Source organism: Carassius gibelio, chromosome B19, assembly GCF_023724105.1.
Source record: "Carassius gibelio isolate Cgi1373 ecotype wild population from Czech Republic chromosome B19, carGib1.2-hapl.c, whole genome shotgun sequence".
NCBI lineage: Eukaryota > Metazoa > Chordata > Actinopteri > Cypriniformes > Cyprinidae > Carassius > Carassius gibelio.
In genome coordinates this window covers 30,131,260-30,419,617 of record NC_068414.1, presented here as the reverse complement: position 1 = coordinate 30,419,617, position 288,358 = coordinate 30,131,260, and the positions used below count along the sequence as shown (strand labels likewise).

General features: G+C 36.1%; 4 protein-coding genes and 2 long non-coding RNA genes across 12 annotated transcripts; 3 read left to right on the top strand and 3 right to left on the bottom strand.

The window, feature by feature from the left end:
• The first annotated feature begins 80,177 nt into the window (after window positions 1-80,177).
• LOC127979178 (uncharacterized) lies at window positions 80,178-84,539 on the top strand. The gene is made up of 3 exons (XR_008158739.1): window positions 80,178-80,318; window positions 82,735-82,916; window positions 84,437-84,539. It is a non-coding gene; the product is annotated as an uncharacterized LOC127979178 (long non-coding RNA).
• On the bottom strand, window positions 81,027-118,950 carry LOC127979175 (protein FAM135B). Its single transcript, XM_052584427.1, has 20 exons — window positions 118,892-118,950; window positions 118,715-118,806; window positions 113,024-113,103; window positions 104,614-104,753; window positions 100,120-100,190; window positions 97,636-97,809; window positions 96,570-96,696; window positions 93,016-93,169; window positions 92,103-92,152; window positions 91,820-91,975; window positions 90,948-91,021; window positions 90,668-90,822; window positions 87,635-89,870; window positions 87,163-87,329; window positions 86,968-87,059; window positions 86,409-86,506; window positions 85,248-85,399; window positions 84,608-84,718; window positions 84,418-84,531; window positions 81,027-82,949 (listed from the first exon to the last, which is right to left on the bottom strand). The coding sequence occupies exons 2-20, from the start codon at window positions 118,792-118,794 to the stop codon at window positions 82,744-82,746; spliced, it is 4,437 nt and encodes a 1,478-aa protein (XP_052440387.1). The 5' UTR covers window positions 118,795-118,806; window positions 118,892-118,950; the 3' UTR covers window positions 81,027-82,743.
• Window positions 87,323-88,744, top strand: LOC127979177 (uncharacterized). Its single transcript, XR_008158738.1, has 3 exons — window positions 87,323-87,437; window positions 87,666-87,822; window positions 88,608-88,744. It is a non-coding gene; the product is annotated as an uncharacterized LOC127979177 (long non-coding RNA).
• A 105-nt stretch (window positions 118,951-119,055) lies between the features above and the next one.
• On the top strand, window positions 119,056-160,702 carry LOC127979176 (collagen alpha-1(IX) chain-like). 7 transcript variants are annotated; one of them, XM_052584435.1, is made up of 38 exons: window positions 130,600-133,458; window positions 136,920-137,005; window positions 139,020-139,091; window positions 140,444-140,573; window positions 144,497-144,893; window positions 146,384-146,464; window positions 147,349-147,366; window positions 147,908-148,000; window positions 148,851-148,886; window positions 149,738-149,809; window positions 149,956-150,000; window positions 150,161-150,196; window positions 150,375-150,398; window positions 150,493-150,546; window positions 150,938-151,009; window positions 151,509-151,550; window positions 152,634-152,690; window positions 152,951-153,004; window positions 153,121-153,174; window positions 153,359-153,412; window positions 153,668-153,721; window positions 153,814-153,867; window positions 153,972-154,025; window positions 154,149-154,202; window positions 154,407-154,460; window positions 154,710-154,754; window positions 154,849-154,902; window positions 154,986-155,039; window positions 155,204-155,257; window positions 156,100-156,171; window positions 156,266-156,301; window positions 156,392-156,436; window positions 156,534-156,566; window positions 157,007-157,153; window positions 157,245-157,299; window positions 157,404-157,598; window positions 159,848-159,925; window positions 160,034-160,702. In XM_052584435.1, the coding sequence occupies exons 1-38, from the start codon at window positions 133,433-133,435 to the stop codon at window positions 160,231-160,233; spliced, it is 2,841 nt and encodes a 946-aa protein (XP_052440395.1). In that variant the 5' UTR covers window positions 130,600-133,432; the 3' UTR covers window positions 160,234-160,702. The 7 variants fall into 7 exon arrangements, with proteins under 7 accessions (XP_052440391.1, XP_052440390.1, XP_052440388.1 ...); XM_052584431.1 differs by lacking the exons at window positions 157,404-157,598; window positions 159,848-159,925; window positions 160,034-160,702 and adding exons at window positions 119,056-119,173; window positions 125,086-125,147 and having other exon boundaries at window positions 133,303-133,458; window positions 136,923-137,005; window positions 152,631-152,690; window positions 157,245-157,382; XM_052584430.1 differs by lacking the exons at window positions 157,404-157,598; window positions 159,848-159,925; window positions 160,034-160,702 and adding exons at window positions 119,056-119,173; window positions 125,086-125,147 and having other exon boundaries at window positions 133,303-133,458; window positions 157,245-157,382.
• Window positions 160,703-162,990: 2,288 nt separating this feature from the next.
• On the bottom strand, window positions 162,991-216,115 carry LOC127978650 (collagen alpha-1(XXII) chain-like). Its single transcript, XM_052583450.1, has 65 exons — window positions 215,984-216,115; window positions 211,768-211,922; window positions 210,926-211,492; window positions 203,459-203,539; window positions 197,389-197,500; window positions 197,138-197,261; window positions 196,706-196,981; window positions 196,041-196,121; window positions 195,631-195,747; window positions 194,856-194,900; window positions 194,675-194,737; window positions 194,414-194,446; window positions 190,072-190,125; window positions 189,758-189,811; window positions 189,624-189,677; window positions 189,157-189,210; window positions 188,705-188,749; window positions 186,677-186,730; window positions 186,467-186,520; window positions 186,015-186,050; window positions 185,907-185,936; window positions 185,770-185,823; window positions 184,635-184,688; window positions 182,066-182,119; window positions 181,555-181,608; window positions 181,405-181,458; window positions 181,264-181,317; window positions 181,071-181,124; window positions 180,945-180,989; window positions 180,787-180,849; window positions 180,418-180,471; window positions 179,727-179,768; window positions 179,468-179,500; window positions 179,114-179,167; window positions 177,651-177,704; window positions 177,386-177,439; window positions 177,253-177,306; window positions 177,010-177,063; window positions 176,730-176,834; window positions 175,980-176,024; window positions 173,998-174,075; window positions 173,520-173,555; window positions 173,377-173,430; window positions 172,752-172,796; window positions 172,574-172,609; window positions 171,754-171,867; window positions 171,593-171,646; window positions 170,726-170,779; window positions 170,555-170,608; window positions 170,426-170,479; window positions 170,267-170,320; window positions 169,993-170,046; window positions 169,835-169,888; window positions 169,576-169,620; window positions 169,376-169,429; window positions 169,224-169,277; window positions 169,074-169,127; window positions 166,725-166,796; window positions 166,521-166,556; window positions 166,394-166,438; window positions 166,146-166,325; window positions 165,988-166,054; window positions 165,722-165,904; window positions 165,559-165,636; window positions 162,991-164,567 (listed from the first exon to the last, which is right to left on the bottom strand). The coding sequence occupies exons 2-65, from the start codon at window positions 211,856-211,858 to the stop codon at window positions 164,374-164,376; spliced, it is 4,863 nt and encodes a 1,620-aa protein (XP_052439410.1). The 5' UTR covers window positions 211,859-211,922; window positions 215,984-216,115; the 3' UTR covers window positions 162,991-164,373.
• A 15,395-nt stretch (window positions 216,116-231,510) lies between these two features.
• On the bottom strand, window positions 231,511-283,725 carry LOC127979486 (potassium channel subfamily K member 9-like). The gene is made up of 2 exons (XM_052584988.1): window positions 282,605-283,725; window positions 231,511-235,492 (listed from the first exon to the last, which is right to left on the bottom strand). Exons 1-2 carry the CDS (start codon window positions 283,164-283,166, stop codon window positions 234,573-234,575), a joined length of 1,482 nt encoding a protein of 493 aa, XP_052440948.1. The 5' UTR covers window positions 283,167-283,725; the 3' UTR covers window positions 231,511-234,572.
• Between the last annotated feature and the right edge of the window lie 4,633 nt (window positions 283,726-288,358).

The following is a 288,358-nucleotide window of genomic DNA, read 5'->3' as shown; positions in this document are numbered from 1 at the left end:
AAACGCTGCATGCATAATAATTATAAAATAATTAGCAAAAAGCTGTTTAAAATCAAATTAAATGGAGGATACACCGCAGGACACGACAACTTTGCACATTATTTCATGTGGTGACTCAAAAAATGTCAGCACTTATGGATGAACTGTCAGCGCACAATCCATTCAGTTTGTTTTCTCAGCTCAGCCACAACTTTTTACAGTCAGGTCTATGATTCAGCCAGATCAGTTCCCCCAAATTAGGTAATGGATTTTTTTTGTGTTTATAGAAATACGGTTTGAAAACATGGCTGAAATGCTGCTTCTATAATATACACATTTAAAACCTCCAACTGTATGTTTTGAAATCCTTTGGTGAAATTTGAACTCAAGTGTGTGACTGTGTATGCAGTTTTATTTTTGGCTGCAGAGTGCTATTGAGGACAAAACGTTGTCATGTCTCTCAACCAGACATGTTTAGGTGACAGTAAGTTCCCTTAATACACACAACGATCTTGTCGGGAATAACGTATGGCTGACAGACTGGCCTCATTGTGCTGCTAAACTACACTTTGCCACACGGCTGGCTGAGGGCCCTCACCTTTCATCCGTCTACAGGCATCTTTAAATTGGAAAATAAAGTCTGGGCTCATTATGCCCATGTCCTTGACAGCCCCATGGCACCTTGAAGAGCATGTCACGCTGAAGTAGTTTTAATGGCGCTTAATCTATCGAAAGATGCCGCGTTTAGCCTGCTAACGCAGAACCATTCATAGCAAAGACGCAAGTCTCCTCATAATGAGGCCGTAGCTCTCAGCGGCAGCGTAGACAGAGGAAATAATGGATATTCGTATCAATAATTCATGTTGTTGTCTAGTAGTATTGATTGCACTCTGTGGAGAGAAGATTCCTCAAACATGAAAGTCAACGAAGTTTCATTTAAAATGGAAGAGGAGAGTCAGTGGAGAAATGAATTCAGATTCTATCTTTGGCTTTTTTTGTGGATGAGGCAAGCTAATTTTGGGCTGTTCCTATATTTCTTGACAGAACAAACTCCCTCATGAGTGCCTGGACTGTCCTAAACTGAAGGCTTTATGGATTTAGACAAAGCATTTGATATTGCGCCTCCAAAAAGAATGAGTCAATCGAAAAAGTGATCCTTAAGCCAAGAGCGTTAGGGTTTCTTTTAACTCATAGAATATTTATGACCCTCTCATCAATACTAAAAGTTGCATGGTGCATTTTAAAGTAAACACACTTATGAGTTGGTTTGCAATGATTGCTTGTACTTTGCCCATAAAAGATTCATAACTGCTTGGGATATATTGATAATTTGTATTCACTTGTGTATTTAACAGTGTCATGTTGCATTCACCATGATTGAACTATATTGATCCCTTGACCTTCTTCTTTGACTTTACGGACTCACAAAACTTTTTTTGCACCTCAGTTCTTAAAGAAACAGCTTGACTCAGCATAGTTATTTATTAATTCTGGCCTTTTTGCAAATTTAATTGAAATGATGTGATAGAGAATGACAGTCGGAAGTGTTCAATTTGAACTTTCAGTATTGCCCAAATAAGTGCCCTATGGTGGATTAATGTGGGGTAATACTGTGCTGACCACTTTTTTGATACTTAGGTGAAAAAGTCAGTCATGTTATATGTCAACAGATAAAAGCACCAGTGTTATTTTAGCATTACTAAGATACTGTTTTAATGGTGGTAATATTTACCACTGTTTTCATAAAACTCAGCTGCAGTCACTGTAATATATTATTTATCACTTGTATTGTAATATTTTAATTTTAACCCTGTAATGTCTATATAGTTTTTATTAATTTGATTTAAGCTTTAGTACATCATGTCAAACTAATTGAAAATGAGAAATATTTCCTTCGTAACTAGCTAAAGTAAACTAAGTTGAAGTTTTAAGTGTTATTTCAGTTAACAATTATTTTATTTAATGTATATTTAAAATGTTTTAAAATGGTTTTAGTGTTAGGTAATAACCAGCATGTACATGTACTTTAGGAAGGGAAAAAAAGGCAAGAAGGACGATAACGTGTTCAGTTACAAAAGCAAATGACTGGCAAATACTGACAAAAAGTGTTTCAACACAATGGGCCCTATCTTGCACCCAGCGCAATTGACTTTGTACACCGACGCATGTGTCATTCCTATTTTGCACCCGCGCAAAGCGCGCTTTTCCCTCCACAGACGCACGTCGCTAAACTAGCGAATGAACTTGCGCTCCCTGGGCGGTTCAGCGCAAAAAAGGAGGCGTGTTCCGGCGCAAACAATCCCTGGTGCTATTTTGCTGTTCCATTAAACAATTGCGCCACTGACCAGAAAAAACCTAGTCTAAAGTCAGTGGCGCGTTGCGCGTTGTTCATTCTGCTATTTTAAGGGCGCATGCTTGACCATAATGTATAGCGTGCACAACGCGCATACACTTTGCTCATGTAATCTACACAGATGCAACAGTTATTTTTGCAAATCATAAATTGTTACACTAAAAAAAATATTAACACATGAGATGACGGAAATCATTGTGGTGTGCCACGAAGATGTGAACAAAATAGGCATAGGCCTAAATCTAGCTTACAAATTATTCAGGCTAATTATTCTCCCATCCCCATACAACACAACTTCTCTGTCTTTCACTGCTCTTACAAGAACATCAGTCTCCTCGGCTGTGAACCGCTCCTGGCGTGCGCCTGTTAAATACGCCATAATAATAGCAATCCATAATGGATCTTGCGCACCTGCTTTTAAAGGGAATGTTGGATGACGCTCTGATTGGTTTATTTCACGTTACGCCCAAACCACACCTATGAATAATGAAGCTGCTTCAGACCAACCCACTTTAGATTTGCGCCGGGCGCAAGAGCCATTTATCCCGCCGGGAAAATAGCAACAGCGCCGAGACCCGCCCACAAACTTACTTGCGCTTCGCGCTTTGACACTTGCGTTTCAGATCGTTAAAATAGGGCCCATTGTTTGTTCCAGAAGGCAGGCAATTTAGCACAATTCCATGCTTTACCTGTTTTTTATTTATTTATTTTTGTATTTATTTTTTATGGAAAACACAAAATAGTAAGCGAAACAACCTTTTTCAATGCAGGTAATATGATAATAGAATGAGGAATGATGCTGAAAATTCCACTTTGCTGTATTAGAAATAAAATGCACTTTGACATATATTAAAATAGAATACCATTTAACATTGTAATATTTTATTGATTGCACGGTGTTTTCAAACAAAGGCAGGCTTGGTGAGTGTAAAAGACTTCTTAAAAACTTTAAAACAATTGATATTTTTCATCTGTGATATGTAAACTCACTGCCCACTTTATTAGGTACACCTTGCTTGCTTTTCCCTTCAGAACTATTGATTCTTTGTGGCATAAATTCAACAAGTTGTTAGCAACATTCCTCAGAGATTTTGGTCCATATTGACTTGAGAGCATCACACACTTGATGCAGATTTATCAGCTGCACATCCATGATGTGAATCTCCCATTCCACCATATACCAAAGCTGCTATATTGGATTGAGTAAAGTGAACTCATTGTCATGTTCAAGAAACTAGTCTGAGATAATTTGAGCTTTGTGACATGGTGCATTATCCTGCTGGAAGTAGCCATCAGAAGATGGGTACACTGAAGTCATAAAGGGATGGATCACTGTAGTCACATGGTCAGCAACACTATTTAGGTAGGCTATGGCATTTAAATGATGCTCGGTTGATACAAAGGGGACCAAAGTGTGCCAAGAAAATATTCCCCACACCATTACACCACCAGCAGCCTGAACCATTGAGACAAGGCAGGATGGATCCATCCTTTGATGCTCTTTATGCCAAATTCTGACCCTACCATCTAAATATTGCAGCAGAAATCAAGACTCATCAGACCAAGCAACGTTTTTCCACTCTTATATTCTCCAATTTTGGTGAGCCTGTGCAAATTAAAGCCTCCCTTTTCTGTTCTTAGCTGACAGGAGCGGCACCTGTTGTGGTCTTCTGCTGTCTATCTGCTTCAGGGTTCGACATGTTGTGTGTTCAGAAATGGTATTCTGCATACCTTGGTTGTAACGAGTGGTTATTTGAGTTACTGTTGCCTCTCTATCATCTCTGACCAGTCTGTCCATTCTCTTCTGACCTCTGACATCAACAAGGCCTTTTTCAACTGCCAGTCACTGGATATTTTCTTTTTGTCGGACCATCCTCTGTAAACCCTAGAGATGATTGTGCGTGATAATGCCAGTAGATCAGCAGTTTTTGAACTACTCAGACTAGACTGTCTGGCACCAACAACCATTCCACATTCAAAGTCACTTAAATCCCCTTCCTTCCCCATTCTAAAGCTCTGTTTGGACTTCAGCAAGTCGTCTTTACCACATCTAGATGCCTAAATGCATTGACCTGCTGCCATGTTATTGGCTGATTAGCAATTTTACCAAGCAATTGAACAGGTGTACCTAATCAAGTGGTTGATGAGTGTATATTGCTGTATTGTCCACTGTTGTTGGTGTTCTAATGAGTCCTGTCTTTTTTTTTTTTTTTCCTGTCTTCAGGAAACCCAACTAAACCTGTTGAATATGATGGTGGCAGCCATCCATTGAGCAAATGGCTCTCCACCATGGCAGGGCCCATATTTCGGCTGGGTTATTGATCATGGTCTCCTGTGAGATTAGCCGTATTACCCTCTCACTAATTGGGACTTGCACTTTAAGTGGATCCCCGCAGAGGAGATTTAAAATTCCATTAACGGCGTTGACAGCCTCAGCTAGAGAAAGACGGCCAGGGTCTGATCATTGTCCAAATGCTTTCGAGGTAATTGATGATAAAAAATGAGCCTGTCGCAGCACAGTGATTGATAACTCTGAAGGGCTAATTACACACTTGAGTTTTTTTTTCCCTCCATTCCTTGTCATTCTTATGAGAGAGACCAGTCTAGACTTCTTCCACAGCGAAAGCTGCATATGAAAAGGGATCATAACTTTCTCGCAGTTCACTGGACAAGAACATAAATGGTCTGGATTGAGTTTATTGATTCATGCATGGCAGCCTGATGGACAAACTTATAACAGCAGCTGTAGAAGTCAAATCAGTAATATAACACGGACAAGATGCATCTGAGGTGACTTTCACGCTTTTTCAAGCAGTAGGCTCATCATCTGTCAGGAAAGTAAAAATCTTATTCAGAGCTGATTCCATTACGAAAAAAAAAAGAATGCTTTGAAAATTGTGTATTAGTTCATGTTTTAGGTTTATGCTCACAACAATAAACCACATTTTTAAACATGATTTACTCATTTTAATGTTAAATAAAAAAGTGTTATTGATATTCATGTGCATACATAAAACATTAATGTTAAAAATGTAGTAGTATGTACTGTACAGACCAAAAGTTTGGACACACCTTCTCATTCAAAGAGTTTTCTTTATTTTCATGACTATGGGTAGTCACCTGAAATGGTCTTCCAACAGTCTTGAAGGAGTTCCCCGAGAGATGCTTAGCACTTGTTGGTCCTTTTGCCTTCTGTCTGCGGTCCAGCTCACCCCTACACCATCTCGATTGGGTTCAGGTCCGGTGACTGTGGAGGCCAGGTCATCTGGTGCAGCACCCCATCACTCTCCTTCTTGGTCAAATAGTCCTTGATGCCTTCAGTGTGACTCGACAATTTTCATAGTCATGAAAATAAAGAAAACTCTTTGAATGAGAAGGTGTGTCCAAACTTTTGGTCTGTACTGTATATTTAAAAGTAAATAAATAAATGTTGTTAACATTAAGTGTTAGTATTAGTTCTGGCAGGTCATGTGAGTCAAGCTTGCGTCAGCTGATTCTCAGCTGATCACATGTACCTATAGGAGTACGACACCTATCGCAGCATTCCTATATACGCTCTACTCAGTATTATTTAGCAGCTTTTCTGCTTGCTTGGGAGCAAAGTACCCGCCTACTTCCCCAGCTCCTCCTTTTTCCAAAGTCAGGACTTGGCTTTCTGATACTCTCTGCTGAATCAGACTCATTTATCTTGAATAAGTGTTACACTTAAATATCAAGTACATTAATGAAATCTGCATTGTTCTTTTCTGTTTACCCTAGGGGGGTTATTATTGATGCTCTCCCTGCTCATTCGTGACAGACTGCATGGATGGGTTGGGAGCTTTTGCCCAGAACAGAACTATACCACCAAACCAAACTTTGTTAAGTATCTATCATTTTGACGATAGTGGTCCTGACAGAAGTACTGTTTATTAGCTCATAATAAACATGGTGTTTAAAGCAATATATATATATATATATATATATATATATATATATATATATATATATATATATATATACATTATGCTAAATCAGTTGAAATCTAAAAACAAATTTTGTTGTCAGACTGTTTGTAAAGTAAATAAGAAGTTTTATTGTTGTTTCAAAGTTCTTCCTTCAAAAATACAAAATGATTCAGCGAGGAATGAAAATCAGTTAAAATACTGTTAAAGAATCACTGAATGACTTACAATTCTCAATGAAGCGCTGATCATACACATTGTAATTCAGAACACACGAACACATTAAAATGAGCGCTGTTCTATATAATCTCTCGTGTGCTATATCTAAGAATTGTTTTTCTATCTTTATCAATAAAGGTGTACTGTCGAAAAATGCAGATACTGTGTTATCGCCCAGGCCGAAGTTTGCTTAGCAGTTGCTTAGGATGAGCAACCCCTAGAAACAACTGACTGAAGTCAAAGTGCACCTGTCAAACTGCATGATTAAAGATATTGTTCTTTTAAGGCAGAGCAATATGGCAAAAAATAAAATAATTTATTGAATTTGGCCAATTAAATTCATTTCTTGCCTTTTTTTAATGCAAAAATTAATTCAGGTGTTTCATCATGTAGTCAGATCATTCGCATTTTTCCCAAATATGTCTACTTGTAATGGTCGATTATATTTTTATGCAAAACCATCCTCTATAATTTACTGTAAATAATAATAACATTGTGGCAAAACATTACATTCAAATTAATCAACTAAATCTGAGCTCCATTTTGAGCTCTATTTTTGTAACACAAGTGATTTGGGAACGTTAGTATTTATGTTACGACAGAAAATAAATAATAAATAAATAGTAATACTCGCTAGAAATATTATGGAAGTCTACTCAAGTTCAGAGCTAAATTTTAACATAAGCAGATATCAGGCTAAATCTGTGTCAATGGCCAAAAAGAATGAAAAGGCAGCTGGTGATCTGACTCAACTTTGTACTCTTTTTATTTCTTTTATTTATATATATATATATATATATATATATATATATATATATATATATATATATATATATATATATATATATATATTAGCTCTCTAATGCATTCCTCGCTGGAAGGACTGCAGCTGTCTCTCGTAACCCGCTGGCAGTACCGTCTTTCTGTTCTGTGGCTTCAGTACGTGAGCTCTTGATTCGTTTTGTCGGCCGCTGTCTGTGGTCATGAGCGCTCTCTTCAGCTGACCAGAGTGTGCACAGAGACCTTGCCAACACGATTTCCTCTCCTCAATGTAGTAAGAGTGAATCATACCTTATTTTCACCTCTGCAGGGACAGACATGCTGAGAGAAATATTGAAATACTGTCTATAACCAGCAGCAGGAGTGTTTCACTGTTTCAGAGCCACCAATGCATATTGAACGAAGCATATAATGCTGAAATAATACGGTCAAACCAAAATGTATTCAGACACCTTCAACATTTCTCACATTATCACAGTTTATTCGCTATAATTTAGAAAATGGTAATAAAAGTATACAAGAACTCGGAGTTAAACTGTGCCAGAACAAATTCATCTTTATAATGTCAGATAACTTTGATAGAAAGGTATGTGATGAATTAGGCTGAATAGCTGTCCACTGTTGAATGTAAGATTAACACAATTAGATAATACCAATTGAGGTCAACCAATCACCAAGCAATGCTACATTTTGTTCAGTCTGTGGTGTAAAAGTTACATTTGTAATGAAGGGAAAAAAAAAATTCATCAATTTTATTTGTAATCCACTGTACTCAGAATTTTTGTGTATGCCACATTACTTTTGTTACAATTAAGGGGTGTATGCTAAACGAAAGACAAAGAGCTTGAGGAGGATCGGGATCAAATGAGGAGTTTACTGACAATAGAAGGAGAATACAGAGTATATAATACACTTACAATACAATATCTGGTTAACATACAAATAACAGCATTAACAATCACGGAAACAGGAGAACTGAACAGACTGGGTATTTAAACACACAGGAGGTAATGAGGGAACTGGAGACAGGTGGTGCATAATCAATTAACAAAACAAGAACAGGAAGACCAAATAAGGAAACAGAAAGTTAATAAACGTAACAACTTTATTTTTAAATAATGAGTATCCTAACTTACAGAAATGAGTTATAGTGTATTGCATTATTGGCTAATAATGTTTCCATCTGATCAAATCCCACTGGATTTCCAAAACCATTAAAAAGATATTTGAAACCAATTCGATTTTAACAGAAATATAAAATCTAAACAAAACAAAACAAATATAATGCACTAAAATAAATAAAAACTGCATAGACCAAAAAATCAAACAAGAACTTGTAAAAAAAAAAAAACAACAACAATAAACAACAAAAAAAAACTCGACAAAATAACTAATTCTTCAACTAAAATAAGAATAAAAGTGGAAAATACAAAAATACAAATATAAAACAAAAACATTTGTTCCATACTTTTTTCAGTTAAATTTACCATCTGTCACATGTAAAACCCCAATTCCCAAAAAATGCATTTGTAAAAAATAAAAATAAAAATAAATAAATAAATAATAAAAATGTATGACATACATTGACTTGATTTGATATTTCTATTGGGAATTATTTCACTTTTGAAATGCAATAGTACAACACAGTTTGCTCTTATGATAAATTGCTTGTTTTTCTTTGCTTGTGAATTGATAGGTAAAATTGTCTAAACATTTAATAAATATAGGTTGAGATTCATAATTCCATTTAAAGTAGCAACATTTAGAGCAATAAATAGTGTTTACTGTATGTGTGGGAGAGAAGCCAAGAGATGAAGTGCTGGGGAGTGTCACTTCATCAATAATAATGTGTTTCTGTTCAAGGTAAATGCACTTATCTTGACGGTCTACTGTTGGACTCCTCCCCTGGGATCCTATCTAATCATAAAGGCTATATTACCATTCCTCTCTATCATTTCTGCGTAGCGGGTCCCTTTATATTAGTACTGTGAGCTAAATCTGTCTGACCTCTTTGATGGCAGAAAGCCAGGTTTCATTTAGAGCAGTGTTTCACTCTTATTCAAAATACACAAAAAGATCATGTACAGTAAATGGGACCCTGGACCACAAATGCATTAAGATCGGACAATATTTTGCCGAGATACCACTATTTGAAAATCGAAAGGTTGCAAAAAAAATCTAAATATTCAGAAAATCGCCTTTAAATTTGTCCAAATGAAGTTCTTAGCAATGCATATTACTACAAAATGCCTTCATGGAACATGATTTTTACTTAATATCGTTAATATCCTAAAATCAATAATTTTGACCCATACAATGTATTTTTGGCTATTGATATACCCCAGAAACTTAAGACTGGTTTTGTGGTCCAGGGTCACAAATGAGGTCTTGGAGAAAGAGTTTGGGTTCAAAATGTGGGGTGGATTGTATCATATTTCCACAGGGAAATATTTGGTAATCTAGTTTAAAGTTTTTCAATTTATCAGTGTATGTTTATAAAAATTGCATTATCTTCTAGGGTTGTTTGCTTGCTTTCTAAATTTTCACCATGATGCTGAAGTATTCTTTTAGGGTTGCTAAGGAGCTATGATTAGCTGTGTTTCCATTACAGATTTGGGCAAAACATTTGCGATATTAATAAATGTCAATAAAAAACACTATTAGGAAATTACGGCATTTCTATTAACCAATGTTATGTGATTTAAATGTCATTTTTTCGTCTCGCGATAAGTCATGGTGACAGATGTTGATTCATTTACATCGCAGTCAGCGCACTAGCCATTATTTTTAATCAAAGGAGACAATGACATGTATCTTTAGCAAAGAAGCGTGATTACCCACTAGCACAAGCAACACAAGCATTGACTAGAGTGGTCGTGATCAGCTCCGGTGGCCGTGTGCAGTGTAAGTAAGGGGTTATCCAGACATTAATGGCAAGGAAAGCTGTAATCATGGCAATGTTTTTCTGTTTTCGATGTAATTTTACGCACGTCCTGATTTTGCCAAGTTCGATGTGTTCCTAGGTCAACATATTTTGTTGACCCCGGAACAACATTTTACTCCAAAAATATATTCTTAACCATATCCCTACACCTAAACCTAACCTTAACCATGAGTAATCCCTAAAATCAGAGGAAATGATAGATGAATGACACTGATGTACATGCACCAAACACTGATTTTAAGCGTAAACTTCACAAAATCTATAAACTGGTTCTTCAAATCTGATTGGTTAATCACAATGTTGTTCCAGGGTCAACAACGATGTTGTCCCAGGAACATGTCTCACTTGGTAAAATCAGGTTCTGCTAATTTTACAGTGAGCGAAGTTCTGTGATTTTATTTTTGGAAGGTTGCTTTGCAGTGCGCTCTCTTCGGGGTTGCCATGTCCACTTAGTATATGCAATGGTTATTAAGCATCTTAGGGGTTGTTGTATGGGCTTGGCTGATAAAGAAATCCAGTCTATCCAGTCAATGGTGGTCATAAAGTATTAATAAAGTAAAGTAATAAAGGTTAAGATCACAATATTTTGCTGTGTGTGTCTTATTTCCAAGATAATATAGTTTATTACAGCTTGTTCTTATTTGCTGTTTGTTTTTTCCTTTGATGTCTTGCATTGCAACTCTGATATGCATTTAAAAACGTCATTTGCAATTAGCCGTTCAGTTTGGTTTTGTACGCACTGTGCTACCTGCAATTCAGTTGTTGAATGTGGTTACTTTTAGCACTAAAGGGTGAAGTGACAACTGAATTTAGCTGCAGTGAGAATGTGGCCTTTGATATTCTTGTCTCTAGATCTGACTCCAGGCCTTCAGTGTAAGTGTATGAGATTTTTGCCCATTTCATCATCCACAAAATGAAAAACAAAAAATATATTATAATAATCTTAAGATTTGGTAAAGTAATAGCTAGAGACACTTAAGATGAGGAGTTTCTTCAAATAAAGCTTTAGCTAAAATCAAAACAATAACCAAATGTCTTTCTAAACAGCAAATCTACAATCAGCACTTCCTGAGAAATTCCCATTGACTGGAACAGACAAAGGGAATCCAGCATCGCCCTTTTTTATTAAATGAAAGATTGATATCAGTTAATTGAAAAGCAAAACACATCACACAGGTGCAGAACGCAGAACTGTGTGTTTTCTGGGTGATGACCCCTGGCTTACCTCAATCACAGGTGTCTGAGAGGAACATGTTTCTGCCACGAGTCACCATGAATAAAACAGCCAGGAGCTGAAAAATTCATATGCCAGGCGAATAACGTTAACAGTCTTAGCACCGTGACATGTCACAGCCTAATGAGTCTGAATGGGATTTTTGCACTTGTCTCTCTGCATTTGGATAGCAGCTGTCCTCTGTTGTCAGGGTCTCTGGGTCCCTGAAAGCTTTCTTGTGTCCTTCCTCCTTTCCTGTTACATGGCTGTGGCAAACCGACAGTTTTTAAAGGGAATGTGTCTAGCGTGAAGACACTGTTTTGCCGTGATCTTAATTAAAGGCGATTTTTAAACTCAAACCCATCTGAGCTGAACTTGAAATGGTGATGTTAGTCTTTGTTTAACGCATCGACATTTAATAATGTGTGTTATTGTCTCTGGTTTTGCCTAAGGGCCTCAAGGAGAATGGATTACCTCTTTAAACATATATAGAGAAATAATTAATTAAACATGTTAATTTATTTGTCGCATGGACAAAGTTATTTGATCAATTCATGTTCCATCATACCATGTTCCTGAAGTCAGTGGGATTTTTATTTTTGGTTAAATGCATGAAATAAGGTCACAAGCTCAATATATTTTCTTTTCTTTTTTTTTTTTCTTTTTTTTTTTACAGCATATAACACATCCATGATTGGTTATATATTATAACTAGATAAAAAGGTTTGTCAAGACAAACTTTAAGTTGGCTTGAGAAAGCCTGACCAGAAAGTTTGAAAAGTTTAGTAAGTTTGAAAGTTTGAAAAGTTTGAAAATGTGAAAAGCTTAAAAAGTTGAAAAAGATTTAAAAGTTTAAGAAGTTTAAAAAAGACAGTGATTAACATATTGCCAGCATTACAAGCTAGTGACTACCATGTCATTAGCATGATTAGCAAAGTTGCTAGCATGTTGCTAGCATTATTTCCAAGTGTCAAGCATGTACTTAGCATGATTAGCAAGGTATCTATCATGTTGCTAGCATAATTAGCAAGTGACTAGCCATGTCGCTAGCACGATTAGCAAATTACTAGCATGTCTCTAGCATGTTTCTAGCATGATTAACATGTGACTAACATGTTGCTAGCATGATTAGCATGTTGCTAGCATGTCGCTACCATTATTGACAAGTTACTAGCCATGTCTCTAGCATGATTATCAAGTTACTACCATGTCACTAGCATGTTGTTAGCATGATTAGCATGTTTCTAGTAATGATTAGCATGCGACTAGCATGTTGTTAGCATTATTTTAGCATAATTAACATGTTGCTAGCATGTTTCTAGGATTATTAGCATTTTGTTAGCATGATTCTAGCATGACTAGCATGTGACTAGGATTTTGCTAGCATGATTTAAGCATGATTAGCATGTTGTTAGCATTTTTCTAGCATGATTAACATGCGACTAGCATGTTGCTAGCATGATTTTACCATGATTAGCATGTTGCTAGCATATTTCTAGCATGATTAGCACATTGACTAGCATGCGTCTAGCATGTTGCTAGCATTATTAGCATGTTGCAAGCATGTTTCTAGCATGACTAGCATGCGACTAGCATATTGTTAGCATTATTTTAGCATGATTAGCATGTTGCTGGCATATTGTTAGCTTGTTTCTGGCATGACTACCATGCAACTAGCAAGTTGCCAGCATGATTGGCATGTTGCTAGCATTATTTTAGCATTGTTAGCATGTTGTTAGCATGTTTCTAGCATGACTAGCATGTGACTAGCATGTTGCTAGCTTGATTTTAGTATGATTAGCATGTTGCTAGCATTTTTCTAGAATGATTAGCATGCGACTAGCATGTTGCTAGCATGATTAGCATTTTGCTAGCATGTTTCTAGCATGACTAACATGCATGATTAGCATGTTGTTAGGATAGATAGATAGATAGATAGATAGATAGATAGATAGATAGATAGATAGATAGATAGATAGATAGATAGATAGATAGATAGATAGATAGATAGATAGATAGAAATAGATAGATAAATAGATAGATATATAAGAAATATTAGACCGATAGACAGATAGATAGATAGAGTCAGATAGATAGAAACAGTCAGATAGATAGATAGATAGACAGAAATAGTCAGATAGATAGATAGATAGATAGATGATAGATAGATAGATAGATAGATAGATAGATAGATAGATAGATAGATAGATAGATAGATAGATAGATAGATAGATAGATTAGATGAGTTTGAATGAGTTTAAATTGATTAGCATCAAAGCTTGATTGAGTCTAATGGGATTTGGAGCTTGGGTCATCTGAACATCCTGTAAATGAAAGTCTATGGGATTGTTTATGATTTTTAATCTTCATTTTTATGAAAATCATAAGTCCAATCAGTTAAAAATGATATAGCACACCCGGCAGGTATAGGCTGAAGAGCTGGGCTGAGTTTGGAGTCTGTATAGTTAAAGCTCTAGGAGGAGTAGCAGTTGCAAAATTTTGGGTAAGAAGAAAACGAAGAATAATAATAAGTTTAAATAGGATTTCAGTAAGTTGGCTTTCTCAAGCCAATTTAAATATGGAACCAAGTTAATGCAACAAGTAAGGCATACATATATGATTTCAGCTTGATTATATGTATATAAATACACGCACACACACACACACACACACACACACACACACACACACACACACACACACACACACACACACACACACACACACACACACACACACACACACACACACACACACACATATATATATATATATATATATATATATATATATATATATATATATATTGCTGCTATTATAAACCCAGGGATTATTATGTTGTATTGTCCTTTTATATTAAGATTTTTCTGTCTTCTGTGTTCAGTTTCTTCTAACTCTGTGATAAATGATTAAATAAACTCTTCCAATCCTCTAACACACAATATGACTTTATTTCATAAAACTCTAAGAGTGTGAAAAGCCTTGGGGGACGTGCGCTGTATTGAAGTGTCTAATCTCTCTGACCGATCAGTCTCACCTCTTACTGACAATAAGCTTTTTAAAATGCATTATTATCCAAGTGATAGCGGTTAATACCTTCTTTTTTGACACGACTATGCCCTCTTTATGTCCACACAAACGAGGCTAAATTGAATTTGTTCTCTGATTGACAGGTGCATTAGAGACCGGAGGGGGGTGGATCTCTCTTACCTGTCAGGAAAAGGAAATAGCGCACCAAGGAGAAGTCAATACTCTCAATGCATTATAGAAAAGCGTTTCTTTTCTTAATACATCTGTGGGAAACCACACACTGCTCAAGGCACAGCTGCTCAAAATATCAACAGGAAAGATCACAGAAAGAACCTTTAAGGCCATGAGGGTTTGCTTACAGGTGTCACCTGATGTCCTATGATTTGATGTTTCTATGTATTGTTTAGTTCAATGGTTCAATATTTTGCGGTCGGTAGGATTATTTCATGGTTTTATTTAAGACATCTCAGTATGCTCTACAGGGCTAAAAAAAAAAATACATATCAAAAATGTTGTTTTAAAACCCTAATATTGTGAAATATTACTGACATTTCAAATAGTGGTTTTCTTCTTTAATGTATTTTAAAATGTCATATATTTATAAAAATGTCATTTTTTTTAATTCAATTAATATATTTTCAAAGTTCTTTGAAGAAAATTTCACACTACCAGCATTTACTTATAAAATGTAATGATATAATTAATTTAATACAACAGAGGTATGATACCTTAAATGTAACTTTTATTGTTATAAGTTTGTTTCTTTGTCATGGCAGGTTGCGATCACATCTACACCTTACATGCAACTATGACATGCTCTGACTTTGTTGATTTGACGGCTGTTATCTTGCGTCCATCTCGAGACAAACAGCTGAGACATGCTGAAACATTAAAGGTCAGTTATTAATTGCCCTGTGCCGCAGGAGGGATCTGCCAAACAGAGATTTCACCTCCAGTATAATGCTTTCCACTGCCAGGTCGCATCAGCCCAAGTCTGTTAAACTTCTCCAGGAATATCCACCTCCCTGCCAGAGTCAATCAGAATACACACCATTTACACTCATTACTGCTCATGAGATGACATGTCAACCAGTCTATACAGGCCTGGAATAAATAGACAAGGAGTAGTCGTTTAAAAGTGTATGCGTGTGTGTTTTTGTTTACCCGTGTGTGTTATAGCATCTACATGTGCATTAGACACAGATGCATGGGAGGATAACCTTAGGATGTGTGAATGTATGCATTTGCCCTCTGAGCCCTCGTTTAAAACAACCTATCAGATGATTAAACCTTGTAGAAGGGAAGAAATCCAATGTTTTCTCCACTATTCACAGCATATATTTTTATTTATTTATTATTTTATTTAACAGGGACAATTCAGTATAACATTGCTACAATTTCAAGCAGCCGATGCTCCACACATATATATATGAAAAGGTTTAAGATAGCAAGAGAAAATCAGAGGAGAATGTGTCTGTGTAAGGTCGAGTGTATTTTAATGACCACACGTGATAAATTTGCTGTAGAATCTGTGTGAACTGCATTAATGAGGCTACAGCTATTATCTATGTCCAGAGAAAATCCCCAGTAGCTTCAGCACTGCCTGCTTCTGAGAACAGCAAACTTCACCATTGCTGGATTTGTTTATCACTCATGGAAATTGTAAATGTTTAGGTTGTGAGAACATCTTTAACTAGTGTCACTGCTTGTCTTGTTTTTTTGCATATTCCCAAAGTCATTGTACACAGGTTTTTCCTCTGGAAAATAATTATTACCAGCAAGTTTTGACTTACTAGTTAGTAGGTTAAAGGATTTATGTATTTGTTCTCCTAAATTACATGATGTTTTAAAATGTAAACATTTATTTTACTAAACTGAAATGTGATATTACAGACATTCCTTCAGGAATCTGACTGTACTTAACACAAAATGGGATATCGCTTCGATAAACCAATCTACTTCGAGTGTAAACTAAATGAGCCAATGCACATTGGCATGCAATTATTTCATCCAGCTGCTGCTAAACACAGCGTAAGTATAAGAAGGCAGCAGGTGCAATGCATACCAGCTTTTCGCTTCGGAGTGGAGTGTTAGTATCGTTCTGCTCAACCGTGTCTGCTGTGAACTACAAGTTCAGCACGCTCTGGGAAGCTTTGTGTGTTGGCGAGATGGTGCTTTAGCAGCGGTTGTTCCTGTGTCGAGTGGATTGCACACTTCAGGCTGCACTACCCTGTGTTGTGTTGCAAGCGGCCAATCCCGCTTCAAGTGCTGCCCCTGGAGGAGGCAGACCCAGCCCTGGCTTTGCTCTGTCCCGTCCGAGCATTGAGATGCTACGTAGACCGGACACAAAGCTTCAGGACCTCAGACCAGCTCTTTGCCTGTTACAGAGGCTGGCAGAAGGGGAATGCCGTCTCTAAGCAGAGGATGGCCCACTGGATTGTGGATGCCATAACCCTGGCTTATCAGGCTCAGGTTGTGCCCTGCCCGTTCAGGTTGCGAGCTCACTCAACTAGAAGTGTTGCATCCTCCTGGGAGCTGACTTGTGGAAAAAAAAGCCAACCTAATAAAATTATTTGTTTGGGAATCAGACTATACTAGTTGTGCTGGATCTTTTCAAATGTATTATTCACTATAATGAAATCAACTGTTTTCGGTAATCAGACTTTACCAGTTTCTCTGGATGCTTTTCATTGTCTAAAAAGTACATTACAGAGTCATTTGTACAGTAAAAATGTATATTTCACTAGACAAATACAAGGGGAAAAACAAGTTATTTTAAGACGATGGAAAATTAATGAGAACATAATCAGTTATCATTTCAGGTATCATAAATGTTTTTGTTTTCACCAGAATGATGAAAAGGATATCATACAATAAATATAAAACTCCTATAAACCACATAGCAATGTGTTAACAGACATTCAGAACACTGAAGTAATTGCGTAGCAACAATCTGGTAAGCGTTCAGAGTAATATTTCATCTTGGCTTTAAGTTGTTAATTTTCAGCGATCACAGAAACACCTGCATCATTAATTTGAGCAAACTTTTCACTTTGTTGCATGCTAAGAATAAAAGCAAACTGTGGTTGATCTATTTTCATGTAGGTTAGCTGGTTCTCCCTGTCTGAGTGGGCGATTCTTGGCTGCAGACTAATCAGGGAGACAAATCTTAATATCACAGGTCACCAGTTTGTAATATTGACAGTGCTATAGTCTATAAAGACACCAGATTGTATAAAGCTGTGTTTATTAGCAGTAGTCCTCTATACTTGTGGTGTTCTCACTGTCTCTTCCCTTCAGTCTGTGTGATTGCCCACAAGGATGGAAAACCCTTCGGCTGCTAATTACTCCAGTCAGCTGTCAAACATATGATGGAATTGCAGACAAATCTCAGATGCTTTATGTTCACGCCTAGCCTCATTCACGCTGGGATTATCAGGTTCCTCACCATAAACCCTCCTGAAAGAGAAGTCGAGAAACTGAGAGTGAGAAATACAACAAGGGGTAAGACGGGAGAGAGAACAAGAGCGGAGAGCACATCATATTTCCAACGGCTGCTAAATATGACCACATTAATTATAGATTTCTCAGCCTCACACATTTTTCTCCCGGAGGTATTTTTAGAAAAGAGTGAGAGATGTATTATTTCTTTAAGCGTGCTGACAGGTGTCGGGGGAATATGGACATGTTCGTAGAGTTATCAGCCCGCCGTCCCATGTCTGTTCACCAGTTAGGTAGGACAAGTATCTTAATTAAATCAATCTAAGTCTTTATAATCACACGTTTTTCATTTCAGCACACATCAGTCTTCCCAGATAAGTACACAGTGAAATATAGGCCTACCTAGAGAAGGAGGAGGTGACGAGGAATGGCGAGATAAGGAGAGAGAGATAGGCCTGTCCCAAATGCCACATTCATTCCTTGATGTCCTCTACCGACTCAACACTTCAGTGATGTAATGCCACATAGATTTTGTATCTTGGTATTTAAATGATAGTATTACAAAATAATAATAATTAGTTTTTTAAGACACTATAGTTGAGTTTTGAGTCTAGATTTAAATGTGGCTAATGTTTTTGATAAAATAGTTCATTTTGGAATAAAAATGGCTAGCACTGTATCCATTGAAAAGAACTGATTCATCAAAATCAGTTATAAAAAAATATAGTCCAGTATCAAAAAAATATAGTCCAGAATCAGACTATACAAATTGTTCTGTATGTTCAAGATTCACTAAGCAGAATTGACTCATTAGAGACTTTAACTCTGGAATCATATTAGTTAAGTTTGTATGTAGCGGATTCACAAAAAATAAGCAATTAATTTTAGTAATGCATTTGGATTAGACTACATGGGTGGCGTATGTTTCTGAGTCACAAGAAAAGAACTGATTCTTTCTGAAGTCGGACTTCACAGGTCGTTCTTTATTCACTAAACTGAATCAACTCGCTAGAGACATTTGGTAAGGAATCAGACTATTCCAGTTGCACTGTTTTTGATTCACTAAAAGAGGCGTTAAAACTAGTAGTATGAGAATGTTTGAGCAACGCTCTACCATTTAAGCTACAGGAACACTACTGTTCATATTACTTTCATTAAAATGCATAATTTACTTTTCGGAGCCACAAATCCCTTTGCTCGTAACCTCAGGTGTTCCTCACATTCAAAATGTTTAAATGAAAATTACTGGGTTGTAATCGTCTGTCTCTTCATGTTACCATTGTATTGTAGTCTATTTTAAAGCCTCTAGCGGTGTGGGCTCAGAAAAGGGAACACTGAACACCATTCCAAATCTAAACGACTAAAGGGAGTCTTGTAGACTCAATACGCATACACAAATCGCCATCAAGTGCGCCGTTAGGGCATAATAGTGAGAAAATGAGCCCACCATTTTGGCTCAGACCTTCCAGTGCACTTGTTCGAACGTCCCTCTTTATGTTTGCATTACTCTGATTATGCCTAATTTACAATGACGGATCACTTTCCAGTGACCTCAAATGCAATAATAGACTCTTCCGACAAGCTTCTTAAGTAAACAAAGCAGGGACCTACACATCTGTTGCACATAATTACCCATTAGGGGTATTACGCTGAACAGAGCTAATAACACATAGATTTCATTAGCCGAGCTTTCCTGTACGTCGGGACTCTCTCTCCCGACTCTGACAGATGCTATCATGTCATTAGAGACCCTCCAGGAATCAAACCAGCTCCTAAAGTCATTTTCTTAATGCCTGAATGAAATTAAAATATGTCTGCGTGGTAATTTAGGAATGTGGAAAGAAATGGTGATGGATTTTCTTAGAGGAGAACGTCCTCTGTTTCTCGGTTTCACTTTAGCGGATAAAGACTATTTTGTCTACGTCTCTGATGCAGGGTGATCAATATCCTGACATGCAGGAAAGAAAAACAGGGGTGACATCCTCTCAAAGGAGAGATACGATAACGACGCTCGTCTCCAGCTCGCTCTATCCAGTCCAGCATGATTCCCTGCATTCTCTGAAGCCTGATCTCTCTGTCGCTCTCTAACTTCCTTCGTCTTATTTATTCCCTCTTCTTTTGTTTCCCCTGAAGCCCGATCCAGGCAGATCATATCCAGTGATCATCCAAGGTGACATTGATTTGATTGGACTCTCGCGAGCGCTCTGCTTCTGTTACGGGGCGATGGGCCTCTGTCCCAGAAGTTGTTTCTCTCGCTGACAGAAACAGGCTGATGAAGGGAACGGCTGTATCAGACAGATCCATCATGTCGTGAGATAAAGAGATAACCGGCTTGCAGGGGACTCTGTCTTTCCACCAGTACTTCCAGAGGCATCCGTCAGAGCCGAAAACGCAATCGAGGACGATTCGTAGGATCTCGCCGACCTTCTAGACCATGACCTTTGACCCTCTGCTGACTGGGATGGATATAGAAAGGTGAACAAAGACTTTTCAACTGCTTTTTCCTCTCAGATCATGTTATTCTTATTAATTTAAAGACAACATAAAATCAGTTATTTATAAATGAATGTATTGGCTCTTATTCTGAAGTTTAAAATTCAAAGTCACTCAAATTACATTACACAAATTACTATAAACCTTTTAACCAGACATTCTATATTATGATTCTTCATTTTATATTAGTTATATATTAATGAAATTATAGCGCTCTTGTGCTTTGGCCGTCCAGAGTCCTGGCTTGTGGACCTTTCCTGATATCGTCCATCCACTCTCACTCCCACTTCACTTCCTCTCTAAAATACTGTCCAGCCCAAATAAAAAAGGCAAAAACTTCAAAAATAAACCTAAAAAAATTTGTAAATAAAAAAATTATATATTGTTGCTGAATGCCCTCTACACAAATGTATTTAATTGAATAATAATGGATTAAATGATTATAAATGATTATTAAATAATTATAAATTATAAAATAAATAAATAAATAATAAATATTGTTAAATGCTTATTTTAAAAATAGTTGTATAAATAATCAATCAATTAATTAGAAATAATATTGAGAATTATTATTAATAAATGTGATGCTTGCAGAATATATGGCTAATTATGGTTGTAAATGTTTATTTTTTACTTTTATTCTGCATCTGAATGACTATAAGAATAAGCAAATCGTGCATCTCACTGTTATCTAAACTAAATACTGGTTATGGGAATTTTATTTTTCTTTATTTTTGATTTTTGCTTATTTTAAAAGGAAATACTGTAGGATCTTCCTATTTTAATTGGAAATACATTAACACAGAAACCCTGTGCTTGTCAGGCCATTTTTATTTTGTTTATAAATATCTGTGGTAAACTGAAAACAAGTCATTTATCTCTCTTGTACCTTTTTACATTTTTTGTGCCTATATTACCTCTGTAATTCATCCATGCTGAGTGAAGTCCTGAAACAAATGCTCCAAACATTGTGTTCAGTTATTACTCCCATAAATAAAACCGATAGGTGTTTTTGCTGCATAGTGAGGGGAATTTGGAGAGAAATTCAAATTATCCATCTGCGTTACTGTGCGATAGGCAGGAAATGCAGGCGTAAGAAACTGCCAGTATATGTGTGCGCATGAGAGAGAGCTTTTCTTTGGCGTCACAAACCGTTCTCTGGCGTCGAGACAGCAAGAACAGCAGTTCATCAAAACAAGCTGTTTTTACAAGCTTTGTTTTTGTTGACAGTGATCTATAATATTATCTATACTGGTCGAGTTTCACAAAATTACAGAATCTGCTACTTTAACGCTCATTTCAAAGATGTCTGGAAAATCTTTTAATCATTAGTTGTTCCAAGGCCTAGTTGTTGTCATTAGTATAAGGTATGGAGCTGTAAGCGTAATGGAGGGTTTGCTATTCATTGGTCGCATGTTCAGTTCCAGGTTTGTTTGGCCCACGTGTGGTGGCAATTCGCTAAGAATGAATTACGCCCAATGCGTTTCTGCATGTGTTTATGAGAGTTTTATGCAAATAGGGTAATGGCTCAAAGGCGCCCTGTGTTAGATGCCATGTGCACAGCTCAGTTTTCTGATATTGCTTTGCTATTTAGGGCCTGGTAATACCAGACTGTGATTTTACCTCATTTAGGGCCTGGTTATACTGGATTGCGGTTGTTGGGTAAATTCACAAGAATTTGAACAGAAATTCATCACATGCAAATATTTTGTTATATAAATGTCTTTGAGAGAAGCATTTAAGCCTCAGTGTGCTGTTCAGGTTACGAACCCATTGTGATCTCATTAGATTTTGCTATTGTGATTGTAGCACTTTTTATTTATTTTCATTTACATTTAGACACTGATATTAACAATACCAACTAAATAAGCTGTCAAATGTGTTGTATGACATAAATTTATTATAAATAAGACCAATACATTGAAGGTGGCCAATTATAAAGTCATATGTCCATTACATTGACTGTTGCATACTCTGCAAATAATTCATATCTTCAGTATTTCTGTCCTTTTTTTCTAGTTTAAATATTTAAACATCCTTTAAAATGAATATCGTTGAACTCTTGTGTCCTGATAAATTTTACAAAATGGAATGAGTTTATGCTTAAAACAAGGGCAATATCTGCCAATGGGGTTTGAAAAGTTTTTCTTTAAAGTAAGATTTTTCTGGCCCGGTTGGTTCATTTGTTCTCATTTTAATTGTAAACTCGTTTCATTTTGAAGAAGAACATATTTTTTTTACAGTGTGATCAGAAGATGCAGTAAAAGTTCTAGTAAACTTTTTTTAAATAAAAAGAAATTAGATTTTCAAATTGTTGGAAGTTGCATTTTCAATTTGCTTAATTGTTCAATTGTTGCTTAATTTTTCTTTAATAGTCTTAAAGAACCTGCAGAAACCGTCTACATATTTAAACTCTATAAATGTATCATGCATTTGGCTTTTATTCAAAGTGACCTCCAGTGCATTCAGAGGATGCATTTTAACAGTTTTATGCTTTCCCTGGGAATATAACCCATGACCTGGCATCTTTAGCACCTTGTTCTGTTGGTGATTTGGTGGGGTTCTGAATAGGACAAATAGGAATTCCATGTTTCAGTGGAAATATTTAGGTTCAAAACAACTTATAGCTTATCTACTCTATTGACAACAGGTTATTGATTACTACAGAAAATAATTTCCACTTTTCCCTCCGTTTGTAGAGAATCATGTTTACAGTAATGCACTTTACTGACACTCGAAACTCTAACTCTTGCATTATTTAGATTATCCAATTTAATAAATACTCTTCCTCTGCTAGATGAGAAACAACCAGCAGCTTTAAGAGTATCTAAACCACACACAAACTATCTGTCAGCTCTCATCAATAAAATGAAGTGTTGTTTTAAAAGATCTCAAATGTGCATTTTAGCCTCAACATCAGGACACAAACTGTGCCGAATATTTATTTTCCATTGAATGCATCTGTCCACTCTTCAACTGAGCACAGACCCCTAGTGTTTCTGTGTTTGTGTGCATGATTGTCTTTGACCCTGACTACTATAAGCACTTAAAAAAAATAAAATAAAAAAAAACTTTATGAGGAAGCTGAGCATCATTTGTTCTTTACCACGATAGTCATTGTTTTAATTGGTTTAGGTGTGTTTTTAATAAAAAATAAAAAGTAAAAAACACACACAAAGAAAAATGATTAACTATGGCGATAAAGCTAATGCAATCTGACTGATCAGGTTGGTTTGATCAGTGGCTGGTTTGGTTTGTTTGATTAATGTTTACATTCATTCATTGACATTTATTCATTTAGTAGATGCTTTTATCCAAAGCAAAACAAGGCAAGCAGTCTGTCATGAGAGACAACTATTTGTACACAGTGATGTTTGGAATTTAAGCAAGATTTTACCTATTTTTAAAATTAATTTGTATTTGAAATCATAAGTTTATTAATAATAACATTGATTTACACATTAGCATCTCTGGAAACCTCAGAGAGACTGTTAAGTTTAAGTTTTTCGTTAAAGGAATAGTTCACCCAAAAAGGAAAATTTGCAGAAAAGTTTATTTTTTTTTCTTCATCGTAACAGATTTGAGAAGTTCAGCGCTACATCACACCATTGGATCCTCTGCGGTAAATAGGGGATGTCAGAATGAGAGCCTAAACAGCAGATAAAAACCATGATCCATAAGTAATCCACACCACTCCAGTGATGTGAAAAGTTTAAAATAAACAAATCCATCAATGCTTTCCATCAAGTTCTCTCATAATATTTCTTTCTCAGGTGAAAAAGTTGATCTGAATCAGGAGAGAAATATGCACAGATCAATTAGAAACAGCCCAAGTAATAAAAAAAGGTGTGAGGACAACAGACTTTGTGGACTTTTTCACTGCAGGAAGCGTTATGGATTATGGACTTGTGATGTTTTTATCAGCTGTTTGCACTCTCATTCTGACGGCACCCATTCACTGCAAACAATCAAATGGTGAGCAAGAGATGAAATGTTACATTTCACCAAATCTGTTCTGACGAAGAAACAAATTCATACATCTTGGATGGCCTGAGGGGGAGAACATTTTAAGTAAATTTTCAGTTTTGGGTGAACTATTCCATTTAAAATAGGCGGAGCACTGAAGATGAGACAGATTTACACCCTAAATATTTACACAATAGGGTTTTTATTTTTTATTTTTTTTATTTTTTTTACTGTTAATGCATCATGCGATAAAAAAAAATATCATATTGAATCCTGTTTCAAACTTTTTTTAGACCCTATATGGAGTGATATTTTTGTGTTTTGAATATGCATTCAAACTCCCCCAGCATATAAATTGTCTGGACATATTGTGCATTGGATTGTTTTCCTTCTGAATGGAGGAACGTTTTAGAGTCTGCGTGGCGTCCCACGAATTGTTGTCTGAAATGTGAGTGTCAGCGTGTGTTATTTTACATGCTGTGGAACAGACAGTGGAGTTTTTTTTAAACATCCATTTCCCTCAGAGTATGAGCGATTATTATCAACAACTTCCTCTCTAACTGACTGCAATTTTCCTTGGAGGCCAGAAGGAAGACTTTTAAAAGTGCATTTTTCCTTTACACACAGACCAAGCTCTCATTACAGATCAGCTGGATTATGACATCATAGACAGATGATTCATTATGATTCAGTGCCATTATGACATCACCAGCCTAACACAAGTGAACAGTCGCTCTAAACCACATTTTCACATTTCTTTCTCATCTGTTTGATAGCATTTGCTCTACAATGCTATATATAGAATATATTGCAAATAAAGCCGTGACATGATATAAAACGGCCGTAAAGCACGAGTCTTTGCCTCCCTGTCTCTCTGTAATGATAACTGAGACTCCAGCGCAGAGCAGCCGGACAAGTGAATGAATTAATAATGGCATATCCCATAGCTCATAAATAAGATGTTTCTACAAATATCTGATCTCTTAAATACCGGCAATCGACAGCGCTCTGCTTTTGGGGAAGTTCTTTCTAAAAGGAACATAAACATTTAACGTTGTCTTGCATGATCAGGATATATATGAAAGCAAGATATGGATACTTGCCTGCATTGTGCTGCAGATGTAGCTATATGAAATATTCACAATCGTCTTTAATAAAAACATTGCCGATGTTTTTACTGTCATGTCTCTTATAGATTACTTTAATAAGATATTTTTATGATCCGTCACACTGTGAACAATTTATGTGATTTATTAGTTTTTGCATGTCATACAGTATGATCTCATTATGAAGTATCCTTCTAAATGCGTATTTGTACTATATGATAGCAATAAAACTGTGTATTTGTATAGTTTGACCAGCCTCTATGATTGCTTACAGTATTCTGTATAAAAGCTTCACAATTTAGATTGTTTACCTTTTAGTGTTTATTCAAATGCATATTTATATAGAAATGAATATGAATGAGAACACCCTGCATATGCAATAACTTGAATAACAGTGATTTTGAGGTTTTGAGTTCTTGAGGTCATTTATCTTTTCTTTGTGTTGTTTGGTGTCTGAGACTTTACAGGGTGATCATGTAAATGGATAAAGCACTGAATTTGACGCTACACGTGAGTGTGATGAAGAGGTACATACATGAAGATAAGAAACAGCAGCAGTGTTTGTGCTGACATTGTTTTTGATGGTATGACTATAAATAATGATGCACGAAGACATTCATCTGCTGTTAGGAGTGAATCTCACTAAACCTGTGAGATACACGTCTGGGTCATATTTCAGCCCAGAATCCAAAGAAAGAGGGATTATATTTTGCTGTATTTTGGTATTATAAATTTGCGTTGTGACAACAGCTTTATGGAAGTTTGCATACTTTCACAAAAAAAATTATCTCTTTTTTTCAGTACTGTAATGTGGAAAATAATGTTATTATGGTAACTGTGCTTAATTGTCATAAAAATGGAAAAGGAATTATTAACAGACTCAATGATATTTTTCATTTTCTTTATGCATAATATAATCAGTTGTTTTTCTTTGGATTTTGAAAAGCGACATGTTTTCGTGAAACGCACACTTAGACAAAGAGTTTCTGAAGCGGCTGAGTTTGAAGAATGCTTTTTATTATTTCATTGTGCTTGTGTGATTTCCATCAGACGCGGCTGTGTTGAATGGTGCCCTGCTAAAGGTTTTAATTGGGCTGAAGGCCATTTGAAAGCTCAGCACGCTGGACGCTGCTCCATTCAGGTGAAAGTTTTCATTGTCGTAGCCACAAGACCTCTCAGTGTAAAGCTGCACAGACTATATTTTCTTTGATTTATTAGAAAAACACAGGGGAAGCAGAGATTTCTTGAGCCCAAAGTTTCAGGTCAGGTCAGTTCATTGTTCACATATGATACATAGAGAAAAAAGATAAAGAAAAGAAATCGCAGTATCTCATTAATGTTTTGGCTTTTGCTTTATTTAGATTTTCTGTAGAAAATTGCATGAAAAACTAAAAGAAGATTGCTGGAAATCTCACACTTCACACATTTAGATTTTTACAAATTATGTTGTTCTGTTTACATTAAGAATTGGCAATGGTTATATATATTATAAGATTTTGGCTTTATTTTAAAAAACCTACCATTTCACTCAATAATTATAAACTATAGGGGAAGAATCTCTACAGAGGAAAATTGTATCTATTTTTTTGTATATACAGTATTCACAGATTCAGCACCCCATCTAGCTTGCGCTGTAAACACTGTCACTGTATTTTTTTTTACAGTGGATTTCTGGTGACCACACTTGCTTAACTGTAAATTTAATAAGATATTTTTTCACATTGTAAGAACTACATTAAGTTTGAGCTAAAAGAACAACCTCTAGGTAATGAAAGTTTTCTGTGGTTTGTGTGTGTGTGATTGAGTCACAATCTGCTCATTCGTTTGGAAGACTATGAATGTGTTTTTGTCTCGATAGCTATCTGTAAGTGTGTGTGTGACTCTAAATCGAGGTTAAAACACTGGTTTCTTGTATATCACGTCATGAGTCAAACAAAAAAGAGCACACAATCACATGGACTCGAGTGTTTCTCTTCGTCTCATTATAAAAGTTGTTGTTGTGTAAATGTTGCTTTTGTGTCCAATAGCACAGCGCTGCACTATTCATTAATTCTCTTTATTCAAAGCATCTCTCCACATTGCTATGTCCGTGGAGTGTGCTTACAATGCATTCTGGATTGATTTTGCTCCTCTCTCCTCTGCGTACAAAATGTATAAAATCAGTGCACCCATCTCAGTAGCACAATGGAGGACAGTATTATGGCACCATGACAATATAAAGACTGGGAATTAGCTGAGAGTGCAGGATGGAAAATAAAAACAGTGGGGGAAAACAAAGCTTGTTTATTCAGGTCTGCTCAAGGCCGAGACAAGCTTCACTATACTCTTGCCTAAGCTTAGTTCAGATCACTAACTGTAAATATTAAACACTGGCATGTAACTCAATTCGCAGTTTGTCCTATTATTATTATTATTATTATTATTATTATTATTATTATTATTATTTTTCTTCACCGTAATTCGATTAGACTAAAATATTCTTGCACTGAAGGAATTAAATATATATATATATATATATATATATATATATATATATATATATATATATATATATATATATATACAGTACAAACCAAAAGTTTGGAAACATTACTATTTTTAATGTTTTTGAAAGAAGTTTCTTCTGCTCATCAAGCCTGCATTTATTTGATCAAAAATACAGAAAAAACAGTAATATTGTGAAATATTATTACAACTTAAAATAATAGTTTTCTATTTGAATATACTTTTAAAAAATAATTTATTCCTGTGATGCAAAGCTGAATTTTCAGCATCATAACTCCAGCCTTCAGTGTCACATGTAACATCCAGTTTATCACATTGTAACAGTTCCAGAGTGTGTTCACTATTACTGGCTGTTTTGGAACTATTTTCCTGGTCACCAGGGGGCAACGCCCTCAGGTAAGGGGTTGAGAATACCCATATAAAGAAGAATGAGTGATCTAGCTGAAAAAGGGCCATGTGGGGGCTTGATTGAAAGAGGGCTCACTTTTTTTACTTAAGAGGGGATTTGAGTTGAGGCTCAATGTTTATGCCTCTTTTGGCTATTATTTGAGGAACAGTGTGTTCGCGATACTCAATGTAGGCCATATTTCCTCAATTGTGTTGTTTGGTGTTAGCCGGAATCCTGGTGTTCAATACGGACCCCAGCATCAAATCTTCTTCGATTGGATTTTTTTTTTTGGGTGGATTATATATTTTTTTTTTCAACCTGGCCAGGAGGACTACAAGTTTTGGCGAGTGAATTTTTCCGGTGATGAGACTTTGGTCGCAACGGATCTAATTTTGAACTGAACTTTTGTGCACTAACAAGCGGATTGATCATCGCTGGATTGCAGGTTCATTATTTCCATTACACACATGTTATGTGTTTACCTTGTATGGATTGAACTAATGTTGAAGGTCTCATTGGACCAGGTTTTGGGTGATTGTAAGCTTTTATTGCTGTTTGGTGTTGTGCTTATATTATTTTGCTATATATTCATTTTGAGCTGGTGGTTGGCAATTGTATTTGGATGTGATTCCCCCCTTATTTTTTATTTGTTTCATTTTTGTCTTTGATATTAGAATTGTCACAACATGATCATTTAGAAATCATTCTAATATTCTGATTTGTCATGAGTGTTGGAAACAATTTTGCTAATATATTTGATGAATAAAAGGTTAAAAAGAACTGCATTTATTCAAAATGTATATATAAAAAAAATCTTATAATATATATTCTAATAATATATTTTCTTTACTATCACTTTTTTATCAATTTAACACATCCTTGCTGAATAAAAGTATTGATTTTATTAAAAAAAAAGAAAGAAAAAAAATTACTGACCCCAAATTACTGATCAGTAGTGTATATTGTTATTACAAAATATTTATATTTTAAAAACATAGCTTTTTTTATTTTTATTTTTTTTACTTTTTATTCATCAAAGTATCCTAAAAAAGTATCACATGTTCTGAAAAAATATTAAGCAAGCAGAACTGTTTCCAGCTTTGATAATGAATCATCATATTATAATAATTTCTAAAGGATCATGTGATAATGATCCTAAAAATTCAGCTTTGCATCACAGAAATAAATGATAATTTAAAGTATAAAACATTTAAAAACAATTATTTTAAATTGTAATAATGTATCACAATATTTAAAAAAAAAAATTATTTTTGATCAAATAAATTCAGGCTTGATGAGCAGAAGAAACTTCTTTCAAAAACATTAAAAATAGTAATGTTTCCAAACTTTTGGTCTGTACTGTGTGTATGTGTGTGTGTGTGTGTGTATGTTTTTCATAATAATTGTTGCTTTTATTTTTATGGATCATACATGCAGTCGGATAATGTGGAGAACTCTATATAATGTTACAAAAAATCAGTAAAAAATAAGGCACAGAATATGAAAATAAGGAAATTAATGATTTTTTTTATATTTATTTTTTACAGGTGTTTTTCATGTGTAGTGTTTTTTTTTTTTTTTTAATGGAAATGTCTTTAAAAATTAATGGATAATTAATGTATAATGTATTGGAAGAAAATTACCACTAAATGTTTATTATTATTATTATTATTATTATTATTATTATTATTAATTTTAATTTTAATTTTAATTTTAATTTTAATTTTAATTTTAAAAAGGTGTAGATCCAAAAAATGAATTGATTGTGAAGCACACACGTCTTATACAGATCTCTCTCTCTCTCTTTTTGATCATAGCAGAAGCACAGTAGTCTTCTTCTATATCAAAACTTGTCCATGAGATCAGACCACAATCTTCCATCTTCTTGTGATCTTATGTCCTTCTAAATCTAAAGATTTGGTCACATAATAACTTCAGTTTAATTCGGTAATCCAGGAATAATGTCCTTTTGGTTTGTACAGTGAAATATAATCTGGTGACTGCTCTGTTTTAATGGACTTTTCCTGTCAGGACCGGATGGAAGGAGAGAGAGAAAGATGAGAGGTCTAATGAGAGACATTGCTCCGGATTTACAGTGTCTCATTTGGCTACTAATGACCTCTCTCTCTTTCTCTCTCTCTCTCTCTCTCTCTCTCTTTCTCTCGTACACACTTGCTGCTGTGCGTTATTCCTCCGCAGATTATAAATGACAGAAATCAGCAAACTGTGACACATTTATGGATGCATTCATGACAGTTTATAATTAGACATTGAGTTGATTATGCATTTAAAGAGAGATTACAGTAACCATATGCAAATAAAATATTTGATTTGTGCATTAGCAACATCAAACACTTTCCTTGATGTCATTGTGTGATTTGTAAATTAAATATAATGGGGATAGTTCATTTTATTATACCATATAAATTGTTATTGTGTATGTTAATGTGCAATTGATTTAGCATTTTATGTCTTATTAGGAATAATAATACATGTGACAGATTTACCAAGCTATGCTCTATGGCTGGGGTTTTCAAACTGTGGCCCGAAGTTAGAGAGGTTTACAGAAAAACAGTGTGTAAGAATGAAGAAATAAATGAAAAAGGACATACAACAGTACATTACTGTAGCAAGTAAACACAAAATAATGTACAAAGTTTAAAGAAAAATAAAACGGATAAGATTAAATAACCTTAATAATTTAAATAATTAAATAATCTTTAACATTAAATATAAAAATTATAAATGAAAAAGAAATGCACAAGTAGTGTACAAAAGAAAAATATTTTTAATATTTTTAAAAATAATAATAAAACAAAAATAAGCAAATAAAGCAAAGATCCCACAGACCATTTCGTGTTTACTGAAGTGCAAATGAATCGGATAGAGTTACAGTTAGTGCATTTTAGACTAATGTATACATTTATATATTTATGCGTTTATACATTTATGAATGCATTTAGTGAACTCTTTTTAGCAAATCTGTTGCGTTCAGGGTATTCTTTCTTTCTTTTTTTTTGCTTCTCATTCAGTTTAATACATTTGTCTATTATTGAACCTAAAACATCTTAATGGTTAACCATTTGATCATTTGGTGCATCTACAGATATAGATTCAATAGATATTTAGTTTCTAGAACACAGTTGCAAGTTAGGGCTAGCCAAATGCACTGACTTGTTTTAAGATGATAACCATTATTTTGTTAGGGTGTTTGTGTGTGGTTCAGGCAAACCTTATTTTATGGGGGACAACATGTCTCCGCAAATCTAAGTAAGCAAAACTTGACAAAATCGGCTAAAACCTTCCTTTGAGGACGTCTCATTTGTAAAACCGTGCGTTACAGCAGGACACGAGAGAGAGGAACTGATCAGAGATTGATCAGAGATGTATCAGAAGAAGGGAGACAGATGGCATCAAATACAGCATTTTACATTACATTATGCCATGTGATACTGTATATAGAAGCACATTAGCACATGAGTATATCTCACCCTTCATTTGCAAAGTTCAGCTAGAATATAGATTCAGTCGTGTGGCACAGTGACTGCACTGAGAATAAACTCTCAGAAACCTTATGGCCATGTATACCTTCATCACACCTTTTGATAACACACTGCATAAATACTTTTACAAACTCTTGATGTTATGTGAGATATGCAATGTAAGTGTATTTTCTAACATGAAGCTATACTGCCTGTACTCTAATTATTTCTGCAACAAAGGTGATTTGACACATGGATCTTGCATTGTTTGCTCTTGAATGAACTGATTGTTAAAAGTACTAAATTGAAAGAAGATTTTACTGTTGTGTTTTGGTGATTTATTCAAATGTTCTCTAAACATACCACAGTAATCTTTAGTTTTTGTGTGCAACTACAATGAAATCAGGTTTTGAAAGAATGACTATATATATATTAGATAGCTTTATTTCTAAGAAACTGACAACAGTGTTTTGTTTTAAATTATTTCCCGTTAATGCAAATAAGTATCTGTACTGATACTGGATTCCAAATCTGTTCTAGGAAAACTCCTTATTTAATTTGTGTCTTTTTCAGAGTATATTAGATATGTCATGTCTCTTTTGGCCGTAGTGTTTCTGGTGATTCATGTATTTTTCTGCAATTTTGTGCCCTGCACAACCGATTTCTTGTTCAAGCATGAATCATGAAACCCATCTATACAGAGCCAATGACCCGATACAGGAAATAGATGAATAGATCGAATCAAAATAAATCGTAAATGTCTTTATCACAAAATAAATTAGTTTCATAGTATTGTCTGACCAGAGAAAATCCATTGGTGGTCTTGCGTGGGAAACTGATGTGATTTGTGCTCTGCTACATCGAACCTTATTAGAGTCAGCGTCAAAAACCAGCAGCAGGTGTCTCGAGAAAGTGCTTTTAATTACAGCTGTGAGTCATAGCTGTAATTCTCCGTCCACAGGAGCAGGTACCCTGCGTTCCAGCGGACCGTGTATTGTCACACAACAACAATGTCCATCATTGGCAGAGCGAGGCAGAGAGCAACAGGGGAGCTCCATTAAATCCATTACGGCACAGTCAGAAGGCGGCAGGTTTTGTCAAGAATGTGAATGTAGTGTTTGTCTGTCAGCTCCGCCCCCTCGGCTGTTCGACTGGTCTGATTGGCTCGTTCACTTTGTGGTCCCTTTTTGTGCTGACTGATGGAAGTCTGTGAGTTTATAAGAGAGAAAAAGAGAGATAAGTAAAAAGACAAACAAAGAAATATTCTATATTAGATCTATCTATCTATCTATCTCATAACCATATAAAAGCTTAAAAAAGGTAAAAAGGTAACTGCAATTTTTTCACAATTCTGAATTTTTCTCGCAGTTCAGATTTTTAATACAAGATAAAAATTAGATTTCAAATTATTATAAAATTGCAAGATATGCAGAATTAAAGATATAAACCTATAAAAAAAATCTGAATTGCAAGGAGAAGTAAAAATTGTGAGAAAATGTCCTACTCTTTTTCTTTTTTTTTTTTTTTTCTTTTTTTATGGCAGAAACTAAAAAATTGAATTGCAAGACATAAACTCAAAATGAGATAGTCATGAGAATTCATAAATCTTGCGGATCTTGTCATTCTGTAATTCAAATTTCTTGTAATTCTAATTTTTTAGCTCAATTTGACAATTTATAGACCACCCCTATTTAACATCATGAGAAGGTCCACCACTATGCTGATACCAGTTTAGTTTTTGCAAATGAATATTTGTGGTTCAGCACATTCTGCTTTACTTGCCGTGGCTGTGTTAAATTGTTCTATTCGCTAAAGTGTGAATAAACAAAATCAGCTGCTGGCTAATGTAAAGCGCAGACACTGTTTATTCCCAGATTCATCAAAAGCAGTGGTTTTATTAAGAAAGGCCCGAGCTCTTTAAAAGGCTTTAAAGGTAATCTAGCAGAGCCCAGACTCAGCGTCTAAGAGTGATCGTGCCATTAATCTTGATACGGGCCTGCACTCCCTACCAGCTTTAAATATGCATTAAAAAGAATGGAGCCATTGAGCATATTTGGTGTATAAAAGATATTGGCTCGTCATTAAAAAGCCAAGTTAGCCCTTTAAAGTGAGGAGAGGTGATTTCATGCTTGAGCGGGTGCAGTGCCACCCCCAAGCTGCTGTCCTTGGCAGAGCGTCCCGCCCCGTCCCGTCTCGTCCTGTCCCATCCGTGTGCCACTCAAACAACAGCCCTTCACTCAGTCTCTTCAATGATGGAGTTGAGAGGGGAAAGGGTCAAGGGTCAATTCAGAGGTGGATTTGAGGTCAAGTCCTCTTAAGAGTTGGTCACAATCTGTCGTTTGTTGTATCACTTTCTATCATTCTGTCGTTCCTTCTATCATTCTAGCTTTTTTGTACTGTTCTTTCTATTTTTCTTTGTCATTATTACTATAATTCTACTATTCTTTGTTATTATTTATATTTTTATTTCAATCATTCTGTCTGTTTTTCTGTATATTCTTAAATCTGTCGATCCTTCTATTGATCTTTCTATAATTGTATTAATTATTCCATATGCCGTTCCTTGTACTGTACATTCTATTGTTCATTCTGTCATTCTTCTAGTTCTCAATCTTTCATTCTTTTATTTTTTTTTCTATTCTGTCATTATTTCATTGTTGTTTCTGATGTTCTATATCATATATTATATATTTATATATATTATATTATATTTATTATATATCTATATTATATATTCTATCGTTCTATCTATCAATATTTCCATTGTCCTATCATTCTATTGTTCTATATATTGTTCTTTTATTCTTTCTATCATTCAGCAATTTGTTTTCACTATCTATTTCCAATCTATTCATTTTCTTCTATTATATATTGTTTAAATTTATTGTTCTTTTCATTGTTCTATTTATTGTTCTTTGATTCTTTCTATCGTTCTTTCTAACTTTTAACCATTTTTGTTGATTTTTTTTCTATCTGTTAATTGTTCTTTCTATCATTATTTATATTTTCTATCATTCTATCCATTGATCATTCTGTCCTATTATTCTGTCTACTATTCTATTGTTCTATCTATCTAACTATGGTTCGATTATTCCGTCATTCAGTTTATCATTCCACTGGTCCTTCTGTCATTCTATCTGTGGTTCTGTATTATTTGATCACTCAATCAGCTATTGTTTTATTGCTCTTTCTATCATTTTTTGTTCCTTTTGTTCTATCTAGCTGTCTGTCCATCTATCCCTCCACTCATCCGTCACTCTATCCATTTATCTATGCAACAGATTTTTACCTCTCTGTCCCCCAGTCTATATGCCTACCCATCTATCTGTTCATTTGTCTGTTCATCCATTCAGCATGCACCCAGTGATACATTTTAATAAGAATATTTGTATTTTTCTCCCAGCAGAAAAGTCAACATGTTCTGACATCCTGCCCTACAAAGATGTTACGGATCCTTATTCCACGTCCTTTGTAAATGACTTACAGGAAAGAACAGTGTGCAGACTGACCCAGAAAGGAGCGAGACTCCTCCACGGCGCGGGAGTGTATCAGTTCCTCCGAGCAATCCCACCATCGTACCGGCCCCTCGCACGAGACACTCAATCAACTATGCATGACTCGCCCTTAATAGGTTTCTTCACTGGAAATTTGGAACGGTTGTTAGCTGCTCGACTGGTATGGAACCACTTTTGTCCCTCGAGAATGGAGCTATACTATAACAGTCTGCAAGAACAGCTATCCATAGTCATAAAAGCAAGACGGGGAGGAAGGTTGCTATATTAATTTGCAATCTATGTTTATTGTAGTGTCACTTTCTGTCTGGTTGAAATGAAGAAGAAAGTAGCCCCAGAGACATTTTCTGCTTTTTATGCCCACACATACAATATGTTATACAAACTCGTATGAAATTAACTTTGTTTAATGTGAAATCTACAGAGCTTTCACATCATATTCAAATAAGATATGGTCTGTCTATAGGTCTATATATCACTCTGTCACTCTTTCTGTTCTTTCTTTCTTTTTTATTTGTCTATCGTTCTATCATTCATTCTATCTATCATTCATTCATTCTATCTAGCTATTGTCCTATCAATCTATCAGTCATTCTGTCATTCATTATCATTCTATTTACCGTTCTATCTAGCTAACACATTTTTAATCGCTCTGTCTCGATCTATCTGTCTGTCTGTCATTCTAACTATTATCTTCAGTTGTTTATGAGATGACATCCCTCTCTTGTATCTGGGCATAGCTTTGGTAATACATGTATCATAACAAATTGAGTGTTTAATGAATTTTCATGCTGTCCGTGTTCACTGATCTAGAACAGAATTTCTCATTATTTTTCCGTCACTCCGGTAACCTCACATGCAAGTCTGTGTCTCTGATCACAATATGAATTAGTGGAGCGCGTGGACAATACTTCTCCAGACTCACGCTGGGAACCTCTTACCCACCAGCTGAGCTTTCCAGACGGATTGACGGGGAGCATCGAAAGGACGCCCCCTCACTGAACTAGAGCTTCAACGAGGTGATACCACTCATGCAGACCTCTATCTGACACACATGCAGCTTTTGTTGACATGGACCTGTTTGGTCTTGTCTGGAAGTAAACCCTTTGTCCCAATGTGCATACATTCTACCCTATCTGCCCTAAATAGTATTGAAAATGACTAATATGTCACAGGATTTAGCATGGATAGTGGCACAGTCTCTTTTAGCTGTGCGGATTAATTACAACATGCATTTAACAGGTTTTCAGCAAAACACAATGATTTTCATGTGTGTGTGTGTGTGTGTGTATGTGTGTGCATTTGTTATTTAGTCCAAACCTGAGGATGTCTTAAAAACATACACATTTATCATATACACACATATTAATATTTACATATTTATATTATATAATGTTTAAACTGGGGAAAATAAAGCTTATTATAATTCCTGCTTAACCTGACTTTGCATTGACTAAATAATAAAAAATACATGATTTATGAATCATTTTCAACTTTGAGAATGTCTCCAAAGGAATGTTTTGTCAGATTAATCTTGCAAATGTGTCCTCAAAGAATAGCTTAAACAACACACACACACAACCACAAGGTGATTTGTTGAGCTGGTATTCGGGCACTACGATCTTAGAAATGCTAATATCTGTTGTAATTAGTGCTGCATGTTTTGATGCAACATTTCTCCTTTACCTGTGAGATGTTTTCCTTCTCTATCAACTTACATTTAAATTCATTAATTTAGGTCACACTTTTATCCAAAGTGACCTACAAATATGAGATGCAAGGAGAAGCAGTAAACAAAATTCCATCTGTACTCCTGCACAGAAAATAAAAAAAATAATAAATTAAAAAACCTGTAGATACAAGAGCATTACATTTTAATGTATTTTTCTCCATTCTCAATGCATCCTATTCATGCTATTGTATAAGTATAAGAAATGTATTTATTTATTTATTTATTTATTATTATTATTTATTTCTACATGCATGTTTATAACATGCACTACATTCTTAGTTTGTCATTCATTCATTTTGCCCATTTGATTCTTTTAAATCATTTATTTCATTGCATCTGTGGATTAATTTTAACTTAAAATAAATAAATCTATACCAAAAGTTGATTTATATGTGAAAGAGATTCAATTGTTAAATTAAAAATTATTTGTATAGCACTTTTCATGATACAAATAGTTGCAAAGCAGCTTTACAGAAAATTTTGTTTCTACAATATATTTACGTGCCTTATAAGTTGTGTCTATTTAATGTACATATGGCAGAAATGTATGGTAAAATTCAGTTAATGACATAGTCAAGCAGACGATGAACACCATTAACAGCAATGATTATATGTTGCAAACAAACTTGTAGCTACATTTGGTAGTTAACAGAGAAACAAATTGAGACACAATTAGCGTAGCTGCTTTTCCAATTCAATAGGATAAAATTATTGGTCATCTAGTCTTTTAAATTTTTAATACACTCTGTTAGCTTAGATAATCTAGAAGTTTCATCTGGTCTTGTTGAGATATATAGTTAACTATCATCAGCATAACAATGGAAGCTAATTCCGTATTTTCTAATAATATTACATGTATATAGAAAATAGCAGAGGACCGAGGACAGATCCTTGTGGCACTCTGATAACTGAGTTGACTCCCCGTTTAGGTAAACAAATCTTAAAAATCACAGCAATCACTTACAAATCAAACCATCTTAAAGCCTGGACTTGAATACCTGCATAGTTTTGTAATCGATCTATGAGTATGTTGTGATCTACGGTGTCGAAAGCAGCACTAAGATAGTAAAACTAGCAATTAGATGCAGCCTTGATCTGAAGCAAGAAGTCGTGTAATTTTAACAAAAGTGCAGTTTCTGTGCTATGGTGGGGCCTGAAACCTGACTGAAAATCTTCATACAGATTTTTTTTTTTTTTTGCAGGAAGGATCACAATTTAGCAGACAACTTTTAAACATTTTTTTTTTTACATAAGCAGAAGATTTGAAATCGGTCTGTAATTTGCTAGTTCATTAGGATCTAGTTGTGGGTTCTTATTAAGAGGCTAAATAACTGCCAGCTTGAATGGTTTTTAGACCTGACCTAAAGATAATGATAAGTTAATAATATTGAGAAGCGGTTCTTCTGCTGCAGGTAACAACTCTAACAATAATTTATCAGAAATCACGTTGTTGGTTTAGATGAAATGATATGTTTATTTAGCTTATCCTGTCTTGTTTTTGTAAAGCACTGCGGTTTTTCTTTGGGTGCGATGAATGAAGCCGAAGTACTAGATGTTGTAGAATCTAAATTTGCTATTTCTATCTCTGATGTTATTTTATCAGTGAAAAAATTCATAAAATCATTATTATTAAACTGTGAGGGGATATTTAGATCAGATCTGGTTATTTGTTAATCTAGCCACTGAGCTAAATAAAATCTTTGGATTGTTTTGGTTAATTTCTATGAGTTTCACTGATATTTACCTGTCCGTAGATGCTGATTCTGTGCTGTATGAATAAACAAGCGACAGGTGTCAGGCTGCTTTTCACATTCAAACCAAGGTGTTAAAAAAAAAATCACGACTGTTTATTTGCCATATGCCACATGCTGCCAGACAAACATATCTGCTCGTTAAATTAGCTCACATATCAGTTCTCTCCTCCGACATGATGAGTCCCTTCAGCTATTAGACAGTAACAGATTTCAGGTTTTGTCTACATAGCGACGAATGCATGTAACAAGTGAAGCATTTGTACTTATTTTGGGTAATAATTGCATGATAATGTGTTGAATTGCAGGGCGCTGTCACCACCTCCTGTGCAGGTCATTAGGAAGCAGCTGCTGTCACCTGTCACCAGCCGATGTCAGTCACTAGTCATGATGAGCAGCCATTATTTTTAGAAATATTGCCTATTATTTTTATGTTTTGATGTTATAACAAGCTCTGATGAGAGGTAATGCATGTTACAATTAAATACAATCGCTGGCTGACCTGTGCAGCTTCAGGCTTGTTGCAGTATATAGCACAGAACTGCAGCATGACTTGTAATGGTTGAAATATGCTTTCTCTTTATCAGCCGCCATACTCAGAGACTCTTCCCAAAGGGCTTCACAGATGGATGTCAATTCTGAGATGACGTGAGCTAGCGGGGTTTAAATTGACTTATAATACTTACATATCAAAGCCTTTAAAACCTTTCGACAACTGAAACTTCTGTTAGTGTATGTGTGATTTGAACCCACTGATAGCATTTATTTGGGACAAGAGTAACTATGGAAATTAGGTAATGCTACAAATATACCAAAATATTGCATTTGCACAACACAATAGTCTATGAACCTGGAGCACGAAGACATTTATAAGTAGAATGGGTATATTGTAGGTCTTATGACTGGTTTTGTGGTCCTGGGTCACATTTTGCATGCAAGTTTTGAGTTACTAATTTTTGACTTTTTAAAATGTTTAAAGGGACACTGAGTAGGAATTTACTCCCATCTAGTGGTGAAATTGTATTTTGCATTCAAACTAATTTTGCTCTCCAGCGCCTCGCTTTTTCAAATGCGCGTTGCATCTACAGTAAGCGATATGTACCAAAAAGCTTTGACAGGATGTCTTCTAATAGCACTTCGTCGAGTTTTCCTTCAGGTGAACAGGTGTGTTATTTCAAACAAACTGCAACATGACCATAAACAAACGAATGTTACAGTATGAATTACTGACTGTGGAAAACATGAAATATTGTAATTAGTAGTTATGTCTAATTTATTCGTTATATTTTCTGAATTATATGCATTGTTAGATGCATAACAAAAATATTATAAAAAATATTATAATATAGATTGTAACACTGACTTACCTGTCGAGAAGAAAACTGGCCACTTCAGCGTCTCTTTTGAAATCTTTATCAAGCATTAGCTCTTTCCACCTAGAAAAAGCTTCCCCGACATTAACTCTTGTTTTCTGTAATCTACCGTCACGTTTCCTTTTACGTTCTATTTTTGACTGTTTTGGCGACAATGTTTTCTTCTCCTGTGGCGCGGCATATGTATGGTCCATAATAAGAATGCAATCCAGACTTTTAAACTTGCCGGTGCAGTTTCAAGCGCCTCTCACTGCTCTGCACCTGCGTTTCTGGCTCTGACCGAAAACGAGCTGTGGAAACGCGTTGGCTTAGTACTTTTTGTCCCTCTCTGCTATTATAGTTTTGCAAGATGGCGGAACTACATGGAAGCCTCCGTTGACCTACCCGTCCCATGTATATAAAGATAATAAATTCTTCATTTACAAGGATTAGTTTAAACATTGGCATAGGTATTTGTACACCATTGAGGGCATATTTATGAATAAAAATATTGATTTTAGAAAAATAAAATACCTAAAAAGTTACTTATTGTCCCTTTAATAAATGTGCTTGAACTACCTTGCATGTCTGTTTGAGTCAGTACAAGTCGCACCTGAGTAGCTATAAGTCACATCAGTCCAAAAATACGTCATGATGAGGAAAGAAACGTAAGTCACACGCACTGGACTATAAGTCGCATTTATTTAGAACCAAGAACCAAGAGAAAACATTACCGTCTACAACGGCGAGAGTGCGCTCTATGCTGCTCAGTGTTGGCTACAGGAGCATAGAGCAGTATAGAGCGCCCTCTCGCAGCTGTAGACGGTAATGTTTTCTCTTGGTTCATTTCTCTTGGTTCAAAATGTCAAATTAATTTTGATAAGTCGCACTATATATATACATTTCAACGATGGTTAAAAGTAAAGACATTAATAATGTTACAAAATATTTCAAATTTAAAACAAATGCTATTCTTTGGAACTTTCTGTTCATCAAGTCATCCTGATAATGATGGTTTCCACAGAAATATTAACTGATTTCAGCATTAATAAAAAAGAAAAATGCTTTTTGAGCAGCAAATCAGCATATTAGAATGATTTCCGAAGAAATTTATTTTACCTTTTTTTTTACAAATATTTTTTTACAATATTACTGTTTTTACTGTAATTATTTATTTATTTTTATTTTTTATTTTTATCAAATCAATGCAGCCTTAGTGAAGACTAAACAGTCTTTCCAACCTAAAACTTAATGCCTGATTAAAAGACTTTCTCCATCTTTTAATAATGGTTTGATTAAAATTTACAGAAAATATGTAGATACCTGAAAATTGTGCAGTCTGCAGTCTATTGAAAGACTGACAATTTCTGAATATTAATCTAGTATAACACTGTATTATCACTGGTTCCATTGGATTGCAGGTGGTGTGTAAATATGAAATGTTGTGTGCATTGATTTGTAAACCCGCTGTAAATGTTTTGTGACTGTGTTGCTGTGAAGGCACCACTTATGTGAGTGTGTGTTTGAAAGAAGAAGAGATCAGTTATGAAACGTGTCCTTGTCACGCAGATGTTAGAGTAATCTGTCCGAATGGCTTTTAGAAAGCCATTCATACCACTCAAAAACAGACTGTGTGCTTTCACTGAACAGATGATGGGCTGAAAAAGCCATTCTAGAAACATGACCACTGTCTTGCATGACATGCCTGACATCATGTAGCATGATTGAACCTAGGGAAAAATCCTTGTCATATGTTTTATGGTATGTTTTCACTCTTATCATTTGTAACACTCAGGATCTGTACCGTGCTATCAGCCTGCCCCAAACCATGTGTTTGTAATGGGAGTGTTGTAGTTGTGTCTCACTGGGGTGCTTGCAGTGGAGATGGGGAGTAAAACATACAGTGTACTGTATATATTTAAATTGCACTACCCTTAAAACGTATGGGGTATTTATTTATTAAGTTAGTTAGTTAGTTGTAAAGTCTCTTATGCTTACCAAAGCTGTGTTTATTTGATGAAACATATTGTACAAACAATAATATTCTTAAATATTATTACAATATTTTGTTAATGTTTTCTGTTTTAATGTTTTAATGTAATTAATTTCTGTGATGCAAAGCTGAATTTAGAAACTGTGATTTTTTTTTTGAAAAAAAAATTTTCTCTCTTTTTTTCAAAATTGATCACTAGAAAGTTCAAAAGAGCAGCATTTCTTTAAAGTAGATTTTTTTTCAACATAACAATTACACTGACACTTTTGATCAATATACTGTAATGCATTCTTGCTAAATAAGTGTTTATATTTTCTATTTTTCTATTATATATATATATATATATATATATATATATATATATATATATATATATATATATATATATATATATATACATACATTGACCAATTTAACGCATCCTTTCTTAAAAAAACTTTTTTTTTTTAACACAAACAAATATTTTTTTTTTGTGATAGTGTAAATTTAATGTAATTTAAAGTTTAGAAATTACATTGGTTTTATGCTTATTTAACATTTCTTAGAAAAAAAAACTGACAAGAACTTACTGTTTTTCAAAAACAATTACCTTTTTTTATTGATTTTTCCTTTTTTTATTATTGCTTTAAAACTGCTTTAGCCAAGTATCATACTTTTTCACAGTCATTTTATTTATTTTCAAGAACTGCTGCATCATTTCTGATTATCTGAATCATGATCAAATCTTAAGCATATTGTACAATGCAGATTTTTCATCAACTGGAAGAATTGATTCTATAGGAATTTAGGATTCTACTGGTTCACAGAATTATTGCATAGGTTTATTGAACTGAGATCAGCGGGCTGAAGAATTTTGACTTTGTTGTCTAGGGCAATGTGTGCTTTATGGTGATGGAGCAATCCATTTGGAAATGGCTACAGAGGGACGGCGCCCACCATTGTTAACAACAGCACTTAATCAATGAGCTGCTATCGGCACAAAGATGTCTGAAGAAACATTCAAAAAATCACCACCAACAGCTTGTTCCGTCGACACAAGGCATGATGGGACAATGAATTCAATCCATTTATGCCCAACCTGGAGACCACCATTCTGCGTGTTGAAGAGTTTTGGTGATCATGTGGCAACTGAAAACACTAAGGTAATGAATGACATTCCGCTGTAATGTTAGTCATCATTTCTCATTTCTCACATAAATATACATGCTTTAAAGGTACAATTTGTATATTCATAGTAACATATCTAAAAACCATTAGGCTAGTGTTATATATTTTGTCCAGCTGATTACTAACAATATCTCTAATGTTTCCAACTACTTGTAAATCATGAGAAAATTCCAATTCTAAACAGTGACACAGGCAGTGCAGTCGCCTGTCAATGACGTTAGTTCCCCTTTGTTACCGCCTTAACTGATGTAGAAACCACATGACAACAGTGTCGTAGACAAACGCAGAAGTAGTGTCTAGCGTCCAGGAAACCACTTCAGCTTGCTAGCTAGCTTCACTTGTGTTTTACTTGACACGTGAGTTGTTTTGATTCTTATCTTTATAGAAAACGTTTACTATTATAACGATCAACAATATTATTATTATGGGGCATACAGGCCGAACGCAGGGCATCACGTCTGTAGTAGCAAATCGTTGAACTTGCATTTGCTATGTATGCCCAATTATTGTGTTTGAATATACACGAGTGTATATATTTGTTGAAAAAGTGGTAATTGTTTTCATATCGCCCTATTGATGGCCGTCAGCGGTTGGGTAGAATACAACAAATCCCATCATTCCACGCTCCTTCTTAGCATCATCAAACCATGCCATTGTTATTGTTTTGGCAGTGGGCCCTCTAGTGGCAGGTCCCACAACCTGTACCTTTAAACATTGCTGCAGAATTTTTTACTCAGCTGTTTGTGATCTTGTTTTATAAAAACATATTTGATAGCTTTAAAGGTGTGGTTCACCCATAAATGAGAATAATTTACTGACCCTCATGTAATTCCAATTGTATGACTTACTTTCTTACACTGGTGAAACTGGTAAAACGTATGGAATAATTGTTTTTTTTTTTTATGTTTTTGATGTCTTTTATGCTAACAAAGGCTCCACTTATTTGATCAGAAATTATGTAAAAGCTATAATATTATGAAATATTTTTACAAAATAAGATAAACTGATTTATATATTTTAAAATGTTATTTATTACTGTGATGTAAAACTGAGTTTATTCAGTCTTCAGTGTCATTTGATTCTTAAGCAATCATTCTGGGATGTTGATTTGTGGCAACGATTATTAGTATCAGTTATTATGATGGTGCTTATTATTAATAATTTTGCTGCTTAATAATGGATTCATTGATTATCAGAACGTTTTTTGGACAACGCTGCCATTCAAAATATCATCATTTGTGTTCTGGAAAAGAAATACACACACAGGTAACCGAGGTAAAGCAAACGGACATGAAATTTGAGAACTGATGGGAAAACCTTGAAGAAACTGCGAGTCAGGACTACACCGCTACATCACCCTAGCATCCGATAAGTTCGGCCTCACTGAAACCCACGGCAGCCATTCTGCTTCTTACCTAACCTTGATCTATTATCCAGACCAGGGCAAAACTGTGCTCACATCAGAGAGGTGTGTGTAAGTTTCACCCCCGCAATCGATTTCTTTCGTCTTTAATAGATGACTTTATTTAGCCGCGAGAAAGAGCACCACTCTCTCATACACGACCAGCAAGCTGTTTAATAGACCCAAATCTATATTTCATTAAAATGATGACATTCAGCACCCCCTGCTTGCTCTTAACTCCTGTCCTATCGATCGTCGGCCGTTTAACTCATGTAGTCGTATGATAAATGGGCTGCTCGTAGGTGGCGCTCTCCTCTGAACCTCACTTTTCACGATGCTCTTGATTCGGCCCCTGTCAGGCGGGGTCATAGGTCACAGTGGCACCTCTGTGGATCTCTCAACTGTTGGACAGAATGCGAGGTACGAAGCGAGTCCAGCTCAGTAGCGTTCTGGCACAGATGGAGGATAATTGGCTCGGGTTGCACAGAGATTCATCTCACTCAGTCGGCTCATATCTGCTCCATTTGTCATCGGGACAACAACAAAAACTATTGTATCGATTTCATACCCAGAAAACACGAAAGTATTCACTGCTGCCATTAATGTTTAAACACTATTTGAATGAACTCGCTTTTTGCTTTCTCTTTGCTTCGTTGTTGTTTGTGAGAATGTATGATTCGATTTGTGTCAGATTCTCATGAAACCTGGCAAAAGCAGGTCAATATTAACATTTCAAAAAGTTGGGTCAGTAATAGTTAGTTATTTTTGGAAATAAATTAATACTTTCATTCAGCAAGGATGCATTACATTGATCAAAACTGATGGTAAAGACTACATTTTATAATGCTACAAAATATTTATATGTCAAACAAATGCTGTTCTTTGAACTTTTCACTCATCAAAGTATCCTGAAAAATTTAATTATGTAGTTTTCAACAATGATTTCAACATTGATAATTACAATAAATGTTTCTTAAACTTCAAATCAGCATATTAGAACAACATATATGTTCAGAATATATTCTAGTAGAAATCAGTTGTTGTAAATGTCATTTTAATACATTACAATGAATTTGTCATTGTGTCACAAGTGACTTCTTTCAAAAACATTCAAACTAACCCTATAGATTGTACAAAACAGTATATTTTTATATTAAAAGCTAATTTTATAATTACATTTAGTACAGATATTTTTGCTTTACAGTAATGAGAAGGCTGCAAAAAAAAAAACTTAAAATAAGTCCTAAAATGCTTGGGTGTCAATTATTTTCTGGACATATTTTTGATGGACACAATTCCTAAATTTTTTTAATCTTGTTTCCATTTCTCTTTTCCTCAGAAATCAAACAATTACGTGAGGATTATTCAAATGAGTTGAATATATTTGCTTGTTGTTTTTCAACTACAGGCTCTCTGTCAAGTTCATTTAAACCCAATTTAGATAATCAAACCAAATCTATCCATCAATTAGCTTCCCATCCACTTGTTTTAATGGTGCCTGCTATGTATACTATTGATGTAGCTCATGCTCAGGGTTTAGGTGGTTTGATCCTAACCCTAACCCATGTTAGGTTAATGTTTAACACCTCACTAAGCCAATCATTGTCTCCACGTCTCAAGGCCACCACCATTACTCCAGTATCAAAGAAGTCACCTGTGTCCTGTCTGAATGACTGTTATCCTATAGCACTAACCCCAATCATGGTGAAGTGTTTTGAGAGGTTAGTCATGCACCTATTATAAAATGCTTTTCATTGACTTCCGCTCAGTATTCAACACAATAATCCCACAACAGCTCATCAACAGACTAAACCTGCTGTGCCTAAACACCACCCTCTGTAACTGGATCCTGTACATTTAAACCGGAAGACCACAGTCACTCTGTATCGGCCGCAACACCTCCAGCACTACCCCACTGAGCACAGGTGCCCCACAGGGCTGTGTGTTCAGCCTGCTGCTCTTCACGCTGCTGAATCAAGACTGCACTGCCAAGTTCAGCTCCAATCACATCTTTAAGTTTGCTGATGACATAACCGTGGTAGGTCTCATCAGCAACAATGTTGAAACACCCTACAAAAAGGAAGTGGCACAACTGGTAGAATGGTGTGGTGCAAATAACCTGTCCTTCAATGCAAATAAGACAAAGGAGGTTGTCATGGACTTTAGGAGAAACCCTGTTGACCACCCCCCACTGACCATTGACAGCTTGACTCTGGAGAGTCAGCATCACAAAATTCCAATCATCCACTATCCCCCACCACACCACATGAAAACAGTTAAAATCTTCAAAAACATTGTGCAATTCTGAGTGCGCTACACACAGTGAGTGGGCTGGAAAAACCACCGGTAGAAACACACTCTTTTCTCTTTATATGCACCAGACACTTTCTTATAAACACTCCATGTTACAAATTAATAAGATAACACAAATGTTTACTTGTGGATGCACCACAAATCATGTTGCACTATTTGCTTCTGCCCTTAAATACCTATTTTGCACAATATCATGTACAGTTATTATTTAAAGAGCTTGTATAGTTTGTCTTAGATTATGTATATGTATAGTCAACTATTTATAGTATATGTATAATTAGGTTACCGCTTTCATTAAGTTAACTATATAGGTTTAAAAATGTTTATATATATATATATTTTTTATTTATGTAGCACCGTGGTCCCGTGAAACACATTTCGTTAAACCGTATGTCCACACATGTAACGGAATGACAATAAAGCTCAGTTTGACTTGACTTGACTAGAGATTAAACTTGAGCTACAGTAATTTCTTGCCACTAGAGGACGTATGCCACAGTCGACCACTTCCGCTCCTTCCAGTCGTGCATATGTGAAGAAAAAAAAAAAAAGCAGTGCTGTTATAATGCTATTCAAAGCTAAGATAAAATTGGTACCGCCAGACCCGCAGACTGTCTGAATGGATTAGAAAATGGCAAAACTCAACTGTTTAACTCTAGTGGGGTTGGAAAATGTTCCTTTAAGTTTAACAGTAGGTTAACCGTTAGTATCTAGTTAATTGCAATTAATAAATACATAGTACTTCCATGCGGAACAGGACTGTAAAATAAAGTGCTACCCTTCTCATGAGAACACTATCTAAAGCGAATTTCAGTCTTAAATGTCATTTTAGTATTTCATTTAATTCAAATCAATTAATTTGTTTAGCGCTTTCCACGAAAATCGTTGCAAAGCAGCTTTACAGGAAATTAAGTCTATGCAGTATATTTAGTAGCTTATCAGTGGTCACTATGTCAAGTTGATGTACATATAGCAGAAATGTACGGTAAAAATAAATTAATGACGTAATCAAACAGACGATGAACACTATTAACAGCAGTGAGTATATGTTGCGAACAAACTTCTAGCAAAATTTGGTAGTTCTGTGTGTTGTTTCAGGGTTGGCATCATCTGAGGTCTTCATTCAATGGCAGTGGTATTCTTCAACAGTTCACCCTTGTTTTCCATGGAAGACAGTCAGACATGTTTTGAATGACATCAGGGTGAGTAAACTGTCATATATTTGGTGAACTATTCTTTCTGTCCACCATAATTAATGCCGCTGTACCATTTTATATTAATACCATTTGATCTAGTTACACGGAGAGTACAGAAAAGCCTGACATAATTTAATATGTAGTGGAAGCTGCAGTGTTTATGATGAACTGGCAGTAATCTGACAGCTTCTTGAGGGTAAACACATTTGACATTTTCTAGTTGACCTTATGTCTGCTCTTCCAGGAGCTGATCTCTGACAGATTCCCCTCTGCATCCTATAGAATCAGTCTGCTTAACAAGCTCCGACTGCTACAGCAGCACGTCCTGTTATAAGATTATGGTCCTGTGTAGAAGTTGCTCAGTTTAGAGCATTTTAACGTGAGCCAGTTGTGCCTTTTCGTGAATAATCATGTTATACACTACTGCTGTATAGAAAGAAGTCTCTTGTGCTCGCCAACTTAATTTGTATGACCAAAAATACAATAAAAACAGTAACATAATGAAATATTATTACAATTTAAGATAACTGTTTTCTATTTAAATATATATTTAAAACATAATTTATTCCTGTGATGCAAAGCTGAATTATCAGCATCATTACTCCAGGTTTCAGTGTCACATGATGCTTAAAAAAAATCATTATAATATGCTGATTTTGATGTTGTTATCATCAGTGTCAAAAGCAGTTGTGCTGTTTAATATTTTCGAGGAGACCATGTCAAGTTTTTTCTTCGGGTCCTTTGATAAACTGAAAGTTTAAAAATAACAATATTTATTTGAAACAGAAATCTTTTATTACATTTTAATGTATTTACTGTCACTTTTTATCATTCTAATGCATTCTTTCTAAATAAAAGTATACATTTCTTTACGTTTATATGTATATATCTTACTGACCCAAACTTTTGAACGATGTCCATGACCATTCCATGTCCTTTTTTGGCTGGAACAGATATAATGTTATAGTTGAATACAATGATACTTAAGTGTGATATCATCGTATTGAATGAATATAATTTGTTGGCTGTTTTTCATACTCGATGAGTAGTTGGATTTGTATTTTAAAATATGCGTCACGTGCTATCTTTATGTCACACATCAGAAAGTTTAGTTTCAGTAAATGCTTATTTTGGTGTGGTTAGGTGTTTTGGCTTAAATTTTACTGTATGTCTTTATGAAAAGGTTTATATATCAGAAAAGTTGCAATGATATTCAGTAGACCATACCAAATAGGGTGTTGTTGTGTTCATTGAATATGAATGTCAAACATAATAGTAAAACACACTTATTGCTCATGGACAAGAGGCACTTTGCAAAATAAGAAGAGAGATGTGCACATCCTGAAACAATCCCAAACGGCATCACTTCCCCTCTGAAATCCATTTACCTGATGAGGCTGCTCTCAGGAAGATCAAAGGCAGTGTAGCTCATTCACTTAAATGATGATTTGATGGATAATGCATTCACTGTTGAATGAATCAACGATTGGATGTAAAATCTGATTCTCTGCCTCATGTCCTTTACACTTTTTCTTTGCGATTAGAATTCAGGGCTGTTTTACAGGAGTGCCTTAACTCAGGACAGCAGGTGCAGCACGAAGGACTGTCCTGCATAAATACACATTGTGTATAGATGGTGCCAGAAATATGCAAAATCCTCTATGGGAGCAAGAGCTTTTTCTTCCGTAGCTCCTAGGGTGATCTTTTTGTTTAAGTCTAGACTAAAGACTCATGTGTTTAGTCAGGCATATAGCTGAATTCCCACAGGCAGCTCTTAATCGGGCTGTAGTAGTTCTGTATGCCAGCGGCTGTTGTTTTGTACATCCTCCTCTGTGCACAGTGTGCAAACTCTCTGTTTACATGGAATACCCTGATGACACACTGCATCTGCTAAAATGTAATGCAAGAAATCCCATATTGCTCAATGCAATACACTCAGTTTGACCTTTAATTTTCAGTGTGTGACAAATTGCAGTTGATGCTTCCAGTTCTTCACATCTACTTTCAATGCGTAATTTAATCAGCCTGCCAAAAATAATATTTTTGCATAAAATTAAACTTAGCCGGCCTTTGTTTTAAATGATCGTGCCTTTTCAGCACCCATGTGCAAAGATAGTGGATTTCAAATGCAAAATGGCAGTACTTTTTAAATAGCAATTCATTTTAATTTGTGTGTGTGTGTGTGTGTGTGTGTGTGTGTATGTGTGTTGTAAATTATTAGCTTGAAATTAACTTAATTTTTTTTTTTTTTTAATATATTTTTTTTTTTATTAGCAACTGTGTGCAAAGATGTCAGATTTGAAGTATGATACTTCCAGAGGTCCTAAACATCCGTCATTAAGATGAATGTTAATGGATAGCTTTTCCGTGTATTATAAACCTATTTTAATTAAACATGCAACATAACTGTGATCAGTTTTCATGCTACAGGTTACACATTGTGAATTGTTTGACCTACTACTACAGTATATACAGTATGCTGCAGCGCACTAGTTTTCTATTCCAAAAACTTCCATTGTGTAGTGATTCCTCTTAAGATGCTGTCTGGCAGTCATGCGCTAGTAATTATGCATAAAGCAGCATGCAGAAGACAGACGAGTTGAAGAAGTAATTTCATACCAATCACTGCTCATTACCTAACGAACATTGATGACACTCAGCCCTGGAGAGGCCACACAAACCAGCGCTGATGAGTTGTAATCACATTCTTATTTACTTTTTCGAAGATAACGAGGTTTTGGAACACAATTAAGCAGTAGTCAGGTTAAAGCATGGTAATTTCAGCATTATTTCCAACCGATGAGTAATTAACATTGGTATAATTGTGTTTTATTTGCCTGCCAATGCTGGGAGTCGGAAATGCTTGTTAATTGTGTTTCCTCTGACTCGACTCTCAACAACTCTTTCGGTTTTAATTAATAGGAAATTAATTTTGCAGTGCTCTGTTTTGACATGGTTAATTTACATATTGTAAGTTTGAGTGATGATGTATATTTGTGTTTAAAATAGGAAATATAGGTAAGTTTATTGAGGTCATTTCTATATGAAATCTTCACTTTCTCCGCTCTATTGACTTGATTAGAATTTGAGGCATCATGTGAACTAATACATTATACTTATACATTGCATTCAGAAAGTCAAAATTATTTCATATAAATCCATTTGAAGTTGGACTTAGGTGAAAATCTTTGATTACAATTTTGAGTTGTGTATGTATCAGAATGAGCTTTCATTGCCAGCCATGTTTACACATACAATTTGTTTTCGTGATCGATATATATATATATATATATATATATATATATATATACAGTATTGTTCAAAATAATAGCAGTACAATGTGACTAACCAGAATAATCAAGGTTTTTAGTATATTTTTTATTGCTACGTGGCAAACAAGTTACCAGTAGGTTCAGTAGATTGTCAGAAAACAAACAAGACCCAGCATTCATGATATGCACGCTCTTAAGGCTGTGCAATTGGGCAATTAGTTGAAAGGGGTGTGTTCAAAAAAATAGCAGTGTCTACCTTTGACTGTACAAACTCAAAACTATTTTGTACAAACATTTTTTTTTTTCTGGGATTTAGCAATCCTGTGAATCACTAAACTAATATTTAGTTGTATGACCACAGTTTTTTAAAACTGCTTGACATCTGTGTGGCATGGAGTCAACCAACTTGTGGCACCTCTCAGCTGTTATTCCACTCCATGATTCTTTAACAACATTCCACAATTCATTCACATTTCTTGGTTTTGCTTCAGAAACAGCATTTTTGATATCACTCCACAAGTTCTCAATTGGATTAAGGTCTGGAGATTGGGCTGGCCACTCCATAACATTAATTTTGTTGGTTTGGAACCAAGACTTTGCCCGTTTACTAGTGTGTTTTGGGTCATTGTCTTGTTGAAACAACCATTTCAAGGGCATGTCCTCTTCAGCATAGGGCAACATGACCTCTTCAAGTATTTTAACATATGCAAACTGATCCATGATCCCTGGTATGCGATAAATAGGCCCAACACCATAGTAGGAGAAACATGCCCATATCATGATGCTTGCACCTCCATGCTTCACTGTCTTCACTGTGTACTGTGGCTTGAATTCAGAGTTTGGGGGTCGTCTCACAAACTGCCTGTGGCCCTTGGACCCAAAAAGAACAATTTTACTCTCATCAGTCCACAAAATGTTCCTCCATTTCTCTTTAGGCCAGTTGATGTGTTTTTTGGCAAATTGTAACCTCTTCTGCACATGCCTTTTTTTTAACAGAGGGACTTTGCGGGGGATTCTTGAAAATAGATTAGCTTCACACAGACGTCTTCTAACTGTCACAGTACTTACAGGTAACTCCAGACTGTCTTTGATCATCCTGGAGGTGATCATTGGCTGAGCCTTTGCCATTCTGGTTATTCTTCTATCCATTTTGATGGTTGTCTTCCGTTTTCTTCCACGTCTCTCTGGTTTTGCTCTCCATTTTAAGGCATTGGAGATCATTTTAGCTGAACAGCCTATCATTTTTTGCACCTCTTTATAGGTTTTCCCCTCTCTAATCAACTTTTTAATCAAAGTACGCTGTTCTTCTGAACAATGTCTTGAACGACCCATTTTCCTCAGCTTTCAAATGCATGTTCAACAAGTGTTGGCTTCATCCTTAAGGTAGCACTTTATTTTACAGTCCTGTTACTTATGTACATACTATGTACTTGTTATAGTAATTACAATAACTATGTAATAACTAGGTACTAAACCTGAACCTACCCCTAAACCTAACCCTAACCTATGTAGTTACCTTGTGTTACCAGAACTTTCTTAGATAAATACACTGTAAGTACACCATAAGTACATGTTAGTACACGTACTGTAAAATAAAGTGCAACCATCCTTAAATAGGGGCCACCTGATTCACACCTGTTTCTTCACAAAATTGATGACCTCAGTGATTGAATGCCACACTGCTATTTTTTTGAACACACCCCTTTCAACTAATTCAACTAATTGCCCAATTGCACAGCCTTAAGAGCGTGCATATCATGAATGCTGGGTCTCATTTGTTTTCTGAGAATCTACTGAACCTACTGGTAACTTGTTTGCCACGTAACAATAAAAAAATATACGAAAAACCTTGATTATTCTGGTTAGTCACATTGTACTGCTATTATTTTGAACAATACTGTATATATATATATACACACATATACACATATGTATGTATATATGTATATGTATGTATGTATATATGTATGTATATGTATGTATGTATATGTATGTATGTATATATTTATGTATATATGTATATGTATGTATGTATATATAATCATCATCATCATCATCATAATAATAAAAATAAAAATAATAGTAACAATAATAATAATAAAATACAAAAAAAAAAAAAGTAGGTAAGGGATGACAATATACAAATTGACAATGTAAGGCAAGTATATTACAAAAAGCAGTTATGTACAGGTATATTATGTGCAAAATTTAAGTGTATGCTAAGTATGTGTGTTAGATAAATAAGTGTATGTGTGTATAAATAGGGTTGTGTGTTCCAGTTATTATCAAGTGTCCGAGGGAAGAAACTGTTTATGTGTCTGGTCGTTCTGGTGCTCAGTGCTCTGTAGCGTCGACCAGATGGCAACAGTTCAAAGAGGGAGTGTGCTGGAAGTGAGGGGGCCAGAGTGATGTTGCCAGCCTTTTTGCTCACTCTGGATAAGTACAGTACTTGAATAGAAGGGAGGGTTGTACCGATGATTCGCTCAGCAGTCCGGACTACCCTCTGTAGTTTTCTGAGGTCAGAGTTTGAAGTTGAGCTGAACCAGACAGTTACTGAAGTGCAGAGGATGGATTCAATGATGGTGGAGTAGAACTGTTTCAGCAGCTCCTGTGGCAGGTTGAACTTCCTCGGCTGGTGAAGGAAGTACAACCTCTGCTGGGCCTTTTTCACAATGGAGTCAATGTGAATGTCCCACTTCAGGTCCTGAGAGATAGTGGTGCCCAGGAACCTGAATGACTCCACTGCAGTCACAGTGCTGTTCATGATGGTGAGTTTGGGGAAAGCAGGGGGGTTTCTCCTGAAGTCCACTATCATCTCCACTCTTTTGAGCGTGTTAAGCTCCAGGTTGTTGAGAGTGCCCCAGACAGCCAGCTCTTTAACCTCCTGTCTGTGAGCAGACTCATCACCGTCTTGAATGAGGCCAATGATTGTGGTTTTGTCTGCAAACCACTAGATTTGCAATCGTTAGTGTACAGGGAGAAGAGCAGCGGGGAGAGAACGCAGCCCTGGGGAGCTCCAGTGCTGATTGTACGTGTGCTGGATGTGTATTTTCCCAGCCTCACTAGCTGCTGCCTGTCTGTCACGAAGCTGTTGATCCACTGACAGACGGAGGTGGGCATGGAGAGCTGAGTTAGTTTTGGCAGGAGGATGTTTGGGATGATTGTGTTAAAGGCCGAGCTGAAGTCCACAAATAGGATCCTCACATAAATCCCCGCTCTGTCTAGGGGTTGCTGAACATGATGCAGTCCAAAGTTTACTTCATCGTCCACAGACCTGTTTGCTCTGTAGGAAAACTGAAGAGGATCTAGAAAGGGTCCAGTGATGTCCTTCAGGTGGGCCAGCACCAGTTTTTCAAATTACTTCATGACTACAGACGTTAGAGCCACAGGCCTGTAGTCATTAAGTCCTGTAATTTTGGATTTCTTTGGGATGGGGATGGGGATGATGGTGGAGCGTATGCAGCATGAAGGGACTTCACACAGCTCCAGTGATCTGTTGAAGATCTGTGTGAAGATGGGGGGCAGCTGGTCAGCACAGGATTTCAGACAGACTGGTGTAACACAATCTGGGCCTGGTGCTTTTCTGTTTTCGTAGTTGGTGATCTCTTTCTGACTTTTCCACACTGATGCTGAGTCAATAGAAGTGAGCTGAGTCCTTATTTTTCCAGAATAATTCCTCTTTGCCACTCTGATCTCCTTTTCCAGTGTGTATTTAGCCTGTTTATACAAGACATTGTCCCCCTTCCTGTAAGCGTATTCTTTGGCCTGACGGAGCTGTCTGAGTTTTGCAGTAAACCACGGTTTGTCATTGTTGTAAGTTAAATGAGTCCTGGTAGGAATAAACATATCTTTACAGAAACACAGAGCAGCAGAGTGTGAGAAATCCTTATTTGTCCGAGAGAGCAAGAGGAGTTCATCTGTTTTGTTGGGTAGAGAGCGGAGATTTGCCAGATGGATGCAAGGCAATGGCATCCGAAATCCGCGCTTCCTGAGTCTGACGAGCGCTCCCTTTCATTTTCCCTGTCTGCGCGTCCTGAAGCGTTTGATCAGCGCCGCTGCTCCTCCGATAACAACGTTTAGTAAAACGTCTGAATAATTAAAATCTGATAAAAGATCTTGTGGTGTGTTCTACCGAATGTTCAGCAGTTCATCCCTGGTGAAACTGATTGCAGGAATATAACTAAAGATAAGACAAACAAAACAAAAAAAAAAAAACACAAAAACAACTGCAGAGCACGTCACGGAGGCAGCCATCTTGTATCGGCGCCAGCCTTGCAACCTTATAATGTATGATTATAAGGATCGTATATGTTTTTTGTAGATTGTAGAAAGTATTACATTGAGCTTGGTTAAGCTTTACATTCTTTATTTTAAAAGACAGAAAATGGTCCATTCAGTATTTGTGTCCTATGGATGTTTTTAATTAAAGGAATGAGTTATTAGCAACAAGCTAATGTCAAGCACCACTGGAATGAACTGTGAGCATCAGAAGTGCTTCTTTTGTGAGCAACACTATTTGTGTGGCATGTTGAATGACTCCAGACAGAGTTGAATAGCGTTTTAAACAAAAAGGCACAGTCATGTTCTATTTATGTTGAGAAGATAGTTGCCTACACTTATTTTTTATTTTTTTTTACTCATCCTCAGGCCATCCAAGATGTAAATTAGCCTACTTGCAGAAAATTGCTCTCCATTGGATCCTCTGCAGTGAATGGGTGCTGTCAGAATGAGAATTAAAACAGCTGATAAAGACATCACAGTAATCCACATGACTCCACTCCACAAGTGGCATGTTTGTACAAAACACCATTGAGATGATTTAACTTTTAAACCATTGCTTCCAGCTAAAATACTAGTCCAGCGTACCAAAGTGAGTACATTTTCCACAAATATTCAACTACACATGTGTGGGTCATGTATTCCTTTAAGCGATATGTACTGTAAAGAAAATCTCAACTGCTTGATTGTTACATTACTGAAAATCTAAACTAACTATATTATGGCCCAAAAATAAAATATAAGATAAAGAAATATAAAATAAAAGTTGGGTGTATAATGCATCCTACTTTACCTGCATGCATAAAGCAAGATATTATAAACATTAAAATCCAGATTTTCTGTAAAGCTACTTTAAGGCAATGCAAATTGTGTAAAGCACTACACAAATTTGACCTCACTTGTATATGCAGTAGACAGTAAACAGCAAGGCTTCTCCCGAAAGCTTGGATGAATACTGTACAAAACGTTTTGTCTAGAAGGAAAATGTTGCTCAGAAAAAGTCTAGAACAAACCAAAAAAAAAAAAAAAAAAAAAGGGTAAGGTTTAAAACAGACTTTTAGGGTTTAATATTAAAGTAAAGCCCTAAGCATTAAAAAATCATCCTGCAGCTTTTGTGCTCCACATCAGTTCTCCGATCATGTGTTTTGGTGAGGTGAGCTGTTACTTTACTGAGTGGTCTCACATTTTATTTTTGCCTTGTGGACAGTAAAACAGGTGTCTGTGAAAGGGCTCAGGACCAAAACATCAAAGAAGCACCTTAGCAAGTGCACAGCAACACCTGCAACTTCATAGGGGTGAGTTCTGAATGAGCAAAAAAATATCTGTAAAAGCATTAAACCTGAGCTCACTCAATATGCATGTTTTATTATTTAAATCCCAAATATGCAGTCAGACTACATAATTTTTTTTCTGGCAAATAGATGTAAAAGGCTAAACATTTCACCAGGGAAAAAGCCTTTGAATGGCCCATCTGCACTCCTGTATGTCCCTAAAAAGAGTTTTGCTGGATGACACAGTCATGCAGCATCACACTGTGAGATTCACTCAGTTAAATGCCAGTGGAAAGTTCACACTACAGTATTACCCACGATACATTTCAGCTGACAGCTCCGTCACAGCGTCTGGTAATGATTTTTTTTCTTCGTTCACAGATTTTCTTTCTTCCTTTCTTCATTGACAGAGCTGTCATTGTGAGTTCAGAGCGAGATGTTCCGTATCTGGCCTTTTTTCTTGTTCCTCTGAAGTTCTTTCATCTGTACAGGGTTACACAAACATGCAAGTTTATGCGAGTCTGCGACGATGAAATAAGCAAGTGCTTTAGGAGCTTTATCTTCTATTGCAACTTGACTCAAACAAAAAGACAGAAATAAAACACATCAACACAACCCTTTCAGTGTTGTCATGTAGCATGAATTTGTTTTTCTTCACGATTTCCTTGCATACTGTTCTTAACAGCTTTTCCATATTTTCTCTTAACTAATCTTTGCACTAGGTAGCTCCGCCCCTAGTGGAATCTCATTGGTCCAAAATCCTCTGCTAAAAAGCTGCATATTTAACCATTTAAAACCTGACATAAAATAATTGTGAGCAAAAACTATTTTGAATGCATTGAGTCTTTTAACAAATTCTTATAGTTTGATTTTTATTTAGCATCATATCTGATACATCAAGCTTTTATGGCTTTTATATATATATATATATATATATATATATATATATATATATATATATATATATTGACAATATAATATATAATTGCTGATATTTATACAGCCAAAATCAAGATAATTCTGATAACTTCTAATGTAAATCAATGAGATATTTATAATATACTAATTACATAAAATGCATATAAATATGAGATCACTCTATATCTTCCAATAATATGTTTTTGTAAGATGATATTTAAATTTGTATTATCTAAGCTCTGTAGTTTTTATTGTGGGGGCTGAAAGTTGAACAAATAAATGTTCCCTTAAAACACCCATCTAGGGTGTTCTGGATGTTAATGATAAGGGCAAATTGGAATTATACAGTCTATTGTTATTTTCTATTGACTTTCACCATTTTTTATAATCTGAAATAGAGCTTGTGGAAGATCTCGATGTTTCCTGTGATGGGCATGGTCTCATTATCTTGAAGAGGGCAGTGGGGTGGAATTGAATCTCATGAACAACCAGGAAGCAGAGAGGAGAGAATGGCATGTGTCACGGAGGCGTTTTCTGTGTGGCAAGATATGAGCTACATCTGTTTTTATCGCCGTTTCTAAAAACAAACATATGGTTGTGAAATCTTATCCATATGCTGCTGGGGTTTTTTTTTTTCTCGCAAACATTAATTAAAGCTCTCGCTTTTCCTTCTCACTGCTTTTCTCTGCAAACATTGTGCAGGTGTTACATGCCCTGGAAGGTTTCGATGGGGTCCTCTTTCCTCTCCTGCTCTCTAAAAATCCTGGAGGGTATGAATTGTGTGTGTGTGTCTGCATCCAGCCGTGGTCTAATGCATTGATTTTATCAGGTGTGTATCAGTTGGATGCATCAGAAGGTCTGAATTATACTGACACGGTTCACCTGAGTGATCTTCATTCCTGCTGTCATCTGAACATCTGTGTACTGTGTGACACTGAAGAATATCCTAGAATGCAGGTCAGAGTGTTACCGGGCTGTGTGCCATGAAGAACTGAACTGAAAATATATGTGTGTGTGTGTGTGTGTGTGTGTGTGTAGATAGATAGAGATATATAACAACAAAAAAGTGTTAAACTAAGGTGCCAAATCAAAACATGCACCTTATTAATACTACTTTGTTATTTGTAATGCATTTCTGCCTTTGGCAATTTTGTATGTAAACACAGTCATCTAATCTCTTTCTCTAATAAGATCTATTTTTCACTTCCAAAAAGTCTGCATTTTAAATGTATTTTACTTTAAAAAAATATATAGATAGATTTTTTTTCTCACTGTATATATATATATATATATATATATATATATATATATATATATATATATATATATATATATATATATATATATATATATAAGTAATGGAAATTGCCTTTAACTAATCACACATTTTTACAGTAGAATATTTACAGTATTTTTACAAATTAAAATATACATGTACATACACGCGCACGCGCGCTCACACACACACACACACACATGCTTATTTGTTTGTTTGTTTGCCTTTTTTGGACCATAATTAAATAACACTAAATTTCTTAGAATGCCTTTGAATTGTACAATACATATTCATTTAATTTGAATTTGTTTTATGTTGTTTTATTTTATTGTATTGTATTTTATTTTATTAATTTATATATGTCATTTTTTTGGGGGGGGGGGGGGGTCTCTTATGCTCTCCGAGGCTTCATTAAGTTGATCAAACATTTCAGTAAAAACTTTATTGATTAAAATCATACAAACATTCAAAGGGATTTTTTTTTTTTTTTTTTTTTTTTTCTGTCCGAAGGAGATGGCTCTAAATTCCTGGTGTGATACAGTGTTTTTTTTTTTTTTTTTTTTTTTATCCATGGTTAAGCAATGTTGTTTGAGCATGACCATGTTAATGCATTTCTGTTCTTATTAAAGCTATGATGAAATCATGTTCCACGACACAGCGCTCTTCATTTCACCTTCTCACCACGTGGCTGACTCCAGGCATTTCTGTTATCTTTTTCTTTAATAATACATCACACCCCATAGCTAAATTCACTCCTGTTCGGCTGGGGGTTGATAATTTCTTGCGACTTGGTCTGTTTGTGGTATTTGTCCTAAACATCTGCTCTATTTCATCTCACTCTAATCAAGCCTGTTGTTTCTCACAGGAAGTCCACGCCTGTCAGGGACTTTGCCTCATCTAATTATGCCATTTGACACAACGTCCACATCAGAGTTGGCTTGTGGAATAAACACATTGCCATCATTCAGCATGAGCCTTTACGGGACGCTCCCGCCGATCAGTCAGCGGAAAATTCAGAGCGATGTATAATCTCCAGAAACCACAGAGTCTTTTTGATTTGTGTCCTCTGTGCACAGCGGAAGTACATCTTTGTTTTATTCATAATCACCTGAGCTTCCTGATCAAAGACTCCCACGGTACCTCCGTCCACCCACTGAGCGTTCCTCTACGATTAAATGGGACTGCCTGCCCCTCTCGCACCATCACGAACCCACTATAACCTTTTCATCAAGTCTTTTCTTCATATCAGTCTTCGTTAGTTGTCCTTGTGGGAATTCTGCCTCTCTTTCTCCCACTCACTTTTATTTTTCCAGGATGAAATGACTGGGGAATAATAAAGCTTATTCTGCTTTGATGCTTCTACCTGAATAAATTCCCATTTCCCATGTTTTCAGCTCATCTGCGGCTCGCGGTGTTCTACATCTCCATAGACATGAAAGAGGAAGCTGGCACGGCTGGTGGCATCTTCTAGTATAAAGTAAGATGTGACAGCTCTGTGGTTGATATTGAGACACTTATCCGGGACCGTTTTGACACCTTTCATCATTCAGGTTTATTTCTACTTCTTTTTCACCAAATCCATTGTTCTGGAGACTTCTGTGTCTTTCGTACAGCAGAGCTTTGTAGAAAACCTTCCGGCACAGGTCGACATTTTTGTGAGTTATATATATATATATATAATGTATATAATATATAAATCCTAGGCTTTCATTTAGAAAGCAGTATATGAAAAATTATATACAATTACAGGCGTTGCTTGGCAGTTGCTATGGTGTTCTGAGATGTAAGCAGTTGCTAGGTTGTTTTGGGTGGTTATATGCTCTATAGAGTGCATAAGTGTCTACATTTCTGCGGTGTAGGTTCCTGAAGGTGTTTTTTTTTTATTTTGTATTTTTTTCATAGGAATTTTTTCTTTGTTATAGCACTTATAAGCCATGAACCAAGTTATTGCAAACATTTTGAACATTTATCTGAAGAAAAGTTTTAGAAAATTGGACAAAAAGAAAAGAAAAGTAGAACCCTGCATACTTAACAGCTTTAGTGAGGGAAATGACATTATCGAATTACAAACAACAGAAAATATAGAAGTCTTCCTTTAAAGTTGATTATATCTATAGAAACAATATAGTGTAAGTTTACTGCAAAATATGCAAATATATATACAAATACATAAATATTTGTACAGCTTAACAAGGCACTGCAGTTCTCTGATTGGTGGAATTTTCTACAGCTTTATGGGTAATGTAGTTTTTCACCATGAATTCGGATGTTAAAAATGATTAATTTAAAAAAGGTCTAAATAATGCAAACAGAAAGGCTTCAGAAAGCATACTCCTTTGATTAACAAGTTGTTAAATAAGATATTGTAAAAAAAAAAAAAAAAAAAAAGAAAAAAAAATTCCCTATGGAGAAAGTTAATGGACTTTTCACTTCCCAAATCCAGCGGTTAAATCTTGTAACACTGTGGTCCCTATCTAACGGAATATCTTTTTATTTTTATTTTTTTATTCATTTGATCATCTTCTTGGTGAAAAATAGTAAATCTGATCACTTAGATTGACAAACTGCATTAAGATCTCAGTTTCTTTGTTTCAGGGGTTTGTTCAAATCCTTATGTCTATGAGCAATAGTATTAATAATGCTTGACTTAACAAACAGCACTAATTATTAGCAAACATGCTTGGTTTTGGGCTCAGGAAATCATACAGAACCCAAGAGCCTTGTTTGACTGAGAGCTGAAATGGACCATAAATTATCTACTTAATATTAATGCATAAAGTAGTGATAATTATACGACTCCATCAAACGCGAAATGCCAAAAACGAGGTCATGAATGGATGATTTTCTAATTCAGCTCTAACTCAAAAGTTAGTGATACATGCAAATGGCTTATTTTATGGATTTTTTCACAGTCAATTGAGAGAAATCTATCTTGCCGCTGAATGAATAACCCACTTTTCAATAAATCAGTTTATTAATTCACTAAAGTTCTGTTTAATTAACAGGGTTGGTCAGGGAGCCTCAATATGCAGAATTAATGGCACCCTCTTTGTTGTTCATTAACATGTGAATTAGATGGGAGCTGTTTAGTGTTTTTTTTAATCTTTAAACGTGTTAATTAACTTTGAGGTGTGTACAGTGAGTGGAAAATCATTAATCATTTTGGGGTTTAATTAACAGGGATGCAATTCATGGGAGATATCTTAAAATATAAAGTTATATTTTACACCAAATAATATCAGAGCTGTAGCATTGGCAGCGGTGTTTCAGGAATATTGAGCTGTGGCACTCATGAGAAATGCACATTTTGCCCTGGTCCAATTTCTCATTTTCTTATCCTCTTTATATGGTCTCTATTAATAAGAAATGACTCCAATAAACTAGATATTTACATATTTTGATCGATATCGAATATTTTCATCGATGTGACTGACAATAATTGATATAAAGGCATATGAATGGCATTATCATCGATTTGAGCACATGTGAACACCATTATCATTAATTGGAATACATGTGAATGAAATAATCATTGATTTGAGGACATATGAATCACATAATTATTGATTTGAGTGCATATGAATGCCATTATCAGTGATTTAAATGCACATGAACTGCATAATCATTGATTTGAGTGCATGAATGGCATAAACATTGATTTGAGAACATACTGTATAAATGCCATTATCATTGATTTCAGTATGAATGGCATGATAATTGATTCCAGTGCATATTAATGACATCATTGTTTTGATCGCGTATGAACACCATTTTCATCGATTTCAATGCATGTGAATGGCATAATCAATGATTTGAGCACATATGAATGGCATAATCATTGATTTGAGTGCATGAAGGGCATAAATATTAATTTGAGTATGAATGAAAGGCATGATCATTGATTTCAGTGCCTATGAATGGAATAATCATTGATTTTATTGCATATGAAAACCATTATCATCGATTTGAGCACGTGAAGGGCATAATTATTGATCGGAGTGTGCATGAATGGCATAATAATTGATTTAAGGGCATACAGTTTGAACAACAATTGGCATAATCATCGATTCGAGCACATACTGTATAAACACCGTAATCATTGATTTCAGTATATATGAATGGCATGATCATTGATTTCAGTGCCTATGAATGGCATAATCTTTGATTTGATCGCAAATGAACACCATTATCATCAATTTGAATGCATGTGGATGACACAATCATTGATTTGAGCACATATGAATGTTATAATCGTTGATTTGAGTGCATGAAGGGCAAAATGCATGAAGGGGCAGTCGTGGCCTAATGGTAAGAGTGTTGGACTTGCAATCCAAGGTTTGCAAGTTTGAGTCTTGGGCTGGCAGGAATTGTAGGTGGGGGGAGTGAATGTAAAGCGCTCTCTCCACCTTTAATACCATAACTGAGGTGCCCTTGAGCAAGGCACTGAACCCCTAACCACCGGCGGCGCCAGGGGGGGTCCTGGGGGGTCTCAAGACCCTGCCAAAAAACGCCTAGACCCCCCATTTGACCCCCCACCCTCTTCCTGATTATATACAAATATATATATATATATATATATATATATATATATATATATATATATATATATATATAAATATAAATATTATAAATATAATAAAAATATCTTCAAACTACGCAGTATAATAATAAATTATAATTATTCTACATTTATTCTTACACTGAACGAGAATCGTTTCTGTCAGACGCGTCCGATTCGAGAACCGAGGAGCTGGTGATACTGCGCATGTGTGATTCAGCAGACTGACTCACAGCTCGCCTGAACTGATTATTTTGATGATTGATTCTGAACTGATTCTGTGCTAGTGTTATGAGCGCGGGTAAATCGAAGGCTTGAAAGAAGGGCAGTCGTCGCGAATGACATTACATCGAGCGCAAAACAACCGGTGAACCGTTTTTTTTCCAACTAGTTTTATTTGATCGAACTGTCGGAAAGAACCGGTTCACTTGAGCACCTGCTCCTTTGCCTCTTAAGTGCTCTTTTGTCAAAGCAAAATCTCCTCGATTTATTTTGTAATAACATTCCCTTTTGTGAATGCCTGCCCACGCCCAATCATAATATTAGTACAATTTATTAATAATAATTTAGCCGTAAATAAAATGACCAACATGATGACCTTCACCTTACGACGACCTCATCCGACGCGCATTTTTTAATTGCTAAATGATATTTTCAACACAGTGGCAGCTGGTAAGTGGTGTTTCATTCTCAGCGAAGTGATTTTGATGTTTATTTACTTATTATTATTTTACAAGAACGATGTGATGTGAGAACATGCAGATATGTTGCTGTGTGTAGAAGTAACGCTAGCGCTGTTTGAGGGAGAAAAGTTTCACAGACATCGAGGGGTCTGGTCTTTTTTATGTTATTTGACTACACTATTATTATATTACACTAACGTTACTTATTTATTTTTTTAACAAATAGAGTGCCTTAAAAATAATTATCACAACACTGGTAAGGCTTATTCAGATTTTCTCATTCTCTGAATTATCATTATAAAAATAAAAACTATTCAGAAATGAATTAAAATATAATTATATTTTAAATGTGACGCAAATATTATTATTTTTTCTACAATAGCAACAGTGTTTACAACAGCAAGACCACATTAGCCTGTAAACTCAATAATATCTCATTGGAAATAAATGTAAAAATATCAATGGCAATAAAAAAATGCATAATATACCTGACATCAAAGTGCAGTCTGAAGGATATGAATAACAAATGTAGCCTGTCATTTGTTTACATTGCAAAGGTGTTCGATTTTAGGCAACAGCAACTACAACAGTAATAATAATATGAATCACTATATTCCAGTGTATCAGTTTTTTATGTTTTGTATCAATATTTAAGGTGGACTTATTGATTAGGTCCAACCCTTTAAAGTTTGAGCATATTGTTTGCAAACTGCAATTGATTAATTAATTATAAACAAAGTAGTTGATGTGCTGTGTTGTTTTTGTTGTTTAGTAGCAGTAATATGCAGTTATTAGTCGTGTGCACTGTATTTTTTGTTGGTTTTCATGAGACCCCCCTTGAAATGACCAGGACCCCCCATTGCCCCCCCAATCAAAATTGTCTGGAGCCGCCACTGCCCCTAACTGCTCCCCGGGTGCCTCAGCATAAATGGCTGCCCACTGCTCCATGTGTGTGTGTGTTCACTGCTGTGTGTGTGTGTGTGTGTGTGTGTGTGTGTGTGTGTGTGTGTGTGTGTGCACTTTGGATGGGTTAAAAGCAGAGCACAAATTCCGAGTTTGGGTCACCTTATTTGGCTGTATGTCACTTTCACTTCACTTTCAATTCATTGATTTAAGTGCATATATGGCATAATCATTGATTTAAGGGCATACAGTATGAACAACATAATTGTAATTTTTTAGGACGTATGAATGGCATAATCACTGATTGGAGCACATACTGTATAAACACCGTAATCATTGATTTCAACACAAATGAGTGGCATAATCATTGACTTCAGCCCATATAAAAGGCATACTTATTCATTTGAGCACATATGAATGGCATAATCATTGATTTACTGCAGATGGGATTTTTACTTACTCAAACATGTTGTAAAACTCCCATCTGCCATTGATTTCAGGGCATATGAATGTCATAATCATTGTTTTAAGCACATATGAATGGCATAATCATTGATTTGAGTGCCTATAAAAAAGGTTTTTTTTTTTTTTTTTCCATCAGTTAATTGTGGTGGAAGCAAACTAATTGGTTTTGAAATGGAAACCTTTTACATTATAATTGTATTTTTTAGTCAATTGAATGTATCCGATCTGAATAAAAGTGTCAATTTCCTAAAAATAGAAAAAGAAAATAAACTGACCCCAAACTTTTGAACAGTTTATTATGCAGCATGGCTATAGGCAATAGTAATAGTGAGGCTTGACTTAATAAAAAAATGCTGGAAGAATAAACAAGTCAGCAAGTGTGTGATGCCTAGTGTGTCATATTCCAAAAGTCATGTGATGTTTTGGAAATAGTCAGATGTTTCAGATTTTTCCATCACAGTCAAACAAATCCCTGGGATTATTTGAGTCGGACCTCATATTGGGAGTCGTGCAGAGGCCTGCGGGTGGCCTGAGGGGTCTGTGGGCAGAAGGCGATTCAGATTCAGCGCTAGGTGTTTGAAAGCATGCTTCAGTTGGTTTATTACTGACTTCAGAATAGAAAGCCGAACATGAGTGAAGGGAAGACACTGGGGAACGAGTGTAATGAAGGAATGGGAGGGAGGACCAGACAACATGTCACTGTCTGTAAGTTTTGAAGAGTGCTAAAGTGGATGGTGGAAGTGTGTTTGGGAAATTCCTCCGGAGTTCAAAGAGAGGAGCTTACTCAACCCTGTCCCATATGACAAGATGAACTCAGGTCGGCACAACCTGTGGCAAGTCTTACGGCTTTATCCGCTGATCGGATTTCAAAGTTAATATGAGGACAGACGAGATGCACCATATGTATCAGTCACAGAGCAGATCATCTCAAAACGTCCAGGATCAAGGTTAATCTGTCATAAAACACAGTTTTAGCAAGAAAATATATAATTCTATGCATCTTTGGGGTGTTAGACCAGCGGTACAGTACACTGCAGTGAAGATTTGACTTTTAAAGCATACTGTCATTTCGGTTTCAGTCGTTTTACATAATGTTTAGTCCATTTGCGTAAAACATGTTTTATGTTGTTGTGTCGAACTTTACAAGGATCAACAGTCGTTATACAGCATTAAGCTTACTTCCTTTTGCTCTGATCTCTTTAGATTATCTGAGATTATGGGATTTCATATTTAAAATCGCTGCCCAAGTTTCCCTAAATCCGGAATCTCTCAGAAGAAGAAGCTGTGAGACCTCAGAGACTTAATAATCACCTGCTCTGGGAATTTATGCAACATCCAGTTGCGAACATCACAGTTTAACTCTCACCATGTGTATTCACATAATAATAGAGAGATTCTTGCTTTGAAGTGACAGGCGTGAATTTTAATGTCGTTGCAAGTGTATTTGGATGTCATTCTGTGAGGAGAAAGAGAAGAATGACAAGAAAAAAGCAGATCATCTCGATGAAATAGAAAGGTTGCACACTTGGTGTCTTCTAATGGAAAGAATACAATGCATTTTCTGCATTTCTGCTGGTTTCTGCGCTTCACGTCACCTCAGATCATCTCTCAGTAAAAATGTACATTGCGGTTGCAAATTGCTTTCGGTGTGAACAGCCCTCAAAATTATTCATATACCAAAGTTTTTTTCTACGTTCTTTCTTAAAATCCATCTTGAAATGGAGCATTCCTGTAATGCATTACATTTCATGACCTCATAATATGCTAACCTTCAAAAGTTTGGTGTTTGTTAAAATCATTAAACCATTATTTATTTGATCAAAAATCCAGTAATATTATGAAATATTATCATTTAAAAATAACTGCTTTGTATTTTTTATATTTTAATAAATCATTTATTAATAAGATGCAAATCACATTAAAGTGAGAATGGAATGAATTTTCTGTCATTTTATTTAATTGGTTGTTTGTTTTTCTTTCTTTCTTTCTTTCTTTCTTTCTTTCTTTCTTTCTTTCTTTCTTTCTTTCTTTCTTTCTTTCTTTCTTTCTTTCTTTTTTAGCTCCGTGTGCTAGACAACTGTCAGTTTATAAAGAAATGTTCTTCATTTTCTCTGAACAAAATGATTATTTTGGAAGACTCTTTTAATTGATAGTCCACTAACAATTCACTATTGATATCATCTCTAAAACATGGCATCATTTTGGATGAAAAACAATAACCCAACCATCATCAAGTAGCAGAGGAGTTGATTAACTATGCAATGTTTTGTTATTAGTTATTAGTTTCTGTCATCCTGTTATGAACATTTTAAAAAGATGCTTAATAAGATATCAGACTGATCATGTAAACTGACTCTCAATCACAGAGCAATGACCAACTGCAGATCTTTATTAGGATCCTGTAAGAATCGGGTTTATTTTCTTTATACGTACAGTGTGTAAAAATCTGTTTGAAATACTTGCTTAAATTAGAACAGACATATTCATTTTTAATTAGTTCAAAAAAATACAGCATAACAGGAATGGCCCATATAAAGATCAGAAGGGGATATTCTATTATATTAGCGGCATTATGAAATGTTATGGTTCCATTAAAGGCACCAGAGGCCCTTTCGACAGATGGTTGGTGTTCATAAGAGGATAGATTCACACATTTATCCCGTTTCATTTCCATACACAGCCTGCATGCACACATGCTCAAAGCCTTTCAGGACGGCCCGGTGTGAAAACACTGCTAAAATCGCTGTTTTGTTCTCAAATCCTTGCTGTGGAGACATTTGTATTTGGGTCAAGATTTTGGGGCTACTCTCTCTTTCACACTCCATTTCATCATCTCTTTTGCTCTTTCTTGCCTCCGCCTCTCCATTCCTCCATCTCTGTCCTCCTCTCATCTGAGAACACAAGAGGACATGTTAACCTCTAGTGTATAGTCAAAGAGAGGAATATCACGGGTGAGCTGCTGCATGTTTAGAGCTGATCGGTGGGTGTAGCGCAGCTTCAAAATGCCCACTGACCGGCCAGTTCACCATCATCAAACCCGCATCACGTCAAGGGAAGATATTGCCATGGTTACAGAAGTAGTTCCTGTTGTAGCGTCTGGAGGTGGGAATAGGAAAGGAACATCCTTTGCACCCGCTGGATGGAGGCAGTTACGGTAAATTGTTAAATGTCTGAAGATCGATATTCATTGTGCGCTCGCCTCCTCGCTGATGGCTAGAAATGCTCTCAGCTTTCATTAGGAATGTCAGCAAAACCAGAGACGTGACCTATACGCAGCCAGAGGTCAAACCGGCGCACACTCACGCTGCACAACACCGGCTGTAAGATTTGCTGAAAACTATCAGAATGAGATATTTGAGGCTTGTGCTGGATGACACGTGTTTAAGCTTTCAGAGATATGACAGTGGCTATTAACATTTATTTATTTTCATTTCAGCTTTTAGACTGGCTGTGACCTGAAACACGTCGGTAACGTCAAAATCTCACATTTTGGCCAATTTATTCATATTTGTGAATATGTTTTTTTTTTTTTTTTTTTTTTTTTGTGAATATGTGTGTGTGAATGTTTCTCTTTGTGGACTGAGGTCAGTGCCCTTTGCCTGGACTTCAGCACAGAGATACTGACTGCCATCTAGTGGTGTGAGACAACCTTAGAAACTGAACACAGATTGCTCATTCTCAACTTTTTTATTTATTTATTTATTATTAATCTGTCATCAGATCTAGTTTGCTCTAGTCTCTATTTTTTATTTTTTTATTTATTTTTTTGCTGTTCATTTTATACCTGATGGTTTTTATCTTTGCTAGATTTTGAAGTATTAATCTCAGCTGATAAATAATAAACAGGCTCAAAATTAATTTTGAGTTACTTCGAATGCAGGAGCAGAAATTAACCTTAAATTAAATTAATAACCGAATATAAAAATGAAATCGAATTCTAATTATATTATATATATATATATATATATATATATATATATATATATATATATATATATATATATATATATATATATATAAATCCTAAATGAATGGATCAATGAATAAAATAAAAAAAATAACTTTAAATTAAATTAATAACCGAATATAAAAATGAATTCTAATTATATTATATATATATATATATATTTATTTATTTATTTATTTATAAATCCTAAATGAATGGATCAATGAATAAAATAAACACACAGCAAAAAGCAACACATTGATTTTAACAATAATTATAAAAACAACAATTTGATTTTCTTAATCACGAAATCAGCTTATTTCTATGATAGTAGATGAATGGAGAAATGGATGCTGAAAATTCAGCTTGTGAAATATATTAAAATAGACATTTAAATTGTAATAATATTTCACATTTTTAAATAATATGGAAAAAAAAAAAACTATCTCTAGCAATTGAGTAGACTGGAATTAAGACAAAAAAAAAAAAAAAAATAATAATAATATAAAAAATAATCATAAAAATGCCCGAATTGCATCATGCAATAATGATGATGATGATGATGATGATAATAATAATAATAATAATAATAATAATAATAATAATATATTGTTATATAATAATAATATACATATATAGTGTATTTATTTATTTATAAAGAATTCAAAAAGTATTGGCATAGTGGTTATCCAGAAAAATAAAAAAATGTCACCTTATGCCCAAAAGGTTGCAAACTTTTGCTCTAACCTATTAAAGATGCACTTTTAAATCATTAATCAATCATTTCAATCCCAAGCACACCAATCAATTCCAGCTCTAACAGTTGAACTCTTATCCTGTACGAGACAGACCTGTGGTTTCCTTCAGTCTTCTAGATCCGTCATATCCCTGAAACACGGCTCCGGGGCCAGTCTGTGTCCTCCCAAAGCAGCTCGCTTTCAGTCTGGGATGCGTTTCTACATCCATCACACATGACAAGCCCAGACAGCCTGCTGGAAAACACGCTGAACATGTTGCTTCTCCTACAACAGGCTGCTGTAAGCAAGATCATGTGACCTGTAAATATGTAAGATCTTGTTAAACTGTTGTCTCTTTCCAAAACATAAAAAATGCAAGGAAAAATATATTTATGTATTGTTTAAAGGAATGTTCTGGATGAGGATGAATAGAAATTTGGAAGAAAAAAAAAAAACATGGTTTATTTGAAATATAATTTTTACTGTTACTACAATAAAAAAAATAATAATAATAGTGAATGTATGTGATATGTGATCATGAATCTTAAAAGATTCCTTTAACATAAATCATGTGTAGTATAAGCTGTGATCTCATTTCAGCGAAACACAGACCGCAGATCTCCAGTAACGTCTGCCCACGTCTCTCCTCCTGCAGAAAAGCAGCTATCACGTTTGATAATGGACCATTTAACGGCTTGCTCCAGGTAATGAGGCAGATGACTCAACTTTCTGTTAACACTAAGAACAGATATCTGTCTGGGAGCGAGACAAACTAAGAGAGACTGAGACAGCAAGGTGGGAGTAAATACATCTAAAGGAAAATGAGATGGCTGTTTGCCAGTGCAAAACTCAATGCTTGGATGGTTTCGGTGTTTGCTAGTTTCAGAAAAGGGGGTCAAAATGAAGGAAAATAACGTTTCAAAGAGGGGTTTCCACAGAATATCATAGAAGAATCATTTTTGGTTCCAGTGAACCATTATTTAAAGACTTACTTTTCTTAATGTGAAGAACATTTTAAGATCTTAAAAAACTTTTTTCACTATAAAGGACCGTTTGTGGAATTAAACGGGTCCCTGGATGCTAAAGGTTCTTCATGAAACCATCAATGCCATTAAAGAATCTTGATTTCATTTCATTTTTGAAGTCCAAGCTGGTAATTAGCAGGTCTACCAGCCATGATGTTCTTTGCACCTTTAAACTGGCGTGACCAACCGGTGGCTGGTTTGTTTGTGATCCAAGATGACTTAAACAAGCTTGGCTAGCTAGAAACCCGCTACAATGGTCCAAAACAAAGCTGCAGATGAATTTCCAGCATGGTTAGACTTCTCTAATCTAAATCAGTGACATTTTTGTCAAAAAAAAAAGATATGCCGCTGTCATTTACCTAATAACACAGCTCACAGCCACATGATTTGAGACATTTTTCATGTCTGCTCTTAAAAATAAAAGGTCTGATTTATTTTATTTATTTATTTATTTTTTTGTAGCAGTGCCATAGAAGAACCTATTTGGGTTCCCTTAAGATCTTTGAGTGAATAGTTCTTAAAAGAACCACTTTTTTTACCTCCATGTGAAGATTTACATTTTGAAAAACTAAACTACCATTATTTTTAGCAAAAAAAGCTGTCAAATGAGTTCAAATCTAGCATGAGCAATAGTAATAGTGATTCTTGCCTTTGCAAACACCACTCATCAATACTTTGCTTTAACATTGTAACAGTGCTTATAAGACAGGCAGATCTGCAAAAAGCACAGATGGCCACATTTATAGTTGATAAGTATACATCTTCAGCTGTGTCTTAAGAACAAGCCCTTAAAAGCAACAGAACATGGCAGAACGAGATGCAACATTCACGAGGATGTGTGCCGTGATGGACACTTGATTTCTCCACTGGCTTTGGTTTCTTGTCAAACTTCTGTCTTGTAGGTGTTTGGGGTGTCAGGCTCTTGTGAGCGTGTGGATTGAAGGAATGTCACAGAACAGAATGTGTTTTGTATGAAATCATCTCATACCTGCAGACTTCATCTGTTTGCTTGCAGAAAACAGCTTGTCAAAAAGCTCTTTTGAACCTTTTGCTATAACATTTATTCAAAGGAACAGTTCAACTAAACATGAAAATCCTCATGTCATTTCAAACCTGTGTGGTTTTCTTTCTCCTGTTGAACGTAAAGCCAGTAATTGAATAGTGACCTTTTTTTTAAAGCTCAAAAAAGACATCATGAAGTGGTTATATCCCAAGCCTCCTCAAGTGAGGAACAGACTGAAGTGCTATTGAGCTGCTATTCACTGAAAACCTTCTCTAACACATATTCACATGTGATATGACGCATCGAGATGTATTAGACCGGTCTTAAGCCATTGGTGACATATGCTCTCATAACCAGTCACAACATGCCAGATTTTAATAATGTACAATGAAGTGCAGACAAGTGAAAAAGAGTTTTGAGGGATAGGAGCAGTGTTGTAGTCGAGACCAGCTCATTCGAGTCCGAGTCCAGATCGAGTCCAGAGAGGGTCGAGTCCGAGACAAGACCGAGTTCAGAAAGGGTCGAGTCCGAGTCAAGACCGAGTTCAGAAAGGGTCGAGTCCGAGTCAAGACCGAGACCAGAGAGATTGGGTCTTTGACAAGACCTAAAGAAATCTTCAAGAGTATGTCAAATGTTTGGTGGAAATAATAAAGGGTAAAAGGGCCACATAGTATGTGGTTTAAAGGTAATTTTATTAGTATTATGAATTGTAACTTGTCAATATTAAGTGCTCATTTTCACATAACATCGTTGTACCACTATACACATCCATATAACCTTTCTAGTACAAGTAACATTACTGTAGCACTATACCTGTAAATGTTCAACTGTAACAGCTTTTACATAACTTTTAACCTTGAAGCTTAACTAATGACTGCTAATATCCTTACAATGTCTTGGATTATGTGCACTTTAGATGTTGTGAGGATTACAGATGGGCATAATTACTTTTCAAAAAAATAAGTGAGGAGACCATCCTGCTACCCAACCAAGCACGATGTGGTCTCATGATCAATCCACCCCAACTAAAAACACTCTCTACTGGTGCAGAGGAAGCGGGGACTGACAACAGTTACCATTTTATAACTTTCTGTAACAGCAACGGATAATCTAATGCTTATTTCCCTGGATGGTGCATTTTAATGCAGGGTAAAATACACACTAGTCCAAGTTTTTTTTTTAGTTACGGAGGGCATACACACAAGAGCCAACTGACTGTCCAGGAAAATTTCATGCAAAAGTGTGTATGTGCCAGGGGAAGAAAGCTGGATCAAATGCCATATAAGTTCAATGCATTCTGTCAGACATGTTTTTGGGGGGAGATGATTAGTGTTGAGACAGTCAGTCTGTGTCTGTATTCATTATATAAGTTTATAAAACGATATTTGTTTTTTTTTCTGTGACCATGTTGTCCTACTTTGTAAAAATAACACAGTTGAGAGAAATAATGTAGCATTGTGGCTTTCTGGAAAGCGGGATCACTACAGGCGGATGGCAGGAGGGTAACTTAAGGCCGGTGACACACTGGCTGCGTGGCTTCTCTGCTGTGTGCCAGAAACGTGGTGGCTGCTTCGCGTTTTCTGTGTCTTTACACACCAGAAGCGTGCCTGCACGCGGCGCTTGGCGCACTGCTGCTGCTGTAGGAGACAGAGGGAGGCCGCCGAAAAACCAGGCTCTTGTCTTCATGACAACAATATCAATTTTTTTTTTTTTTTTTTTACATACCTACTGATAGGACACCGTCAACAGTATTGACGGCACAATAGAGTATGTTTGACAGGTGCAATATTTGAAAATCGTTCATTATTAATTTATTTTTAAATTACATTTATATCTGAATTTATGCCAACCTATAGACTTTCAAATATCAAAATGTCATGAATTAATATGTATTTGTGTACAAAATGACATATAAACATATTTTACTTTTTTGCCTGGAAGCGCTTCCAACATGCACGCGTGTCGCGTGAAAAATAGGCGTCGGTTCTATTTCTAGCATGCACGGGTTTTACGCGCGTCTCACGCAGGCAGTCTGCAAGCTCTAACCTGTTAAAATGGGAGCCGAATTAAAAACAGACACGCCACACAGCTGAGACGCTTGCGCCACACATCCAGTGTGTCGCTGGTCCAACGTCTCACGTCAAAAGAAAATCACCAGTCATTGGATGTCTCAAACATACATCAATTTAAATAAACATTAACATAAAGTAATAATCATGAAATTAATAATCATGAAATATTTTGATTGGGACTCGAGTGGACTCGGGCATAAGTCCGATTCCTAATATGTTCGAGTCCGAGTCAATACCGAGTCAAAATGCACACGAGTCCATGACAAGACCGAGACCATTAAAATACGGTCTCGAGACCGAGTCCAAGACCGAGTCCGAGTCTCGAGTACTCAACACTGGATAGGAGATTGACAATGAATAACAACTGAAACTGAAATGCTATTAAAATGTTTCAGAAGTCTTGGAATATACACTATCAATCTTTTTTTCTTCTCTTTTTTTTAAGAAATTAATTATTTTTGTTGAGCAAGCATGCATTAGATCCCTTATTTATTATTTTATTTAAATTTTTAAATTTCTAATAAATTCTGTTTTTTTTTTTTTTTTTTTTTTTTTTTTTTCTTTCAGTGGAATCAAATAATTCATCATAGTATCCTGGAAAAATGGTCCCCAGAAAAATATTAAGCATCACAGCTGTTTTCAACATTGATAATAATAGGAATTGTTTCTTGAGCAGTAAATCAGAATATTAGAATAATTTCTGAAGGATTGTGTGATGCTGAAGTCTGGAGTGATGATGCTGAAAAATTCTGCTTTGCATCACAGAAATAAATTACATTTTAAAATATATTCAAATAATAATTAAAAAAACAGTTCAGTTAAATTTTTATAATATTGCACAATTCTTTCTTTCTTTATTTTATTTTTTATTTTTGATCTAGTAAATGCAGCATAAATGCAAAGACATTTTAAAATCAGCTTGACTTTTAAATGGTAGCGCTAAATAGAGAATTGAATAATGTGACTACTTTTTCATAATGCCTTTGTCCTTTTTTGAGCTAGACAGCACTTGGTCACCATTCACTTTCATTGTAGTGAAAAAAAAAAATGGCATGAACATGCATATAATCTCCCTTACTGTTCCAAAGAAATCTTAAGAATTTGAAGCAACATGAGAATAAGTAAAAGATAGCTAATGCAATTGATTTGTTATAATTTTTGGCCTGTTTGTCTGGTTTACCTGTGCTGTAACACAAGCTTAAGCATGGGATCCTGAGCTCTTAGAAACTCTTACACAATAAGCAAAAACAGCAGCTTAGCATACAGTAAGAATGCTACCTGCTCCTTTTGTCATTTTTAATCTGGCTATCGTTCTCCCATTGGTGTCATATGCTCTAATGAGGCCTTGTGAGAGGATAGTACTGTCCGTGCAGTCGGATTTCTAGGACGCTAATTACTCCTGCCGGAGTTCTCGTTTATTGACAATGGCTTCCTTGAAAACGCTCGTCGAGGGACTAATAATGACCAGCTGCTTCCCACACTGCATCGCTAACTAATGAATACTCTTTCAAACAGGGCCTGTGATGGATTTAATGGCAAAAATCATTTCCGCCTACAGGCTGCACGAAAAAACACACCCATATAAGCAGAACTGCATTGGTCCCAGAAGACCAGCGCCACCCGTTCTTGAAATCGGCGTGCCCCAGATCAAACGCCGGTGGTAAATGGGCTTCGCTGTCTTTGTTTCATTTCATTTCGTGCTTGTTTGTTGCTTGATAAGTGATGAATGAAAAGCTTTATTGTATCAGCGTGTATCTAAAAGGCTGCCATCTGTCTGAGGGCCCCGTCCGTTCGTTCACCGTCGTGGGAGGAAGCGGCTTCATTGATTCGATTCTGAGTCTCCTTGCAGGCCATGCCAAAGCTTTGAGTTAAATGACAAACAGGCTGAGAGAAAAAGAAAAATGACTCTTCTAAACACGTGCCAGGACGTGAATATATTTCCTGAGGAAATCCCTCACAGCCAGGGGACTCACAGTTTGGCAGGCTTTGATTGGTTTGATGGTGTCGGCATCCTCGCGGCTGAGCGAGAACGCTTGTTTCTCAACGTACGAGAACATTAAGAGGATTTACAGCGTTTTGCGCCGGGAGCCTTCGGGTTTGTGTCTCATTAATACCTGGGAATCTCTCTGGATTTGTTACGGGATGAAATGAATGTTGCGTACTTGCTGTCGTGCTTTGAATTGTGTAATCCTCCTTCAATTCAAGGTCAAGTTATTGAGGTCTGCACTTCATTTTTCAGCTCTAGTCTTTATGATTTAGTGAAGACGCTAATAGCAACTAAACACTCTTGTGATTTACAGTGTGTGGTTATAAATATAAAGGCCAGATATTTAGAAAAAACATTCTAAAGTGATTTTTACTTAAGGTTAGAGGTATTCTTATGCACACAAAGTCTTCTTGGATGGTGGCGAAATCACTGTAAAACATTGGCATTAAGTGCTTCAAGTAATATAGTTCATATATGTGTGTGTGTGTGTGTGTGTGTACTTGAATGCATCTCATCTGTTTAACAATATGCTACATTTAATTCTTGTTGTGCTGAAAATCCTTTACCTAATTTGGTGATCGTTGTTTTATCACCAATATTGGATTCTTTTTTGTCATCTTTTTCTTTCAATTAACTTTCTTCTCAATTCACTCAAAAACTGAAGATCATATCGATGAGGTCTATTAGATATCTTTCTATGCTGGTAACAAAGTGGGGAGAAAATCCCCCCAAAAGTGCAAAAATGATCCAGTTGTTACACCTATCATTAGGTTTTAGTCCAGTGCCATAACATTAACTAGAATGTTCGGAAAAAGAAAATCCTGTCTACATCAAAATGACCAGGACATCATTTAAATAAAATGTCAAATGTTTATTTGACTACTGTGAAGTTGGTGCAAAAAAACAAAGAAACAAAGTCTACTTTTAAAAGAAGAATACTATTTATTGTAATACTTCATTTGATCATAATATAAGGTGATATTTCTTAATGTACATGGAATATATACTGTACTTATTTATATATTTGGGCATAAGCTACTACGAGGGACACGTACAGTAATTAAAGCAAACATTGAAAAAACATCAGAATATCATTGGCACAGATGTGAACAATACATATTGATAAAAAAAGTGTATATATATATATATATATATATATATATATATATATATATATATATATATAATGTTAAATGAACACGTTACAATCTCACAGTGAATACATTTTCATCTGTTTACACATTCTGGATCTGGATGAAAACACAAACGTATGCTGGAAAAAATGGCTCCGAAGTAAAAACAGAGATTTACAGAGACGAGCTACCTCTGCCTCTTAAATCTTTGATTTGAATGGGAGTTATTTGTGTTATAGATGTCTGTTACCATTATTAAATTGAAGAGCATTGTGAAAGGAAAGATGTTTAAAAATTGTGAAACGTCCTTCATAACCCGTCTTACTTCCTTAATGTGACACATTTCTGAGGCCAACGGGATGTTCACAGAGAAAAGGGCAGGATTTCATCCCAACTTCTATTGTTTAGAAATACATCAACACTTTTTTGTTCTTTCTCACCATTACATTTGATTAAACAGAAAAAAAGAAATGAAGAAAAAATTAGCCAGAAAAATAGAATTGAATATGAGTTAATGGAGGGTTTAAATGCTTTAAGGGGGTAAAAAGTATTCGTTTTTTAATGTATAGATTCTGGTTATACCGCTGTGAGACAAATACACTTTTTTCCCAGTATCTAAGTACTATATTTTACACCTGCTTTTGCTCTTGGTCAGTATTCACACCGCAATTCAGCTCTGTTTCCGTAATTAATGCGCTTGACTTGTGTGAGCAAACTCTGCCATCAGCCCAAATTAGCTAGCAAACAAACAAACAAACAAGCTCAGCGCAGCAGAGCATGATGGGTAATGGAGCGTTAAGCCTGGTGGCTCCTTCAGCGGTAACAAAAGCAGCAGAGTCACGTGACACGGTTAAATTAACATCAATCACGGTGACAGCGTACGTACTGACTAATCGAGCGTCAGTCAGCGCTTACATAAAAGCTCAGCAGGGACAGAAAGGGCATCTTCTAACTCTGCTGACACGGCGGCGCTGATCTAAACCCAATCACACGCTGCTGACGGCGGCTGAATCAGACCCAGAACTCCCCGAAAACAAGAGCTAAAGATGCTGAAGGAGGTGAAAACTTGAGGTGTGGCTGCAGTGAGATGTTTGTAAGTGTTACCCTTGAGGAGCAAACAGCTAAAGACAGAAACTAAGCGTTACAGGGCATCAAAGAGATCAAATCGAGGTTAATCCAGTGTGATACAATACAATAAAATAAGATTAGCTGCTCACGAGGAGTACAGTGCTAAACAAGACCAGAAAGAACCAAAAGCTTACATAACCACATGTGATTTTACACCATTTTGTTTATCTTATGATACCCAAACAATGTGCAGAAATTTGCAAATACAGTAGAACATGTTACACGACAAAGAACAGACTATAAAATATATAAAACAAACAACAAGGCTGCAACCACCATACACACTGGGACATTTCAGTAGATTTTTATGGGGTTTTCAATGAACAATCTCTAACTTAAACAATAAAATATGTAATAAAATATGAAATATGCTAATCTAAAATAAGATATAGGAAATGCAAGCTGATAAAGTTTTAGATATGCTACCATTCAAAAAGTTTTTTTTTTCTTTAAATTTATACTTTTATTTAAAAAGGATGCTTTACATTTTTCAGTGGTAGTAAACACATTTATAATGTTACAAAAAAATAAATTATGTTCTTTTGAACATTCGAGTCATCAAAGGAGTCATGAAAAAAAAAAGTCAGTTTGCACAAAAATATTAAACCGCACACTGATGACTGAGATATGAAAGTAATTCAGAACACTCTCCACAGTCTTCCGAATCACTTTTATTATTCCAGTCTTCACGATGATGAAAATCCAGCTTTGCATCACAGGAATAATTTACATTTTACAATATAATAAAGTAAATATTTCACTGCATTACTGTTTTTACTGTATTTATGATCACATAAATGCAGCCCTAGTGAGCCTAAAAGTATTATTTAAAAAATACAGGAAAAAAATCATACCAATCTTAAAGTTTTGAAAAGTAGTTTCAGTGTTTTTTTTTGATTTTGTCTTAATGTACAATGGATTCCGTATATGTCTTACAAACATATTTGTGCACAAAATCAAATGATTTGCTCTTTTTGCAGTGTAACGACTATAGATATTCGGATTAATGTAAGAAGTATACAAGAAAGAAGACCAGTTGGATTTCAAGGATTGCGCAATACTGCCCTGCAAACACTAAGTATCATAGTGTTCTGTTTATGTTGGAAGAATATTTTACAAAAGATCAATCATTTTCTTGTAAATTCGCTGCCAAATCCTCTGTCCCATTTATTTGAGCCCATCCAATCCAGAATATGTAGTCATCCTGAATGCCAGCCATTAAACAATTGAACTGCAGCAAATTAATTTGAAAATGTCTGACATTAATGTATCATTTTAAAATCACCTTATAATGACTGCTTTTGCCATGTTTCTATACGGCTATATTGTCATTTTTGGACATTACACTCCTTTTTGTGTACCATGGAAGAAAGAAGAACACAGGTTTGGAATGACATGAAGGGTGAGTAAATGATGACAAGATGTTCATATTAGTGAACTAACCATTTAAAATGAATGAAAGTAGCATTGAAACAGTAGAAATTCTCACTTTGTGATAGTTAAGGCTGGAATGGTAAACACATTCAGATCATGATCTCTGCGCACCAAATTAACACGTTTACAGGGAAAACAGACAGAACGTATTGAATCACAATATAGAAAACACAATGGAGCTGGCTTATTTCACAGTGAGACTCTCACTTCACAACATAACACAGACAAAACACACAAACTTTAAAAGAATGACTCCATAAAAAGAAATATGACAACACTGAGGTGTTTTCGTACCGCGAAACTCAAACATCAGTGATCCAGTTAACTCTTCAAGTATAAAGTCCAGTGATATCGACCTCTTCAAGTTACAAAGGGTGCAGCAAATATACAGTGCTGTGAAAAAGTTTTTGCCCCCTGCCTGTTTTTTTTCCATTTATTATTATTATTTATTTATTTTTTTTGCATATTTGTCACACTTGAATGATTCAGATTAGAAATAATGATTTTATTTATTAAGGGAAAAAAAGTTGCCCAAACCTGCCGGGCACTACGTAAAAAAAAAAATTTCCTCCTAATTCTAATAACTGGTTGTGCCACCCTTTGCAGCAACAACTGAAATCAAGCGTTTGCGATAACTTCAGTATTTCACATTACTGTAGAGGAGTTTTGGTCTTGGTTTGTTTTTTTTTTTTAATTCAGCCACACAGCACACAGCACAAATGGTCTGTTTAAGGTATTGCCACTGCATCTCAATTGGATTTATGGCCAGACTTTGATTTTGCCACCCCCAAAACCTTAATTTTGTTTTTCTTGAGCCATACCGAGGTGAACTTGCTGGTGTGTTTGGGATCACTGTCCTGCTGCATAACCCAAGTGTGCCTGAGCTTGAGGTCACAAACTGACGGCAAGACATTCTCCTTCAGGATTTTCTGATAAAGTGCAGAATTCATTGTTCCATCAATTATGGCAAGTTGTCCAGATCCTGAAGATGCAAACCAGGCCCAGACCATCACACTACCACTACCATGTTTGACTGTTGGTAGGATGTTCTTTTTATGAAATACTGTGTTGGTTTTATGCCAGACGTAATGGGACACACACCTTCCTTTTGTCTCATCAGTCCACAGAATCTTTGCCCAAAAGTCTTGGGGTAATCAAGATATTTTTTTTTTTTTTTTTGGACAAATGTGAGACCAGCCTTTGTGTTCTTTTTGGTTAACAATGGGTTTTGCCTTGGGACTCTCCCATGAATGCCGTTTTTGCCCATGCAGTCTCTTTCTTATCGTTGAATCATCATGAACACTGACCTCAACTGAGGCCTGTGGTTCTTTAGATCTTGTTCTGGGTTCTTTAAAGACCTCCTGGATGAGTCATCATTGCGCTCTTGGAGTAATTTTGGTAGGTCGGCCACTCCTGGGAAGGTTCATCACTGTTCCAAGTTTTCTCCATTTGTGGAGTCCCAAAGCTTTAGAAATGGCTTTATAACCCTTTCCAGACTCATACATGTCAATGCTTTTATTTCTCATCTGTTCTTGAATTTCTTTAGATCACAGCATTATGTGTTGCTATTTAAGCATGCGTTACTTTGTCAGACAGCTTCTGTTTGTTTTGTTCCTGTGGCTCAGTGGTAGAGCATTGCATTAGCAGCACAAAAGGTTGTGGGTTCGATTCCCAGGGAACACATATTAGGTAAAAAAATGTTAGCCTGAATACACTGTAAATCGCTTTGGATAAAGGCGTCTACTAAATGCTTTAATTTAACTTAATTGATTTCTTGATTCAACAGGTCTGGCAGTAATCAGAGCTGTGGCTAGTGAAATTTAACTCTGTTTTCTAAAATAATTCTCATCAGCAATTCATTTTTTGCGTAGGGCCAGGTAGGTTTAAAAAAGCTTTTTTTTTTTTTTTTTCCTTAAATGAAATTATCGAATTTTATTTTTAAGTGTGACAAATATGCAAAAACAAACAAAAGAAAACAAGAAAGGGCCAAAAATCTTTTCACGGCACTGTACGTTCGGTGACTTGAGGGAATGAAGAACCAAGGCTGTTGTTACAACATAAGCTACACACTGAATTTACATTCAAAGGATTAATTTTCCAGCTTGGACTATGCAATGCTAAGTTACTACACCATAAAGCTTTAAGGATTGTGTAGGCCTCCAGCTGTTAGTTTCTTCTATTTGCTTGGTATACAATGTTCTTTCTGTACAGATTTTACAGATATTTGTTCAGAGTCATTGTCTGAATGTTCAATTTCTGTTTTATTCTTTGCATCCAAAGACTGAACTTATTGAAAAAAATTCCAGAGCTCATTATGACTCTGAAATGAAATGCGATTGGCTGACGTTACGTGTAATCTGATTGGCTCTCCCACCCAACTCAAGGCATGATGTCTATTTGAAGTAGTTGAGCCCGGCCACCAGAAGGAACTTCTCCAGGAAGAGTTCAGAGTCGAGCACCGCGATGTGAGCCGCACGTCCGATCAACGTGTTGGCCGTGTTGGGTAAAGCGTGGAACACGTTCTGTCTGATCAAACGACAATTCGGAGCACTCAGCAATGGCTGGAGTAAGTTATTGATCATCTCTGTATATACTGGACCTGTTAAAAAGCAAATATATTATAGATATTTTGCTGATGCATTTTTATTTTATTTTTTTCAAAAATAAATAAAAGTAGGTATACACATTATATATAAATAAATAAATAGTAACGTATTTTACTTAAATAGTAAAATAGTAAAAAATGGTATACAATAATAAAAAATAAAAAAATAAAAGTTTATAAAATAAAACAAAAATAATATAAAAAAGTTTCAATGTTAAAATTTAATTATATTTTATCTTGAAAATATCTATCACTAAAATCTAATATTAAAATAACTTATAACACTGACAAAAGAAAAAATATAAATGTTTCTTGTTCACCAAATAAGCATATTAGAATGATTTCTGAAGGATCATGTGGCACTAAAAATTCTGATTTGATATCAAAGAAGTAAATTACATTTTATAACATATTAAAATAGAAAACAATTGTTTCCTTAATGAAATTGTAATAATGTTTAACAATATTACTGTTTTTTTTTATTCTTTATCAAATAAATGCATCCTTGGTGCATTTACTAAAACAGTATTTTTTTTTTTTTTGTATTGTATTTTTTTAAGACTCCTTTCAAAACCATAGATTGTATTAGTTTACCACAGACCAGGTCAATAAGTGAATTAGTATGTCTATACTTTGTAAACTTTATGTAACCTTTATCCTGGCACAAGCTTTGCCCCTGAGACTTGCATTTTAAATGCATTGTAGATGTTTGCCTTTTTTTTAAACTAATCAACAGCATGCAAGGTCTTGCATATCTTTCAAAGATTTGCTGCATAAACCTTGCAAACCCTAGAAGTCTAGTTCTTTCCCAGAAGAGTATGAGAACTCATAAACATGACTTCATCTCCAAGCGGATTGATAAAAACCTGTGCTTGCAGACTCTTGGAAAGCCTACCAATCTGATTGGAACTTGCTATCTTTAGAAAGCTTTTGCCATTTTTTGCCGTCTGCAGCTAGCTGTGCATCGACACCAACAGTCAGCAACTCAAGTCTCTATTTCAAGGCATCCATCATTGTTCTATGTGATCATAGTCTATGTGTGTGTGTGACTGCTCAGAGTATGTATCCTTAGCTCTGTCTGTCACTCTGACACTCACAGAGAGGCTGAATTCTCTAATCTGTCTCTCAAACCGAGAGAAAAATACCTGTCAAAGAGCCGCATGCCACTCTCAGAAGTGACAGTCTCATAAAATGAAGAATGCTCTCTTCCCCCTCGCTCTCTTTTTAACTTCCTATCACAGTTTCCTTTCATTTCATTTCATTCACACTGCTGGCAGAGCTATTGGGAAATGCTACTAATGGAATACACGTGCAGAAAAAAAAATCTCAGGTTTATTTGTGTTTTAAATAATAAAACGAAGGAATAGTTGAAGCGATTGATTCTAGAGCGTTTCAGGTGGTTGTTACGGTGCTTGATAAATTGCTCTGGTAAGTCCTGGGTCAGAACAGGAAGTTAACACACCTGTGGTTCTGTCTTTAAGCGCCGTCCGACACATCTCAATACGGGCCGAGTGGAAGGGTACGTATCTGTCCTGTGGAGAGGCCACCAACACCACGTTCCTGAAGAACTGCAGACCTGGACAAGAAAGAAAACATGAGTATGTGTGTATGTGGAAGTGTTTAATCTTGCATATTTTTCAACGAATCTCTACCTGGTTTCTTGCTGAGCGTGTAGAGGAAGGTCTGTCGCGGGTCGGTGTGGTCTCTGAATGTAAGTTGCAGTAGGGAACCAGACTTCTTGAGTTTTTGCATTAGCCACAGACCTGAAAAACAAGGATAGAAGGTCATACGGGTGTAGAATGAGTCGAAGTTGGGGAAATTATGACAGAATCTCTGATCAACAACTTCGTATACAGTACACTACTGTTCAAATGTTTGGGGTCAGTAAGATTTTTTTTGAAAGAAGTCTAACAAGAGCTGCATTTATTTGAGCCAAAATATGGTACAAACAGTAATATTATTACAATTTAAAATAGCTATTTTTAAAATGTAATGTATTCCAGGAATGCAAAGATTTTTTTTAGCATTATCATTCCAGTCTTTAGTGTCACATGATCCTTCAGAAATCATTCTGATATGCCAATTTGCAAAAGAATTTCAAGATTCTTTGATGAATTGAAATTTCAAAAGAACGTTTATTTGATCTTTTGTAACATTATAAAATGTCTTTACTGTCACTTTTGATCAATTGAATGAATCTTTGGTGAACACAAGCATTAATTTCTTATAATAAAACCTGACTGACTCCAAAGCTTTGAATAGTGTGTGTCTGGTGTGTACTGCTGTGTGTACCTGTGCTGACCAGCGTGCTGTTATTATACAGTGTTCCCAGGTGGGGTCCAGACAGGGACAGGAAGGTGTGGAGTTTACAGAGGTAACAGCGAAATCTGGGTCGGGTCAGCACAGAGCGGATGATGACGTTCCCCAAAGAGTGTCCGATAAAACTGGGGAAAAGAGATCAAAATAAATCAGACATAAAATAAGTGTTCAAAACGAGGATCCATTTTGATGAATTTTTTGGTCTCTTTTCATTGCAAGTTATGCTTACATTTTCTCAGGACCTACAGTTTTAATTAAGTCTGTTGTGATCATTATGAAACCGTTAAACATTTGATTTTGAGAAGACGTGAAACTCTAGAGACTTTGGAGAGAAACAAAGACTGCAAACTATATAAAAAAAATAATTACTGTGTTTAAAATTAAGATTAAAAGCTTTATATGGATTAGAAGATACTTTGTTACATTTTCTGTGTGAATATCTTTAGATTTAATTCATTCTGAATGCCAAACACTACCTTTCCTTTACTCTCCTGCCATCTTGTGGTAATAATAAGTATAACATTAGCAGTTCTACTGGGATCAATGAAGCCATCCCCCTTCAGCTTCTGTATGCAGCTATTTATTACTCACTCTAAAGAATATATTTAAAGTGAAGCTTTATAATTCATGCTACACTTGATATCTGGATCAAATATTTTGAATGCAGACCTTACTATTTTGTAACAAGCTGAAGATAATAAATTTGTTAAATTGTTCATGAATATCCAGATGTAAAACTAATGAGGCTTATATAACTTGATTAACTACTCTGAAGCGGATGTGGCAGATCGTGTCTATTGTCCAACCACAAGGGGGCGCACTAGTCTGCAAAATGTATTTTTGTGTCCCGTGTGTGGGATCACAGGGTTTTTAAAAGTCATGCATTATCAGTGTTAACATGGTGGTTCACATGGTCTAGTTAGACCTTGCTGGTTGATGTCGTAACCATACCATCTGGATCCAAAAGTATGGAATTTGAATGTCTACACACATACCCAAAGCACGAGCTCTAAAGCAATGCTTATATTGACTGTAGTGCACTGATATAATGTCAATATGATGGTGATTTTTGCTGCTGTTAAAAGAGATAAAATCCAGAACTGATTAATATATGTTAAGGTAATGTGTATAAACCTGATGCGGTGGATGGTGAGGTTATACAGCTGGATGTGCTGAATTATCTCGTCCAGAAGTCTGTCAGTCATGGTGTCAAAATCTGCAAATGTGTCCGTCTGCAGACATAAGATGAGAATGTCAACAGAAAGCAGCTGATCAAACTTGTAGTAGGAACCATATGAAAGTTGTGATTGGTTGTTGAGAGGCATTGCAGCTTTCTGATTGGTTGCTGTGCACAGCTATGCTGTTGACTGGTCACATATTGACTGTTGATTGTTGTTGTTGTGTTGGCATGGTCAACTAAGTTTATAAATAATAGAATAGTGTCAATCTGAGCAGAGAAAAAAATGTGGTGAAATATTAGAACATTTGATTAAATTGTATTCTCTCCATTCAATCAAGAATCACTGGTTTGTGTGTTTGCTTTTTTTTTTTTTAACCATTAAAGGTTTCTGTTTACTGTTTCGTAGTTTCATATCTTACCCATGACTTGCCATTGTGATTATGTCATAATGTCCGGGTGTTCTGATTGGCTGAATGCAGTGCAACAAGTGTGCTGATTGGTTGGAAGTTCTACCTGGTTGTGTTCCGACATGAGGAAGTCCAGTCTAGATCCAGGCAGCCCGAGCTCTATAAATGTCTTGACCAACCGTAGATCTGCACTGTTACCTGGTAATAACAAACACAAAAAACTATTTACTAAAGATGCAGCTATTATTTTTATATTAGACACTTTTATGGATCTAAATGTGTTCGAGATTGGAACGTTTACCATCAAGTCCATGGACACACACCACGAGGTGTATCCCATCCTCAAACTCGGTGTCGTCTTCCTCAGGAGGGAAGTATGGGTGATCGGAGGCGAGGTTAGGCAGGTCACTGTAGAGAGTGCCTCTGAACACAAGCTCCCTCAGCAGGGCTTCTTTTGCCTTATAGAAGCTTTAAGACAACAATGAAAACTTGGATGATGCATTCAAATAGTGTTTAAATAGTAACAGGGTGAACGCTAAAAATTCATCCTGCACCAGACATATCTCCTTATGACTGGTGAGTAAATATACATTTAAAATAGAAAGTGTTTTTGCTATTTGTGCTATTTTGTTACTGAAACACAGAATTTGAAATTAACGTTTTAATTTTGCTGAACACTGGCAGATAGTTCTATTGTTTGTTTGCTTGTCTGTTTTGTTAAACAATTTAAAACTCTGAGCATGAAACTTGGTTGAAATCACGGAAAAGCTTACTTAATCATTCTCTCGTTGTTTTCCTGATCAGCACCGAGGAAAGAGTTTGAGGAAAGTATTCCAAAGGAGCCCAGGGGTTGATGGGTAATTGGGGATGTGGCCTGGCGTGTGGAGATTCCGCTAACCGATGGCGAATCACGTAATACGGACGAGAAAGGCAGACATGTGGGCGCGCATGACACTGACAGGTTGACAACCTCCACCACCTTTTTATTCACAAATGCCAGACCTGTACTTGGTACTTTACTGGCTCTGCTCTGCCCCTCTAATGCCTGCTGCTCTCTTTCATTGGCTGGTAACTTAATTAGATCAATGCACCGTTCTTTCTCATAAGCCAAAATCTCGTGACTGCTTTTGTCAATGATTGGAGAATCTGGGAGGTTCTCCATACTTACTTCCTCCAGTTCATTCAAATGAATGTGACCGACACTGATGTCGTCGGGGTCTTTTTGATACATGTTTAAATCTAGCGCCCCCTTGTGTTCGCAGTGTTCATTTTCACATCTACAAACCTCTGTGTTGTCATCCATCAGACCAGAATACTCTTCAAGTAATACATTTGTTTGACATTCCTCTGAGTTTTCAGCCGTTTCCTCCACTGTGGCGTTTTCAACACCATTATGCGTCACAAATTGCTGGTATAGTAACATTTCTGGATTAGCAAAATTAAGATTTACTGTTTCCTGATTGGACAACTCATCCTTGTTGAGCTCCTGATTGGTTGTTTTGTTTCCGTCCTCCCTAGTAATGCCTTGAAGATTCTGCCTCACCTCATTGGCTGCTTCCTCACTCTGCCTCAATTGATTGGCTGCACAAACATTCCTTTTCTCCTGATTGGTTGTTTCTTCTCTGTCTTCAATAGTAACACCTTGAAGATTCTGCATCACCTCTTCGGCTGCTTCCTCACTCTGCCTTAGCTGATTAGCCACACAAACATATCTCTGATTGGTTGTTTCATCTCTGTCCTCTCTAGTAACATCTTGAAGATCATTGGATGCTTCATCACTCAGACTCAGCTGATTGGCCATGCAAACATTCCTCTTTTCCTGACTGGGTGTTTCACGATCCTCCTCGGTGTCATCAGGGCTGCTGATATGTGGTGCAGAGGCAGATTTTGTCAAAGTATTGAGCTGTCTCTCCTCCTCCTCTTCATATGGCAGGGAGCTTATGGAAGTCAAAGAGGCCTGTGTGGCGCTGGGCAGGCTTCCATGACTTTCCGTCTGTAGGCCCTCCAAAGAGCTCTGATGCCCAGGCAGACGCCGCGATAAGTTCTGCAAGACGTCACGACCCCCTGCGACAACTCCTCGACCCTCCAGGGTCCAGGCCACAGAGCTTGGCTCGCTCTCGATACCGGAGTCTGAGATCACGGAGGAGGAGCGGTTCATTAGCTTAGCTCCGCCCAGGAACACACTTTTGGGCGGAGTTTCGGACAAGCGACGGTTCTGTTGTAGAATGTTACGAGAAGGAGACGTGGCTAAAGTGTCAGTTCCCATCGAGTTGGTGTTTAGTAGATTAGCAGGTGTTGTATCCCTGCTCCCATAATCCTTTGCAGGTAATTCAATGTATCTGTTATCTAATACCGACTGTGGATCATCGTCGCCAAGACTCCCAGTATCGCCTGGTGTTTCAAGATGGTTGTCATGGTTATGAGTCGGCAGGAACTCAAAGCTGTCAAGGCTGGTGAGGTCGGGAAGTTCTGCAGCATCCGTCGGATCAAGCAGCAAAGTCTGCGCGCTATTAAAATCAGTAATATTTGTTTGTTTTGAACCTGCATGATCAGATTCAACAAAGTCAACTGCTTCTTTTTGGCAACTAGTTTTCTCCCGGTTACTTGTATCTATTGCTTCATCGCTGTCTACAGACCTATATTCAACATCGAATCCTTCCTCAGTTTCATATTGGCATGTGGCCTTTTCAACAGAATCAATCCCTGAATCTGAGAACGTGATACATTCGCTTCTATCAATATCGGTCTCACCCACATGACCAATCAGAGTCTCTGCATGAGCTCCGGTCTCTTTATAGTCATCGATGGAGTCCTCCTGCTGGCCAATCAGGGCCATGTATGTGGGCAAGTCCATGTAATCTTCACAGGGAGGTTCCTCAGGGGTTGTTGCTAGTGAATTGGGGTCCTGTTTTTCCTCAACCGGACTGATGGTTTGGTCTCCCATCCTTGTTGGCTCAGGACATGGCTGAGAGTTTAAGACAGTCTGATTTTGCATATGGACGTTGAAGTCTGGAACAGAGAAAGAGAAAGTTCTCAGTTGAGTAAAAATTTATTAAAAATCTAAGGATATTTTAACATGAAACCAAAGATACCTTAAAAGTGTCTTTTGTTGATTAATTAGATTTTTGTTTCTGATTATTTGAAATTTGACCCCCCCCCCCCCCCACACACACACACACACACTCACCCTTTATTAATTAATTTGGTCTATTTTCGAGTTAACTCATTCACATTTTAATTCTCGTTCACGCATTTATTAGTTTGTTCGTTCATTAGTTTGTTCATTTACCCTTGTTTCTTATTGATTTGTTAGTATATTACATTTGTCTTAATCCATATGCTCATTAGTTCACTTATTCATTTATTTGTTTGTCTGTTTATTTTATTTGGTTCATTTGTTCATTCTTTAATTCTGTTAGTTCTTTCGATCTCATTCATTTGTTTGCTCATTTATAAATCAATTAATTTGTTGTTCATTCATAATGCAGTTCACTGATTCAGTAGTTTCTTAGTTCTCAAAAAATATTATGTTAATTCAAAAATTTGTTCATTCTTTCAGTCGTTTGTTGGTTTACTTTAAATCCTCATTTTCATTCATTCCTTAGTTTGGCCTTTCATTATTTTGTTTGTTCATTCATTCATTCAGTAGTTCTTGTTTCAAAAACTTTTGTTTGTTCATTTATACGTTTGTTCTTTCTTTCAGTGATTTGTTTGTTTAAGCACATTCCTTTGTTTGTACAGATGCTCATTCTTTCGTTCATTCATTGATTTGCTCTAGTTTAAACAGGGTTTCTGTTGGCTGGCACCTAAACAGGGTGTGTCCACGTATCTGTCCTCAAAGATGATTGGCAGGCTGCTCCAGTCTCCGTCGATGTCCAGGCATTCCACAGGAAGTGGAGGCATTCGGAGCAGGTAATCCGAGCTGCGCATCTCTGTGGCCACCTGTGCGTGTCTGTTGATACTGTCATCAGAGATACATAGCAGTTTCAGCAGTTTTTTAAAGGTTTATGATTACTTTAAATTACAGTAGCTTTCATTAAGATATTTGAGGTTATTTCTCCATTTGTATAGCTCGGTATAACTCACAGCTCCTCCTGAAATGTGAGTGAGGACTCTTTGTGATGTTCTGTGAAGAGATATGCTTCAGAAAATCTCCTGACCTGCACAAACACACACATTCAGTATGTACTTATATCAAACGACAACAGCTGTACATCACAATGACACATTCTTTTATTAATAGAATATTTATTGTGTTGTTGTTTTTTCAATCAGGGACACTTCTGACTTCTCATTTCCATTATAACCATTTAATTTCTCCTTTCTTTCTTTCTTTGCACATTTTGAATTGCAGTACGATCTTGCATGCTACATTTCTTTTTTAAGATCAGCCACAGCGAGCAGAAATATTTTATGAAGGAACCTCCCGAACAAGAGAGAAATAAAACCACTCCAGTAATAAAAACGAAACTGGATTCATCTCTTCATCTTTTTCACCATTATAATAACTCAGAGTTCTGTAATTAAAAGCTGAGCTGTCCTGTGGGTGAAATTACTGTATGTATCAAAAGAGATGAGGTTTCTACGTCTAATGCATCGCTCAACAGAACATTGAGTTGCTAGGGATGCTGGGAAATTCAGGCTGTGTGTGAGAAGCACAGATTATTCCAGGCTTTAGCAAACAATATTTTAAGTCAGTCTGACTAGAAACGAATTCTCCTGTTGGTAATCAGGGAATCATGTCATTTTCTTGCTATTATTAAATAAGCTGTTTATATTTGAGTTTGTACATTTCAAAGATTCAAAATTCACCCTGTATGCACTGAATTTCAGGTTTAGCACCATTAAGCACCACAGGCTGGAAAAGAAAACCTTGTAAAAACCCCTTGTAACGTATTTTACTTCTAATGTGGCATATTTCTAAATGCATCATGATATTGGAAAATAAACACACTCACCCTGAGTGTGTGGTGCTCCTGGGCCAGATATGAGCGGATATGTGGGTTAGGAACCATGGCTTCCAAAAACTGTGTCCAAAGAGCAGATAGCTGAGCACAGAGCTGCGTCAGATCTTTACTGATCTGTTCTACTACCTTCTCATGACCACCCTGCAACTACAGGGAGAGAGAGAATTAAAACATTCAATCTTATTTAGTCACAGAGCAATACTTGGTGCTTAACCTACATCATTATATTAATTCTGTGTTTTTTACAGGAAAACAAGTAAAGTGTTTCACAAACCTGTAAGTCAATCATGAGCTGATTTAAGGTTTCTTCAAGGGGGAGGTCTTCTGGAAACGAGAACATAAGAAAAGAGTTAGAGTCACAGACAAAAATATACCAGATATAATGTAAGTACAATGGCAAATGAACATGGCGATCATTCAGTGCCACACAGTATAAAGTGTGTCTAAGTATCACTGTATTAAGATTTTAGGGATGTACTGTATGTGGTTCTGATGATATAGTGCAGGGATGGCCAGACTTTTTTATATGACCTTAAATATTTCCTTGAAACATAAAAAATGTCAATAATTGAACAACTCATTTGCATGCTTGTGGTTCTTTGATGTTGATTAATGGTCACATGACAAGCAGGAAAACAAATGTAAGCAGTGTAAATATACATTTAAGTACTGAGTAAAATTAATTAACTACAAGTACTTACTATATTAGGGTGTATCTCAGGGTTACTTGCATGTAGTTATGCATAATTGATTGTTATTATAATAGTAAGTACATGTAATGTGCAACAAGGACACGTTAAAATAAACTGTTACCTTATTTTGATTAGTTTTTCATTTAAATATTAAAGTCTCACCTGCTCCTACTCAGTGTGTCATTAAAGCTAATTTATACATAAAATGTGTGTGTGTGTGTGTGTGTGTGTGTGTGTGTGTGTGTGTGTGTGTGTGTGTGTGTGTGTGTGTGTGTGTGTGTGCGTGTGTGTGTGTGTGTGTGCGTGTGTGTGCGTGTGTGTGCATGTGTGTGCGTGTGTGTGTGTGCGTGTGTGTCCCACTGAAGAAAGAAAACTTTATGGGTTTTGAAGGATATGAGGGTGAGTAAGTGATGATGACAGGGAACCGTCTTTGAGTCTTTGAGAAAGCCACACACATTTGAAGTGAATGAGTTACATAAGAGTTTGTGATTATACCCATCTCTATGTGTTGCAGTTGAGGGATCTCCTTCATTAGCGCCGTGTAATAAGAGCGCAGAGCTCTGTGAGCCGCCAGCAACAGTTTACAGATGCGCCGGTGCCACGTGTAAGCTCTCTGCAGACAGTTCTCCGATGGCACGTAAAAACTACCCTGCAAACAAACAGACATTCACACAGGACATACGAGTCAAAGTCAGATTTTACTGCATTTCACCCTTATTTCTGCACACGCATAACCAGGTAGCTAAACACTGAACAAAGGTTTACCCATGTGGACTGACCCTCAACTCTAGTCACATAGCTGCTGTTGTCATAAGTTCTCCTCTAAGAGCTAAAAGCACAGGTTTCTCATGACAAGAAGAGAGGGAAAATCATATTTGTATGATGTGCAGCTGTATGTTTAATGTTTGGCTGAGCCTGAAGCTCAATAATTAGATAAAAGATCAAACGCAGGGTAAAACTTTAAACACAGTCAGTTTCCCAGTAGTAAAATTGGAGAAGTGTGCATACGTGGCACTCGCTTATGGAGAACAACACAAGAGACGTCCTGTAGATAGGAAGTGCACACATATACAGCTCTACAGAGAGGAAAGACCCTCTGTGTTCAATTGATTTATAACATTTCCAGCAATTTTCACACTTCTGGGTAAAAAATACACACACACACATATACACACCAATTTTCTATTTGTTTATAACAATTGCAAAGCTGAATTTTCAGCATTATTACTCCAAGTCTTTAGTGTAACGTGATCCTTCAGAAATCATTCTAATATGCGGATTTGCTGTTCAAGAAACAATTCGTATTATTATCCATTTTAAAAACCGTAGTAGTACTTAAAATGTTTATGGAAACCATGATGCATTTTTTTTTTCTTTGAACAGAAAGTTCAAAAGAACAGCATTTATTTGAAATGGAAATCTTTTTAAAGATTGAAACTATTTTTACCGTCACTTTTGATCACTTTAATGTGTCCTTGCTGGAATTAAAGTATACGAACAAACAAAAAAAACTGTTGAGTCTATAAAGTGTCACTATAATATAGTGTCATATAAAATACATTTCAAAGTCTGTCATCTTGTTACCTTTTCACACTGGTGAAAACTGACTTCTAAATCTAAATCTTAAACACTCAACACATGCTTTTTTTAAATGTACAGTGTTCTAGTTAACAGAAAACACAGGTGATGCTTTAAATGTTTGGAGCATAGGCTCATAAAATACTGATGCAGGGGTGATTGTGAGTCTGCTGGTCTTCTAATATGTCTTTACTGCATACTTGTGTGTACTACAGTATGTAATGTGTGTATGTTTGAGTGTAAAGAGAGTGTTGGATGCTGTCATTATATGTGTGGAGCTTTGTTATCTACATTCAGTTATGTTCTTTTGACTCAAACAGATGTGTACTGAATTCAGTCTCTCTCTCGCACACACATCAACATCTGCTCTGTGCTTTCTATCGACATTTCTCGCATTTTAGTGCCTGTGACAGCTGGAAAACACAGAGTCAATGTTACACTCACATACATACAAAAATGAGTTCACTGAGCCAAATTTAATGTAAGAATGCATGTGCAAGCCTCTATAGTGGGATAGTGTCATCTGTTTGAGGTCACATTTTGTAAAAAGAAATGAATGCAAGTCTGGATATGCTATATAAGTCTTTACAAGCTATACAGTAGTTTGATAGAGAAGTAGTGATGCCCAATTGATGAACGATTGCTCTTATGAGCTGAATCTTTTCAGTGAATCATCTGATTCACTAAACCATTCTGAGTGATTTGTTTGATCTGAGTTTGATCCTGTTTAACCCAGTGATTCAATTTCAGCTTTGTACTTTGATGATGTTTTTCTTACCTTTCTGGACATGGACAGTATACCGTACACACAGTTTCAATGGAGGGACTGAGAGCTCTCGGACTAAATCTAAAATATCTTAAACTGTGTCCCGAAGATGAACGGAGGTCTAATGGGTTTGGAACGACATGAGGGTGAGTCATTAATGACATCATTTTAATCTTTGGATGAACTAACCCTTTAATTTAAAGCTGTTGTTCACTGAACTAAATTTTAGTTCTCAGAAAGCCTTTACATGATTCAAAAGTTGCAATATATATGAGTTTTATGATACGGTTATGCTGTTTTTGTATATTTTTAGAAGCATAAATATAGAGTAATTTCTCTTTTGTGTTCTACAGATGAAAGATGGAATGGCATAAAGGTGAGTAGATTATTCATTTTTGGGTGAAACATTTCTTTAAGTGTCCAGATAAATTTTGGGTAAACTGTACGATGCTTTTATAAAAGAAGAAAAAAAAAAACATTAACTAATCAGCTAATAAGCTTGAACATATTATCTTTTGTCCCTGAGTGAAAAGCACCACATTACAGTATGCACTTGGTTGTAAAGTAAGTGCTGAGAAGCACAGAAGGCAGAGAGAGGGAGAGGTGCTTACTCCTCATGTCTGAGGCCGTTAAAGCTGGGCTCGTTATGATGATCAAACGCTGCCTCCCTCCAGTGGAACGCTGTATTTAATAAAGTGCCCTGCAGGGGGGTGTAATTGTAGGACCCATACGGAGACAAGAAAACTGGTTACGATTTCCTGCCTAAATGGAAATCTCCAACGGCAAGAGAAACGTCTCCGTTCGTCCAGTCAAAAAAAAAAAAAAAAAAAAAAACGATGGCTACTTTGTCCTCAGCAAACAGTCAGAAAGGTCAAATGATCTATGCTGTTTAACTTGAAATTGCTCTGGTTAAGTGTCTGTATTTCATTCAGGGCCAGTTGAAGAAGATATTATCTGGAAATATTCCATGACTGTGCTCTGAATGAATACTGCACATTATATGTACTACATACTGCCTGGTATTTTTGAAAAAAAAAAAAAAAATTATATATATATATATATATATAATAGAGTAACAGGTGAAACCGAATGCATTACTTAGCCATTAGTATGCAAAGTTGAAATAAACTTTGTATATTTCATGTAGCATCCAGTTATTAAAAAAAAAAAAAAGGATATTTCATCATTTTTAAAACAAGTAGTTATTTATTTATTCATTCATTCATTAGGGGAGAGTCTACTGAATAAGATTTATAATATTGTGCATTACATTAGAAATAAGAAGGTTAAGCATCTCACAGTGTGCTTTGCATTTTAGCAAAAATAATTATAGTATAGTCTTTGGGTTTTCATGGGTTTTCATGCATACAGAAAATATGCATCCTGTATTTATACTTATGCCATTCAGAACAAAGAAGCCTCAATTTCATCACAGTTTTTTTTTTTCTTCTCTCCTTTAAGTTTCATCAAAATGCAATCACCATTCTCTGCAACTGGTTTCTTTTTCTGACAGTTACTGAAAGAGACCTGAACTATCTAAAAACCCTGGAGGGCACCATCGACCAGTTTCAATGCAGTCAGGTAAGATGTCAGATTGCAGGGTTGGATTTAATAGTTCAGCTGAGATCAGTACTGTCATTTAAACAAATTATAATTATGTGTGTGTGCAAAAAGTGAGTTGATCAGGTTAGATGTATGTGTTTACCTCTGTTGGCACAGGTTTGCAATATCCCGCCCCAAACATCAGATTCTCCACTGACATCGCAGAGGGTGGAGCTTCACTCTCTGGAGAGCCTCTACCCAGCCACGCCCCCTTTCCACTGCGCGCAAAACTACAGAAAGACAAACGACAGACTGTAAGAACCTGTGGAGTGATCAATGTGTGCTGCTGTGATCAGGTGAATTAATGTAAGGGATCTCGGTGGAAACCGCTCACAAGATTCTTTATTATCCAGTCTTGCAAATTCATTTATATGCATATCTGTCTGAAAACAATGCCTGTCGTTCCTCATGGAAAACCCACAAATGCCTGATTAGTTTGTTAAAGACAGTCTTGAGAATATTTGTCACTAATGAGGCTTCTGTTCTCAGAAATCCATTACACATGACAGCTGACAAACACACACACTTTGGATTTGACAGCTTTGCTTTCAGGAGGGTTCAGAGCTCAGTTTTAAAGAACAGATCCACGGCAGTGAAAACACATCACATCCTGCCAATAACACCTCCTACGAACAGGAGGTCCAGATCCAGCAAACAATACACAGCATTCAACATTCAACTAGAAAAGCTGGCCATGTTATGCGACCATGTTAACAAGCACATTATTGATTTGTAATTTAACTGAATTATTTGATTTAATTAAAAAAATTTATTCAATTGGAAAAAAATGTAAACTAAATAATACATGGCCGTTCAAAATTAATGAAATTATCAAAATGTAATTCAAATACTATACTTTAAATATGTATTTATTTATTGTGTTACATAAAGTGTGAATGCAACCTGAACCTTTTTTTTTTTTTTCATTTTGATAAATTCATTATTAATTGTGTAACGCAAGTGTTATTTAGTTTATTCATTTTTTCAGTTAAATTAAATTAAATAAAAAAGCAATAAAACAAAAACAACAACAATAATACATCTAAATATTTATATATATATATATATTAAAAAATAATAATAATTCCAAAATCAATTTTGAAGCCATGGTAAAATGCCCTAAACTGCTGATTGGCTGAGAGCTGGTGGGGCGGAGTTTGTGTGATCACCTGATCAGCGGTTGGTGCAGTGCCACCAGGGAGGCGTGGATAGAGACGGAGATAACGGACAGGTGGAAATAGTCAAACATGACGGGCAGGTGATGGTGCAGGCCTTGGTGTGGATGGAAGTGCAAACCCAACGTCCTGCTGCTAATCAGAGGCACTGAAGAGATATCTGCCAACCTAACACACAAACACAGGACAAAACCACACGTTATAGAAAGACACAATCACACTAGCCCGTGCATTTATATTTATTCATATGCATGTGAACAATGAAGACCGTCTCAAGTCTGCAAAAGTAACAATTATACTGAGATGTGGCAGCCAAAGAAAAAGACCTGAATAAAGAAAACACAGGAGAAGGAGAGAGTAGATGAGGAGGACAGAGAGATGGACAGGTAGTGTAGTTAATGAGCCGTCCCTGCAGAGCTCAGGGGCCACAGTGGCCCGACCCGTCGCTGCTGCTCTGAGCTCCAGGGCTCTGCTGCAGGTAAGAGACGCAGATAATTGCTCTCATTTGTGCAGCTTTGAAATAGGACTCTGTGTGTGTGAGTATTTTAAGCTGAGCGCCTTCAGTGCCTTTCCTCTTACAGTTCTTGATTAATGCACACACAATGTACCTGCCTGAGGCTTTAACACACTCTCTCACTGCAGCTCCTTAAATACCGACAGAGAGATCATACAGACGACAGGAAGGAAGGAACGAATGGTTTAACATAGTGTGTTATTAATAGCATACTTTTTTTTTATCTTTTTTTTTTTCTTAAATAGAATGTGAGAACACATCCAAATGTTTTAAAATGTATGCTAAATTGTTGTCACACAGCTTCATTATGTTGCATGTTTAATTCAGTGAGGTTTTTTTTCACCTGGATGTTTTTCACCTTGGTATAACTATATGACCTACTGAATGGAGAAAGTATATGGTGGAATACACAACTCATTTTGGGGTGTATTTGATTTGGTCTTCTATTTTGCCTGTGATGGATGAACTAGAAGCAAATTCATTGATTTCTAACTGTGCTGACATTGTTGCATCTGATTGCCAAATGTGCAGATATTATGCAATATTGGATGGAGTTCATGATTTATATACTATTGTCAAACAGAAAACATGTTATTACTGTTTTAAAAAATGTCGGCAATAAATATCATATACAGTACTACAGAATGGAGAAGGCTAGTATTCCATTTTGGGAATAATAAAGTTAGGTGTCAGTAAGATTTTTTTTTTCTTTTTTTTTTTTTTTTTTTTTAGCTAGGATGTAATATATTAATTGAATGTTGCAAAAATGACAAATAAAAATGGTTTCCACCAAAATAAACAGGTGCAGTAAGTGATTTCTTAGAAATACTGTTGTAAGTGGCCAAGAGCACCAAAAAAACAAAAAACACTTTTAGCCAATCATCAGTAAGGGGCGTGTCTGCTTGTGATGGGGGAGGTACCTGTATTGCACAGCATGTTTCTGAATTGGGGGTGGAGCTATCAAGATAGGGGTGTGAACATTTTTGGTTGGGGCATGTTTGTTTTTGTGATTTCAAATATCAACAGTTTCTCTTACTGCACCTTTAAGTCTAACTGTTCTCAACATTACAGTAAAAATTATAAGAAATTATTATTATTTTTTTATATGCAAATCAGCATATTAGAATGATTTCTGAAGGATCGTGTGACACTAAAGACTGGAGTAACAATGCAACAAATTCCAGCATAGGGTAGTTAAAAATACATGCCTCTAAATACATTTCTGCAAAAGGTGAAGAGCTTGTGTACGAATCCAACGGGGTTATGAATCTATTGTTCCACAAAACAGTTCAAACCTGCATATAAATACTGTAAGTTCAAAAGGCAACTTGCATCAACAAATTCATTTTTATACCAGTTTTGCATTTGTTTACACTGTCGGGTAGGTCACGTATTGAACCCATGTTTTAGCACCACTCACTGGACATTTCACTTTGAAACCACCTTGAAATGGTGTCAATAACTGTTGCTGAAATGTATTTAAAGGCATATGTTTCCAATTAACCTGGGTTAAACAATACAGCATTGCACCACAGGACTGAATTACATTTTAAGATATATTCAAATAGAAAATGGTTATTTAAAAGTGTAATAATAATACAGTTTTTACTGTATCTTTGATCAAATAAATGCAACTTTGGTGAGCAAAAGAGCCGTGTTTCTTACCGACCCCACACTTTTGAATTCAGTCAGTATAATGTGGTCTGCAGCATTAAAAATCATATTGCTTCTTCATTTGTCACTCTGTACATGGAATATCAAGTGCATTGCATTGTGGGATACAGTACTCAGTGTTTAATATACAAGCAGAACTTGGGTAAAGAAGTACGTAATTCTCTGCATTCTGAAAATGTACATACTACTCAGAGTATTCTGACAATATACCGCAAAAAAAGCATGAGAGTATGAGCCATTCTGAACACAAGCAGTGATTATGCAGAGGGAGAAAATGATGGGATACTCACTGCTGTTCACTGTCAGTGAAGTGCAGATCTAGTTTGAGCTGGACATCCACCTCACTCACAGCTTCCTCTACCTGAGAGACACATCAACACACCAGTCATTCACAGCTAACTGCAGAACCTTGAAAAACAAAGCAGCGTTCCCCAGTGGCGTAGCCACAGGTGTGCCAGGGTGTGCCTGTGCCACCCACAGTGGCAGCTGGCACACCTAAAAATAGATGCAGAATTATTTGTTATAGTCTCAATAAAAAAATGTTTACTAAACTTGGGCTATTGTTGTTTACTTAGAATATATATATATTTTTTTTTTTTTTTGTTTGCGACTCGGTTGATTCAGATCGGCACTTCGGAGCCTGTTCGAGACTCGGTTGGTTCAGATCGGCACTTCGGAGCCTGTTCGCGACTCGGTTGATTCAGATCGGCACTTCGGAGCCTGTTCGCGACTCGGTTGATTCAGATCGGCACTTCGGAGCCTGTTCGCGACTCGGTTGATTCAGATCGGCACTTCGGAGCCTGTTCGCGACTCGGTTGGTTCAGATCGGCACTTCGGAGCCTGTTCGCGACTCGGTTGATTCAGATCGGCACTTCGGAGCCTGTTCGCGACTCGGTTGATTCAGATCGGCACTTCGAAGCCTGTTCGCGACTCGGTTGATTCAGATCGGCACTTCGGAGCCTGTTCGCGACTCGTTTGATTCAGATCGGGACTTCGGAGCCTGTTCGCGACTCGGTTGATTCAGATCGGGACTTCGGAGCCTGTTCGCGACTCGGTTGATTCAGATCGGCACTTCGGAGCATGTTCGCGACTCGGTTAATTCAGATCGGGACTTCGGAGCATGTTTGAGATTGTTTTTGTTTTTTTATTCAGATCTGGACATCGAAGCAGGAAGTGTTTGTCAAACAGTTAATTGGTGATTAATGAGTATTTGGACTTGAGGCTTTTTTTTACCTGTCGATTCAGCATGTACATGGACCCACACACAAAGGTGGACACAGTCTAGACGGGTGTGCCAGGTAGGTTGATCACCCGTCCCGCGTAGCGCGTGCGCGCACAGCGTTTGAGCCCAATACATGTGTCCCACAAATTGAGACTGTGTAACACATAATCAATGCTTGCTCAAAAAAAAGTTGGTCGCTATATCTGGAGTCACCAACCCGTCGATCGCGGGCGACAAGTCGATCTTGGAAGCATTTTAAGTCGATCGCGAAGATTTTTCAAAATCTGAGAAAAAAAGGTGCGAGCCTCCGGTGCGAGTTGGGAGGTGCGAGCCTCCGCTGACTGCGCGCGCACCTCCCGAAACAGACGAGACATTTATACTTGACACAACTGTTTTAGACTGAAAACCAGACCATACAACTGATTTAGACGCGGGTGCCGGTGTGATGAGATGTGCTAATATCCGTCTGCTCGGGCATGATTGTTTTAGGTCTGTAATTGATTGATTATTGAGGTAATAGGGATGGCACGGTTCGATTAAAAAAAAAAAAAACCGTTCGGTTCACCACACACGGTTCGGCACGCGCTTCAAATTAAATCTGACAAAGCATCTGTAATATCATCTGTAATATGGCTTGCTACAAATGGCACGTAAATAAATCAGCTAATAAATGTTTCTGTTGATGCATGCGCATTCTGGCTTCCCAGACATTACAAAAACATGAGAAAGAAAATGAAAAAAACCTGGACAAATCATTCACTCTTGTTCAAGGCGAATGTTGTATATGAGCAGTAATTTATTCCGTCATCACCTGGGTGCTGATATCTGTGTTTAAACTAAACTCATTTAAGCTTTTTCAGTTTAAAAATTTAAGAGCCAGAGGCATACCTGTAAAGTTTTGGATTTGAAAATAAGGGAAATTTTCCGGCGCCCTCCGCGAGCAGTCCCACCACCCCAACAAAGCTCCAGTATCCCTTAGGTTTTAAGACAGGTGTTATAGCCCAAATGAAAACACAAAACGGTATATGAACATTTATTTAAAGGCTTATTTGCATATTTTCTGTTAATTTAACATTGCTTGTCTTTACATTTACATTTTATTTTCATTTCCTTTTCATTTCATAGGCTATTGCTTTTCTTTTACAGTTTTTTCTTTTCATTTCACATAACTTTTCTTTTACTCTTTTAGTGAGTTGTTGTACAAATTTGTTGCAGACTTTGCATTCTTTAAAAAAGTAAATTCGCTGTCCCATTTATCACGGTATTTACACATGGGTTTTGTTTTTTTGGCAGGTGTGCCTTCATTCTCTATCGTAGCATCCATCATCCGTCTCTGTTTTTCCTTTTGTTGTTGTTTTTCCCGAGTTATAACTCATGTCATCTGACCTCACACACCCCTCGCGACAGGCTACTACAGGTGGCAGTTATCGCGAGACTAGTGACAGAGCTCAGATTGGGAATGTTTTGTTATTATTATTTTATTAATAACGCAGGTTAAAATAAAAAAATTAAAATACGGGATATTTACGGGAAAATACTAATACGGGAGGTCGGCGGGAAAGAAGTGTAAAATACGTGACTTTCCAAGCCAAAACGGGATACTTGACAGGTATGGCCAGAGGCAGGGAGTTCGCGCGCGCAGTGAGAAGATTTGTGCATGCGCTCATCCGAAGCGCGCAAACCTGCGCCTCGGCACGCGCGCAAATATAAGATATATTGAGCAACTACAATACATTTTAATCCTATAATTATATATTATAATTTATTTAAAGTGAATAAATTGTAATGAAAAATAGACTTAATGAAATAGCTAAAGTTCAAAATTATCGTGTTTGGAAGAAAATTATTACATTTAACAATTAACTACATTTTGACACGACCTGCAAATTAACACTAGGAGTATGGTTGGACGGAAGCAGTGTGACAAAAATACTATCCCATAATTTTGCAAAGTAATCTGACAATAAATGTGGCACACCCAGATTTTCATATGCACACCCAGAGTCTCTTATCTGGCTACACTACTGGCGTTCCCGCAGCTCAGACAATAGAGCTAGGATGTCCTTCCAGCATTTAGATAATCCATAAATGTAATGTAAGATAAAGTGAAGTGCAAGATGACTCACATCAGTCTGTCATGAAACATAATAGCAGTGTACCATCAATCAACTACTAATCAATATGAGTTAATGAACTGTCAGCCAGTCAAATATTTTAATCAAACGGAATAATGTGGTTTTTGTTTTTTTGGGTGATTGCATTCTATCTTTATAATCTGTGCATGTTGGTTGGTTGTTTCGAGAATGTTTATATATATATATATATATATATATAAAGTATAGCACAACTGGTGCACTCTGCCGATCTTTGAAAACAAACAGAGCTGCTCCGATTATTGATACATAGATTGATTAAACTCACACTCTGGGGAAATGGAAAGCTATTTTTAGAAGTCTTATCTGAGAGGGAGAGACAGAGAGGAGCACAGGCACAGATAACTGCTTCAAGGTTAATAAGAAAGATGGCCATAGAAATCTGATAAGACACTCTCCCCACCCACAATTCCCTGCCCCTCTCTGCCGCTTCATACTCATTTCACATATTTCATAATGTCTTAAATGAGCTGGAATGACACAATGGGTCATAATACCGGAAATTAAAACAGTGCTGTCAAAAAGAAAGTACACCTTTTGAAAGGTGTAGCTTATTGTTTGTTGCTGTTCTCCAACATATTTGGTCATACTGATTGTGGCATGACATTTCTGTAAATAGAGCAATTGACAAATTGACAAAACCCTTTGATTTCACATTTGTATACAACTTACATGAACAAAAATAAATTTTCATGTGTGGAAAAAATGTATGCACCTTTAACATATCATAAATTAATGTAAATTATTTGAATCAAATACACTGTTCATATTTAGATTTCAAATATATTTATATTGCAAAATAAATATATGTTTTATAATATTTATTATATATTATATATCTTTTTGCAAAAGATTTTAGTTAAAAAAATAACTTTCTATTCATCAAAGAATCCTGAAAATAAATGTATCACAGTTTGTATATATATATATATATATATATATATATATATATATATATATATATATATATATATATATATATATATATATATATATATATATATATATATAACTATTTTCAACAATGATGATAGTAAGAATTCAAAAAAAAAATTGCATTGCTGTTTCCAACAAAATATTAAGCAATTGTTTCCAACACTTTACTGTATTTTTCATCAAATAAATGTAGCCTTGGTGAACATAAGATAATCTTAAACTGTAATGAATGTAAGTTTCAACCATATAATATATGTAATGTACCTATGCACCTTTTTATTTAACAGCATTTTGACTGAATTATGTAATTAATGTTTAAATTATTCCACCTTTATTATATATGTAATTAAAGTTTAAATTATTCCACCTCATACTCATACTTTCTTGGGGATTTGAACCTTTAACCTTCTGCCTGCCGTCCTGCTTCTTTAAGTGTAGCATCTCTTGTGTTTTCAGAGCAGCGGGACACTCACCCTCTCCCCGTCCAGCAGCAGGTGCACTCTGAAGTTCATGCGGTCCTCCAGGGTCACCTCTTCATTCCTGTAAAGGATCTGAAAGATCCGACTGAACACGCTGCCATCGTGAACCCCTGCGCTGCTGAAACTGCACTCGCCTACCAACAGAAAGACAGACAGACAGAGAGAGAGAGGAAGAAAAGGTTGATTATTTCTCTGCAGTGCACATCACAGTATCTCCAGAGAGAGATTCTCCACTGCGTGAACATGAAAGCCCATTCAGTGATGCTTCCCTGCATAAAGAGACATGTAGATGTTTCATTCATATCCAGTTTGTTGTATTCAGACAGTATTTTCTGACAGCGTTTTGGCTGGATTGTGATTTGAGGCTTTTAGAATTCGAGAGAAAGCAAAACATTAAATGAAAATATTAACGCTGTCAGAGAGCAGGGACTGTAGGAATATTACTATTATATACTGTATCTCAACTGCAGCTCCTAGATAGTGCCCTCGCTCTTAGTTCAAGAGGGAAAGCCCAAGTGTAAAACATTTGTACAACAATACTTTTTTTCTGTTTTTTTTTTTTATTATTTTAATTTTTTTGCAAAAATGCACTGAAACAAAAAGTACAATATTTTTAATTGTGTTACGTTTTGATGTTTTGAAAATGTTTTAGAATACCACACACACACCCAAGTATAGTGTATAGGTTTTAATTTTTTAATTTTTATTTTTTTTATTTAGTTATGTAATGTTGTAGTGAAGAGTTTTAAAATCTTTCAAGTAATTGTGGAGTGCAATGTTGTAAATATATAAATATATTTTAGAAAAAGCCCAACACACAGTATATTATTTATTTTTAATTGTATTATTGTCGTTTTTTTTCTTTAGTTAAGTAATGTTGCAGTGCAATGTTTTACAACTGTTTTGAAAACCACACAAAAACTTTTTTTTCTCATTTTTTATTATTAATAATATTATCATTCATAATTGCAGTTAGTTATATTACAGTGGAGTGTTTAAAAAATGTTTTAGAAACCTCACAAAGTTAAAAGTACGTTGATTGTTTTCCGTTCAAGTTTACAGTAAAGTAGCTTCAAAATTATTAATGTAGCTTTTTTAATCAAGAGAATAAGATTTAACCACATATAGAAAACTTACATACTGTATACTATAATGATGAATACGTATATAGTAAAAGAAGCATGTTAGTCCGCTATTATTAAACTACAATATATTTATATTCAAAACACAATAAGGACATATTAAAATGTTTGTGGAACAATTTTGTTTACATTTTTAACAGGTTGGCAAATTGTTGCAATATAATGTGACTGCAGATTATTTAGTATAGTGTAAACGTTTTAGTATGCGAGTCCCTGGTCAATGTTTTCAACAGGATGTTGAATTTTAACAGAAACTTCTGAGAAAAGTCTAAAGAGCCGCAAGTGAGCATTTAGAGAGAATCATGAATGTGTCCTTCAAATCCAGCATCACTCGTGCCGTTTTTCACTATCCTGACCAATCCCAATTCTATTTTATACCCCTTCCCTTTCCCCTACCCCTCTGCCTACCCCTTCCCCTTGTCCCTTGAAACAGAGTGTCAAGGGGTAGGGGAGAAAATATTCCCCTAAGGATTGGGAAACCACGTTGTCACACGCCATCATTTGTCATCTAGCTCTTACATATAGGCTACTGGTCCCTTACGAAAGGAAAATATATTTACCAATATATTTCTTAAAATATTTTGTGATATATTGTAATATATTTTTTTCCCTTTTTATTTTATAATATTTTATATATTTGAATACATTTAATAATATGTTGATGATACATATATTATATAATATATTGCAAAATATAAATGATTGCCGCTTTCAATATATTGCAATATATTGGAAAAAATAAATAGATATAAGAATATGTGCCTAATATATTACATGATATTTTCCAATATACTGCAATATATTTTTGTTTCATAAGGGGTGTGCTGGTGTGCATTAGAGCCTTTAATTATCGTTCTGTATTAATTAGCTGCTTACGGACACACACACACATATTGGAAATCGCACAGCTCACACATCCAGGAGAAAATAAACTAGTCAACGCTGCCCCACGACTTTTATTAAATACAGTTAAAATACTGAATCCCTACATTATATTTTCCAGCGACGAGAGGATACAATCACTGTTTTTAAGTAAACTCAATCTAAAAAGATAAACGCACAGACGCGAATACACCATACTTGCCAACCTGGAGACCTCAGAATTAGGGAGATATTTAATTGGCTCATATATAAACACACACACAAACAATCGTAAGGAAGAATATAATTTACAATTACAATTAAATCCGTTCGGCCACCGTTTTCAATGGAGAAGTCCGATCTAGAATTTGCAGGCAGCATATCCCTTCCCCTTCGAGCTGTCCTGGATGAAGGTGAATTCTTTTTTCCATTCAGTTAGGAATTTGCAGGCATATTTTCTCTTTTTATTCGCAATGTCTCTTCTTTCTTCCTTTTCTCCTTCTTCTTCTGCTTCTTTTTCCGTTCTGAATTTGCCGCGCTTGACTTCGAGGTGAGTCTCGAATAACTTCTTTAGGGGCCGTTCACATATCGCGCCTAAAAACGCGTGGAAAACGCTAGGCGCGCCGCTTTCTCTTTCTTTTCCAAAGCGCTCGGGCAGTTGCGCCCCTGAGGCGTCTGCCTTTGCTAAGCAACCATGACATGCTCTCTCCATGAAGACGCGGAAATTTCAGCAAAGGATAAATGAATTTGCAGCACTAAAAATTGGTTGCAGTAGCTCTGCTACTAAATTTATGTCAAAATGGCAATACAACTATGATCAGCTGTACAACTATCATCTTAGCTGAGCTTTCAACGTTGTTACGGGAAAGGATGAAGCTGATTGGTTAGTTCTTGTCACATGAGAAGCGGTGCGCTTGCGGCATTCTGAAAAGTTGAAACGTTTTTAACTCGATGTGGTGCAGACGCGCCAGGAAAAAACGGGCGCGTCGTTTCCATTATGAGCGCCCATACCGCGCACCTACATAGGAAATAATGAACTTGAGCGCGCAAAAGACGTGATATGTGAACGGCCCCTTATTATTGTTCGGTCTGAAACTGAGCCCAGTGACGGATGGTGTAGCAATTTTGTTGTCCGGGTGGAAATCGGGAGAGATTTGGGAGAAAGGTCGGCCCGGGAGATTTCCGGGAGGTGCTTTGAAATTCGGGAGTCTCCCGGAAATATCGGGAGGGTTGGCATGTATGGAATACACACAACTTCCATCTCTCTCTCTCTCTCTCTCTCTCTCTCTCTCTCTCTCTCTCTCTTTCTCAATATTTGAGAAAATGGTTTAGCGATTTCTAATTACTGGGGGGATTAGTCTACGGCAGTTATCGCCCTTATCAGACATATGCTGTGGCATTATCATGCAGTCTGCAATGTTATGACGTTAGCAAATATTAGCGATTTTTTGCAAACATTTCTTTGAGTAACATGACCGTTAATATGAACTCACAATTGAATGTAACATAAAACAAATTATTACTTTTCGTTAAAATCTTTATTTATGCCAAAAAAGCTTGCATTTATGTGTCTTTTTGTTCACTGTAGCAGCCATGTTGACGAGATAATTCATACCCCTTCGTTTGAAGTGTGGTCCCAAAATATCTTCGTTTGAAGTGCTATCTGGCCCTTCCCCTTACCCCTTACCCTCCAACTTAAAGAGAATCGTGACACCCCTACCCGTTCACGTGAACGTGCGAAACAGAGGGGTAGGGGAAGGGGGAAGGGGTAGAATTGGGATTGGGCCTAAACAGCATCAAACGTCGGCCACTGGCTCCACATCCAGCCAAAGAGAGACAGAGATTTCGTCTGTGGTAGATGACAGCACCTCAGCGGGGTTTCTCTTCAGTGGAGAAGATGATAGCGCGTGTCAGAGAGGTGCTGAGCGGAACAGTGAGGGTCTTGCGTAAAAACAGACCCCCGCTGCGTCCATCTCTCTCTGTTTGCCTCTTTCTGTCAGTCTCTCTCTTTCTTTGTCTTTCTTCCTCTCTGTGTGTCATCAAAACAGCTCTATAGTGTGCCGAAGCCCCAGAGACCCAGAGAGAGAACCGTACAGTCTGATCTTGCCAGAGGAGTCCTGGGGTGTCAGTCTGTGTGTGTGTGTGTGTGTGTGTGTGTGTGTGTGTGTGTGTTTGATGGAGAGGAAGTGTCAGAAACCCAGAGAAAAAGATGGATCGTGTCAGTGTGTTTGTGATGAACACCACTGTTTCTAGCCATCTGACAGCAGTATGGAAATTTACACCACTGTACTGGAATGCGACATATTGGAAAATCTATAATATACCTTTTAAAGAGATAGTTTGGCCATAAAATTAACATTTCTGTTAGCTACTCAACCTCATGATGTCCAAAACGTCCATAAAAGAAGAATATATATTTCATATATTTTATATATACATATATATAAAATAACACAATCACACAATAAAAAGGATTACACAAAATAAAATAAAAAAGTTTGTTTGATTTGTTCACCAGTCCTTTGAAGTCGATTGATAGAACAAATTAAACTTTGTGTGACAAACAAATGAAAAGGGAAGAGTTTTTGCATACTTTCCTTTGCACATTTATAGGAGAACATACTCGTACTTTTTAAACTAAATGATTCAGTTACAAACTGGACTGATTGATTTTACAAGTTAAATCACTTCTGTTCTTCACACAAAGCTATCATATAACTTCAGAAGAACTGGAAAATAGTGCATGAGTACCAAGTATAGATATTCATTTCACCCTTAAAAATGTCTTGTGATCTTTAGCCACAAGATCAAAACAAAAACAAAACAAAAAACCTACGGCAATTTTTTTTTCTTTTTGCACAATAGACTTGATATTGTGAGAACCACCGAAAACACATTGAGCCCTAATTTCCAGCTTAGGACAAATGATCTCAAATGTATGATTGTTTACCATTTCAAGACGTTTCACAACAACACTTAAAGGAACATAAATGACACTTATGGAGATAAATAATAAGAAAGAGATTTAAAGCAATAGGTGGCAAATGCTTACTTTGTAAATTGCTAAAATACATTTCCCCAAATGTTAAGAGTTGTGAATTGCTACTGTTATGCGTTTACCCATATTTGAAGAATATGACAAGTTTATTTAATTGCTTCATACAAACATTGTAATTCGCTGGGCCTCTGAGAGATGGACTACTTTTGATGTCTTTTTTATGGTTCTCTATCATTCAAAAAGTCTTCTTTTGTGTTTCAGTGCTGAAAGAAAGTCTGGACACAATGTAACGGTAAGCCTATACAGTATATCTGGCTGTATTGTTCTAGCGCAGACAGACTTGTTCTTTTGTATAAAAGTACCTTCTAAATTAATAAATGTAAAATAATTTGTATCATCTTGGGTATTTCACGGCTCTCCTTTTATCAAGCAAATGTCAATGGTGTTTGATGGACACAGTAATGGATAGTGGATCAGGACAGTGTGTTTCTGATGAACGACTGAACAGAAGGGACTGCAGTACGGTGATTCACAGCACTGCACTGCAACATCACATGTTGTACAGTCAGAATTAGCTCATATCTCCAGGACTTCATTATCATATGATGTCACATGTGATTCATTCTGTTAATATCTACAATATAATTTCTGCTGCTAACAGTAGAGATTTGAATATGCTGTTTACACATCAGACAGTGCTGCTTAAACATACTGAATGACGTACATGAGTAACACAGGAAAAACTTAACAACAGGCACAACGCAACAGATTTAGGTTTTGTTTTAACAATTTGAGCAAGTAGAGAGCACAAAGATGTAAAAATACTTTAGCTTAGTCAACAAGCAAGTTGTCCGGATGACATTTTGAAGCTAATAATGAAATCCCATAAGAGCCAGAATGGCTGACGGATCCAAAATGGCCGCTGATGCCAGTGATTGTGTGAGTTTGAGTCAAACCGCTGCTGGCGTTCAATCAAACGAGCAGCGCCAAGACTCAATGTCAGACAGAGGCCACGGGACTTCTGCTGCCAAATACACACACACACACACACACACACACAGCTCCTCAATCAAGACATTAAGATATGATAGCCAAAGAAAACTGCTGCATTATCTCATGTGACTTGAGCAAACTGAGCAAGGATGAACAGGAAATACTTTGTTTATCACTGTGCAAGTTAGATAAATGTAAAAAGGAAAAGACAAAAGGCTTTTATTGATTATGCCTTTGTTTTGGGTCAGTATGATTTTATTTTGTTTATTAATTTTAAAGAAATTAATACTTTTACTCAGCAAGGATGCATTCAATCGATCAAAAGTGACAGTAAAGGCTTTCATATTGGTGAAATAAATATTTCCTTTTTTATATTTCAATTAAAACTATCCTGGTTTTCGTGGAAATATGAAGCGGCAGAACTTATTTCAAAACGTGGTCACATGACACTGAAGACTGGAGTAATGATGCTGAAAATACAGCTTTACATCACAGGAATAAATGACATTTTAAAATATGTTAAAATCGAAAAAACAATATTACTGTTCTTGCTGTATTGTTGATCAAATAAATGCAGCTTTGGTCAGACTTGCTGACCCCAAACTTCTAAACGACGGTGTATGTTCAGAACACAAGCAAGTCTTTGCGTCAGCGAAAAACAACAACAAGACAGCAGACATCCAACAGCAAACTTGTAGTCTTGTCAGTTCCTCGCACATAAACAGCAGATGAAAGTTTGCCCAGAAGCTCATTATAGTGCAGCGGTGTCAGTCAGAGAGTAGTATTTGATCTGAAATCACACGATTCAGACGAGTATCGGAGGCCTCGGCGAATAAACCTGTGTCACTTTCAGAAGCATGCTAACACACTAACTGAATGCAAAATAGGAAGTAAACAGCGAATAGGAGTGATTCATTCTCCAAATTTTGTGTGGTAAGATATCACAAACATGGTTTTGTGACAGTACAAGTAGATTTTATAAGTGGCTTTTTCCAAAAATAGTTATTTTGCCTCTTTCGAACATGGTCTTAAACAGGTGTCATAACAGCGGATGTGTACACTGATAATGTGTGTGTGTGTGTGTGTGTGTGTGTGTTTGTGTGCAGGTAACCCATGTGTGAAAGATTAAAGAAGCTGTCAGTGTTGTAAAAACAGACTATATTTTCACCTGACACAGCGTGGCCTGTGGGAACACTGTGCCTGTGTCCCTGACTGCCATCAGCCTGTACTGTAGATTACTGTTTTGTGCAGAGTATGTGCTAAGAATGCAAGTTAGACACTAAACAAGACACGGTTAACAGGTCAATTACATAAAGGGTGTATGTTTGTAATCAAGAAAAACCGTGAGAAAAAGTCTTTAATCATACAGCAAGTGAACACTGTACCTTTATATGTGTAATATAATATAATCAGTCATGAGAGGCCATGTGTTTCAATGATATTACTATGCTATAAGGCTAATGCATATTCAAATGTGGCAGTAAACAATAGAAGTAAACACTGAACAAATAATTACATGTATTAGGTTTATGTTATTAATAATAGGTTATGTAGCTTGTTGATGATATTGTAGACATTTGTGTAAATATATAAGATGTTAAAATAATATATATATATATATATATATATATATATATATATATATATATATATATATATTTGTTTGTTGTTGTTGTTTGTTTTTTTTTTTTTTTTTTTGCATCAGTGTTGACTTAATCAATCACTCATTGTCAATTTGTATTTGATTTTGAAATCAAGTGAAAGAGTATTAGTCCATGATTAACAATTTATCCTACTCTAAAAGCCTTATATCTAGATAGGAAATTCTAGAGATTTTATCTCTGTCTCTCTGTCTCTCCCTTGGTCCTCTAAAGGCTGCGTTTTTTGTCTCAGAAAGTAGTTTATTCTGTATGTTTATTTTTAACAGCAGGAGCGGAAACAGCGAGGGGAATCCTCCCAAAGCCTTTGGGAAAGAGCCCTAGAATGCTTACATTCATCCGATGGGCTTCACTGTCATCCTCTATCCAGCTAAACAAGGTAAATAGGCTGTATAATTGTAACCAAAATGAAGTCCACACAAACAAATGCATTGGGCACAATAACAGGAGCATTGCTTACAGCAAGCGATTTAATGTTCGGCAGTAACTGTCTCTGAAACGGATGTTAAATTAGTTTCAAGAGTGCAGCTTTAATGTGCCTTTAAAGGAAATGAATTTAGAAATGCAGCTCTTCAAAGAGGATTTTAGCTTTCAGATGATGCATCTTGAATCTAAACCACCACTAAATATATTAGAAAAGAATCTAGACACACTCCTAAAACCGATGTCGCTGACTGATTAGTTGCATGCTGTCTGACGTGTTAATGCTACACACATGGTTTATAGAGAAAGTAAAGATATAAAGTTCTCACCTTTGTATCCAGGTGTTGTGGCAGTGATTCTGTGAGGAATACGAGGAGACACACGCAGACCTGCCCTCACCTGATAGTAGCTGCAATAGACAGAGAATTGTTGAATTATTATAGGGTTTTTTTTCCCAGAATACAAAGTGAAATATAGAGCGTTTTTAAAAAAATAAAATAAAAATCATTTCATTTCAAAGATTCATTATCATACAAGATAGTTGAACAGTAAAACAGAAAAACAGTTTGTAAAAAAATACAGTTTTTCTGAGAAAAGATAGTTAAAATGGTCTAGATGCAATGTGAAAACTCCCAAACTCAAGGCAACCAGCTTCAGGATATTTTTGAAAATACATAAAAAGTAAATGTGTAACGTTTGTGTAATGTTTGTGTTAATGTTGTGACTGGACAATGATGAAACGTATACATATAATGATATAATGACTCAATAAAGATGTGAAAATGTATGTTTTAAATGTCTAATGCGTATAAAGTGAATAAACTAATCTTCATCAGCTCATCATGAGATATCATAAAAACTTTAAGTGCTCGTTTGCATTCACACATGCGAATATCAGCGGCTCATTGGTCTTCGGTCCAAATCAGATCTGTTTCCTCAGTTCAGTGACTGTTGAAAGAACTGGAGCACTGAATGAGTTCATCTTAAGATCAAATGCACTGGTATTTTGGTTCATTTCCGTTCTTTCATGTGTCCGAAAGTGAGCTTGTAGACAAGAACTGCAATGTCCCTTAAAATTAGGCAGTTGTAAAGCAACAGTTCCCTCATAAATGATAATTTATATAATTTACTTTAGGTGACTGAGCACATATTACAGATGGAACATATTAGTTAAATTTAATATATTTGAAAGTTTCTGAAATCTGGTGATTTTAACTCATGCACCATACATACACCAGCAAACTTGTGTTTCCTAATAAAAGACCCAGCCGTACCGGTGAAGTCCTCTACAAATGAATCTAAATTATTAATCCCTTCAGAAAAAAAATGGCAATAAATAATGTATACTGTGCATGTTCCTATGCCATTTACAGCAAAATCAAGATTAACAGCCGTTGATCTGGTCAGTGTGAAATTTCATGCAGTGGATCTCTATTAAATCATAAATAATGATGGTGAATTAATGTGAAAGTTTAGTCAGCATGTTCAGACAGCCCAGGCTCTATCAGGGGGATTGTACAGAGGTCAGCTTGGTCGGTGAAGTGACTGCAGTTGCATGTCAAATGTTGAAGCACTTCACAGATCATGCTGCAGCTCCCTGGAGATCCTGAACTAAGTCGGCTTATCCTGAGCTTGGCAAGAACATCTACAGTATGTTGACATTACATGCTAAAAAATGTCTACAACACACGTCATAAAAAAAAAAGAAAAAAAGTTTAATATCCATAAGCTTCACTGCATCTACAGCACATATTAAACCCAACCACAGTTTACACTAAAATGTCAACAGACCATTTGATCACATGCTAAAACATACAAACAGTATGATATGCACTGTAGCATGTGTTAAACACTTTATAGAAGGTTCAAATGTCTGTAGTATACAAGTATACAAAATGATATAACGTGTTAAACATATATACAGCACTGCACAAACATGAAATGCATGATATCGCTGTTTTTGTGGTTCCCACCGTGCTTGTGGTTTGCTTGTATGGTTAGATGATGACTGTGTTTGATGATTAATTCAGTGAACATAGCTGCGCTGATATCAGTGCAGTGGCAAGCAGTAACAAAATAATAATAACAAAAAATGTCTGAATATAAATTACGTCTGTGTAAGCATTTGTCCTAAAAAAAAAAAAAATAGAAAAACTGAGAAGTACGTATTTATTCACTTTATTAATTTTACTTAAAGTCATTTTAAGTGCATAATCTTTGGGAAAATAAATAAATAAATGTTACCTTTTTTTTTCTACTGCTAGTAATGTTCACAATTAATTGAACCATGTATCATACTTCACACTTATTAAATGTATGAGTTTCTCTCTTCTGCTGAATGTAAAAAAATAAATAAATAAATAAAAATAATTGAAGCATAGCCAAAGTCAAACAGGTGCTTGTCCCCATTGACTTCCATAGTATTTTCCCCTCATACTGTGTAAGTCAACAGGGACAGAATTTTCATTTTTGGGTGAACTATCCCTTTAGGAAGACTTGAAACATAATGAGTCACTTGGACTACTTTTATGATATCTTTATGGTGCTTTTGTGTCCTTTTTAAGTGCCAGCTCAATTGAATGGAAAACTGTTTTAAAATTTCTCTTTTTAGGGGTTGGAGCACCATGATGGTGAGTAAAAGATGACAGAATTCTTCACCTTCTTCTTCTTGATTATATCTGCATTTTCAACTAGTGCACATTTGTGTTTAAGTTAGATGTCACGTGCCAGTGATTTGTTCTCTGTTTGTCAGCATTCTCTGTTGAATCTGCATTGATTTTCTATTTTTTCTGTTTCATTAAACCACTAGTGAGCCACTGAATTCTTCCCAAACAGATTCTCAGCGCTCATTATAACACATACGGATTTGCCCCATCAGACGTACAGTATATAGGCCAAAGTTCGGCCCCGTTCTATTGTTAGCTGCTTCTCTTCAGAGCAGGAACTACATACAGGACTGTTAAAAACAAACAGTATATTAGAGCAGTGTGTGTCTTGTGGGGATTATTTCTGACGAGAGCTTTAGCGTTCTGCTTTATGGAGGGGGAAGGGCCGGTCAAATCTCTGCAAAGCTGATGTTTCAGCCAAAGGCCTTGCTTTAATCTCCGAGCAGACGGGCCGAGCTCAACAACATTCATTTACGAGTGACCTCTACTGCATCACAACAGCTTCACACAGCTGTCAGGAGCAGTGGAGGAGACGGGGGAAATTCTAGAGTCAGATGAGACCGTGTACTGTAGATGTGCTGTGGCGGTCTCTGGTGTTTCTAGCTTCATAGACTCGCTTTTTCAGAAACTTTATTGAACACTCTTGGGATTAAACTGGCAAGCTTTAGTTTGATAATCATAGTTACAGTGTGACGTGCATTTTTGTCAGAATAAAGTAGCCACATTTCAGTTTTAGTCTGCTAGTCGTTTGTGTAATAAAATTAAGTTGAATTAGTAGATTTTTTTCTTCAATTGTTATCAGTTTTTTAATCAATAAATGCTAATGTCCTCAGTCCTCAGGTCCTCAGGTCCTTACACTGGCTTCCAGTTACATTAACGACTGGTTTTAAAGTTATTTTACTCGTATACTAAATGACCTAGGACTGAAATATATTGCAGATATGTTCACTGAATATAAACCTAACAGAGCACTCAGATCACTAGGATCGAGTCAGTTAGAAACACCAAGGGTTCACACAAAACAAGGGGAGTCCGCTTTAGTTACTATGCTGCCCGCAGGTGGAATCAGCTTCCAGAAGAGATCAGATGTGCTAAAACACTAGTACATTTAAATCTAGACTCAAAATTAATCTGTTTAGCTGTGCATTTATTAAATGAGCACTGTGCAATGTCCGAACTGATTGCACTATATTTTCACAGTTTTTTTTTTTGTTTGTTTGTTTGTTTTTTCTTTATGTAAAATCATTTTTCTAACTAGTTTAAATTCATTTTAAAGAAGTATTTAAAAAAAATGTTTTATTCTTGTTATTATTTTTCTTCATTATGATTTTACTTTCCTTTATGTAAAACACTTTGAATTACCATTGTGTATGAAATGTGCTATATAAATAAACTTGCCTTGCCTTGCCTGATGTACTGTTAACTTAATATTAGTAGATTTTTTCTTCAATTGTTATCAGTTTTTTAATCAACAAATGCTAATGTCCTCAGTCCTCAGGTCCTTACACTGGCTTCCAGTTACATTAACAATTGGTTTTAAAGTTATTTTACTCATATTTTACTCATATTTTTTATTTTAATTGTAATTTTTAATTTAACTTAATATTACCATAATATTACCATATTATACACACTAACTCTAACTATATATTTAGTGTATATTTTTAATGTTTTTATATTTAATATATATATATATATATATATATATATATATATATATATATATATATATATATATATATATATATATATATATATATATATATATATATATATATATATATATATATATTAAATAAAACCAAAAATTTTATACAGTATACATTGTAGTCAGTAGGATTTTATTTGGGGTTTATATTTGTTTAAAAAAAATTGTAAAGCAAATTACAATTATCTTCATCACAGCTGTTTTCATCGTTGATAATAATAAGAAATGTTTCTTGAGCAGCAAATCAGCATATCAGAATGATTTCTGAAGGATCATGTGACACTGAAGACTTGGAGTAGTGATGCTGGAAATTCAGCTTTGTATCACAGAAATAAATTATACATGTTTTCATAAACATTTTCCATTCCCAAACTTCTGAACAGTAGTGTGTAACATAACATGCAGATGTTACTGAATGTCAACCACTGGACTAGCACCAGACTCTCACCACAAAGGTCATGGCAGCACAGTTTTGTCCCTGAATCTCAAATGAGTTCCTAGTCAGATCCCTATATGCTTCGTAGTTAAAAATCAGTGACCTGAAAAGTCATTGAATTCCCTGTAGACTTCACCTGCTGCTCGCAGCAAGACTGTAATTGATTTGGCTTGAAACGATGACAGGAACATAATGTACAAAAACAGCACAAATCAATCATTAATCTACCAGCCTACTGAAGCGAGCACCTGCACGTGACACCTCATGGTCTTAGTGGGGAGATGTATATGACAACACTGTTTAACACCCAATCAACGCAGGCTGTCTCTCTTATATCAGGTGAACTTAAAATAGGTGTCAGATCCACATTTAGAGAGATGCATTTTATTTTATTTTACTGCATCATTAGTGGCACCAAATATATTGTTTCCAAATAGGATTATTTTATCTGCTATACTGTATGTTTGTTACCAATAATGGCCCAGAAATCACATAAAAAAATAAATAATAATAATTCAGCATTAAATTGATAATAAGGGGCAGTATATACATGTAAAGCTGTTTTCGACACTGATAATAATAAGAAATATTTCTTAAACAGCAAATCAGCATATCAGAATGGTTTCTGAAGACACTGAAAACTGTAGTAAATGATGTAGAAAATTCAGCTTTGAATCACAAGCATAAATTACATTTAAAAGAAATATTCAAATAGAAAATAGTTGTTTGTAATTGTAATAATAATTTACAATATTACTGCTCATACTGCCTTTTTGATCAAATAAATTCAACCTTGGTTAGCAGAAGTGACTTCCTTCAAGAACATTAAAAACATCTTAAAACCTTTTATTTATTTATTTTATTAGAGGCAATGCATATATCTGACTAAATGTTCATTTTGTCAGCTTTTTGGACTCACTTTTAAACTCACTGTTATCATAATAAGACATGAACCAAAATTCAGTTTTGATTTCCAGCTCCAGTCTTTATGCCACATAGCACAAAATGAATGCCACACAATGCCGTCTATTCACTGCATCCAAAAAGAACATGGAAAAATGCCTGGAATGTGACAATTAAACTGATTCAAAGCAGCTCTTAGTGTTTATAGGTGATGCTGTCACCATGTGCTCCTCCTGAACAGGTTGTTTAGAGAACAGACGCTTCACAGAGCCTGCATTAGACATGCAGAAGAACATACAGAACTTACCCTCTCTGGAAGAGATCCACATTGTGAAACTTGTGCAGCTCCAGTGAGAACTCCACAGTGCCCTGTACTTCCGACATCATCTATTCCATCACCTAGAGAGACAGAGAAGAGTTGATTTGAAGCTGAGCACATCAAGACTTCCATTGTCTTGTTATCTAATCCAGAATGTACTCTCACAGTGTTGCTGTACCCTAGTCAGCTGAGCCGCTCGCCCTTGTGAGAGAGTGTGTTTACCATGGTAACCTCAATGAACACAAGAGCAGCGAGAGCGGCGGATGCACACGCGTGACTCAGGAAGACGCCATCTCTAATTACTCAGGCTCTGACTCATCACAGACAATATTTGTTCTGAGAACCCGATGTGCCGCTCTGCAGCAAACCAGTGTACGACACGCGGCTCCAAGACGGATGACAGCAGTGGCATTTCTGGACGTGATCCCAAATCATCCTCTGAGAGATGTGAGTGAGAGGGTGAGTGTGAGGCAGTAATCATATCTAATGGCTTCTTCCCACATAACAGGTTGTGATGTGCAGTATGTGAATGTCTAAAAGTTCCACAATTTTAGAGTAAATATGTAATATATAAATGTAATATAAAATGAAACTATAAAATTCATCTTATGAAGAGGTGCTCAGGTCACAAAACATTTCAAATTTCAAAATAATATATATATATATATGTATATATATATATATATATATATATATATATATATATATATATATATATATATATATATATATATATATATATATATATATATATATAGTTTTATCAAACTGTTAATAATGAAATAAAAGTATATTAAATATTAATCCAAAATAAAAGTTATTATTTTATGGGTGTACTGTGTACATGTATTATGTATATATAAGGCAATAAAATTTGTTCTTAAGGCAATGAAGCACATTTCCCCCAAAATTCTCACTACTGTGAAATACAAAGTTGTCTTCTCATTACTTTACTTAATGTGTGTGTGTGTGTGTGTGTGTTATACTGCCTTTTATTCATTCAAAATTAATTCAGCTTAATTGAAAAAAGGGAAAACAATATTTCTTCTGTAATAAAGAAAAGAGTGTATTACAATAATGAGAATCAGCATTAAAAATGCTGAGAAAGGATATATAGGGCTCATTATTGTAATGAGAAATGAGGTCTTAAATGTGCTTAATTATCCTGAAAATAATGCTGCAGTTCAAAAACTCCTAAGGGTTTTTATAATTTATATATACTTTTTTTTTTTCTGTATCTGCCTGATTTGCCTGATATTGGAAGTAATTGCCATGTTACAAGAACTGAACTGCCATCTATATTTTCAATTATGTGACAATGTTTCAATGTCTTAAAGCTAAAAAATGTCTTGATTAGAGCTTACTAATACATATTTATTAAAAACAACAGACAAAAAATGTATAGACTTGTACAGTTAGCTGTCATATCAGTAACCATGTATGTATTTAGTGTGACAATTCTAGCACTTATGTTTAATTAGTAAGCATAAGTTCTTTTTGGGTTGACTTATCTATACTTTTCTTTTCCGGCGGTTCAATGGAGATGCATCAAGGCATTTTTCTATAAAATATGCAGTATGTGTCTAGAAACTGAACTGCCATATCACCAGTGAGTCTGCAGTTTTAAGGACATCCCATCAGCAGGGGGCAAAGAAGCAGAACTTCCTGGATCGAAATCAAGTGAGCAAGAAAACCATTGCAGCAGCCAGCAGATATGCACCAACCCTTATTATTCACGTGTGTCTTATAGTTTAGGTGAACTCAAAGTTGTTTCTGAGACACATCCTCAAATTCAGGTTCTCAGTGTTGCTCAGATTAGTCTTGCCAAAACCAATTAAAATGAGACAAAAATAATTAAATTTAGTGCCTGAACAAAATGAGTACCTGTGTCACAGACTGGCACGTCAGTGTTTATAAACAGCTTCCCACAAACCCCTCCTGATTCGTATGCTATGGTGTCAGAATGCTGTATCCCACACTTCACCTTTCATTTCAAGTAAGACAAATGAAACATTATCAACTGAAATATTTTGTAATACCTCACTGAATATGTATATAATATGTATATATATTTTTTTTCTTACAAAGTGACTTACAAATGAGGTCAATAGAAGCAATCAACAAAAGAACAATGATATGCAAGTGCTATGACAAATATCAGTTAGCTTAAATGGTTAGTTCACCCCCTAGACATCTTTAGGTGTATATGACTTTCTACTTTCAGACAAATCCAGTCGGATTATCCAGTTATATAAAAAATTATCCTTGATCTTTCAGGCTCTATCATTGCAGTCAGCGTGTGTTGCTTTGTTTCAGTCCAAAAGACATTCAATAAAAAGCGCCATTCCATAAAAACAAAAAAGTGTCTCACACAGCTCCTGGTGGTGAACAAAGGGCTCCGGTAGAGAACCAATGTGTTTTTGTAAGAAAAATGACCATATTCAAAAGGTAATAATCACTTGAATCTAGCTTGTGCTCACAGTTTTACACAGAAGCAGTTCCGGGCGGGTGACGAATGAGGTCAGCGTTGCACATGCGCTGACATGCGCTGCTAATAAGTGACACACGCGGAAACACAGCAGAGAGATCAAGACAAAACAACGGTCACTAATCAGAAGTACAAAACAAGGATTTGTAATAAAGAATGTCAGAGGATTTCAATACAAGCCAAAAGGAGCCTGGTTTTCCTTTGCTAAAATAAGGCAGCTTTGCTTCCTTTGATTTTGTAAACAAACATTGGTTTTCACAAGACTTATTGGTGCATGCGCAACGTTGACCTCATGCGCCATGCTCCCGGAATGGCTTCTGTGTACAGCTGTTGGAGCAAGCCAGATTAAAGTGATTATTACGTTTTGAATATGGACATTTTTTTTGTTACAAAAACACATCAGTTCACTACAGGAGCCCTTGTTCACCCTCCGGAGCCATGTGAGACATTTTTTTTTTATGGATGGGCGCTTTTTATTTCACTTCTTTTGGACTGAAGCAATGCAACACCCGCTGACTGCAATGATAGAGCTTGAAAGATAAAAGACAATTTTTTTTTATATATAACTCCAACCGGATTCGTCTGAAAGAAGAAAATCATATAGCGGATGCCTCGGGGGTGAGTAAAATGCAGCCTTGATTAAATTTTTGGGTTGAAGTAACCCTTTAACACAGTACACATAGCAAGGGTTTAAAGGTTGTTGTTTTTTGGTAACACTTTAGTATAGGGTCCAATTCTACTAGTTGCTTATTATCATGCCTATTATTAACATATTGGCTGTTCATTAGTGCTTATAAAGTACATATAATGCATGACATCCATAATCCTACCCAATAACCTAAACTTAACAACTACATTATAAACTATTAATAAGCAGAAAATTAGGAGTTAATTGAGGCAAAAGTCAAAGTTAATAGTTAGCTAATAGTGAGAATTGGACCTTAAAATAAAGTGTGACCAACTTTTTTTTCTTTTTTAATTGGATAATAAATAAAAAGAAAACAGGGTCACACTTTATTTTAGGGTCCAGTTCTCACTATTAAATAACCATCAACTATGACTTTTGCCTCAATTAACTCCTTATTTGCTGCTTATTAATAGTTTATAAGGTAGTTGTTAAGTTTAGGGTATTGGGTAGGATTATGGATGTCATGCATTATATGTACTTTATAAGCACTAATAAACAGCCAATATGTTAATAATAGACATGCTAATAAGCAAGTAGTTATTAGTGTGAATTGGACCCTATACTAAAGTGTTACCGAAAACAGAATACAACAAGATTAGAGAAGTACACAGGTATTAGGGACACAATATAAATTGGGACCCAAAATATAATTAATGCATTCAAATTATTTTAAAATACTTCATATAAAAAGGCTTCAAATAAAGTATTACTTTATTGTAATGCATTTGATTGGTTTACTATGACATTTCTACAAATCTGGATTATTTCATAATACTGGATTCACTGTATTAAACATTTAATGTAGAGGGGTTGTGTGATTTAATTGTAGCCTAAACCTTTTGAAATGTTTATCATTATATATCGGATACTGTTTTAATTACTTTATGTAGCTTAAGTGTAAAAATAATGACCAGAAATACTTCTGCATTTTGCCATTGGTTGAACAAACAATAGCTCCGCCCCAAATTCATGCCATTGGCTGAAGCAGATGACATCTGAATGTTTAGACAAACACTGATTACTTGTTGTTCTTTTGTACTTTAGTAAGGTAGAAAACGCACCAAATGAAAGTACCTCAAAGCCTTATTAACTATATTCACAGAGGAACTACAGCTCAATCATTACACATGTCCCTGTTTTGCATCCTCTCATCTGTTTTCTGAAGCAGTGGGTGCAGTGACAGCTTCCTATCAATAAACAGATGATTAAAATGTCTCAAAACCACATAAGCCATAGTTAGGAAAACTACAGGAGCTTCACTGTCAGACTTGATGGGGAGCGCAATGTTTCTGTTAGCAGTGATGAAATATAGTTACTAATGCCATGCCTGCAGACATTGACAGAGGGAGTGGGAAAAAGAAAACAATAAAGGAGGCGGGATCTGAGCGAGTGTGATGTAGCATTAGATGGCTATTATTAGCGGTTTAGTCCTCAGTCTCAGTGTGCCAGGTAAAGGTTAACAGCTCTGGAGCTGCAGTCACCTTCCTCTGGAAGCTGATGCTGAGAAATGAAAAATATGGTTCCTTTGAAACGTTGCCCTTGCGTTAACGTTAATGTTCAATCGTGTTGGCTTCACTGCCCAATTCAATATCCTGAGAGCCCATTCGAGATGGGCCGGAGAGCACTGACCTCTGCAGCTGCTGGAGCACAAACAGATGGCATTATGGGTACTGGTGCTTAATTTGAAAGTACAGTACTCATGCGCTGTAGAAAGACTTTTGTACACAAGAATAGAACAGAAGAATATTGTAGAATAACATGAAGTCGCTTGCATCTCGTAAATAAATAATTCTAGAATAAAACAATATAATAATATGATGTTGGAATAAGTGTATGCACGTGCTAAATACACATTGAATAAAATAGAAAATGTAAAAGTTGATTTAGATAAATGGATCTGCTAAATTTAATATAGAATAGAAAAGGTGAATGCATCTTATGAATTAGTATAAGTAAATAGAACATAACAAAATTACATAAAGTGCTTTGTGTAAAAGGATCTGATAAATAAATACATATAAAATGTAGTAGAATAACATAACATGAAGTTGCTTTAGGTAAATGTGTGTAGTAAAAACAAAATTGAATGCAATAGAATAATATAAAGTTAATTTGTGTATCTGCTAAATTAATAATTATAGGATATAGTGGAATAACATGAAGTTGCTTTCGAAGAATACATCTGCTTAATAAGTAAACGCAGAATAATATGGAGTTTATTAGGTGAATTTTTATAGAAATAAAATAGATTCTAACATATTTATATCTATTGTAATTATATATATACATGTAATTTGATTTAGATAGCGGAGTGGTATTACATGATGAAACTATATTGGTTTAACTGAGTTCACTACTTCCTTTACAGGGAATAATCACACGCAGCAGACGCTACTGGACATTAAACTGCTATCAAAAATCTTGTTTGCAAAGGAAGTCTGGGAAATGAATCTCTCTGTGTTTGGACAGTGAAGGGCTCAGTTGAATGTATTACAGCCGGACTGAATTACGGGACACCTTTAATATTCTCAGATATCTGCAAAAATGATAAAATTGTAACCTGCATTTCCCAGAGTTCACTTCCAGCAATATCCAATACTTTTGCGCTTTGTGTGTGTGAGCAATCATAAATCTACTGCACACTGAAGACACTTGCTCGACTTGCCTGCTTAATCAATTCTGCAGGCTGTGGGCTTGCTGTGAGTGATCTATGATTTCATTCTGGCTAGAGTGAAGAGCCTTATGGGTCTGTCAGGTTGTGTCCGTCTGTGTGTGAGTATGTGTGTGTGTGTGCGCGCGCGCGCATATATCTATTTGAGCCTTGTGCTTGTAATTGAACATGGCAAATGTTAATGGCACTTTACACGAACAGAGTACAAAATTGGGCCACTCTTAATCAAATTAAGCCACTTATACAATTATTCAGTGAAAGGAAGTTCTTAACCTTCGGGAGATGTTCATCATCAACCTCAGAATATCAAGTTGTGTAGTTTAGAAAGTTAATATATATATATATATATATATATATATATATATATATAATATATATATTAATTGCCTTTAAATTAATTAAATTAAATTAAATAAAAATAAAAACATAAAACACAGCAATATTGTGAAATATTAGTACTGTATATTAGTATATATTTATACTGAAATGACTTTGTATTTTCTGTTTTACAGAACAAATCAATTTCACCAGCCTTGAACTAGACGCACACACACATCTCAAAAGTCAAAGTCAGGTAAACCTCTGTCTGCCGTGTGTATACTCAAACGACCTACTATTTTCAAAAACAGTATTTACAGAAAGTGTAGTATGCTATGTTGTTGTCACATGACCTCTTTATGCTGCATGAATAATTCAGCAAGCATGGGATAATTCCTAGTCCCTAGCAAGCCGATTTGAACCTATACGAACAAACAAGTTCAAACAGGATGGGCATTTAAGGGATAATGTGCGATCATGCACATTTTGGCAAGACTTGTAGATCAGATATTCCATGGATCCATAAAATCCACATTCTATGCATAGTATTCAAATGCATCCTATAGTTGCATGCTACTTTTGCTCCAAAATAGTAGCGTAGATAATAGAATGAAATAGTAACATACTTGTTTTCTTAAGTAAGCTGGCTGTGACGACTCTAAAGGTCACAAGCGTCTGCTTTGCTACATACAGACAGAAGACAGGGTGAGGTTGGGTGAGATGACAGTGGTTTAGTTTGTGGTTAGAAACCCAAGGCACATAAGTGTCTCAATTGAATGTCTAAAATGCATTATGATTCTCACTGTGCAAGGGTATAAAGAGATGGATAACTGAAGATACATAGATAGATCTAGTCTTGCAGCAGTGATATTCAGCTCTGTATAATGAAGTCTTGCGGTAGTACAATGGTGCTGGTTAAAGATTTATACGGCATGCGCTTGACCCTGCGGGAACAATGTGATAGTGAAAAGAGATTAGAGAAATCACATGAGAGAGAGTCACAGGACCGCATGAGACCGCCTGAGTACAAACTGTTACAAATCCACACAAAGAGACCTGAGAAAACCTGACACCACACACACTGCTTCTGATGGTCACATTACAATTCACAGCTGATTCGAAAGCTATCGTTTGAAATTGTCCTGAATAGTCACAGACAGAAGCCTAAAATGAGAGGGATGAAATCATACTAAAGTGCAATGAAGTTCATGTCAGCATTTTTCTGCACAGTTAGGCTGAAAATACTATGTTATGCAAATCAGAACATTAAGACTATTAATATGCAGTTTTGAGAAGGACTGACCAATTCAATTTTACATTGGTGGGGTTATCGGACACAATGCAGAAACAGAAGCCAACCGATCAACAAAATGTCCAGTTGTTTGTGACCTGTCATTCGGAAGATATTTTTGTGGTACACTGTGTCCGAACCAGTTATGATGTTTACTAAAAGTAAAGTTGCTTTAACACAATGAAAGGAAAATGTTAACATAATCAAAACCAAAATGAATAAAATTTGATATTTAAAGCTGCGGTAGGGAAATTTTGACACTCTAGCGGTTAATAAACAGAACTGCTTGCGTCTTGCGGAAGAACATTGTAGCCGGAACTACTTCTCTCTGTTTATGTCTATGAAGAATCACAAAGGTACTGGGTTACTCTGCCGCGGTACCCCCGAAGCAATCTAAAATAGTCCGAATATAAACACTTATTATAGATGTACCCTAGTGATTCAGGACAAGCCATGGATTCATGGTGTACTCGCTTATTATATACATTTTTCTACATTTTGAACACAAACAAAGTTACGGACCGCAGCTCTGATTGGTTGTTTCTTACCGGGAGCGATGTATTTCTGTAAATGGCAATAGGACACTGGGAGGAGCCAGAGGAGCTTGATTTTTTCACAGATTATCCGTCTCATTGTCTACTGTCAGGACATAATGACGGGTTTAATAAATATGTAAAAAATATATATTTACAAAAGTTACCTACTGCAGCTTTAATGTACAGCTATTTATATTAAAAAGTCTCTGTTGACGGGACTACTCAGTCTTCATCTGTTACCATAAAAAGTCTGATTCACATGGGAGGTAAGATTTTAGGTTCGATCTATTAACATGTTAAAGGAATAGATATCATAAACCACCAATAAACTATTTTCTTTGTGTTGATGCTGACTGCTCAGAGGATAATATATATATATTTTATATTTTTGCAAGTCTGGATTGAATTGATCAAAAGTACAGTAAAAAAGGGTAATATCGTTCAAATTTAAAACAATTGTATTCTGTTTGAAAAGATTTTACAATTAATTTATTCTCATGATGCAAAGCTACATTTCCAATTTCATCACTCCAGTCTTCAGTGTCACATGATCCTTCAGAAGTCATTCTAATATACTGATTTGCTGCTCAAGAAACATTTCTTTATTATCAATTATTCTTTATTATCAAGTGTGCTGCTAAATATATTAATATTTTTTCTGAAACTGCGATACATCCATTATATGCAGAAATGAACTTTATGAATGAATGAATTTTAACATTATTGCATTTTATTTTTTTTCTTTCTAAGGAGGCGTTCAATAAACCTCATCGAAAAATTCATAGACATTCTGTCCTCTGAGAATTCCAGAACTTTGTACAGATTTTTCTAGAATAAATACAACGCCTAAGCTTGCTGTTATTCTTTCTCCTAGCATTCCCAGAATATCGTCCTGTACGTTTTGCCTGAAGCAGTGTGGACAGGCCGGCCGATCGGAAGTCTGCTGGAAAATCTGCTGTTTTACCACATCAGTTAGAGCACGCTGGTGTCTGGGGTATTTTGTGTCCTCTGGCAAGCCCCGGCCCCATCCATTAAAGCGCTCAGGCCCTTGTGGGACTTACAAGTTTGCGTTTGAATGTCACCATTTATACGGTCCAACTGCATTATTCACAGCACTCATTAACAGTCTCGATTATTCCAGATTTTACATCACCTGCAAATGTCAGTCTGAGTCAAATGCCATGAGCTGAATTTCGAAGTCTCCTCTACACAAGACGAGTCATTTTGAAAAATAGATCCGCAGTCCTGCTCGTCAAGACTGTCAATGTCAGATTTATTGACCTTCCAATACAAGCCAGATATGCATTTAGATGAGTTTAGATCTATTTATCTTGTGAAATGATTCCATTCAAGGTGAACATCTGGATTTCCCTAATGCAGAGTAACTCCAGTGGTTTTAGTTAGCTCCTGTATGATGGAGTTTCTTGAGTCTTCAGCTGGCTGTTTTTGTCAGTTCAGCCCTGCTAGAAACACCTCAGTACTTGAAACCTCTCTGAGCGGAAGAAGCGATGTTTACACTCAGTTTTTGACCAAATACATGAAGGAAAACCCAAAAGCCTAGATGTTTTTCCCTCACTGTTACTTGAAAATGCGTCATGCAAATCCTTGTCATGACTCATATGTCTTAACGGTTCCTTCAGGTTTTAAATGAACTCTTTCTGACCCATCAAATGACATATTAGCCTTCTAGCAGAACAGAAAGCAATGCACCCTTAATCGAATCATTCCCAGTTGTGGTGTCCGGCACATGACGTACTACTCAAGTCAACATCAGTGTCACACGCTTCAAATGTGCTGTGTGTTTCTGCTGGAGCCAGATGGCTGGTGCGTTGCATTGGCAGAATATGCATCCAATATGTTCCTAACAGGGATTTATGCCGGATGACGGAATATTTCCCTGCTGGTCCACCTAAGAGCGGCTTAAAGACCAGACCAGGCCAGACTAGTCAGTCATTAGGAAACGGCAGTCAAAAGCAAGTCCGCGGTCGACGTGAGCCCAACACAGATGAACAATACCAGAGAAAGAGCGTAAACGGCCGTCAGCTTACCTGCTTGTGCGACGATGCTGCTGCGCGACCTGGAGGCGTGATCCGCGCACCCGCTTTGATCCTATGTCATTAAGTTGAGAGGGAGGGAATGTGCGTTGAGAGCAGGAGCAGGTCTCAGTGTTGACACAGGCATGAGCGGTTCACGGCTGATGCTGCTGCTGGTACTGATGCTGTTGTTGCCATGGTGATCATTCAGCTCCTGCGTGCTGCGGTAGTGCGCTTGCGTTCTCCCACCTCCAGAGATGATGTCCAATCTGCCTAAGTGCTGCTGCACCACTTGCATGCCCCCTCCCTCTCTCTCTCTCTCTCTCTCTCTCTCTCTCTCTCTCTCTCCTCTCTGTCTGAGGCTGGATGCATGATAATAACGGATGATGTGTGCTGTGTTGTCAGACGCACTACGCATGCAGGCTTATGTCAGTGTCAATAGATGTGAGATAATTTAGCTTTACTCACGATTAACACCCTGAGTGTGTCTCTGCACTTACAGTTTAAGTTTAGGATTAATATTTTGGCGAACAATAAACATAGCCATTCACTTAAACAATATATTTCAGTTAATCTACCAGCAATACATACATATATGTAAAAAATAGCCAATATAATCTATTTATTTAATATATATATTTTTTTCCTTTTGTGTTCACCTCTACCTATTATATTAGCATTGGTTGGTATATTTTAAAAGCCATTTTATGAACGACTTTTTGCTAAAATGGCAAAATAATATTTCTACCCAGACTAATTTTAGAATGTTTCACAAATTACAGTGCTAGTAATTGTCAGATGATGATTATTAGTAGCAGCAGTAGTTATAGTAGTAGTAACATTGTTACTACTAATATACTACTACTAATATGTTTAGAATTTTGAACTAATTAATTTTGTATTTTTTTATGTGTTTATTTAGGATGAATATAGTTTTAGCGTAGTAATTAATGTGTATGTTGAAATATAGTCTGATGTAAACTAATATTTAATTTAAACATCCGCCTATAATGGTTAGGAATTAAGCCACTATTATTCATATTCAGATTACATATTTAAGTTACCCAGCATTTATTGCATTCACACTGCCGGTTGTTTAAACACAGTGTGTGCTACTGTAGTGTATGCACTAAAAGCATGTGGGTCTGTGTTGTCCATTAAACACAGCGGTCACCTTGCCCTCTCTGTGTACTCTGAGTCATGGGGTTGACACTTTTGAAGGAAATCAACCTTCAAATAAGTCCACTTCCAGTATTAGGATAGGAAGAACTATTTTAATAATAATAATAATTTTTTATAAATTTTTATAAAAGAATATACTTTTTTTTTTAAACATCACATGATGTAGGTCATGTGGCAGCAATGTCAGTTTGGGAATGCAACAATTAATATGATTTTAAGACTTGTTTGAGTTTTTCAGATAAAAAGTTTGCATTTATCTGATCAGAAATACAGTAAAAACGGTTATGTTGTGAAATAATATAGCAATTAAAATTACCGCATTCATTGTCACATGATCCTTCAAAAATCATTTTTAATATGCTGATTTGATGCTCAAGAAACATTTGTATTATTATTATTACCAATTCTGAAAACAGTTGTGCTGCTTCATATTTTTTTTGTGGAAATCATGATACACTTAATTTATTTTCAGGAATCTTTGGTGAATAGAAAGTTAGAAATAACAGCATTTATTTGAAATTAAAACTATTTTGAACCATTATACTTTTCTTGACATAACTTTTTTTTTTTTATCAATTTAATGTATGTTTGCTGATTGAAAGTGTTTGTTTCTTTCTTTCTTTCTTTCTTTTTTTATTTAACCCCACACTGAACAGTAGTTTAAATACATAATCACTGCATAATGCATACCTTTTACATATTAATATACATATTCAGTATACATTAAGCAGCATGTCAGTGTTCTATTTCAATCGCTTCCTCAGCGCTTTCACTCTGACCACATATGCTCTCGGTCTCCACACGTATATTAGCAGCACTGCTTCTTCTATGGCTTACTATCAGCACACAAGAAGCCAGAGAAAGTCTGACATTATAAATTTGCAGTGCTCACACATATTTCAAGTTTTTTTTGCCTGGTGTCTAAAATCTTTAATCAACAACCAGCTATCCAGATGTTCCATGACAGCCTGAACATGTGTTTTATGAGGACATGATGCATGCTTCAGCGTTTCTTTCCTTTAAGCTTTTTGCTTTTTCACATGTTTCTCGCGTTCTTGTATGCCTTTATAACAGATAAGGTGTGAATGAAGGTGGTGTTGAATTATATATCCTGTAAGATGAAATGCAGATTCTGTCTGGGCCCTGCGGCGAAAGCCTTAATGCTCTCATAAGGTATAAATTACATCACATTTGATGTAACAGAAGTCATTGTGGCTGACATGCCTGCGAGCAAGTCACTTTCATAGACCCGTTTTTATGTCATTAGTATATTTCCTTTCCCAGAATCCTCCTCTGATGAGGGCAAAGCTACAAGGAAAGACCTTAATAGTGAGGGAGCTCATGCAAGCCGACACAGATCGACTTCACAGTCATTTTACAGACGCTTTACAATCTCCTTTTCTTTTGAGAGCATTCCTAAAGTCTCTGCTGTGTCTTCCCTTTCATCAAAAAGTTGTTTTCTTTATAATCCAATAAGGATACTAAAGCACAAACAAGTCTGAGTAATCTAATATAAACATACAAATGCTGTATTGGTTTTATTATGCAGAATGTCCCATCTGTTAGATGTACTTCAACATCCCTCACAAGACTGGCACTGCTGATGCTTTTCTAATCCCTTGCCTTTTTGAGTCCTATTTTTTTTTTTTTTTTGCTGCTTTTATTATTTAAACACACATATTTTGGATGTAAATTGAGGTTTGTTATGCAATATGTCCCATTTGACAGATTTATCTCAACATCCTTCAGCATTAGTCATCAGTGGCTCTGACCAGAAACCTGCGCCCACTGAATTCTGCAGAAAACGCCACGGAATTTCAACAGCAAGTTCTGCTTGTATTCTTTAATTAGGTATTTAGGTTAATTAATGGTGGCGGCCAAGTTAAGTTTATGTATTATACATCATATTCTGCAATTAGACTTGCAATTGGATTTAAAAAGTTGTAATAAAAAGGATTGAGAACCCAAAGACTTGGATCTAAATCCTAGAATATCAGGTCTTAGAAGGTTTGCAAAGAGGTGGAAAAATTCCAGGAAAAATGTTTCTTGAAGTTTAAGTATACTTTCCACTCTTTTGCTTCCCTAGACTGTAAAAATGGCTGTGAAATTAACTTTAAATGACTGCAAAAATGCCTATGTTAAAACTTGTTAAATGGTTATTGGTAAATTCACCTACTATATTCAGTGAAAAACTGTATTGAATATTACTTGTCATTTTACGGTAGTATAGTTTACAGTGAATAATAATAGTAAATGGACATTCCCAGAATTCCCTGCGTTACATTTATAATTTTTGTTATTTTTATTTTTTTGTTAAAATAACTATGTTTCTTCTTATTTTTTTTTTCTTAGCAGTTTTATACATTAGGGTTGCATGTTACACCTAATGTTGTTAAATGGATGTTTACACCTGCTTTTGGTGGTTATCAGTTTATTACAAATGTACAAAACAGATTTCAGTAGGTTGGTATATTAACATTATATCAGTTAATGAAATTACGGTATTTAACTATAAAACCCGAGAAGTTGCTACCATTTTTTTTACTGTAAAATTCCGGCAACCACAGCTGCTGTAAATTTTACCTAAGTTTTTTTTACAGTGTACCTAGTACCTAGGCAAAAAAAATTTTCATGAACAAACAATGCTCAAATTTACTTAATTGAATGTAAAAATCTAAATATTTGCAGTTCTATGTGCTTTTAGCTACATTTAAGCTACTATTTTTTTTTTTTTTTTTACTATTTCTTTACTGTTACTTCTCTCTTTATGTTATTTTATTTATTTATTTACAATTTTACAAATTCTATCTTCAGATTTCTCCCTATAATCAAAGAAAAAATGGGACAAAATGAAGGAACACTACAGTAGGAATCACAGTGCCATTTTACCTGAAGAAAACTTGGCTTTTGTAGCGTTGTTGAAGTGTGCTACCTTTCCAGATTTTGCAGCGACTTTTCTACCTTCATATGCAACCTTTGTGCAATTACCCCAGATTTATTCATACAGTTGGATGAATGATTCGTGATTCGTGAATAATGGTTGTCAGGTTGGGATGCTGAACGTATATTTTTAACCAGTGTTAGATGCACACAATCTAACTGTGTTTATGACAGGCTCTCCCTGCAGTAGGGCTTCCCATTAGCAGAACTGCTACCGCTCAACATGTGTTATTAGCTCCTGTGCAGAAATATAAAAAAGGTGCTTGTTATGCCCGAGGCTCAATATCTCCTTTAAACATCGGTCGTAAAATAAGCCTTGGCACCACCCCTTGAATCTATCCCAGCCAATCGGATGCCAGGAACCAAGCCAGGTCACCCTTGCAAAAAAAAAACTTAATGTGTCCCAAAGGTTTGCCATCTCCTGCACAGGTCGTGTTCAGTCAGAGAGGCCCGTGGGCACCGCTGAAGACAGACTGGAGGGGGACGACACATCTCTGGGCCAAAGGACAAAACCTCTACATCCATTCAGATTCCCACATCTCCGTTGAGGGACAGAAACATGGCTCCTCACCTCAGCATGAGCAGGTAAGATCTCAAACACTGGTGACCCTCGTGAAAGACATGGGAAAAGTCTTAAAACACTTTCTTCTGGCTTTTTGGGGGGGGGGGGGTATTTCCCTCTGATGAGTTGCTTTGAGTTTTTGGAGTTCTAAAACGCTCAGGCAGTGAGGAACATCCGTAATTTGGCATTGAATTTCAAACAACTTCACCCTTTTTAGTGATTATTATTTAGAGCCTTAACTGCATTTTGTTGAGTTCAAGACAGGTTCTTCTCTGCCACCAAAGCCCTTTTATTTAAGATGTTCCTTTCTTCTTAGCGCCTTTGTAATTATAGATTAGAAGAAAGTTGAGGAGGGACTTCCCTCAACATCTGGATGGAAAACAGGAAAACAGCAGTTGCCTGGCAGGGAAACCACACATCTGATGATATTCCCCATGTTTCAGTGTGTTTGTTTGCTAGATGAATATGTCAGACACATGATAGCTGCTCAATTAGAATTATCATGGTCCCATTATCATGGGGGGAAATGTAAACTGAAAAGAAAATGCCTTGAAAAGGTCCGAGATCCCCCTCAGTTGTGATATTTTTACTCTGTTGCTGGTCACAAATCTCTTTACTATGATTAATCAGCAGCTTGTGATTTCCGGAGCCTTCCCTCATACGTTTGTCCTGATGACGGCTGTGAGTGGGAGGAGATATTCCTCCACGCATGGATTACGAGTGTGTCAGCAGAACCAAATCCAAGATTTAGATAACGCTGCCTCCTAATCTCAGCTTCACCCGCTACTGTATTAGACACAGAGAGAATCAGACAAAACCTGAACCATCAGAAGCTCTCAGATCACAACACCACACTGCATTCATAGATGCTATATGACTCAATAATAAATGATTACCAGATTATCTAGTTAAACGAGACTATAGTGCTCCCAAGGTTAATGTCAACACTATTTATTCACTTAGTTATGTTATGATATGCATCTTTAGAATATTTGAGACGTTAGGAGAACTGGGATCAATAACTAACATTTTGTTTATTTCATTTCTCATAAAGATGATCTTGGTCACATTTTCCCCATTGCATAACAAACCATTGCATGACACCACTGTATATACTTATTATTTATTGTTAAATATGTTATATCTTTGAATTTTAATTTAGCTAAAAGTCCAATTTGAGAGTCGTAACTGTCATATAAAGGAGGGAAGGTTGGGAATACTTTAATTAAGACACTGGGAGTGTTCAGGAAAGCTGCCAGGGAATCTGGCTCACACACCAAAGCCACCACAGCTTGGGGGCTAATGCCATATGTGTGACACACACACACACGCACCTCTTTATTTTTTACACTGTAGTGGATTATTTCCCTTTATATAGACATTCTCTGTTTTATTTATCGTGAAAATCAGTGATCTGAAGTTGTATAATTATCTGTATTGTGCTCTCATCCTTCTGTTTGATTATTCTGTCATCTCCACACGCACTTCTGCCTCAACAGCTGCAAATGAAAAATACAAGCTGTTATTTTCGTATAATAGAACAATTGCTTGCAAAGCAAAACCATTTGTCAAGGGAGTGAGCTTAAACTGAGAGGGAGAGAGGATCATTTTGACAGTCCTGACAGGGTGTCTGTGAGTTGCATTGTATACGTATATAAACTGTTTTATGCCATTCAAAAGTTTAGGGTGAGGAGGGTTTTATATTCATTGATTAAAGAAATGAATGCCTTTATTCAGCAAGGATGCAACACGTTGATCAGAAGTGACAGCAAAGGCTTTTATAGTGTTACAAAATATTTCTGTCACAAATGCTGTTCTTTTGACATTTATATTCATTAAAAAATCCTGAAAAAAAAAAAAATGTTTCCACAAAAATACAGAGCAGCACATCACAGGAATTTTTTTTTTTTTTTTATTTATATTCAAATAGAAAACAGTCATTTTAAATTGTAATATTTACTACCCTTACTACCCTAAATGTTTGAGCAGTATCTCATGTTGTTCCAAACCTGTAAGATGTAGAGTTAATACAATAAGGCATACAGTAGCTTTGTGTGACAAGCAGTCTGAAACTTAAGTTATTATTGATTCAAAGTTTTTCAGATCCTGACATAGTCCTAATCACAGTCATGAGATTTCGTCAGACAAGTTCTGGTGTCTCAATCATTCTTCTGAGGCAGATATTTTTAATGAATCACTGTCAGCAAACTGGAACACGTAATGACTGACAGGCAGAGAGCTTGCCAAGTTTTGGATCCACCAACACATGCGTAGGCCGATTCGTTTGTGCTGCACAGAGAATCTAGTGCTGTCAAAGAGACTGCTGTGAATTCTCAGAGCATCTATTTCAGATATCTGTCAGGTAGCTGGAAATTTGATGCATACTATTTGCATAAAGTCACCTACAGTGACTTTAACATGCTCACCATTAGTCTGATCAGTGGAATGACTGTGCATGCGTCCTTTAGATATATAGGTGGATGGATGGGTGCCAGGGTTACGTGTGTGTGTGTGTGTGTGTGTATTCTGTGGATAGATGCATAGTGTATATTGTGTGTCAGTACCTTTGACCCAAGAGTATGACTCATTCGTCATTGCTGTTGCAGAATATCTTCCTGTCACTTTTCCCCGCTTCTCTAGCCAATTTTAAACAACACACACACACATGCACACACACACACATGGATGCTGGAGTGGACAGGTGGCTCAGGGCCTGATCAAAAGCTCAGTGTCTCTGTCTCTCTTAGCATGACTCTCTTCCAGTGAGGAGCTTCAGGGTCTGTGTCTGACTGACTTTAATAATGTGCTTTTCAGTGCTGTTAAATGATACCATTCAAAGGTTTGAGGTTGATACGATGTGTCTCTCTGTGTGTGTGTGTGTGTGTGTGTGTGTAGTAGTAGTAGTAGTAGTAGTAGTGGTATATATGGTTTATGAGGACACAAATGTGTATAATGACATGGGTATAAATAAACATAAAAATAAATAAACATAAAGTATATATATATATATATATATATATATATATATATATATATATATATATATATATATATATATATATTTTTTTTTTTTTTTTTATGAAATTAAAAAATTGCCAGTAGTTTTCTGTAAGGGGGAGGTTAAGGTGCAGGCCAGGGTGATAGAAAATGCAGTTTGTACAGTACAGTATAAAAACTTTGATGTAAACGTGTTTTCAGTGTCACATGATCCTTCAGAAATCATTCTAATATGCGGACACATTTATTTATCATTGTTATCAATGTTGAAAACAATGTTGTTCTGCTTTTTATTTTATTTATTTATTTATTTTATTGTTTATTTTTTTTATTTTTTGTGGAATCCATGATATTTTTTTTTTTCAGGATACTTAGATTTTTCAGTTCAAAGAAACAAAATGTAATTGCATTGCTTCTTCCTCAGTGAAGAATATTTGTTTGCATGCTGTATATTGTGTGTCTGAATAGTGCACATCTCTGTCTCTAGCAGGACTTGGTTCTGGCGACGGATGTTGGCTGGATGTTTAACACGCTTGATTGTCTTCACGTTGCTCTGTGCACCAGCTTTCGCTCGTGAGTATCTTTTCAAAACACTGTTTGATGTTTCATGTGTCCCATAGATTTAAGCTAGTAATAAAATGCTAATCATCCCATAATGCCTTTGTCTTTCTTATTATTTTATTTTATTTTATTATTTTTATTATTCTTATTATTTGTATAAATATTATTGTATCCTAATAATAGGAATATGAATCAATAAATCTGTTATTTTCAAAGACTGATGATTATTTAATATTCTAACTAATCATTTAGCAGGCTTTTTATTTAAAGCCGTTTTGTCTGCCAAAAATGATAGTTTACCAAAAATGACAAATTGCTGGAAATCTACCCACCCTCAAGCTAAGATGTAGATGAGGTAGTTTCTTCATTTGAACTGATTGGGAGAACTTTAGCATTACATCTCTTGCTCACTAATGGATCCTTTGCAGTGAATGGGTGCCGTCAGAATGTGAGTCCAAACAGCTGATAAAAACATCACAAAAATTCACACAACCCATAATCCATAATAACACTTCTTCTAGTAAAAGGAAAAAAAAAACATTGCTTGTTTTCCTCTCTTTTTGCTGCTTGATCTGTGCATATTTCACTCCTGATTGGGTTTTTTTGTTGTTATTTTTTTCACTGGAGAAAGCAATATTATGGACTTATATTTTAGCCAGAATCAATGGACTAAAGTCTTGATGGATTTGCTTCTTACAAACATGCAGCTTTCCGCTTCACAAGATGTTACCTGATGGACTGGAGTCATGTAGATTACTTGCAGATTATTGTGATGTTTTTATCAACTTGCTTTTATCAGCGAGCGATGTAATGCTACATTTTCCCAAATTTCTCTATGTTAGCATTTTACTGAATGCTAATCAAGCACAAAAAAAGTTTTTACAAATATTCAAACTTAGCTATGATGTGTACTTAAATTTTACTTAAAAAAATATACTTAAAAAAAATTTATTTGGATAAATCAGTGGAATATAATGACTAGTGATGACAATACAGCACCCCACCAACCTAGTGATTTAAATCCTGTCATGTAATAACATCAGTGTGTGGTCTTCATCGAATCACTCTTCATGTCTACAACCATGTATAATGTGTGTGTGCAGTTGCATCAGCGCTCTGGCTTCAGTCTCAGTTTAGTCCCTCATTTGCGCTAATGGGTGGTTTAAAAATGACACAAGAGGATATGAGGGTTTAAAGCGTCTGGACAAACAGCACCGTAAAAACACAGGAGAATGCCCTTTTTACCCTGGTACCTCTCGCCAGTGCCTGTTTATTTCAGGCTTTCAAGAAGTCCCAGATGTCAGTGTGTCTGTTTGTGCTGTACCTTTGTAAAGCGCTGCATCAGCGGATCAAGCCCCCCCACCTTCCCCACAGTGGTTATTTCATGTTTTCCAGCGCTGCACTTTTGGTCTCTTCTGACTCACAGAGCCAAACTCCTAAAAACTCACACAAAAACCGCTGTGCAGGAACCAGATGGAAATACAATGGTACCATTGAAAAATACTGTTGCGCTGTACACTATTAGTTAGGTGCATAAAGGAATACCATAGTATTATCATCACGGTACTGTTCAAAAACCATGGAAATACCATGATGCCTGCCCAAAAACATGGTGATGTCACAGTATATTTGTGACAGACGGCTTTACGGCTTTAGGGAATTGTCCTTGTGGTGGATGGAGTGTCACATTTGTTATCTTGCACTTACATTAGATTAATACAAATGGGCACAGATGACAATATTTGTCCTTCTGACCTTCTGAAAGCTGTCCTGCAGGTCCACACATTTACACTTACAGCCATAATTCCATAAAATACTTCCTCACTGTAATTATGACACATTTATCACATCTTATGCTTAACTGTGTACATATGGCCTTAAAATGATGTGGTTGTTGATTATGATTCCCTTAGATTCTGTTTGCATTAAAAAAAAGTAAATACATTTGAAAAGTGATGTATTTTCTGTTGATATGCCGCTGCAGACAAGCCTGAAATGAGACTCATGATGCTTATGAATTTTACAGAGCTGGATTTGAACAGATTAGATGGCGAGACAGTGTGCCCAACCATGAAGAATGGACAAGATGACCTACCAGGTAAAATCACAGTCACTGTGTCACTGTGAGAAAAACATGCTGTGAACTGTGTTTATTAACTGTGTATAGTCTTTTGGGAATTGCATGTGTTATACAAATTGCATGATATATACATTATACTGTATATAATTGCATCTATTTTATAAAAAAAAAAAACAGAATAATAATAATAAATCTGCACACTCGAGCTCTTCTCATGACTGTTAGTATGAATATATAAAACCATGCTTTATGCATTATCATTAAAGCACTCTTCATTCAGGTGTTTGTTACCTATAAATAGTCTCAAGTAGTTTTCTGTATAAAGAACATGCAGCGGCACGAAGCTGTTTGTTTTATTTGGTAAAGATCCTAAACCTGATAGTCGCCCTTTTTTAAGACATCTTTAGATCTCAAACAAGTCAAAATAAAACCTTGGTCTCTGGCCTGCCAATTTCTGCAGTGGAAACACTTCTAGCTCAGCAAGATTTTAATTGGTTACGACCTCTTTCCTTTTAACAAATAATGTGGAGGGTGCAACCTCAAATCACAAACATGTGCTGCTCTGTGCGGGGAGTAAGCAAGTTTAAATGTCATTTCTGAAGTAAACAGATGTAAAGAAACCTACTGGATGTTTTTGGGCTGGATAAGTGCATGAATGCATATTGAGGTTGCTATAAATGTTGTATTGCATGAATTTCTCACAAAGGCAAATGGAATTTCTATAATTATTTGGTTATAGAGAGAATCAAATTATATTTATTGTAAAATGTATTGTACTGGGTAGACAATTTACATTTTTTATTTGTTTTATTATTATTATTATTATTATTATTATTATTATTATTATTATTATTATTATTATTATAATTATTATTATTATTATTATTTTTTTTTTTTTTTATTCTATTTTTTCAATTGTAGTCTCCTTTTTATTTTATTTTTTTACTTATTGTTTATTTTTGAGACTATTGGATTGTAGGCTTCAATACTTTAAGGTTTTATTTTATTTGTTTGACATTTTTTATTCCAGAAATTGATATTTTGATGTTTTGACACTGGTTCTAGTTTAGTTTTGTTTAGTTTAGTTTTGAAATCTGTTCTATTTTTCATTCTCTTTTTTTGTTTTATTTTATTCAATTTTATTTTATTAGGGTTATAGACTATATTTTTAATTATTTTTATTATGTCAGATATTTATTTTTAAATAATTTTGAAATAAAGTTTTTTCCTCCTTATGTAAACAGAAGTTTTGTTGATATTTGGACATTCATGTTTGATCTGAATTGATTCTACAGTATATTGTAATTGAATTTCCATTATTATCACTTTAAACTATTTGAGTTTTTGAAGTATGTATTTGTGTGTGGCAGGGTTTGATCTGATCACACAGTTTCAGTTGGATGTTATTCCCATGAGGGGCGTCAGAAAGGTAGAAGGATCCACACCCCTCCAGGTGGCATACAGACTCGACCGAGAGGCCAACTTCCAGATCCCAACCAGGTACCAATATATGGTTTAATGAGTGGTTTATTTTAGTTACGTTTACATGGTACGTAACGCATACAACAACACTTCATTTACATTTCATATGCATTAGTGCAGTACATGAACTAAAGCTAGAAATGTCATATAAGCACACACACGCATAACCTTGTTGACATACATGATCTTTTTTCAGGTGTTACATTATTACAGGTCAGAGACAGGTGTTATCTGGCTCTGAACAGTTTCTAATAATGCAAAAACGGACTTGTCTGAACTCATGCAGATCCGCTCGAGCAGAACACTGCATTCCCAGACAACCAGACTTACTAAAACACAAATAGTCACGTTTTTCTTTTTTTCTTTTTTTCAGCTTGGTTAAGTCTTTTGGTCTATTTATTTGACCTAGTAAAATGTTTGGCTCTCTAATAGACTCTCTAATAGTCTCCACAGGTAACTAAAAATACTATTTTTGTTCTTTAAAAAGTATATGTTTTATAGTATAGTGTATAGTGTTTATTACAAATACAATATACTTTTAAAGGAATATTTCACCCCAAAACGACAATTTGCTGAAAATGTATTCAGATGTAGATGAGTTTGTTTCTTCATCAGAACAGATTTGGAGAAATGTAGCTTTGCATCACTTGCTCACCAGTGGATCCTCTGCAGTGAATGGGTGCCGTCAGAATGAGAGTCCAAACAGCTGATAAAAAACTCCACAAGTAATCCACACCATTCCAGTCCATCAATTAAACCATTGCTTCCAACTAACGTACAAGTCTTGTATCCATAATATCGTTTCCCCCAGTGATAAAGTTGTTTAATCTGAATTAGGAGAGAAATCTACACAGATCAGTCACTTTTTACAAGCCCAAACTACAAAACTAATTCAAGTTCTTAACTATTTCATTGATGAATTTTGATGTGAGAGGTCAATCAGTGATGTACTATCATATTATATTGAATTATAGTGAATATGAATATTATGATCACAGATGGAAACAAAGTCACTGGTTCAATATAATGAATTCAGTTCAAGTTGCAAATGTTAAAAAAAAGGAAAATATATAAATGTAAATGATGTTGCAGAGATGAAATCTGACAGTGTTTTGATGTGGCATAATGTGACATAAAGGACAAGGCCTGTTTATTTGGATAATGCTTATCTCCATTAATACAGTCTAAAAACTCTGCTGTAACAAAAGGAAACTTTAACCTAACTGACACTAGCCAGAAAATTATGAGATGGACTCTCATACCGAGTCTTTGAAGTGCTAATATCTATTTGGGAAAGCGTGACTTGGAAATGGAAAGGGAGAGAGTGATTTCTTGAGATTAGAGATCATTCCAAACTGTGGCCCTCATTTATTTTACTAGCCAACAGGAAGCTCCATATTTATGGCCTTGCCTTGATCCATTTACAAGTTGGTTAAAGGCCGCTGTAGCTTCATTTGTAAGAGCATGTCCCGCAGAGCGCCTCTGCCTGTTAAAACCGCACACGGGTCAAGCCCAAGGAGGATGTGTGTAAAACCGGACAAGGTAATTGATTCTCAGATGCTGTGGTGTTTCGTCTCTGCCTGCGGCCAGGCCTCTGATTCTTTAACACAGTGCAATGAAAGCCAGCACCGTCCTTTGAAATAACTCACATACAACACACAGGCTTTGAAGATGAAAGTGCACTTGGCTCTGATCTGTTTGGCATTCATAATTTTATCTCAGAGCAACTTGAAGCCAAGCTGTCCTGTGTGTATAATGCAGGGCTATTCCCTTGATGATCAGACAATAATGGAGAAGAACTACTATTCTTAGAGGTAATAGATCTCTTGAATAAATAGATGTGCTTTTGTGACAAGGATGTAACTTCAGTACAAATTTACAGAAGCACCAAGTTATGGTGTAAGCTTTTGCGTCATATTTTTGAGAAATTCTTGCAATTCTTGAGAAATGCTCCACAAGTTTGTAAACTGGGCAGCTTTTTTCACTACAGTGTTTGTAACACAAATGTTCCATTTCATCTAATTTTCGATTTATTTTACCTTTACACTTAATTTTATTTTGTATAATGTTTTTCTTTATTTTGCTAAAACCACCCAGAGACAGACCACAAGTCTATATTTATTTAAATTAAAACATATATTTAAAAAGTTAAAGTTTCATTTATGTTTCCCTTTATTGTATCTTTTATTTATTTCACTCTCTAATATTTTATTTCATTTCACTAAAACCACCTGGCCACGGACCAAAACTCTGTATCCACTTAGAATGTATACGTATGTACATGTTTACAGAAATATTGTGTAACGTTAAACTAAATGTAATGTAAACTATATATGTATATATATTTAATCACTAGAAATTACACAGATGTACCATTCCATTAAATTTTCTCTTTATTTAATCTTTTTCATTTATTTCACAGTTTATTTTGCTTTTTTATTTTATTATTCTATTTTATTTATTCTAACTCACACTAAAAACCCCTTGCACATTTGAACTCATTCATATAAATTAAAATATATATTTAAAACTTTAAAATCACTAGCAAGTTTTTAACACAAATGCACCAATTATTTAAATTAGTTTTATTTCACTCTTTCATTTTATATTATTATATATTTTATTTAGTGCTGGGCAACGAACGATTCCGTTTTTTAATTGCGATTAATCGCATGATTGTTTGCAATTAATCGCATTATTACGCACATAACTAATAATGCATGTAAAAGTAGTGTATTGTGCACTTTTTTTCATTTAAAAGTACTGCTATAATATGAACAAAAGTGCGATAACATTTGGTTTGTAAACACTTTAATCAAATAAAGTGCTTTTTAACACCACTATTCCTTTTACATAGTAGCAGATAAAATATTTATTTAAATCTTAACTTATAACATTAATTAAATTAAATTAAATTAAATTAAATTAAATTAAATTAAATTAAATTAAATTAAATTAAATTAAATTAAATTAAATATAAAACAAGCTATTTGTAACTGCCATGACATTAATGTTTTTATAGAAAATATTTTATAGCTTGTTATAGAAAAACAAGTTACGCTCAGAGTCCAGAACCTCGATCATAACATTATAACAGGCACCTTCCTATTAGATACCTTCACCATCGCGGGACTCATCGCAGTAGAGTGTGGCGCGGGACAACACTTGATGGGCAGGTAGAGAATGGTGTGTGCGGGATACAGGAGTATAATTAGGGTGTGCTCACACTAGGCAAACTTAGCTCAGTTTAGCAGTCCCTGGCTTGGTTGGAAGAGGTGGGCCAGATCAGTGTGAGCGCTAACCGTGTTAGAGTGCAGATCTGATACGTGCTGTATGATTGCATGAATTTTTCTGAACGGCAAAAGATATAGATGTGTAAAGCAATACATTGTGAGAGGTGTGTGTGTTACGCGTCTCCCATATGACTTAAAATAATGAACCACAAAGTTAACAAAACGATTCTCTCCACTGTGCTGAGCAAGCGTTCTTTGTTGTCTTCACATGCTATCGGAAAATTCCAATTTCCCATTTATGAAGTCGTGATTATGAGCTCGTTGCATTCTTTTCTGCTAAAAATAACAGTGGACAGTGGTTTGTGAATGCTGATGCTAAGCCTAAATAATTTGATCGGGACAACCCCTCCTGAGACCCATGATTTGTCTGTATGTGTATTCAAAACCAGTGAGCAACAGACTTTCATAATAATAATACATAAAGAAAATTGTTAACTTGCCTAGCTCTAATTTTATTATATTTTTCTCTTTTATTATTCATTTTAGTTAAGTTTACATTACATTTAGTTTAACAAAACACATTATTTTTGTATTTAACCGTAGACAACAGATAGATAACTAACAGTATCTTGATTGCTGCTTGCAATTAATTTGTGAAATAAGATATAGACACATATTCAACATATATCAATATCTGTTGCCCACCAGGCTGAACTTTCCAAGAGGCTTCCCAGATGAGTACTCCTTCATGACCACCTTCCGCATGATCAAGAACACGGTCAACAAGGTGTGGAACATCTGGCAGGTGGTGGATGAAGACGGTTTGAAGCAGGCAGGTATGCGTCTGAATGGAGACCAGCAGGCCCTGGAGTTCTTCCTCACCACTATGGAGGGAGATGTGCAGACTGTCACCTTCCCAGGCCTTTCCGTCCTCTTCAACACTAAATGGCACAAAGTGATGGTTGGTGTGGAGAAAGAGCTGGTGACGCTGTACGTGGACTGTCACCCTGTGGACCAGAAACCCATCAAGAGGAAGGGCTACGTCAATACAGAAGGAGACACCCTGATCGGAAGACTGGATTCTGATCCCAACACATCTGTAGTGGTGAGAGCTACCAGTCCAGTATTGAATATTTACTAAGACAGTGTGTATATATATTTAAAGGAAAACCAAAAAGTTTTACATTTCAAAGTAAGGAATATGAATAAAAACAATTAGGAAAACAAATTATTGCATTATTTATTTATTGCCATATTTGCCAGCAAAAATTTCAGACATAATATATACTTAGTAAGGTAATGCTTTCTAATAGTGAAGTTTCTGAAGTGTTTATTATTTCTGAGAAGGGTTAATTCTTTCTTTGGAAGTGTTAGTTGTTGTTTTTTTCCCTAAAATTGAAGTTTTGAAAAGGTTAATTCTTTGCAAGAATTCATTCTTTCTAAGATTGAAATTATGGAAGGGTTAATTCTTTCTTTGAAATGGTTCATTTTTTTTCTAAGATAGAAGTGTTAGAATGGGTTAATTCTAAGACTGTAATTTTGGAAAGGTAATTTTTTCCTTTGAAAGAGTTATTATTATTTTTTTTATATAAGTTTCGGGAGTGTTAATTCTAAGACTGAAATATTGGAATGGTTAATTCTTTCTTTAGAAAGGCTTAATTATTTCTAAGATTGACGTTTTGGAAGAGTTCATTCTTTCTAATATTAAAGTTTGGGAAAAATCAGTCTAAGATTGAAGTTTTGAAAGGGTTAATTATTAGAAAGGTTTCAAACTTTGGAAGGGTTAATTCTCAGATTGAAGTTTTGGAAGGGATATTTATTACAAAGATTCAAACTTTGGAAGGGTTAATTCTCAGATTGAAGTTTTGGAAGGGATATTTATTTCTAAGATTCAAACTTTGGAAGGGTTCATTCTCAGATTGAAGTTTTGTAAGGGATATTTATTTCTAAGATTCAAACTTTGGAAGGGTTAATTCTCAGATTGAAGTTTTGGAAGGGATATTTATTACAAAGATTCAAACTTTGGAAGGGTTAATTCTCAGATTGAAGTTTTGGAAGGGATATTTATTACTAAGATTCAAACTTTGGAAGGGTTAATTCTCAGATTGAAGTTTTGGAAGGGATATTTATTACTAAGATTCAAACTTTGGAAGGGTTAATTCTCAGATTGAAGTTTTGGAAGGGATATTTATTACAAAGATTCAAACTTTGGAAGGGTTCATTTTCGGATTGAAGTTTTGGAAGGGTTAATTCTTTTGTGTTTTTAATAGGTTTTGAAGTGGATCTCTACTGTATTTGATGAATGTTACTATCAAATCCATCACATCCCGTTACAGTCACTACCTGTGATGTGTAACTTTCTGATATGTTACCACCAGTCATTGTAACTGCCAGATTGCTGGACCTCAGCACCTTGTTACTTCCCGTCCAAAGGACAGATAAAAAAAAATTGTCTGATAGTGTTGTCAGTCAAATATACAATGATAAAAATTTAAAATCTAATTCTGATACATGTAAAACCTAAAAGCCTTATGATTCAGGATTTTTTTATAAAGTCAAATAAAGAAATGACTTAATTGTTTTGTGTCTTTCCAGTTTGAGTTGCAGTGGATGCTGATTCATTGTGACCCAAAGAGAGCTCAGAGAGAAAGCTGCAACGAACTTCCTCTGTCTGAGGTAACTGCCTCACTTCCTGTTTCATCTTTAATGAGAATCTTGACCAACCACAGCCTGATTTTATTATGTCTAACCACTCAATTATACAGAAATCAGGTCAGTTACATGCTGAGAGACTAAAAAGTGATTTGTTTGTCTGCTATCCACATCAGCAAGAACCCGAATCTCCACTAAAACTATAAAAAATTGTCAGTTAAGATCATTAAACCACGTTAGGTTGGTTTTAAAAGGATAGTTCACCCAGTTTCTTTCTTCAGGTGAACACAAAAGATTATATTTTCAAGAACATTGGTAACCAAAAAGTTGACGATAGCCTCCATTGATTTCAATGTTATATTTTTTACAGTCAACTATTTGGCTTAAAAAAACAAAAAAGAGAGATTTTGAAGTATGTTGATAACCAAACAGCTGATGGTAGTGCTATGTCCTACGAGGGTCTGGGGTTGTTTTACCAGAACCAAAAATGAAGCCTGCGACAACACCACAACAACAAGATCTCTTTTAAAAGTCTAACAATTGAAGACTTTATTCACAGCTCTGTATAAATGATCAACAGTATTACTCTCATTCTAATACATGTACTGCATAACTGATGTATGGCCTAAAAATATTGATATAAAAGGTAGTTGCCTCAAAAGACTTCGTAACATCTCACTTTGCCACTGAACAGTTGGTATTAATGTCAAAAGTCATGCATTTGTTTTGTTTTTTGATGAGTTGGCCTTCGGGGAGAGCTTTTGTAGGTCGCATGTTGTAGCGCCATCTACAGGTGTGCTTCCACTTTTTGGTGAAGGGTTTCATTTTCACTAACTGCAATAATCTTAATTCTCTCTCTCTCTCTCTCTCTCTCTCTATCTCTCTCTCTCTCTCTCTTGCTTCTTCAGATGTATGCCAATGCTGAGGTATTTGATTTTTTTGCTTTGTTTTTCTTTTCTTTTTTTTAATCTATTAATAAATAGTTTTTAGCAAGTAATCTACTACATTGCTTTGTCGCTGAATTGACTCATTTGCTACCTGCTACACTTACTTCAATCAACAAAACATGACCCAGAACAGCTTTAATCTATTTATATGCTAGAGGTTTTTAATGCCGCAGAGTAAATAATGTGACATTTTATTAAGAAATCTTCTGGGAATTTTGCTTAACAATACCAGTTATTTTCTAAATGTGTTGTTACTTGGCAAATTAAAAGCTTAAGCTAATTAATAGAAGCTGGCAGCGGAGAGCTAATGATTTTTATTTGAATTCTTATTGTGTTAAAGTAATATGTTGAGGTCCTTGGTAGAGAGAGATTATTTGCAACCCTTGCAGTTATTGATTTTGGCATTCAGTGAAAAATATTGGTTATATTTGGCTAAAGCAAATAATAAAATCAATTCGAAAACATTCATGTTTTTGTTTACTCATCGTTTTCCTTCTTTTGTTCCTTCAACCTTCTACAGCCGGATCCCAAGCCGATCCCTGGCCCCCCCGGTCCTGAGGGTCCTGAGGGGCCTAGTGGACCCCAAGGGGAACCTGGCAGAGACGGGAGAGATGCAAGTCTTTCTGATCAATACATTTATTTTATTTATTTACTTTTTCACAAGAGAAATTTTAAAAAGTAGCCTTGACATGTTCATGTTGGCTGTCTGGTGCATATATTTAAAAAAATATATGTTTATTTACTTATTTATTTAACTAAATATTAATTAATTGTTAATTTAATTTATTTTATTGGTATTTATTTTGGAAACATAGGAAATCCAGTATGGTGACACTGTATGTCATCAGTTGTAACATAATTAGGATTTCCTATTCATTCAATGTATTGATCTTCAAATCAAAAGGATTATCAGTTGGTACAGTATTTTTGGTTGCACTTTATTTTACAGTACGTGTACTAATAGTGTACTTACAGTGTCTAAGAAAGTTCTGGTAATACAGGGTAACTACAATGGGGTAGGGTAAGGTTTAGGGGTAGGTTCAGGGTTAGTACCTAGTTATTACATAGTTATTGTAATTACTATAATAAGTACATAGTATGTACCTGAGGAACAGGACTGTAAAATAAAGTGCTACCGTATTTTTAACTCATGCTGTTTTGAATTGTCATCATTTATAAGTCCAGAGTATTTCCTGTGCTTAAAAATCAGGTGTAAATCTCCATTAGAGCCGTTCCTTAGACTTCAGCAGCTCAGTCTTCAGCACAAGCTAATGAAACACTTCGTCTTCGGTCTACTTTTGTCTCAGGCAGCTCATTAAGGATTTCTTCTTTTGTTCAGGAAGGCAGGAGCTGCTCATTAGAGATTTCCTTCTGTCAACACCTTTGTCCTGTCTCACTGACCTGCTTATTGTTTTTTAACACAGTGAACTGTTCTTTTTATGTATTTATTTTCTGTTCTTCAGGGTCTTCCAGGTACCCCGGGCACTCCTGGAGCTCCGGTAAGTGTGAAACATCTTCATCTCCAACCTCTTCGAGAAGACATTGTTCTTAAACGCAGCATGAGGTCACACTCACCAATATTCATACTAGTTTGGCCTGGAGTTATCTGAAAAGGGATGAACCGATATTGAAATGCAAACACTGATAAATCAGTAATTATTTTCATGTTATGGCAGATTATACAAATTACATATTAATTAAATAAATAAATAGGTTGTAAGATATGAAGAATTTAAAGGTGATAGATAAATCCATGTATCGTATTTTAGTGTATTTTTTTAATTAACATAATAAAATGAAAAATATAAAGATTATGTCATATAATCTATACTATTAAAAACAAAATGCTAAAAATAAATAGTTTGTAAGATAATGGAGAGATGCTGTATTTTACTTGAAAAATAAGAACAGAGTTCTGAGGACTAGATTTGAAGAATGTCCCATGGCAGTGTGTTGTATTATACAATATTTTGTGAGATAAATTTCATTAGACTAAAATTAAAACTAAGAGTTTATTCAGTAAGACTGAATATTGCCTTTATTAAACTTGAACGCTGTACCCAATAAAAAGTGTTGTATTATAACTCCTTTTAGAAAATGCATTTACAGGTTGCCAGATCTGAAACCCACTGAATCAGTCCAGCTTCCTGTGTCAATATCTATTAAGAGAAAGCGTGGTTGAATTGCACCATCATCTGGTGTGTCATAAACAGGTCAAACGCTGCTCAGATGTGACTCTGGTCCTGTCAGAGGACTCCAGCATGGCTAATCACATTAGCACAGACCCGCTGTATCGTAGCAACGGCTGCAGTTGATGCTGAATGATGCTAAAGCTGTTTGTGTGTTGTAGGGCAGTAAAGGAGATCGAGGAGAGATTGGACTGCCAGGACTGAGGGGACTGCAGGGGACTCCGGGACCAATGGTCAGTACTGAGACACATGACCTTTACCATTTAACAACACAACATAAACCAACAATACACTCAATATTTGACAGATTTACACATCAGTGTCACACAAACTGTAGTATTTCAGTATCCTAAATGCTAATCTTTTTATATGCGTGTAGGGTCCAATGGGCCCCATGGGACCACGAGGAGTGGTGGGAGAAAGAGTAAGATATCTTAAAAAACAATAATGATGTAATGCAATGCAAAGTTGATAAAAGCTTCTTTTTTTTTATTCTGCATAATGTGCCGCTCAATAATTAATGAGTAAGTTTTGATCAAATAGATACAGCCTTGATGAGCATAAGAAACTTCTTTAATTTGTAGGGTCTCCCTGGTTTCCCTGGACCTGCTGGACCCCCTGTGAGTATTTTGTCAGATTGTCAAATTGTTTGTATTCCATTGATATTGTGTTGTTTTACTGCTTCTTGTCTTTTTTTGTATTGTATTTACTTGCAAAGTAAATAATGCTTTTGTAATTCCTTTTTAAGACATATTAATTCATTTTAAAGATTTGACTTTCACGTTTTCTTTCTTCTAGGGACCAGAGACTGTTGGGCCTCCGGTACAGAAAAAAAACTTTTCTTACTTTAATTTGTCTCACTCTCAACTTTTAATTTGACATTTTCACTTTTGAACACCGTTTTCCACTCATGCAGGGACCCCCAGGGAAGCCTGGTACTCCAGGAGACGAGGGAAACATTGGACCAGAGGTCAGAATTCATTTCAAAATGGCCCACAATGCACTAAGACACATATAAATGTATCTTTAGACAACTAAGCACAGAGAGTTAAGGCTGCTCTGTGCCTGCTCAGAAGACATAATGCTAAAAGTCAGGCTAAAGTATGCCTGCTCTGACCCATTTCAGGCCCTATTATTAAAGAATAAAGTCATCATTGGTGTGTAAATGCATTCATGCCACCTCTGAGCTGCATTAAACAGTCTGTGTAATGCCACTTCCGAAGTACTTCTTTATCCCATTTGCAGTTTGAATTTGGAATTAGATATACGTCTTCATTCTTAATCTTGTTATTGTAGCTACTGTATGTTGATTGTTTCTGGTACCTAAATTAAAGTGTTCTTTATTGTATTGTATTTTCCAGGGTCCTCCTGGACCAAGAGGAGGAATTGGGCTCCCAGGACCACCAGGCCCACCAGGACCTCCAGGACCAGCAGTAAGACCGAATTCTACAATGGACTTCTACCAATTATAGCATTTTACATATTTCAAATGTTTTCTTACTAACTTCCAAGACACAACAATTCAGTTTAGTCTAAATATATACATATTTAGCGTTCATTTACATATATGCATAGTATATGTATACATAAATGGGTGTGTGTGTGTGTGTGTGTGTATATATATATATATATATATATATATATATATATATATATATATATAATGTATATGTGTGTGTGTGTGTGTTATGTTGTCTCTTATACATTCAAGTTCACTTTTTGTTTTAGATATTCTAAGATGTTTTGAGGCTTATTGTCCCTTCTGTTAACCCTTACTTAACTGGATCAGGTGACTTCTGTTGGCTTTCGGAGGGTTTAAAACTAATGCGGTGCTTTTGCACAGATCTGTTCTGACCGCTGTAATGTTTGAGGCCTTGCTTGAGTGTGTGTCTCTGAATCTAAACTACGCTGCTGTCATTCTGCTGTCCGTAGGGACCACAAGGTGCTGGGAACCCTGAGGGAAGTGGGGAGACTGTGAGTGCTTGTTAGATTTTAATAATATCCATGTTTCACATGGACACACAGAACCTGCATCTCAGACCCAGATCTTAAAACGCAAAAAGATAGAGTATGTGACATGTGGAACTTGGAAAATGTCAACGTGCTCTATATCTGCTCTACAACTTTTAGGGCTGAAAATAATCGAATTCTCGATTTTAACTGATTCTCATTTGAATTAATTGATATTGATTCTTAAATCCAAAAAAATCTATCTATACTGTTATACTTATTTAATATAATAAATAATGATTTGGCATTCTTTAATGTGGCGTGACAGATCACTGTAGCGCTTTACTTCAAGTGACACGTGAACAGATCATCTTCCTCTTTACCGCCACTTATAGCACCAAAAGAACATGAATAAAAAGAACATATATAAACAGTATAACTTACCAAAATGGATAATGTCTCATGTAATCACTCAATCAGAGTTCAAGCTGCAGAAACAGTGAAACAGCTTGTAAACAGTGTCACATGATACATTTACCTCAGAAAAACAGTTCAGCACACATAAACTTGATAGTTCGAAAAATGAAGTGTAGAAAAGAGCATTTTGCTAAATATGTATACTTTATTACATATATTTTTACTTAACCTGTCTATATTTAATGATTAAAAATATAAACATTTAAAAAAAAAAAAAAAATAACTTGACTGTTTAAATGTTTGTTTACAATTAAGTTATATAGTAGTGTATTAAAATAGCATTAGTTGAGTTTTTTTTTTTCATGAAAAGCAAAATTGATAATTACTGTACCTGATTGCTAGTATCCAAATGAATCAATATTGAATCAAATTGATCTGAGATTGAAATTTCATTGAATCGTGAAATATATCTCAATAACCAGCCCTTATAATTAGTCACTGGCTCATCAAAAGAGTTGGCAGTTGGTTGCAGTGTCTGTTGTGCTCCCTCATCTGAAACCTTCAGTGCTCAGTTTGCATGTCTCTGGTGAGCTCCAGGCTGGTTGTGTGTTATTCTTCACTTCCTGTCTGATGCTACAGTTGATGATGAATAGACCTGATGTGTGTGTGTGTGTCTTATTTCGCTAGCAGTGCCAGACTACATGTCCAGCTGGACCGCAGGGACTGCCTGGTCTGCCGGGGATGAAGGTGAGTCCCCGACCCTAAGGATTCAACTTTGAGTTAAATGTAAGAAATTGAAGTATTGATTTAAATAAAAAATAAAAAAATGAAAACAAACTTTAACAATCTCTTTAAAGATTCCATTTACTTGTTGTTGCAGAAAGACTAAATATGATTTCTGGTGCAGCTATACATCATTTTGCTCACTGAAAAAAGTTTTTTTTTGGCCAAACACCAGGTACTTTTCTAATGAGTGAACGTATTAGTTAATTGAATCTCTCTTCCAGGGACATCGAGGTCTTCCCGGTCTGGACGGTGTGCCAGGTACCCAAGGTGAAAAGGTAAGTTTGCTTTTAAAAACTTCTTAAGAACGATAAAAATCAAGAAACCGTGATAAACAAGCTCTCCTTAGCTTTAAATAGATAAACTCCATGAGCATTTTCTTCTTCATTAACAGGGTGAGCGAGGGGCTGCCGGAGAGCAAGGTCCTTCCGGACGTCCAGGAGATGATGTATGACAATGTGTTTATTTGTTTTTGCATAACAGTTTCCAATATTTTCTGTGACCGAGAAGATCAGTGTCAATTTAAATAATTCTATTGGCATGATCGTGTTTGCATAAAATACTGTCTAAGCACTATACACAAAACAAGTATTGAAGAGAAAATAAATATAAAAGAACAAATTTCCTTGCAGGGTCAGCGAGGGCCAATCGGATTCACTGGACCTCATGGTGATAAAGGAGATCGGGTAAGACTTAAAACATCTTCATCTGAAGCAGACGAGGGAAGAGTGAGAGGAATGCTTACAGAGCAATATCCTCCAGTCTGATCAGTGCATGTAATAATGATTACATTAGTTTAAAACTCTATGAATAATGCCTGCAGTGATTGTAAAAGTGCTCTGTGAGCAGATATGCAGATCAAAAGCAGATGTATGCAGAACAAAAAGCAAGTGTGGGTATATTATAAGAGCTAGCCTGTGTGTTTTACTGTACGTCTGCAGGGTCCTCCTGGATTCAACGGGATCCCAGGACCTACCGGACCACCAGGATCACCAGTACGTGAGCTGTAGTTCACTGATTGATTTTTTCTAGTCTGGCATCAAAATACAGAGGTTTTAAGTATTTTATTTATCGGATGTCTTAACAGGGTGTTGAAGGCATTAGAGGGCGACAGGGGCATCCTGGGCCTAAAGGAGACGATGTGAGTTATTGCTGTCCATATGATCTACCCTACTCAAAAACAAAACAAAAAAAATCTGTAAAATCAATTAAAGTGCCTTGTTTCTGTCGAATATTTTGTTTTAGGGTGCGATTGGTGCACCGGGAGAGAAAGGAGCTTCTGGAGCCAAGGGTGACACTGTGAGTGACTGATTCATTAGATTTATGCTTCATATTCACCATCACTGCAATAATTCTGAAATGGTGCTGGAAGAGTTATCTGAAATGTCAGCTTTAATGATGATGAAGATTGTTAATTCGTAGGGTGAGCCTGGAAAGCATGGATCTGATGGAGCACCAGGAACTCCAGGAGAGAAGGTGAGTTATGATGATCATTTTCATGATAATGCATAAAATCCAGAATGTATCAATGCAGTGCATATCTAGTTTTTATGATACTGATTTTTTTCATCTTTGATTCTTAAAATGCATATTGTTTTTGAGACAAAATGATTCCCAAATCTGGTTTGTTCAATGATAAAAACTGAAGAGGAATTTGAGATTTTGCGGTCTGCTTGACAGGGAGAGCCAGGTCTATCAGGAGCCATTGGTGTCAGAGGAATTGTGGGAATTCCAGTGAGTTAATCAGCATGTGCATATGTTTTATGTTATTCTGCTGTGCTTTTCCTGAAATGATTCTCAAAGCTGCTGCTGCTACTCTGAATGCTGTTACAGTAAATGAGGGTTTTGCCTGCTATACAGTAAACACCGAATTTACCTGAGGGTGTGTGTATACTGACCCCAACAAACTTTAAACAAGGCGATTTCCACTCGCTTCTAATCTGCAACTCACCTTGGCTAAACAAAGCTGCATCTCAAATTTAGGGTTTGCCAGGAAAACCGGGACTCGTGGGGCCGGCAGGCCAGAAGGTACGACTTAATTTGCATGAAAATGAAATATGCTGAATATCATTTAAATTTCAAAACTGTGATGCACGACAAGCAATGGCTTTCTCTTTTACAGGGTGAAACTGGCATTGTAGGACCAACTGGTCCTGTTGGGCTTCCTGGTAGAGATGTAAGTATTATTACATTAGCTTTTTGTCTGTGTATACATTTAAGACATTGTTATATTTTGTTATGTGTTTGTTTTATATTTAGGGAGCACTTGGACCACCAGGAGAAGATGGAACTCCAGGAGCCAAAGGAGCCACTGTAATAAAAGCATAATTTGAACATATAAACAAATATATATTTTTTTCTTTTTTACTCCTTGAAATTTTTATCTTTTATTTTTTTGCATTGGTTACAATTGGTTAGATTGCAATCAATAGTAATTTTTTAATAAATTTAATTAATCAACAAACTTCCTTCCTCAGGGTGAACAAGGAAAACAGGGTCCGGCCGGACCGGTGGGCCCACAAGGTATCCAGGTGGGTTGGACTGTTGGTCTGATTATGGATTACTAGTGCAAATATCTAAACATCCTTAAGTAAAGATACATTTACTTAAGATGTAAACTCAACATATTAAGTCTTGTTTTCTGAGAAATTAAACACTATTAAATGAGTTGATGCATGCTTAAAATGTGGATAGGGAATCTTGTTTTCCCTTTCAGTTGCTTTTTTGCTTTAGCCATTTGGCAGAGATTTGTTCTTGTTTTAATCATCAACTCCTTTAATGTTTATCAGTTTCTCAGAAAACAAGACTTTATTTTGTCATTTTGTCTATATGGGGAAATATAGAGGTAGTACATGGCTTTCGTGCAGTGTGATCAGAATAAATTTTAAATAATAGTTAATATATATATATATATATATATATATATATATATATATATATATATATATATATATATATATATATATATATATATATATATATATATATATATATATATATATATTCTCTTTGGTCTTAAAAGTATTTTTCTTTCATAAAACCGCAGAAACTCTGTTACATACTGTAGTCTCTGTTGGACGATATTATCTTAAAAGCATGCAGTCATTCAACCTTTGCGTACTATTTTCAGCATCAAATTTTTTGTGATGAACTAATACTAACTCTGCGTAATTATTATGCAAAACATGTTTGTGTAATATTATATCTAACTTATTCAAGGAATTTAGAAAAAAATGGGTTGCTATTCACATCATTTTCTCTATTTATCATAATTAGAGTACATGAATGAGTACCAATATAAGGCAATTATTTAGTGAAGTGCTGTACAATTATAGATTATTATTGTAATTCTTTATCTTGACTACTTCCGCAGGGAGATAAAGGTGACCAAGGGCTCATGGGCCCTCGTGGAATCAAGGGTCACACAGGTCATAAGGGAGACCAGGTGTGCTCATTGTTCATTTTAATTAGCATAACACAGAAATGTATTATAACCTGTTGTGTGTGAATGATTATGTACAATATTTTTCTCATTTTAGGGCCCGATGGGTCTCGTTGGTCCTAAAGGAAGTGAGGTAAATTAGAAAGTACTCATTGAGTGTTTAGATTCCTGCACATGAGTACTGTGTAATTTTATTTGATCTGTTTCTCTCATCGCTCTACAGGGAGATCCAGGTGTTGCAGGAGAACCAGGCGTGAAGGGTGATCAGGTTCGCAACATTTATAGCAGCACACCTGTCACACCCTCTAATTATGATATTCCAGTATGTGTACAGTAGTGTGATGGTTTTTAATAATGGTTCACAGGGGCCTCCGGGAGTTCCTGGCATCAAGGGCGAGGTAAGCGTGCTATCATTCATAAACACTCATATCAGTCGAGGTTCAGATTGTAGCAGACCAACAAGAAATAGCAGACCATCTAATAAAAATAGCAGACCATCTTGTAAATGTATAACTAAAACCTATTATTTATTTATTTATAATTTATTCATTTCTTTTTGTTAATGAATCTAACCATTGTTTTTACAGTTAATCTATCAATTATTATTTGATTAGTCTGGTGAACCCTTAAATACATGAAAATTAAAACAAATAAATCAGAAAGGTATCCGTCTATAATCATTTATCATTTTATTCGAACATTTTCTCCTAAAATACATACTTTACAAATTGAACCCCCCACCCTAACCACAAAAATGACTATACATATAGGTACAATAAATCAGTAATAGATTAAAAATGTTTTACTTTTTCATATATATATCCTTGTTTGATCTAAGCGTGGGGAGAAAGGTCAGAGAGGAGCTACAGGAGCTGATGGTCGTCCAGGACAGCCAGGTCATGAGGGTCTGACCGGACCACAGGGAGCCAGAGGTCTGGAAGGGGAACGAGGACTATCAGGACCCCCTGGTCCCAGAGGTCTTCCTGTGAGTGCATGCTTTGTGACATTTTTCATCACTGACTGGAAATGCTTGCTCTTCAGTTGTTGCTGATGCTGTACTCCATTTACTTTCATAGGCGCCTAAGATTAGTGACCAGAAGATCCGTGAGATTTGCTCAGCTGTTGTTGAAGGCATGACATCTCTATTAGTTAATAATCACTTTAAAACACCAACATCAACTTGATTTTTCTTTAGCAATGGCAGCTAAAGTATAGCATTGTTTTATATCAAACAGAACATTTGGATGCCTACAAGAAGGAAGTAGCAAAGAAGCCTCTTGCCATTGGAGCCCCTGGAACTCCAGGACCCATGGGACCACCGGGACCAGCGGGACCAGCAGGTCCCGCTGGAGAAGCCGGACCCAGAGGAATCATGGGCCCCAAGGGGCCTCAAGGATACTACGGTCTTCCTGGAAAACCAGGAGCCAAAGGTACCAGAAGTTTGAATCTCACTCCCTCTGATATTTCTGTTAGATAAAGCTGAGCTCTCGGGGAGTCATTGATTGCAAACATGATTTGTTTTTGTTTTTTACTGCCTATGAATTCTAAAGATTAAACACTCATAACTATGAAATATTGAGTTGAGCTTCAGCTAAAGTCTCAGTCTAGATGGTCTGATAGGTGACGTAGTCCAGACTGGAGAGTTGCATCATGTTTTTTAATGTCTTGTCCATTAGTATTGCAAGTTTAATTAGCATATTTTTTCACTAGGTTAGAATTAGTTTAATTATATATGAAGTCACAATTTGTCAAATCTATGGTTTATTTTCTCATTAGTCAGTTAATTATAGAATTAACTTACCATTAAATATTAATGGTAAATTCTGCAATTAGTCTTTCAAAATTTGAATAATAATAATAATAATAACCTAAATCCCAGCATAAAAAGTTAAATATAAAAAAATAAGTAAACCAAAATTGTGTGTGTGTGTGTTTGTGTGTGTGTGTGTGTGTGTGTGTGAGAGAGAGAGAGAGAGAGAGAGACTAATACATAAGACTAAAACTATTTTTTTTTTAAATTACAAAAACAACAGAATGGCTACAATTTTTACAAAAAAATTTAAACCGAAAAAGTAAAAGTCGCCCAATGAAACAGTGCTTCCTTAACACTTACTAGTCATCCTCTTTGGCTATCCACATCATGCTGATGGTGTATGCAATACTTCCTTAATATCACATGCACAACTGAATACCCCTTGCAAGAATCAGCCGTTTTTATAATATTTCATAAGTGGATTTTGCCTCAGGCAGAATTTACAGGCTAAAACTGCGAGCGCATGATGATTTCCATCAGCCGCTGGTAACTGAAGTGAAGCAGCCTTCAGAATGTCTAGCACTGCAGTTCTTTTGTCCTCACAAGCACAGGCTGTTCTACAGTGAGTGCAGTCGGTGCTAATTGCCAGCGAGCCGAGGAGTACGCTAATGAGACAGAGATTGAGAAGCAATAACAGGATCATTAGAAAAGCCCACGACAGCATCTCAATCTACCTCAGTTATTTCTGCAGAACATCTGAGGATGAGAGCATGTTTATTGAAGATTATAAATGCAGAAACATTGTAGCATTCAACACTCATGCGAAGCATGGTTTTTGACTGTGTAAATGTCAGCAGTCGCACAGTGGTTTCCTGGGTCCCTTATAAGAGCTGTAAATATAAGAATTTTTCCATCAATCCCGGTCAGCTGCAGGCCAGAGACTGAGGTGGGATTGTAGCACTTTTGTGTTCAGTACTGCAGTGTGTATTTGTGCTAGCATTGCCCCAAGAAACCATTGCCAATTTCTTATGGCCCAAAAAATACACCTCTTTTCTAAGCAAATATTAAAATGCTCCAGATTCATGTCAGAGCTAATAAAAGTACACTATTACCAGAAAGAGAAGATAAAGAATGTTGGCCTAGTAAACCTATAGAAGTGATGTATGTCTGCTGAATCCACTAATCACTGGTTTAAAGGGGACCTATTATGCCCTTTTTCCCAATATGTAAAATAAGTCTCTGATGTCCCCAGAATGTGCATGCAAAATTTTAACTCAAAATACTTTACAGATCATTTTTTATAGCTTGTTAAAATTGTCACTTTTAGGGTATGAGCCAAAACGCATAAATTTTGTGTCTTCCTCTTTAAATGCAAATGAGCTGGTGCTCCGGGAAGGAGGGCGGAGCTTCAAGAGCTCAAACACCCGGCAATACCGGTGCTAGACTTTATGTATAAACACTCAACTATTAGTACAAGCCTGTTATCTTCACAGAAAATACACTCGGTTTAAAAGCCAGTCATCTGATTTTACTGTGCATTAAAAATGCACTTCGCGAATTATGCAGATGGGCGCATGGCACAATAAAAAATAACTCATGGTGCAATCGCATAGTATTACAAACTTTATATATATACATACACATATATATATAACCCGGGCCATATGTTAACATAATAGAAGTACCATAATATTATGTAAAACTGAGGTCTGTGCCATTACTTTTTGTTTTGAATATATAATGCATCTTTTTATGTCTTTATTTATTTATTTGTTTGTTTCTTGTAAAACACCTCAATTTGTTGTTTATGAAATGCGCTATATAAATAAATCTGAGCCATAATGTTAGATTGGGTTTTGTCTATGGAGAGTCATGATGTGATTGACTTCTTTGTCCGGTCATTTTTCGGTTTCTGTATTTGTGTAGGTGATGCAGGACAAAAAGGTGATAAGGGAGATAACGGAATAGGAATTCCAGGAATTCCCGGAGAACCCGGACCACAAGGTATGAAACGCTAAACCTCAACTTTCTGCTAATCCTAATTTAACATCATTTCAAAAGACAAATGAGTCATTGAGACTTCTTATATCAACATTTTTAAAACCCTAACAGGACCAGCTGGCAAGCCAGGCATCGGTAAGGACGGTCAGGACGGGGCCAGAGGAGACGCTGGTGTGCCAGGAACCCCAGGAACCCCTGGAGCCAGAGGATCTCCGGGCACCCCTGGTCTTTGTGATCCTTCAAACTGCTTTAGGCCTCAGCCTCTTTACCTGGTTGGCGGGAAGAAGTCCATCAACATCAAGGGTCCATGAACACAAACCTAGAAACCTTCATCACAGTCATCATCAGGTAGTCCATCTCTGACAAACTTGAAGAGACTTCAGATGGCGAGCGGAGGGTGAGAGAAACAAACGTGACAGGTGTATAGAGACATACGGATGCAGCTCCTGATGGTGGATCCAGTTCACATGCTTTATTGTAAAGTAGAAGAAAATGTGTTCTTTTAAAAGGTTTACAGTAAATTGCAGATAAATAAATGAATTGGAAATTGTCATTTCAGCTCTTGGGTCACAAACTGGTTACACAAGCCACTACACAAACCACTACATTGCAATTATGCAAGTGTTTTTTGTTTTTGTTTTGTTTTGTTTTAGTTTTTTTTTCATAAAATGTGATTGTAAAGACCAATTTTAGACATGGTGCCAGATGTTAAGCTACACTAACACAACGACAGTGTGATCCAACAACAGCTTGAAATAAAAGATTTTCACCACCATGCAATCAGCGTGCAACGGTTTGTTCATACTGAAAAGCTTGAATAAGAGGTTTCTGTCGATATACCTATAGATAAGATCCCCATATTATTATAGGAAATGTTTTCTCAAACAAGAACTGCTCTTTGTTGATGTTTTTTAAGAGGCCTGATTATGTGTTACGTTCCAGATTTCATGCGATCTGGATTACATAATCAGATTCCAATGATAAAGTACTTGTAATTAGATCACATTTTTAGAAACAATCAGAAAGAAGAAACACGTTATTAATTCATTTATTATTTCGGTTCACTTAACTTGATTTTGGAAAACAAATCTTACCACCTATCACCAGTGTTTTTTTAAGCATGTCTTATGTCTTAGGAAGCCTTATTGGTTGAGTTATGTCAGTTAATTACATGCAGGTAAACAAAGTCATTCTGTTTTTACTATTCAAGTGTTTTATTTGAATTGTTTTTAAATTAGTGGTTGAACTAGTTGGTCGTCGACTACATCTTTTAAGGTTTTAAATGAATTACCGACTGAAGGAAAAAGGACCTATTCCAGAATGACACTTTTATTGGCACATAATGGTTTAAGGTTCAATACAGGCTCTGTGTACAGCATCTATGACAATTCAATCATTTCCACTCACATAGGGTTTAAAATCATGTGACTGCACTGTCATTAAATACCTAGGTTTTCCATCCAGTTTGTCAATAAGTGATTTTAGCAATCTTATTGCAAGTCAATTGTAAGTTCATTACTATGATACTTATAAAGATCATTCAAGGAAATCATCCTGAATTTTGAAGCATTTGACGAAAAAGAAACTCACTTAAAAATCCTAGCAATATAGTATTAAACTGTTTAAGAAGACATGAAAATTGCATTTTTTTTCCCAATGAAACATTTGCTAAACTCAAAATCTACATGGACTATCTCAACAAAAAAAGTCATTTTTAAACTTTTTTCTCTCACAATAAGAACCCAATTCTAGTAAATGGACCTGATCCAGTCTTTATTAACACACACACACACACACACACACTCTCCCACACATACATCAGCCTAATTAAGAGTAACTGTAGCACCAGAGAATCAGTGTAAACAAGTGGATTATAGCATGCATAAATTATACTATTTTACATCACCTGCACCTGTAGTTAATTAGAATAAATTAATGCAAATTGATATGGAAAAACAAATACAGTCATTACCGGCCTGAAGAAGCCAATCTAACGGGATGCTATGAAGTCAAAAAGCAGCTATATTTGAATAAAATGGAGGACAACATGATAGCAAAGCTCATAGCAAGTATTTCTTATAGGCCTGCATCAGAAAAGCACCATTCATTTACATAAATTTGCATCAGTAATAAGCTCAGCTTTTCAAAATACATCTCTTGAAGGCAGGGCATAGATGGACAAAATAATAATAGTTATTATAAAGTGTTTATATATAATCATTTTTAAGAGCTTTATCATGTTCATTGAATTAGATGGTACACATCAAGTCTATACAGTATCATATCTGGTTTTGCATTAAAATATAATTAATAAACACATTAAAATCATTTTTGGCCACTAAAGGTGCTGTATGATATTTCAGCCATTTTGCTAAATGTTTTAAAAACCTCACTCTGCAAAGACAGAACATGCAAAATTATGGGAAAAGTAACTTTATGATTTCTGATGTCTAAAAATAAAATAAAATAAAATAAAATAAAAATTAGCTTTCGGGAAAAAAAAGAAAAGAAAAGGGTAAAGCTCTACAAAGAGGGGTCAAAGCAATTTAATTAAACAAAATACTATTATGCAACACTTGTGCAATAACACTGAAAAGTAAAACAAAGAACGGAGGGGAAAAAATTACATTTAGGCAGTAAGACTAAAAAGTCAATCTAGTTTCTTTTGGATATTACAATTTCTGTCACGTGATCTCAAAAACAACTACAATGTTCTGACATAAATCTATTGTTGACCTCACTGATGCTACAGTGCCCATCCGTTGAAGATGAACTGCATCTCTGTTCGTGGGCTGAAGAGAGTTCGTTTTGAAGCAGTCTCTCCTCTTTAAATGGCTTTAATTAGCTCGCAGGGGAGCAATCTGCAGGATCGATCCATCTGAGCGCTTCGTGACACAAATGATAGTCCTGCTTAAACTAGGACTTTGTATTCCGGAACTTCCATAATAACCAACGCAATGGGGTTTTGAAGAGAAGTGCTGCACAAAACTATTACAAATGCATTATAAGAGGCATCAGTCATGTGTATTTATGCAGTGACAGCCTTTATGACAAACCAGTCGAGCAGGCACTGAACTGAGCAGCTGCTCTTCAGTCAGAGTTTAATCATCCAAAATAAAAAATGAAAAGTTATTTACCAAATGCATGGCTACAAATGAGATATACTGTATCTTAGAAAACGTAACTAAGAAGAGCAGACATGCATTTCTCCATCACCTCTGATGATCCTTATTGAGATTTCCTATTGATGAGTGGAAAAGTGTCCCGCTGTGTTCTCCCGGAGCAACGGAGCGCTCCATCAATAAAACCCAAGAAGAGAATTCCCCAGACTTCCTGACCTGATACAGACATCACTAACAATAGATGGACTCTGTGATCACTGACCAATGACCTCAGCAAACGCCGTCAGCAGAACTTGAGAGTGGGCTGCACAGTTGTGTCATTATGAGATCACGGTTGGAGAAGTAAATGTCTTGCTTTCATAACAGGAATTCTCATCCTGTTACATGGCTTAAAGAAAATGACTTTAATGTTTAGCTTAAACCCACCCCTCCTTTAATAAAGAGAAATAACCAACTCTGACTGGCAGGACACTAAAGGGCTTTTCACACTTAAAACTGTTAACCAAGGGCCATTTTTAACCCTGGGTTAGTAAGATTCACACTATAGTGGGTTAGAAATCAGTTTGTAGAGGTTTTACATTCTTTATTATTCAAACCTTGGGTTAACATTCTTATTAGCATATGTATGAGGTCATTTTTTGTCTCTATTTAGCACGTTTTGCTATCTGAAACCTTTTTAGAGCAATTCATTTCAGTGACTTTTTAGTTTTTTTTTTTTTTTTTATAACTTATTTTTAACTTAACTGCCAACGATTGGTGAACTGATTCATTGAGAAAATATTTAAAATATAGCAAAAAATGTAATGACTCAAAGTTTAATATGAAAATGTATATTCACTGTAGAAATTTCCAGAATATTGCCATGGTTTATTAAAGTTTGGCGATTTATATATTAGGTAGGTCTCTGTTACATACATTTTCTATGATTTTTCAAAGGGCAAAAAAAGAGAATTATAATTTTCCCTGGCTGTAGGGTTTTTGTGTTTCTTGTATACATGTTATGATTAATATCTTGCTAAACAATTCCTGCTCGAGCTAGACTTCATAACCCGGAGCTGAAAGTGCTAATGCTACATGCCAACACACTTTCATTTCAAAACCTGAAGTGTGAAACGTTGCTTAACCCAGGAATAAAAGTGAAATAAACTCAGGGTTCAAGAACACATTAGCTGTAGTGAAAAGCCTGACAAACACACGTATAAACACACACACACACACACATTCACTCACCCCTCAGACTCTGTAGTTCTTCTGATGTTACAGAACATATTCTTGGCTTAATGAATGTTCAAGTTCATAAATAGGTGTTAGCCCAGGACAGTGAGTGTATTAAGTCCCCTTGACGTTTTTGGTGTGAGGTCTTGATGCCAGACTGGCGTAGTAGGCACATTGTGAGGGGTCACACTGCCCTGGTGGTCCAGAAGGTCCGGGCTGACCGTGAGGACCAGGATTACCAGGCTCTCCCTGAGCACCTGCGGCTCCAGGGAGACCATCTTTTCCATATCCCGGCATACCTGCAGGACCTGTGGTGCAAATACTGTCTCAGCTGCTGTTCAGCATGTTTACATAATATATGTATTTTTACATAAATGTACACACATACAGTACAGTTAATATTTTACAGTAAACATATTTTTCTTAAATATATACATGCATGTGTTTGTATTTATATATATATATATATATATATATATATATATATATATATATATATATATATATATATATATATATATATATATATATCACTGCTGTCAAACGATTAATCACAATTAATCATATCCATAAATAGACACATAAATAGACAATCTATAATTGTATCTATTTCTTTATGTATTAAAATTACTTTATTATTATGAATAAATAAATAATTCCACAATGTATAAATATTTTCTCATTTGAAATAAATACAAATAAATATTATTATTATACTTTATTATACAGTATAAATTATTATACTGTATACAATTAAGGGCTATTCAGAAAACCATTTTACTGTTTTGCATTGTGGTATTATTTTTTATTTTATCAGTACATTTTAATCCAAATCCTCACAACTGTAAAGCAAGAGATATTTTTTTTTTATTACTATAATGTGGAAATTAAAAAATGTAAAAAAAAAAAAATATTTTTTCAATCTAAAATTACTTCACAAAACAAAAGAACAAAAAGGGTTAAAAATGAAAGTAAATTAAAGACAGTGCATAAATACTAAAATAATAATAATACTAATAAATAAAAAATCTTTTGCATTGTGAATATTTTTTAAGCACATTTCTCTCCAAAATCCTCATTACTTTCATGAAAAAAAGAAAGAAAAAAATAAAATATTCTCTTATAAAAAATATTTTTAAATATTATCATTTAAGGTGGATATTGATGCAATCTTGAAGGTCCTTTTTTTTTTTTTTTTAGGTTGGACTTGGGCTTTTTCATGACCGTTTTCATGAGATTCATCCAAATACATCATCTGAGTCAATGCAAACTTGAGCACTGATGATCAATTGGTCTTACCCATGGGACCAGTTGGACCAGGCTCTCCTCTCTGTCCAACACCATCCTCTCCCTTTTCTCCTCTTGCACCTTGTTCACCTGGAAAAGAAAAGGGAAAGTGTCGGTGGGTGTTAAAAGGTTAAACATCAAGTAACGTAACAATCTGAAATGAGTTTTGCGGTACCTTTAGGACCAACTGGACCTCTGGGTCCTTCTGCTCCATTTTGTCCAGGTATTCCAGGCTCTCCCGGTGGTCCTTGTTGGCCAGGAGGTCCATCTTTACCTGCCGGACCAGGTGGACCAGGGCGCCCAACTGAGCTCTTGATATGCGCAGGCTGCATTTGAGCCATGAGGTAAGCTAACTTTGCTGTGAAAATCAACGGGACGTTCAGGAAACGTAAAAAGACACAGCAAAGTAAGTCGAAAACATCTTTGCCAAATGAATCTCACCGTCTAACTGTTTGGAGAGTTCCTCTTGAATGAGCCGCCGCATTTGTTCCAGTGATGGCGTCTCTCCCTTAAAACACGGCGAAATGACCTCATGCTCTTTTTTTTTTTATATCATTAGCATCACACACTTTCTATTAAAACTACTAAAGCAGACTCACTCTGAGACCTGGGAGACCCGGCTGTCCTGGAGAACCAGGGGGCCCAGAGGGACCCACTTCCCCTGGGGGACCCGACATGCCCATCATCCCTGTGTGACCCTTCCTGCCGGGAGGCCCAGGGTTACCCGGAACACCCGGATCACCAACGGGTCCTTTGTCTCCTTTTATTCCATTATCACCCTACAAAAACGAGCAACACGGTAAGTTTTGATTTGATTTGAGAGGCACACATGTGGATTAACAGATACCTTTTCTCCCTTCTGTCCTCTGTCTCCTGGTGTTCCTGACATGCCCTAAAAATAAAAACAAAAATAAATAGCAAGCTGAAAAAAATATGAAAACGTGTTGATAGAATATTAATGAATCATCACTCACTTGTTTGCCTTCTGGGCCAATTGGACCAGATGGACCCTGAGGGAAAAACACAAGTGTAAATATAGACAGGAAGATCATATCCACTTGGGACCGAGTGCTTTCAGCTTCTATAGATTTACAAGGCTTGTTTGTACAAGTATAAAAGCTTAACTTTACTAATTAAACTGAGATTCCCATAAGTCCCAAAGCAACATCTCCACTCACCAATGGCCCTTTTGGACCTGGGAAGCCGGGTAACCCTGGACTCCCTGTTTCACCTTTGTGTCCTAGCTGACCCTGAAACATGATCAAACAAACTGATTATTTACATCAATTTAGATTTTTTTCTGATTATTACTAATAGGTTTAAAGTTCATGCCGATACTGTGTATAACGTATAATGTTAATGTATACATTTATTGTAATATATTTTAATAGGTAATTAATTCACATGGTGGCAAAGCTGAATTTTCATCAGATCATTAAAATATGCTGCTTTGGTGCTCAAAATCTTTTTTTATTATTATCCATGTTAAAATAGTTGTGTTGATTAATATATCTGTGGAAATCATGATATTATAGCTATATATATATATTAGGGGTGTAACGATACGCGTATTCGTATTGAACCGTTCGGTACGACGCTTTCGGTTCGGTACGCGGTACGCATTATGTATACCGAACGGTTCGTTGGAGTAATTAATTATATTTGAAAAAAAAAAAAAAAGAGAGAGAGAGAAATATAATTATATGCGTTCAACAAGGTAGCCCAATAACCCAAACAACGTAACAGGCAACGCCCCTGACACTCCCGAAGAAGAAAAAAACACCATCTTATATGTTTATGTTAGGCTACTCAGCAGGCGCTCGCTCACTCAGTACGCGCTGAAGGCTCGTTGCAAAATAGCCAATGCGTTTAACAGACTAGAAATGAGAAGATCCTCCAATAACCAACAGGTCTGGTGTTTGGGTGCACTTTGGATTCCCTTTAAGCTATAATGGTGATGGCAAGAGAGTGGTGGATAAAAAAACAACGGTATGTCGCATCTGCAACATGACAGGGTACACCAGCGGGAATAAAAAAAAAAAAAAAAAAAAAACACCAGCGGGAATATCTGGGATATATGCGTCAGTACTATCTGGGAAAAGACGAAAAAAAGGAGAAACATGCACGCAGCAAACTATCCCTGCAGCATTTAGAAACTATAGCTTACAGGGAATCCAACCCAAACACCAGACCTGTTGGTTATTTTAGGATCTTATATTTCTGGTCTGTTAAAGGCATTCGACATTTTGCAACGAGCCTTCAGCGCGTGCTGAGTGAGCGAGCGCCTTAGGGGCCGTTCACATATCGCTCCTAAAAACGCGTGGAAAACGCTAAGCGCGTCTTTCTCCTCCTTTCCAAAGCGCTCGGGCAGAAGCGCTCATGAGGCGTCTGTCTTTGCTAAGCAACAATGACGTGCTCTCTCCATGAGACGCGGAAATTTCAGCGAAGGATAAATGGATTTGCAGCTCTAAAAATCGCTTGCAGTAGCTCTGCTACTAAATTTATTTCAAAATTGCAATCCATATACAACTATGATCAGCTGATCCTTCATCTTGGCTGAGCTCTCAACGTTGTTACGGGAAAGGATGAAGCTGATTGGTTAGTTCTTGTCACATGACCCGCGGTGCGCTTGCGGCATTCTGAAAAGTTGAGATGTTTTTACATTTTGCTGTATCTAAAACGTATCGAACCGAACCGAACCGAACCGAACCGTGACATCAGTGTATCGTATCGAACCGAACCGTGAATTTTGTGAACCGTTACACCCCTAATATATATATATATATATATATATATATATATATATATATATATATATATATATATATATATATATATATATATATATATATATATATATTTATATATATATATATATATTTATTTATTTTTTTTTTTTTTTTTTCAGGATTCTTTGATAAATATAAAGTTAGAAAGAATAGCATTTATTTTACATTTGTTAAAGTGTAAGCCTTTACTGGCACTGGAAGATTCAATATAGCATAAAAATGTGCAAAATATTATCTGGAAAGAAAAATATTTAGTTTCTGTTCTGTTTTTTTTTTACATTACATTACAAACATTTTTTAGAAAGTAAAATTAAATTCAGCATTTTTTATATTATTTTGATTATTTATATTTCTTTAACTGACATAATTGTTCTCCAAAATGTTCCTTTTGCACACACACATCTGCACACACGGACAAGTGTACTTCTCTAAATAATTACAATTTAAATTCACATCTCGCACACTTCAATGCACTTTGAATGGAACATATATATTCGTTTTAAACTGGAATCATGGCGGAATATCCTGTGATGTCCACTTCGCAGGGCACTTATGAAGCAATAAGAGAAACGTACAAAATGTGCAGAGTAGTGGCGCGTGAGGACTGGAATTGAGAACCGCTGCTTTAATAGATAAACAAGCTTTTCCTTTTGTAAGGTGCAAAAGTGAATGCAAATGCAGATCTCAGTCCATTAAACCATGTGGTCATGCATATTGACGCAATACTATGAAACGTACAGGATTTCCTTGAGATCCAGGCTTGCCTGTTTGTCCAGGTTCTCCAGGCTGACCCTAAAGAAAAAAAAAAAAATACAGTGACCCAGCCGAATAATCACACAGGTGCTGTTTTGTTTTGCAATTTAATTGGTTCATCAAAAGCCTCCTCACGGGTTCCCCTCGTGGTCCTCTCATGCCCTCTGGCCCCGCTGGCCCGGTTTTACCCTGAGCGAAACAAGTACACCAATTAAAACCCAACACCATCTGCTCGCAGCGGTCTGGTTCACAGTGACCTCTGCACAACACAGATTGCATTTACTCACATCTTTCCCAGGTGGACCCTCACGTCCAGGAACACCCTGTTTGCCATCTTCACCCTAACATGACATGACAGCATTTATTAAACAGAACACATGAAGTTTCTGCATGATTTAGGGAGCATGAATTAGTCCTGTAGTTTCCCATCTCCAAATACTGGATGTACTGTATCCCTGGGTATGAATTTTAATAGGCATTAACTAACCTTTGACCCTGGTGGTCCTGGTTCCCCTCTGTGACCTTTGAAACCCTGGAAAAAACGTGAACATTTCAGCATATAGGTACAGGTAATAAGGTAACACTTTAGATTAGGCAACACATATTCCCTATTAACTAAGACATTTCCCCCTCACTAAACTCTTAATTTGCTGCTTTCTGATAATAAGTAAGGTAGTTGTTGCAATATCTGGATCTTCTATTATATGATCATGCAGAATGAGGCATTAATAAATCACGTCACTCACAGGCATTCCTCTTTGCCCGTCTCTTCCTGGTTGTCCCGATTCTCCCTGTTTGCCCTGAAAAAGAAAAGTAATAAGAGCATGTTTTTACACTGTTTCTTTATATACAGAAATAAGCATTGTTAGGATGTTGGCATGCATTCAGAACATCAGACTCGTACCGGCTCTCCTGTGTCACCTTGTCTTCCATCCTTTCCGGGTTTACCAATCAAGCCCTTCAGCACAGAATATGAAGTATCAGAATTAATAGAAAACACCTATCTCAATATTTCTGTTTTACTGTGTTTTTGATCAAATAAATGCAACCTTAGTGAGCATAAGTGACTTCTTACGAAAACATTTTAAAATCGTACCAACCTTAAACTTTTGAACCGTAGTCTTTTTGTACAAAACAAAAATTATAGACATTAAAAAAATATATATGAAATTACACACCATTAGACCTGGAAGACCAGGTGGTCCCTGAATACCCTGAAGTCCATCTTTACCCTGGTAAAACACATTCAGTTATCGATAATATGGCCAGATTCCAGTCTTGCAATCCATCCAACTAATACACATTCAAATGACAGAGCAAAAAAACTTTAGCCTTGCCTTTTCTCCAGGAGATCCAGGTGGTCCGATAGGTCCAGGGTTTCCATCATTACCCTATTGATACAGCAAGATGTCAGATTTTTCAGTTTAGATATACAGTCTGAATAAGTGACATTTTTAAATACTCACTGGCTGACCCATAACTCCTGCAGCCCCTGGATAACCAGGAGGTCCTGGGGGGCCCTGCGAAAATACAAATCAATGAGAGAAAATGTGCATAAATAATCATGGTATGTCAAATTTAATGTTATTATATGTATATTCAGCCTATTTATGATGAAAATGGTAGGCTGACAATACCTTTTCTCCTTTATCTCCAGGTTCTCCTGAAGGACCTCTATCTCCTTTTATCCCCTGGAATGGAACCGAATATATTGACATATATTGACGAATATATTGACATATATTCATATATTGATATATGGAACCGAATGTAGTAATGCAATGTTGACAGATTACATGCATTTGACACATACATGTCTAGTGAATCTATTATTGTGATCAATTGAGCCTGTCCTAAACCAAAAAAATGGGCATATAGGTCATTTGTGCAAGCACCATATTAAAACCTATATTTATGTTTTAAAGTTAAGTGCCCGTGTAAAAATAATGAAAGTATCTTATTGCGTCTGTCGTCATGAAATTACATATAGCATCATAACCAATCAAAATGCGCATTTTTTGAATGGAATGTGTGGACTTTTTACACCGATCTCACAGTAATTTGTACATATTTAACTTATTAGCTCCAATGACCACACCTAACCCCACCCCTAAACCTACCCCTCACAGAAACCTTGCAAAATTATGATTTATAGAGCATATACATTTTATTAGCATTTGCATTATTTGGGATTGAACTGATGATCGCATGATTACATATAGTTGTATAATGCAATACTCTACCAATCTGAGCTACACGAAACCCGAATTATAGCGCAAATAAAAGAGTACAAAACATTCATATGGAAACGTCCTGTTGCCGATAGGGGCACAATTGTAGTATACGCTCTGATTGGTCGTATTTCAGAAATTTGGACCAAGACCTATACGAGCGTATTGGTTGGAGGAAAGATTTGAGTTATTTGAATGTGAACTGGTTTGTAGGTAGACTTGAAGAACATGCATTTGTCGTGTAATATGTCATTGTGTCATCAACATTCTAACCTTGGCTCCATCAGCACCAGGTGGTCCTGCAGGCCCTGTTGGCCCAGGAGGACCCTGCCAAAGTGACCAGTTGATTAAATGTTCATTATTCCATTCATTTCCAATTCCATTAAGTTTAAAGATGAAAGTGAGAGTTTGATTTCTGAATCATGCTCTCTCACCGCATATCCATCCTGTCCATTTTTCCCAGGTGGTCCAGTATTACCATTTTCACCTGGAGGTCCTGGCAAACCTTGTTGTCCAGCTGGTCCAGGGGGACAATCTGAACAAATGTCCTGGGAAAGAGAGAAAGGCAAAGTAGGAATATTAGGATGGATGGAGGAATGGATGGATGGACGTTTTTTTATTGTTGGATGGATTGAGAGTTGGGTTGATGATGGATGAATGGAAGGATGATTGAGTGATTGGATGGATTGAGGGTTGGGTTGATGATAAATGAATGGATGACTGGATGAATGGAAGGATGATTGTGTGATTGAATGATGGTGGGTTGGTAGTTTGGATGTAAGGATGGATGGTCAGATGGAGGTTTGAACTGTTGGCTCAATGGATGGATAGAAGGAGCATTGATGGATGAATGGAAAGGATGATTGTATGACTGGATGGATGGGTGAATAGATGGATGAGAGTTAGATGGATGAACGGATGATTGTATGGATGGATGGGATGTGTGATTGGATGTGTGGTTGGGTGGTAGGATGGAGGTCTGGACTGCTGGATGGATGAATGCATGATTGTGTGATTAGACAGCTAGAAGGATGGTTGGAGGGACAAATTGAGGGTTGGATGGATAGTGGGTTGAATGGTTGGTTGAATGTATGGATATATTGTTGGATGAATGGATGGTTGGAGGTTTGAATTGTTAGATGGATGAATGCAAGAATGGATGGTTTGATGGATGCAGGGTTGGTTGTTCGGATGCATGGATGGATGGTTGGATGGAGGTTTGAATTGTTGACTGGATGGATGCATGGCTGTTACCTTCAAGTTCAGATCAGAAATGTCAGCAGCTTTTCCCTGCAAAAAAGAAATGTTGGAAAACAAAAATCCATTGAAAAAAAATAAATCATGATCCCCGCCTTTATAGTCCATCAACAGCAGGTGAATATTAATAGTGTCAGCTGATTCGATACTTAAATGGCGAACAGAAATCACTCACTGGTTCTCCAGGGGAGCCCTTCTCTCCAGGTCTTCCTGGTACACCCTGCAGGTAGATTACACACACATATTCATAAGCCATGACTGCTGCTGCTGATCCTCACCACAGGAAAACACATTCAAACCTTATAAGTCACAAACTGACACTGAATCCCAGAGACGACTTAACTGTGATCCACAGCAGTGCAGTGAAACTGGTTTAGTTCTGCATCATGACTGGAGACTGAAAGGTAAAGCTCCTCATTGTCATTGTACAGGTAAAATAAAATTAGTGCTAAGGGTTTTTTTTTCCCCATGTTGCTAGATTGTTGCTAGAAGTTAGAGCCAAATTAATAGCATTCCTTGCAATAATGAGCATCAATAACTATAGCAGATCATTAATATCTGTAAAATCTTCTGCATTTTAACCAATAAAATGTTCTCTAGGATGAGAATCTCAAATCTCCCTGAATTATAACCACAACCTTACTAGCATTAGCATGTAGCCAGTTACAGGCTGTCAGTGTGTCTTGCTGTGCAGTTCTGCAAACACATTTAAAAGTACTGATGCAAAACAAACCAACTTGATGTACCCATGTTTATGATTCTCTTATCCCTTCGCTACTGGAGTAGCATATAAATCTTACATTGTGTCCAGCGGGTCCCTGTTGTCCGCTCACTCCTGGAGGTCCTCTCAAACCCTGAATATCAAACATGACATGACACTTGAGGGTGTTCTGTGAGCGTCTGTCTCATTTGAAAGTGATATAAATATGAACAGATTGTTTACCGCTGGTCCTGGTGGCCCTGCAGGTCCGGGAGGCCCCTGAGAAGACACAGAATATCAATCTGATGTGAGATATTGAAATGTGCGTCTACATTTGTGTTCAAATCCATATGCAAAAAAAAAAAATAGGGTAAACACTATTTATGGTCTGAAATACTGTAAATGGTAATAAGTTTTCACATTACAATATGCGTGCTTTTATTAGGATGTGCTTGTAAATATGCATGTTTGTCTGTGCATATGCCATCTGTTTGCTTTAGTTTGACCAGTTGAACTGATTTCAATACCTTTTCAATATGGAAATTAAAAAGGTCGGATTTTGGCCATATGGTAATTCTGGAGTCATTTGAGTTACTAACACTAGCATGTGAAAATGACTGCATTTTGTTTGGATATTGCAATGGCAGGATGAGCAGATAAACAGCCATATTACTGAGTTATATGTGTGTGTGTGTGTGTGTGTGTGTGTGTGTTTCCATACATCGGGTCCTGTGGTTCCCTCTCCCGGTGGTCCTCTATTTCCTGGCATCCCCTGCATTCCCTGTGGACCAGGTAAACCCTGAAACACAAAATAAAAAGGGATAAACATGGAAGAATAAACAGCATGCCCCTTCCAATAGAAAGATGAAAGCTCTTTGTATTTCTGTATAAGATACTGTTTACTCAAAACATTGACTTTAATTTCCATATATATTGTAATGCATATCCAGATAGATCAAATGCAAATTATTATCCTTTAGCTTGGGTTAAACTAATTAATTTTACTTTATTCGAACAGCAGTTACGCTAATGATGTCTTTATTTGTTTCTTTGTTTTGCCACAGGATGTAACTAGGATTTACACCAGTGTTGTGCCTGAACGCGTTCATTGAACGATAGTTCATGAACTCGTTCATATTTTGGGCGAACGTGAACTGAACGTGATGTATTAATGCCTGATGAACGTTACTGTCAACTCGTTCATTCTGGTGTCTGTGAACGGCATGCTCTCTCAGGTTAACTTCGTTCAATAGGGTGCCAGATTTCTATAGAGCCTTCCAGGCGAAAACCCGGCTAAAACACACCGTAAACGGGTCTTAATATATAGCGGAAAAACACCCAATCTGGCAACACCAGTGTCGCACCGCCGTCCGCCGCATGCGTGATGCGTCAGCCAAAAAAAAAAAAAAAGTAGGCGACAGCAGCATGTAGCATGAAGGCGTATGATCATTTAAAAGAATTTTATGATGTTTATGACAAGGTCGGTGAGAATGGGAGACAAAGAATTAAATCAACAAGGGGGAAATGCTGTCCGCTCAATGCTAATGTAAACCCTGGTTGGATAAGGATTTAAAATTGGATATGAAGATGAAATCTGACGCATAGCTTCATTGTTAAAACTGATAAAATAATTGCTTTCTGTGATTCTATATGGGCTGTTGCAATAATTTTGAAAAATAATAGCTCGCAGCAACAGATTGGAGAACAAAAAGAACTATGAACTAGTTCATTTTTGGAACTGTGAACTTTAGTTAAAGATTTTGTAGTTTGAACTATGAACTGAACTAGTTCATTTAAAAATTTGTGAATTGAACTTTGAACTAGTTCATGTAGAAAGTGAACTTTCCCAACACTGATTTACACAAGCTTCCAGTCTGGATCCAGAACACCTGAGAAGAGATGATGCTGACCCTCAGAGGACCTCAAATGATGCTAACCTTGAAACAACATACAGAGCTAACAAATATTGCTACTTACTATGCATTCACATTATAATTACTGTTAATAGTGTTCATCGTCTGGTTGACTGTCTTGTATAATATGTCTTGTATAAATTTTTCAGAAAATTCCTGTCATATGCACATAAACTGATAACCACTTATAAGCTACTACTAAATATTGTAGAAATAAATTTTCTGTAAAGTTTTCTTTATGATTTGTATCATAAAAAGCACTTTAAATTCAATTCAATTCAATTCAATTCAAACTATTTTTGTGGAAACCATGAGACTTTTTTTTTTTTTTTTTTTTTTTTGGGGATTCATGATTTTGAAGAAAATAATGATTAAAAGATCATCTTTTACTTCTAATAGAAATCTTTTATAACATAATAAATATTTGTACTGCCACTTTTGATCAATTTAACACAACCTTGTTGAACAGAACTAATTAGCTTGAAATGGTTTTAACAGACCCTAAACTTTTGAAAAGGGGTGTGTATCCAGGATTTATTTAGCCTTATGCACAATATTTAGCACTGATTGCTAAAGTTCAGTAGCAAAATGCATATCTTGTACTTTTCCCAAGGAAAACGTGTCTGGCTTTCTGAAAGTTCAGGAAAATGATCACATAAATGAAATTCAGTAATTCAGCTTTTGCCCCTGGGGAAACACACACCTGCTTATGATAAAAACGCCTAAAAAGACCTTTCATGCTGACAAAGTCTGGTTCTTTCTTTTAACAAGAAAAAACTTGTTTCATTACCTTCAGTCCAGGGGGTCCTGATGGTCCCGGAGGTCCAGAATCACCCTGTACATAAAGAAAGCAGATTACTGCTGTGATGCTACCTTCTCTATTTTCACTCTATTTCCTTTCCCTCTCAAAAAGTCACATGTAGTTTCCTTTTATGAAGGGCTGTGTTATTCCAAGACTTCTGAAGTCATATCACTGCTTTGTGAGAAGAACAGAATACAATTTAATAAGGCATGTCTCAAATCAACAATAATGTCTGATTTGGTATCAATGATACAACAGACAAAACTTTCAGTGAATAATTACATTTTTACATTTATTTGATTGTTACATACGTGTGTAAATGTGCCTGTATGTCTGTAGATTGTAGATATGTGTGTGTGTGTGTGTGTGTGTGTGCAGCTAGAAAATAAAACCAACGTCCCACATGCATCCACGGCTCAATTGACTCATTAGTTTAATGTGTGGTTGTTTTATTCTCCACATTTCAGTGTTTTTAACCACAATCAGCAAATATAAATGGAAAAAGTTAGCGTAAACAACTTTCAGATCCTCCAGAGGACCAGACGTATACACAATGCTTATTAAATGCAATTTTACGCGCTCATGGCATGAAACTGTAAAACAAGAGCGAAACAAACTGCATGCTCTCTTCTTTTAAACCTAATTGTGTAGTATCTTTGAGAATCCACATGGAACATTTGAGCAAACTTACACTATTCAAAAATATATGTGATGTTTTCAAACTGATGAATACATTACCTTTGGTCCCTCTTTGCCTTTTCCTGGCAAACCAATTTCTCCTCTTAAACCAGGCTGACCGATTGGACCAGGGGGTCCAGGGGGGCCATCTTTACCAGCATCTCCCTGGTGGGATATAAATAACCATTTTAGACAGGGTGAATTAAGATTATGGTTCATAATTACATCAACTTGAGTTAGAGTAATTCATAGATGCTTGGTGTAAAATAACACAAAACGTCCACACCGAAAGCTAGACTTGCTAGTTTCTTTTAGGTTATTTCATTAGTTCATTTCATACCTTATCTCCTCTCTGTCCAGCAATACCAGGTGGACCAATGCTACCTGGAATACCCTGAAAAAAAAAAAAACACTATGTCTACACTTGCAAGAGAGGAAAAGAAATGACTTAAAATGTCCATAAATATTTGCTTTTATAAGTTATTTTATAAAAAAAAAAATATGGCATGCACCTGCATGCATGAACATTTTTTTTTTTTGAAATAGATCTTGTATTTTATACAGGAATTTTTCAAGAACGCACCACATTGCCTGGCAGCCCTTGAAGCCCCTGAGGGCCCGTCAATCCGGGAGGACCCTAAAAAGAGTGAAGGGCATGACAGTGAAAAGTTCTGAAAACAATCAAATCATCATGTGTGAGAAGAAGACAAACTCACCGGGTCTCCGGGTCTCCCTGTCTCTCCTTTTTCACCAGCATCCCCCTTAGGGCCCTGTCCACACAAACAAGAGAAAGACATCAGACAGTCGTGTGTGGAATACAGAAGAAACATCTCAACTGCTCTAAAGATCAGACTTCCTCACAGATAGGACTGGAATATGAAGGTACAGGATTAACACTGATCATCATATTCAGAAGACGGTCTCATGTGATTGAAAGCAAGTCGGATGTATTGTAAAACCGCTGGTTAAGATGATGTTTACCGCAGGTCCCGCATGTCCTCTGAATCCTTGCTCTCCAGGAAGTCCTCTTTGACCCTGGAAATATGAGAATATGAAGGTAATCCAGTACATTTCATTAAAAGGTATGCTATAATACCTAAAATCACCTTCAAACTGTGTCTATGTGTTCAAAAGCATAGTTCACTTTCATTTCAAAACTAATGTCCACACTATTGAAGTCAATATGAGCTGAAACATGCAAACATCAAAATCTCTTCATTTGTGTTTCACAGTCACACAGATTTGAAACAACATGTATAGGACAGAATGTTAACATCTGTCTTTTTTTTTTTTTCTTAGATCATGGTGACAAGTTTACACTGCTCTCCAGAAATGAAACCTGGCTCTCTTTTTAGATGTCGTCAGGGCAGAAAAGATTGCATTCGGCTGAACTAGTGAGAACCGCAGTCATTTTCACACTGATAGATTCAGGTGAGAGCAGATACATCATCGTAACAAGCTTGTCTGTGTTTGTGTAAATGATGCATCTCTTGGTATCTGCACTACTTCAGTAGATGAGTGCATGATGGAGAGCTTTCATCATTTACATTGTTTACTGTGTATAATATCGTATAAAACAATATAATAAATCATAATGCAATATACCTTGAGTAGCAGCCCCGAAAAAGAAAAAAAAAGTATTAAAGTAGGAGGCTGAAGATGGGCAGGTCATGATGACAACATAGAGAAAGTGACCTGATGAATTATTAATTAGCCCACACATCTGCAGTCATGTTGCTTAATTAATATTTACATATTCCAAACTTTCACCTTGATATTTATAAACTGACGTCCTGTGCAGATGTGGTTGAGTTGTCTGGCATTTCAGACTTATTTGCGTTATTGTATCTTTTAATATTAGTCAAGAGATCAAAAGCAGAGAGCAAAAAATCTCATTTTGGATGTGTCAAAACCTAAATGTCAATGATTAAGCATCAATAAATCTTTATTATGTTTTAACAGCTACAGTAAAGATCCTCCTGCAATAGCACTACTCTGTGGATAGATGCACAGGGTCAACTTTTTTAATTGCTTGTGGCCTGCAAATTTTCCTAATAGTGTAATGATGGTTTTATTGTGAGCCAACAGAGGTACATAATATCAGCTGATGGTCTGCGATGCCCCTGACCTTCAGGTTTATTAATATTCTCTTGTGCAGCCCCGAAGCCCTTAATATCTATTGTCAGCTAATGCGTAAAACACTTGAAGTGGCTGATCTCAGAAATTAAATGCAAATATTTCCCTGTTCCTTTTCAGGTGGATTTGATTCTTCGAACTGACAGAAGACTTCCTTATGTGTGCATTACAAATGATGCTATTAATGAAATCATTTTCAAAGGCTCAAGAGACTAGTGATCCAACCAAACCTGACTCTTTGCTGCCCTCTTGTGATGGGTTGTACACATACAATTAATTTGGAAGTTATAGAAACAATAAAAGCTCACCATCTCGCCTGGTTTTCCTTGATCTCCTTTCTCTCCCTTCTCTCCTGGATTACCCTAACATTGAGGTGCAAACAATGAACATACATTAATTGAAATCAGATCAAATATCTGGTTCATTGATACAATGGCTCCAATAAGTATTTCAGAGCTTAAAAATAATGCATTGAATAACAAAGTATCAAAGCAAGTGGCATTTAGTTTCAAGAAAGACAGCACAAACACACTTTAAGCAAAAGGTGTGTTAATAGATGCACTCAAACTATTCTCAAAAAATATGATACAAAATGAAAAATACAAAATATATACTTGATTACTCAAAATAAGCTCAACACGAAGACAAAACTGATGACTTACCGGTTCTCCAGGTTCAGGAATTACATTGGCCACCTAAAGAATATCAAAACAGATCACTGTGAAATAATACTGTAAAACTATGAATTAATTCATCAATAAAAAGATCATCAGCTAAATCAATACATGATTCAAAATATATCTAAGCTCACTTTTGTGATTTATTACTCACATCAGATATCACTTATTATTATTATCATTACTTAAGTTATCTATAATTGTATATTTATATAGTTACATGTCAATTATCAGCTGTACTCACATTGCCTGGGACCCCGGCTGGACCCCTGGGGCCGATCTCACCCTGTATGAATGAAAAACAGTAACAGAAGTTATATCCTCATTCTGTCAGCATGTTAATTATCTCAGTAATGACCTCATGCCCTCAGGAAACCCTTTGCTGACAGTTTAATCCTGAACATGTGAAACCTACAGCAACTCATGGTCAAAAACGCCTTCTTTACTGTAGAATGCTGTAATGTTGATACAGCATATGTCACTTGTAGGCAATTGTGCATTTGAAAACAAAAATTATAATAATTAGTAGGTGTCTATTTTAGTCTTATTAAATAATTATAACTATGAAATAACCATGCACACAAACATCCAATATTAGTTTTCATGTTCTTAAAAGCATTAAATTTAAATGTATCAAAAATCCAGCACAGTAACATATTAAAACAGTAACACTGTAAAATATTACAACATTTTTAAAGAACATTCCTCATTCTAAAAATCATTCTTATTTGCTGATTTGCCGGTAAAGAAACATTTCTTATTATTATCAGCATTGAAAATGGTTGTGCTGCTTAATAATTTTGGATCAAAAGAACAGCATTTATTTGAAAAAGAACATTTAACTATTAATTTTACTATCTGTTTAAATTTTTGACCAACATTTCATCATAAAGTAATCACTGTCTGCATTTTCTAAGCTTTCTCTTGCCTCTCACCTTGTCTCCTTTCTCTCCTTTCGAGCCAATCGGTCCCTCTTTTCCGCTCTCTCCCTATAAGAGCGACAGAGGGATGAAATCTGACAAAAGTACGACTCAAATAAAATTAAATCTCATTAGTCTCATGCAGAATATGTTTTATATATATATATATTTTCTCACAATCTTTGCAGTGAAATACAGGCTGAACATGTTTTTTGTATTTTTTTATTTTATATGAGAAGCACCTAAGTGAACAGATGACTGTTCTCACAGTAAAAGAGTGTATTTTTTTTCTACAGCATAATCTATTGATTCTGTTAATCGATAAAACATCTGATTTTGACTTCAAAACCGTATATAGTGCTGTTCATATTAGTTCTGTCTTACTTGGCCTCCTCTCTCTCCTTTGGGTCCTACTGTGCCGACCTCTCCAGGCAAACCGGGCTCTCCCTGAGACAGAACAAGACACGAAGAGAAACACAGTTGTGTCATGTGTTCTTCTGTCAAGGCTCTGTCTAGACTGATTCAAGTTTTACATTCTATACCCGTTGACCAGGTGGTCCTCGTGGTCCTGGAGGGCCTTCATCTCCCTGAAAGAGAGAAACTTGCATTGATAAAAAAAAGGGATTTCCAAGCTAAATCTGAAATCAGTAGCCCACGCCACCCTTTACCTTCGGTCCTGGTCCGCCAGGGATGCCGTCCTGTCCGGGCTCTCCTCTTTGCCCCTAAACAGAAACACAAATAATTAAAACAGACTGCAGTACAACAAAAAACACATACGAAAATGTCAAAAACCAGATCTGGCCTTTAGTTGGGTTTCTAAATGATGAAGTTCACAGTTTGATTCATTAAAACAGCTCTAACCTTCTCGCCGTCGTTTCCAGGCAAACCATCCAATCCATCTTTTCCTGGCAGGCCCTGAAAAAGAATTAGCATCATTGTTTTTTACACTAAACTGAGGGTTGAGTTAATAGGGCAACAGATGATTTGTGCTTGAGGTCTCACTGGTTTTCCTGCTTCTCCTGATTTTCCCGAGAAGCCTCTTTCACCAGGTAATCCCTGTGAGAACAGACAGATGTGTGAATATCATCTGCTACTATGATGCGGCTCTAGATCAGTTTGCAAATAAAAAACAACTGAAAAATGTAAACTTACTGGAGGTCCTGTGTGTCCAGGGTTGCCTGGAGGACCAGGAGGCCCCTGAGGGCCCTAAAAAAAAGAGAAAATCAAAAAATTATTTCTGTAATCAATGTATTCACATTTTTCTTTTTACAACATTTTAACAATATTATTTTATTACTGTATTATATTATCACTGCATGTGATTCTATCAGAAACTTAATCTGACTGATGTTTATTCCTCTCGTAGCCACTAGAGTTCACTGTTACTCTAACAGTCTTTTTTTTATTTCATTAAGATAATAATGTGGCCATATAGCCATAATACTTCTTTTGCATAGCATACCAAGTATCCATATGCATGACATAAGTAAAAGACCTACTATTTGTTCAAATATTTGTTGTTGCATTGTGCCTTAAAATACAGTATACAGTAAACACATGTTGTTATTCCATTCAAAACATAAAAAAAAAAACACATTGACAAGAAAAATAAAGGACGAAGAGCTTGGCTCAGACTAAGAATGAATGCTCTGGTGGTTCTTACAGGGGGTCCTGGAAGACCATCAGCTCCTGGCAATCCTGCTTCACCTTTTTTACCCTGGACAGACAAAGAAGAGGATGTCTCATGAGTCTGTTAGGTAAAAGACATCAGTTCAAGTAGATAAGGAATAAGGACATATTTTATATACAAATATTAATAAATACATTTTTTTATAGAATTTCCGAAATTTATTCAATAATTTATAATTAAAAATAAACAGAGCTAATAAGAAATATGAAGTAACAAGATAGTTCATGAGATAAAATAAAACATTTTTTTTTAATCGCTTGGCCTGATAAGACTTTTATATATATATTAAAAAAGCCAAAACCACTATATTAACAGTAGGAAAAAAATGTATTCCATGTGAGAGGTCATGTGGAGTTTTGTGTGTCATCTATTAATGACTTCCTGAATGAAACCTTCTATCCAAGGCACATAGCTAGGGTTGCACTGCCCTCTGCTGGACAAACAAGAACTCACACTTATGCTCATTTTGTTCTGTTCTATAGTCTATAAAAATAACAAATACAAAAGTACTTTAGGCAACAATATTTTAGATCTACTGACTGAAGTTTTTCCCGTGTTTATATATTTAAAACAGAAACAGGACACTGAGGCCAAACATATAGAGGGGTTTATATTTTACATTATAAAAAAAGACAACAGCCCATTTTATAATCACAGATTATGATTTGCAACTTTCAGCTAGTTGGTTTTAGGGATATGTCATGGGTGTAGGTTTAGGGGGGGACGCAAGGTACTAGTCCCTATCAATATTTTGAGATGACAAATTTGCCCCCACCAATATTTAGCAAGCTCCTTTGAACTGCTATTTGGATCTTTGCACTGCTATTTGGATCGATTCTAACGGCCAGGACGACGACAGTATAAGAAACGCCGTAATTTGATTGGCGGCGGGGTATCTGACAGGCTACACGCGCGGGCCGGGACTACTTTTGTGCTTGCACTAGCAGCGAGCGGGTGTGTGTGCGCGCGCATATTGACGACGCCGACGGTAAGTTACCAGGGCTGTCTCTCTGACACATACAAAGGCCAGGGGGGGGGGGGGGGGGTTGCCCCTTTTTGTACTTTGTAGATGCCACCCAAGAAGAAGAATGGGGACATAAGAAGCTTTTTCATAAAGCAGAGTCAGAGTGTAAGTAGGCAAAATAACTAGCTAGCCACAAGAAAAAAAAAAAAAAAAAAAACTAGCAGTAGTGACTGACCAGGCTTTCAAATGCATATTCTTGGTGATAGTATTACCCAGGATGATAGAATGCTACGTTAGCAAGTAACTGAATGTCAATTAGCCTGTACCTTAACATAGAATCTTTTAGTCAACATAAACGTGAGTGTACTGGAGGGTAAATAGTGTTTATAATAGAGAAAGGTTATTATATTTATTTATTTATATTTTTTCTTGTGGCAGAGTATTTTTTGTTAGTGTAAATACTAATGTACATAATTTATGTTAATAAAACGTTTGGTTGTTCAGCATTACACAGTTTTAGATCTTTATTTTTTGAGAGTGCATTTTTGAGATTATACAGTTTTACTAAATCACCATTAAATCACTGGTATCGTACAACAAAATAATTCCGGGGGGGGGGGGGGGGGGGTTATGGGGGTGTCCCCACCAAAGCTGAGACCAATATTTCGAATGCATTACAGTGATAAGAGCTTGAAATAGAGGGAGACTCTTTTTAGCGTCTCACTCAGGGCTTCCTGCCGTTCTGCAGTCGTGCGTCATTCTCCACTCACTCAAGCACCACCCGCAGTGTTTCTGAGCTGAGCGCAAGATCTGTTAGATTCCCTCACTAAGAGCTCCTGACAGTGTCTCCCGCTGGGACAGAGAGGACTCGGGCTACACTCAGAACACCTGCAGCCCGCTGAGTTACAGGAACTGTGCACCCAAAATCAACAAAACAAAACGTAGTCAAAATTACTACTGCATATGCAATAGATTTGTGTGAGGAACAGAGTGAATCTGGTTTACTGGTTTCAGAAGGGTTTCAGGCACTTTCACTTTAATTACATTATTTAATCAATTAATGTATGCTTGTTAGAAAAGTATAAACTATTAATCAGATGAGAGAAAGCATATAGTAGATCATGTAACGATGACAACACATCTGTTGTGGATCACAGAATGTAGTAAATCATATTGATTTGATACAAATATGAGGGTGAATGAATAACGGCAGAATTTTCATCGAAACACTAAACTTTCTCTGTTTGCTTGATTGTTCTTTTTTAGAGCTTTTATTCAAATGCCATTATTATTTTGGGGAAGAGACAATGTTTTCCAAGTATTCCGAGAACATTTTAATGATGCTGTCATCTCATGGGTTGGAGGCCATTTGAACATCTCCTCTCTCTCTCTCTTCCTAATGAGCTCGGCGCTTGAATCTGACCCCACAGAGCACTCAAAAACAGCAGAACCTGCACCGAGAGCCGCGCTTCCCAGCAGCCAGTCTCTATGGTTACCACAGATCAGGTTCGAGGACGTCTTACATCTCCATTAAAAGCAGCTGAGGTGGATTGTTACAATAAAATACAAATGTCCTACCCTATGTCCGTTCTCACCCGGCTCACCGCTCAAACCTGGAGGTCCAGGTGGGCCCTGAGGAAAAACAACATAAACAATGGGCTAATTACAAACAATAGTCCAGTAGCAGACAGAGAAGATATGATGCTTCTTATTTTCAGAAAAAGACCATGAATGTGATATTTTATGATATACAGTGACCCCAAAAAAGGGTCTGGAGTTTGAGTTTAACGTTAATGTCCATTCTGTTCTAAATGTGTCATGTAAATCTATAGATACATTCACATAAGTGCTTGCACATCGACACAAACACAGAATTGAACAGAAATACAGGTCACACTTTATTTTAAGGTCCAATTCTCACTATTAGCTAACTATTAACTTTGACTTTTGCCTCAATTAACTCCTAATTTGCTGCTTATTAATAGTTTATAAGGTAGTTGTTAAGTTAAGGTTATTGGGTAGGATTATTGATGTCATGCATTATATGTACTTTATAAGCACTAATGAACAGCCAATATGTTAATAATAGACATGCTAATAAGCAACTAGTTATTAGTGAGAATTGGATCCTATACTAAAGTGTTAGCGAATTACACTAATTACATCATTCCTTGACATTTTTCCAACCTATGAATAGCACAATAATGCCAACCATTATCTTAAAGTGACCCACTAGTGTGTAACACAGCTAAATGAATGAAAACATGAAAACGAACCCCAAGCCGTTTCATGTTGAGGTCAATATGAAACATTAGCATATTTCCCGCCCACTTTCCAGTCTTTTCGTGTTGGTCTGGATAAAAATGCTAATTCATTCTTTGCCACTAAATGCCACTTTTGGAGCGTTAAAATAGCGGTTAAGTAAACAGTAAATGCATATTATAAGACAAATAAAGTGTTTTTTGACCTTGCATCAATGTCAACCTGTTGTTGGGAACTTTGAAAACCAAAAAATGAACCTTTCATTATTTATAATAGGGGCACTTTAAATTGAATTAATAAAAAATGTGTGGTTTAATAGACACAGATGGGAGGAATAGATGAGGCAGTCAGCTTTTTTTTCAAAACTAGCTTCACAAATTCTTCTTCAATGTGCATTTTTAAAACAGTGAAACTTGTTTGAGAGAGCATATTATCACAAAATATATCGTACAGGAGGTCCAGGTGGGCCTTCCCCTCCCGGGGATCCTCGTTCACCAGGGAGGCCCTGGAAACACAAACACACAGTTACAAGAATTCTCGACAAAAGCCAAGTTTAAGACTCATCTTCTCAACAGATTGCACACTTACAGTCTCCCCCTTGAGTCCTGCCAGCTGAACCTGAGGAAAAACACAAGAGCTACTCCATACTGCTGCTTTACAACACGATTCACTCAATTAATGAATCAAACATCTTACCCCATCGCCAGGTAATCCAGCAGGACCTCGTTCACCCTAACAACAAACACAGTGTTTGAAAAGATTTACTGAGTAGTTAATATAGATTCATATTGATATTGATATTCTGGGTGGAGTTAAACCATAGAGGATCTGTCTGTACTTCAAGTTACAACATCTGATAGAGTACTATTTGAGTTCCTGAAAGTGTGCGGGACAGAGAGCGAGAGATAAAATGACACAGATAGGTTGAATTTTTTAAGGGGCATCTTTGTGGATGAGCCTGAGAAATACAAGAAAGACGCATGTGTTTTGAGGTTTTAGTTGAAAATAAGTAAGAGTCAAATATATCTGGGGGAATTACCAAGAAATACAAAAGGACTTTGTGTTTGGAACAAACTGAGGGTGAATAAAAGACTTGTCCAGATCTTTCAAAGCCAAGCAACAAGCGTCTCCGAAAAGCATCTCTATACCTTTTCTCCTTTTACTCCATCTGGACCAGGAGCACCAACCAGCCCCCTAGGACCCTGGATTTAGAGAAAATAAAAGAAAGGAAGTCATTTAGGTAAAACATATACTTACTTGACATAAGCTCACATTAATATCTTCTACATGCAGTGTGCATCCATGCTGCGCAAAACAGTGCATGAAAAATTAAATACAGAAATGCTCTGAATACATACGTCTTTTCCTGGAAGTCCTGATTTCCCTGGAAACCCGTCTAAACCTGGTTCACCCTGAACAACATTTGAAAGCGAGACGTCATCAGATGGAAGAATTGCGTAATCAAGAGTGACAATAGAAACATTTATAATATTACAAAAGATTTCCATCTTGAGCTTTCTGTTAATCAACACATCCTGAAAAAAAGGATCACAGTTTCCACAGAAATATTACGAATATTAATAACAAGACATGTTTCTTATGCAGCAATCAGCATTTTAGAATGATTTCCGAAGGATCACACAACATGTTATGATTCTGAAAATTCAGTTTTGTATCATAGGAATATATTATATTACTATATTTTTGATCAAATAACTACAGCCTTTCTTTCAAAAACATTCAACAAATCTTATTAGCGCCAAACTTATAAAAGATGCTAAATATGCAGTAAATTATGTCCTGTATTCTGCTTACAATTTTGCAAAGATTTCATGAAATAAATGACTACTACTTCAACACATATGCCTTTATGAGAACAAGTATTATTATTATTATTATTATTATTTTTATTATTACAATCATATGTCACAATCTCCCTTTCTATTCCCTAAATTCTAAATTTATGTCCCATAAACAGTATACAGGTTTGGAATGACAGCTTTAATTTTTTATTTTTTTATTTATATATTGTTTTTTTTTTGACACTTCATTTCAAATATGAAATATATAATCTACATTAATACAGAAAACAGCAGGAGGAAAGCTGAGGAGGGGATGGGAATGTGACTAACATAACAAAAACATATGCAATATACACTATGCAGATGCGTTTCAGGTCAGAAATTGAGGAAATATAATGGAGAATTCGTCTGTATGATGTATTTATTTTTAATTCAAGGCCATTTGAGTTCAACTGAAAAACCATTCTCACAAAAGCATAATCTGACATTTCCTATTTCAATGAACCAAGCACTGGTTCTAAATATATATCCGTTTGCACTGACTTACCAGCATTCTTACCATACTTGCAATGCATTTTCGCCTAAACTAAGCTTATTTTCCATGTTCAAATATTTAACATAATAAAACAGCTGTAAATAGTTCTGAAATATTGTTTGTTTGAGCGTCCCAACCAGCCAAATATATCAGCTGAACCAATCGCATGAGTTGGGGGCAGGACTGTGTGTTTGCCAGCCAATGAGAGACGGGCAGTGATGTATGGAAACCTGTAGGTTCCATTTTCAGTTCCATTTTCTCTAAGTTAGTTTCAGGAAAGTCATATTTGGCTTAAAAGCCGGGAGCGGATCGTCAGACAGACTGAAGAATGAAGGCAATGCTCTACCGTGTGAAACTGCACAACGCCCACACAGAACAGGATATATGTATATATATCTGCATCAGCACTGTGACATCTGTTTGAGTTATTACTCTGCTGCATTCACTCTGCAGAAACATTCCCTCTGTAGCAGTGTACAGTAATGTACAGTAATTCGTGACAATGACTAGTTTGGGCTCTGTCCAAGTTTTTCCAAAGCATTAAAACTAATACAGGGGCGCTGACAAGGGGAAAACAATCGGGAACATTGTCCCAGGCCTTTTAGTGGGTGGAGGGGGTCTGCAATGACAGACTAATCTAGATTATTATTCCAATGTTTAATACTCAATACTAATACTAAGCCTAAGTACCGTATTTTTTGCACTATAAGGCGCAGTTAAAAGCCATTCATTTTCTCAAAAAACGTCAGTGCGCCTTTTAATCCGGAGTGCCTTATATATAGATCATTGCGCTCTGTCATAATGTTGACATTCCCTTAAGCACAGCTCCATTTAGTGGATGCATAACACAAACCCAGTCAAACGTTTGACTGCAGTATCTTCTATTCTATGCGCCTTATAATCCGGTGCGCCCTATATATGAAAACAGTTCTAAAATAGGCCATTCATTGAAGGTGCGACTTATAATCCAGTGCGCCTTAAAGTGCGGAAAATATGGTAATGATATTTGTGCTAACAGTTATGATTGACAGGTGTTAGTCATCTCTTACCCTTTCTCCAGAAGCTCCTTTGTCTCCTTTACCTCCAGTAACACCCTGATGAAAAACACAACACACTCAATATCTTACAAATGTCACAGAGAAGAACACTGGATGCACTGGTTACGATCTGTCCCGAACGGCTGTAACACAACATTGTGGATTCAAAGTCTGAATTTCAATTCGTTTCTGATGTTGAAATCATCTACTGAAGCCAGTTTCAACTTAAATAAATATGTAAAACAATAAAATACAAAACTCAATTAAAATGTATGAAATAAAAAGGTTACTGTGTAGAATAAGAACTAAAGTCACACTGGGCAGATATAAAGACACGTTTATGAGAAATCATGTTGCAGCTGTGAAATATAAAGTACCATTAATTGATAAAGTCATAAGTATGAAGGTGGAAACAGGCTTTCATAATCATCAGTATATGGTTTAAAGGCGCAGATCATACTTACAGACACCCCCTGAGGACCTGGTGCTCCGGGGGGACCTGCATCACCTTGGATACCCTAAATAAAAACAGGAGACCCAAAAGTGATCCAGATCATGTTAAAAACTACTAAGCACATCTAACACAGTTTAGAAACTAGCATGTCACCAAAAAGTGATAAAAAAAGAGAAAATAATGGAAAGAAAGCACTGTCAACTGTAAATGTACAGTGGAGTGTTTATTGCATTATTTACAGCTGCTTCTAAATTTGCTGTCTTATGTGACATCAGCAAGATCGAGAATTAATTTTAAAGATGTCATCACATACTACTTTAGCATTTATCATCATAAAATAATTTAATATTAAGATACATCACATCACATTCCCCCAAAATTAATTATGGTGAGCAAATACTGACAATTAGGACATGCAAATTTCTGACACTAGTCTAATCAAGCATATCTTTACTGTTCTGTCTACGGAGGTCTCACCTTCGGTCCGAGAGGTCCAGGTAACCCAGCTTCACCTGCAACTCCTTGTTCACCCTGTTCATCAACGTGCCAATGTCAATATCAAAATCAAAATATACCTTCACCCACGAGCAGATAAACTTTCCGTCACTCACTCTCCCTCCTTTATCGCCTTTTTTCCCAGCCAGACCAGGTAAACCGTCTGATCCCTAAAAAACATAAAAAAAAAAAAATCATAAAGATTAAAGTCACTTATTAACACATCTATGGAATCAAGAATGCTTAGAAAAAAAAAATATTGAAAAAGGGGGTAAAATAACATTTTTATCATCGTTTTTATTCAGTGTACTTTGCAGTCCAAAGAAGTTATTTTCTTTTCTGCTGCTGTAATCAACACTGCACAGAATTCCACACACGTCATTGACACACGTCTCCAAACTCAGTTTGTTTGTATGTACACAGGTCTTACTCTTTCTCCTCTTTCTCCTCTGGCCCCAGGTTCCCCACGCTCGCCGTTGTCCCCCTGTGAAGAGAGACGGGATTTCAGCATGGCTTTAAAACAAGATGTCATCACTTTGGACATGGCCACAAGTGACCCCTGACATGTGTCCAAAGGTGGCCAAATATGTTCCTGTGAAAAAAAAACTGAGCTTATAACCCATATTTCTAAAACAAGACCATCAAACTGGCTAACCAAAAACTCACCACGCAAAGAATCCCATACTATAAATGCATATAATTATGTAGAAAGGCTTGTGAGATCATAAGAGGCCATGTTAGTAGGCTGTAGTTTTCTTCTGTTCAATACAATTAATCACACACTAATGCTAAACACCACTAAGGTGCCATTATATCTTGCCTTTCAGACATCTCCTGCAATTCTAACAGTAAAAGAGAAAAGCTTTTATGACCTGATTATAGTAAAGACTTGACACACAGCAGCGGGCAGCTTGATTTCTTTTCTTTAATTTCTCTCAAACTTCTTCACACTTTGATAAAGTCAGTGGATAACTGACAAATGCCATCAAAGTAACACACACACAAAATAACCACAGTTGAGAACTACAAACCCAGACAGCATATTGTGGATGCAAACTGGTTTGATTTCAGTTAGTTTCTAAGTGGCGTAGCCTGGGTGTGCCTGTGCCACCCACAGTGGCAGCTGGCACACCTACAAATAGATGCGGAATTATTTTTTATAGTCTCAATAAATTTTTTTTTACTAAACTTGGGCTATTGTTGTATACTTAGAATATATATATATATATATATTATGTTCGCGACTCGGTTGATTCAGATCGGCACTTCGGAGCAAGTTCGCGACTCGGTTGATTCAGATCGGGACTTCGGAGCATGTTTGAGATTTTTTTAAATTCATATCTGGACAACAAAGCATGAAGTGTTTGTCAAAAAGTTAATTGGTGATAAATGAATATTTGGACTTGAGGCTTTTTTTTACCTGTCGATTCAGCATGTAGGCCTACATGGACCCACCCACACACAAAGGTGGACACACTAGACGGGTGTGCCAGGTAGGGTGACCACCCGTCCCGCGTAACGCGTGCGCGCACAGCGTTTGAACCCAATACATGCCTCCCACAAATTGAGACTGTGTCACGCATAATCAATGCTTACTCAAAAAAAGTTGGTCGCTATATCTGGAGTCACCAACCCGTCGATCGCGGTCGACAAGTCTATCTTGGAAGCATTTTAAGTCGATCGTGAAGATTTTTCAAAATCTGAGAAAAAAAGGTGCGAGCCTCCGGTTCGAGCCTCCGCTGACTGCGCGCGCACCTCCCGAAACAGACGAGACATTTATACTTGACACAACTGTTTTAGACTGAAAACCAGACCATACAACTGATTTAGACGCGGGTGCCGGTGTGATGAGATGTACTAATATCCGTCTGCTCGGGCATGATTGTTTTAGGCCTGTAATTGATTGATTATTGAGGTAATAGGGATGGCACGGTTTGCTGAAATAAAAAAAAACCCAAACCGTTCGGTTCACCACACACGGTTCGGCACGCGCTTCAACTTAAATCTGACAAAGCATCTGTAATATCATCTGTAATATGTCTTGCTATAAATGGCACGTAAAAAAAACAGGGTTCAGCTAATAAATGTTTCTGTTGATGCATGCGCATTCTGGCTTCCCAGACATTACAAAAACATGAAAAAAAAAAAAAAAAAAAAGATCTATATTGAGCAACTACAATTCATTGTAATCCTATAATTATATATTATAATTTATTTAAGGTGTATTAATTGTAATGAAAAATAGACAAAATGAAATAGCTAAAGTTCAAAATTATCGTATTTGGAAGAAAATTATTACATTTAACAATTAACTACATTTTGACACGACCTGCAAATTAACACTAGGAGTATGGTTGGACGGAAGCAGTGTGACAAAAATACTATCCCATAATTTTGCACAGTAATCTGACAATAAATGTGGCACACCCAGATTTTCATATGCACACCCAGAGTCTCTTTTCTGGCTACACTACTGCTAAGGAAGTTATCTATTGATACCAGTTTCCACATCAGTTAAAAAAAAAACACAAATGTCAGTACAGTATATGCAACTGACTTTAATGAACAAGTTATAGACATCATCATAGATAAGCTATTGCATTATGCACTACAACAAATATTGTGGAAAGATAGCAGACAGTTTCAGTAAACACTGTTTACTGTAACAATGCTTTTTGCACGGGCAACAACTTTTCTAAAGCACCTCAGCTTCAACTCAAACATTTCAGTGTGAAAAGACTGACAAAACGACACACAAAACAGGGTTTAAGAGAGACAGACAGAGCAACACCTCAAACACAATCATGCGTTTGTGGCTTCATGCATTTTAACTAGCCAACTCCTCAATATGCTGCTAGCTTTATACTGTTAGACATGGTTCATTTGTGAGAACATAGACATGCATTTACATATACAGAATAAACACATATATACATAAACATATGGACACTCATGCAAATCATATGACAGGTACACCGAGAATTACACACACAAACAAATCTGAGGGGTTGTTTACTTTCCCAGCTAAGGTTTCTCCCTTATTAAGTCTAGAGAAGTTTTTGCATAATTTAATGTCAGCCAATTTTTTTTTTTTTTTTTTTTTTTTTTTTTTTCTTAAACCAAGATACAATTACTTGAGAAGGAAAACGACTTAAGATATCAAGTACTGCTACTGAAAAAATATAAAACTAAATTTAGACAAAATACAATGTCAGTGAGTTTAGGTTTAGAACAAACAAAACATATCTGTAAGTGTGGTAAGTAAAATAATAATTTTCCATTAGAATTTTATTTAACCCAATAACAGAGATGTTTTGCTTGTTTTAAGCATAAACTCACTTCAGTTTGATATTTTTTTAATAAGACATTATACCTTAAGTTTCTGTGCTGCTCAAGTAAACATATCTTGATTTAGGACTGTTCAATACTGTTTGTATTGAAAAGCAAGATAAAAACTACTGCAGTAGAAAATCATTGTTTGAAGAGCATAAAAGGCGTTCAAATCCAAATGAATCATGGGGTTTAATCCTGTGAAGAGATGCAAGCATTTTATATGATGACTAAGAATCGCAGAAGCATCTCAGTTTTCATTCAAAATATTTTTTTCAAATATTCCATTTAAATTGTTTCAAAGATTAAACACAGACTTGTGGGCTGGAATGACATCAAGCTGAGTAAATGATGGCACTTTCATTTTTAGATTTATTTAAAACTTAAAAGGTTTGTCCATTATTATCATCGTTTACTCACTCTCATGTTGTTCCAAACCTGTACAAGTTTCTCCTGTTGAACACAAAAGGAGATATTTGGAAGAATACTGGTAACCAAACAGTTGACGGTAGCCATTGACTTCTATAGTATTTTCCATACTGACTACCATCGTCTGTTTGTTTACCTGCATTCTTCAAAATATACATTCAACAGAAGAAAGAACTCATACAGGTTTGGAACAACTTGTGGATGAGTTTTGGGTAAATTACCCACTCAAGAATGAGAATAATATTTTTTTTTATGTGTTTGTTTTGTAATTGTTAACCTGCTCAAGCACATCATTTGCTGTTTTTAGGTCAACAAATTCCACTGACCAATCCAGCGTGCAACATTTTTCTAGCTGTGGGCGTTATCTGGCATCTATATTTTGGCCGAATAGTGACCGGGTGCTGTGGAAATCTCAAAATACGACTCCTTTCCAGAAGTCTTAACATATTGTGAATCACCATATTCATCATACGAGTGAAGTCTGGACAATTTTATTGATATTACAATAAGCACGAGTTAATGTTTCAATAATGACAGTTGTCATTCTATTTCCAACACCCCAGTCATCTAATTCTCCTGTATGGATCTCTGACTGACGGAGGTTAATTATGATATTATTCTGAGGTAATTATGCCCCGGTGTCAGTGCTTGTGTCTGCTGAGCGGCGGAGGATGTCTGTTTTAAGCGCTGTGAGTGGGTGTTCGGTGCACAGCCTCTTGTTTTGCATATCCTGTGAGGTCGAAAGACCCATAATTCTGCATTTCAAAATAAGGTATTTATATTGTTTTTATCCTCAAAACAGTGGCGGTTTCCACAGTTTGTCTTTTCTGCTATGTTCTTTTGTAATTCTAGACTCTGGATTAAAGGGAAGAATGAAGTTGTTGATGAATTGGATAAGTTCTGGCTGGCACGTAACGACAGAAACACACACACACACACACACACACACACACGTGCACAAACAAACACACAAACATTCTTGAGGAGTTTGGCTGTTAAATTCATGACCTTACCTTCTCTCCTCTATCACCTTTGATAGAGATAGCCTGCAAATAATCAATCAACACCGATCAATTACTCTCAAGGCCCAGGAAGACAGAAAAAGCAGAGATGGAAGCATACCAATATAGTATGAAAATAAACTGTTTTTTTTCCTCCTAACAACTAACTCTATTGCAGAAAACATTTCTAATATGCAGTAATGCTGTTTTATGTTTATCTAAACAGAAGCAAAGCTATATGAAATGTTATAAGTGATAATATGGATGTCGTACACGCTCTCCTTTCTGCCCTTTGGGCCCTGGCGGTCCTTCTGCCCCTTTAAGACCAGGATCCCCCTGGAGATGCAGAGTTTATGCAAAGAGCCAATGATGAACCACTGAAAACGCGTCCAGAGATGTGCTAAAGCGTAATAAAGTCATAGTGCGATGCTGTGATACTGAAACGTTATTTGACCTTTTCACCCTTGGGCCCCGTGACACCCGGCAGACCTGTCTCTCCCTGCAGGATGGGAAAGATTGAGAGAGATTGCAGGAGAGAGAGATGAGGGGATATATTTTCAAAGACAGAGGTCAGAAATAAGAGTGTGTAAAGAATGAATGCATTACAAAATTAAATGGAATGCATTACAACAGAAAGTGTAGATTCAAAAATTTATATCCAGCCTTATAACATAACAAAATAACATGCAGCACATTTTATATTAATTATATACTCTTATAATTTATATTTAATGATGGCTTACATTCTCCACAAAATATGTTATTTAATCTGCTGAAATAATAGGTTCTAATTTTATTAGTTAGTAATTCCTTATTTTTTTATTTAGAAAATTTTGAAAAAATTCCCATAATAATTAAACTTTTTTTATTAATCATTCTTTATAAAACTATATCACACTAGTCTAATGCTAACATTTTATTTGTTGAAGTTTTGTGGCTGTAACAATGCAATGACTTTCATTACTGTACATTTTTGTATTACAAAGTGAGGGATGAGCTGAAATTATTTTCTGTGGTAATCAATAACATGGTATTTAATATTAACATGACCAAATGTCACATGACTTCAGAAAAAAAAAGTAAAAAAAATAAAAAATTTTTTTTTTTTAGCTCATACAATGTAAATAACCTTGGTTCCTGCATCATAAGGCTGATATGAAATTTTATTCATGTTAAACATAGTGGTTCACCAGCTTCAAGAGTGTGACCTTTGACCTGGAATGTCTTACCCTTTCCCCTGCAGGACAGGAGCAGTTGACCCCAGCTGGTTTCTTCTGCTCAGCGCTCGTTGGTTTTGGGGTGGGCAGTGGGAGTGGGGGGCGTTCAGTCACCAGAGATTGTTCGCACTGAGTGAGAGGAGAAAGTGAACGCAGAAACCGAAAGAGACAGAATGTGTTATGAAAGAAAGAGAGAGGAAAGGAAGAGGAAGCAGCTTCGGATGTTCAGTGTTATGAGAATGACTAGATTCTGGACTCTGGAAAACGAATAATCACCATCTATAGCAAAGACTCAAAACAAAGGTCTTTCAGCCCTTTGGAGAACTCGTCCTGTTCGAAACCGTATGTTGTTGCCTTACTATCCATGTGGTGACATAAAGAAGGTGAGAATAAAGGTTTGTATATGAGTCAGATGCACTTACTGGGCCACCGGGAATATCGCAGCACGTCTCTTGCTCAGACTGTTTGCCATCACAGTATATCACCATCCTCTGGAGGTCAAACTATAGAGGAAACACAGGCAGAAACACAGGAACTGGTTGAATTAGCTGATTTCGGGTAACTTCAAAATTCACAAACGCATCTGATGTTTTTACAAAGCATATTTTTTAAAAAATTATTCCAATTTAAATCTGATTCCAGAAATCTTGCCCATACTACAGGTTCCTATTATTAATACAGAATATTTTTTTTCAAGACTTGTTTTTTTTTTCTTTTCTTTTTTTGAACATCATTTACTTGAAATACTAATTTAAAATATTATAAAAGATGCTACTGTAACATCAAATCAGAACTCACTTATTTAATCACATTAGAGATTACCATGATGATACTCTCTGAAGTACCAAGCAAATATTCATTATATATATATATATATATATATATATATATATATATATATATATATATATATATATATATACACACACACACACACACACACACACACACACTAGGTATATATACACCTAAGTGTAGAATGATGTTATAATTTGATACCATCATGGTACAATTACAGCTATTTTTGAGTAAGGGAGACTTAATCTTGTATAAAATGCATATTAATAAACTATAACTATTTGCTTACATCAATGGGAACGCTGTCATAGAGTCTCTTGCCGATGACGGTCTTTCCCTGGATGTCGATGTCTTCTCGTTCCTCTATGGGCAGCGTCTCAATGTGCTTGCAGTCCAGGAACAGGGACACTGACTTGGAGTCCACCCTCATGCCGATCTTATGCCAGTTACGGTCAAACAGATTCTCCACCTCCGGGTTCTTAAACACGGCCCGGACCGCATCCTTCGTCAGGCCCACAGCGTTGTACTCCACCGCCTTGTTCTCCCCGTCCAGACGGATGGAGACCTGGAGGACATTCTCATTACAGACTGATCAACTCGCATCACCCTCATGATGCTTTATGTTATAAATGAATTCTAAATCCAATAGATATGACTTTTGAAGAGGATCTTCAGATTCAGTTCTTCTTCACAGCCCCATTCAGGACACATTAATACACACCTGCGGGATGCCGTATTTGTCATAGACCTGCCACAGGTACCAGTCTTCTTTACGAGAGGTCTTCCTGAACTTAAATGTGGTCACAAAGGCATATTCATCAGGCAGTCCCTGAGGTAACACATCTCTACAACACAAGAATCAAACAAATCATTCATAATTAAAGAAAGAAAGCTAAGAAAAACAATGTAAATTAAGGTAAAAGTACATGGTGTGATTTTTGCATGTATCATTGAAGGAAATGATTCTCTTACTCGGTTTGTTGGACGATGGGCAGGGTGCCAAGCCGGACATAGGGAATCTGACCAGGCTCAAATTTTTCTCCAAGAAAATCTCTTACATTGAAGTACTCCATCAAATCAAAACCTGGAGAAAAATAAATACAGTTGTAACAAAGCAAGCTATTATTAAGTGAACTGTACGGTTTCCTGAATAAAATATGTCCCTGTAGATTACTGTTCAAATGTCTTTCCATCAACGATCACTAGGTGGAGTCCATGAGACAGGACGAAAAGACAACATGCAGTAAGTGAACTTTCCTAAATTGTTCCTCACCCAAAGGATTTACTTTTATAAAAAAAAAAAAATAATAATAATAATTTAACCCACTTCAAACTTGGAAGTAAATAGAAAAAAGTCCACCGATGCACAAATCAAATTAAAATACAATTTAACAAAAAATAATGCGTGAAATAAATCAATCAATCATAAATTATTTATATAATACTTTTATAAAATATTACAATTTCGGGGACCTGTAATTTCATTATTATAATTTATATTTCCGATAGATAGATAGATAGATAGATAGATAGATAGATAGATAGATAGATAGATAGATAGATAGATAGATAGATAGATAGATAGATATAAATTTATTGATACATTATACAGAAAATAATTTGATTATATTAAAATATTTTACCACAAAATGCCACGACTCACTAATCTAAATCAATATTACAGGAATTCATGTAATGCAGAAAGGGCAATAAATCAAAGTAAAGAACAAAATTAACGCATAATTGGTCACCTGGGATTTTAACGTTAAGTTTCTGCAAGCAAAATGTCACGTCTTTTTTAACATCCACACACACACACACACACACCCACACACACACACAGTCCAAGTCCAAGCCTCTGGGATCAAGCATGACATCATTGTTTGTTTAAAAATAGTAGAGCTATGGTGTGTGTGTGTGTGTGTGTGTGGATATCAGCCCACTAATTAATGCTTCAGATCCGCAACCAACACTCATTAAACTGCACTTGCTGCACCAGATGTTTAAAAAAAACAAGCTTTCATCTGCAATTATGTCACCAGTTTTCCAGCATGTGTGAGTGTGTGTGTAACTACTGAGGTTAGCAGATCTGGCCTTCCGCCCTTTTATAGCGGCCGAACCAGGGCCCTCCTATAACCAATACATAGTCTGTCGCCATGACGATGCCAGTGGGGGCCTGGGCGTTGTCTGAGGAGGCAATTCAAGGGCGATTTGGAAACACACAAATGCTGGTCTCAAAAGAGCTCTGCGAGATCTCACTTTCACTTGATGAACTCTCATGTTGTTTTTCTAGCGCAGGTGTGTTCATGTCAGCAAACTGAGGTTGTTCTAAACAGTCTAGAGAGAAGGATTATTTGAACTGAAGGATGTTTGGAGTTATTTAACTCGGTGGAAATGTGAGAATGTGCCAGTCTAGGCCAGACGCTGTAGTAGAGTAACAGGTGGCAACAAACGTAGAAAGAGTGAAGTTGGAAAAACAAACCAGCATAAAACAATAAACGATCTTTGTTTTTTTTTCATCTTTGCGCTCCCAAAGCACAACGAATCCCTGATGGTTTTCTGGCTGACCAGCTTCACACATTCTCACGTTCCATCTGTGCCTGTTTTTAATTTAATTTATTGAAATATGTACAACAAGTCTGGTGTAAGGTGCCCCTTAAAGGAAAACTTGCAAAAAATGTAATTTCTACCATTTTTTAGTCGCCCTCATATTCTTAAACACAGAAGATTGTGTATATAATTATAAAGGTAGCTCATATGGTTTATAAAGAAATTAAGAAATTATTTGCGTTGTTCTAAAATTGCTTTATCATTCACATGATGCAGCTGAAAATACAGTAAAATACAGTAAAAACAGTAATATAGTAGTATTCCAATTTAAAATAACAGTTTTCTATCTGAATATATTTTATATATATATATATATATATATATATATATATATATATATATATATATATATACACACACACACACACACACACACACACAATTTACTCCTCTGGTGGCAAAGCTGTATTTTCATGAGCCATTACTAGGTACAGTCTTCAGTGTCACATGATCCTAAAGATATCATTTTAATATGCTGATTTTTTTTAAAATTATTATTATTATTATTTGAACCTGTGATACTTTTTTCAAGATTATTTGATGAATTAAAAGTTAAAAGAACAGCATTCACTCAAAATAAACATCTTTGAAGTCTTTAATATTACTTTTTTTTAAATTGATAAATATTAATAAACTTTTTTTAAATTAGCAAATTGACATCTCCTATACATTAATTTCTATTAAAAAAGAAAAAAAAAAAATATGCCCACACTTTTGTTACTTATTATTATTGTGTATATTTTTATTTTATTTTGTTTAGAATAAATACTGTTCTTTTTTTAAGAAATTTTTTTAGCCAAATTAGAAGTAAATATACTTTATTTATATTTTTATTAATATTAATAATATACTTTTAGATTTTATTTTTTGAAGTATTCGAAAACGTCATGAAGGTTTGGATTTCTTATTTATTTATTTTACTTTAACATGCTATTAACTTAACTTAACTCAAGTAACCTCATTAAACTTGAATTTATAGTTTCTAAACATCTGAAAGTTTATCAACCCTTAAAATAAGACTCATTTATCCAGGTGTTCTCAGTGCACGTGTATGGTTAGTTTGATCAGTTTGATGTATTCATTTGAGCGGTTTGATTTCACACCATGTTCTACTCTTCCTCCAGCTGTTTGCTTCTCATCAGCTCACTTCCACGACTCTCTGTTTGTCTCAGCGTCTCCATGCGCCCGGCATGACTCTCTGCCGGCAGCGTTTCTAAGCCTGGAGGAACCTGTAATTTGGGCCTGGCGAGTGAAAGCGTATAATCACGAGTGAGTCTTATTTTAAACAGTGAGAGAGCGAAGAAGGCTGGGTGGGTTCTGCGGCACGGCACAGATGAGTGCGTTCCGAGTCGTGTCTGTGATCTGAACACATGGGCACTCAACTGCACACAACACAACAATCTGGAAACCAGCCCAATGTCGCCGCATGAAAACTCTACGGCTGCGCTTTACACAAGGTCACAGTGCGTCAGCGTGACATCCAGAGACTGTGGTTCAAGCGCCTGTCTTTGATCCAGTCAGACAGACAGACAGACACGTGCTAAACGGATCTCTTTGTGTTCTCCCTGCAGCATGCTGAAAAACAACGCATCTTATATGTCAGGTTTTGAAATGGGCCGATCTTTTGAAAATCTCCCGCTCAAAATGTGCTGCCTCACCTTAAGCATGCGCAAAACCTGTACCTCAAACAGCACTGTCAATGCCAAATACGAATATGAATTCGACCAAAAGATTTTTATATATCAAAACCAGTGCACTCATATTACTATGAAAGGAAGGACGTGCAAAACACAGCATTACATCCAAAGAAAAATCCTGCGTCCAAAGTCGCACTCTCCGTTTGTGGGCTACAACATTTGAAATTTGTACCTGGATTTTAACCATTAAAAAGTATGTTTTATATAGTATTAATATGGGTAGTACGTCTGAAACTTGCACATACTACAGTACATCTGCCTTGTTGTTACTGTCACGTGACCTACCATTATCTGTTGGGTCGCTTAGTAAAGATTAAAGTGTTTAAAATAGTAGTGTTTTTCGAATGGACACTTCAAAATCTTGGCACAAGTAGTAGGTTGTGTGGTAGGTTGTCTCTTCATCTACTGTTTTTTTTTTTTTATGAATACGATGAATTCAGACATATTACTCTTTTGGCGTAACTGTTTTTCTCATACAACATTGTAGGGAGGTATTTTTCAGTATTCCACGCTTAAGACTGCACATGCGCATTGACTGGTCCTGAGTTATAAGCTTGTTTAATGCTATTTCTGCTTAAGAAACAACATTTATGAGACATTTCAAAATAGCAACAAAATCTAACATGAACTTTGCTTATGTGAGCGTGGCAAGAATTTGTTTTAGATTTCAAGATTTTCCTGTTCAGATACAATAGGGTTAGGAAGCTCTCGGATTTCATCAAAAATATCTTCATTTGTTTTCCGAAGATGAACGAAGGTCTCACAGGTTTGGAACAACATGAGGGTGAGTAATTAATGACCGATTTTTTTTTTCTTAAACTATCACTTTAATACACTTACACTTCATTTCTTATAAGGACACAATGATGTCAAATTTCATTACAAATGGTTTTTGTTATTGTTAAGTTACTTTACAGAAGCAATCTTGAGTCAGCAATCTTTTATGTCCATTTTGGCCTTGCATTATGGTTAAGAGTGATGTTCCAAACTTCAGAAACAGCACACAGATGTTGGCAACTTCAGCAACTGTTGCATCTTATGTGAACCTGGAATTTCCCTGAAGATTTAGATTGTGTTGTTCTCTTGAATATCTCAGATTACAGGAGCAAGATGCCTTAATTAACACTTACAGTCACCAAAAGAGGAGAAATGTAGTCAAGTCAGTGCAATCCAAAAGAACCGCAACCAAACAGATCTAAGTACGTAAACGTCAAGCCTACAAACCTGGAGATGACAGAAGCGAAGAAGAAAGTGCAATGATCCACAAATAATATTAAGACAAGGAGAGATCACACTTTAAACTTCATCTGAATACAAAAGAAAGCACTTTTCATCATTAAAAGTAGTATAATAAGAGTCAAACGGACCACATTTCAGAAACTTCCAGAAGTTTTACATTGTTTTGAAGCAATGCATAGCTACACACACACACACACACACACATATATATATATATATATATATAAATAAGAAAGAGCTTTATCTTCTGCAAAGCATAAATCATGAGTCATATATCCATTTTTCAGGGTTGCAACTGTTCTGAGGATTTTTCAAGATTGATTCACACAGACAATCGTACCTTTTGGGGTACAGCAGCTTGTACCTTTTTTACCCATAGTAGTAGGTACATTAGTACCTTAAGGGTATGCTTTACTTGTCTAATATACTAATATGTACCTAAAAGGGGTTTAAAAAGTCCTTGTAAGGGTACTGCTTCATTGAAAAGCTGTTGTTGTACCCCAAAAGGTAAAATTTTGTCCACCCTTTGTTTTCTGTGTATTGAGCAATTAAAACATGACCAAACCTCATCAGATTTACAAGTAATGGTTCTCTTGACCATTTTGTACACTGTAGTACTTCAAAATAAAACCTTCTATAGTGCACACCCCTATAGCTCCAGATTGTAAAGTCATTTACTTACACAGGTAAGAGCTCTCACTCTCTCCCTGTTTCAGTCTGTTTTTTTACTTAGGTTGATGAATTTGAGTGGGTGTCTCGCAGAGGAACTCAGAACGCCCTGAAGACCCAAACACAACATCCTCCAGATCTGTGCAATCACTAAAGAACTCCACATTTCTTAGAACAGAGGAGGGCAAAAGATCTCTTATTTCGAAAACCTTGGTGTCTCGCTGCAACGTTTTATGTTTTAAAGTGCAACCTTTGGGAAAACAAAGCTTTATTTTTGATCCAAAAGTACTTTACACATAGAAACTAGGCTTCTAGTTTGTAGTATTAATACTTACATCCACACACACACACACACACACACACACACACAAAAAAAAAGACTCCTAAAATCCCTGAAGTGCAGGATTGGAAGTCCATGTGTTTGAATCATTAAACAGTGCACTCCTTTCTTTATTTTTGACCTCTAATTGAAATAAAGTACACTAGGGATGATTTTCATGTAACTGTGTAACCTTGAGAAGAAGAAATGTTTTGGTTTTCTCACATCTGAAGATGAAGCAGAAACACTGATATAGTGGTATACTTGAGTTGTAGACAATATCACTGTATAATCCATTATGTTCCATGTTAAAAGCCAATTTATAACAAATGTGACCATTTTGATTTAGTGACCAAAGTAAGCTCAAATTATAATTGAAACTACATAGTATTTTGATGTGAGAAATTGCTGTCTCATAACCATTCATGACAATGGCATTGATATGATGCTGAAGGGGCTTTCATGACACTTAAGCATTATGGGAAGAATAGAGAAGAGAAAACATTACCTGGGACCTCCGTCAGTCCATCACTGGTGCTGTTCGGCCGGAAACGGCCCGCCTGGACTTTCATGTTTGGACAAAGGACATCTGTGGAGAGACACACATTATGGTTGGACACACACCTCAGTTTTTATGACCTTATGAACAGCACAGCACTCCACAGGTGTTTAGATTATGGATAGTAATTTATTTCTACAGTTAGAAAAGTTATGTCATAGTTCTATTTAAGTTAAAATGCTACATGTTATTGCAATCTGTCCTTTATTAACAGTATGGGGTCGGCTCTCCTGTAATTTCTAAACATCTGCTTTTGTGGAAACAGACCTCAACATTAATTCATATTGTGAAATGCAAATGTTTTTTGTTGGCATTTTATTGTACTGGCTCCAGGTGCTCAGGCAATCTGTTGTGGTATTTTGGCAGCGACGATCCTTTTCACTCATAAATATGGAATTAAACATGTTATGTTAAGACTTTAAACATAATTAGAATGAAAATGTATTCAGATAGCAATGTGAAAAAAAATAGACTTTTTTTAAGGAAACAATATAACACATTGGAAAAATAATAGCTAATGCGTTTTCTTTAAAACAACTGCATGTAAGTGTCTTACCTTCAAATATCAGCGTAAACTAATTTTGATGGTACACTGAATTCTACTTAAGTGAATGGCATTTTAGAATACCTCTTTTTGGTAGTATGCAAGTTTGGTGAGCAGGTAGGAAATTCGCAGAAAGGACGGATTGGTTCCCTCAGCAACAAATACATGTTGTCAGATTTAGGTTTTTACGACAGGAAAATCCGGTCACTTAACTGTAGGGGGCTCCAAAATAATAAAAAGGCACAAAACTACATAAATTAGCTTCAATATCTTGTTGTTAGACTGCAGTATTTAAAATAAATGCGTTGAGTTTCAGAAGCTCAATAAGGTCTCAAACTATCTTTAAATTTTCCAAGATACCAAAGTATGTCATCAAAAGTCATAAAGGTCAAAAGCACTTCATATTTTTTACAAATCCAATTGATTTTACTTTCTATTTCTATCCACTCTTCCAAACCTGTATGAGTTTTTATTTTATTTTTATTTATATTTTTTGCACAAAATAACATTTATAATAAGTTTTGCAACTGAAAAAAAAAACCAAACACCATATGCTGGTTAGGTATTTTTTAATGCAGGGCTGCTGGTTTATGCTGGTCCGCATGACATGGCAACATAAACCAGCATCCCAGCGTCAAAACATACCTAACCCGCATATGCTAAGGGAACAGTGGACATATACATACACTGCATCTATATGTATACAAATTAATAATATATAGGCCTACACACACTTAATTTATCATATTATATCTACATATCATGGTTTCAATATTAAAAAAAAATGTCAATCTCATTTGAGTCAGTATTTATCATATCTTCATAATTTACATTTCTGAGCAGTAAGCAGGAATGTCTTTGAAGAGGTATGATTTTACTGGCAGCTGAAGGAAATTAACAGTTGAGAGTGACCGTCACTGTAATATTATCCATCTTCCTCTCAGTGCTTGAAGACTGTTAGAGGGTCAATTCTAAGCACTCCAGTGTAGACGTGGTGGCATAACTTGTGACTCTAGGATGCTGGCACACAGACATTGAGCTTAGAGTTTGGTGGAGTGTTGCTATGCTAACGTCACAGTGTCACGTCACAGTGTGATAATTAAAGACGTTCAAACAAGCAGATTTCAAATAGCGACGCATAGCTAGTGACAGCAGTGATGATAGGAGGAAACGCAACACCAGAAGACTTGCTTTACTACGGCATCTGTGATGAGAATGCGCTATTTGTAGAGAAGAACTTGCTAGTGCTAAGGAAGGATGCTAATATTAGCCTAGATACTACATGAGTGCTTGCTTTTGTTTTGTCTTTGTCACTTTTATTGGTAAAATAAGAGTAGGCCCACAGAAAATGGTGATCTGATTGGCAAATGTTGTGTGCAACATACTTGTTTTAAAGGACATAACGGCAAGTAACAATTAAATAATTTTTAATTTTGACTGAACTATTCTGGACAGGCACAATGACACCAAGCGGTCAGACTTTGGTTTTAGGCTTTTTTTTAAAGTCCTTAACTAACACTGGCTTCACCTATATTAACTCAGCCCAACCTTAAAATAGAGCAAGTGAGTGGGAAATAGTCTCAGATTAGAACATTTAAAGTAAATGATGTGTAAATGACATTACAGCAATTAGGCCTACTCCAAGTTTCCCATTTTATTCAGAAAAGGGATAATATACAAAAATCATACTATAAAACCAAAATGTTATATTGATTAAATGATTTTAATGTTGTTGTTGTTTTTTTTTTTTTTTTTTATTCTTCTCTTACTCTCTCACACATGCACACACTCTTGGCATGAAGCAGGCACACGCCCAAACCACAGCGGCTGATCGCGTCCCTGACAATCATGTACGATCAGACCCTGTAATTTTCTTTAATCGCTCCTATAAAAAGCGCTTTGTAGCGTTTAAGAGGCCTCAACTTTGCTACGAATTCCACTTTACAAAGGCTGGGTCATTTGACACAATTACATCTCTGTCCGATACAGTGTCCTCGTCGTGACTCTCCCAAACCCCCACACCCCTGAGAGAGTCCCAGCCAGATCCAAACATCACCCTGACCGCTAAAAAATAAAGATCACAGCCGCCCACCCAGGGATAAATAAAGGTTGGAGAAAAGAGCACCTGGCTGTCTATATTTGTGCTGTATACATTATGTGAGCCAAGTAATGTTACCAGTGAAGCGAATATCCACGTATTATTGGCAGATTTACAATACCAAAAGTTTGGAAAGCAGTCTCTTATACTCAAGGTTGTGTTAATTGAATCAAAAATACAATAAATCAACTGTATTTATTATTTTTTTTGTACCTTGAAATATGGTACACAATTTTAATAAAGACTTCCGTTTCATTCCCAGGCTAGTAAGTTTGAGCAGGTACGAATTTATAGTCTTTGAGTCTTCATTGTCACATGATCCTTCAGAAATAATTCTAAATGCTGAGAAATTCAAGGTTTGCAGTTCTGTATTACTTCAAACAGGTAATGTTTAACTATTAAGCCCCTTTCACACTGCACGTCGGACCCGGCATATTGCCGGAACATTGGCAGGTCGCCTTCTGTGTGAAAGCAACCACGTCCCGGGATTGATTCCGGCATTGAACCCGGGTCGGGGACCTAGTAACATTGCCGGGTTCAACCCGGGATGAGAGCTGTGTGAACCAAAAGCCAGATTTAATGTTGTGTCGAAGTGATGACGCACATTATCGCGCGACTTTTTTACCGGCTGTTTTGAAGGAAGATCAACGTTCGCAACGAAAAGATATGTGCAAACTGTAATGAAGCAGAGATCAGTTAGTTCCTCACTTTCCGCACTGACGCAGAGATCGTTCGCTTGCTTCAGTGAAAGTATAACGTGCCTAACGTTTTCGACTCGTATATGACACGTCACGCCCTGATGTTACGGGATCTTTACGGGTTGTGTGTGAAAGCAGTGCAAAATCTAGCGACCCGGGAACAATTGCCAGTGTTGTGCCCACTTTCGACCCACTGCCGAATTACTACCCCCCTTGTTCAAGTCGCTACCTGGTTGCCTAATCCTAACCCCTCCCCCACACCTACTCCTAAACCTACCAATACTAGGGGGGTAATAATTTGGCAGGGGGTCGAAATTGGGCACAACACACAAACACTTTACCCGTGTATTTGCCGGAATGGCAGAGTGAAAGGGGCTAAAGAGATGGCTGTTAAAGCAAAGTTAACGGTTTAGCCTACATTCAGACTGTGAGTGGAACTCTCTTCTGAATGAATCATTTAGAATGGCTGTATCAGTGGATTCACTGAAGTGATCTGACTCAAATGATTTATAACTGAACTGTGAATTTAACCTCAGTTTCTTTTGGGGGACTGACCCCACAGTTAGCATGCTTCTAAATGACAAGCAACTAACAAATTGTGGTCATACTTAACAAGTTGTTTTTGAGACACCCATTTCCTTCGCCTGCTGAAATGACAAAGCAATCTAAAGCCAGGAGTGTGTCATTGTTTAAATGAGTGATTTCTAACTGAGCTCGATCGAGGGCAACTTCCTTTAAGCTGTGGCATAAAGGCTGTAATTTAGAGACTGGCCATGAATCTAAAATGAGGGACTGAGCAGAACATAGCCTTTAGATTGCTGCATTTCCACATTGTTTTTCCAAAGACTTTTGCATTTATTTTCTTGTTTGTCCCTTGCTTATTTCTTAAAGTACATCAAATCGTGATTGGATCACATAAAAATCATAGAGATGCTAAGGATAATCAGTTTTTAAAATGACTTTAACTGAATATAAATCATGATGCACCTGTAAAGTGTTTCCAGATGTTGTTAGTTAACGATGTAATGAGTATTCATGCTAAAAAGGGCCCAATTGGTAACGACTGATCAGCAATTAATCACCTTCAGGCTGGAGAATGATGCAGCATTTTAGAAAGTGCTGTGTCATATGAGACCCTGAACCACAAAACCAGTCATAATTCTCAAAATTCCGATTTATACATCATCTGAAAGCTGAATAATAAGCTTAATGCATGATTTTTCGGATAGGGCAGTATTTGGCCGAGATACAACTATTTGAAAATCTTGAATTTGAGGGTGCAAAAAAATCTAATTACTGGGAAAATCACCTTTAAAGTTGTACAAATTAAGTTTTTAGCAATGCATATTATTAATAAAAAAATTAGGTTTTGAAATATTTACGGTAAAAAAAAAAAAAAAAATATATATATATATATATATATATATATATATATATATATATATATATATATATATATATCAATATACCCCAGCGACTTAAGACTGGTTTTGTGGTCCAGGGTCACATAGAGGACTTTGTAAAGCTATAACCAGCTGTATATTTGTGCTAACTTAAAGTACTCACATAACCAGTAAGAAACCAAAACACCCTAGCAACCACATATCAACACATTTAAAACCATCCAGAATGCCAATATCAGCAACTGAAACACTTCACATCCAAGTTTTCTTGGATGCAATAGGCATACAGAATCAATCATATTTCATCATTGTGTCCAACACAAAATATTAATCTTCATGGATACCATATCTGAATCATCTAGGTTAACGTGCGAGCTATCCTCAGAGTCACAAAAGGGGAAGGGCTTTATCAAATGTTTTCTCTCCTGTTTGAAATGCCCATTAAGCTAATCAAAACCAGATTTTAAAACGGAAGTAACAGATGCTAAAGCAAACATGAGAAAATTAGCACACCCAACACTATTACGGTGCACTGCTGTTCTGTTTAGCAGCGTCCCTCCACTGATTACAGATCTGGCATGTGGTGGCCATGGGTGGATCACCGACCTGAACCAAAGCCCAGATACACTAAGTGATGAAACTACCCAGTCAAACACACTTTTCATTCATTTCAAGTTTGATAAAAAAAAAAAAAAAAAAAAATATATATATATATATATATATATATATATATATATATATATATATATATATATATATATATATATATATATGGCCCAGTGAAAGAACTGTAAGGACTTTAATGTTATTTAATGCTAATGATATTTTCACATAAAACAAATTAAGGCCAAAGATTAAAAAGTAAAAACGTACTGTGGAGCCTGGTTCCACTTAAAACAGTAGGACTGTAATTTCCATGGCAAAAATAACTTGGACTTTGGAGATGCCATGTTTTCTAACCACCAGTGTTCTTAGACGCCAACGCTAGTTCCAGATGATCTTGGTTATCACAGAACTGGACCTGATATGCAGTATTAGTCTTTCTAAATGCTTGAAGGATAATCCCTAATGGGACAACAAAGTCTACAGCTGAGAGTGAGATCATCAAGTCATGTATGTGGTTAGAGCTATTCAGAAGAGGACTTTTGGTTGCAATCAGGGCAAGGTCAAGGTTTGGGATTACAATGAATCAGTTTCTCTCTTTCTCTTTTTATCTCTCCAGCTCCCTGCTAAGTCAAAGTGGTTCCCTTTCTTCCCACAAGGTTGTCTGACTTAAATAAGGCATTGGAAAAGGCTTGCATTACAACCTCTTCAAATACCAATAATTGTTTAAAGAGTGTGCTTTCAATAAAATGTGTTGTTTTAATACTATTTTTAGTACACGTGAGTTCTGGATAGTTTAAGTGCTACTACTCAGATTTCCACTTCAAACTAAAGAGCTCCAGGTGTTGTTGTTCTCCTGCTCTCACTAATTTAAGTAAGGAATGTCAAGTCTGGTGTGCTATGGTCAATACAAGCCACATGCCTCAACGGTTTGGGTTTATGTATTTTGGAATCTATATTCATAGTTTTAATACAAGCTTGTTGTTTGTAATGGCCTCCAAAGACAATCCCACATGCACTTTTAGGTCATCTTTGCCTGTGGAGCAGATGTGATCTGTAAAAACACTTGAGCTCTCTTGTACTTACTACACATCTTTACTCAGAGCTCACTGAACCAAGAAACCACAAAAATGTCCAGGCCAAAGAGCTTCCTTTCCAACAAGTCTTGTATGGCACAGAACAGACCTTCGTGTGAATGAAAATGTGTGCCAACAAAAGCAGATTAGATGTAATGTTTTTAGTTAACTGTCAAGTCAATTGCATGTTAAGTCAACTCCCACCTATATCTGACTGTATAAAGAAAGTCATCTCTAAAGTTCCTTTATTGGCATCTACAGTTCAGTAAAGAACGAGGGTGACCAGTCCTGCTCCTGGAGGGCCAATTTTAGCTCAAACAGACTTGCCTGGAAGTTTTTAACAATTCCAGCTGGTTCAGGTGTGTTTAATTAGGTTTGGAGTTAAACTCTGCAGGTCAGTGGCCCTACAGGAAAAGGTTAGGAAACCCCTGATCAGGAACCTTTCTACTGCACAAAAGGTTCCTTTGTAGTTGTAAAAGTTTCTTGAGATTATAAAAATGTTCTTCACACTAATAAATGGTTCTTTTAAGAACTTTTCACTGAAAGGTTCTTTGGGGAACCCAAAATAGTTCTTCCTAAGCAGGATGGGCAACTTTGGCCTACTTTCCTAAAGAGCTTAACTCTAGCATAATAAAAAAACAAACACCTGAACCAAGTAATCAAATCTTCAGGTTTACAAGAAAGCTATAGGTATGTGAGTTGAATTGGAGCTAAAATGGATCTCAAGGACCAGGATTTTCCAGGCTTGTTCTTTGACAGGGGTATCCAATCCTGGTTATTGAAGACCAATGCCTTGCAGAGTTTAGTTTCAACCATCTCCAAAACACTTGCCTGGAAGTTTCTAGTGAGTCTAAAGGCCTTAATTGACTGGTTCAGGTGTGTTCTATTCGGACACCTGTTCAATGGCATCGCTGTGAAAACCCCTTTTTGGAACGTTTATTATTATTGTTTTTTTTTAAGCATGTACTATGCATGTTGCAAAATCAATACTCACTCTCGCAGAGTCTCCTCCTCAACCTGCCCCTGATCTTGTCAATGGCATCAAAGTCCGTCACATGGAACACATGAGCACTTTTGGGCTCTGCCGCAATCTCCTCAAGCTCCTCCCTCAGTGCTTCCCCAATTCCTACGGCGAACAACCTGATTCCAGCAGCCGCTGCAGCGATTGATGGCTCCAAAACAAAATCCTGACTCCTGCCATCTGTTAGTAAGATTGCCACTTTTTGAATGCCCTTACTGGCAGGCCTCGCCCCTGCCCATTCTGTGAAGATGTTGTTTGTGGTAAAGCTGATGGCATCTCCAGTATTGGTGTTCCCACCCAGATAGCGGATGTTCCCAGCAGCACGCTTGACTTCGTCAAGGGTTTTGTACCTGCCCAGGTTGAATTCGGTGGTAGGACGGTCACTGTAGCGAACCACGGCCACACGTGTCTTCTCCGCACCTACATCAAAAGATTCCACTAGGTTTGCCACCCACTGCCGGATCTTCTCAAAGTTTTCCTTGCCAACACTGGAAGAGGTGTCCAAAATGAATACCAGATCATAGTGGACGTTCTTGCAACCTGGGACAAAGGACATGACATTTTACAGACTGTGTCTATACATTTTAGCCACAGATTTATGAGGTTTGTATTTCCACCATGGTCTGGTTGAATAATACATGGGCTGAATTTGGCAAAGAACTTGAAGCTACTAGTATGTCAGGTTCAAAACCTCAGTTTGCACACATTACAACAGACTCACTGAAAGTAAAAATTAGAACCACCAAGCTAAAGTTAAACAGAGATGTGGTTAGGGGCCATGAAAACTGTATATTTAGGCTAGTATTTGACCTCACCTGCCCTTTGTCCCTCAACTAAGCCCCCGTACAGAGTCAGAGCCAGTATGGTCAGGACCAAAGAGATCCTGAGCCCAAATCGAAACTTCATCTCCCTCTCCGCTGTTGTTTGCTGATATTCCCGCTAAGGTGCGATGATCATCAACTTGCTGCTCCTGTAGAGGCATGAGAACAAGCGTGAGGTGATCAGTCATTTGGACTGTGAGCTGAGTTATATTGAACGATTGCAAACAGAAGTGGAGTGTATGATTCATGTTAGCTCTGCACTAACTGATGTACTACCCGGTGCAGACCACATTAATCCTGATTTGTACTTTCAAGTTGCTGTTTCAGTTTAAGCTGATAACAAGATGAGTCATGCTCATAAAAACAGTATGTAAGTGAATGCAGGGCTATTTACCATTTTAAGCTTTAGGCTAAGTCATTGTTTTTCATGACCTTTAAACACACCACTCTCACAATACTTTAAATAATATGAAATCATTTTAAAAATTACTTTTTTAATTACTACTAATTTGAATGATTCTAAATCTATACAATTATATCATCTAATTTTAATCTTATTTTTTAATTATGAAATGTGACCTACATATGTTTCCATGAGATTCATCCTTCATCCAAATGTGTGATGGACACATCTGGAAAAGTAGTTGCTCCTAACACCAGGTATATTATGAAGTGCAAATGCTTGTTTTCTGATATACATATACTTTAGCAAAAATTCTAGCATGCATGTGATGTGTATTTAATATGTATTTAGAAAAAAGTACATAATATTATAAATAACACATATAGTAGGTATCCATTAGCAAGCCAGAGTAAACAAGGAAGGATAACAGAAAATAAAATCTGAGAAAGTTTTACGTCCAACTGTTATTCATTCCCCCATTCACTTAACTATACATTCCACTGCTGGTTACTAACCACTCTCCTCTGGCTAAGCTGAACTGATGTTTTGGTATAAATAGGGTGTTCTTCTGATTTAGTGGTGTTTAGTACAGCCCAGGGAGCACACTTTCATCAGAGACCGAGGCAGCAACGTTGGGAAGCATTGAATTATGGTTTGCAGAGCCTTGATGATGTGGCATCTCATCCTCACAGGCAGTTTCACTTAAGCTGTCTAACTTTCAGGAGCAAAAATTACCATTCTTCTTGCAAAACCTTCATCAAGGACAATATAACTAACTGGGACTCTGATGTCATGTAAAAATGCCATTGATTCAGTTAGTGAGTTAAAAGTCCTCCTTATGTCTTTCCAGTACTAGTTGATGCATTTAGAAATGAAAAACGTCCCATTTTTGGATCTGTTTGGCCAATAGGAAAACATTCCAGTTCCTTGTGGACTCCCGGCCTGATGCCTCCTCTCACACAATTCAGTATCTTTTATTTGTTCCCTTCCATAAATCTCATTCCTCTCCCTCCTTTTTTCTTGAAGGTTTGCACTATCATCATATGACCCAGAAAGCCTTACATTGCTTTTTTGGTCTTAAAAGTCAACAGTATCTCTCAATATGATGAGCAATTTGAACCCTCTGACCAGACCAGGTCTTCTTATGTTTCTTTGATGCTGTGAAAGTATCCTGCATTCATTTAACTACTGTCCCAAAGTATAACCAGAGCATTTATATGTTTGCAGTAAACAACAGTTATGTTTTGTGGAAAGAAACAGCCACGTGTGACCTCTTTTTATTCAGATGTGGTATACCAGCTGGTATGTTGGCTGGCATCTCTATGGACATCAAATTTCAGAGTTGCAAAGACTTCTGTTTTCTTGCAGTCGGTTTAGAAGTCCGCAGTATTAAAGGGCACATTGTTTTACTAGCCCTCTGGTCAAGCTATTAGCCTAAATTACCTGCTGCTTTCTAAAACTAATGGACCCACACTTGGTTAAAAAGAGATTAAAATAGCTAAAATGAAATGTTTGTAGAAGTGAACACCCATTTCTGTTTTTAGCCCTTCTGTTCACTGCTACAAGTTATATGGTCAATGTCCAAAAAGTACTTGAGATTATAGGTATGGATAAACTTGTTTTTCCACGTTCCACTCCGTCTCATGCTCATCTGTGTCTGCACAGCTTCAAGGTATACTCAATGGTGAATGAGCACTGATAGACGAGTTCGACACATGCACAGTACAGTTGCTTTTTTATACTCTTCCAGAAGCAGTTATATTGTAACCTAGTCCATGAAGACAATGGACTAGGCCTTATGTGTGAAGTCAGGGTTGCCAACTCTCACGCATCTGGCGTGACACTCACGCTTGGACTTCAGCGTGAGATTGATGCTGAAAGCGTTGAGTGTCACGCCAGATGTGTAAGAGTTGGCAACCCTGGTAAAGTGGGCATGGACATCCACAGACCCTACTAATAATTAATGGATGTCACACTACTGGACAAAGTATATCATGGGCTTATGTTAAAGGGTTAGTTCATCAAAAAATGAAAATGTGACATCAGAGGGTCCGTTGGAATTTTTTGAAGCATCGAAAATACATTTTGGTCCAAAAATGGCAAAAACGACGACTGTATTCAGCATTGTCTTCTCTTCTGTGTCTGTTATGAGAGAGTTCAAATCAAAGCAGTCTGGATATCCGGTTCGCGAACGAATCATTCAGTTCACCAAATCGAACTGAATCATTTTAAGCGATTTGCATCTCTAATACGCATTAATCCACAAATTACTTAAGCTGTTAACTTTTTTAATGTGGCTGACACTCCCTCTGAGTTCAAACAAACCAATATCCCGTGAACGAGTCAGTCTATTGTTCGTTATCTGGCTCGGCTCGGTGTTCATCTTCAGTTCTCTCTTCACAGCAGTTCATTCAGTGTACTGTTTGAGTGCATGCATTACTCCGGGATATTGGTTTGTTTGAACTTAGAGTGAGTGTCAGCCACATTAAAAAAGTCATTTGTGGATTAATGCGTATTAGAGATGCGAATCGTTTAAAACGATTCAGTTCGATTTGGTGAACTGAATGATTCGTTTGCGAACCGCATATCCAGACTGCTTTGATTTGAACTCTCTCTCACAACAGACACGGAAGAGAAGACAATGCTGAATAAAGTCGTCGTTTTTGCCAATTTTTGGACCAAAATGTATTTTCGATGCTTCAAATAATTCCAAAGGATCCTCTGATGTCACATGGACTACTTTGATGATGTTTTTCTTACCTTTCTGGACATGGACAGTATACCGTACACACAGTTTCAATGGAGGGACTGAGAGCTCTCGGACTAAATCTAAAATATCTTAAACTGTGTTCTGAAGATAAAATGAGGTCTTACATGTTTGGAACAGCATAAGGGTGAGTTATAAATGACATAATTTTCATTTTTGGATGAATTAACCCTTTAAGACCTTTAGGCACAAATGTCATGGTCACATACAGCCTTCTGTTCACCAGCCCTACAGTCTAAAAATAAAAATTGGCATCTATGGCTCCATGATGAAGCTTTAACATCCATGGAAACTTTCCATTCCACAAAAGGTTCTTTATTGTGGAAAAACGTTCTTTGGGTCATTAAAATGTTCTTCAATATTCAGTCTTTAAATAATCTGTAATCATTTTGTTACCAGCCCTTTGAACTACCATCTTTTTTTTACCTGCCTGACAACCTACAATTGCTTAGTTTACAAGGCCTTCAAAATTTGGATTACCAGTCCCACGGCCTATAATCTTTCGGTTACCAGCTCCAAAACATATTGTTTATCTTCCCTGGATCCTAAAATCAGTTGGTTACCAGGCCTATTACCTGATTTCTATTCATTGAGGATGCAGTGAATTGCAGTTGTAACTGCAGTTACATTTCTAGTTTCGAGTCTCTGAAACCTTTCTCCATTAACACTCCGGCCAAACTCCAAAGCTCTGCTAAACGACCAGCATGGGAGCAACCTGCTGATGAACAAACCAGAAAGCTTCACTCTTCCCCTTTTGAGATGTAAAAACCAGCCTTTTGTTCTTCTAAAGTTCTCCAAAAAAAGTGGAAGAACAAAGAAAGTGAAGCCAAGTCAAGTCACCTTTATATATACAGCGCTTTTAACCATACAGATTGTGACAAAACAACTGAACAGCATGCTGAACCAAAGCACTAGTTGAAGACCAGACAGAGCTATTGAGATTAATGGCTGAATATTCTAGCATAAAATATCAACAATTAAGAAACTATAACGAGACGTGCACTGATGGGATATGGGGATGTGTTAAACCTCACTCTTACCTGTTATATCAGTTTGTGGGAACAAGAAGATCTTCTTCAACCTCCTCCTGAAACACACCTCACAGACTCCTGAAGTATCAAAGCAGCATCCTCCTGGAAATAAAGCTCCAGGTAAGGTCAAGTACAGGTGTGATGGCACACACACACATACAGTATTCCTGCAGTGAGGAGCAGAGTGTTGTGGAGTCTGCTCTCCTCTGCTGGGAGGTGGGAGGGACGAGGAACTGCTCCTGTAAGTGTTGGGTTTCAGTGGGGACGAGATGGCTGCCCTGCCCTGCTCACGCACATAAAATAGGGCTCTGACAGACTGCGCCAATTATAGAGCAACTTTCTGGGATATTTTTGTCACTTTCTTTCTCTTCGTCTTTCTTTTTCTCTCATTCCCATTCCTTCACTCTCTCCCTCTTGTTTTCATGGCTTTAGTCTTTCCAGGCCAGGCGGAGCTGACCACAGGTTGCCAGTGGGGCTGATAGGTGACTTTTAGCCACAGCATTTTTGTCTATTTTGAGTGTTCACTATATGAAGTGGTTTGTCAAATAACTAAATAAACAACTTTCTGTTTTGAAAAGTAAAAGAATTAAGAAAATGTGTGCAGAGGGAGTGTGGATGTTCCAGGGTTGTGAAACATTCAGAATGGGCCTTAATTGTTTCAGAAGAATTTCATACTGGTTTGGAACAACATGAGGCCAAGTAAATGATGACGGTTGTCATTTGTGGGTGAACTATCCCTTTAACTATTTAAATCTTTAAGTTGTTTGTTTTTTTTCACTTGATTGAAACCCACATTTACAAAAGAACAAACACACAATGACAAACATCCATTCTAGTTTAAGAGGGGGAAGCAGAAGTCATAATTCCAATTAAACATTCCAAAACCTGTTCTGGGTTTAAGATATCCAGTCCAATAACTAAATTAAAATGCAAATTAGAAAACATTTACTGTACCTGGTTCAAGACACCCAAAACCATGGATGGATGGATGGATGGATGGATACAGACAGACAGACAGACAAAAAGAATGACAGATGCATGGAGGTATACAGTGGATACAATAACAGCCAGACAGAGACAGAGAGAGATAGAAAGAATGGATGGATGGACAGATATGATAGATAGACAGACAGATTGATAGACAGAACAATGGACAGGTGGACAAACAGACAGACAGACAAATGAAATATTAGGAAACAAAATAAGAGGCTCAGTAAAACATATCAACAACCGAGTCACACCGAAATAAACATCAGACAATAAAATCATGCAGGAAGTAACTGCTTCGTCTTGTTGAAAGGAAACCTCTTCTATTTCCATCCTCTACCTTTGTAAGGGGTCTCCCTGGAGGTCACACTAACTTTAGCACAGGGCAAAGTCCAGCAGAAGACAACTGATGGGTCGGCACAGATGCAGATCTACAAGAGTGACGAATGAGGTGAAGAGCTTGGAGCTCAACAGGGGAGACATTAAATGATGTAAAGGTCATTCAGATATGAAGTTTTAATTACGGAAATATTACATTACAGCTTACAACAAAATTGTGGAAAGAAGGCTTTTGCATTTGTTGCCTGTTACTTTAACATATATAGATAGATAGATAGATAGATAGATAGATAGATAGATAGATAGATAGATAGATAGATAGATAGATAGATAGATAGATAGATAGATAGATAGATAGATAGATAGATAGATAGATAGTGGTTTAATAAACAGTAAACCATACCTCTATCCCATAATCACCATCTGGTGTTCTTTTCTACTGTTTTTTCTAGTAGAGTGGCATTGTAGCGCAAGCACTATAGTGCTGAAATGACATTCTCTGAAAGTCATTTGAGTCATTTAGCACTATAGTAATTTTGGTCTCCAGAGAGAAAAGCGATTTATTCACATCTTAAACTCTGAATGTGTCAGACACAGCAACATTTCATTGATTTATGTAAAAGAGGGAAATAAACAGTGATCATTTACATTTTTATTGGCTGATGTGAACAGTATTGACAAATTCTGTGCTTGGACTGTCAATGTGGACATTCTATTTTTATCTAGCTTGCAACAACAAAAAACATTTCTTATTGTAGCATTGTAGCTAGAACATTAATGCACTTTATAATCCAATTTCAAGCCACTTGTATGAAGACCACTTGCGATGTATAGATCTCACCTCTGAAAGAGAAGCATATGTGGGTTTTCTGTACGTATTGTCATTCTATGAATCACACATATACATATTTGAGAGATGATTGCAATTCCCTAAATATCACATTATTAAAAACAAGAAGGAATTAGGTATGTTCAGAACATTTTTAATATCAGTATTTGTCAAACAATGCAAGCGATTAATATAAAAAAAGTAATAAAAAATACAATTTTAACCATATTTTTTAACCCCCTAACTGTTCCCATCCCAATGGTAGAAGTTTACTTTTATATGATTATACTCTATACTACTATATTACAGTTATATACTATATTACAATCCTAATCTAATCATGACAATATATATATATCGTTAGTAAGGTCTAAGACTCCTAAATAGATATTTTATCACTGTTTCTGTTACAAATTATGTAGGAACAGTAAAATATATATATATATAATAGAAGTTCTGACCTGTCACAACGTTTAATTAATCATCATAAATGATATATAATTTTAAATCTTAAAACCTTAAAACTAATTTAGTTTTGAAATTGGCCATTGTGTTACCATGGAAATGGTCCTTTAAAATCTTTTAGAAGGCTCCTCCCCCTTAATGGGGAGAGTCATTTAACAATATGTATTGTGTTTTAGAATGAAAACTTGTTTTAAATCTTGACAAAAAACATATCGTTGGAAAGGTCTGAGTCTCAAGATTCCATATTTGGTGGTTTACGATAGAAGAAATATTGAGAGAAAAATGTATACATTTGTGACAGAACAACTGCATAAAAAAGTGGATAATTTTGGTATAACGCACAAAATTGCACAGGAACCTATTTTTTATTTACTTTTTTCATATCAGCTTCAGATTTGGAACACAACTTATTTAGATACGTTCATCGCCCTAAATGAGAAAAACTTAAAAAAATTCTGGAAGAAATTTCATATACGTTTAAAATAGAAATGATAGCTCACTTTTACCTGAGTCCGAGAAAGTCTTTTTTAGCACTGAAAATGATGAGAAAAGGAAAACAATTACCTTACCAGGATAGCAAAACACCAACATAACAACATATATCCAAGAAATATGTTTAGTTTGGGTCGGTACAGTTGCTTTGAAGCAAAAATAAATAAATAAATAAAAAATAAATAAATAAACATGCATCATACATCATAATTGACCCACGAACATCAAATTCATCCAGAAATTATTTGTGTGCACTTCAAAACACATCAGTGTATCCTCACTTTGCATGCACATTTATGGCCCTAAATGAGAAAAAGTCACAAAATATCAAGAATAAAATCACAGATAAACTCGTATTTCTGATAGCTCAAAAATCTAAATCTACAGTCACAAATAAATAAACTGAATAAATAAAATAAACACTTATTTGTGTATTTTTGGATGTTTTCTTAACACTAGTTTACAAGAAGATTGGTTTTATTTATTAGTAGTGTAATAATTTTTATGTAAATGTCCTGATGCCCCTGTTTGGGTTTATTTTATCATAATCGGAACATAATCCCATAGATACCAATATTCAGATCAGGAATGTTGTGCTGTTTTCGACATAACTGTGGGCTTCATCTGAGCTGTTTTTCTATCTAAACTCAAGAGGGTTTAAAAATGTTCAGTAAACATGACTCTATTGCCATGTTCAAGTACACCACATGCTGCACTTCCTCTTCAGGTCAAAGAGTCAGAGTATGGCTTCCTGAATGTCATTAACAGCCATCCTTCTCCCGACTTTACCCACTGCCTCAGTCCCGGGGTCCCGCGGGTTTCTCCACGTTGTCTTTTCCAGCACACGGCTGGCATCTAGCAGGGCCTTCTCGGCTGCACCCTGACCCTTGGCAGGGCCGGCTGGGGCCAGATTGCTCTCATCAGCAGATAATTCACCTGCTGACGAGCTGGATTTGCTTTGATCCTCCTCTAGTCGCTGGGTTCTTTGCAGTCTTTGACGCTTCTTGACTGCATCCTGGCTCTTTGCGGGAGTGGCTGACTGACTGTTGCCCTGCTCTGATTGGCAGACGTTCTCAGGAGCACATGTTGAGCAGATGTTCAAATTACCTTTCGTTTTCCCCGCCTCCTTCCCCACTGGCTTATAAGAACAAAGTTTGACTTGATTGACAGGGAGCAGTGGTTTGTGTGGTTCTGTGATGGTACTCAGCGGGGAGCGTTCTGGAGACTTGTCCAGGACGTCCCGCCAACAAACTTTGACTTTTCTCGGATATGTCTCTTTGGCCTCCTGAGTGCTTTTGAGCTTCTGCCGCTGCACCTCTAGGGGGAGCTCTAGCGGAGCAAGTTTTAAAGGGCGTTTTGGGGGGAGATTCTCAGATTCTTGATCAGAGACCTGAGCAGGAGATCGACCCTGATCCTGTATGGAGGAGGAAGAGGAGAAGGAGGAGGAGGAGGAGGAGGAGGAGGAGGAGAGCGCCAAGCAAACAGAATCCTCAGCATGTGTCGATAACAGATGGAGGGCAGGTGTGCGTGAGAGACAACCCTTTTTAGACACCAGCTGAATGCCACAGCCACTTAGACGGATCATGGCATTGTTCCTCTGGCAGGTCAAACTCTCCTGCATCTGTAAGACACACACATATCCAAAAGTGTGACAATTGCATGTATTGTTTTATGGAAAGGATATCAGTCATGCACACTACCAGTGGAGAATTTGGACACACTTGAATTTGTTTATGATATTCTGAAGGTTTATACTTGAACAATTTGGCTTTGTAGAAACAATAATGTCCGTAAAGGTGAATTTGTTCATAAAAAATAAAATCCAATTAATTGTTTAATTTACAGATTTTTTTTTTTATGGATGAGTTGGAACACATAAAGAAAAAAAAAAAGAGGCAAGTGTCCAGCAAATCCATTTAAAACATTCCAGGATGCATTTTTTGAAGATATAAAAAATATATAAATTATTGGTCACTACTTACACTTGAAATGAAAATTTTACAGTTGTTTAATTAGTACTGACCTGAAAAACATTAAAGATGTTTACATATAGTAATATATACATATAGTCATATAGAAAATAATTTCCCAGGAGGAACACAGATGCGTTGAGAGCCAGGGGGTAAAATCTTCTGTAGCTTCTGAACAGGCAGTACTAAATGAAAAAAAAAAAAAAAATATATATATATATATATATATATATATATATATATATATATATATATATATATATATATATATATATATATATATATATATATATATATATATATATATATATATATATATATTACATATATATATAGGCAAAATGAGAATTTTTTTTATTCTGTTCAAAGGTTTTCACCCCCTGGCTCTTAATGCATGGTTTTTCCTTCTGGAGCATCAGTGAGCTTTTGAACCTTCTCTAATAGTTGCATATGAGTCCCTCAGTTATCTTCGGTGTGAAAAGATGGATCTCAAATTCATACGGTTATTGTTGAAAAGGGTTCAAATACACAAAAAAGGTGGGGAAAGGTAGAGCAGGTAGTTTAACTGTTCAGGACAAAAAAGGAACTAGTGAACAACTATCGCTAAAAAAAAAAACACAGTGTTAAAAATCAAGCATATGTAAACTTTTGAACAGGGTCATTTTTATGAATTCAAACATTATTTTCTCTTGTGGACTATATGTAAACATCTTTTATGTGAAATATCGTATTCAGGACATTATTAAATAAACATAACATGCATCTTATATGATCCCTATTATTTTGATAAAGTAATTAAGATTCTGCAAGGTGTATGTACATTTTTGACTTAAACTGTAATTCCCATATTCACATGTAAACTAAACTATATATAAAAAATAATCATAATGTTTATAAAGTTAATAATCAAGTTTATAATTGTAATGTATTACTTCTTACATAAATCATTGTAATATTTGTTCAAAGTAAACTCATGTAAAACACTTTTTTTATTATGATTTTTATGGCTATTTTGATAATCTACAAAAACTTTATATTTCTCTATATTGCAGTAGCTTTGTTACTCTTTGGTGGCACAGAATGTTTTATTTCTGATTTAAAAAGACATCAGTTTAATCTAAAAGTGGAGGATGTATGCATATATGCAAAATAGGACAATGCATTGTTACAAATAGCATTAACAAAAATATAGAAAACTACAATAATTTGCCATGCTTGTTATTCTACCTAAAATAAAACTACATTTTTTAAGACTTCAAATAAAAGATTTTGTTTATTTTATTTTTTTGTGACAATCTTGTGACAAGATTTGTGACTTGTCCACAGATATTTTAATAAATAAACACGTTTTTGTAATTTTGTAATAAGAACAATAATTTTGTCTAACAGAATATAGTAGAATAGAACTCTTATATACTCACAACTGATGCCATAATGTATTGCCTGTGTTTCTGTCGAATCATCAGACCGCATGTGTTCGAGACCGTGACTCTGCAGAGAGAGAGAGTGTGTTAAACAGTTGTCTCAGTGATTGACAGTAAGATTCTTATGATAAGGATTGGGGTCAGCGTGCAGGTGTGCTCTGATCTCTGATGATGTCAAAGCCAGCTCACACACACTCACACACCCACATGTGCTCTCATGAACACATGGCCTTCTTTCCTCTTATTGACAAACATTTCGCTTTCAAACATTTAGTAAACGTTTTATTATTTTGTTAGCAGCCACTAGATGGGGCTACAGACTGCAGCTCACTGAATACTGCACACTGTACACTTTATGCTGCCTACAAAAACATGAAAGAGTTGTGAAATCATGAAATGAATATTTTTTATTAAAGCAACTGCATTACTTACATGGAATTAAAACAGAGATGCTCCGGAAATTGTAAAGTCAAGTTGAGCATTCCATTGTGGAATTTACTGCAGTATGATTTGCTTGTACACTATCAAAAAGATAAATGTGCAAAAAAGGAGGTAAAGAATACACAAAGGTACCCCGGTTGCACTTTATTTTACAGTACGTGTACTAACATGCACTTATAGTGTACTTAAAGTGTATTTATCTAAGAAAGTTCTGGTAACACAAGGTAACTACATGGGGTAGGGTTAGGTTTAGGGGTAGGTTCAGGGTTAGTACCTAGTTATATTACACAGTTATTGTAATTACTATAATAAGTACATAGTATGTAAATGGGGAACAGGACTGTAAAATAAAGTGCTACCGGTACCCCTTTGAGGGCACTGCCCCAGTACTTAAATCCTAGTTACTAATATTAACCTTTAAGGGGTAAAGAAGATACAAAGGTGTCCTTTTGATGGTACTGCCCTAGTTACAGACTGTTGTATCCCTAAAGGTACAATTTAGTACTATTATTAACCCTTTAAGAATAAATAATGTACAAAGGTAAGAATGTACAAAAACATCCCTTTAAGGGTACTGCTCCAGTGACAAACTGTCATGCTCCTAAAGGTCCAGTTTTGTACTAATATTAACCCTTTATGGGTTCTGCCCCAGTTACAAACTGTTGTATGCCTAAAGGTACAATTTAGTATTATATTAACCCTTTAGGGGTAAACTAGGTACAACGGTGCCCTTTTGAGGGTCCTGCCCCAGTTCAAAACTATTGTACCCCTGGAGGTACAATTTGGTACTTTCATTATTTTATAATAACGTACTTTTTCTTTTCTTTTCTTTTTCTGACAGTGTACACAGCACATTCTGGCAAACTATTCAGCATGTTTCTGACATTTCTAAATTCTCTGGCTAAAAACAGCAGATAAACTCTGAATCCACACACGTGGAAATGTAAAGCAAGCAAATGATCCCTGATTTGATGATCTTACTCTCCATTTGTGAGGTAGAATGAGATATTCAGTGGACTAATCTTCTGTCCAAGTCCTCATAGTCCCCCTGAAATCCTCTTCTTCCCCGCTGGGGCTGATGGGATTATATGTATGGCTGTGCTGTTGAGTGAGGCTGATCCCGGTGACCCAGAGCAGGGAAAGTGCTGGCGTAATCCAGACCCAAGCCAAGCACCGGAAAAAGCAAGCTGACCACATATTCACACAGGCATGGGTGCAGAGACGCTGGAATTGGTTTCGAAAGGGCAATGGGCTTAACGAGCATCAGCACCGTACAGGCTCTCAAATCTGCTGAAGAATTGTAACAATCTGCCTGAAACCCCAGGCCTTCAAGACAGCCATATCCATCTGTCCTGATCCGCTCGCTCACAGATGTGAGTGTTCAGATGGAAGCAGCTGATAATGCTGCTTTTGTGGGCACTTCTTTCTATTTTTTTCTTTCTTTCTTTCTTTCATTTTTGCTCTATTTTCTGGCCCTGAGAAACTAGCGAGAACACATTCACTTCAAAGCCAGCAGAGGTGAACACCACATCAAATGTCCATACTTACATTTTGGTTGTGAGGATGTTGCCTAGGTGTTGTTTGTGGTTGCCAGATTGTTACTCATGTGTTCTGGGTGGTTGCAATTGTGTCACTACATGGGTGCTGTTTAGTAGTCGCTAAGTTGTTCTAGTTGGTTGCCAGGGTGTTGCTAGTCCTCGCTCCCCACTGCTCTGCACATATTGTATGTCTCTTTGTTAACACATCTGATACAGATAATCAGCTAGTTAGAAGTGAGCTACATGCATGAACTGTGTTCCCATTGACATGCTCTCTACCAGCACCTGACATTAACTTTTTTGCTCACTAGCCAATGTGGTTAGTGATTCTTTTAAATGTAAAACCACTGTACACACCTAAATTAAGACTACATAAATGTATAACAATACAGGTCATTATCATTAGCGCTGATAAGGTTGTGTGTAAAGCTCCCTCTTTAAATAAAACCATGTATTAAGATAAATACATAAAAAAGTAGCTTCTTATTGCATAAATAATTTGTGGTGCATGGATGTAGAAGATTAATAAAAAAAAATAAAAAACTAAACTGAAAACAAAAACAAAAAAAAACATTTAGGATTAGAAATACTGTTTAAATATCCGAATCAGACTCAGGATTACTTTATTGAATCACACTGGGAAATTATTTGTTACAAGTTGCAATGGAAAGTAGGTCAATCTTAAAACCTCACGGAAAATGCATGCAATGGTTGCATGGACGAAGTTGCTTTTATCTTCATTAAAATTTGAGGTGAACGTTCCTCTCATCATAAAGAACACATTTCAGTTTGTGTCATTTTTGTGCTCAGGCCCTAATAATGACTACTGGTTAGGTTGCCACCCTCTAGGACACCTTAGCAATTGAATCGCCATTGGCTATTAAATATTTTAGTTTACTCGCCAGACTGATATATATACATATATATATATATATATATATATATATATATATATATATATATATATATATATATATATATATATATATATATATATATATATATATATATATATATATATATATACTATTTGTAAACTGGTGCAGTTTTTTTTTTTTTTTTTTCATCATTTTCCAGAATGATGATTTAGTCACAATGTAGAGGGTTGGGGTGACAAGAAAAAGTTAGCTGTCTCTTCGTTTCTGTCACTAGCAGTCAAGCACAAGGCAACACTGTGTGCATGTAATACTTATGGGAGTTGTAGTGTCATAGTGTCACATTGCAATATGGCTTATTTCAGATGCCTTTTAAAAACGCTACAATTATTCAACCCGCCAAAATGGCTAGTTGGAGTCATTGTGTTGCCCGCCACGAGCAAAATCCACCCAGCGGGTGTTAATGTCAAGCCCTGTATATAATGTACTGTATACCTAATATAAATATAAACTTAAATTCTTTCAATTAGATAATTTATTTAGAATATATATATATATATATATAGTTTTTTAAAAACTTTCCTTATCTTTTTTTCTGTTTAAATCGCAGCTTTTCAGTGTGATCTCTGACTTTCACTCTCACTTTACATGCATATGCATTATGCAACACGTGCATGTGTACATAAGCTTGCCTAATATCTCTCTCTCAGCACCTGCATATTAGACAAGCCGTTCATATCAGTGATATATAAAGAGAGAGGTTAGCTCTGCTCCTCGAGTGGCTTGGCTGCATGGGTGCTGAAGCTCTTCTGAGCTGTGTTTAAATTACAGGCTGGATCCAGCGCCAGAGATCCAGCCTCCCTCCACCACTGCTCTTATGCTGTCGCTCTCCCCCGGCCTCAAACTGCAGCCTGACAGCTTAATTAGCGAGGAGCCGCGGGAGATGAATAGGGCCACAGAACATTCGCTTCCACCTACTCGATAAAGGCCGGCATCCAGCTGTAGTCCCACGAAACACTGAGGACGCTGATGTCATAGAGGATTTGGAACTGCAACCTTATGGGGAACTGGGAAAAGAGTGAACAGAATATCTATTTGCTAGCGCATTAGCTAACGTACTGCGTTACCAATGACAGCACTGTCATTAGCATAAGAAATCAGTTCTATAGAAAAACATACTGTGCCATAGATTCTATTGCACTCTGGACCATGAAGATACAACAACATACAATCAAACTTGACTTGTATATATTTTCATACTGTAAGTTTACTTAAGTTTTTTAAGTCTTATTGTGAATGATTCCTCATGCATGTTACTGTACAGTAAAAATTAAAAAAAAAAATTAAAAAAAAAAATCTAACTTGACTTTACTTACCGGTGACATAACCTAGCCTATAGAAGCTTTTTGCACCACAGGATTATATATATATATATATATATATATATATATATATATATATATATTGCAATTCTTTTTAAATATATATATAAGCCATATACTCATATATATACACATATATATATTAAATTCAAATTAAATTAAATTCATGCATTTAGCAGACGCTTTTATCCAAAGCAACTTACATTGCATTCAGGCTAACAATTTTCTCCTAACATGCAAACGCAATACTCTACCACTTGAGCTACGAGAACACACACACACACACACACACACACACACACACACACACATATTATATATATATAATATATATATATAATATAATATATATATATATATACTAACACTAATAATAATATATTAATAATAAAACCATATATACTATATCATAATTCTTTCCCCTCTCAACTGAGTTTATTTCTCATAATTCTAATTATTTTCTTTCTTGCAATTCTTTTCGATTTCAATTTCTCAGGATTGCGAGAAAGAAAATAGTCACAATTGTGAAATATAAACTCACAATTCTGCAGAAAAGTATGAATTGTTAGACAAAACAAAAGCCTCACCCTGCAAGTTGATGGGATTGTCTACATGTTTGTGAAAGAAGAAAATGTTTACTTGGTAACTAACTGAAATAAGTTTTAGTTTACCATAGTATTCCTGTAACAAAGTGTAAAAATTGCTTTTTGCTTTTTAAAAAAAAAAAAATAATTTGTAATTAATAATATACCATTAATAATATTCTTATAAAAACAAGAACCTTGGGTCATTTTAGTGGATGTGCATGTGAAGGTGAGAATAGGATGACCATAAATCCTCTTTTTCTAGGATATGTCCTGGCCAGAACTATACATTGGCTAAAAAAATCAGGTTTTGGCTTTGTTTTCCTATTGCATTCATACTTGCTGAAGGTAATGACTGAAAACTAGTTTGATCAATAGCGTCCAGGAATTGTACATAATTGAAAAATTATGGCGTGTGAGAAGGTGGGATCTACCGAGAATAAACACAGCAATGCAAAATAATGCATGCATATAGTATAATGACTGTAGAGAGAATGACCAAACTTGGACATGTCTGGGAAAAAAGAGGATATATGGTCACCTAGATCTATCTTTTTTATTAAAGTTTCACTGAGCTGAAATATGCAGGATGAAATATACATGTGCTAATAAAAACTTAGAGCTCGTACTTACTGCCACAGCTGTAGTAGCTCCCTGTCTAGAACAAACGCAGTCTGTTCTCACTCACTAAAACACAGGCAAACACTTTTTATTGGCAGAAAATGACAGAATCATATTCTTCCACTCAAGATGTGAGTGTGGTTTCCACAAATAGGCTTGCGGTGAAATTCACAGGCACATTCGGCTCCTTCTCTCTCGCTCTTAAAGTCTTACTCCTTCACTATCCTTCATTTAGTTTTCACACATTGAGAAGGTGACATGCCTCTGTTAGCTCTACTGTGTATACGCCAGGTTTGCTCTCACTTACATCACACTACAGTAGATCCACACTAACTATCTTTTATCTCTGCATAGTCTACTGTATACACCACAGATTCTGTGCAAATGTAAATTAAGCAACCATGTTTTCTCCCTTCTCTCACAAATTAGTTTTTTTTTAGCAGGGTGATGTATACAGTGTTAATGAGAAACATTCACTTTTCTAGCAAATAAAATGCATCAATGTGTCAAGGTTTGTACGTGGTGATAAGAAACGTGTGTACAAATTACCTTCTTTGCCGATAATCGTCCACCTGCAGAAGTTCTAGCATTGCAAGGCATCATTTATCCTCTGCAATTTGGTTTCAAGACGACGTCTGTGATGACAAACGAACACCTGCAAGCAAATGTTAGCATGTTTCTTTGTACTGCATGTCTTCTAAGAGATAGCTAGCCTAATGGAACATCTTTATTGCCGGAAGTCAGAGATATGGGTAGAACTATCCTACCTTTGATTTTGGGAGTTATGCATAATTATGCAACTTTTTTACCTGGGTTAAAATGCTTTTTCACATTTACAATATTGAAAGTGTTTTGTATAGGCCTACTGTTAAGTGTTATTCATTAGGATGGTCTTTCATAAAACATAAGCAGCAGACAGAGCAAGGTTACTTACAAGTTGTAATTCATTACTGATTTCAGATTTCACGTCAATGTCCACACAACTGGAAGACTTTCTGACTGCATATAAGCAGTAGGCTACCTTACATGAAAAAGAGAAATTAAGGAGAGTCAATAAATTATGAACAATGTATTGCTATTGTGAAAATAATATGTAATCATGTAATCCATAGAAAAGTAACTTTAGCCTGATTATGAGTATTTCAAATGTAATTTAATCACATTTAATTTTTGGAATCTGATTACAGAATCCAGATTACATGTAATCAGTTACTAAGCAGCTTTGTCTGTGGATATGCTGTTTTGATCAGATGATCACATTATGTGATCTTCTGTTTACTCTGAGATCCTCAATTTCGACAGAGTACATAACCACGACAGAACGACTATATACAGCAGTAAAAGTCACAGCGTTTGATTTATTTGCTATAGTTAAACTTGAAATGGCATCTTGAGGAATTCTACTGATTTTTCTGTATGGCACACAAAGGACTCGTACACAGCTCACGACAGCTGCTGGAGAGATCCTGATGTGAGAGATAAGGTGGGAGGAATCGTGTGGTGTTATTATAGCAGCACCTCTCACCACCCATCATGCACTGAGAAACCAGACTAATTTTGGGCCTAGAGAGAATGCAAGCTCTACACGCATATTGTCAGCACATATGGGAACACAAGAAACTGGAAACAGAAAAAGACTTGATTAACATAATAATTTGCAAAAGTAATTGTAAAAAATAATGTGCACAGATGTGAAATGCTGATTGTGTTATTCAGTGCAAGTGTGATGTGGTTATTATTGCAACTGAAAACTAAAACCGTGAAAAATAAGATTTAAAAATAACCAGCGATATTTCTAATTTTAATTGTTTAACGTGAATAAAAAATAAAAAAATAAAAAATAAAATCTATATATATATAACCTTATATTTGTACCAAAACAACAAACTACAATTGAAATAAAAATGAAAAATAACTATATAAAGACATTAAAAAGGACATTTAAACCTTAAAAACTGAAGAAAAAAATAATAATATATATATATATATATATATATATATATTTATATTCTCAATAATACATATATATATATATATATATATATATATATATATATATATATATATATATATATATATATATATATATATATATATATATATATATATATATATATATATATATATATTGTAATAATGCATGTTTATGCAAATTGTTATATAATTCACAAATTCAGCCAGTCAGACAGCACTCTGTAAGCGGATGAGGGAAGTTGATATTTTTTAATTCAAATTTTTTATTCACCCAAGTCATGGGTGATTCACACTATGTCATGCAATGAGCATTTACATTTCTTTGTTTGTCTTAGCAAGTTTTCCCAATAAAGTCAAAAACAATAAACAGTATGTTGTTCTGACAGTTCGGAGTGTGAATCCATATCGCGATAGCTCCCCTTCATTAGTCGGACAGGGACAGACAGATTATTTGATGCAGTGGGAACTTAAAAGATACCTTGATAATGCATTCTATTGCAGAAACAGATTATTGTAGAAATGAATACAAAGCAACATGTGGTGATTATTGTGAATAATCATATTTAGATATGTGAATCACGCTGCTGTGGGAGGACAGACAGATTTAATAGTGCAATATTCCTGTAGCATTAAGAAAAACAATATAGAAGCGGAGAGTAAACAAATGAAAAAGAGATGGTCAAAACAACTGTGTTTTTCTGCTGATACAGTAGATGGCATAAAACTACAAATGCAAAACTGCAATAGCAATTATTTGGGGAGGCTGAGGCTAGTCTACACACTTTGAATGTCTCAAGTGACTATATCATATTAATATTAAAGGTCTAGCTCACCCAAAAATGAAAATTTGCTTACAATGTACTCACCCTCAGGTCATCGATATACAAATTAGTCGTTTCTTTGAGAAATTTAGCATTTCATCACTTACTCACCAATGGATCCTATGTAGTGAATGGGTGCCGTCAGAATGTGAGTCCAAACAGCTGATAAAACATCACAATGATCAAGATGTAATCCACACCGCCCCAGTCCATCAGTTAACATGTTGTGAAAAGAAAAGCTGCATGTTTATAATAAATTCATTATTAAGACCACTGTAGCTTCCAACTAAAATACAAGTTCTCTATTTTATTTTATGCTTCCTCTGGTGAAAAAGAAACTTCACTTGAGAGAAATATGCACAGATCAAGCAACATGTATGAGAGAAAGCCGTCCTAAACAGTTCTAAATAAATATGTTGGTAGATTTTAAAGTGAGAGAACAACAGGGTATGGACTTTTTCAATGATGGAAGCGTCATTATGGATTATGGACCTGAATTTTGGCCAAAAGTAATGGATAAAAAATCTTTAATGATGGAACCGTTTCTTACAAACACTCAGCTTTTTGCTTCAAAGATGTTAATTAATGGACTGGAGTGGTTTAGATTATTGTGATGTTTTTATCAGCTGTTTGGACTCTCATTCTGACGGCACCCATTCAATGCAATGGATCTATTGGTGAGCAAGTGATGAAATGCTAAATTTCTCCAAATCTATTCCAATGAACAAAGAAACTAATACATTTTCAGCAAAAATGTATTCAACTATTCCTTTAAATCAGGTTGCCCCATAATTTGCAGTTTAATATAATAACTATTACATGACATGTCTATATCTATATATTTCTTATAAATTAAGTAAAGTGGACTGATTTTGATACATATGATTTATTTGTTTGTGTTGCCAATCATAAAGTTATTACATTTCATCTAATCCAAACATACAAGCTCATCTGTTTGAGAAATTATCATCAGGCTATTACATATAGAATGCAAGGACAGTTTATTGATGTTAAATACATGTTATTCTGTCCTGACCCCAGGAACCATAATGTACATACATTGGTTAAAGTGACAACCAATAAAAAGTGGAAAATAAAGCTTTTTGTTGTGCTAGTGAAACAATTAACATATTTCAGACAGTGTTTATGCTAAAATACATACTTGTGCATTGTTTGGGCGGCGGCGGCGGCATTCGTGAGGATCAGTTGCTTTGGTTTTCCATGTGAATACATGGGGAGCTTTTGCTTTGACAATGAAGTATTTTAATTAGTTTGCTTCTATATCTGAATATGAATTCAAGTATGTGCCTTAATGAAATACAAACTCCACATTTGAAAGAGACCCCTTCAAGGCACATACAGTATGCTGAATGCTGTAAAAATGTGAATGCATCTGAGTTTAAAATATGCCTTTGTAATTTATCAAGGATATAACTACTTACAATATATGCACTGTACAATATTATAAAATGGTAGCGTTTTACATAAATTTACATGAGTGCTGCAACATATGCTGTGAAATCCAGAATGTCAGACGTCAAGTTGATTGGTATTAGAATGGTGAGCTTTTTGAGCCTGAAACCGCTTCCCGCAGGCAGACTTGGAAATTGAGTAAAAGAGTGCACGGGAGCGCCGGAGTCCATCGGGAATTTCTCTCATTAATTAGTCTTGTCTGAAACCGAATTACTTTAGCGGGCACTTTGGGCTTTGCATTCCTCAGTGACCCACATCAAGACAATTATTCAAGATTTATTTTTCAAGAAAACATCGGCAAGGGTCCAGTCCTACCACCTGAAATGTTTGGCTATTTTATAAATAACTGATTCATGCTTTTTGTGTCACATTTAATCTAAATTATAATTGGTCGTCTGCCTAAAAATCTTTATCATTTAGATAAAAACGTCACCACTCTAACCGCTTCTGACTTATTTGGTCAACAGAACTGAAATTAGAGACCAGCTCTCAATTAAAACTGGTTAAACGAAATGGATGTCAAATCTTATCAAGAAAAAAAATAGTTACAGCCTTCTACATCCATAAAAAAACAAAACAAAAAAAAAAAAAAACGGTTATTTGCAATGTTATTTTATTGGTTCGTTATTATCAGAGTTGGAGTATTGAAGACCACTCCAGACCACATAAATGTTGCATTGCTCCATCTAGATCCAGATTTCATCTGTGTTTAGAGACTAAAAATGAGTCAACTTACATGTACATACCAAAGACTATAGCCACTTTCAACAAGGTGCCTTATTGATAACAGAACATTAACAAACTTCTATGGCTTTGAATGGCTATTTAGCCACTGCACAATGTGTACGCTGCAATAAATTCAGCTTTTTTTCTATTTTAGTTCATTACTTGGACAGGAATTAGTGTGGTTCTGGGCCTCAGAGCGTCAAGTCTTGGTCTATATCTTGTAGAGTCTGGTCTTGACTCCAACTCTGGTTTATTGGATGATCCTAACTGTAACACAGATACTCAGATATCACATCCAGGATACAGTAAGACCTAGTAAAAGAGTTGAAAAGGTTTAGTTTGAAACCAAAAAGTGACATGATTGCGGTTATATCAGAGATGAAACTTGGTTAGTAAAAAAACAAACAAAAAAAAAACACCCTACCGCAAGCAGAGAATGAGAACTGTTGAGTACATCCAGACTGTTCCTAATAGAGGTGCACTATGTTTTTCAATCAACATCAGAGCAATTTTTATGCCTGTGATGTACCATCTCATTTGCAGGGCATTCTCTGAAGACATCATTAAAATGTAAAATACATAAATAACTGTCTTTATTGATGCATTTAAATAAGTCTCATTCAAATAAATGCCATGGTTATTGGCGAGAATAAAGCAATCATTGCTAGGGTTAGCATACATTATACACTGATTGTTCACAATGGAATAATAGTCGTGCTGTTGTTTATATAAAATAACAATGAATAACAATCATCCGCATTGCCTTTACGTTCCCATTTGTGAGGCCCTGTTTTAGTGGATATGTAGTTCGACTTCCATAAAAAAAAAAAAAAAAAAAAAAAAAACACTTTTTAAAGGATTATTTGCTTTTAATATTGGATCCAGTGCTATCGCTTTGCCTCATTACAGTAAACGCATACCAGTTTAAACAAAGCACATGCAATTATTTTCCTCTCACAACCGACTTTTGCTGTCACTCATCTGTCACCTCAAAATATAACACACTTGGAAAGTCTCTACATACATGTATAATTTACAGAAAACCTTCGATCGAATTGAAACGAACAGAAACGAAAAACAAAAAGGCTAACGGAAACAATGACGCACATCAAACGGCAACTAATGCACATGCTATGGTTGGCAACAATATTTTGGCATGATGTGTATCAATGTCAATTTTTCTTAAATAGAATTGCTTATAGAAAACAATACCTGATACTGCGTAGTCCTTTTCAAATCAGTTTTATCGTTATTTTCTCCTTCAGTGGTGTGGCACTTGAATCTCAAGAAAGAACCAGAGGTTGCTCACTGTTTGATAAAACACACATTATCATATGTCCCTTAAAAAATTATATATATCTATTTCCTTCTGTATTATTCAAAATGCAAGTGTGCATCATCTGACAAGATATCAGGATGGTAGTATTATATCCAAATCCACTTGGGTGCTGCTCAAAAGGACGAAGAAGGCCCAGGCGTTTCCTGCAAAAATAGATATCCATGCTTCATGCTTTTAAACAAAGTTCCAATATATCCACCGAGCGATCAAATGTCCTGCTGGTCCGAAATCAGCCAGAAAATGACGAGAAAAGTGGCGTAATGAGGTTTGGTAGAGCAGCAGCATTGGATATGTGTGTTCAGCGGTTGCTGTCGGTTCTCAGATGGACTTGCGTCGTCTCATCAGCCGGAGGTTTTCCGTGAAGCTGTGCAGCCCGGGCGAGACGGAGCTGATGGGGGAGGGAAGGATGCTGTTTTTCAGCGTGCTTGGCGAGATCTCCTCTATGCGGTAGGACACCGTCGAGTGGTAGTGATGGTACTGATGTGGGCTCAACTGGGAGCCGAATGAGTTCTGGTGTGGAAATGCGCCGCCACTGCTTCCTCCTCCAATTCCCAACCCGAGGCCGACCGAGCTCCCGAACTCGTGCGAATGGTAGTGCATGCAGGAGCAGACGGACTGGAGATCGGTGACCTCGGATCTGTAGCGCTGCTGCTGCTGTTCTCGTCTCCGTCGACTCCTCTGCAGTGTGTCCTCCTGGATGTGTATGATCATGCTACTGCGGTTCCCCGCCAAGGAAGCCCTCTCCTCGGCATCCCGCCGCTCATCCTCGCTGTTCATGGTCAGGAAGCGAAGGACCACAAGGTTGAGAAAGGCCCCGATGACCGTCAGCCCCACTAGGATGTACATGAAGCTGAACGCCACATAGAGGGGCTTTCTCTGCAAAGCTTTGTTCTTCTGCAGGGCCACAAAGTCCCCGAACCCGATGGTGGTGAGCGTTATGAAACAATAGTAATAGGACTGAAAGAAACTCCAGTCCTCGTAGTGGGAAAAAGCTGCTGCGCCAATGCAGAGCGTTCCCATGCAGGAGAAGAAGCCCACAGTCACCATGTTCTCCATGGAGACTTCCGTGATGCGCATCCCGCAGCACTTTTTGATGCGCTTCAGCATGTACTTCACAAAGGTGTTCATCCTCTCGCCAAGGCTTTGGAACATCACCAGCGTCAGAGGGATCCCAAGCACTGCGTAAAACATACAGAACGCCTTTCCAGCATCTGTGCCTGGAGCCGCGTGGCCATAACCTGAGGACCAAAGAGACAAGTGATCAGATCAAAGGTGACAAGAAACAACAAAAATGGAGTATGCTGAGAATACTGCTGGTTAAAGACCTGGACTGGTCACCAAATGTTGCAGGTGTGAAACAACAAACTGATGCCATTGGAGAGCTTTGATCATCAAATTTTCATTTCTAAACAATCATATACAGTACTGTATTGCCTCAAAGACCAAATGCAGTGGCCTGCTGAACCTAAAGTGATACAAAAACCATTAAAGGACCATTTGGGGAAGGCACTTTTCCCAAGTTGTCTAGACTGATTATCTGTGGGATAGGTGTGCTGTATGCCAATTTGGATAAAAGCATTAGCTAAATTGCAAAGTAGTAAAGTAGAACCAAGAGACTGCTTTCATCTGCCCCAGAATTCCAAACCGGATCCCATATCGGCAAGCAGAAATTATCAACATGGTGTGCTTTTCGCCCTTTAATCTAAGTGTTCTCTGGTGACCAGCCAATTTCTATTATCCTCACCAAATTCCAAGAAGCCAATAAGTCAATTTCCAGGAAGTGAAAGTTCTTCAAGTTTTGGCTTTGCCTGCAAATGCACTCAGGCAGAAAATATGAGCTGAGTCACACATTCTCCTAGCCAAAACACTGAGTATAGGTCACAGAAACCAGGTGTCTCTTTGATCTTATTCTAGACTCAGAGATTAGAGGGGGGCGTCCAATTAGTGCCAGGTTTCCTCTCTTGCCCCTTGGCCTTGTTCTTAGGGGGGCAAGACAGGAAGGTAAGCGTTACAAGTTTAGAAAAGAAAGGAAGAAGAAAGGATGGAGCCAGTAAAGCTTTTAGCTTAATTAGACTTTATCTGGAAGTAAAAAGGTTAAATTCGCTGACTCATATCGAAGCCAACGAGCCCTTCTAATACAGTCTTTGCTGATTGGCAAGAAAATAAGTGACAATAAATGTATTACATCCCACCTCACTATGCCAAGGCAAGTATTCATCCTCCCCTTTCATTAGCGCTAAGAAGGTATCATTCAAAGAACTTTTGCTACACTGGAGTACGTGTTGGTGTGATAGTAGCTAAGAACATAGTGGTTTAAAGTGTTTTTAACATGCTTCCTTAAAGTTACTGTAAGCAATTTCAGACGTTTTTCTAACTTACACTAGACTTCAGACTGACCCTTTATTTAAAAGCCTTCTTACAAAAACACCCACCTAATGTATATGTCAACAAACCTTAACACTGACACGCAAAGAACATTTTCTGATTGTATAAATGGTGTGAGCTGCTTGTAAAGTATCTCTCTTGTGCTGCTTACAGCAGTTGCTCATTAGTAGATCTTAGGGTAAAAAGGCATATAGTTACATTAATGGCCAATCAAACGTAGCCAAAAGCAGCACAAAAAATACAAATAAAAATAAAAAGTTAATTATAGCAGATGTGTTTTTGGAGTACAATTCATAGTGTGAAACATCACACAGTCTGCTGCAAAGACTTCTAACATAAAGTGAAATTATAAAAACATAGACATGTATACATGTACATATATATTACATTGAGATATATCAATCTAAATCAGTTTTTAAATCCCAAGATTGATCTTTTGCTTTTGAAGTTGATGTATGAATAAAACTTAACTAGACATGTCCCATGTTTACGAGTCTCATCTTTCAAATTCTGACCATTTCTATCAGGAAAGCCATACATTAAATGCTAGGTAGGGATAGCCCTTAAAGGGATCCAAGTCATAAAATTTTGAATATCTGCCAATACAGAGTCCCGATCCCATTCTTGTATTTTCCTAGTGTTTGGTGAACAATTCAAGTTCAGTATAATCATTACTGTACATTACATACATACACATGCACACGCTGTCAGTCAAAAGTTTAAGAATTTAAAGAAATGAATTATTTTATAAAAGTGTTAGTAATTTCTGTTTTATATATATTGTTCTTTCAAACTTTTGATTCATTAAAAAGTCCTAAAAAAAAAATAATAATAAATCAGCATATTGATAATGAATCTTAATAATCTTAAGTTTGACAATGAAAATTAAGCTTTGAATCACAGGAACAAATTATATGTGTATTATACAGTATATACTGTGTGTGTGTGTGTGTACACAATATGATAACTCATTCTGTGTAAAATACATTGTTAGAAGTAAGACTATGTGGTCACAATTATGAAAATAGGACTACTGACATAAACTACTGTAGACTATTTCAGATGTAAAACAACAACAACAACAAAAAAAGAGAATAATTGCAACAAAGTGGAAATTTGGAGATGTGTTCAGAAAGCATTAAACTCATGGTGTCAGATGCAGGTCTAGCATTCAATTCTGAAGCAAGGCGTTATGACAACAACGGGGCCCTTGGAATCATCCAGTTTGTTCGGTAAACAGCTGCTTAAAAAAAAAAAAAAAAGCTATTTTATATCATTTTCCCCTACTGTACTGAAAAACGTACCAAACCGTGACATCAAAACGAGGCACGTACTGAACCAAGTGCTGTCTTAGAGCAAGTCAATGAATCATTCTTGAAACCTAATCCAGTAAAAACCACAGAAAATATTGTGTCTAAATGATAAGTTACTCAGCTTCTGAAATGGTAAGAATGCAATATTATACTTGCAATAACGCTGTTAGATAAAACTATATAAAATACATCTAAGTGCACCTATCCATCTAAAAAGAGAATTAATTCGTATCTCTACAGAAATAGCAGCAGATTTAATGAGAACGCATCCCATTGACATATAGCCTCTTGAAAACCTTCTGAACGCCCACTGGACAACCCACGCCGCAGTGCTCAACACCCACAAACACATGCATTCATTAGCGCAACACAGCGCAGCCACGCGGCTCAACTCCTGCTGAGCACTTGTGTGAACTTAACTGGCTTTCACTGATCTTTTGGACTTGTAAAGATTGATCTTGCAGTTCCCCTGAAGGCCGCCTGCCCACTCAAGTGTGCGGTTACGGATTCTATTTATAGAAGTCAAGCCTGATCGATTCAATTTGCAAGTGGCACCAGGGAGAGTTTTCCTTTCTTTTTCACTGGGTACTTACTGTGTTGGAGTTGCTCTCTTGACCTCATGTGCACACACATGCAAGAGCATGTATTGGAAATAAGGCTGTGTAAATTTCATGTTATCACTCTCAGCTTTGCTGAAATATTGAAGAAAAATATTGCTGGGGTCAATAGATTGAAAGGTCAAAGTGCAGTTGGATAGAATTGGCAGTATTTGACTGATATCTGAAGACAAAATTACATTCAGTACAGTTGCATTTTAAAGATGGAACATTCTGTGGAGCTAAATTAATAACTCTGCATTTTAAAAAGCTTAATTTTGGAAAGCTCAGTCCTTTATTTTATGGAAAAAAAGGAATTGAATAGAGAATCGTTTTTTAAAAGAAATTAATATAAAACAACAACAACAACAAAAAAGAACATTTGAATTAAAATGATGATAATTTATAATTGATAGTACACATAGTAGACAATATTGTTATTTTAACACAGTGTAAATAGAATCTTTAGCTATTTTCGCTTAGTGTAAATACAATCTATTGAATGAACGAATGAACGAATGAATGAATGAATGAATGAAATATAAATGCATTATTCATTCATAATCCATGTATTTGCACTAAATGTAAACCACATCTATCACTAACAAAATATGCTATTTTCACTTGTTGCAAATCGGTTTTATTAATTACCATGAAAATTATACTGTATATCATACTGTAAAGTTTTATTTCTATATTTATTTTTTTGTATACTCTGGAAGCTTAATTACCTATAATAATAATAATAATAATAATAATAATAATAATAATAATAATAATAATAATAATAATAATAATCCTTATAAAAATAATTCATCTTCTTCACAAACTCTGTGACATTAGTTTTGTATAATATCCTGTAAAAGACAAATATATTTGGAATTACATGAAAGTTAATATGAAGCAAACCTAAAGCACTTTGCACACTGTAAGATTGCTAGTGCTAAATCATGCCTAAAAGTGTTCAAATCACATTGAATTAATTCAGTGCCACCTAAACATGCAATGCCATTCAAAAATAAAGTAAAAACATTAATGTTATTACAGTTTGAAAAAAAAAATAAAAAAATATTACATTTTCTATTAGAATACATTGTAAAATACAACTTATTCCTGTGATGCAAAACTGAATTTTCAGCATCATTTCTCCAGTCTTCAGTGTCACATGATCCTTCGGAAATTATATCTTAACATGCTGTTTCGCTGCTCAAGAAAAATATTATTATTTCTAATTATTATCAATGTTTAAAGCAGTTTAAAAATGTATTAAGAGACCTAAAAAAAAAAGCCTAATTATTCTAAACGTTTACTAGAAACTGTAAGAAATGCGACATTACTATTCATGACAACACAAGCTGGCAATAGAGATATGCAAGCTTTCGTGTCTCACCTGCATCATCTGAGCACTGCGGACACACTCTCCTCCCACATGCTCGCTGTCAACGCAGCCAAAACCAGCAAAGACGGCTGAAGCTGCATGCCGTGAGACATCTGCATAGAGTAAACGCTGACCTGCTAGCATGTTGAGCACTCTTCTGGATAACTAGCGCAAAATAAATGATACAAAACGAAATGACACTTTACATATCAGTCAAGGCAGTCTTCATCCAAAACAAGCTGCAGTGGGAACCAGACTTTCCACAAAGTCAAAAGTCTGGTTACGGCAGGCTACACAAGCCCATGATGTCAGTACATACACTAGATTGTAGTGGTTTTGAACTGTTCCTGGTAATATTGATTCAGTAAGCGACAAACACATAGTATTCATTTCGCGTGATTCCCTGTTCACCTTGGTGGCTCTTTCCGAGGATGAACGCTTGCTTTAGCAAGAGCTCTTGAGTGGGATGTGAGGAGATTAGAGCTGATGCACGTAGGTGGTTTATTTACTGGCAATGCAGAGCATTGCAGAGCTTTGATACCATGAGAATTTAAAAGCATTTTTATCTCTGTCTGTGGCAGTGGGTTGATCTTTTACACGGTTGGGTTTTCGTTCCAGTCCTGGCTGTTGATGAGCTTAGTCATACAGCGTGTGCGTGTGGTCTCTCTCGCTATGACATAGCCCGGGCTAATGGGAGAAAAGCTTGGGAAACTGAAAATGATTCAGATTCAAAATAACGCGCTTTGGAGCATCAGAGAGTCATTTGTATTTTAAAACTGAACTGCAGAGGGCGAATTTTCAAACACCAACTCTACAGCATGCGCATTGCTGTTTCCAAGTGTTTTCTTAAAGTGGGGGTGAAATGCTATTTCATGCATACTGAGTTTTTTACACTGTTAAAGAGTTGGATTCCCATGCTAAACATGGACAAAGTTTCAAAAATTAAGTTGTACGTTTGAAGGAGTATTTTTGTTCCAAAAAAACCTCTTCCGGTTTGTCACAAGTTTCGGAAAGTTTTTTCAGAGTATGGCTCTGTGTGACGTTAGATGGAGCATAATTTCCTTATATGGGTCCTAAGGGCACTTCTGCCGTATAGCAGAGCACTGAGAGCACAGACATTCATTCACTGATCAGAGCGAGAGTGTCGCGAAATGTCACAAAAGAAGTGTTTTTGGTTGCCAGGGCAAGACAACCCTGCACAGATTACCAAAAAAAAATTGCATTAAGGGACCAGTGGATGGAGTTTATTTTAACAGAGCATCAACGGAGTTGTGCAAGTGTTTTTGTTTGTTCCTTGCATTTCGAAGATGCTTGTTTTACAAACAAGGCCCAGTTTGACGCCGGATTTGCACATCGTTTATTTCTTAAGGATGATGCAATCCCAACGAAAAAGGGTCAAGATCGTGTGTTGGAACCGCAGGCGGTGAGTAAAACTGCTTCAAATATCTCTGTGTTGTTAACTTAGCTATCGGCGCGTAAGAACATCAAGTAAACAACATGCGATGTTGTCATCAAACTGCACTTTCCACATGTACAGCTTAAAAAAAAAAAAAAAAAAAAGACGACATAAAGTGGAACTAAGTCATTTTCCAAAACCGCTAAGCAAATATCTACAGTTTCAGTACATACCACATAGAGACGTCGTTGCTGATGCTGCTCTTGTTAAATTTCAGCCTCTGGATCTGTCACAGCTTCCAAACGCTCTCAACGCAAAAGCATACTGGCGCTCGTGATTCTTTAGCTCGGCCCACACGTCACACCTCTAGGCGCTCGTGCTTTTCCGGGAAAAATTGGTACAGACTATCTTTCTCTTATAAATATAATAAAAATAAAGACTTTTTGGAGTTATGAAGGATGCAGTACTACTCTATAGGTACTCCAGATTAACAGGATATTGAGTGAAAACGAGCATTTCACCCACCCTTTAAGTTTTACGAACTCTTTCAAGGTGTGTAGAGCACTAAAAATCACCTTCATAAGTGTGTGTCACACGTTTTAGATGAGCATCTGTGCTTCGTCACCTTCTATGCCACATTATGCAAGTGCTAATTAATATTGAGCTTTGACACTTTTATAACCTGTGCTGTAATTACTTTAAATCAGTCATTATTGGCAGATTTGATTAATTGATGCAATAATATTACGACACATAATATTCACAACAACAACCGCTGAGTCACTGTTGTTTTGCACACCGAGTGAATGCACAGGTTAACCAATAAGATCATAATTTAACTCTTTGTGTTGCTGTGATGATGGAAGGTTAAGGCCTAACCATGACATTGTTTACTATAATACATAACTAAAAAAAACTAGCTGTATTAGGTGAGAAGTAAACAATGTGTATCTGTTTTTAGAGGTATCGCACAAGTAAGGTCATTTTGGTTCTGCAGTTAACACGTTTCATTACGTTGTCTACACAGCATGGATTTGTCACAGTCTCTGTTTTTTATTCCTCGAAGCAGGCATCATTTTGATGATACTGATAATGGTTTTTCCATCAGCTCTGGTTAGACAACATCATGTTTATTCTGATATGATAATCTCATTATTCCATCACTGCAGAAACAGAGCCATTCATTCAACAGAACACAGGCCGGTTGCACAGTCACAGGTGTGTGTGTGTGTGTGTTTTAAAGAGTGAAAGAAAACCCTTACAAAAATGTACCATGGTAATTAACTTTAGTCAACAAGACCCAAATATAACATAGTATAACAATAAAACAGGTATACAAAATGCTATCGCTTTTAATAAAAAAAGCGGTCTTTTTTTTCAAGATGGTGCCAGGATGTTTCTTTGCCATGTTATTTGTTTTAGTTTTGATTGCTCGATCACTCGATTGCCAGCTGCATCCTCATTAAGTGCTAGCCGCACGGAGGAAAACGTGTTATCTGCCTTGGTATGTTAACTGTTGGGGTGCAGGGGTGCCATTCGCTCTGAGGAAATGTGTTACCTGCCAGGGTTTCTGTGCCTGTTGAAGAAACGCTAAAGGAAGTGTGGGAAGCCTGCTGGAGGTCTTGTGAGATCAAAGAAGTTCAGGAAATATCCTTTCAACAGACCTGCGTCTTCAGTGGCGGAGGCCGTTGATGTGATGCTGAACCTACGATGCTCATACCTCGTTTCCCATCTTTCAGTCTTCATCTCTGACAGTATTCTGGTCCTTGCAGCTGATTTATTTGAGTTCTGGCAATCAGAAAGTAACTTTCCGATTGCCATAATTTTAATTTCCTGCCTTATGGAAGTCCAGTAAACGATACCACTTTACCCACAAATGCACCTTTTCCTGACCCATTCCAGTGATAATGGTGTTGATTAATGCAAGATAGAGCTGAAGATCTTTGCCCGAACCCGATGGGACCAGTCGGGACCCGACGGGTTCGGTCGGGTTCGGGCTTAATTTCTATCATCTTACGCGGGCTTGGGCCGGGCTCGGGCTTGCGCTCCGGTTTGCGAGGTAAACGAGCGGTCATGTGATATGTTTCGATTAGCGCGAGAAAGATGCGAAAATGAATGCTGAGCAGGTGTAACGGAGGCTTGCCTCTAGTGATTACGTTTTGGTTGAACCAGCAACTAAAGCAAACTCTGAGGTGTGGAAATGTTTTGACCATGTTTATAATGAGGATAATGAGTGAATAATGACGCACAATCAGTGAGCGCAGGAGCGCGCTGAAGACATCTACAGTGGATTCAATCATTTTCCTCCACAAAAACATGTAGACCTAGCCTAATCTCTGTGAGTAAAGGTTTTTCAAATGATAACTAAATATTCATTGAGTCTTAAATGCATAATGTTGACAGAGTATTCACGCTAATGTTGGCATTATTCTTTTATTAAATAAATCAAATCCGGCGGAGCCTTTATCTTAATTTCGTTATTGCCAAATACCCTTCTTAATTTAAAATTTATCTTAATTTAATTTTTTTTTAAAGACTCGTTTTTATTGGTGCGTTGGTCTATTTATAGGTTAAATGAGCCTATGTCTAGAATGCTGAGATGTTACGATGTCACAGAGGTCTTATTTTATTTCTTTATTCCAACTTCCAAGTTGTCTAGTCTACGTTAGTTATGAGTAAATTATGTTAAAACATGAATAATTTACTCATTGTTGACAAAAGGCAAAAGAGCTGTGTGTGTGCGCACATTTGAATAATGTCGGGCTGTAAACGGGTTCGGGCTTTAAAAAAGCTGTCAATCAAAATGTACTTGTCGGGCTCGGGCCGAAACCTGTCGGGCTCGGGTCCTGTCGGGCCTAACTTTTAAGGCCCGATTACAGCTCTAATGCAAGATCTCTTGCAAATTATCTTTTATTTTGAATGATCTTTTTTTTCTCTCTCATGAATTAGACTTCTTATTTGTAACTGAGACTTGGCTTAAAATGGGTGAAATGATTCCTCTCTATGAACTTTCCCCTCCTGGTTGTAGTTTTTTTAGTACACCCAGGTCTGTTGGCTGGGGTGGTGGTCTTTCTGTTATTTTTAAATACCGGTTTAAATGCTGACTTTTACCTTCTTTTAAATCTGTGTTATGTGTTTTGATTTAGACCCCCAAACATTCATCGGGATTTTAATTCCGTAGTTTTCTGAATTTGTATCTGTTATTGTCCCTTCTTTTGACAATATTATAATTGAGGGGGATTTCAACATACATGTTTGATGCCCTTCAAAGCCCCTGGTTAGTGAGTTTTTTTTTTTTTGTTTTTTTTTGGAGTAATTTGTTCTTTTACAGTGTGTTTCTGGTCCAACACATGAGTATGGCCATACTCTAGTCTTGACCTTGTGTTATCTTTGGGGTTTTCAGTTAGTGGGATGAAAATTGCAGACACTTTTTTTCTCTGAGTACAGAGAAGCCCTACTTTCCAATAGTACTTATTATGAATGTTTCTTCTTCTATTGCTTCTAGTGCTCTTACTCCTTGTACCGCTAGTACATTTTCAGCAGCCTTTTGGAGTTTCTCCCTTAATTTCCTTGATTGGGTCTCCCTCTTCTTGTATAGGACCTAAACAGTTGGTCAATCTACATATTCAGATATGACAAAGCCCTGGTTGAACAGAAATACCCGTGCTCTCATGCAAGAATGCCAGAAGGCTGAACATAAATGGCTTAAAGAGAAACTACAGGTTTCTTATGAGATTTTGAAGAGTGGTTTGAGCAAATACCAAAGAGCTGTTAAATTAGCTAGATTTAATTATTTTGCTGATATTATCTCAAAGAACTGCCATAATTCTAGAGTGCTTTTTTCTACTGTAAACACTGTCCTCTATACTGTTGTTATGCCATTACTCTCTCCCTCTGTCGAAGTAAAAAGTTGTGATATTTTTTCATTGATAAGACTGCTGGAATTAGATCCCAGATTTCATCGGTTACTAATGATTTTATTGTACCTTCTGTTTTTCCAAATCAGTTGACTTGTTTTATGCCTCTCTGTATTCCACAGCTCAAATAAATAATTGTGCTCATGAAGACCACTAGGTCTCCCTGTGATGTGATTGCTTCTCTTTTATTTGATGGTGGTTAATGCTATTGATACATACATTTGAACTATTGTGAATAGTAGCTTGATATTTGGTGTTGTTCCACCTAGTTTTAAACATGCAGTTAAACATGCGACTTCTCTGATTTGAATAATTTTCATCTCATTTCAAAATTGCCTTTTATTTAGAAGATACTGGAGAAGATTGTGTATGCACAGCTTAATGATTTTTTATTTTTTTTGGTGAAGAACATTTGAGATAGATTTCAGTCAGGGTGTAGAGACGGCCATAGTAGGGAGTCAGCTCTTTTGAGGGTTTCTAATGCTATTCTATATGGCGCTGATTCTGGAAGTTGTGTTGTTATTTTACTTTGAGATCTTCCCGCGGCATTTGATACAGTTGACCATAGGATTCTCATTGATTGCCTTAGAGACTATTTTGGCTTGTTGAATGGTTTTCTTCATATTTAAAAGATAGGACTTTTTCAGTCAGTCTAGGGAATTACTCTTCATCTGTTGCTCCTCTCATGTGTGGGGTTCCTCAGGGTTCAATCCTGGGACCGGTTTTGTTTCCCCTTTATAAGAACCCTCTAGGATCAATTTTTGAAAAACATGGCATTCATTATCATTTGTATGCTGATGACTCACAAATTTGTTTACCATTGAAACCCAAGGATCATTTATCCATTCAGTCTCTGTATGAATGTTTGGACGAGGTTAAGTGTTGGTTGGCTAATAATTTTCTTTAGCTGAATAAGTCTACGTTTATTTTAATTTGGTAAAAAGGGATTTGTGGATGATGTCACTGACTTCCTGGGAAAAATCTTTCTGGAGTGAAAAACCTTGGTGTCAAATTTGATCAACAAATCAATGCTGTTGTTAAAAATAGTTTTTTCCCCATCTTGAAGTCTTTCCTTTCTTTTGAGGACTTGGAGAAAGTTGTGCATGCTTTTGTGTCATCGCGTTTGGATTATTGTAATGCATTGTATCTGGCTGTGAGTCAGGCCTCTCTCCCGCCCGCAGCTTGTTCAGAATTCAGCGGCTAGGCTTTTAATGGGTACCAAGAAGAGAGAGCACATCACTCCTGTGCTTATTAAATGACAATGGCTTCATGTACTATACAGGATTCATTATAAAGTGCTATTATATGTTTTTAAAGCTTTGCATGGTTTAGCACTAAAGTATATTTCAGATTTAATCAGTTTGCATCAATCCAACAGGTCTTTACATTCAAAGGATCAGTTACATCTGATGGTTCCTCAATCTCGTTTAAAATGCAAAGGTGATCAGGTCTTTTCTGTTGCTGCTCCAAGGCTTTGGAATGGCCTTCCTCTGTCTGTAAAATCTTCTCCTACACTTCCTGTATTTCAGAGTGCGCTTAAAACTCATTTGTTTTTATTAGCATTTAGAAATGTTCTGTCATTTGTTTTTTGTTGATCTGGTGGTGTGTTTATAATGTTTTATGCTTGATTTTATTCTTATATTTTTATTTAGTCTTCCTGTACAGCACTTTGGTTTCCACGTGTGGTCTTAAAAGTGCTTTATAAATAATTAAAGTGGATAAAGTTGAAGCTGAAAATATAGAAAATATGAATAAATAGTATAATAATATATAAATAATACTGTACATAATAACTGTTGCAGTCATCTAAAATGTAATTTAACTTATAACATATATATATATATATATATATATATATATATATATATATATATATATATATATATATATATATATATATATATATATATATATATATATATATATATATATATATATACACACACACACACACTTTAAAATAGTGTATACTTTCATAAAGAAAAAAAAAGTAGTTAGAAACACTATCATCAAGATATTGTGAGGAATTGATTATTTTATATTCTGCCTCTCTTATATGCCTTGAATTAAAAACAGAAACACTGAATTTCCTTTAAAAAGCCTTTGAACTTTTAATAAAACCAATGTTACTAAGGACAATAATAGTTACAATGACTATTACAACAACAACTGACTCACCACTACTATTTAAAGTTTCACATGAAAAATAAGCCACATATCAAAATATCCCAACCTGCTCCTGCCTACTGTTAATTCCATAAAATAGATTGCTTTATGAGCTGAGCCTAAACAACAAGGTGAATGATGATTATAATAAGTGCTTTTCATAAGTAGACATGGCAATCCTTCAAGGGTGTGGCTCTGTCAATGGTGGTTTACTTAAAAATCACCAAACAGAATGAATTAATGAATGATGCATAATGAGTCTTGGGTCGGTGTAATACTTCTTTAGTAGCCTTAAAGACAGAGGCCTTAAAACAGTAAAAAAAAAGAGCAACATCGGAGCAATAAAATAATCAGCTGGGATTGACAGAAATCTGAAGTCTGGCATTTACACCAGGACCACCATTTTGTCCATAAGCATCTGAACACAAACACTCTCCCACATGCATGAATGGATTTGCACGTAAACACACACTTGCTTTCTCACATGTACACACACACATACACACAAATGTCATCTTGCCATGTGATTTAATGAACTCAGTCACCCTTTTAGATGCAGTCTCTCAGAGGACTGAAGCGTCTAATTTCTCATCAAATTCCCGCTGTTTGCACGCACCTGCTGTGCCTTTTAGAGAATCATATCTGATGTCCCACACACTGCTGTCAGTCCTATAGTGTATGGGCATTGTAAAAGCCTTCAAAAGCAATTAAAAGTTAGCAGGCTCTTGTTTGCGTATGTGTGTGGTTGTTTTTGTCTTCGTTTGCAGCGATGTAGAATGATTCCCTCTTGAAAATAGACGTGCAGCGTAGATGTAGAGCGTTTGCACTTACAGTATTGTTCAAAATAATAGCAGTACAATGTGACTAACCAGAATAATCAAGGTTTTTAGTATATTTTTTATTGCTACGTGGCAAACAAGTTACCAGTAGGTTCAGTAGATTGTCAGAAAACAAACAAGACCCAGCATTCATGATATGCACGCTCTTAAGGCTGTGCAATTGGGCAATTAGTTGAAAGGGGTGTGTTCAAAAAAATAGCAGTGTCTACCTTTGACTGTACAAACTCAAAACTATTTTGTACAAACATTTTTTTTTTCTGGGATTTAGCAATCCTGTGAATCACTAAACTAATATTTAGTTGTATGACCACAGTTTTTTAAAACTGCTTGACATCTGGGTGGCATGGAGTCAACCAACTTGTGGCACCTCTCAGCTGTTATTCCACTCCATGATTCTTTAACAACATTCCACAATTCATTCACATTTCTTGGTTTTGCTTCAGAAACAGCATTTTTGATATCACCCCACAAGTTCTCAATTGGATTAAGGTCTGGAGATTGGGCTGGCCACTCCATAACATTAATTTTGTTGGTTTGGAACCAAGACTTTGCCCGTTTACTAGTGTGTTTTGGGTCATTGTCTTGTTGAAACAACCATTTCAAGGGCATGTCCTCTTCAGCATAGGGCAACATGACCTCTTCAAGTATTTTAACATATGCAAACTGATCCATGATCCCTGGTATGCGATAAATAGGCCCAACACCATAGTAGGAGAAACATGCCCATATCATGATGCTTGCACCTCCATGCTTCACTGTCTTCACTGTGTACTGTGGCTTGAATTCAGAGTTTGGGGGTCGTCTCACAAACTGCCTGTGGCCCTTGGACCCAAAAAGAACAATTTTACTCTCATCAGTCCACAAAATGTTCCTCCATTTCTCTTTAGGCCAGTTGATGTGTTCTTTGGCAAATTGTAACCTCTTCTGCACATGCCTTTTTTTTAACAGAGGGACTTTGCGGGGGATTCTTGAAAATAGATTAGCTTCACACAGACGTCTTCTAACTGTCACAGTACTTACAGGTAACTCCAGACTGTCTTTGATCATCCTGGAAGTGATCATTGGCTGAGCCTTTGCCATTCTGGTTATTCTTCTATCCATTTTGATGGTTGTCTTCCGTTTTCTTCCACGTCTCTCTGGTTTTGCTCTCCATTTTAAGGCATTGGAGATCATTTTAGCTGAACAGCCTATCATTTTTTGCACCTCTTTATAGGTTTTCCCCTCTCTAATCAACTTTTTAATCAAAGTACGCTGTTCTTCTGAACAATGTCTTGAACGACCCATTTTCCTCAGCTTTCAAATGCATGTTCAACAAGTGTTGGCTTCATCCTTAAATAGGGGCCACCTGATTCACACCTGTTTCTTCACAAAATTGATGACCTCAGTGATTGAATGCCACACTGCTATTTTTTTGAACACACCCCTTTCAACTAATTCAACTAATTGCCCAATTGCACAGCCTTAAGAGCGTGCATATCATGAATGCTGGGTCTCATTTGTTTTCTGAGAATCTACTGAACCTACTGGTAACTTGTTTGCCACGTAGCAATAAAAAAATATATGAAAAACCTTGATTATTCTGGTTAGTCACATTGTACTGCTATTATTTTGAACAATACTGTATAAACATTCTTATAGTCTACAAAGACAACCGAAATGGCATGCCCAAACAAATGCAGTGCAATTTAGTTTCAATTATTTAAAATCAAGTCTGGTTTAATTCTATAGCTGTTCTATTCCATTCCAACAGTCTCATAATAAAAGCAGCCAAATGTGCCACTCAAATAATATAAACTTAATTTAGCTCATTTTATTTAAATTTCATTTGATTCTGTAGTTCAGTTCATTCTAAATCAAGTAAATTCTAAATCAGTTCTATTCCATTCTATTCCAACTTTCTTATAATCACAAAAGAGGGGGAAAAAAAACTCTATTAAGTTTAATTCAAATTTATAAATATATTTTTTTCAAATCAGTTTGAATGCAAATCATTCAAAATAAATACATTTACTTAAAAAAAATTCTAAGAGTTTTTTTTCTCCGTACAGTCAGATTCAAATAAAATTAAATGAACTATTTTAAATGCATTTCACCAATTCAATTCAATTGAATTCAATTCAACTCAATCCACTTATTGTCCAGAAAAATGGAATCACCTTAATTTAGCTTATTTTTACATTTTTGTTTCAAATCCATTTGATTCTGTATATTCCATTTCATCAAATCCAATTAAATCTAATTTTAAATAATTTAAATTCCATTTGGGCATTCTTATATTCACACACACACACACACACACACACACACACACAGCCAAATGGGCCACCCATACAAATTCCATTCAGTTCAATTCAATTCAAATAAAATTATATTTTCAAATCAGTTTTACATTTAGTCATTTTGCAGACGCTTTTATCCAAAGCGACTTACAATTTTATCCAAAGCGACTTACAATTCAGCATTCCGGATAGGGCTTGAAGTTCATTAAAATGATTCCAAATAAATTCACTTCAAAAATTGACAAAATTAATTGTTTCATAATTGTTCTTTGATTCAATTCAGTATATATAGGCCTATATATGCTCGGTTTTCAAAAGCGCTGTTGGTGTATTGGTGAATATCCATTGTTCAGATAAAAATCTGGCCCTGAGTGGTTTAATGTTTGACTCACTCTTTCCAGATAAACAGATGGAGCGGCGGCCAGCAGAAGCTAAGTGCCTGCTCGCACAGCACACAGACAGTAGTGGAGATGCTGGAAGCACTAGATTACAGAGTACACACAGCACAATGACTCATTACCTAAAGGTCAGCGTGTGGCACACAAGAGCGCTTTACTCTGACAGAAAGACAGCAAGGAGGGTGGCCATTACGGATCACTACAACCACACACGAGACACACCCAACCACAACACACAATACCATGGTCTGGTCTGATGCTCGAGTGCTGTGGTCCGCAGGGGGGACTGGTAAACTTGGCCTCAAGAAAACAGCTAAAAATGAAGATACCTTTTGTCTTATTTTTTTCTGTAAAGAACCAGGGACTTTGAAAAACTGGATACTTTTAAAAGTGCATATAGTTAATGTTCAATAACAAAAATAAAAAAATAAAAAAACTATAATGTAAATAAATAAAATCTTAAAACACCATGGACGTTTTTATACAGAATATACAGAATATTTTTTTCTAGTTTCACCGGGTTCTATATATATAACACTTTTTCATTATAGTAAATGAACAGTAGTAAACCTATTTAGGACTCTTTGAATATTGTTACAGACGTTGGGGAACTTGAAGTCAAAAAGGTTGAGAATCACTACCCTAGTACAAGAACTCGATTACAAACAGTTGAACATTAACTATTAACCATCAATTCTAGATCACTGCTAATAATGCAGAATATCACCTAAAGTATGTGCACCAGTATAATATATATATATATATATATATTTTTTTTTTTTATATTGGAAAACCTAAGAGAATAAATAAAGTAAAATGGTCCCAATTTACATGATTGTACATACAGTATATAAAGTGTGTAGTAACGAACAACATGCACTAGTGTGTCATTTTCTGTGGTGAATATTAATAGAGTTTTACTTAGACTTACATTTCAATCGAGTTTACCAGACTTTTTTAATTTAATTAAATTAATTAATTAATTTATTTATTTCAATGAGAAACAAAAATAAGACAAACATTCGCCAATTGTTAACACAGCAAGAGTATTATACAATTATTGGTTCAAACTGAAATCTCAGAATTTTCTTTGCAGACAAATCTGAGAAGAGATTGAAACATTGTTGAGATCTACTCAGAAGACTTGGGAATCTGGGAGTTTACTGTAACACTATAATGTAAAATGTTAAAACATGAAAATAATAGCAATAATAAGTCACAGAACAACAACAAAAGATGACGACAAAGGAAAAAATGCAATCAAATTTAGTGTGAGGAAACACACACACACACACACACACACAGTTGACCTTTTCCAGCCACTGTTATTCCAGCAATGGTTTGCAGTTGAGATGGTATTGACAACAGATGTCGATAGCTCAAAGGTCAGTCATTAGGGCTGCTAAAGGAACCTTATTTATTACTAGTTTGCTTTCCTCAAGACTATTAGTAGGAACGGACATTTCATCTCCGAAGAGATGTTTCACATTTTCCTCTGAGATTCTAATTGTGAGAACTAAACAAAAAAAAAACAGAAATGGAAGCTTTAGCCTAAGTTCTGCCAGGAAGACTCAATCACTTCGTCACTAATTACCTTCATCATTATCCAATCACGTCTTTATACTCCTGTATAAAAGATCGTACTTACACATGTTTGAGTTCGCAGATGCCGACGCGACAACAACCTCCACCCTCCCCACCACCACCAGGATGGTCCTGTCCTTACCTTCCAGGGGGGCCGGCTGCGCCCCTGCCTTCGTCTTCAGGCAGGAAATGCAGATTCCCTACCCTCGGATTACGAACCATGGACGGGGTCTTCCGCCAAAGAAATTTATAATTGTGCTCGCTGAGCTGTCAATAAATGTATGCTTCGTACATCCTTCTATCTCCCGAGTCTTTCTGGTAGAACATATGCTCACTTTCAACAACAAAGATTATCAGTAACAATCTGTTAAAAGGTAGGTTTAAGCCTATTCTTAAAGTATCTTAATTGTTGCAAGGAGATTACAATAATAAAATGATTAATCTCATGATTTTTAGTTAATGTTTAACGTTTCAATTTTAATTAAAGAAATATACCATATAATAGGGCTGCACTATTAATCGAAATTAAATCGTGAAAGCAATTAATTGCGTATAGGTGGAAGCTGCGATTGTCATGCGTATCTTTCAGTGAAACACAATTCTGTGATCAGCAGTAAATTTTCATCCAAAGGCCAGAGGGCCTCTCGCGCTGAAAATCCAAATGTGGCCTGAAGAAGAAAACCAGGAAATGCCTATCGCTGCAGCTGAGTCTATGAGCTGAATAATCAGAAGATTTAAATGCTTTCATTGATTCAACGTGACTAATAAACACATGACTATTGCAATATATGGTTTAAGTTATTATTATTATAACTTTCACAATAAAAAAGTATATCTATAATAAAATGCCAATCGACATAGCCTTTATCACTGCTTAGAATACAATGAAATATGGTGTGCCTTAATTATTCTGCTTAAGAAACCAAATCATATCACAGAAGGAACACTCGACTGACATTATGAAGTGAATTTGTAGTTAAAACCTTATTAAATGTGGTATATTCACGTGCACTCATATGGAGCAGCACCTACACAGAGCCAGTTCACTGAGAAGATACGGAAACAGCTGTCATTATTGCAAACGATTTCATTGATTTCATAATCCTACAATTCTATCGTCTGTGATTATGAACACGTTACTTTGCATAGCTTGTCAGAGAACTACGGCTCAGTTTAGTAAATTACTTCTCCATCTGAAAACAGGTCATGGAGATTTACTGCTAATCACAGAACCAGCTTTACTGACTAAACGTGCATGATGATAGCGATTAATCGTGTTCGATTAATCGGGCAGCCCTAATGTATAAACAAAATTTCAGAATTTGTTCTATGTCTAGGTCAATATGGGATCATGTGAAACTACAGATAGTCTTGCTTCTATTGAAACTCAAAACACTAATAATAAGAACTGTCATATTGGGCACCAATAATCATTTGTAATTGCTGAGCAGCAAATCAGCAAATTAGAATGATTTTGAATGGTCATCCGATGATAGAAATCGTAATGATGTTGAAAATCACCTTTGCATCACAGGAATAATTATATTTTAAAAGACAATTAAATAAATAATAAAATAAATATCAGTTGTATTTATTTTAAATTGTACTAATATATCACAATATTAATGTTTTACTACACTTTTGATCAAATAAATATAGCCTTGGTGAGCACCCTTCTTTTAAAAAAAACATTTAAAATATTTATTATTATAAACGTTTAACTGTTTGTACAGTACATATAGTAAACAACCTAAGTGTGGTTTTAAAATAGCAGATATTTTATGTCACACACACCGTGAGCTTTTGTAAATGATCGAAGGTTTTGTTGGCTATGTAATTGCCACTGACAAAATGACACTAAACTTTTATTGAGCCTTCAGAATGAGTGATAGAGACACACACAGAGAGAGAGAGAGAAGCTAATGTAATAGGATGATACATCCAGTCTAGAAATAACGCCTCGGCTACATATGTAACCCTCGTTCCCTGAAGGAGGAGACAGAGCATCACGTTGGTGACTGATGAATTGGGACCTTGCTTAGAGAGAACACTTCGAAGTGTAAACTTAACAAGCCAATGCACATGTGATGATGATTGGCATGTGATGATTGCATCCATTCTCTCCTTCAGGGAATAAGGGTTACATACGTCGGTAACTGACATGGATGCTGCCCCTTCCAGTGTCCTGTGGTTGCCACCTGCACCCCCTTCTGGTGTAGGCCAGAGCTCGCAACAAAAAGGGCAGTCACTGTTGTCGTAGCACTACCCACTCAGTGGGATTGGATAAAACTGGGAAAACATACCTATTCCACTTGGAACTGGAACGTTGCAAAAGCCCCATCCTTCCCAAAGGAGGTTTCCGAAGCACTTTCACATATGAACAACCATTTAGGTGCATATTGAAGATTAGACATTATAATAACCCTCTTTGAAATGGTAGAAGTTTGTTGGGGAAACACAGGCTCTGAGGCTATGCCATGGACATTTACACATATGGGATCCACTTAGCGCTACATATGGAACCCAACCCTTTATTCGTTTCTCACAAATTCATTGAGTGAGGGCCTGAAGCTGGATGTTTAAGCTCGACAAGGTCTACAGTACAGACACTCTGGAATAGTTTTATCAAGCTGACACTAAACAGGGGTCTCTCAGTGACTCTCCTTATTTGAGATGAGGACATAGGAAGATACCTCCACATGAAGGCTATAGAATCTAATGAATCTAGCCCAGCCCACAGCTCGACAAATATCTGTCAGTAAGTTGCCATGAGCCAGTGCCCAGGAGTTTGCAATGCTTCTTGTAGAGTGAGCTTGCAACCTGATAAGCCATGGTGATGGCTATCCACTATCCAGTGGGCCATCCTCTGCTTAGAGATGACATTCCCCTTTTGCCCAGCTCCCAAACAGACAAAGAGCTGATCTGAGGTCCTGAAGCTTTGTGTCCGGTCTATGTATCATCTCAAGGCTTGGATGGGACAAAGCTAGGGCTGGTTCTGCCACCTCCGGGGGAAGCGCATGCAGGTTCACTACCTGACCATGGAGAGGGTAGTAGGAACCTTGGGCTGGGACGGGGCCTCAGAATTACCTGCGAGTCAGCTAGCCCAAAACTCTAGGGATGATTTATTAACCAAAAATGTGTGCAGGTCCCATAACCTTCTTGATGGAGGCCAATGCAGTCAGGAGCAGAGTTTTCATTGAAAGGAACTTTAGCAAGTCTATTTTCAAAAATGCCAAAATCGCAATCAGTCATTCTATTGACTGAATTTCCCCATTCATCTTCACTTTAGGCAAAATATTCAATACAGTTCTAAGCCATGACGCAAAAATCTACCAACTCAGACAATACCAACCAACATTATGAAAATTATTATATAAAAATATATATCTAGTATATACAGTATATATATACACTGGAAGTTAGAAAAAATACAACATTGCATACTGTGCAAATATAGTATAGCATCTAAAACAAGAAATATATATGCTTTGAAATATATAGAACATTTTTTGTATTAAAATTGCATTTAATGTGGAGTGGGACATGAGTCTAATGAGATTTCACTGTTTTCAGGACTATTCTGCAAAAATATTTTGTGATGTGTTGCTTGCCTTTGTTACAGCTGACAAAGTCAAAACTCTGATTAACATGGAAGTGATTTGTCACTTGACACTGTCTGAAAGATGTTTGTATGAATGATGTATCTCTCTATGAATGTCTGACTCACTTCAGCCATGGCTGTAGTCAGTGGGGTTTATCTGAATGGAGTAACCTTTAACATGCTGTCTTAGCTTGGTTCACTGGAATTTGGCCTCTCCATTACTCTCTGCCTTTACTGTGACATCTTACATTCAAGCAGTGGGTCAAAAAACATGCTATTTGATGTTCTACACTCCCTCTAACCATAGAATAAACTCAAATAATGTACTTATAACTACCAGCACCATACTTTTCCTTTTGCCCGGTACATGATGGGTGACTGATCTGGTCAACTATGGTGTGTACATGGATCTTTTATAAAAGGTTTCTGCAGGCTTTATAATACTAAATTCAAACTTTAAGACCAAGTAAAATGTAAGGAATACACAGAATGGAACTCAGTACATCGATATGGTCTCTAAAATTAAATGTCTAGAAAGCACACAGTGAATTATATTAGCAACGCTTATGACCTGAACCATCTATTCTCCCCATCTAGAATATAGAAACGCTTATAACTTCTAATCACAACACAAAAAAAGTATATTTTGCATAGGTAATTTTGTCTTGTTTTTAAGTGCAAATGTTTCAATGTTCTTAAATCAAAACATTTACTTGAATAGGCAAATTACAAGATAAGAAGTCTTGTTTTATGAGAAAATTTATCAAAATTAAGTTTGATTAAAACAAATATCGGTCAATAGACTTAAAGAAAAGAAACTGCTCATTTCAAAGGAAAAACTAATTTTCATTCTCCATCGACAGGTGTTTGTTCTTAAAGTTACTAAAATTTGTTCAGTTTCTCAGAAAACAAGATTATTTTAGTTTCCATTCAAGTAAATTCATCTTGATTTAATGTTCTGCAAAGAAAAATAAAAAAATCATCTAAACATGCAACATTTAATTCCATGAATATTAATTTAAGAGTTTCTTCTACAATTCAAGAGACTTTTAGGCCTTAAATTGCAGAAGGGCAAATTATGACTTTTTAATACTTTAATACTGAAATAGTCGCGAAATAAAATTCCATCAAACTTGCAAAGCATCAACATGTTATGTCTAATGATCTAGTAAAACAAACTTAAGAGAAAACACATTTAAAGGGACAGTTCACCCTAAAATAAAAATAATTACAGCTGATGGAAAAATTGTCTTTGTATTATTCAAATTCTACAGAATTTATTTATTTATTTATTACATTAAATTGATAATTTACTGCAAAATTTGGGTTCTGTCATTATTTACTCATTCTCTTTTTTTATTTTTATTTTTTTGTCTTTCTTTCATGGAACACAAAACATATTTTGTAATTTCTTTTCTTTTCCTTTTTTTTTGTGAAATGTCTCCAATGTAGTTTAAGATCCCATTGTCATTTGTAGGGACAAAGATACTCTTCAAATGATCTCCTATAAAGAATCCTACAGGGTTCATCAGCATACATTATTAAATCATCTCTTTAATGTTTACTAAAACTTATTTCCTTATAGAAATGGAATAATACAAAATATACATTTGCTGTATCAGATGCTATTTTATGTCTTTACACCAATTTCCAAGAGACATGCAGAATGTTTCATGTTTTGGAAACAGCCATTATCCTAACCACAAAAACTCAGAGGATAAAGATGAGCTTGATAAGGATAAATACAATTGGAATGACATTTCAGGACCAATGAGGCATTTGACCTATACATGTCCTACTTGACGAAATTGCTGTAAGCATGGGATGAAATGATCTGTCTGAGAATAAATTGTCTTATTTTAAAGGCGGCGTACTAAAAATGGTTCTAGAGCAAGTGAAGATCATCGAGTGCCCGGGCCTCTCACACACATAATATTTCCCACTCAGAATGTACAAAGGTTATTTACACACATCAATGAAATTGCTCAGCTGTCATCTGCCATTACATCATCACGCCGTACAGACACACAGAAGCCATCTGTATCAGCCCCAATTCCTGCATGCCTGCTGATTGCTACAAGTGCCTCTCTTTCTCCGGGCATCTTATATCCATGGTTACAGGCCATGAAGGGATGCACAAGTCATCAGGACTCTAAGAAATGGAGCTGAGCTATGCTGGAGGAAAAAGAGATCCATCAAACCATGAAGGAGTTTCTGCTTAAGGAGCAATTACATGCTCTGGCTCTGCTCAGCCCCCTTTCTCCTGTGGGGATGTACAGCGGGGGAATAAGACCTGACGGGATGGTAAAGTCAAGTCTGCTGAGACATCCTCGCACTTAAAACATAAAAAAAAAAAAAAATGCAGATCCCACGTCCCATATTATAATTTAAATTAAAAAAAGAAAAGGGCGTTCCTTCATTTCATACATCTTCATTCATCTCAGTTTAACTGAATTCACACTATATGTACAGTATGCATGTATTTTGACAATTCTCCAAACTTCCTCTGGCATTAATATTAGTACAAATACTGCATGCAAGCCTCAAATCAACAAGTATAATGCAAAGCATCAGATGGTGTGTCATAAAGAATGCCACTAGTGGACTCTGGAGCAATGTAAACCTGTATTGTAAAATGACACATCGCTTCTGTTTTGCTGCCTGTTGGGTGAGTCTAGGCTTGGTGGATGCCAGGATGAACGTAACATGCCAAACTTTTTTGTGCCAACTTTTGATACAACTTTAAAGAGAAATAAAGCTTCAGCACACCAAAATATTTTGGACAATGCTATGCATCTAACTTTGTGGGAACAGTTTGGAGAAGGCCTTTATATTTTCTAGCATTACAGTCCTTCTTGGTTTCTTCTGTCCCTAATGGTCTTAAATAAGAAATTATTACTTTTATTTAGTATTAAACTGATCAGTAGTTACAATAAAGGCTTTTATAATGCTGCAAATGTTTCATGTTATAAATGTTTCTATTTAATAAATGTTACTGATGACTGGAGTAATGATGCTGAAAATTCAGCTTTGTATCATAGGAATAAATTACATTTTATAATATATTAAAATCAAAAGAATACTTTATATTATAATAATATGTCTGAAATAAAATATTTTACTGTATTTTTTACTATAAGAAATTGTACATATCCCAAAATAAATCATTATTTAAATACAGTTATATTACTTTATTATTGTATTTTTTTTTTTTTAAATCAAATAAATGCAGTCTTTTTGAGGGGAGCCATAGTGTGTGAACAGTAAATACATCCATACACTAAAACTACGGAAGTCTTCACACTTGAAAGCCCTGAAACACATTTTTCTCCAGGCAGGATCATGATCTTATTACATTTCTTTTTCCATGTTGTTTTTTAAGACTATTATGAAGAACTTTTATGATTGTCAACTGTGTAACTGCGATATAGATGATAATCAAAAACAATCAAAAAACAGCCATTAAACTGCAAGCACAATGTGTTGTTACTGGCCTTAATTCATAACTTAGAGGAAAAAACAAATATATAAAAAAATCTGCTTCTAAAATGACTGCTGTGAGCAAGATGAGCTGAGCGGACGAGGGCTCACAGCCCTAATGATCACACACTGATATCTTGTCAAATTTAACACAGACATTCGTTAAATGGCAGAGAGCTCAAGCAGATATCACAGTTATGCACATCAAACGCTGTGTATTTATAGTCTGTGTAGATGTGTACCTGCAGCTCACTCTGTGTGTGTGTGTAAGTCACACAATGCTGCTCAAATGACAGAAAAACACTGTGACGTGACAGGAGCTACTTGTGACTCGGTTACCATTTAACACTCACACAAACACCCACACATCTCCTTCAAAAGATGCTTTCAAAATGTGCACACGTACAAAAAATAATAATAATAATATATATGTTGTTCAGTTTGCATTCAAGTAAATTCATCTTGATTTAATATTCTGCAAAGAAAAAGAAAAGAACAACAATTCGTGCTCTATTAGTATCAACTGTTCGTAAGAGACACACGTTTATTTATAAGATCATGCCATATTCAAACTTTAACACTTCCCCTAAAACCTTTGAAAGCATGCATTTATTTATGGATCCAAATAATGATTTTCTTTTTTACTTTTGGGAACATTCCATTAGTATAGCTAAAATAAAACACACACACACAAGGAACCATTTCTGTATTATAAATAGACTCCAATGGTGTAAATAATGGTTAATTTATGTCATTTCATTTCAGGGACAAATTTGGATTGAACAGAGGAATGAATGAAGGAATCAAAGGTTAGTTAGTTACAAATTAAGAAAAAGAGGACTTTTTTTACTGTTCTTTTTAAATAAAACTAATTATACTGAGAAGACTTAACACACACAAACACACACACTAAAGAAAACAGATTTGTATTTTTAGAAAAAAATAAAAACAATGTCTTCATTAATAAATAAGACTCCACAAATGTTAAAGAATATTTAGCAAAACATGCATGAGAGATGGATGGGCGAGCGCTCTTTCAGATGGGCTGTGCTATCACATTATTGCATCTAGCAGCAAAAGCAGTCTATTTTAAACAGGGCCGCCTTGCCAAAAAGTATTTAACCACAGATGTCACACACACTCCCACACGCACAAACACACGCATACACACACTTGCACCCTCTAAACTGTAGACGGAGCTGTTTAGTCAGCATTAAACTTAAATTGTACATGAATGATTGTAGTAATTAGGTTAGAAACAGTTCAATTTCTGTCTCCTTATCAAACAACCCACATCTCACATATACTTGCTCTCTATTTTTACTGTGCATGCAAGTTACTGTAAGTCATCCTGATGTTCAAAATGTGATGATCTACAAAATCTCACTCTTAACATCTCAATTGTCCCTTATTTCAGAAACTATTGATAATGTGAAAAAAGTTGCACTTCGACGAAGACAAAGACATTCGTTTCATATCCTTGTTAGCCTTTTCTCTGAGGTAAACACAAGCCCTGTAAACTGTTATATTTCCTTTGTGAATTGCTCCTGGAAGAGAGAATGTAGTTACTGAGACCTGTTCCTGAGATGTCAAGCGAGTCAGAGAAAATAAGTGCATGAGAAGGGCAGAAATTTCCTCAAGAGAGACGAAACATCAGCCCTTGCTTTCCTGACGCTGCTGCTCAAATGCTAGCCAGTCCATCGGGTCTTACTGGAGAAGAAGCGTATAATATCACCAATCTCCTGAATGATCCTGACTACCAAAACCACACCTATTAAGATCTAAGAGGGCTGTGTTCTACAATCTTGTAATATTGTAGCTTTTAAAAAACAGTTTGCAGTTAATAAATATGGATTGATATTCCGGACATTATTCAAAAGGAATTGCAAATTGTATTTGCAGTTGCGTTTTCAATTTGTGGATGCATAAAATGTGACATAATCCAAACGCAAACTTACGCAAATGTGCATTACCATTTGCTTTTTTGTTTAAGCGAACGCACAGTGTCTGCCAAATTTAAAATGGAAATGCAAATCCGTTTGCAATTGTTTCCCATATCTTATGAGCTATGAGCCAGCCATATTTAAATAGCAATATTAATTACCACATTTGCCTTTTCACTCTCTCTGCACTGTGCATATAAACTGCCAAAACTCAATTGGAATCGCAATTCCTTTTGCATTTGAATTTCCGACGTCTACACGGAAACCAGTCAATCAAGTGACAGGGGTGGGGCCATTTTATTGGGCGTGTTTGCATTGGGAAGGGATGTCACTCACAGTCCACGTTAATAAACAATTATTATTAGACGATATTGCGGAATGTTTTGAAAAATGGAAGTTATTGGTGAAATTGTGGAGGACATTTTGACACTCGCGGAGCAAGCTGATGACAGTTCATAGAGTACAGATTTCTTTTTACTCAGAAGCCATTTGGTTTTGGACAGGTTAAATGAGTTAATGTCCAGAATATCATTCCATAAATAAATGTTCGGTCATCATTATGATCCATACAACATGATTTGCTTTCTTCTGTAGAATTTTTGAAAATGATCCTAGCAAGTATGGTTGCAAGTTCCGTTGTTACTAACATAGTTTAACGATTCAGTGTTTTCCAGATTTCAAACGAATAGCGTGGTTGGAACTACAGCTCTCGACCTGTGGTTAGAGGCATAGTTTCTTCTCAGTAAGACATGGGCTTAACTAAATGATAGTCTTGGGCACATGAAACAAGCTAAAATGTAGTCTATATCTTCCATTCTGTCTAAATACAGTGCCATGAAAAGGTTTTTGGGCCCTTCCATTTTTTTATTTTTATTTTTTCATATTTGTCACACTTAAAAATATTCAGATTATCAAATAAACAAACAAACAAACAAATAAATAAATAAATAAATAATATTACACCAAGATAAACCAAGTAAATACAAAATGCAGATAGAAATAACGATTTCATTTATAAAGGGAAAAATGCTGTCCAAACCTGCCTGGGACTACATGAAAAAGTAATTGCCACCTAATTCTAATAAGTGGCTGTGCCACCTTTTGCAGCAACAACTTCAATCAAGCGTTTGCTGGCACTGAGTCTTTCACATTGTGGATGAATTTTGGCCCACTCCTCTGTGCAGAACTCTTTTAATTCATCCACAATGGAGGGTTTTCTGAATGGACTGTTTAAGGTCATACCACTGCATCACAATAGGATTTATGGCCAGACTTTGATTTTGCCACCCCCAAAACCTTAATTCTGATTTTCTTGAGCCATTTAGAGGTGGCACCGTATATATAAAAGCATTATAATCAATGTATTTTTAAGCATCCTCAATAAGCGCTGCTTTTAAGAGTGCGTATGTGCACAAATGCCTAAGGAATCCCCAGAGTATAGCGTAAGAGGGATCCCGCAATGAATCAAACATCAAATAAAGCAGAACGATCACAATTGTTTTCACACTGCAGGGCTATCTGGGTAGCATTCAGTTGCTGCGGTGTTCGCGCTGCACAATGGATCGGCGACAGGAGGTTACACACCGGTGTAACCGGTTGATTCAGATCGGCACTTCGGAGCCTGTTCGCGACTCGGTTGATTCAGATCGGCACTTCGGAGCCTGTTCGCGACTCGGTTGATTCAGATCGGCACTTCGGAGCATGTTCGCGACTCGGTTGATTCAGATCGGCACTTCGGAGCCTGTTCGCGACTCGGTTGATTCAGATCGGCACTTCGGAGCCTGTTCGCGACTCGGTTGATTCAGATCGGCACTTCGGAGCATGTTCGCGACTCGGTTGATTCAGATCGGCACTTCGGAGCCTGTTCGCGACTCGGTTGATTCAGATCGGCACTTCGGAGCATGTTCGCGACTCGGTTGATTGAGATCGGCACTTCGGAGCCTGTTCGCGACTCGGTTGATTCAGATCGGCACATCGGAGCCTGTTCGCGACTCGGTTGATTCAGGTCGGCACTTCGGAGCCTGTTCGCGAATCGGTTGATTCGAATCGGGACTTTGTAACTTGTTTGAGATTTTTTTAAATTCAGATCTGGACATCGAAGCAGAAAGTGTTTGTCAAACAGTTAATTGATGATAAATGAATATTTGGACTTGAGGCTTTTTTTTTTTTTTTACCTGTCGATTCAGCATGTACATGGACCCACACACAAAGGTGGACACACTCTAGAAGGGTGTGCCAGGCAGGGGCGCAACTATCCAGTGTTAGAGTGGTATGCAGCAAAACATTTTGGCGCCCCCCCCACTAACCAGCTAACTAACAAGCCGCTGTTATATTATATATATATATATATATATATATATATATATATATATATATATATATATATATATATATATATATATATATATATATATATATTATTATTATTATTATTATTGGGGTGGCACAGTTCAAATTTTCACAGTTCGGTTTGTTTCACGGATAAAGAGTCACATTTGGATACAGTTTGGTATGTGCTATGTTTATGGAGAAACTATAATTAAAAAAATTTAACTACGAGCAAGAGCAAAAATAAATACAATAGAGTAAAGAGGTCTAGTATTAGTTTTTAGGTACAGAACTTTAATAAAGTAATCAAATGTAAAACAGCATATTTGACTATAAATTAAAGATTGTTCTTTATTAAAGTTACAAAAGCTTTTTTAGATATTCGTTTTATTAAACATTTTAATTATTCCAACAAAAAAAAAACATATTAAAACAAAAACACAGCACAGGAAATAATTCACATATTCATGAACATGTGGACAATTTACATACAGGATTTCATCATATGATTGTACCTACATTTTTACCCAGTTTTTGTTTATGACCTTTTAATCTTTAGACACTTAAAAATATTCTCCCATTTTTTTAAACAGGTGCGATTTACCATTGCGACAATATCTCAATCTTTCTAGAGTTACAACTTCAGATATCATAGATTTCCACATCTGAGTAAAGAGGGCATCACTACCAACCCATTCGACCATTATAGCCTTTGGAGCTAACATTAGGAGAAACTGAACAATCTGTTATAAAAGCTTTTTAATTAAGAGCAGTGAGTGATTTCTTTGTTGTTGCTGTTCGATTAATATAAAGACTGTCACTTTAAGAGAATGCACAGAGAATGCCTACTTACCAAGACGGGCATTTTGACATATTTTGTCTAAATTTTTCCGTTTAAATAAAATTCTTCAGAGAGAGCTTATATTTGCGGGCGTTCTGATTCGCGGGTTTTGTGCGCTTCGGATGAGCGCATGCACAAATCTACACACTGCGCATGCGAGCTGGCGTCCTCTGCCTCTTAAATGTTTAAACTGACAAAGCTTATGCCGCATATGGCGCATACCCACTTTTTGCGCCACTGGTGCCAGGTAGGGTGACCACTATGGGAGGCCGTTTGAGGCGAAACCCATTGAAAACTTGTGATACACACTGAAACACTTGTGATACACACTGAATCACTCGCGATACTCACTGAAACACTTGTGCGTACAAGTGAATCACTTGCGCATACATGTGAAACACTATATATCTTTGCAAATATATGAAAGACATGCGGTTACATAGAAACTCTTTGCATATACCCTGTAATCGCCCACGTACTGTTGTGCCTGCACAAAGACTGCACTTTCAAACATTCTCGCATGTGAGAGAGCATAAACATTTTCAGTTTGTCCGGAAGTCATTTCATTGCAACAAGAAGTTATAGCTCAAATATTCTCCACATATATGGCTTCTTCCAAACTTGTTTAAAAAATGAGGTATTTGTTGTTATTCTTTACACTAGGCTTTTTCGTATGTGATCACTCGTGTGTTATTGTCAAATCTGATATATATATATATATTATATATCAGATTTTTCTTTCCCGTGTCCTTCGGTTCATTTAGTCAGAATATATGAGTAGAATAGTTGAGCTATAACTTCGAGTTAGTGGGTTTAATTGTATTTATGTTAAAATAATAATAATAATAATATTTTTTTTATTTTATATTATTATTTTTTTTCTCACGTTTTGAAAGGGTAAACTCTGGTCCACACTCCAATACAGTAGGTGGCGATAATGCACCTAACTTTGGTGCTACCTGCCATAAAATCGAAGAAGAAGAAGAAGTATAACTTCCTGTTGCAATGAAACGACTTCCGGACACACTGAAAATGTTAATGCTCTCTCACACGCGAGAATGTTTCAAAGTTTTTATATATTTGCTCAGATATATAACGTTTCACTTATACGCACAAGTGTTTCAGTGTGTATCGCGAGCACAGCGTATGTATGCGCGCACAGCGTTTGAGCCCAATAGGCTACATGCCTCACACAAATTGAGACTGTGTCACGCATAATCAATGCTTGCTCAAAAAAAGTTGGTCGCTATATCTGGAGTCACCAACCCTTCGATCGCAGTCGACAAGTCGATCTTGGAAGCATTTTAAGTCGATAGCGAAGATTTTTCAAAATCTGAGAAAAAAAGGTGCGAGCCTCCGGTGCGAGTTGGGAGGTGCGAGCCTACGTCCACTGTCTGCGCTCGCACCTCCCTAAAAAAGACGAGACATTTATACTTGACACAACTGTTTTAGACTGAAAACCAGACCATACAACTGATTAAGACGCGGGTGCCGGTGTGATGAGATGTGCTAATATCCGTCTGCTCGGGCATGATTGTTTTAGGCCTGTAATTGATTGATCATTGAGGTAATAGGGATGGCACGGTTTGCTGAAATAAAAAAAACAAACCGTTCGGTTCACCACACACGGTTCGGCACGCGCTTCAACTTAAATCTGACAGAGCATCTGTAATATCGTCTGTAATATGTCTTGCTATAAATGGCACGTAAAAAAACAGGGTTCAGCTAATAAATGTTTCTGTTGATGCATGCGCATTCTGGCTTCCCAGACATTACAAAAACATGAAAAAAAAGATCTATATTGAGCAACTACAATTCATTTGAATCCTATAATTATATATTATAATTTATTTAAAGTGAAGTAATTGTAATGAAAAATAAACAAAATGAAATAGCTAAAGTTCAAAATTATCGTGTTTGGAAGAAAATTATTACATTTAACAATTAACTACATTTTGACACGACCTGCAAATTAACACTAGGAGTATGGTTGGACGGAAGCAGTGTGACAAAAATACTATCCCATAATTTTGCAAAGTAATCTGACAATAAATGTGGCACACCCAGATTTTCATATGCACACCCAGAGTCTCTTTTCTGGCTACACTACTGTTACACACTGCATGATTTTGCAATAGGAAGAATCACTGACAACTCTGTCTGGTCCACAAACTATGTTTCATATGACTCTCCAAACTGCTGCCCTCTAGCTTTTCTTGCTCTCTCATTGGCTGTAGGTTATCGCTGTTGTGTTCTTCTGTCAGAACTCATTTCACATAGCAGGAATTAGAAGCACAGACAGGTCCAGATATTTAGCGTGCCAAATATTTAATGGGCTGATGATTCTCTCAGACCATGTCTTTAATAATTCACACAATTATTAACAAGTGAATTTGCCTCTGATTTTGGGCATTTGTTGGTGATTTCACACAACTTTTCGGAGAGTGAAAATCATGGGGCTAAAATAGTGCAGTGTGAACTAGGAATTAGACATGTTTATTACTCCACCACTTGCACGTGGCATTATTAACAATGGCTCTATATTATTGAACTAATGTGGTTCAAACAACGGAGATGCGGCCGTCTTCAGGAAACAGTCGTGACTAGCTAGTTTGTTTCCACAAGCAATGCATCGTATGGTTGTGGTTAATCAGGGAGTTACGTCATTGTATGGGAAATGCAACCCTGGTCTGAATGATTCATTCAGGAATCCCATTGATCTGGTAGAGTTCAACTCACTGATTCAATTTAAGCATTTAAGGGCTCACTGGAGAGATATTATCAGTAAAGAACCATGTATCTCACGTAAAATTATTGTATTGTATTTCGGAACACTTATAAGTATGGAGAATTTATAAATAAATTAGGGCCGGGACTTTAACGCGTTAATTGAGATTAATTAATTACACAAAAAATAACGCGTTAATTAAGATGAATTAATTACAGAAAAAAATTTCCCACATTTTTAATAACTTATTTTTGCACCGCGGAACGTTTCTCACTGGATGAGTTTCGGCGGACCGATTATACTGAAGCACCAACTAGCGTTCGCATATCACCGCAGGCGCAGCACATCGAGCCTCAAGTATCACCTCAACGCAAAACATATAGCAGCTAGCATGGACTTTACACTTTATGTTGAACTATGTATTATTTTGTTGGTGCAACAGTTTATGTTGAACTCTTTATTGTTTTGGCCAAGGTTATTGAGAGTTGGACTTAGTATGTTATGGCCTCTGAAGCAACAGAGAGATGTTTTCTAATAGTCAAGTGTTTCCAATGTTCTGAATGTAATTGACAGTATTGTGTTTCACTTAAAAAAAACTCTTTACAGAAGGTTCCAGCACCTATAAGCTTCCTGAATTTCTGAAATGTACTATTTTTAAATTGTTTCTAAATATGCTATTGCTACACTTAATGGCAAAAATTGCACTGATCTGCTAGACTTGGTTGAACAAAAATAAACAATATTTTGTTGCTTAAGCTTATGTATTCAGACATTATTCAATGGTATACTATAAATCCATGTGAAAAAAATTACTGCTCACTGTTCTCAGGTCAAATATTTATATGCGATTAAAATGCGATTAATTTTGATTTATTAATTACAAAGCCTCTAATTAATTAGATTATTTTTTTTTAATCGAGTCCCAGCCCTAAAATAAATACAAGTTGTACTGACTTAATTTATGGTGCATCCTTTGTTGGCTTCTTCATGTATGATATACAGTATATTGTATACAAGTACATGTATAAAATACAGTGCACATCAGATGAGAACAACATTCTTTAACTGAACTGAGTTGGATAATGACATTAATTTTGCAACATCAACACTGTTATTGGACTCAACTGAATTAACACTGAGCTAAATTTAGCTGAATAACACTATTATCTTCTGAAGAGCTGCTTATATTTGAAATTTAATTGGTGTTATTACAGACTTATTTTAAACCTGTTATTTTTCTGTTTAATTACTTACTGAAAAAGTGCACATGAAATATGCACAATATGCCTTAAGAGAGATAACCTGTCATAAAAATATTAACTTTACCCAAGACAGCCTGTGTGAGAAGTGCAAAGTACACCAGTCACGATTTCTGGGAGCGTTCCTGCAATAAGACCAATAATGTCCATTAAACACTCAACCCCATCAGGAAATGACATCACTAACACCTGCTACACTTTATTGTTACTCAACAGGGAAGCATCAGGATGTCAGTTGACAACCAGACCTCATACTGGATGGCAAAAACAAAGAGTGAAAGCACAAAAGATGAGGAGCGCAGCCAAATATTAGTTATGCTGACTCACAGGAAGAGAAGAATTAAGGAGGAGGAGTGGAGATGAAAGGAGAGGATGGTGAGATATTAACTTCATAGATCAATATGTCCTCTTTTAGCTTCTTGCAGGAGTTTCTCAACGAGTTGAGGGGTGTAAGAGAAGAGACTAAATGAGAAGATATGGGGAAAGAACAGATGAGAAGATACTGGAGGGGAGAAAAGACGAGAAGAACGAGGCTAGGAGGAATTAAACGAGGAGAACAGATGAGATGAGCAGATACGACGAGAACAGGAGAGAGGAGAGGTGACCAGCTTCTCTTTCTGAATTTAAAATGTTAGCAGTGCCCTCTAATAAAATCATTAATACGTCATATTTTAATCATCTCCCATATAAAAAATTAAAAACACTATTTTAAATTCTCACGCTGCTTTGAATAATAATGGAGTCCACACACTCATTTCACATTACAGACTACAGGACACACAACCGATCAACTCAGAAAAACAACCTCCAGATTTACCACACATTCGTCTGTCCAATACATATTTATACCATACTCAGAAAATCAATATTTAAGGGAAATAACTGCTTCTTTTTTGATGTTAGTCCACTGGCAGGTTGAATATTTTATGAGTTCACAGCAAACGGTGCGATCGGGAAAAAGTCTCCGGATATGCTAATGCTAGCCACAAATCAACAATAACACACACACACACAAAAACTCTTATTATCTCGATAATGGCAGAATACGTGATTTGCCTTTGGAGGAGAAGACCTGTTGTATAAAGTCATTATTTTTGTTTGATTTATTTTTTGCACACAAAAAGTATTCTCGCAGATTCATAAAATGTATGTCACATGGACAGTTTTACCAATGTCCTTAGTATGTTTTTGGGCCTGGGAACATTTCAGTTGCATTGCTGTCTATGCAGGGTCAGAGAGCTCTTGGATTTCATCAGAAATATCTTAATTTGTGTTCGGAAGATGAACGAAGGTCTTACGGGTTTGGAATGACACGTGAGTAATTAATGTCAGAATTTTCATTTTTGGGTGAACTGTCACTTTCAGCAAATTAATAAACAGGCCTAATTAAACTTGCTGTACAGTTGACATTATTATTGTTTGTAAAATAACTCATTAACGGTAATTAGCATGACTGCAAGTGCACTAGCTTAAGAAAAAGTTAGAGCCGCTCCATCGGGTGACCATATAGTCACCATAGGAAAATCTAGTAGGTAATTGCTTTTGGTCAAATCATTTTTAACAGATTTCTTAATTATGGAAAATGTAATGACACTTCAACATGCAGACTGTAACTTTAATATGAACTATACCATAGTATCTGTGCAAGCCGTCTGATTTGTCATTCTTAACTCACGAGCACGAGTTGAACTCGAACAACATCCAGTATTCCAGTAACACGTTTATAAACAAAATTACCTTCAAACTAAAAAATGTACATGGTCCAAAAAAAACAAAAAAAAAACATGATTAAGCAATATTATTGCAGCTTCAACCGCAAAGCTCTCAGAAATATTTAAACATTGCATTACTCCTATTAAATACAGAGCTATTAAATCCACCTCCAAATAAGAAAAAGAGTTGTTCTTGCAACTTGTCGGTGTTCTTACAGTATCTGCAGAAGCAAATAAACCTAAAGCTGTCAATGCAGTAGTTCCCCATGTCTAAACATGACATTTAACATCCTGTAATATTAAACATGAACTTCTAATCTCTGCACACAAGCTCCTGTATCTCCCAAACCCCCATCAGTTTTATTTCTACCAACCTTACCCTTGTCTAGACACCTCAATTAATTCTCAATCACTTCATTATTTATTTACTACCTCAACATCGCCAGGTTTGTGAGATAGTGTCATCTCATTGGGTTGGAATACTAAAACACCTTCATTTACCAATCAAATATGTTTCATCTAGTTATATACAAGTGTATGGTATATAATGAGACTTTGGGAAGATTTTAATGCTTGTTGCCAAACAACCAACCCAACCAGCCCTTCAGTAATTGTAGAGGTGGTATTGGGAGATAAAAAGGTCTGTGGCTTTACCATTGAAGAAAACTAAATTGGATCACATGTGACTTGAAAACCAATCACTTTACAGCCTCGGTGTAAATTCTTTAATATTTGTGCTTTAATATTTAGTTATGTAATGCAGTGACATTCATAGATTTCTAAAGGTAGCTTAAGTGCCCAAATACTTTTTGGGGCCACAGTGAAAGCTTTCAAACTTTGCGCCTCTAAAGCTCCATGCTGTGAAGAAACAGATGTGTTTAATTCATCTCACACGAAGCTTGCCCTTTCCCCCAGATGTCTTTCAGAATTAAGTCGGTGACCACACTGAGCACTCAGCCCCTCATTTCTTGTAAGTGAATGTAGAAATGATGTATATATTTCATATTTTCCGCCATTCATCACTTGAAATAAATTGCAGCCTTTAATTTAAATGGCCCGTAATTATATCCACGGTTTAATTCATTCTCAGCTTGTACCGATTCAACTCCAAAATTGATTATGCTCATCAATGTACAGTAAATTAATTCCAAGCCTTCTTTTTTATCAAATGTGGTGTTTTATCACAAGAACAGCTCATTATAACAATCTTTTTAATCCTGCCAAGTGATCTGACAGGGCACGTGTCCTTCTGAATGCATCTGAAGTCATTTGCATCGATCGGCGATGCAGCGAACAAATCGTTATGAAATGACGACAGATTTGCTTTAAACGGATGGAAGACATTCTGCAATCTTGTTTGCGTCGCCCATGCAGAGCGTAAGGTAAAGACAGAAGAAGATAATGTGTAATTATCTAAATGAATCTCAACACCGCCTCTAAAATCTTCCTCCCACTTATCAGATTGAGTCCAACTGCACAAACACACAAATATGCAGACACACAATACACACACTGCTAATGAGCTTTAAACACCTTCTTTAACCACCTGTGTGAGAACGAGCATGCCAGAAGTGAAGAGTAGTAGAAATGTGTGTACATGAATGCATCCGTTTGTATGCGTTTACATAACTGTAATTATCCCAAGAAGTAAATTAAATAAGATGAAATTTACTTTTGGGGATATAATGGGGATAAATATGAAGAAATAAAACAAGTTAATATATTCTGTATGTTATGTATTTTGCATACATACATGTACTTCAAGGAATACCATGGTATTTGAATGTGATATCAATATGGTACCTTGGAATTGTCCAAAAAATAACTTGTTAACATAGTACAGTGTTAAAAAAATATTGTACAACCATATTAAATGCCTAAAAAATTTAAATGCTTAAAGACATGACTATATGGCAAATACCCCAAAATGCCTATTGTATACATCCAAAAATCACAGTATTACCATGGTACCATGTTCCAGGAAACATGACAGGATTACTGTACACTTACAAAAACGTACCATGACACTACCACGGTATTTTTGGTGCTTTTTTTGTAAATATATTCCCATGGGGTAGGGCATGTAACACTAAAACAAGTCCAATTTGCATAAAAAAAAAAATAATTATATGGTTTCAAAATTGCGGATATGGTAAATCTCCCCAAAAACTTGTCATGGCACGTCCCATCATATGTCTCCATAAAGAATGTTATGAACATCAAGAAAACATGGTTGTAATACATATCCAAAAGACCATAATATATTGTATTAAATGGATAGTTCAATCCAAAAATAAAATTTCTGTCATCATTTACTCACCCTCACGTTGCTCCAAACCTGTATGAATGCATTTCTTCTGTTATATTTTTTCTTTCTTTCTTCTAATGTAAGTTCTTTCTTCAAAATAATATATCTGAAGAATGTTGGTAACCAATAAGTTTACGGTAGCCGTTGATTTATTGAACAAAAATTGCTATGCACATCAATGGATACCGTCAACTGTTATCCACATTCTTCAAAATATCTTCTTTTGTGTTTAATGGAAGAAAAAAACAACAACTCAAACTGGTTTGGAACAAGAAGAGGCTGTGAAAATAAAGACAGAAATTTCATTTTTGGGTGAACTATCCCTTTAAGAAAAACTATTATTTTCCCTCAGTCACAAGTATAAAATCATAGCAGCACACAGAGTTTTCTGTGTATGTGTGAGTGTGTGTTGACATCTTACGGCCTTCTCGTTCTTATGCAATAAAGACGAGAGTGTAAGAAATAGAGAAATATTAAAACCAAAGTCAAGGGCCACTGAGAGCTGTCAGTCAAACTGCGGTTTGTGTTTACGCTGAGATTTCCAGTGAGAGATTCACTATAACACGCACACAGCTCTTTCTCTCACTCTCTGCAGATTTAAACATCTCCTCCATGCTCACCTCTATGAATAAGATAATGCCAGTTATCACAGACCTGAGCCGATTTTGCTCAGACACACATATAATCCACATATCACTGCATTTCACAGTTTTTTCCCTCGTGAACATGCGCGTGTTAGAGAGAGGACACACAGACGTATAGCAGAGTTACATGCTTCCCTGCTCCTAAGAGAATCTTCAAACAATGTTATAATCCAGCACTGACCAGAACTAAATGTTTTATTCATCGTAATGTGTGTCCCAGCATGCACTGCAACATTCCTTCATGGATGAATTGATCTGCTAATGCTTTCGGAGGAATGACTACAATAATCACACATGAAACTGGGTTAAATACCCAATTCAATAAATGGTAAATATTCTCAAAGTTATACTCAATTTCTGTAAATGAACGTATTAAATCATTTTTTGGTTTGAAAAATTAATTGCACTTTTGTGAATTTTTTTTTTTTATTTAAACTAACTTATTTAATATTTAAACTAATTGAATTTAATAAATTATTTTTTTTTACAAATATTTCAATGAAAGTTAATGTATATATATATATATATATATATATATATATATATATATATATATATATATATATATATATATATATATATATATAGATTTACATTTATTTATAATATACATAGATTTGAATGAACATTTATTTAAATTATTTTGGGGAAAAAATGCACTTTCAGTGGAAGTGTTTTGAGCATTTGTCATTCTTTTTTTTTTTTTACATTTTAAAAATATAATTAAAATGTTACATTTAACATTTTTCCAACAGCCAATATTTAAACAAGCAAATTCTGCTGAATTAGTTCTCCCTAAGGGTTCAGTTGTTAACACTGTAAGGTTGATATGAAGTATATCTGTGGCCTATGTTCACTATTTTCACTATCATCTAAATCAACTTATATTTCTGCAATTATTTCTTATCCATTCATTAGCTTGACCCGTCAGAGCAGCACCTGTCCGGAGCGCTGTGTGAAAACAACATCGCTCAGCATATATCTCTGACCTGTTAAGACCCCCATCAATAAAAATGTACTACAATATAAAAAACCCTTTTAAGAGCGCCATCCATTTCCCCTCGACGAAAGCGTTGTAACCACATGTTTAGTCAGCAAAGAGAGACCTCAACGGCAAGCCGACTGAACTTAATTGAAAAACAGATCACTCATAAAAATGGCAAAGTGCCATGCAGCTACTGTTACACAATGGAGAAGGTATTGTGGAGAAAAAAAAGCAGCATGACACTGTTTGAAATTCATCTAGAAAACTAACTGAGCTGGATTCTCATCTCCGCAGTTCTCCGTGAACGGGAAGATGATCTGAGTCACTGGATGAAAAAAAGACACAAGGTCAAACCATCCCCTGTGCTCAGAGCAGTGCTACAAGTGATGCATAGAGAGAGAGAGAGAGAGAGAGAGAGAGAAAGAGAGAAAGAAAGAAAGAAAGAAAGAAAGAAAGAAAGAAAGAAAGAAAGAAAGAAAGAAAGAAAGAAAGAAAGAAAGAAAGAAAGAAAGAAAGAAAGAAAGATGGTATTGCTATAATATCACACACCCAAATCCACATGAAACATAAAAAGCATGTAACACACACATACACACGTTTGTTTTTGTGAAAAGTGGGGACATCCCATAGGCGTAATGGTTTTTATACTGTAGAAACTGTATATTCTATCACACCAACCCTAACCCTAAACAGAAAACTTTGTGCATTTTTACTTTCTCAAAAAACTCATTCTGTATGATTTATAAGCGTTTTGAAAAATGGGGACATGGGTTATGTCCTCATAAGTCACCCTCTCCTTGTAATACCTGTGTCATACCCATGTCATTATACAGAGTTGTGTCCTGATATGTCACAAAAACAAGAGCGAGCACACACACACACACACACACACAAGAGCATGTTTAAACCATGGCATTCATATGGAAAACAACAACACCAAAACGGTACAAAATGTACCACGGCACTACTATTTTTGGACATGTACTGTGATGTTATAACTGGAAGAAATATATAAACTAATTTTAGAACACTGGCATAAGTACCATAGTATTACCACAGCCGTATCATCATACTGCCACAGTACTATAATATGCCATCATCTTAAAAGAAAGAAAGAAAGAAATGATTAAATAAATAAATAGTATTACCATATTACATGCAAAATAAAATGAATAGCATTACCATGTTATATTCCTAAATAAATGCATAGTTTTACCATGGTACATTTCCACATACAATTTACTGACAGACAGACAGACAGACAAATAGATGGATGGATGGATGGATGGATGGATGGATGGATGGATGGATGGATGGATGGATGGATGGATGGATGGATGGATGGATGGATGGATGGATGGATGGATGGATAGATAGATAGATAGATAGATAGATAGATAGATAGATAGATAGATAGATAGTCTATATGAGAAATAGATACACAGAGCATTTTGGAAATTAGTGGAAAATTGATTTGGCTTTATTGGATAAGCAATCGAGTGTGACTGTGGGCTTGTAGAGCTGGAGCTAAAAATAGCAGCAGAGAGAAGGAGTGAGCGGTCTAATGCTTCCACAGTAACACGCTGATGAAAGCCACTGCTGTTGATCCAAGACGCTGCCGCTCGCTAAAAACTTTACATTTTGTGCAATCAAGCGTGTGTGCTTTATGGAATTAGAACGCTCATGACGGGAATGTTAATTGCTACATTCTCCACACGCTCTAGAGATCTAAAAGTCTAGAATGAATGACATCAGCTGTTCTGCTGATTTTGTACAGCCAGTTCTGGAACAGTTTGGGAATGTGAAACGTATCGTTTCTGTGCCACTGATGTCACCAAAAGGAATCATGACTGTTCTCAAACAGGTTTCTCAAACACTGATCCCGCTCCAAACTCATGATAGTACCAGGATAGACACAGGAGGACATATTGTACCTCTTATCATCAGAAATATTAATTAGGTGATGTAGTGTTTGCCCTAACTAAGCAGGTAAGTGGACACACGAGAGGATAAGAAATCAACTTAATAATTGTCTCTTAGACTCGGCTTTCAGGGCAATTTTCATACCTGTATTATGGGATATTTTTACGCACACACACACACACACACACAGAGTGAGAGAGAGAGAGAGAGAGAGAGAGAGAGAGAGCATGTGACTCATTTATTCATATTTATTTATAATACTTCAACTAACTCAATTAAATTAAATTGTCCATCTGAACATTTATAACAGTAACTTACTTATAAAATCAAATAAGTTGCAAGTAATGCAAACGATCGGGCTGAGACTTAATATTAAATTATTATATAATATAAATATACATGAAATAATACAAATACATATGAAAATAGATAAATGAATATACAAATATGATATATATATATAAAAAATAAAATATTAAATATTAAAAAGTTAAAAATAAGTAAGTCAATTTAAATCAATGTAAACTGTTAAAAGGTAAATATAAATAATTAAAAGAAAACAAACTAATGAATGAACAAACAAACAAATAGGAATAGAGGATTAGGTTCTTTTTTTTATTATTATTATTTTTTTATTTTTTTTTTTGCCCAGAGCCCTGGTTCATTTCTGACCTTGTTTGAGTTTACTGTGCTGCTGCCACTGGTGGAGCTGGAAATGTACCTGTCTGCATTTTTCCTTCACACCGCTGCCAACAAAGCAAAATAACTCATAATTGTTTTGACATTTCAGAAAATATTTGCTTGTAGTTCAAACAGCTTTCATTTCTTTAAATTCAGATTGCAAACAAGCAGAAGCCCCGCAGTCGACTCTTTCCAGCTCTCCAAACTGACCCGGGGCAGTGTATCGTGGGTAAAGCATGATGGCCAGCGGAGCAGCACGCGCTGCATGGACAAACTCAGACGCACTCAGCCTCTGTGGAAAGGTGGAAACATTCCCAGCAATTAATCACGGCAAGTGGAACCAGCTCCCCGCGCAATCTGCTCGACGCCGAGTTAGCGCCGCACACATGATCAAGACACACAGTGTCTCCACGGAAACCAAGGCTCCAGGCTACTCTGACATTTCCACCCCCCACATGCATACACACACTCCCGCACATCCACGGCCTCCTCTACGCATCAAAACTAATACATCTGTTAATTATTAAAAACATACTGTCACCTGAACTGTGCTCAGAGAGCTTAGGAAATGCAAAGGATCATAGATCAGACAAAATCAACAAGTGTGTGAACTGTTGCTTATGAATATAGTTTTCCTAACACTATAAAAGCACATATCACATATTAGCATTAATATGAAAGTTTAATACTTCAGGTAAATGAACAAACTTAAATTGTCATTATGAACAATCTATTACTTATAAAATATTCCTAATCCTATGCTATATTATACATATTAATATAAATGTCTTATACGTCTCCTAAATCAAAACACTGACAATCTAAACAATTATCTTATTATACAATTATATTATTAATCATAAAGTCAAACACATAGCTGTGAATAACGCACAAGGATCGGGGCGAAGCTTATAAAAGAATTTTAGGAAATATTTCAAATGTTAAAAAGTATAAAAACATAAAAATAAATATCAAATAAATAAATATAAAAAATATTATGTTAAAAAGTAAATCAAATCAAATCTATTTAATGTATGTCTAATGTTAAAAGTAAATAAATATAAAATAATATATTATGAAACACGTCATATTTTGAAACGTAAATTAAATATAAAAATAAATAACACATTTATTATGAAATACACAATGTTAAAATGTAAATAAATATACAAATATATAGATATACAAAATATAATTGTGAAATACATCACAGGTTAAAAAAGTAAATGACACTGGATTTAGTTTTGTGTTTGTTTCAAAAATAATTTAATTTGAATATCAACTGCATTCCTAAAAAAAAAACAACAACAAAAAAAAAACTTTGAATTATTAATATAATTAAATTAATATTACATTAAAGATTTAAATACAGCCCCTTCTTGTCTCACAGCTTGAGTGTCTGCTCGAATGTTCTATTAGAATGGAAAGAGATGAATTGTGTTCATGCCGAAACTTTACATTGCTAATGTAAGTGTTTACGAGCCAAGCTGAGCCACCTGGTCACTTGAGGATCGAGCCAGTTCCATTTCCAAATCCAAATTCAAGAGATCAATGCAAATACAGACCACAATTCTCCATTTCTGTGCAGATACATTCAGCGGTGATGGACTGAATGTGCCAGCTCAATTAAATGCATTGTACTGAACTGAATAAAATTATACAGCATCATCTAAGCCCTGTGACCCTGACTTCTTACCTGCCAAATTACTGATTGTTTAGGATTTAAAAAGCAATTCAGCCAGAATTATTCTCAAATAAAGCACTTTGCTAAATAAACCACAATTAAATACTTGTTATAGAGGTCAAAAAAGAGAAACATCTGATAAACCAGGAAGAATTACATTTAAATGTGCATCATTTATAATTTAATATATGCTAATGTTTCTTTACACTTACAAATATAATTTATAAGATGGTTTGTGTAAAGTTTCAGGAATCAGTAAAGTTAACATAAAAATTAATTTTTTTTTAGCCCATTTTACTTCCATAATCAGAAATATTGTGTAAAACATGTTATTTTTAAATAATTGTATTTATTTATTTTTATAAGGAACTGATTGGATGATATCAGAAAAGTGTGTTTAGTACACTCAGAAAAAAAAAAAACATAATAATAATAAGAATAATAATAAGAATATAAATTTCAGTTGAACCAAATAAACCTATCAGGCTATAAAAGCAATTCCTATCTTAATGAATCTAGTAAATAGTTTTGCCAGTTTATTGTATATGGAATTTTCAAAAAACAAATTATTATTCAGATTTATTTCAATGACAAAACCAAAATTCATCTTAAATATATAACAGGTGGTACGGAAAGTTAAGTTTGCACTTCAAACTAAACTACTAATATCCTCATCATCAGATCAAGGATGCTTTGAGCGACACTGCAGTAGTGTAAACACACACACACACACACACACACACACACACACATGCTGTGCACTGCAGTATTGTCACTGTCCTGCTGAGGTGTGGCTTCACACACACACTATTTTCTCCTTCTCAACAATGCGATGATACACACAGATGAAATAATGAGGATGTCTAGAGCCAGTCACTCTGGTGCTTTTGCACCACCATCCAAAAAAGGATTTTGTTAAAATCACAAGAAAGAAAGAAAGAAAGAAAGAAAGAAAGAAAGAAAGAAAGAAAGAAAGAAAGAAAGAAAGAAAGAATATATTAAAATCATCCAATACTAGTAAAACCATGCTACTTTGAAATAAATGAATGATTATCATACCCTTTACATTTTAAAATGAAATAAAGAAAAGTGTACCACATTATAGCATGCTTTTTTAATATAAAGCATTGCTCTGCCCAAAAAAGTATGGTATCATCACTATAGTACATGGCCAAACAGCACTGAATTACAATGGTAAGGCAGGAAAGAAAGCTGTATGAATTCACATAAGCACATTAGTGATGCATTAGTAAAAAAACTTAATCAAAACCAATAGCTATATTCAAATGGTCGGCAAATGATCTACAAATGACCAGCACAAAGCAACAGACAGTTTATTCAGTCCACAAGACTGTGTGCTCACCTGCATGTGCGTGTGTGTTTCTCGTGATCATATTGTATACAAACGCACACAGCAGAACACACATTGTGCATTAGTGTCCTTTTACAGAACGGGATGCTTATTCATTATACACGAGAGCTGCTGTTCACACACCACTAAAACATCGTCAACACACTGAGTACCAACACTCAAGTACATTCTGTACAGTAGACCTGCAGTGTGTGCTGAGCAGGCGCAGAACAATTACGTCATACGATTAAAAAATCTGAACTCAGACTTTTTGAAGATGGAAATCTATTTGTTTATTTTTTATTAACTTTCATTTACAATTTCACAGTAAACACAGGGTTAATTTTTTATCATTTCACTTTTGACTAGAAGTCATTTTGTCATGTAAAAATGAATATAAAAATAAAGTATCAAATGTTAAAGAGTAAATAAATATAATAAAACGAATGTAAAATGAAAACACTCATACAAATCAATACAAACTGTTATAAATGTTAAAAGGTAAATAAAAGAAAATAAGGGAATTCACTATGAGGTTCATTTTGCTGGCCTTTCTGACCTGGTTTATTATTTTTGTCATGTCTTTGGGTGCTGTACTAATTTTATCATGAAAAATGTACTATTTATTAAGAAATATCATTTTTTGCCTCATTTTTAAATAAAATTATTATTATTGCTTTAATTTGTAACTAATTTAGCGTCCACAATATTACTGCAGCTACAGTATGTTAAACCCTCAAACAAAAAAATGCCTGATGACATCATCCTCCTGGAAATGGGAAGTGACATCATCATGGAAAACTGACGAATTTGAGGAATTCTGTGATGTTTTATGCTCTTGACTGATTTCTCACTCCATCCTGTTTGATAAAATGACAGAAAATGTAATCATTTCAAAAAAGGCGAATAAAACAAGTAATTAAAACCATCTTCATTTATGCCCTGCTTTCTTTCCATTACATAAATCGTCAGATTAAAATGTACATAGTTGACCAGAGCACATATATCAGTTTGGTTTACACTTTTCTTTGAACGGAAAAGAATTTGAAAGATGCTGCAAAACAGGAATGAAACAGCAGTACAATTAGTGTGTATTCAAAATGAAGAATGTTAGCCATTCAAAAGCGAGGCCTATAAAAGACCAGCACTGATTATAAAAGCAACATGTTCAACCTGTGAAAGGAAACCAGCACCTGAGCATTTGCAGCAGAGAGAGAGAGAGAGAGAGAGAGAGAGAGAGAGAGAGAGAGAGACTATTTTCTGCTGAAGAGTTGCATTTCTTAGATTCTAAGATTTATTGAAGAAAATGTAATTTTTGCAAAGCAGCACAGAAATGGTGCTGAAATTTTTGTCGTTTCAGTTCTAAGTGAAATGCTGCTTTGCTGTTGTCATGACACTTAGCATCATCTTTGCAGCGGCTATAGATGTTTCAACAGATGCAATAAAGAAAATACCAATCGATATGCAAACACATCTAGATTTAGATGGCCTGAATCTACAATTCAAATCTGAATGGAGTCTGAACACTGAGCATTAACTGCACAAGTGTAATGCTTAAGACAAAGGCTTTAGAAACTAAAATCAGAATGTCTGAGGAATATCAATACAGTGCTGCAATAATAATGTGCACGATCAGCGAGGGGCGACCTAGCTTTAGCTGCAGCCGGCACCTGTTGCATCAGGATTGATTTTACAGCGCTTCTACTGATCCATTAATGACACTGAATGATGATGCATTGAGAAATGAACTCAATCAGTGATACAATACTGCAACACGCAAAACTCTGGCCTTCATCTGACCTCAGCGCGTGTGTTTGCGCGCGAGAGAGATTACTGAGACCCTCCAGCACGTCTCATGTCCTCATATGAACTGTCACGACGCCTGATCATAAAGACGCATTATGAATGTTTTATGTGGTGCGGTGCTCGTTCACGCTGACTCTTGTTTAAGGGAGCTGTTCTTTCAGCACCACGGCACAAGGCTGAACAACAAACTTCACTACAGTCCACACTATTACATATCCTCCCTGTGAGTATAGATAATCATGACATATGTTTTATATCTTATTAAAAATCAATAAACAAATTAGTATTCCCATATCTCTTTAAAAAAGAACATTATGCAATGCTTCAGCAGCTCGTGCACATTAAAATCTCAATATGCAAACACATTAACAAAATCAAAAAGACAATAAAGTACAGATTTCAAGCTTTTTTAAATATATAAAATGTGAACTGCAGTCTTATCAAACAGCCCAGGTTATGCATTACGTAAAGTGACGATTTCAACACAAATGCAAATAATCGCCTTAGAACTTGCTTTACTGGTTATTTATGTAGTTTTTGCAATTTCTGAAATTACGCAACAAATGAAACACCTGTGGTGTGATAATAAGAGTGATTTTTCTGTGCATCCAGAGTCCTGCACTAATAACGTCCCTTCATCTCCCCAGACAGACCCCAGTCTGGACTTTTCCTCCCGCTGAAATGATTAACCAGGTACCCCACGCGACGTCCATCATTACACCATACGAAGTGCAAAACAAGCTCTCTAAAAGAACACACGTTTATATCCAAACTAGACTCTTTTCGCCACCTTGCGTGAAAGACAGTGGAGAAGCCGAAACTCACCAATAGTGGTTATGACAGTGATGGCAAAGTAAAAGGACCCTGCAAATTTCCACTGGACCCCTGCTCTGTGCGGCTCGGCCTCCATGATGATGGTCTCCAGTTTTTTATAGTCATCCTCACTGATGTTGTACTTGCCCTGGAGGCGCTTCTCCTCAGCCTCCAGCTGCTCCTTCTCCCGCATCTCGTAGTCCGACTCGAGCGCGTCAAACACCGCGGCCCCGACCAGCAGGTAGGTGAACGTGCAGACGATCAGGGACAGCGTCCGCACGTTCTGCCTCTTCATGGCCACCAGGAACCGGCGGCTGAGGGGTTCATGTCCCCTCTTATCCCCCGGGAAGGCGCAGCAGCAGTCTGGAAAGGGCGGATATAGGCAGTGCTGCTGTTGCTGCTGCTGCGTCTTCGGACACCGGTTGCGGTTGTAACAGGTCCCTTGATCGTGGTCCTGGCTGGTGGAGAGACACAGCAGACTGCTGGAGCGCCGGGACCACAAGCCCTGCAGCCGCGAAACTCTGCGCAAAACCCGCCCGAACCACAGCAAAGTCCTCCCGGCGCGCAGTGCCATCAACTAGCGCGCTCCCTGCGTGATCTCCAAAGAGCTTCCGAACTGGAGAAGGCGCCAGAAGCTACTGGGATTCATGCTCGAGTTTCAATTACGCACCTGTTAAATTTCCTTTTCGCTGCGGTTAAACAAACTCATCGTCGTGGCCATCACATATCCAAACTGCCCCGAACATCTTCCAGAAAAAGTTTCCCCGACCTGTTCATCTGAGGATCATCTTCAGCTGTTCTCACTCCGCCGGTGCGTGAGTAATGCCGGTGGTACCGGAGGAGGACCCGTGAACACGCAGCAGCATCATCTGATGAGCGACGGAGACGCGCAGCGCACGATTGATGCTCCAAACGTGATCCAATCCAGGAGAAACTCACTTATTCCCGTGGCTTTGCCGAAACGCTGAGGTTGATGATCCTATGAACAACAGGTCCGAGCGGGAACGTGCCCATCTGTTTCCCCGGCAACGCGTGGATGGACGGATGGATGGGCTCGACTCTCAATCGACTTCACTCCGGTAAAGCTGCACTGTCACGGTATGCCACTGCAAGCGTCCGCTGGCAGACTTCGGAGTATGCCAGCCTGAGAAAAAATAAAAAATAAAAAACACGCGCGCGCGCGCATCACCAAAGTGCACACACAGATGGAGACACTCCACACTAAAGACCCACGTTGAGCGTGCGCGCGTGTGCGTTACGAACTCAGCTTGAAATCATTTATGCAATTTGCACCTTCTGAACAGGTGACCTAGGGAAAAAAAAGGTATTCAGATAAACCTGGCTATTTTTAACTATATCATGTTGAGCAGCTGCTCATTAAGTCCGGACTAATCTATTATTATTTTTTTTAACCCAAGAGCTATTTAAATCTCAGAAATCCCTAACCATGATATATTATATATTATATACCATTATATATATTATATATATATATATATATAAAGAAGCATTTCGAGTGGCATTTCGAGAAACATTATGCAGCATAATACATTCTGATAGAAATTTAGCAATAATTATATATATATATATATATATATATATATATATATATATATATATATATATATATATATATAACATAACGATGACATGAATACTGCAATAAAAATTAAATAAAACTCGCTTTGATACTATTCCTTCTTGAAACTTTGTGCGTAAGCGCGCGAGTTTACAGTATGTTACGCATGAGAGAATGTGCCAAGCAGCCATATGGGTAAATATTAGTTCACCACAGGAGCCAGTAAAATATGATAATTTTTATCAGGTAACATTTCTAACACGATTAGAGAGGGGAAAAGAAACTTAACACACATTACACACTACGTCTGAGAACTCAATGAAACCTGTCATTAAACAGCCTATTATAGGATTTAAAGCTAAATTTAAACAGAAAAAAAAAAAAAAAAAAAAACAATTTCTATAAGGTAATCAAATCAACAAACATTGCAGTTAATAAATTGGGAAAATTGCATGTAACAACTTGCCCCTAGACATACATATACAGTACAGTTATAACTTTTTATAACTTTTAGGTTACATTTTATCTTCATAATATAGTAACTCTTGTCTGAATGTATGCTGCTTCGGTCTCCTCTGAATAAAATGATCAGATAAACTGATGTAGACATCTGGACATTAAAAACGATGGGTTAATCAAAAATTGTGTGAAATGGACTGTTGTGCAAGCATAAAAAATGCAAGTGGACCTTTTAAAAAAAGTTCTGTTTTTCAGAGCATCCATCTGTGATGATCCTGCGACTAAAATAACTATAGTGTGCTGGACACCAAAAGAGTATTTTGGTAGGTAAATGTAGGTCCTGTCCCAATATTTCTGCAGTCTCCTGGTTATAAGCAGAGGTTTTGCATTCAAGAACCACATTATTTTTTAATATAAGAGCAGGTGCGGCCTTTTGTAACTTTCGGTGTTAACCACTTCCAGTTATTTTAGCTGTACAAAAACAGCCCAATATACTGCATGATGATATTGCAAATTGGTATTTGTTTTCATATTATCTTAATATAATATCATAATCATAAACATGCTGGTTTGTAGGGCAAAAAGTTCTACCATACAGCACTTTGTTTTTTCTTCTAATTACTTAATTTTCCTGTAAGAGCGGGTGGCCATTTGTAAGTTTTATGGATCTGGGCCGATTTCATTTGTGTCCAGCTATTCTTAGCTGTACAAAACAGCTGGATTCACTGCTTGATATTGCAATTTAGTGTGTCTTACCGTGTTATTTTTAATGTAGTATTTTAATTATGAACACACCGGCTTGTGGTTCAAATTGTTTTGCCATTTAGACTATGGCACGTTTTGATTCTTCTCCTTATTTCCCTATAGAGACTAATGAACAAAAGTCTCGCCCATAAGATTACTTTCACGTTGAAGAATAAGGTGGACGCACTACACAGAATTTAAAGACTCCTGCATTAAGTTGGATAAGGAACAGATTCAGTCAGTGCTGCTGTAGGAAAACAATCATGCAAATCAGGCCGAAATGATGACATATTCATTTTTGGTGAACTATCCCTTTAATCCATCTCTGTGAAACTATCCTCTTACACAGTGCATTGCATCCCACATCGTGAAGTAGACAAACACCCACATTGTACTTTAGGATTTTTTTGGTTTTTCACCTTTTTTTTTTTTTTTTATCCAACTCATCCAGAATCAGACAGATTCATTTTAGTCTAGTTAGATCAAGGGAACCAAACACAAACCTTGAATGAACATTGACGCCGTATGCTGAGAATTTCAGCAAATGAATCAACCTCAAACATGAACAATCCTTTGGTAAACATGCAGAAAGATGCGTTGGGCACGAGCAGACGCTGACGCACAGGCGAACGCTCCACATCTAAAGTCTATAAACACATATACAGGGTAAATGTTCTGTCTGATGTACTGCCACTAAGTTTAGTTTCATTTTCTCAAAATTCAAAACCACACACACACACACATTAGAGGATATTTCTAGATGTGTGAAGGGAGAGAGATGACTGCTTAATGAAGAACGCACTATAGAGGAAAGTGCTGAAGGATAATGGACATAATTATACTGAACTGTCAAGTTTTTTGTCACTCTTTTGAGGAAGATGTCATTCACTTGTTTGACAGCATTACCCACACAGAAAAATGTTGGTCAGCTTGTTTAATGTTCAGAATTCTATCAAAAGATTCACGGTCCCGCTCTGAAGTTCCGAAATGGTTTAATATTAAGATACTGTATATTTTCAACATTGACAACAGTAATAAAAAATATTTTTAAAGGGCCATGTGACACTGAAAACTAGAGTAAAGATGCTGAAAATTCCCTCTTTACCCTCACAGGAGTAAATTTCTTTTTAAAATAAATTAAAACATTTCACAATATTACTATAATATTAATACAAATAAAAACAGCCTTGGTGAGCATACAAGAGCTCTTTCAAAACCTTACTGACCCCAAACTGTTTAAGTCAATATGATTTGTAGGAACTTTGTGAGTAATGATTCATATGAATTGGTGAATCAACAAGTGAACCAGTTCATTCGAATCAGCTATTTGAATGAATCAAATCCCTGGAATACTGTCCAAAGCAAAACATGCTGAAATGAACCAGAGTTTCAGAGGTCTGTTTCAGGGAGCATGTTTGATTAAGTCTTAGGTTTACTCATCTTTAAGGATTTGTGTGCAATACAAAATTAAAACCAGCACTTTAGTTTACTTTTTACAAGACAAGACTGAAAAAATATTGCAGTTACTCCCCAACACGTGACCAAAGTTCAGATCCATTTCTGTCTTTTCTCGTTTTCAGCTTTGCACATTAATATATAAAACTCTCTCATGTGTAAGCGCAACCTTTTCTCTGAGATTGTTCTTTGCCTAATCTCATACTGATCCATCTTTGGTTTTATCTTTTGACCTTTTTGTCTCTTCACACCTGTGCTGGCACATTTAATGAAGGGTGTGGCTGAGAGAGAGAGAGAGAGAGAGAGAGAGAGAGAGAGAGCTTAGGTAAATCTCTGAGCTCAGTTGCTGGAAACACTGAAATTAATTAAACTCCTGGTTCCTTGGAGCTCATTTGCAAGCGGGAAGGAATGGGTCAAATCCCTCAAGTAAAGACAGGTTCATTTAAGCCAGAAAATAAAAAAAATAAAATAATAATTAAAAAAGCTATGTTTTTTCCCCTCTTTTGTTAGTAGAGCCAAAGGATGGATACACTCTCATGGTCTTCCATGAATGGCAAGAACAATGTGTATTATTGTACGTGGATCAAATCAAAAGAATGAAATGATTTGTCAATGTACATTTAAAATGCATGCATTGTGTGCATATGCAAAATTATTTATAAAAATTAAGCTATTATTTGGCTCTATTAAAAGGAAACAATTCTCACACTTCTCTCAGTTTTAAAAATCCCTCATTTGTTGTTTTTATGCTTTATTATTAGTGAGCTTATTAATAGATTATTAATAGATTATTAATAGCTTGTTAATTATTCCATAAAAATTGTATGTTTGAGGTGAAAATGTTAGTATTTTCTGTGCTAATAAAGAGCTTAACTTGAGTAACCAGTAACATTAAGTGACATGTTTAAGGTACAAACTCTAACAAACCTAAACGCTTTGGGAGCAGTGAGCTAAATATAAATGAACTATGTATAGACTATTCTGTAATGCAATATTAGAGCCACTTAAGCTAAAAGACCCTCAATTTACTGTCAGAGTTCAGTAAGCAGGCAGCTCAATATCCCAACGCTAACACAACATCACAGATCAATACACCGCTCTCTTTTCAGGTAATATTGTAAAGTTATTCATGAGCAGTGCTATTTTGAGCAACTACGCTTCATTTGTCTCGATTTGTCTTCATTTTCTCTCTACTTTGGCATTTTGGGGCATTCTTGATATAGGTATAAAGAACAAAGAAAACTGAAAAGCAGCAAGTGGTTTTTTCTTTTCTTTCTTTTTCTCATTTTTGTTCTCTGATTATTTTTAACAACATAATAAACAGTAGTAGGTATACCAGGCTACGTTTACACTGCAATATTTAATGCAGAGCTCCAGTATTTACACATTTGTCATGCATGTTTACATTCTCTCCAGACTGGCTATGTTAAAGTCATTTACACCAAGAAGCGTAAAGGAATAGTTCACCCAAAAATGAAAATTTGCTTAAAATATACTCACCCCCAGGTCATCCAAGAGGAGTTTTTCAT

What these genes read in the sequence shown, in the direction of transcription:
- LOC127979486 (XM_052584988.1), bottom strand. Translation starts at nt 283,166, where the DNA reads ATGGCACTGCGCGCCGGGAGGACTTTGCTGTGGTTCGGGCGGGTTTTG. An exon ending in CACTGTCATAACCACTATTG is followed by an intron (nt 235,493 to 282,604) that starts GTGAGTTTCGGC and finishes TTTGGTCCTCAG; the next exon opens with GTTATGGCCACGCGGCTCCA.
- LOC127979176 (XM_052584435.1), top strand. Translation starts at nt 133,433, where the DNA reads ATGGCTCCTCACCTCAGCATGAGCAG. An exon ending in CTGGCAGAGACGGGAGAGAT is followed by an intron (nt 148,001 to 148,850) that starts GCAAGTCTTTCT and finishes TCTGTTCTTCAG; the next exon opens with GGTCTTCCAGGTACCCCGGG. An exon ending in CTGGAGCCAAGGGTGACACT is followed by an intron (nt 154,026 to 154,148) that starts GTGAGTGACTGA and finishes GTTAATTCGTAG; the next exon opens with GGTGAGCCTGGAAAGCATGG.
- LOC127978650 (XM_052583450.1), bottom strand. Translation starts at nt 211,858, where the DNA reads ATGAAGTTTCGATTTGGGCTCAGGATCTCTTTGGTCCTGACCATACTG. An exon ending in GAGGACAGAAGGGAGAAAAG is followed by an intron (nt 166,326 to 166,393) that starts GTATCTGTTAAT and finishes TCGTTTTTGTAG; the next exon opens with GGTGATAATGGAATAAAAGG. An exon ending in AGGTCCAGTTGGTCCTAAAG is followed by an intron (nt 165,637 to 165,721) that starts GTACCGCAAAAC and finishes TTTCTTTTCCAG; the next exon opens with GTGAACAAGGTGCAAGAGGA.
- LOC127979175 (XM_052584427.1), bottom strand. Translation starts at nt 118,794, where the DNA reads ATGATGTCGGAAGTACAGGGCACTGTGGAGTTCTCACTGGAGCTGCAC. An exon ending in ACTGCAACACATAGAGATGG is followed by an intron (nt 92,153 to 93,015) that starts GTATAATCACAA and finishes TCTCGTTTCCAG; the next exon opens with AAGACCTCCCCCTTGAAGAA. An exon ending in CGTGGACACACCCTGTTTAG is followed by an intron (nt 89,871 to 90,667) that starts GTGCCAGCCAAC and finishes TCTCTGTTCCAG; the next exon opens with ACTTCAACGTCCATATGCAA.